This window comes from Anopheles ziemanni, chromosome 2 (assembly GCF_943734765.1).
Source record: "Anopheles ziemanni chromosome 2, idAnoZiCoDA_A2_x.2, whole genome shotgun sequence".
Taxonomy (NCBI): Eukaryota; Metazoa; Arthropoda; class Insecta; order Diptera; family Culicidae; genus Anopheles; species Anopheles ziemanni.
The window spans coordinates 11,580,209-11,868,566 of NC_080705.1; the positions used below are offsets into that span (position 1 = coordinate 11,580,209).

The 288,358-nt window shown below is 44.6% G+C and overlaps 13 protein-coding genes across 13 annotated transcripts; 8 read left to right on the top strand and 5 right to left on the bottom strand.

Annotated features, from left to right (window-relative positions):
* Positions 1 to 8,309: 8,309 nt before the first annotated feature.
* Positions 8,310 to 16,101, top strand: LOC131292974 (ionotropic receptor 75a-like). The gene is made up of 11 exons (XM_058321054.1): positions 8,310 to 8,666; positions 8,766 to 9,092; positions 9,159 to 9,292; positions 9,363 to 9,533; positions 9,625 to 10,069; positions 10,159 to 10,365; positions 10,443 to 10,528; positions 10,646 to 10,785; positions 14,376 to 14,680; positions 14,856 to 15,023; positions 16,015 to 16,101. The coding sequence occupies exons 1-11, from the start codon at positions 8,310 to 8,312 to the stop codon at positions 16,099 to 16,101; spliced, it is 2,427 nt and encodes an 808-aa protein (XP_058177037.1).
* Positions 16,102 to 17,707: 1,606 nt separating this feature from the next.
* LOC131281207 (methionine aminopeptidase 1D, mitochondrial) lies at positions 17,708 to 18,929 on the top strand. The gene is made up of 4 exons (XM_058310471.1): positions 17,708 to 17,824; positions 17,883 to 18,105; positions 18,165 to 18,618; positions 18,682 to 18,929. Exons 1-4 carry the CDS (start codon positions 17,742 to 17,744, stop codon positions 18,876 to 18,878), a joined length of 957 nt encoding a protein of 318 aa, XP_058166454.1. The 5' UTR covers positions 17,708 to 17,741; the 3' UTR covers positions 18,879 to 18,929.
* A 236-nt stretch (positions 18,930 to 19,165) lies between these two features.
* Positions 19,166 to 20,920, top strand: LOC131282054 (cilia- and flagella-associated protein 20). The gene is made up of 2 exons (XM_058311445.1): positions 19,166 to 19,522; positions 20,297 to 20,920. The coding sequence occupies exons 1-2, from the start codon at positions 19,247 to 19,249 to the stop codon at positions 20,621 to 20,623; spliced, it is 603 nt and encodes a 200-aa protein (XP_058167428.1). The 5' UTR covers positions 19,166 to 19,246; the 3' UTR covers positions 20,624 to 20,920.
* A 9,777-nt stretch (positions 20,921 to 30,697) lies between these two features.
* LOC131282019 (uncharacterized) lies at positions 30,698 to 40,152 on the top strand. The gene is made up of 7 exons (XM_058311401.1): positions 30,698 to 30,787; positions 38,306 to 38,339; positions 38,423 to 38,658; positions 38,945 to 39,081; positions 39,172 to 39,710; positions 39,784 to 39,983; positions 40,057 to 40,152. The coding sequence occupies exons 1-7, from the start codon at positions 30,698 to 30,700 to the stop codon at positions 40,150 to 40,152; spliced, it is 1,332 nt and encodes a 443-aa protein (XP_058167384.1).
* Positions 40,153 to 41,382: 1,230 nt separating this feature from the next.
* Positions 41,383 to 43,340, top strand: LOC131292975 (zinc finger protein weckle-like). Its single transcript, XM_058321055.1, has 6 exons — positions 41,383 to 41,496; positions 41,557 to 41,839; positions 41,897 to 42,365; positions 42,444 to 42,639; positions 42,712 to 43,064; positions 43,134 to 43,340. Exons 1-6 carry the CDS (start codon positions 41,383 to 41,385, stop codon positions 43,306 to 43,308), a joined length of 1,590 nt encoding a protein of 529 aa, XP_058177038.1. The 3' UTR covers positions 43,309 to 43,340.
* A 1,397-nt stretch (positions 43,341 to 44,737) lies between these two features.
* On the bottom strand, positions 44,738 to 47,593 carry LOC131292976 (uncharacterized). Its single transcript, XM_058321056.1, has 6 exons — positions 47,502 to 47,593; positions 47,172 to 47,356; positions 46,937 to 47,029; positions 45,509 to 46,870; positions 44,967 to 45,436; positions 44,738 to 44,878 (listed from the first exon to the last, which is right to left on the bottom strand). Exons 1-6 carry the CDS (start codon positions 47,591 to 47,593, stop codon positions 44,738 to 44,740), a joined length of 2,343 nt encoding a protein of 780 aa, XP_058177039.1.
* Positions 47,594 to 53,964: 6,371 nt separating this feature from the next.
* On the top strand, positions 53,965 to 66,340 carry LOC131292977 (uncharacterized). The gene is made up of 4 exons (XM_058321058.1): positions 53,965 to 54,299; positions 62,603 to 62,853; positions 65,892 to 65,995; positions 66,062 to 66,340. The coding sequence occupies exons 1-4, from the start codon at positions 53,965 to 53,967 to the stop codon at positions 66,338 to 66,340; spliced, it is 969 nt and encodes a 322-aa protein (XP_058177041.1).
* Positions 66,341 to 94,695: 28,355 nt separating this feature from the next.
* Positions 94,696 to 132,287, top strand: LOC131287412 (uncharacterized). The gene is made up of 5 exons (XM_058316462.1): positions 94,696 to 94,785; positions 126,081 to 126,387; positions 128,135 to 128,372; positions 128,844 to 129,006; positions 129,084 to 132,287. Exons 1-5 carry the CDS (start codon positions 94,696 to 94,698, stop codon positions 132,285 to 132,287), a joined length of 4,002 nt encoding a protein of 1,333 aa, XP_058172445.1.
* A 12,188-nt stretch (positions 132,288 to 144,475) lies between these two features.
* LOC131292978 (microfibril-associated glycoprotein 4-like) lies at positions 144,476 to 145,713 on the bottom strand. Its single transcript, XM_058321059.1, has 3 exons — positions 145,588 to 145,713; positions 145,419 to 145,508; positions 144,476 to 145,351 (listed from the first exon to the last, which is right to left on the bottom strand). The coding sequence occupies exons 1-3, from the start codon at positions 145,711 to 145,713 to the stop codon at positions 144,476 to 144,478; spliced, it is 1,092 nt and encodes a 363-aa protein (XP_058177042.1).
* A 1,541-nt stretch (positions 145,714 to 147,254) lies between these two features.
* LOC131282208 (cytadherence high molecular weight protein 3-like) lies at positions 147,255 to 150,049 on the bottom strand. The gene is made up of 2 exons (XM_058311622.1): positions 150,041 to 150,049; positions 147,255 to 148,850 (listed from the first exon to the last, which is right to left on the bottom strand). The coding sequence occupies exons 1-2, from the start codon at positions 150,047 to 150,049 to the stop codon at positions 147,255 to 147,257; spliced, it is 1,605 nt and encodes a 534-aa protein (XP_058167605.1).
* Positions 150,050 to 158,887: 8,838 nt separating this feature from the next.
* On the top strand, positions 158,888 to 164,266 carry LOC131292979 (ficolin-1-like). The gene is made up of 5 exons (XM_058321060.1): positions 158,888 to 158,926; positions 158,992 to 159,060; positions 159,127 to 159,270; positions 163,148 to 163,291; positions 163,382 to 164,266. The coding sequence occupies exons 1-5, from the start codon at positions 158,888 to 158,890 to the stop codon at positions 164,264 to 164,266; spliced, it is 1,281 nt and encodes a 426-aa protein (XP_058177043.1).
* A 9,606-nt stretch (positions 164,267 to 173,872) lies between these two features.
* LOC131287569 (protein artichoke) lies at positions 173,873 to 228,267 on the bottom strand. Its single transcript, XM_058316633.1, has 5 exons — positions 228,060 to 228,267; positions 196,968 to 197,112; positions 181,192 to 181,302; positions 177,361 to 180,625; positions 173,873 to 174,067 (listed from the first exon to the last, which is right to left on the bottom strand). The coding sequence occupies exons 1-5, from the start codon at positions 228,139 to 228,141 to the stop codon at positions 173,873 to 173,875; spliced, it is 3,798 nt and encodes a 1,265-aa protein (XP_058172616.1). The 5' UTR covers positions 228,142 to 228,267.
* A 47,402-nt stretch (positions 228,268 to 275,669) lies between these two features.
* On the bottom strand, positions 275,670 to 282,885 carry LOC131281728 (transmembrane protease serine 9-like). Its single transcript, XM_058311075.1, has 12 exons — positions 282,789 to 282,885; positions 282,572 to 282,613; positions 282,303 to 282,510; positions 282,062 to 282,226; positions 281,873 to 281,958; positions 281,389 to 281,789; positions 279,692 to 279,784; positions 279,346 to 279,446; positions 278,879 to 279,004; positions 277,113 to 278,027; positions 276,873 to 277,034; positions 275,670 to 276,057 (listed from the first exon to the last, which is right to left on the bottom strand). The coding sequence occupies exons 1-12, from the start codon at positions 282,883 to 282,885 to the stop codon at positions 275,670 to 275,672; spliced, it is 2,784 nt and encodes a 927-aa protein (XP_058167058.1).
* Between the last annotated feature and the right edge of the window lie 5,473 nt (positions 282,886 to 288,358).

Here is a 288,358-nt window from a genome sequence, read left to right on the forward strand (position 1 = left end):
AGAGCGATGACGGCAACGACGACAGCGACGATGACAGCAATCACTGCCGATCGCAGATGACGAACGCGCTTGTGCACGCACGCAATAATTCCACGGCGCGGCGCACCGGTGACTGCAACGCTGCCCTCGACGGCGAACCTCACCGAAAAATTGTCCAGAGTTTGTTTAATTCCTGTTGCACACAATGACAACAATAACGATAACTTCCACCGACGAGCCCGGGAGCGTCCGGTGGAATGGAACTTGTTTCAAGGGGTTTTGTCGCTGTTGTTTATACTTTCGGCGCTGGCGAGACGGGCGAGATAGAGTTTCACACGCTTCGGCGGTCGATTGGCCAGAAGTTTACGAACACAGAACCCGGAACACGGGAAACCGTTCCCGGACGCAGCCTGATCCGGACGCTGGACCCGGTGCACGATCAGAGCGTGTGTGCATAAACGCGACGGAAGTTTCGAACGCGGACTGCGGACGACCACGAAGACGGCGGCGACGACAACGACTGACAATGCTGACGGGTCCGGGGACGATCGCACCGCAAGAAAACCGCACAAAACAGATCGATGGACGGTGGTAAACTTACGACAACAAGAAAAGGAAAAAATACAACCAAAACGGGAGAGCGAAAAAACACAACAAAAATCCCTTCGTCCGATCGCGCAGTTGCTGGGTGTCTGCTCGATGGCCGCACCACGGGTTTGATAATGCTAATTTATATTTTGTTTTTATTACACCCGACCGTATCTGTTCGAATATTAAGTACGACTGACTTAAGTAGTTGATTTAAACTTAAGTCACCGGAGCAATTTTATATACAAATATCTTGCGCAGCCGAAGAAAGACCAATGCGCGAGAGTAGCGACCGTGAGCGACGGTGAACTCCCGGACGCGATCTGGCGTGCGCGTTGTGCATTTCTCCCGCGAAGGAAATCGCTCTCTTCCTCGCGATCCCGCAGGCCGGGACTTTGCGAGGCCGCAGAAGACGTGTGCGCATTCTCTTGCGTCCGATCGAGCGCCGCGGATCGTAACGGGAGCGTTTCACGTTTTCCTTAGAGATCAAGCGCGGAGCGAAAGCGAAGAAAGAAAGCAGCAGCCACGATTGCCCTAAAGAAAGGGGTTCGATCTGGCGCGGGGAGCAAGGAAGAGAAAGATGGAGAATGATATAAAGAGCGGGAGTGCGAGATTCTAAGGACCATGCGGCCAGTGGCACCGAACTGCACATGCGCCCGACCACTCATGCTCCGGAGGATGCTGGTTCGAAGATGAAACGAGCAACTTCTTAAGGTGGAAGGAACAAGACAGAATAAAAGATGAGAGCAAGGAATGAATGAAGGAAAATAAACTAGCGAAAGGGAAAAAGGAAAAACGAAAAGGAATTTGGTTTCAGGAGAATGAGTTCCATCAACTCAACGCGGGAGGCTAAAGCTTCGCGGGAAACTTGCAGAGAGGATCGCTCTGTTTTCTTCGATAAAGCTGTGTAAGGAGCGAAAGACAATCTTGAATGAACATTGCGGTTTCTTTTGAGGTCAAAGGTAAATATTTTCAAACCACTTTGCTCAAGGCACGGCTAATTTCGATAGTTTAATTTAATTTCAATAACACACAATTGCTTCCTCATTCGGCACATCATTTAGAAATCAATCCCATAGTTTTAACTTAAAATATCGTACATTTGCTGAACTTGCAAAAACCAGTAACAACATAAACATAACCCAAACCTCTCTGGATCTAACTTCCTTCGCCTTCCTCGAACGATCGTACTTGGTGGGGATCGTTTGATGGTAACGAAGAGACGGTGCCAATGATGTGTTGTTTCCATTTTTCCTACGGACACCACAACAAGATCCCCCCCCTCCTGCCCGTGGGAAACCCTTTCAATTCCAGAGAGAACCGGAATCGCGCGTACGTGAAATCGAAATCCATGCTGTGCGAAGGAAAAGCTTTCCGAGAATCGAAGAGAGTCCGGATCCTTGGAGAGAAAGCAAATTGGGAGGAGAAATTGCGTGCCCGTACGACAGATCGTACGCCGCGAACAGATGCGCGATTCTGCGGGAAGTGATCGTGAAGCCACGATCGAAGTAGGAGAACTTTCTCGACGAATGCACAGGCAAAACGAATAGGAAAAAACGAAGTAACAAAATTCGCACACACATCAAATCTCGCTCGGTTCGTTCGCTCGCGGGAGGAAATTGGGAATGCAATACCTGCGGGAGATGGTATCGCGATGCCAGGAGAAAACCGCGATGTTCCGCGATCGCAATCTGTGCCTCTCAACAAACAGTGTCGAAGCTTCTGTTTCTTGGTCGCGCTGACGTGATGGACACGGTTGAGAATTTTCTTTGTTTTTGTATTCCAAAATGTGCCTTATTAATGTGATGTATCATTTTTTAATCCATGAAGCTTAAAATTTAACTGTTTCGGAAAGACAAAATTGTAGGAAGAAAAGACGACAATTTTGTACAAACCGTTTTGATATCGTATCTTGTATAAAGTACAAATATTAATTCTATTCAATGAAAAACTTTGTTCTGGTTAATTAATTTTTACATTTAGAAATGAATTTTGGTTTTAAAAGTTTCTAGTTTCAATGTACGGTTTGTTTTAAAATATGAGCAGTAGTTTTTTGAGCAATTATTGAGCTAAAGTATAAATACGGTGCTTCTTTTATTTGAGTTGATTTTTCGAATTAATTTCGTGTCTTTTGGTTTTAATTTTAGTCAAATGCATACTTCCGTTACCAATGGATGGACATCCTGCCGAAGTTCCCCTTAAGTATTTAAATTGCTTGTCTCTTAATCACAACTTAACCTTATGTTGTGTTACAATAAAGTATTGACTTGATTAAGTTAATGGGTCTAACATATCATTTTGAATATAAGTACACCGATTTGTCCCGAGACGTCAAGCCTCGGATGGAGGACAAACGCGCCAGACGTCGTATGCTAATCGATGGTCCAATTTATATAGCGTTCATGTCACCGTTCATCAGTATTTAATCGGAACATTTCCCGGTCGATATTGACCGACTCGCTAACCTATCGTAGGTATAAATGTTGGAAAATAATTTATCGCCAAGAACGGACGGCTTCACTTTGCAACAATCTTGTCGCGCCAATGGCTTACAATTTCCGCTCGCGCGCATTATCGCACCGACGATACCGTGGTCTAAACCGGGTCAACCACGTTGCAGTTTTCCACGATGAGGTTTAGATGGTTCCTAAAACCGCATTTCCTACCCGGACGATGCAGTTCGAGCTGTTGCAGTACTACTGTTCATCGTCGTTCATCCTAATGCGATCGTCTGGCGTCTCGAATGATGCCGCACTCTGCAGCGTTCAATCTATCCTAACCAAGACGCCGAACCGTTCCCCACTCCCCGCCCTGTCCCTTCCCTTCCCAAGCTAAACGATAAACATCAATCCTCAAACGCACCGATCGTTTATCTCCGCATGATGTTTATTCATAATCAATTAATTCAATCAGTGCGCAGGCGCAACTATTCACGGTCGACAGCCGGAGTTATTATGTTCTGGTACCTTAGCTGCCCTTAGCCGCGCAGGAAGGTTTGCCGGGTTCGGGTTTTCCCTTTGGCGTCGTTTTCCTTCCGCCCACGTTTCACCGCGCTCGGGAAAAAGCGCGCCAAGCGACAAGCGTCCCTGCAGCATGTGACGGTGCGATTTGCTCCCTGGAGGCAAATTCTTCTCCAACCCCCCCCCCCCCCCCCCCCCCCCATCCACCCTCGCGCGTTCGGTTCGGTGAATGATGATGATGCGCGGTGGAAATGTGGTGCCATCAATCGAACGGCAAAAACGGTAACACTTTACTGGCTGATGATCGCAAACGCTAGAGACTTCAATGCTTCATGCGAAGGGAAGGGAAAAATGCAAGAGCAGACGCGAAACCCGATAGCGACGGCACACGGGCCTGGCGGACTGAGGACTTCATCGATCGAGACGACACAAGGCGGACGCCATCGACGAGCGAACCAAACGAAGACGAAGATGAAGTCCACCGTCGCTAGGGTTCCCGACACTCGTACGCAGGGATCGGCGGGCGAATAAGTGATTAGTGTTGCACAATTGCGCACGGTCGGTTGTCACTCGCGTGGAGGCTTGGGTGGGAAGGAAGAGGGATGCTTTGGGATCTTCCCCACCCCACCCTTCGTTGGCAGCTATCGGTGCGCTGTCAGTGCGGCCACATCAACGGCGCATACTGGCAGCACCCACCATCGAAGGCAGCCCGGGGATGGCATCGCATCGGACACGGTGTGTCGCTTCGAGTCGAGTTTTTCTCCTCCGGACACGATCTGACACTCCCGGTGGCGGGCGCGGACGGGGACCAGTCGTCGGGTAGTTCGTACATCATCGCGCCCGCGCGCTTTTTCCAAGGCCTTCCGAGGGAGCCTTTGCGAAGGTGTAATTCTCCGTTTATTGTCACAATTATAATTTATGATAAAAAAAAAGAGGGTTATAGCTTTTAATATTACGCTGCACTCCACATCTCGAGTACCTGGAGGTCCGTTCGAAGGGCGCGCTGACGCCTCGACGTGCCCCGATCCGAGCTCTCGGCGGTCGGCGGGATCTTGTGTTTTACTTTTTCTTCCAACCTCCCCTCACTTTTCATCCCACCGCGATGCGCTCGTTTGTGCAGGTTTTTCTCCATTTTCCACGTTTCCCTTCTTGCTAGCATAAATTCCCCCCCCCCCCCCACATGGCACGGGCACGTCTTACCCTCTCCCTGCCAGGTAGGGAGCCCGCCAGCGGACGTCGCCGCCAGCGTTTAATAACTCACCTACCGTTCAATTGACCTATCATGATGTACCGGTCTCGAGAGGACCCTCGACCGGGTGTGCAACCATTTTTTTCTCCCGCCCCGCGTTTTGCTTTCGATTCCGTACCGTGTCGGTGTGTGTGTGTGTTGTGGTAGTTTTTTTGTCCCTCAGCCTCCCTTTCGGTGCATCCCGTTTGCGTTCTCTTCCACCTAGAAAAATCCTGCGCAATGATAACATTAATGCTGCGCAAAATGATTGATTGCAATGATAAATTAAACATCGCCCGTTCGCCGGGCCGGAGCTATGCGAGATTGATAGAGTAGTCGAAGCACCGTAAGCAAATTGTTCAACAACAACAACAACAACCCCGCCGCGGTCTCGGGGCGGATGTCTGTGTCCGTGCGTGTGTGTGCGTTGGCTCCCGGGGGTTTGCTCCGGAAACGGAGCGCACCGTTCTCCCGGGGGCAAGTAATCTGTGTCCGAATGGGTTTTACCGCAGATTAGTTGAACATTTCGCTCGATCATCGACGAATGGTGAACTGTCTGTCGGTTTGTTCTCCTCTGTGTGTTTTTTTTTTTGTTTGTCTGTTCCCTGGTTCGATTTGTTTTTCAAGTCTTTTCACTGGCTAAGCGGAAACCCATAAAACATTTGCTCTCCAACGAGTTCCGCACCGTTTCGATATGATTATGAATCATCCAGCCGTTTGCTCCGATCCGGCCGATCCGTCTGCTGTCTGGCGAGCATTTAATCGGTAACTGCTGTTGGCCCCGCAAGATAACCGTTTACCGAACGATAATGACTATCTAATCTTACTTTGTTTCCCCCCGCCGAACCAGCCGAAGGATCATTAAGACTGATCGGTTCGAGATCGCACATGAGTGGATCGCTGTCATTCCGGAACCATCCTGTGCCACCGCAGCTCATCCCATTCCACTTAACCCCATCCGCCGTGGCACGTGTGGGAAAGAATGATACGCATCCCCGCGGCCAGCGAACGGTTGGACGCACTCTTGACACAAATAATTCGTGCACAAGCGGAACGGTACTCTCTCCCCCTCTCTCTCTTGCTGTCTGTGCAGAACTCGGTGGCAGAAATTCGAGCCGGAAAACCTACCGGGGGTCGTGGGGCAGACTATGTCTACCCCACATTCTTTCCAATCCTACAATAAACTGTTTTTTTTTCTTGATATAAATCCCTCGGTAGCTCAAGATCTTTCCACCGTTTTTCCTAAACGATACCTTCCCCACCCAGACACAATGGTACTAATTTTCTCCGGCCCGGTGATCACCCGTGCGAACTGGGAAAACCATTCTCCCATAACCGCATTGAGAATGTGACGAGGTTCTCATTTACACTTCACCCGTCTGGTGAGTTCAGGTTATAGTGTCCGTTTTTTTTTTCGTTATTTTGCTGGGAAATATCAGGGAGACACCGTCATTCCTTTAACCCAAACTTTGGTTTATTAACTACTTCAATCGTGATGTTAACACAATATTTGAAGTACTTTAACTGAGTTAAAGATGGAGAATGTCTGATGGATAAAGTCTTCCCCGAAAATAAACTTTTATTTTAATTTTCAATTTAATGAAGATCACACATCAGAGAATGAGGATAATGTATTTTTAGAAATTGTTCATAATTTATTTTAATGTTTTTGAAAACTCTTTTTCATTCGTTAATTTTTTTATCAATTCCTGTTATATTTATTTGAGAAATTTCTCAATTTTTCAGCCTCAGTACATTAAAATATTATTTCTCTCTTTGAGAAGTCAGTGATTAAAACTTTTTTTTTTTAAATTCTGCCCAGCTTTGGCAAAGTGCATTGAAATTCCCTGATTACGATGGTTACATATGCTAATTTTGCCTATAAAACCTTCGTACCTACTTTTTACAACACATTACATTAGCATGTTTAATATTGCTCAAAGTCATGACAGGAGGTGGTTCCTTGCTAGGAAAAACGGGGTTGCTTTCATTGGTATCAAGCGCCTCCCCACCGTCCACCCCGTTGGTTTGCATATAATTATGTAAAATGTCACAGGGGAGGAAAGAGATAAAGAAGGAACGCGATTCCGACCGCAAAAACCCGAACCCAGCAAAGCTCCCTAGAAGAGAAGTGCCGTAGGTTTTATCCCTTCGCCGTCGGGCGGAGTGGGAATCACTCCGCTCGGTGGGGCGGGGTGGTCGTGTCTGCGTCTCGGTGGTGGTCAAGGTGACTCGAGACGGGGCACGATCGAAACCGAACCGACCACTCCATCGAGTGGCGTCAATGACACGGAGTCTCTGCGCACTGCGCCAGCGAAACAAAGGATGTGTAATAAAAATTATAATTTTATTATATTGACCGCAACCTGCATCCGCCGGGCCGCGTGTCGAGGCGGGCGGGGTTCGGGCCGGTGGACGATGGGCCGGGGGGCAGGCAGGGATCAAAGTTGTCAAGGTTGATGACAGTCAATTTGAGCGGCATATGTCCGGTGTGCGCGTGCGAAAATGCACACCATCTGACCGGCGGCCTGAACGCCCGGAGTCGTTTGCCGGGTTCGCCGATTCTCGCCGGGAGATAAGATAATTAGGGCGACGGGACGACATAAGATCTGCTGCCAAGTGCGGCTCTAGGGAGGCCCGGAAGGTCACGTGACACTGTTGCCCGTCGTGCCGTGCAAACTCTGTGTTTAAGCGATGCTGGACGCGAGTTTTTCCGTTTCGTTCGCTTTGGCGTCGCCATCGTTGCGGGCCGGGAGACGGTTCCGACGGTCGCGGCTACCGATTATTATCCCATCAACAGCTGCAGTCGCGCTGCGGTGACGAGATAAATAGGTTATGTCTTCAACCGAATGGAAGTGATTGTTGATGTTATGCGAGCGATAAGCGCGTTTTTAAACATGCTCCATACATGCTTTGAACCCGAGTTTAAACTTCTTCCGCATGATTTATAGCGTTAAATACCCTCGATAAAATTCTTTAGCCCTGGATTGAACAAGCATGTTGTTTATTTACACAATCTGTATGCGGTAAAGGAGTTTTTAAACTTTAAGGGTATATTAAGTGACTAAAGATGTAAGTAAAAACGAATTGCTATATCTTGACTCAGTAGACACAGCCTAAATCCTATTAGTATCATTCAGTGAACACAGTCTAAATATTAATATTTTTGAAATATTTATCAGGAACGTTATAACGGTTTAGATTCAAAGAGTTCACGTGTATTATAAACTAAACATTTCTTTCAAGCTTAATTAAATACTTGATTACACAACTTAAAGAGAATTTTGAGCTATCTGAATCAAATTATCAAATCAATTATAATCATCAAATCGTAGGCATAACAATTTGTAATGTAGTATCACTCGAGACATTAAAGAGCGTGTCATTCCCCTGCCTGAGCATTGAGGGAGTCGATAATTTATCATTTGAATAAATCATCCTGTAGGTTTAGCCTGTCAATCAACCCATCAGTGTCAGACATCCTAGGATCATTATCCTTCAAAATCAGAACCACCCCGCTCGACATTCATCAAATCCGCTCTAACTTTGCAAGAATGAAGGTTACAGTCCTGCTATCGCTGCTGCTCTCCGTGGCAGTTTTCCTCGACGCAAACTTTGCCCGAGACCGGGAAAGCCTTCTGCTTGATTTTTTGTCCCTAAGACACTGCAAACACGCGATTATTTTCGACTGCCTTTCGGGACAGCTGGAGCAGCAACAGAAGGAAGTCATTTCGCAGCGGAAACTGGTGCTGCAAGCAGCTGGCACTAGGAGCATATCGGTGCGGTTCGTCGACATCGGCTCACCGATCCTGCAGCAGAACGTACCGGCCATATTTACCCCACGACAGTACGCCAAACCATGCTGCGTGCTGGACTACCAGTGTCCGGGTGCATCGGGTCTGCTGGAGGAAGTGAGATTGAAATAAAGAGCAGCAGATGTTGGGGAAGAAAGCATCGGAGATTTTGTGAAACGGAACACCCCACTTCAACGATGGTGTTTATCTTTGTAGGTCTCCAAATATCGGCTCCTGAACAACACCTACAGCTGGCTGCTGCTGGCTGCGCGACCCACAACCGACCGGAGGGAAGTGCACCGGGTGCTTTGGAATACGACCGGAATCCAAATGAACACGGATCTGATTACCGCCGATGCGGCGAGCGACGGGGCCGTTAGTCTGTTCGATATCTATTCGAAAGGGCGCCACCTCTGCAAAGACGTCTACCGGACGCTCTACGGGAGTTGGCGCAAGGGTGAAGGGTTTAGCTTGCTGGCGAACTACAGCCGGTATAGGATTCGGCAGAATTTCAACTCCCTCCAACTGCGCGGCGTCACGGTGGTGAGTCTTTTGCGTTGTGTTTGGGCTCGGTGAAGATTCCGCGCGCCTACAGGGACGCTGCTCTAGATCGATAGGGAAAATGTGACATCCGGGATGGTGGATCAGCTGCTGGCCGAACCGGGACTCAGCAAGGGTATCGTGGCGTTCGTCAAGTACCACTACGCGCTGCTGGTTGTGTTGCGGGATTTCCACAATTTCACGTACGTGCAGTGGCGAGCACAAGCTTCACCCAATAAGGGACCGATTGGTTAATGGTCTTGACCTCCTCAGCATCAAGTATCGGCCGACGCGTGGCTGGGCTGGTCGGCTGCCATCCGGCTACCGGTTGGGACTGCTGGGAGTGGTGCAACGCCGCGAAACGGACGTCGCCGCGACCGGCATCATCATGCGGCTGAGCCGTCAACCGGAACTCGACTCCATCCACTACAGCTGGGCGTTCGAGTAAGAGCGGGTGGTGGATGCGCGGGACCCGGTGGCTGGCTATCGCTAACTCGCGCGCTATCGACGCGCGATCGCTTACGGTCTCTTGCAGAACTGGTTTCATCTACAAAATCACACCGGACATCGGCAGCAAGTCGGAAGGAAACGGCTTCGTTGCTCCATTTTCGCCGTCCGTGTGGATCGCGTTTCTGGTGTCGCTCGCGCTGGCCGTGGCTGTGCTGAAGTATCTGGCACGGTTCTCCGAACGATGGCTGCGCGTGTGCGAGCCGCCTCGAGCCACCGTGGCGTACCTGGTCGATGTGGTATCCTGCGTGGCCCAGCAGGGGGTACCGTACGTGTCACGGCTGGTGCCGGCTCGCCTTGCCCTGATCGTGCTGCTGGTCGCCAACCTGGTGCTCTACAACTACTACACCTCCACGGTTGTCAGCGGTCTGCTGAGTTCCCAGATGATAGGACCGGAGACGATCCCGCAAGTGATCGACAGCACGCTCAAGCTATCCCTGACCGACACGGGTTATCATCGAATACTACTCAGGGTGAGTCCTCTGACAAACAACGGATGTATAGTAGGATGAGGCATACAGAAAGTTATAGTCTTAACCCTTACATACTCTACACTTTGTAGGAGCAAACCCTTCCGTACAGTACCCACATGCACGATCGCAAAGCCATACCTCCACGATCTCCGGATGATCTGCCATTGTTTACAGATGTGGACCACGCCGTGCCATTTCTGAGACGCGGTGGACACGTACTACACTGTGAGCTGACAGAAGTGTATCCCGCGATCGCTAATCAGTTTACCGCAAACGAGATATGTGAACTTAGAACGGTAAATATTTGTTTAGAAGCTATATTGCTAGAAGTGGTGGAGATCTCTTATTTACATCAATAACCCTTACCTTCCAGGTCGAAGGATTGTACAAGTACGACATCCGCGTGATGGCCTTCGTACTACCGAAGCATAGTATGTACGGGGAAATGTTCAAGATAACGTAGGTCCCTGTTGCTGCAGTGCCGAGAGTTTACCATTTTGCTCACCGTATGTTTTACTTTTGTTTCACGTTCACGTCACCGCCACGAATCCCACGAACCCGCCGGTCGCCGGGAAGGTTGATGCGGGCGCAGGAAACGGGCGTCGTAAAGCGGATTTATAGGATCCACAAAATAGCGAAACCAATCTGCCAAGGAAGTGCAACGGTCTACTCGGTGGAGCTGTCAGAGGTTTTGCTGGCGTTTATAATATTAGGAGGTTGTAAAAGCGGCGGCAACGGCCGTTTCAAATGCCGTTCGGCAAGCGATTCGCGGATGAGGCTAATGGTTTGAATTTGGTGACCTGTTTTTGCAGCAGGCATCGTACTATCGGGGTTAATTTACCTGGTGGAAAAACAGGGGATAGCCTTCCCCGGAGCACGCAGAATGCGGAAGAGTTATGGTAAAGGCTGGACGCCTGAAGACGACACAAAACTGGCGTTTGATGATGAGCAGCGGCAAGATGATAACGTCTAAATTCGGAACTTTAATTTGAAAAGTTGATATTTTATAATTGAAGCGCGCTGAGCGAAAAACTAAGTTAAAAAACAATCACACTTAATGAAAAACTAACCTTTTAATTAAAAAATTGATTTTTTACACTTATTGCTACACATTGCCATGTTTGTTACGAATCGTGTTTCATAATTTCGCGAATCATCATTCGCGAATAAGACAGACCGCGCCAGTCCATTTTAAAATAGGCCCACGACATGGCACTAATATCACTTGTTGTGTTTTCATAACGCCCGTTTAAATTGGAAACGGTACACAATTCGTACCACCAAGCCCCATGCATACCCTTAGCACAATTACCAATATCTAGATCGTTGTCACGATCGAATGTACTAAACTTATGATCTTTGTTGGCTTGCAGCGCATCTCCTGCTGTCCCTGAGTATGTTCCTAACTTCTTCAACACATACAACTCCGTTTCGTTCCCTATCTCAAACTCTCCATACTTAGCGTAACCGTAATTTCCATGAAAATCTTTGATTTCCACCAACAGTTCGTGGGGTCGATTTTTCGTCATTTGATGCACGTATTCCAGCCCGACCCAGAATTCGCCATCCAAACTTCCGAAACCGTTACGGTATGCATCCCAATCGCGGTAAAAATCGACAGAACCGTCAAACCTGTGCTGGATTACTGTCCAGCCTCCATCGAACTCATCGTGTTCGCAATAGACCACGAATGGGATTGATTTTGCTCCAATTTTGATCATGTATTTCCCTGACACATTGAGAGCTTGCCGACACGAACTCACTGAGCGAAATTTCTGGAATTCCCCTAGTTTCTCGAACTTAACTTGCGACGTTTCCTGGTATGTTTTATTTTGATCGATCTGGTGTTTTAAATTTTCAATCTTGGAATTAAATTGACTTTCAAGATCCACCAATATGGCCTGCGTTACGTCTTCACTTGTTTTCACACTCTGCACCACTTGCTGCAAAGAAGACACATAATACAAAATTCAACGAATTTTCCTACACACGCTTCGAAACATCTATGATCCACCTTCCTTACTTTCTTTAAAGACTGTTCCATTCCATGCATTGCCGTTTCTAACTTGGAGTGTAATTTCTCGCCTAGTTCCGTCACGTCCTTCTCAAGCTTAGCTAGCTGGTTCTGAAGGTTGACATGCCTTTCGTTTGAGGCTTGGTTGTTTTCCTGCAATCAATCGAATTATCATAATCAAATAATGATTTATACACACATCTATTATGCTTTTTCATTATTGTACTAAGCATGTTTTGAGAATTAGAATCTATTACCTTCAGCGAACTCTCTATGGTTGTCTTCATAGTTTGCTTCAGCTCTTGCAGCTTATCCTGCAGCAAATCTACCTTAGCCGTTAGAATATCCATATCGAAATCTCCACTAGCCTTTGTAAGCTGAGCAGACAAAACTATACTCAAACACACTACTAAAAGACACCCGTCCCTATTCATGATTTTAAAATCTCCCTTGGTCTAGCGCTCGGATGATGAATGACGACTGAGGTTCGAGTAAATTTATTTGTCTCAAAGCGACACGCAAGTTCTCAAGCGAATGTGTGCCAAGCGATAACGCTGTTAATGTTATCACCAGCTCAATCTTAAAATAGCGTAGATCCTTTTCATTTCAATTCAAAATCGACATTGATTATGCTTTAATCTACACTTAGTTTGTTTCAAATATTGTTCAAGCTATCATATGACAAAGTTGCAAAGTGTGTTGATGGAGAAAGAAACATGTCAGAACTAGCAAAATGTGGAAAGCGAAAATTTGATTGAATTTAAAAATGGCTCTTGTGTAAAATGTGCAGCAATAATTTCGAAATATAATTAAATTGATATCTTTAATAACTTAACGTAATGATACCATAACTACCACAATCACTGTCCACAATTCGTTTGCTAGTTTATGAATTATTTACAAGGAAAAGGAGAATGAAGACTTGGTAAAGCTTTCAGCTAAACCCCATTTTGTTGGTGCCTCTCAGAGGAAAAGGAAGTAAAACTTGAGTCATGTATAGGATGTTTTCGTTAGTTTCGATGTTATGCTTCTTTCCATTTCTAGCAAGTGGGTGGAAAGAGGAGTTTATCAAAGATTTTATATCCTACAAACACAGCAGACGAGTTTCAATTTTATATTGTGATGAGGGTACTGGTGTTAGACTATTTCTTAAAAAAAGAAACACTTTAATTTAATTTTTTCTTTACTCCCTTTCAGTGCTTTTTTCTGCAGCCCAAGAGTTGATAACAGAAGGAATTTTCATTCAAGTGTACTACATGGAAAGTGATTCAACGTTTGGCATACCGTTTTCTGTTATATCGCCACGTTCTGCAATAGTGGCAGATATGAGTTGTCCTGCGTTTCAACGAAACATCGTGATGGTCAGCTAGAAAAGTACGCGTAGAAAAATACTTCGATTTTATGCAATTGTTCCTTTTCGTAGGCAGAAACAACCTTCAACAGCTCCTATACATGGTTGTTAGTAGCAAGTCATGATAGATCGGTGGATGTTGTAGGCACAATCGGGAAAGGATGTGGTTTGCGTTTGGATTCGGACGTTACTTGGGCTCGAGAAAAAAACAACGATGACTCATTTTATCAGCTGATAGACGTATATACAACAAACAAAAACAGTTGCGGTTCCGTTCGAATGAACTTGCTGGGCAGTTGGCAAAATAATACTGGTTTGCGTATCATACCAGGATACAACAGAAATGAAATACGTAGAAATTTCAATCATGTTTTGCTACAAGGTGTGCTAGAGGTAAATGGAACAGAAATGAAGTTGAACTTTATTATCATTTATACTAGCTTACAGATGTCAAACATTTTATTTCCTTCAGGTCAATTTAAACCAAACTTCCCACTTTAAATACCACCTAGCCCTGATGGAATTTCTGCAACATGTACACAATTTCTCGTGAGAATTGCATAAAAAACATACGAATTTAGCCACAGATAGTCATTTTTGTACTCATATGTTCGTTTTAGAATCAATTATGAGCATATGGATGAACAATTTCTAGACAACATAACGCTTTTCGATGTTGTTGGCTCAGGTGTGTTGCAGAGTCTACGAAAAAAGCCCGTCAATATACAAATCGTGCATCAAAGTTGGAGTTATAAGTCAGTATAGAAAAAAGGTCTTTCTAAATGAGTTCAAGCGAGTTCAATTTCTAATTTGCAGATTGGGATTCATCTATCGCTTGACCCCGGAGGTTAATGGCGTCTCGCGAGGAATCACCTCTTTATCACCATTTACTGTACCCGTTTGGTTCGCGGTAATTGTTGTTATTTGCTTATCGCTGGCAGCATCACAACTAATGGGGGGTTGTGAAAACAACTATTCACCCTCATCGCACAACCACTTCCTGATCGACATGATCGGATTGATCGCACAGCAGGGGACAACAGAAAGTTCCTCCCGGGTTCCGGTACGCATTGCACTGTACGCAGTTATGGTAATGACCTTCCTGCTGTACAACTACTATTCGGCCTCGATCGTTGGGGAGCTGCTGAGTGGCATCAATCCGGGTCCGAGAACGATCGAGGAGCTGGCAGAATGTCCACTAAAGGTGGTATTTAACAACGATTCGTACAATCGAAATCTGTTAGAGGTAAAAGTTTAAATTGTCAGAGAAGGTGAATAATTTTAAAACAAACATATTTTTCATATCAATTTCTTAGGATAAATTGGCGCTATCTTCAATTCACAAACTTTACTACAAAAAGGTAAAAGATATTGATCACCTTTAAGTACACCTTTTAAAGCACACACCCTTTCGGTTTCAGGCATCCACAATCAGCGAAGGCACGACCTCCGTTCCGGTCTACGCGGATGTGGCCACAGCTGTTCGATTGCTGAAGCAGGGTGGTTTCGCTTTCCACTGCGAACCAACCGAAGCCTTCCGGGAGCTTGCGGAGCAGCTGGATGCGGACGAAATTTGCGAACTGCGCACGGTACATTTTTGTTTTTCGAGTCTCATAGCAGAGTATCGTATTTCAAGGATCGATCAAGCGATCACCTTTCCACTGATCGAGGTCGTGTTAAGTTTGTTGTTCAATGTTTTTTTCTTTATCTTTGTTAATTTTCCAACCATCCTTTCGACTTTTGGACGCTGATGATATGCAACCAAAACCAACAACACCGTATCGGCGGGTGGACCATCAGATGCAAGGATTGTACACCAAGCTAAGGATGATGAGTTTCGTATTACCGAAGGGAAGCATGTACGCCGAGCAGTTCAGAATAACGTGAGAACTTTTCACTCCTTTTGGCGGCTCGATAAACGATTTTTCGATCGATTCTTACTTCTAACGACGGATGAAAACTCTCTTTAATGTGTCTTTAAGATTGACAAGAGCGAACGAGATGGGTCTGATTCGACGACTTTTAGGAATGTATCGTAACGAAATGCCTGAATGTCAGAATGGTCCACTGATGCAGCCGGTGGTGATGGCTGGAGTTGCAACACCATTCACAATTCTCGGAGGTAATGAAGAAAATTTGGGGGAAGACTGACATGGGTGAATGATTATTTTCATCTTTCTTCTTTAGTCGGAATGATCTGCTCTACGATTATTCTTCTGATAGAAAAAGCTGTGCAATATGTACAAATTAGGCACTTGTTCGTCGCTAAATAGGGGTTGGTTCTGCTTCCGACGTTCGACGTAGTGCAGTAGCAGTACGGCTCCGGAATGTTTTAATGCAAAACGCACACTAAACTTACGAACCTGGCGTGTAATCGAGTGCACGCAACTGGTTTCTGTCCCTCTGCACGCCCGGTGGAAAACTAGTTCAACCGCGTGTCGTAAAAGTTTACCCAGTACGCGTCAGACCGACTCCCTACAGTGGATATGCAAGATGCAACAACGAAAACAAGTGCAGTTCCTTCGACTTTATCCCCCTCAATGCAACCGTGCGTTCGTGGCTGTTTTCTTTTTTTTCTAGATATATTCTGGAAACAATAAAATGCCCCGGCTAACGGTTTCGGTCAGTGGTCATCATTGCATGGCCACTTCAACGGATTGCGGCTAGGGTGTTAGGGGCTTATCTTCGACAAAACAGCTGGTATTTATATCGACAGAAAGGGGACGAATGGAAACCGTGGCAAATCCGTTTGCTACCGCTTGCAAGGTACCGTGGAACCGCTTGCCAGGTAGAGTAAGTCATTACGAAGCCTGGGAGTGTTTGTCACGGAACCAAAAATAGCCTGTTAAATGGTTGCCGTGCCACAAACTCCATCGGATGGCTAATTCAAACAGACATACGCTAATAGAAACGTTAAGTAAATTATTTGACTGCGAAGTCGTGCCATAAAATGGTGCATATTGTGCCAACGTCCTAGTCCCCCGCAACGCTGGCAGTCAGTGACCAATCAAATCACTTTCCAATCCGCCATCGCCAATATGGTAATAGCCTTGTTGACCTGCGAACGCACTTGCTGCAAGACCTTTCCTCCACAATTGATCCCACACTCACCCTGCTGTCCACAGTCAATGAGGATGCGTCGATGATGTCTTCTCACCCTCCCTGTCCACCATCAACCCGTTTGGCAGTGTATTCCCTCATTAAAAAATGCAATAACCCGTTGATGAGCAGAGTGCGGAGAAGCTGAACAAGCGCATGGCTTATAATTAGTTCGCGGGGTTTGTGCGTTGATCGGCTGTCCAGTCCTAGGTTAGCCTGGGACCGGACCAAGTATTGAGGCAGCAAAACATCCCGAAAGAGAGGCCTCCGTTGGTCCAATTCTGCCACCATGTGAGTCGTCTTAAATGTTTTTCAAAGATCATCGCGTGATGCTGAGTGCAAGTGCCACTGTATGCGATCGGTCGTAAAAACGCAGCTTAAAGCCGACCGACAAGTCCCGGACGTGACGAAGAGTGGAGTTCCCAAAGGGACTGCTATTCATCGAAACCTATAATGGTTAGTGATAGCAATAATATACTTCTAATAATCAACCGCAATAAAAACTCTAAAGTAAGTAAAACATAATAATAAAATGTATGGTTTAAACTTGGGGCTGCCTGTCGTCTTGTTAATCTTTGTTTTTTGTTGTCTATTTGATAAAGGACGTAAATATTACCGAATTTCATTAAGTATGTTGAAATACTTTATAACGAAAATGTATGCACAGAACGATTGGACATTTGAAAAACCTTAGAAATAATGTGTGAAACCATTTGGTGGCAGTAAAAAAGTACATATAAAGATATGAATTACAAATCCAAACAACTAGTTCATGTGGGAATATTCAATGGCACCATGAGTTTCTTGATTCGTTTGTTGCTTGTTTTATTTACTTAACATCACCATAATGTTGATAAAACTTATGTTTTTTGACTAAATTCTATTTTGATGGATAATTGCATATTTTAAAACATGTTCGGTTACTAATTACATTAACGGTCAGTCTAGTATATTTCAAAATATTATAGCAAAGGTTCTTAAAACAGAGATGTGATGGGAATACATTACACTAGCAATCTTGATTTTGCATAAGGTACATATAAAATAGTTTGAATATACCTTGGCTTCAATTGAAAACGTAAACAAATAGTTATGTCAATGTTTTGATTCTGTTTCTCTACAATCATACGATAATAAATATATTCAACGTTCTTGTCGATGGGAATAATTCGCTTCAGACTATCATTATAGTTTACCGTGAAATTGCAATGTACCAAAGCATTAATGTGTTGAGAAATGGGGTAGCTTGGAACAGCTCATTTCGCAGGACGTTTTTTAGTAGGACGAAAAGGTAATGGATGCGAAGAAAGGCGTATTAGCGTACCATTTAACCCACAGTGCTCTTTCAGGTATGATTTTGGAAAGTGCAACCTCATCACCGAGCTTGGAAATGTATCACCCGAAAGGCGTGTCCCAGAACATATTCCAAAACCACCCTACTATTTCGTCCGTAATTCTCCGAGTGATGGCGAGGGAAAACCGGAAATCAAATCCAACCAACAGATAGCCGGCATGAGAGATAGCTGCAGATTAGCCGCCACTATTCTAGACCGCGCGTGTCGGTTTGCGAAGGTTGTTTGTAAGACGTCGATTCATTTCGTCTTAATGATAAGCGATAACGTTTGTTACAGGTAGGCATTACGACGGATGCAGTAGATGATTTCGTTCACGAAGAAACGATAAAAGCAAACGCCTATCCATCCCCTTTGCGGTATTTGGGATTCCCAAAGTCGGTCTGCACGTCGGTCAACAATGTAGCTTGCCACGGAATACCGGACGACAGAAAATTGCTCGATGGAGACATTATCAATATAGATATCACGGTGTTTTACAATGGGTTCCACGGTGATTGTTCCAAGACAGTACTAATTGGAAATGTGGATGATCGGGGAAAATATTTGGTAGAAAACACCGAGCTATGCCTCGCTGAGGCAATACTATGTTGTGGACCTGGTCAACCACTCTGTGTGATCGGCAAGTCGATCGAGAAATATGCCAAAAGAAAAAAGTTGAATGTTATGCCTGCCTTTCTTGGACACGGTATTGGAAGCTACTTTCATGGACCACCGAACATATTTCATTTTGGTAAGGTTGTAGCAATACAAAGTAAAATTGCATGTTTACTGATTGACTTTTTGTTTCTTTCAGACAATGATTTTCCTGGTGTAATGCTGCCAGGAATGACCTTTACCATCGAACCAGTTCTAACGTTGGGTGATTCTGAGGCGGAAATTCTCGACGACGCATGGACGGCCGTGTCGGTGGATAATGCACGTAGCGCCCAGTTTGAGCATACAGTTCTAATAACAACCGATGGTTGTGAAGTACTTACAGTAACTGATTAGCATTGTAGAAAACAAATTGAATAAGAACTGTTTTAAGCTTTTGATTAAAAATGTTGAATGGTTTTCTACTTTATTCATTTGATTCTTTTTTCAATATATCATGATTTAATTAATTAACTGTTCCCAAATTGGATTAAAAGTGTATCAACGGATGATTCAAAATGAATTTTGGTATCACGCTTTCCAAAATGGCGCTATGTTTATGTGTCAAACAGTTCAACTTAACCCTACCTGGCAAACAATCTTGTGCAAAGATAACTGTCATGTCAGTCGATTCAAGTCCCAGCCGTCGAGTGCAATATTTTTCGCGTCGTCCCTAATTAAAACAAACCTTCTTGCAAAACCCCGGTCGGTAGTGTGTGCCTAAAATGTTTAAAAACACGTTTCAATCTGGGTTCCTGTCGATACTGTACAGTATCGGCAGCAAGCCACTGCAAATTTGGGACAAAAAAGTCCGCAATGGGCACATCAAGCGCATCACGGATCAGGACATTCAGTCGTTGGTGCTGGAAATTATCGGTACAAACGTGAGCACAACGTACATCACCTGCCCGGCAGACCCGAAAAAGACGCTCGGTATCAAACTGCCGTTCCTGGTGATGATCATTAAGAACCTGAAGAAATACTTCACATTCGAAGTACAGGTGAGTAGAAACCGGCTTCGCCCAGCGATGGCCAAATGCGGCGTGTTGCCGGTGTTTTGTTTTTATTTGCAAATGCAAGCCGTTGGGAGATTCAACGGCACGGAATTCGGTGGAATGTTTTACTTGCTACGGATATTAGCATCCCATTGTACCTTCGTGCGAAAAGTTCAATGATTTTAACATAACAACATAAACAGAAGAATCGTTTGGCGGAAGGGGAGGAGTGTCATGGACCGTTGTCAAAACAAAGCAATCATATGCGCACGAAATGTGTGTGCACAACTATGGTCTAGCAAGGGTTCAATGTGACCAAAAAATGAAGAAAAAAACACCTTTAAATTCAACTTTCCAGACATTTAAAAAGAAACATTCCTTTTTTCGAAAAATAGAAAATCAATATTCCCCCAACGAAACTAAACTGTTCCCGATCATTTTAAATCCATGATGCCCTCGTTCTGTCTGTCCTGGTCTATTGGCAGGTTTTGGGTGGCGCGGGGGTTTAATGCTCCTGCTACGTTCCCGGTAGGTCACTGCCTTTGCGGTGGCAGATTGTGTTTTTTTTTTGTGGGAACACAATTTGTTTTCTTTCGAATGGTTTCAACTTTCACTAATGAAATTAAATAAGTTCGCTTTCGGTTCTCTTCCCTAACTAAGCTTACCGTGTAAACAAACTGCCTCCCATTCATTATTGGGGTTAATGTTTCTTCTACGCTTAGTGTAAAAGTTTGTTTAATGGTGTTTTTCACCTCTCATTTTGGCTTCCCTTATCAACAGGTCCTGGACGACAAAAATGTACGCCGGCGGTTTCGTGCCAGCAACTACCAATCGACCACGCGTGTGAAACCATTCATCTGCACAATGCCGATGCGGCTAGACGAGGGCTGGAACCAGATTCAGTTCAATCTGTCCGATTTCACACGCCGAGCGTACGGTACCAACTACGTGGAAACGTTGCGCGTGCAGATTCACGCCAATTGTCGAATAAGGCGCGTGTACTTCTCCGACCGGCTGTACTCGGAGGATGAACTGCCGGCCGAGTTCAAGCTGTTCCTGCCAATTCAGAAGCCCCAGTCGAAAGCCATCGCACAGCAGGCATGCTAACGGCGTCCCCGTCCATCATGTTCAACATCGAAACACCGCCACAAATTGCACACAACATAATTTATAAGCTTCACTGGAGTGTGTTTTCGGTAGACAACATTGCAAACGCTGTCGTAATTTAACATTAATTAATTGCACAATGCATTAGACGTTACATAAAAGGTGTGTGTGTTCAGTATCATTTGCATCATCCCTATCCTATTATGCTACTAGGTAAAGAATTTGTAAAGAAAATAATTTCTGGCATTAAAACATCTAAACGGTGGAACCTAACACAAAAGTGCTCTTAAACATGTCTCAGATAACCCTCCCATCCTAGCTCTACCTTATTGGTGCACATGCGGGATGGGGACAAAGGGTCAGAGAGGTCGCCTTAGAGGTCGATCATATAAAAAAAAAAACATGTCTCAGATTAGCTGAAAAAAGAATCGACTATAAAATTTATGCCGGCGTACCACTTTTTCAAGTATCTTTTAAAATTTCAATATTCTCGACTTTGGATTTTACTGTAACTTTAACATGCTGCAGATGCAAAACTGCTTTTGAACCACACAAACGGAGCGATTGGTATGAGCATGTAAATAAGACGTATACCAAACTATGGAGAAAAGAATAACTAGCACTGAGTGTGAACAGTGAATTAATTCACGGATCCATTTGATTGTGACAGTGACGGAACTTTTGTTTTTGGAAAATAAATTAGCCATCTAAACATCGTTCTAAAATTCATAGTCTTTAGTTGGATTAGTCAATTAAGAAAGCTCGAAAAATTGTATTCTTTACGATAAATGAATGAACGATTGCTTAATAAATAAGACGATTGCCCTTTTAGACGATGGAGGAGTCTTTTCCCCTTGTTTTTGCGTTGAATTCTTCTGTTGCACCAATTCCCTCACTCACGATGATTTCTATAACCCCGTCTGGCTGTGGCAAACAGGAAACCCCCCAAACATGGTCTGATTTGGAGCGTATCACTGCGGTTTAAAAAAGACGGCTGCATTTCGGGATGGGGCGAAAAAAATAAGAAGAAAAAAACCAACCGATGAAGCGTGGAAAATAGCATAAATTAACGCCCTCATTAACGATGGGCGGAACGACGGTTCCGGCATGATTTGGATTATTTCACCCGATTGATCTTGATCTCCGCTCGTGGTTGGGCATTTGCGTGCCCTTCCATCGATGGGCGCATATTCTCATATTTCCCCTCCCACTCGTTCTGGTCACAGAAAATTCCACACGCGCACCCGGGGGGTTGTGTACATCGTTTTCCCATCCCATCCCGAACAGCACGAAGGTGTGAACGATTAACGCGTTTCGCATCGCTTTGGTGCAGTTGGTTAGCGCCGGGTGTAAACGTAGATTAAACGGTTTTTGGTGGAGGCATACGAGTTCGGCATGATGAAATATATGGCTGCATGAGTATAGAAATGGGTGCCAAAGGGGAAGAGCAAGGAGAGTGTACGGGATTACGCGAAATCTGGTTTCTGCGGTGCGTTAGCATAATTTGGCGAGAATTTCGGCCGTCAGTTTGGTTGACCTGATTATATCAAAGCCAGTTGGGATGGGAATTTAGTTCCAGTGCTTCTGATGTTTGTATGTTTTGAAAGCGATGCTAATCGATTTTTCGTTACAACAAATTATTTTGAGCATAATTATTGCTATAGCACAATTTTATGAAAAATATAAAAAAAGCCTAGAATAGATCATTAATGGCGGCTTTCATATAAACAAATTGAAAGGGTTTTTAAAAATCCGCTTTAATTACTAAATTATCTAACGGCTAAAATGACTGGCATTTATCCTCTTCATTGCCGCTTGCTGGTTGGCCCGACTCCGGTGGACTCAACCAAGACCGAAAGTGGCCGACGCTGTAAGCAGGTGGTCCTTTTTGAGTGCAGCTAACGGACGGGCGTTGGGCCGGTCCATGTTCGTTTGAATAGACCACCGGTAGAACCGTCGTACATGTTTCCGTTTGGCTTGTCAATCGGGAGCACTGAATCGTTCCTCGAAAAACAAACCACGGCCCTTCGAGAGACCGCATTCCCACCCTCTGCTTTCACGCTTGCCTAACTGGGTGCCCGAATGCTCGACCGAACTGTACATCACGGTACAGTTCTTAAGCGGTTGCCTACTCCTCGTGCTCCTTCAAAATTTATCTAAATTCGATCAAGAAGAGAATGCTCGCCGCTTCCTGTCCGAAGGGGAGGGGAAGGAGAACGGTCGGTTCCGATCCGATTGCTGCTGTGGTGGGGTGGCGAGGGATGGCACAGCACCTCAGGTGGCGGGTACGTGTTTTCGTTGTGGTTTTACCATTCAATGAACATGGATGGTGGAAAATTAAAAAATTTTCTGGATCACTTCCGCGCGCGCCAGCGCTTTGGCGCAAAACCTATTTGAAGAACGCGTTCTGGGAAAATCGGTTCTAGAATGTTGTTCGCGTCGTGTAGCGGTGCTAACTGCAAAACGAACATGTTACCACTATGTTCCGATATGTTGAACAAGCCGTGTAGCATGGGAAAGCAGGAGTGCACACTGTTTCCACTATGGTATGCAGAAAATTATGCTTAGTAACCGGAAAAGTGAAATATGATAAATTTAAAGGAATCTGAATCAATCGAAAACCTACTCCTCGTTATCAGGAATATAATATTAGTAAGGAGTTAGAGAAGATTCACTCATAATGGGAAACTGTGAGTTAGAATAGATGAAAAGAATAAAAGGATCAACTGAAGTGAGTTAAAGTATCAGGATTTCACACGTAAATAAATCTTATGATTTAGAAACATTCCGGAAGTGAGAATTTGAATATAGAATTGCTTTTGATGCAAATTTTCATTCCTCTCTCTAGTACTTCAAGGCAAATTTAATGAACTCAACATAAAAAGTAAGTATACGATGGTTGTAGGTAGTAGACGAAATTATTTCGTTTGCATTTACTGTTACACAATTATTGCACCTGATATTTTCAAACGGTAATCCGTTCTAGCGATCCATTTTCTCTCACTCTTCTGGTGTGGTTAATTTTTGATAGTTCATACAACTATTTCCCGTGCGTAGCCTCAAAGAAGAAGAAAAAAAAACTCCCGACCCAAAAGCATCATCAGCATCGATCGGTCGATTGCAGATCCATCGATTTGGGAGGCCTTTTGAGAATCGATCTTTTTCCGATTCTGCGCCACAAACATCCGATTCGATCGCCTCGGTTCCGGGCGGATCAATCAGTAAGTGTACCGAATCTGTAAGCTGGTGCTGAAATTGCGCTTCCATTCGGTAATTGGCAATTGGTGGTGGCCGGGGTGAACGCCGTACACCTGCGTGGCCACTGCAGCCCAATGGCTATCTGGTTTATCTCCTCAATTTTTGCGTTTCGTTCGTTAATTCGATCGGTTTTTCTCCAAGTCGCGTTCCGAGTGAGCTTTCGCGTGTCGGCGGTACGGTTCTAGATTGCGGAAAAGGCTTTTACTTCGGCTGTGGCGCGCACCGGACTAGCGTGAGCACATGTGCGTTTGGTCGTTTTTTTTGCTTCCTATATCTCCGTTGCCACGCTTCATTGTATTCTCACCTACTTTCCAACCAAGAATCGTGCGATTATATTTAATTAAATTTGTTGATAGTAACAAACGAAAAAAAAACTACCCTAACATAAATAAACCAAAAACGAACGGTAAACGGCGCAAGTGCTGTGATGTGAAGGAGCTTACACGGTCGATTTCAGAATCACCAGCTGACCATGAAGGGATGGAAGAACTTGTCCGAGGGGGAAGCTAGTTTCGATTACTGCTATTTGCTATCGGTACCTTTCACATTCGTTGGGATCTCTTACGTGATATCGAGTTGGAAAGTTTGTTTTTTTGCAAATACAACATACATCATGCACATCATGCCAAACGTTTGGAGTCAATGGAATTGAACATAGGTAATGGAGATGGACCAAGAACATGGGGTAAAGTATGAAGAATGGAATGCGAGCTGTTCGGAGTTAATTAGCTTGTGAAAATAACTGCATTTTTTTCGTGCCAAATATGTTCGGAAAACATGTCTCACAAAATTTTGTTTGGAGAACAGTTTCAAATGAAGTGAAGAACTTTCTAAAATGGATAAACTTAGAACATGCTTCCCCTACTTTCTTTTTTTTTTAATTTTCGGCTTTGTATCTGCTCTATAACAATAATCTGGAGTAAACAATGATTTTAAAATAACTTCTTCATTTTGAATGATTGGTCTTCTGGTAAAGAACTCCTTTACAATTTGACTGCTAAGCGTTTTTAGAAAATTAAAAAAATACAATAATTTTTGATACATTTCAACAAACGCTAAGACTTTCTTTTAAGAAATAACAAATAGACAAAGGCAAATTTTTAACAATTACTTTATTAGTGCAATACCATATGAGTATCGTGACAAGTTCCGAATAGCTTGTGACATACTTTTATCCACATTCTTTAATTCTTTTTGAATGTTTGTGCATATACATTTTGTTTCTAGAATGTTTCTTCTTTCATTCAATTTTATCAATTGTTCTATTTTTGGTGATTCTGATTTACTTTTATTATTCTACTGGTTCACCGCCTCAGAACCTTCAATTTACTATGCAATATTAAAATATAATGACAATAATGAACATAAGCTTTATTTTTACGATTTGCCATAAAATATCTTTCAAACAACATATTTCATCACCGAAAAAGAATCGATCAATTTATTTACTGGTGCATCTGGTGTTCCAACATTAATTTGGTAATCCCAGACTACCCGCCTTGCACTTGCGCTATCAAATTAGAATTCAGTTCAGTTGAGAGAAAAGCAAACGAGGCAAAACCCATCGCCTGTCTCCCATGGAAATCGAAGAAAATAAAACACCGCTTGAATAAATGGACGAGGAAAAACAACACGCGCCACCGCCAGCATCGAGCTGCTCGACCAAGTAAAATCATGCTTCCCCACGTCTCGCAGCATAGCGTACGGGGGATGGAAACCGGAGGTCCCTCCACCGTCCCCCCCCCCCCCCTTCGATCTGCAGCATGAAGGGAAAAGCCCACCACCGGAGGGAAAATGCTTCGCCGGTACCGAGCCAGCGTCGAAGCGAAGCTGCGATCATTCCACGTTCAGCGTGCGGCAAAAGCAGACCTGTTGTGCCCCGAAGTCTCCCGCGGTGTGTTCGCTCCAGCGAGCCTTTGTGCATTTTCCGTGCGTGTGTGTGTGTGTAAGTGCCTTGGCCAAAAATTGTGCATTGCGCGTTAACACCTTCGGGGTTCCGTTTCCCCCAAATCATCCCTCCCGGCCCGGCGGTTAGGTAAATTGCAGTGAAGTAGTGCCTCGGAACATTGTCCCCGTTCTAGGAGCGGCTCGCGATTGTGTCACGGTTTCCCGGTGACGTTTGGGTTCGGGTTGAGTGCGGCTTCCGAGTGCCAGAGTAGTGTTGTGATTACGGGTGCGTTGAATATGGAGCAGCCACGGGTTGCCATTTTTCATTAATCTAGCGGGAAAAAGTGTTGCTCGTTGTAACTGCAGAACGCGCGTTCGGGACTATTTTCGGTCCGATATTACTAGGGCATACCACCGTTTCGTTTGGTTAACGGAAACTGCGTTACATCATAAATAGGAAATATAGAAACCAATTATAGATTGCCGAAAAAGTGTTACCTTGAGCACCGTTTGAAAAGTATTCGGTTGGTAAGGAACGTTAATGGCTTAATGTAAACTGCAAGATGGCAAAACGATCGACTCTTAGGGAGCACAAGAGCCACACTCCATTAACACGTGTGACCGTTAAACGTTGATTGCACTCGCATTAAAGGTGCTGGGGCGAGGCGTTGACAGAATTTAAGATGCAGGTGAAAAGGAAAACCACCCATTAAGACAATGGTTTGTGGCGTTGTCATCGCGAATGCCATCGGCAAATCCTACACCTTGTCTTCCGAAGCCTTTCGACTGCAGTTTGCGGTTTTGCCCCCCTTTTTTTTTGTTCTATCACATTCAAACTCTCGCCATTTTCTGTGGACGTGAGAAGTGGGTCAAATATATTGATGAAATCTCATTGCCCCCGTATTGGCCGACCCGCCGCTTATTATGCGACGAAAAAGCGGCGTTAATGTAAATCTCATGGCATCTGCAAATGGGCAATGGTTTGGGATTGCGATTTCACCCATATTTATTTGAATCGGACCGGCGATTCATTTGGTCGGCGATTGAATGGGTTATGATAATTTGTATTTTATGCTTTTTCCATGCCCTTGCTCCTAATCCCCCGTGAGGGGGGTTTTTAATGGGAGCTCGTTTGAAGTCACGGTAAATTCGAAGCAACGGATCGTCTGCTGAACGCTGAAACGTTGCCACATATTTGTGATCAATTTGTGTTGACGGATAACACGATCGCGAATGGTGCCAAAGATGCATGGCGACCGTCGCCAGTAGCCCTTCGGTGCTGGGAACGGGTTTCCTTCTAGCGCTCGGGAAACTTGCCAAACCTGTTGACCGAACGCAGGCATTCTTCCCCGGTTTCCCGGACCGGGTTTGCTCTTTTCTTTCCCTCTCCCGCGCGGTAATTAATTAGCTCACCTTTCTCCTCGCAGGATGGATATAACCTGAATTGCCCGATCAAGTCGATCGCGCACATTGTGCACGATCATATTCGGCCTATGACGCGAGTCGCCGGCAACACGCTGACGACGGTTTTAAAAACGAGAGCACAACTAAGTCGCACCGATTACTCCCGGCTCCGGTGGGGCAATAAAAAGGAAAACATGTCGAAAATGTGTGCCAATTCATTGCGATCGCTAATGTCGGGGGCAAAGCTCGGGAAGCAAAACAAACCGCGGGGTGCGCCAGAAGAAAGCAAAAAAAAACACACACAACCCAACACTCACCCATTTCGGAGGCTGCATGCTTTCCCGCGCCTCTGTTCCGGGCGCAATCAATCAAACGTCCGATTGCAACCGTGACCGTGGGTAATGAGGGGTAGGGGGTTTCGGGACTGTTTTCGGTCCGCTTTTCGGCCCGCAAACCGCGACCAACGCTGATCAAACGGACCAGCCGGAGCCGGAGGGTGGCGACGGTTGATTGAGCCCGCAACGACGACAACGCCAAGATCAGGTGCGCTAAAAATGGTTATTTACCGGATCTAACGTGACCGCAAACAACGCGTCAGGGCCAGTGTGTGTGGCAGATCGTTGGGACGCCAGCCTGGAACCGGAGCAAGCATCGCTCGCGGAACGAGATCGGCAAGGAGATCAAGGTCGATGGAGTGAAATTCGGAGGGCCAAAGTCGGTTAGTCGAATGAAATGAGCATTAAGGATGAAAAGGTGGCAAATCGGTTCGCATCACTGCCCGGGGTCGCAATTGGGAAAGAGTACTTCGGATCGTGGAAAGACACCACCTTCCCTCCCGAGCCTCCGCCCTTTCTCCGGAGTCGAGCCAAACAAGGTCGTTGCGGCGAAATTTGGTGATCTTGAGGCGACACGAAAACTAAATCGTTCCGCCACCATTTTCACGGACCTTTAGCGCCTTCTCGGTGGCTTTTGCGCAGGGAAAGGGAGTTGAGAGAAAACTCCCAAAACGGGAAAACACAAGTACCAAGCACCTCGAGCCAGCTTGTCGCGCAATGAGAGTGAAAGGTGGGCCAGGTTTCGTCTGTTGGCCACCGTTTTTCGGGGCGATCAAATGCGATATCGCATTGCTAATGATGCCGATTGTTGTTGTTGTTTCGGGACAGCCTTGTTTTTTTTTCCTTCTTGTTTCGTTCGACAATTACATTCCAAGGGGAAACCGCAAAATGGTGTCGCAGTGTGACGCCGAGTAATTTGTGAAAACGATAGTATTTTCTCATTCGACAAGCACCACCTTTTTGGGGCCAATTTAAGGCTGGTTTTGTTTAGCTTCTTTTTCTTCTTCGACTTTAGAGGAAAGGAGGGAGGGGGGGGGGGGGGGGGAGCAACTGATAACCATCGCCAGTAGAATGCGGGTTCGCGTCGTCGCATGCTCCGGGGAGGAAAAGAAAGTTTGCCCAAAAACGGGATGGATTCGTGCCATTTGAGATTTGGTTTTTGGTACCTAATTTCAGCATGGGAATTAATGGGAAAATAACTCAACTTAGGAAGTCAATTGGAAAGCCGCGTGATATCTAACATCCAATGAATTTTAAGATTGCTTGCTTACCATCTAGTTATAATCTTCATCTTTTAACGAAATGGGTTGCAAGTCATATTTATCATTGGTATGCAACATTTTAATAATTAGAATAGACACCCGCACAAGATCCTGTGAGTAACCAGTTTTGATCAACTTTCTCCCAGAGCGGTAAAAACTGGCAAGTGATATTACTTTCCCTTTAATTCATTTCGAAGGAGCTAAACTTTGTCCGCAATCGCGCCGCAGGTTCATGCAGGCAGCGTTAGAGCGTTAGCATATGCATCCGCCCGGTTGAATTACATTTTCCGACTTTCACACCACCGATCGCGGAGGATGGTTTGAAATCGAAACTAATTCCTTCCTCTCCTTTCCCGGGGACCCTGCGAAGGGCACTCGAACGCGCTTCCGTCCTTGCGCCCCATGCTGGCGCATTTAACCTTATTTCTCGTTATTTGTAGGACACCCGGACAGATCCGGACGGTTCGGGTGGGATGGTACCGTTCGGTGACTTGCATCTGGCAACCGGTCGTCTATGGTACCGGGACCTGCATCAACCAAACGCCTGCATCGTCAGCGTCGAACCTGTTGTTGTGGGGCCGATCGGGGTGTTCCTTGCAATCAGGTTTCACCTATTTACCGGGCGGTGGTGACGGTGATGATGATGTTGATCATGGTGGTAGGGCTGAGCGGTACTGCGTTCCCAACGGGAAAACGGATCAGCGCGGGGAAAGAAATCGAAACCAGTTGCACGCGCGATTCGCGGCTAGGCTTCGAGAGATGATTTGTTTCCGTTCCGTCGCGTTTGCGCCCGATTGGGCTCAGTTGAACGCACGTGACGGACTAAGAGGCTTATTGAAGCTGTTCCTTTTGGCCATCGCCTTCCTTCCCTCTATGCATTCAGCGAGCTGTTGAATACTGAAGAAAAAGGGCTGATGAAGGCTTATGTACGTCTATTTACTTTCACATTGATTCTCTGGAACCAAAATGGGTGATCATATAAATGCACTGATTTATAATACCCGTATTAATTAACGACCAAACGTATCTCCAGTCAATTAGGATATATTTAGGTCCATAGATATTTTACAGAACAAGCTTGGCCGTCAATCATTCAACTGAATTTAATGATTTCAATATTTACAGAGAATTGTTTTCTGGGTGTTTTTGGGAGATTGACTTTTGTTACTGAGTTATCAAGTAATTTATCAACAAATAAGCTTAATAATATTTATAGAAATGTCCTATAGACGATAATTTTGCATCCCAAACGTAATATTGGTTTCCCTATCAAATGCCACGAATATTTACCATAAATAAGTGGTATGAACTCTATTTTAAAGTATCTTCAATGTTTGCTTTCCTTCTTTCACTATTCAGTCGCGCGATCACTCGACCGGGCTCGTCCGATCTTCGCCACTTTAATATTCACGATCGCAGCAAAAACCTTGACGTTCCGACGATCCCGAGGCACTGAACGATACCACAGCCCGGGGTAACGATCGGGTGTAATTAGTTCCATAAATAGACCTTAAATTCTGGCGATCTTCAGACACCCTTTCCGGGCCCATTTTGCCGCTGCCGAACCGTTGCGGTACTTGCTGCTGCTGCTGCTGCAATGGTTCTGCAGCGTTTTTTCTCTTTTACTTTTCATACCGAAACCGAAAACCAGTAATTACCAATGCTGTTTGGTTATCTTTTCCTTCCTTATCTGTTTTTTTCTCCCTTGCAGGGCCGATAGACGGCGCGAAAGCAACTGCAGCACGTGAAGAGGAAAATAACTGCGGTGATTTGAGTGTCGGCAGCATCAGCTCTCCGTTCGGTCGTCCCCAGTGCCTAACGTGCCGAGGAGAAAGAACGTTAGTGTGGCCTTTTTTTCTTCTTTCGAATGACGGTTTAAGGCGAACGGTAGAGCACGTTGCGTTTACATGCAGCTAACGGAACAGCCGATGCTGACAACGAAAGCGAAGATGAAGCTGTTGAGGTCAAGTATCGTCGAGTGCAGCAGTGGACATTTAGTGGCGGTACTTTTTACAGTGGTAAGTTTTGTACGTGGGTTTTTATTTGAATTACTCAATAGGTGACCATAGAGTGACCAATTATTATTTAATTCGATTCCATATAACACATGCAACGCTTGTACATTGGCGTATATGCTGAACTAAAAAACTGACTCTTTTAGATGCTTAGATGATGATTGAGAATACTCTGTAAGTTTAAATAGAAAGATAATAAACCAATCTTAACTCACCCGCAAGTATGTCACGTCATGAGGCGAATGCGTAATATTGATCGACCACGTAACAATTTTTATGCTTATGTACACAAGATAAATATGCAATACGTTAAATGTTTCATGGTTTGTAGAAAGATAGAAAAGAAAACAAAATAAAAATCCCGTACGATTCTCATTTGACCGGTAGCACAACTCTGTTTCCGGATTGAATCCCCGCACGGGTGCGGGTTCGTGGCTTCTGTTTGCGTTGAAGTCTTTCGTTTGGTTTATCGAAGTGAATCGGTTGATGAGCCGTATCCATCTCACACGTGAGTTTCAGGTGCACGGGGCATTTAAAATTTAACGTGTTTGAATGTTTTGAATAATTAGAACGAAAGTGAAAATAATACTTTATAAAGTAGTAAATATCTGTGTTTTGAAAGAAGTTTCTAGAAGGCTAATTTTTCTCTCTGCAAATAGGAAAAAAATGCTTTACTCTTGCTCTATCTTGCACTGTTGACAATTGTATTGGCAGTAAAACAGGCAAAGGAAACCTTTTCAATTCCTTACTTCGCTCATTAGATGTCGGCAAAATGTAGCAAATTAGAAAGTAACATTCAAAACATGTTAACAAGATGTAAAGCACGGGAAACTACAAAGCAAAAATGCAAATGTGTTAGCGAAACATCCTTATTTGCATTCAACCTAACTAGCCGAGGATGTTGCTATCTTGTAGAAAAGAACTCGCTAAAAATATTGAGGGTTCACGCCTTCCAAGAATCATACTTTTTTCCCTCTCCCGGGATGGCAACAACCCTCTTGCATTTGTTGGCTGCATTGCGGTTCCAGCGTAAGATGGATTCGTTTTCCCCCCTCCCCTACGGTACGCAGTTACGCACGGTAGCAATTTCATTTAACGGAGGTAGAAGAAAAAACGATCAGTTACCAGGACGGTGGAAATGGTGGAAAATACATCATTACTATCTTTAGAGGTAAACTGTCACGGTTATGCAGTTATGCGGCGCAAGGGAGCGCGTAAAGTGCACGTCCCCACCACCCGGTTGGCAGGCGGATGAAGAGGGCATGAAACTGCGCCATTTTAACCATATACTATTTCTGTCAATCGAATCGAGTAAATTGATACGCCACGGTTTGCGTTAACCCGTTGTTCACTGATATGTAGCAGAACCGCTAGGTGTATCAGAACGCTAAGCTACGGGATTTGCTTGGTTCGCCTTTTGGTTAATGCAGGAGCATATTTGTTTAAGCAATAAAATATGACGATTGCGGTGTACGTTATATTTCATTGTGTTCGTGTATCACGCTTGCAAGCGGTTCGACATGCATCGCCAAGGATTAACAGTGCATTCGTTCAATCGCAATAGAACATGAATCGGAAACAAATCGGCTCGTTCTTTCTGGGCCAGCGAAAGGGTTTTGCACCTGCACTCATCCGACGGCGCTTGGGCAGCTGAAGCGTGAAATTATGTTAAGCTATAAATCCACAGAAAATGCAACATTCAGTCCCTTCCCTACCTCTAGCTCTAGTACAGTTAATCCGAGTTTGCCTTCCATCTGCCATTGATTTTGAATTTTCTTTCTCCAGCTCCAGCTGATCGGCTCCCGGAAGTTTGCAAGCTGCGAAGTGCTTCGTTTCGGGGAAAGGGCCATCCAAAAGGCATGCACCAATTTTCCCCAACTGCACCACGACGACTTCTGCATTATTATGCTCAACCCAGTTCACTTTGCATGTGGAACGGTTCGTCGGACGCGAATCCCGTAGGAACGACGTTGTCGTCATGTGAATGCTTTAAGCCCTGCATCTGGCAAAGGGTTTCTGCGAAACTCGGTCACCGGGAAAGGGGAGGTCTTTTTATGCTGGGATTCAATTTCATAAATCGTATTTTTACGCTCAGCCACCATCACAAGCACAGACACACACACACGCTCGTACGTACGATCGTTTATGCTCGAAAGGCAGGCCGTCACCGTCTTAATGCGCCTGTCATGTCGCTTTTTGGCCATCATCTCCCGCCGGTGATGGTGGATGAAATACGGTACTTGGGTTGTGGAATGAAAGTGCTTGACTCCTGTCGCGACAGTGTTTTATTTTATGACATAATTGTGTCACGACTTATAGTTCGCTGGTTGAACTTCAAACTCGAGCCCTTCCTTTATCGTAGGACGTGGTGCGTCGGTTTTCCAGAAATTTGTCTGCAAATCATCGTTTACGACCGAACCGGAATCAGCGCACAATGAAACGATCGTAATGGGTTTATTCACGGTCGCCTGATGGACAGCTGGCTGGAGCGGGCGTTTAACGACGTTTGTTTACGGCCACCGTCACGACTGCTCAAGCTCAGCTGGCCATGAATGTTGGCACATATTCCTTGGCTAACCTTGGTGGCCGAGTTTCGAGATGCAGCCGTGAACCGCCCATCCGTCTTTCATGGGCATTAGCCTGTCAAACTTCCGTGGCAGGCGAGCAAACACAACGATGTGACGCTAGGGGGAAAGAGTGACGTGGTTGATCTAGTTAGTTGTATGCAAATGTGCATTATAATAATGCAATTTGCCAATCCACAGGGCCTCTATACTGTGTGTTTCTCAGTAGAAGAAAAGCTGTAATAAAAAGAAACCTTTTCACTTGGTGCGGATGACTTGATTCCGCTAGGAACCGATTCGAGGTGGCTTCACAGTCTGAGGGGTGCAAATTTTCTCACACCCCTTGGCGACTTTTGTTGCTGGTGTTCCCATGAACCTCGGTGTTTCGGTACAAGTCGTTGCCATTTGGAAAATTTCATATGAACGTTGACGTCACTTTCTCATACACCACGTGTTAATGCCTTTTGCGTAAACTCTTGAAATGTGGCACTAGTTTCGTGTGAATCATTTACTACTGTTTGTATTTTATGTTTCTCACTTCATATAGCAAGTACTTAGGGAAAGTTGATATGTTTTTCCTGGACTTTGATTGATGGCGACTCTTGTTTTCGGTGCTCCTGAGCATTGTTATTTATTTTTAATTTTGTTAAGCACCTAGACAAGTATCACTGCTGTATGAACACATTGAGGGTTTGTACGGGCATCGAGCGAATACATAAACAACAACATCGTAAAATAAATTATTCTTAGTTTTGATGATAAACGATGATTTAACTACAAAGCGGAATGGGTTTCGTTCAAAAGCAATTGTTACGTATATTACTGCTTCATAGGCGTGTTTCGTAAATAATTTTATTAGTAACAGGGGGTAAACGAGAGAGAGGTAAATCTAGTTACAATTATTTATGACCCAAATTGATGAACTGATCGTTTTATGTTTATATCAATTAACGATATCGCGAATCATCATTCTCGAGTAAGACATACCACGAGAGTCTCGTTTTAAGTACCACCATTCCATCGCACTACCATCTTTTGTTGTATTCTTATAACGCCCGTTCAAATTAGACCAGGACCAACTCCGGTACCACCAGGCCCCTTGTCGCTGCTCAGCCAAATTATGGGTCGAACTTTCGTTGTCACGATCGTATGTGCTAAAACTTACATGCAAATGGAGTCGCAACGCATCTCCTGCTGTCCCTGAGTATGTCCCTAACTTCTTCAACACATACTTCTCTGATTCGTCCGCTAGTTCAAACTCGTCGTACTTAGCGTATCCGTAGTTTCCATGGAAATCCTTCACCTCGACCAGTAGTTCATGCGGTCGGATTTTAGTAATTTGATGGATATATTCTAGCCCGAGCCAGAATTCGCTATTAACATTCCCGAATCCGTTGCGGTACTCGGTCCAGTTCCGATAAAAATCGACTGAACCGTCATACCTATGCTGAATCACTGTCCAGCCACCATCGAACTTATTTTGCTCACAAAAGGCCTCGAATTGTTTCGATTTTTTCCACAAACGGAACAGATACGTGCCAGATTCTCTTGTAACTTGTCGACATGAACGGATAGGAGCTATTAAGTGGTCTTGCAATGTCTTACTGCGTCTTTCTTCATTGGTAGTTAAATTATGCATCGAATTAGTAAGCATACCAAGAATTTCCTTATTTTCTCCTAGCTTCTTGAGCTCAGTTTGCGACGTTTGCTGTATGCGGTCCATCTTGGGTATCATATGATTCTTCAATTCCTCCAATTTGGTCCTTGTATTCTTTTCGGATGCTTCCATACTCTGCAAAAGAAGCATTGATTGATTTAATAAAATTCAGCTGGTATGATTTTCAAGCTTTTAACACAAACGCCTAATGCACGCTTCCTTACCTTTTTCAAAGAGTCTTCCATTGCGCGCATTTTTGTTTCAATTTGCTTTGCATGTTCGGTTAGTTTCTTTTGCAGACGTTGTTCCATTTCCTACAAGCAATTGTAATATTCCTCTATAACTATTTGACATTCAAGTTAGTTAGTTGTCTAGATTTCAATTCACCTTCAGCGAACTCCCCACAGTTGTCTTCAAAGTTTGTTCCACCTCTTGCAGTTTATCTTCCAAGTAGTCTAGTTTTGTCATTAAAAGCTCCATCTCGAAACCTCCTATTGCCATTGTCAGCCGGGCTGATAAAATTACACTAAAACACAACACCAATATATAGCTACAATTATTCATGACTTTCAAATTACTTTAGTTCAAAGCACTTTAGCGCACAGTCAGAACGAAAGATGAAAAACGACTGAGGATCGTGCGGACTTGTTTGGCTCGGAAAGGCAAATTCGGCACTATTTCTGATAATGTGTTCTGAGCGATAACGTGTGCACAATTATCACCAACACTGAGCCAATTAACCGGGAACATATTTTGACAAAAACATGTTCTTCCTGGACGACACACAACTTTATGGTACGCATCTGCTCGTATCACAAACTAAGTCGAGAGCGTGAATTGATTATATTATCTCGAACGGTGACGGCTCGTTTTCTGACTCGTCAAACGCTCTTGTCGATCGGTTTTATGGGATCACCCTGTAACATTGCATTGCACAAACTGAGTCAAGAGATCATACTTATTATTTTGAATGTTATCTCTTAATTTCTGATCATGGTGCTCAACTAGATTAAAACGCATAACACATTAACAAGATTTTTTTCAGAACACCGAGAAAGTGGCGCTTCGTTTGTTCATCCCGTTCAGTTAATCTTCTCTCCCTCGAACCACACCGGATAAAATCCGTTAAAACTCACAACAGGTGCAGCGTAGCCCTTTTCAGGATGGTTTCGTTTTAAATCGCCCGGGCAACCTTCACAGTTTACGCCCTGGAATCCGCTGACCACCCTCGAAGGGGCTATTATGTCCGCCCGTCCGTTCGTTCATTCGTCCGTTTGTTTGTTCGTTTGTTTTTGTGCCAAAGCACACGCCGTGCCGTGCATTTTCCGCGTTTTCCCTTCACGTTTCCCGGGCCGGGAGCCAGCGTCTGATTTGTGCTCGACGTTGGCGGTTGCCTTATTGGATAATTGCAGCGCTGATCGCTCGGCTACCAATTGTCGGCCAGAAGAGAATGCCAATCGTGTAACATTTATTTTTTGCTTGTTTCCTTCTGCTTGTTGCCTTACGTGGCCGGGGCCGAAGCGAGAGTGCTAAAACCGGCGTAAAAGTAAACAGGTTTCGGGAAGGAAATAAATAAAAACTCACCACACACGCACACGATCCTCGACACATTTGAGGGAAACAGTTAACGAAGTGCGTCGGAAGGAATGGTGAAAAAGTGGTGATCGGTGATCCGGACGTAGGTAGGGCACCGATGCCGCTGACACACAACGCTCTTATTGGGTTTGTAGGGCAGTCCACAATCGATCAGGAATCTGAGCGAATGGGCAGTTTATTTTATTTCCTTTTTACTTCATTTAAATCGCGCTCCCAGGGAGAGTGGAGTTAATTGGGATGCGGACTGCTGTGCGTTTTACAGACAGCATGTGCGTAATTTTTCTGCTTATCTTGTGATGTTTACAGTTCTTCTTCGGTTTAACTCCTCATAAATGAACTTTTTCATATTCCCTGTTTCAATATTCAATTTCCTATAGAATTCGGTTGTATTGTCGATTCGACAATGGTTGAAGTATTATTCTATAAGTTTTCGAATATATTATAAAAATTACCGACGAGCGAAGACTTTATTTTGCTTTAAAAACTGATAACTAATAGATGTTTTTTTATAGAAACTACCAAGACCATGTGGTTTAGGAAGGGTTATCAAATACTGTGATTCACAACAGCTCAGTTGAATTTCAATAGTCAACAATGTGTTCCTCTCGTTTCAATCTCAGCAATAAGAAAGCGACTCCGAACGTATGTTGATAATGGAAGAGGTTGGTTGAAAGGTCATTTTTCATAAGTAATGGCGTATTCATCAAAACACATTTTTTGCCAATTTGTTTGTAATTCATACTCATATGCAAATTTTGATTTACTAATTTTAAAAAATGTGTCACTTTTAGTTTTCATAACAAACGTTCCCATCAAAAATTTTATGTTTTCAAAACTATTCTAATGTTTCAATCTCAAAACAAACCTAGTTGAACTTGCTGGCTAAATTATCGTTAAACATTGACACATTGGCATCAATTATAAAGGCACTTCATCAAAACTTCCTGTAACGGATCTAAGCAGGAAAATTGCTCTTCTCCAGCTACAAACATCTGATGATGCACTTGAGCAAATAATCTTTTCCCAACATCAACACACGCGTCACTTGATCGGCACCTCTTCGATCGATCAGTTTTCAACACGCTCGAGTGATTGTGAGGCAAACAATGGCTTCGTTTCTTCGGCACCCATCGGGGCAATTAACGAAACCACCCGCTGGCCGAGGGGCCAAACTCGCGCGCCCGGCTTCGAATATTACCATTTCCCCGACGGATTATTTCTGGAACACGGCCCGCTGTTTTGGGTGTCGATCGCAGCGGGATGGAGAAGAAAATAGAAGGAAAAGAGGGTGCTCAACCTCTTGAGGAAGCTTCCGTTAAAAGCATTTACGAGTTTCGCGCGCTTGTTCTCATTTAACCCCGCGTGTTTGGTCCGTTGCTTCTCGATCTAGACCAGGCTTCGTTCGCCAAAAGAACAAGAAGGTCAGTGGCATATGCTTACCCCACCTACTAGTTGCGATCTTGAACCACCGTCCGCCAGCCCCCCCGACGGTAGATCATATGCGCATGTTGTACTGTAGAGCAATTGCATGAACTTATGCCGCAGCGATCAAGATATAATTGCATAATTAGGCCATTTTAGCACCATCTGGGTGCCGATAGGTTTTTCCTCCGGGGAGCAGAGGCACAGCCACGAGGTGGGACGTTGCGATTATATTTTTATCATAAAATTGTGTTAACGCTTTACCGTGTTTCTTTCTTCCAGCTATTACCGTTGGTTCGGGCACAGGATTACGATGGTAAGTAGCGAACTGTCGAACCTTTCCGCGGGAGATCTGTAGAATAGATCTGAAGTCTAACCTTTCGCCTTCTCCCAACCCAGTGACGGACATTCAGTGCTCGTTCGCCTCGCAAGGCTCTAACCTGGGCGACATCATTACGGCGAAGCTGAAGAAACCGATCGGCTTCAAGGGGGCACCGCTGTTCGCGGACGATCGGGGCGTCAATCCGGAAGCGGACTTTGCTTGCTCCATCAAGCAAGATCGTAAAGACGTGAGCGAGCTGGCGTACGATTTGAAGATTACCGATTTCTCACGGTGCGGCGTGCTAAAGCGAAATGTAAGTTATTTTTACGATCGTTTCCGAAAAACGAACAAAAAAAAATGGGCGCCAAAATAACAAAACGGAAAAACAAAATTCCCCCAATCGAAACGGCCGCGGGTGAATGGTGGAACGAGCGCCCTTTACGCCGCTGAAGATCGATATGGGGAATCGCAAAAGGAGGGAATCTAGTAATAGGGTCACGCGAGGTGCGATGCACCGGCTAATGAAGCTTACGGTATTTTGCTTGGTTTTTGTTTTTGTTTGGAACGCTAATTTTTATTTTTGGCCCCACGCCGCACAGGGTTTCGTACACGTCCGGATCTGGTTCCCGCAATTCCCATCGGTCGTCATGCAATCCGATCAGGAACTGATCATCATGTGCAAGCCGCCGGAGCCGACCGTTATCCAGAACAAGGCGGCTGGATTCGCGGGAAGTTTGTAAGTAGCTCGCTAAGATGACCTCAATCTTGGCTTCTTCTTGGTCGGTGTGTTTTGTTAAAGATAATATTATTTTATGTTTATTCACAGTCCACATGGGGCACGTGTTTCCGGAGTGGTGGAGGAAACTCCTGGACGGCTCGAGTATGAGGTAGCGCTGTACAAGGAAGCACCACCGATCGCGCGGATCAGCGGCAATTTGGCGGGTCACAAAAATCATTCGGCATCCTCACTTCCGGCCGTCACCAACAATGAAGTTCCGGTCGATCAGGCCGTCCCGATCGGCACCAAGTTGCAGTTGAGGGCCCGCATCAGCTCGCAGAGCGTGTGGAAGTACGTGAAGCTGATGGAGGTGACGGTTTCGCCCGATCCGGACGATCCGCATGCGCACGGATCGGTGTCGCTGGTGCGCGATGGTTGCCGGAATCGGGACTTTGCCTCGATCATTCCTCACCAGCCGGCCCGCTACCGTGACAAACCGAACGAGGTGTTCCTGGACTTTGAGGCGTTCCTGCTGAGCTCGATGAAGGAGCGTAGTACGCTTTGGATCCATTCCCAGATCAAGGCATGCATGGACGCGATGGATTGTCAGCCCGACTTTTGCCTCGACATGTACGAACCATCGAAAAGTAAGTTTTCTGTTTAATGTGGCTGATACTCCTTTTGTTACATTAACATATTCCTCGCTTTTTATTCTTATAGGACTCGGTAGAAGGCGACGTGATGCGCAAAGTCGGAATCGTACTGAATACACCAAGTTCAAGGAAAACATTGAGTACACCGTCATTATGCCGGGAGAGTACGACGATGCTTTACGCTACCAGCAGAGTCCGGAACAGTGCAAAAACTTTGTGGTCATCTCGGGCCTTTTGGCAGCATTGTTGGCGCTCTCGACAGTGATAGTAAGAAACCCGATTTTCCCCCGAACTTTCGGCAAAGCATAATGACTTACCTGATATTTTCCTTCATCAACAGACTTGCGGCTTGGCGTCACGGATGCAGGGTACAGGCAAGAAGACCATCGACGAACTGAACGCCAAGGGATACTCTGGGCGAGCGATTGTGCAGTAACATGCCTACTCTGTACTCCGACTGAAAAGCTCCGATAACTGCGTCGCATCGCAATCAGTACGTCACCAAACGAAAGCTTAATCAAAGATACGCATGGAACACGAGTTGCAATATTTAGTATCGTTATGCTTACTTCCGCCCTCCCAATCAACGTCTTCTGAACCAGTGACTTTCCCTAGGGTAGTAGTGATTAGACTAGGCCAAAACGTAGCGAAACTTTCGCAGCTAGTGCGCTAAGAGTGTAGGTACCGATCGATCGATTAAGCCTGATTTTTAAACAAACTACACGGTGTAGTAGCGTTGGTTAAATTTTTAAAAGTTAGGCTTACCATACATCGAACAAAGTAGTAGTATTACGACAATTTAGACTGCATTTCACGGATAGTATTAGTACTGTTTTACTGTACTGTTAGCAAACGAATGGTATAAGATATTTATTGAGCATTTAAGCGCTGCATACATTGTTTAGTTCGGTTAAATGTGCTTCAAGAGTGTAATATTTAGGTGCTAGAATCTGACAGTTCTTATTGTGCGAGGGAAAACGACACGTGGACGATTTATTCATGATAAAAAACTTAGAACAGTCGATTATTTTACAATAAAAACAATACTTTAAAATTTAAGTTTCTCCAGAATCCTTTTTGTTACCAAATTGAGAATTTTTTTTACTTTTGACGAGGAGTCATTCGTCTGACAACATTACGATTGAAAGAAACAAAAACTTTCAGCTTTAAAAAAATATTTTATTATTTTCAAATGTGTGCTGTAATTGTTATTATAGTTATAATTGTGATCAAGGTTGCAGTGAAACGGATGGAATCGCTAGTTTTGTTTGGGAAGTGCATATTGGAACATTTTTCCGTAACGACAGCTGCCCTGGCTTCATGCGCAACTTTTAGCTGAATTGAATTGATTTATTCACATCAAATGATTTGCTCAGTTATTTTGAGAGCCTAGGAAATCATAAATATGAAAATTTTCAAATTTTTGAACAGTCGTGAAAGTAACGGCAAATTTGAAAATTGTTATTATTATTGCAGTTCTTTTTATAGGAACTTTACGAACTTGTGGGTGCGGATCGGAACTACTGATGGTTTTTTTGACAACTTAAATAAAAATAAACAATTTGTTTATATTGTGTGATGCGAAAACATTTTGTAGTACTTTTTGACGAAAACAAATTAAAATTAATGTGTTTTAATTGAATAACCTCAGTCAAAGAGTGTCAAAATGCGCGCCAGCTGGAAAAACTGGTGCCGTGTTTGCGCGAGTGAAGCAGCCGCATTGAAGCTTGAAGCGGTGGACGTTATAAATACCATCATTTTACCTACATTACACGTTTCGGTGAGTTTTTGAGGATTTTGAACAAACAGTAAATCATTTAAACAATGCTGTCGTTTTCAGATAAGTGATATAAGCAAGGATGCATTATCAATATGTGAAGAATGTTGCAAGTTCGTTAACAAATTGGAACGGTTCAAGGAACGATGTGAAGAAACAGACCGCTTGTTTATATACCTATCCAACTTCAACAGCATCGAGATGAGCACACGGGAGCTTAAAACAATTCGTAGACGATATCTGGGGTTATTTGATTTAGGCGATGGGGCGGAATCTAATGAAGAAGAGATTGAGTCTGACGCTCAACATCTGACAACTGCTATCGAAGGGGTCATGCTCAACGAAGGTAAATTAATGTTCTAGGCCCTTGGCATCGGTTTAACATAAGACATGTTTGTTTTAGGAAACACGAAAGCAAACAATCCTGATTATCCGGAGGAGGACACCTTCGTAGAATTTAAGGTGGAACAGCTAGAAACATCCACCATTAACATCGCTCCGGAGCGTACTGCTTCCGATACGGAGCAGTGGGAACCGAACGAGATCGAATATGAGGAGGATCGTTCGGCCGATAACAGTGACCCACCATCCCGTGATGAGAAATTGGAAGAAGTGGAAGCCATCGCAACGGAATCAACAGCAGAAGATCAAACATCTGGCGATGACCTTGACAAAAACTCCTCTAAATCTTCAGATACCTTGTCGACAGTGCGAAGAAAAGAGAAGAGAAAACTGACCGAATTTCAATGTGGGATTTGTTTGAAAAAGTTCAGCTCACGCGACTTATTGAAGAAACACGAAGATTCGCATTTTCCGAAACATAATTTTTATTTTCCAGATAATGAATTTACGTGTCCTATTTGTGATAAAAAGTAAGTCCGTCAGATCCGTATAAGGCATAACAAAAATTTCATGCAGTGTTAAATGCTATTTTTTTATTTACTCAATAGGTTTCGACGAGCTATTAACGTAAAGGCCCATGTACGACTGGTCCATGATGGCATTAAACCGTTCATTTGTGAAGAATGCGGCAGGGCTTTCGGTTCGAAGGGCGCTTTAAAAGAACATTACGTAGTGCACTCTGACGATCGACCATTTAAATGTCCCCATTGCCCGATGACATTCAAAAATCAGTCTCGGTTAAAGGTATTTTAAAACACACGTATTTAAATGGTACCATATGATAATGACAACATCTTTGATTATTTTCTTCCGCAGACTCACGAGGATGTCCACAATGAAACCCATTACATCTGTCCATATTGCGGGCTACAGCTGAAAACGAAACGTACTCTCAATATGCATATGCTCGTGCACTCGGACCAGAAGAACCACAGATGCCAGTACTGCGGGAAAGAGTACAAGCGATCGAAGGCCCTGAAAACTCACCTGATATTGCACACCGGGCTGCGGCCGTATCAGTGCCCGTTCTGTGACCGGACGTTCACGAACGGATCAAACTGTCGTAGTCATAAGAAAAAGTTTCATCCTCTCGAGCTGGCCGCTCTGGAAGCGGGGGGTGGTCAAAAGCCTGCCTCGAATATTCCCAAATTAGAAAATCTTCAGCCAAAGTACGCCCGTGAGATCACCGACGTCTGTCAGAATCGGTTGAGTAATTTTCTCCTTTCTACCCATTGCAGGTCACAAAACAACACGGAAGAACCTGAGCTTAAAGTGGAAGTGGTTGAACTAGCACCCATCGTGGAAACCAATAATGCGAAAGAGGGTACTACTATTCTGAATACAAGCTTAAGACTTAAGTCAAAGAAAAGAGCGAGGTATGTTATAGCTTTGACGAACATGCCAACTAGTTGAAAATCAACCAAAAGACATGATTTAAATCATTTGAGCTTCTCGGAACCCAGATTTTACCCATCGATCCTATCTTGTGTCGATTTGCGTCAGCAAATCATCGTTGTCATGTTCATAAGTTTGGTTCATTTAGAACTGGGGCACTTTGAATGATAGTGGAGCCCCCCGTGGACAAAAATGTAAAACTTTTACAGCGTTTTGGTTATTTGGTCAAATTTTCGTGCAATTTAGTTATTCCTGCTCCAAGATTTTCGATATGCAAGAGGAGAAGCGAAAACTAATTGTGCCCAACTATCTGCAGAATCCATCAGTGTCATCTCTGTAGCTGGCAAAACGGTTAAGTTTGCTAAGTCGACCGTTGCGCGAGTGATTAAAAAGAACAAGAAAACACAGACGAGTGCCCGTAAGGTGCAATCTAAGCGATGGAATGGAACCGTGAATCGTCAATAGCGATTTATATTGGTATAAAAGATACACGCAATACAAAGTGCCCCATTTCTAAATCAACCAAGCCTTAGATTGCTCATATCGAGCAGTTGTACGCAACTTATAGTTAAGGCAATTAAGTTCAAATTTGTGTTTTCACAAGCAATATTATAATCAGGTTTCTTTTGGAACATGCTAGTTCATTCAAAGTGTGCCGTCAGTTTTGACCTATAGTAATTCAATCCAAATTTATTTTGGCCCAATTTGTTATTCATCACCGTGTTCTATTTCATTATGAATCTTAAAACTTTGAGTCATAACTCTAACTTACAGGTATGATAGAACATTTAAAACTCTTTCATTGTTAAGCATAGTTTTCATACTTTTGTGTCTATTCATTGATAAAAATAGGAGAATCGAATGAAGGTTATCATGTATCATGTTAGCTCATGTGGATATACAAGTCTGCGTAATGATTTCCGGAAAAGTTTGTGTGGTATAAACCACGGAAATAAAATTAAATTGTATACAGTAAAATTAAATTTTCGTAGTTCTTTATTTTAAATTTGAAATACTACGAAGATGGAGCCGTCCCTGGATGAACTTGACTCGTGGATTAACAAACGTAGCTCCAACTGCGTGCCAAACAATTTTTCAACACATAAAGTTATTTGAACAAACCCGTAAGTGATAAATAATTTAAAAAATCTTAGCAAGTTGGCAAAAGTAATTTCTTTTACTCAAATTAAGTACTAATCGATAGGCAACAAATAACAAAGCACTCTTAATCAACCCAAAGTAATCGTTTCCAATTCCAGCACTAAAACAAACTATTGCGAATCGCAAGCTCCAACTAGTTTTCGTTTGAGATTTACATTTGGTTTATTGTTCAATAAACATTCCCTCCAGTCCTGTTGGTGAGTATGTCTAGCGATCAATTGATAGTTTAGGCTGCTTACATTATCTAAGCTACACTTTTAATCGATCTCGTGGTATCTTTTGCGAATTACAAATACTTTTCCCTAAAATCTTCAATCTGCTTCATGGTGAACGTGGCCATCATGGTTGCCTTCCGCTGTGCCTCGGAATCGTTCAGATCCCGGATGCTGCCAAACGATCGTCCTGTCCATTGGTTAGGAAGGTTTACCTGTTTTGGGAGAGGAGAAAAAGCGAACATAGGACAGTTGGTGCCATAAAGGTGGTGGAACAGATTTATGTTTGTATGGTCATCCTACCTTGTGTCTCGCGATGGATCGTATGATGAGGATCGCGACGTAGAACGTAAAGTACAGCGTAAAGTAGAGCGGCACATACCAAAGCGTTCTACTGAGGTAGTAGTAGCTGTAGTTCTTCAGTCGCGGTGTTTCCGGTGCCGGTGGTGGTGGTGGCGGTGGAGGTGGTGCCGGTGTTGTTGTTGGCTCGTCGTGGTGATGGTGGAAGTGATCGTGGTCGAAGATTATGTCCGGATAGTGATCGTGGTCGAACCCGGTGAAGTATGGAAAATCGTGATCATGATGGTGATCGTGATCGTGGTGATGATCGTGATCGTGATGGTGATGGTCATGATCGCCACCCATTCCGGAAGGTCCTGTCGGTGGTCCATCCATGGGAGCATCCATGGGAGGGCCACCCATCATTTGCTGCATCATCGGAGGCATTTTCATCGGTGCCATCGGTGCGGACTGCATCGGAGGTGGACCACTATCTACAAGAAACATAAACAGAAACCTTAGGATCAATCAGTCCCGAGGTGGATCCTACTGCCCACTACACCTACCAGGATACCGTGGGGGCAAGTACTGTGGCTTGCCCGGGCCAACCGGAATAGTTCCGATGGCATCATCACCTGGAATGCCGGAAGCAGGAGGAAGATAGCTCGTCACAGCGTTGTTCGGTCGGGGGATACTATGGTAGGGTGGCAGGTATTGCGAATGCACATTCGGTGGAAATCTGTACAGATCCCCCGGTGGAATGTAGGAATGGGGAGAAGGAGGAGCTGGGTTGGGAGCGGAAGGATTCTGATAGGCGGCCGAATGTGGGTTTCCGGAAGGCGGCGGAAGATAGCTCGTAACGGAATTTTTCGAAGGCTCTTGCGATGGCAGGTAAGCGGTTTGAACGTTCGGAGGAAACTTGTAGAGTTCATCCGACATGACGGGGCCACTGACACCCGATACAGCCGAAGACTCTTGGTGGGCGGTTGGTTTAAGATTGTCAGGAGACTTGGGATCCCCAGATGGGGGTGGGAGATAGCTTGTAGCCGAGGGATCGGCCGGTTTCGACTCCTTGGGAGGCAAATAGTTGGAATTAACGTTCGGGGGAAATTTGTTCAACTCAGTCATGTCACTTGAAGTTGGCTTAAAGGACACCATATCACCGGTTGGTTTAAGGTTCGACGGTGAACGAGGATCACCAGACGGAGGTGGTAAATAGCTAGTAGCAGAATGTTTGGAAGCATCGGAAGAAGCTCCTGGTGGCAAATAGACCGAATCTACATTGGGTGGAAATTTAAACAACTCCGCCGTACCATTGTAGGACGGTGATGGTGAAGCCCCGGAGTTCGATCGAGAATCCGTATCACCGGAAGGCGGTGGAATATAGCTGGTAACGGGATTCTTTGGTCGATCTTCGTTCGGCGGAAGATAGCTGGAATTGATATTGGGAGGGAATTTCAACAGATCGGATGAGGCTGTCTTGACGGAAGAGCTCTCGGTGGAAGACGCCATCGACGCTGGCGGAAGGTAACCTGTTATGGGACGCTTTTTGACTGGAGGAAGGTAACCGGTGTGGGAATTGGGAGGAAAGAGGACAACTTCGGAGGAATCCATCAGTGCATTCACTTCTGGCGCATCAGCCGAATGAGATGGCGATGGTGCGGGTGTATCCTCACCAGAGTTCGGAACGGGTGTTGGCATAAAAAACGGTTGGCTCGGTGGACCTGCAGAGTCTGCAGGGCCAGGTGGCGATGGTGGCGATGGTGGCGATGGCGGTGACGGTGGCCCAGACTGTCCACCCGAGCTTCCACTGGACGGGGCCAAGATGGTGACGGGACTGTTGTCGGATGCGGCCGGCCGAAGCAAGTTCGGTGACTGAACGCTCACCGGGCTATTGAAGGAAGCGGCCGGAATCGAGCCGAAAGGCACTGTAACGGATGGAGGGTAATTGTTAGTGCAAGGTTAAGCAAAGAATCTTCCTGCCAGATCGTTACCTCCACCACTCGAAGACGCGAAGGGTTGCTTTTGTTTCTTCAACTTGTAAAGTGTCCCACCGTACGCTTCACCGGGAGCGAAACGGTCCATGGCTGTAAGAAAAAAGAAGGCAGAACCGTTCGGAATTGAAAACTTCTAAAACGGCTTCCAAGAATCCTTCTCTACCACTTTTTTTTCTCTCATAAACTATCTGGCCAAATGTGCGTTAGTAATTTGCGTAAGTGTTTATCTTACCCACTGGAGCGTTGTAGTACGGTTCGCCGTTGCGAACATTTTGCGAATAGCTCGGGTAGACAATGTACTTCGGGGTTTTGTAGCCCACGTCGGTTCTGGCCACCGGGACCGGCTTCGACAGATAGTCCGGGTGTATCGAATACGGAAAACCACCTCCGCCTCCACTGGGAAACCCTCGTCCGGACCTTAACAGGAAAAAAGAGAAGTGCAAAACAGTGGTGAAATGCAAATGGCGGCTCCAAAAGGATCAAACACATTCGGCAAAGCAGTAGAGTGGAGTGTGGATGTCTGGTCTTTTTCTTACGATTCGCTCGTTTGCTGACGCGTTACATCTGCTCGGTCGTTTTGTGATCCTCCACCGGTGCCTGCTTGGATCGGTTCGCTCGAGTAGGAGTTATAAACGATGGTTTTCGTTTCACCATGACTGCACAGTTCAAACACTAGCACCAAAACCAGTGGGCGTATGATTCGCTGCATGGTCTGCAGGATAGTTTATGGCCCTTCTTGTCGTTGTGCTGGACGTGTGTGTGTTTTCGATTTGAAATAATAAATACCCGTTCGAAATGGAGGGAATCTTATATGCACGTTATCCGCCACGAATGTTCGGTCACGTTAGTTTCGCATCACCAAACAATTATATCGGCCGATTCTCACACACTTAGTAGTCGTTATCTTCTGCACCGGTAAGGTAGATCGTCGCCTACTGCCTTTAGTTCATCATATGCAACTACACCAAGGACGTCCTATCGCGATCTAATCCTCAAACGGAATGACTTGTGTGTGGTTCGCCCAAGCACAGTAATCGAGCCGCACTGACCGCGGTCGAGGCTCGAATTATTCGTGACCACTTCCGCTCCTCACCTCCCCGCAGGCCGGGACCGTGAAACGTGACAAATATTTTCTGCCCCATTGAATATGGGCCAACGAGCGAGCACATTACCGATAACGGCAGGATCGATTTCCCTCCCCACGGGGGAAGATATGACCCGATTTCCCGCGTTCCGGCGAGAGGCGCTAATCGGTGCAAAGTAGCCAGCTTAGTACGTTCTTCTTCTATGTCTGGGCTCCCCTCCCCGGGAGGCTGTATGCTCCAGTTCTTTCCACCGGCCGGTAGAAAGTTTGACAAGCATGTGGTCGCAGGTGAAAAGATTTTCGTCCCGCCAGTCGTTAGGATGAGCCCCCGATTTTCTTACTCACATCTTGCCTCATCCTACGCATCAGCGCCGTCAGATCGTTCTCGTGGTGACCCATAAAACTTCGACGACATAAGCGAAAGTGCGCCCATTCGGCAGGGCCGATTCACAAATCAGGTTCGCTGGTACGTTCAAAAAACAGATCACGCGCGTCATTTCGCTCCCGGTGGCTTGGAGCCAGCAGTTTGGCCAGTAACTTATCACCCCGGGTCGATGGCAACCAGCTAGACAAACATACGGGCGTCAAGTAGTACTCCTTTGAATGGGAGCGTATCGGGCCGGAAACTGCGGTCAGTTGTTGTGGGACTAATTAAAACATCATTCATATTTTTCGTACTGAAACGATGCAGTATTAGTTTCATTATCCCGGGTGAAAGTATTGCTACGGTCAGTTGTTCCACGTGCTTGGCGCCTTAGCTTTGGGTCTAACGTACTAAGACGTTCGTTATGGGAGGAAAAATAATTGTAAAATACTCGGTGGCCTTGCATAGTTGTTTGGAATATCTCTTATTCGGAATACAATTTTCACTCACAACGTTATTGATATTTCCCGAAAAATTTAAGTAAAGAACAGATGAAAAAGGACTGCGAATAAAAACCTCCCGTCGATTTTTAATTCGAACTTATGCTCCTGAGTGAAGCAATTTACATTCAAAATCAATAATTGATCAAGGCAATGGAAGGCATTTTAATATGCGAGAGCCTACCAAACCATATTAAAATAGATTTTCAGAATTTCAGTTTTTAAGAAGAAAAGTATTCGTCACATTGTTACATGTGACAATGGATTTAAAATAAAATATGCCAGTTGCGTATTTTATGATGAACTGTTTCATTTGAGATTCGTGACAAAAATGGTTTCAATTGAAAAAGAGAGGTCTGAAAATTCATACTAATCTCTGTTCCTGTGGGTAATCAAAAAATGATTTTAATAATTTATCGTCAGTAAACACGGAACTGTGTTCAATTTTCACGCTATTTACTCTATGATACATGCCATACATGATGGAATGTAAAATCCAAAATATCTTTACCGTGACTGATCTTTTGTAAAATTCTAAAATTATTTGTCGAAAAAGGGAATGCAGCATGGGGTAAAGCAATATGAATTCCGTTACACGAAAACAGCTATCCTCCCCGTATTTGTCCCCGTTCGATTTCGGATGAAAATATCAAACGACGCAGTTCCGTACCGCAACGGCCTGTTTGCGTAGATCTGTTGATCCTAAGTCCTTTTTTTTAATCTACCCTGCGAATAACCTGCTTGTTTGTTCATTCGTCAAATAACGGATGAAAGTGATTTTTTGTTCGACTCATTTCACGACAGCGGCCATTTTTGTGTCCCATGCAATCACTAAACACCCCCCCGTTCCCATATTCGGGTCATCCACAAAATGTGTGTGTGAGTGTAAAATATGCAGCATACTGTTAACGGAAAACATTCGCACACACACACGCAAATACGGATAGACGACGGAAGTGCATAGAATCGTGGTTAATCCAGTCCAGGGGGTTTGAGGGGAAGATAGTTTCGTGCGGTTTGCTAGAAGGGAAATCAATTTGTGTGCATGCGAGGTTTCGGAAAATGGCCATTTTTTTCCGTTACTCATCCCTGCTTTAGTCCACACCAGCGTAGAGATTTACCGCAAATTAGTGGTCCCCGTGGCACGGACATACATTTTCCGCGAGGAAAATGCACACCCAGGTTCATTTATGGTTTCCCATTGATAATGATGGGCCGGCGAGGGGAATTAGTTACTTAGCATGGTGGGGGTGAGTGTGGTGAATTTTGGGATGGATTGAAATCAAAAGGGATGTTTTTCATACACCATCACGTTGTATGTGTCCCCAAGCGCACACAGAACCACACCAGGGCAGGGAAAGTTTTATTAACACCACTGACCTCATCCACCGCCGGATGTCGAAAATCGCCACTGGCAGGCGTCAGGCACGTGCGCAAGGTATCCAAATGGGACAGAATTCGTGCAGAACCGTGTTGGCCCCATTTTTCCCGCCGGACGCTCCAACGCCGCTAGGCCGGCGGACGTGATCACCCGCTCTCCGTTGGCCGGGGCTGCGTGATTACAACAACTGTAGCGGGCCGAATTAGAACCGAAGGGTTTTGTGATTTATGCCCGACAGCAGAAGCCCCCGTCCCCCCTCACCCTCCCCCACGAAAAGGCCAAAGGTTGCCGGACCCTGGATGCGAGGTGTCAAGAATACAATCGGTTTAACAAATGTTACGTGCTTTTCATCATTGATGATGCGTGATTTTACTGCTGACAAAACGTGACCCCGGGAGGACGAAAAAAGCACACACACAAACACACACACATACACACTTTCGGACGCAACAATTGAGGGATGGAAACGTACCTTAATGATTACGGCCCGTCCGATTGAGTAAGCATCGCATGCAACTAAGTTTGACTTGGTTAACTACTGCAAGGCGCCATTAAAGTTTTGCAGTCTCCACCAGAACTTTTTTTGTTGCACGCTCCAAAAGGAAATTAATGACGGCTTAGATTTAATTGGATTATGTGTAGCGTCGTGGAATGAGGACTAATGTGTTTCGGAAGACATCCAAAGTTAATGGAGTGATCGGATAAGGATAATCAAGTTTTGGAAGTCGATTATTTACAACCGGTGCGGGCGGGAACACCTTGAGGTGCCGTTTTCTTTTCCAGGACCGCACAAAGACTGATTGGGGGAAAATAAAAACGTTCCGCGTACAAAGCATTCTATTCAATCCGACACAAGCTAAGCCTACGGATCAACAGCCCTGACAGCCGGCGGGTTCCGGTTGGCGGAATAGCATTCTGGGTCGCAGCCGGAAGCGGACACGTTCGGCACATCTGCCCGTACGTACGATTGCTTCGTTCCTTCGGCATTGCGCACGTCGATTCCGGTGGAAAACGGTTCCGAATGCTTGCGTTGGACGCTTGACGAGTTCGATTCCATTCCTGGTTGGCCCCGAAGAGTGGAAGGGCCGGCCAGGATAGCTCGGAGAGGAAGGTACGCACACACACAAACACATACACTGGTAAAAACACGTTTCATTTTCTCCCCGGTGACCAAATCGATTTACGAATCGTTTCGTGAAAATTGAGAAATCTTTCGTAATTGAACATCCGGAGTCGACAGGTTCGGCTCGGAACGTCGGGAGGAGGAACCGAAGGGTGGTGGGGGACCGGGAAACGAAATGACCGGAACGGAATGGGGTTTCTGGTGGAAAATAATGTATGCAAACGGTAGCGTTGGATGCGGGCGGGACCGGTTCACACCTGACATTGGCATGCTACCGGGTCCGGGAAAGGTTTCGGTCCGATTGATGGAGAGTCCGATTGAAGCGATCGAAGGGTTCGCTCGTAACAAACTCGTAGCCCTCCCGCAGGCCTACGGAGCCAGGAAAATACAGCATCATCGGATTCGTTTTACACGCCAGTCGCAGCAGCATTTCCATTCCAGTTATCTGAAACGATGCAGCGAAAGCGAGTAAAAACCTTTCGGTTTCCATTTCCCGCAGTAGACCCTCGTACTGAGGGGAGGGAAATTATTTTATTAGCTCAGCGATGTTCATCAATCTAAGGACACCGATGGACAGTAGGGGCGTTGGCGAGCCTTGCGATCGATCGAGTTCTTCGTATTAGAACTTCATTTGTTATTCGTGTGGCAGACGGAACTGGCCGGGTTACGCCGGGAAGGACTGCGGGGAAAGAACACAACGGAACGGAAATTAACAAAAACGGACACAAGCAGGAAATTGAAGTAGCACTGTCTAGACGTTCGAACGAATGAATGAGAGACATTAATCAAATCAACGGAGAAATCACTTCGTCTAGTCGCAGGTCTCTGTTTTATCTGCCAGCAGTGATTTTCCATTGGATCTGATTTTTCGAAGTGGTTAGAATCTAGCCATACCATAGAATACGAGGAGGCAAACGAAATAAGTACCCTTGATGCCTTTTTAGTTTTGCTCTTTTAGTATCTATCTGATTTTGTGTTCTTATGCCCTAAATAAAATTGTTAATGTTAAGTTAATGTTAAGTGTGATTTATTTATTGCCGTACATAACAATTTTATTATACTTTTGGTGAAATAAAGAGCTAGATAACTCGGAAACTGCAATCAATCGAGTACTATTCATGGAACATGTTTTATCGTTGCTACCAATTTCGTTGGTGTGTTTTGTTTAATTTCTTAATTTAATTCAAGTACATTTCTAAATGCTTACAGTTCTTGATTTTTTTCGTTTTGTATTTTAACACACCTGTATTCTAGTAATTAATATGTTAATATAGTTATATTAAACTATTTCTGATAGCATTCATCTTAAGAGAAGCCAAATTTGTGAACCATCTTATTTTTGTCCATTTTCCTCTTTTTCTAAGAAATATGGCAATAAACAACTTTATATTGGACAATTCCATAGACTTGGAAATAAAAATTGGCTGTGAAATAATTTAATTTTAGTTACTAATACTACTACTCAAAAATTAGCTTGACATTGAACCAAAGCCTTAAAATAATTTAGCCAAAAATCACTTCATTATTACAACCATCTCCGTATCTCACCACCATATTTAACGGATCGTTGAATTTTGAACCGATCCGCGAAACCTGAATAACTTCCAACAACTTTCACAGCGCGACACAAAAAAAAAATCCTGCTAACGTGCAATAAGTGACCACCATTAAACTAGGTTAGGCGGGTTCCCTTTCCTCGTGGCGACCCGGTACGCGAGCCGGTAGCACAGGTGTTAATTGGAATAGTATATTCTTGTTCTCCTTTTCGGTCGATCTGTGAATTAAAGCACACCGTCCAACGTTTACTTACCTCCGGATGGCGTTCGGAATGGTCCAGTTACAAGCTAGACACTTGCCGGTGAAGAACGCCCGAATCGGAAGCGTCAGTACGGCTCTGGACCGTCGGTTGATTACATCGAAATCGTTTGCAGTGATTGCACGAGCTCTTGCCGTGATTAAACATCCCCTTACCGGTAGTGTTGAATGTGTTCGGGGTTGGTAGTCGACGAGCGACAAAAACCATACGTGACGGTTGGATTAAAAGGACTTGAAAGCATGGTGATCGTTTTTTAAGCCGATATTGGAGGAAAAAGTTGGTTATCTCCGTGCATTATCAGTTGAAAGTTGAAGAAGAGAAAAATGTTGGGCGTAGTTTTTATGAGTTATAACGAAGTTTGAAAATTGCCATCTGTTGCATTGAAAATTGAAACATTGCAAAGGATCCATCGAAAAGCCGAACTGATACGTCTAGTAGGAAAATTATTCTAAAACAATTCGGAATGACTTTGACTGTGGGGAAAATTTACGAACAATAATCAAGTGGAAAAGGTGACAAAATCCAAATTGAATCGTGACTCATCCCATGTGAAACCCTCAAACATTCAAACCAGAAGCGAGAGAAAAAGGCAACTTTTTCTTAACCTGAATTAAGCGTCTCCTTCAGTTTGGGGTTCCTCCATTTTCCTACACCTGAATAGTATTGAAATCTGCATTTAATCTGCGAAAAGGAAGGAGTGAGCAAAGGCACAAAACAACAAAAAATCCTTAGTGGACCCCAAAACTAGAAGCTAATGATGGCACGGAAAAGCGCGAGCATAAGTTCGTCCACGAGGTTGCAGCTGCTCGTTCGGTTGCTGCTGGCGGGGCTCGTTCTGCTGGTCATCGTGGGCCAAACGGTGGTCGAAGGTGGAAGCGTTGGTAGTTGGGACGACGGTTCGGACGAGCTGTTCGAGGAGGAAAGTTTGGAGCAAGATGTCAGCAGTGCGAGCGAAAAAGTGACCATCGCCGACGAACAGCAGGAAACGACCACCGTGGAACCGGTGTCCGCTGGCCCGGAAGGGACGACGCTTGGGTACAACGCCGTGGCCACCACGCCCAAGATAGTGAAGACGGTGAAGAAGCTTAGCCGGTGAGTAATGGATGGACTCGATGCACAAGTGGCATCGCGAGGAGAGTTTTTCTTGGTGGAACAAAAAAAAAAAAAACGGCTTATCACGAGCAATAGATTCTCGGGAGAGAATCGTTCGGTGATGAAAAGAAATGTTTATTGCATCGCAAATTGTAAATGTTCAGCAACAAGTTCAGGATGTTTGCCTGCATTAGATTTTCATTTAAAGTTAATCGCACATTCATAGTCGAGCTTCGGTAAGGTAAATTTTTGCATTTATATTGATTTAAAAAAATCAAAACACTTTATATGTTAGTTCAAATACTCTAAAGTTTTTAAAAATAATCTTCTAAGTAACTATAACACATCGAAATAATACTTAAAAGTTGCGTAGAACCTGATTCGATGAAGAAGAAATTGCTTAAGCTACAAGCAATATGAATTAAGCGCATAAAAAAGTTTTGGTTAATGTAAGATTTATTTTAAAACGTATCAAAACATTATAATAAGGCAAAACAAACTGCTGGCAAGGTTGGTTTGGTTCGTTAAAATGAACCGTAGTAGTTAATGTGACTTTTTATAACATTTTCCACGTGAGCGCTGCTTGTCTTCAGTTTTTCATTTCCTACACACTCCAAAATGAGTAAAACGCTTCTTATTGGCGAGAAAAACTCACTCGAAACGCTGCAAACATGACACTGACACAGTTTTGTTTGAGTTGTGAACGAGTAAACAAAACGATCATACACCAGCAATCACAAACCCGGTTCGCTTAACTTTGCAAAAGCGGGTGCCAAAAGTTATCATCGCCGGAAAAGCTCCTCGCCCCGTGCGCGTTCGTCCCGCCGAAGGCCACCGGAATCGTTAAAATGAGTTTTTCCCACCATCGACCACATCCAGCCCAGGGTGGAGACGGCGAGAAGGTGGGATTGGTGCACCGTGGCATACACACGCGGATGCATCGTACAGTTTTTGTGCGGTGCAAAGTGCAGCATGGGTGATGGCTGCCAACCGGAGCAGAGCGTGCGGGAGCGAGATCGCACTCCAGCTATCTCTCGTATAAAGTTGCCTAATTACTGCGGAAACTATTCATCAACTCCCCCTTTTCATTGAGCGGGGTGTTAATGAACTTCGGGCGCCATGACGGCATAGAATTTTGGCACCCTACTGCACGCCCGGCCCCAGGTTTGTTTGGCGTGCGATCATTTTGATACGGTTATTGAAACAGTGTGAGCATGTTTGACGTGTTTTTGTCACACGTAAAGCCCGGCGGGGTGGCGCAAATGTACTGAGTTCGTCAGAAGCAAAAGTTTTATTAATTTCACCATCGTTATTGCGGCCAAGCATTTATTCGGGCGTAAAAACGAGCAATAGCAAATAGCATCCCTTTTTTCACCGGAAACCGTGTCCATCGCATGACGCATAGAGATAGCTTTATATTGATTTTTGTTTACCATTCGTAATCCCGAGAAATGTTTTCTCCGTGCTTTCGCAGTGCCGGAGAGGTCGTATATTAATTTTTCAATATCATTTCACCGTAAAATAGGGTGAAAGATTACCACACGAATGGGTTCTATTCACCGGAAAAGCGTCGTTGGGATTCTTCTGCAGAATAGTGCACTCAATGAATACAGCTCATCCTCGGAATGGTGCTTATCGGTAGAAATACCGTTTCCACGAGTACGGAGTTCGGTATGGGATTTAGTTTTTTTTACTTTTACTTGTAAACTAATCCTCTTTTTGAAACGAGCAGCAATGGTTGTTCGTATTTTCCTCAAAATAAGCCAAAGCTAAAATATGTCATCATGCAACTTATAAAAACATGCTTTTAGTTAGTTGGAAGATAGAAGGAAGAGTGAATTAATGGAAATTCAAAAGGAAAGCTTCCTTGGATGAGTGTCCGTCGATTATTCAGAGGAAAAATAAACCGTTAATGTATGTGTAGTGTTGGAAGAAAGAATTTTATCATGTTTTAGTAAGTTTAATACATAAAGTAAAAGATGATACTTAACAATGAAAATAAGAATAAAATAAACGTTAAAATTAAACGATAAAACTCTCTTTACATCCTACAAACTCCAGTGTGTCACTTAAAAAAAAAAAGCAAAAAAGGAAAATCTCGGTTTCACAAATTTGTTCCTCAAACAAACTAGCTGTGCCTTGCCTCCGCCCGGTTTACTAATGCTTGTTGCATGTCGTGGGCCATAAAGTTACGCTCCCGGAAAAAAAAGTCCAATTAATGGCAGACTAATGCATATCCGTTTCGCCGGATGGTCCACGGGACCCCGCAGGCTAATGTACCGAACGACAAGTCGCATCATTGTTTGCAGAGAGAAGTAAAAAACGAGTGCATGGAAACAACCTCCAGGCGAAGCACCCAGGCCCAACATGCGGCCACGCTCGCCTTTGCCGGATGTGTCCGAGTCCTATTATAGCAATCGATCACGCCGGAGGGTGCAGAAAAAAGTGTACAAAACTGTGCTTAACAGTAATTACAGTATTTTCCCAAAGCAAGCGCGTCCCGTGGAAGGGCGGTAAGGGACGGTGGGGTGGGTAGGAATAGTGTTTTGGCCGGCTTTAACCGCCCGACCCAACCGATGGCCGGCACGGGGATGTCGGATTAGGTGGTGGGATTTATTGTAGTAACATACCAATTTGCCATGCAGTAGATTGTAGTCTCGTCGATTTTTTCCCCATTGTCTCTCTCTCACTCTCTCTCAATGTGTGTGTGTGTGGTTTGGACTGTTTGATCATGGCTGCCTACCGGTAGGAGTAAAAAAGCTCGCCGGCACACCGAACCTGCTGCCGAACGCTAATACGTAGATTGAATTTAAATTTATGATCGCCAGGGATTTAATGTTCACCGGATGCTCTGCAATAACAAACATTAAAACAAACTGTGGGTGAGCTCTCTAATAGTGCGCGGGCTCACTTTGCACACGGCCACTGTGCAGGTACGAGTGTCTGCGTGTGTGTGTGTGTGTGTATGTATTGATTGGCTAGGACAGGCTCGGTTCGTGTCCTGCAAAATCCTGCCTCGCCTTTGGCGTTGTTTTATGAGACATACACATATTTTTTAGCCCTTTTTGCGAGAAAGTGGGTTTTTTCGGGCAAAACGGGTACCGTGATTGTGCGCCATAACATGCAATTGGCGCGTGGTTTGGTGTCGTCCCCGTGGCCGCGGGGGGTTTTTCCCGCACATGCACCCTTGACCTCGGGCTGCGGGCGATCGGGAGGGAATGGTTGGGGGTTGCCGATGCGGCCTTCTGAATTATTTCACTCTGCATAATTTTCAACGGATAATCAATTGCATGTATCCTGGCCCGAGGACAACCCGCCACGCCTTTCCACGGGGGAAGCGGCACAGCGGCGGAGTGTTAGGTTGTTGCCGCGAGCTCCACCCGTGTGTATCGGTGTGTGGAGGTTTAATTTGTGGCACGAAACTCGCCCTTTCCACTTCCCTTCTCAGCGCAAAGTTCCCAAGAGCGCTCCGGATCCTTTTGTGCCGTAGGATTGAGATTTAAATTAAACCGCTTAATTTGACAATTACAATCACCGGCCTCACCACCGGCTGGCCGGGTGACCGATTCCGGTGGTTCCGGGCCCGGCTCGGTGTTCGGTTGTAAAAGTTTGCCCCCAAAAAGGAACAAGTGAGGGGGTGGGGGAGAGAAAAAAACCCGAATAAACCAAAAAGATCTATTCACCCGTAGCATAATTTGCACGCACGATCGGTCAAACCAATCGCTACCGGGCTGCGTTTAATCCCTGCCTCGTTTCCCCTCGCTCCAAGCACTGGCCCGGGATGGCCCCGAACTGCAGTGGGTGTGCAATCCGTGCGGTGCTACAAAATGGAGCGCGAAAAGGGACGAGAACTGTGTGAGCTTTTAATTTTAATTATGCCGTACATTCATTTATTACACCGTCCAGGAAAGAAAGGACGCAGCCTCGGGGTTTGGGCGGCATCCGGGTTCATAAGTGCACATTTTCGGACCAGTGTCTCCTTCTCTTTCCGGCTGCTGCCAAAAAGAGGTTGCTCTGTATCTTGCGGAATGGGGTGGGAACCTGGTGGTCAGGAATTAATTTTTATCTCATATCAATTGAAAATTGATATTCGCCCGGTGTCTTTTCGTTGCGTATCTCATGTCCCTTCGGATTTTCTCGTCCTCCTCCCCTCGCTCCCCAAACGCATGGGATGCAACGAAAAGGTTAACCGATTGCGAATAATGTATATGAGGAACAAAAAAAAGGAGAGCATAGTTCATTAATTCAAAATTGTGTCCTGAATTAAAACTGAGGGACGATAAAGAGGAGAAAAATATAACAACTGTACGCCCAATTGCATTCATCAGTCGAAAAGACAGGCACGTATAATGACAGTTATGAGCAAATAATCCAATAACCGCCTTGAAAGGGAATTGGGACCGTTTGAAAGGGAACTGGGTGTTGTTGGCCAAAAAGAACATGGCCAATTTAATGATGAACATTCGTGATATACTTTTTATTGTGTTCCTTTTGTAAATAAAATATATTTTAATAGGTCGTTCCAATAATTTAACTACAAAGGATTCGAAGCAGTCAACCTCGGTTCAGCACTGTACGTCGAGTTTTCCCGCCTTCTGCACTCGACGGGCTGGAGGGAATGCAATAGTTAAACCATTTACTTAATGCCGTCTGATCTGAATATTATAACAGCGTGTGTGTTCATGTGTGTGTGTATGCTGTTCGAAGGTCCTGTCCATTTTCCCTTCGTTGAATTCGATCGTTTTCCGACCCGTGTCGGTGATGATGAGGTTATGATTAATATTTTTAACATCGTGCTCATCGTGCTCTGTTATGATATGGATTTTATTTTCCATTTTTCCGAAACATTTCATTCGTATTCCATACACGAGCGCAGCGGATCCGTGAGGCGATTGTTTTTTCTGAATTTTATTTTGAACCCAAGGTCAGATAAAAATAAATTGAATATCATTGCACGCATTGGGCTCATTTCATATGTGGGTTGCATTTGGTGCCCCGTTGTCCCTTCGTTAACGCGTAAGTGTACGAGTATCGATGAATGTCGACGCCGAAATGGGCAACTGTTGTTGGAACTGGAAAATGGAAACAGGCGGGGAAACGCATCGAGTGCATCGTAAATAAACAGGTAAAATATTTATTGAATATTCAGACGAATCAGCGCCACAGTGCGGTGGGGCGTTGGGCAAGTAAAGTGCATATGAATATTGATCCATCCATCCACCCATTTCACCCGATGCCTCGAAAAGGATGTTCCATGGGGTTGGCTGCTGGTTGAAGCGAACCAAGAAGGAAAAAAATAGTAACCAAAACTACCAACCACGTCCATCCTGTGATCATCCTTTCACGGGGTGGCGGACCATTCACCCAAAATAATACCACGCATTTCGGGGCGGTGAAGGAATGATGGTGCGTCAGGTCAGGTTACATTAATTATTATTCGCTTTTCGCGGGATTTATTGCCGTAAGTTGTAACAGTAATCAGTGCAGCTGAAAGCTCCCACGCACCATTGCGCCAACATGGGATGTTCAAAGGCCGGTTGTAATTAAAACGTCCCACGTAATAGGAAAAGTGTGTAAGCTAGCGATTTGGCTTCCACTGAAAGTATATTTAAACTATTTGGAACCCAAATATAAATAGACCCTATACAAATGACGTTAATCTCCGAGTATTCCTAAATGAGTGGGCTGGCTCGTTGGAAATAGTTATTCTTTGAAACTTTCCCATATCACTTTTAATTAGAGCGTGTTACCCTGACATAAACCATTGGCACGTCTTAAAGTGACAAACGCCGTGTGTGTGTGTGAGCAATTTTATAGTCACAAAAACTATTTGTAACTTGTTGGGGGGATTCTTAGGTTTGGAGCCCTTTTAGTGTCACCATTTTGGTGCAAGAAATTAATTTTACAGTCAATTACATTTTCAGCAAAGTTTTGCGCATAAGTTGGCCACAATGCACGTCCTGGTAAAGGACTCCCCCGAAACGTTCTTTCCGGGGTTCTTTTCTTATCTCCGGTGGGTGATTCTTATCGTAATTAGTTCGGATGCCTGGAATTCATTTGTTTCAATTTGTTCATCGTTAGGCGAATTTCGGCCGGGTTGCGGTTGCGGAAGGCAACCAAAAATCGATTACGCGCGTGCTGGCAGTTTTTGTTGCCTGCCTGGAGGCCCTTCCTTTTTCCGCCAAATCGGACACAACATTATCAATTAACATAACCACGGCACCAGGGCTACGCAACGATCGTACATGTGTTTGCGGGATGCGGGAACATGTTGTGCGGGGGTGTCGGCAAGGGATGCTTCTCAACCTCAACACTCCAATTGTACGAGCACTAGGGTGTATGTGTGTGTGTAAGTGTGTGTGTGTGCGGTAAACGGCGACCATGGGAGCCATAAGCGGGCGTGATCCTTTGAACTGAAATCAGGATCATAATCTAGACCGTTAGTCTCACCCCATAAACTGGTGTTTGCCGGGCCATGTGACAGGAGGTATGGTGGGGAGGGGGAGGGGAGCAGAATACGGGGCACGAGGGACCGATGCGAGCGTGAGTCTGCATGGTCGGTATGTGTCCGTCCTAATGTGCCGGGTCCGATTCGGCATTCGGTTTCGGCTCGGTGGGAAGGCGGAGGTTTTTCTTTCATTAGCCTCATTAACTCCTGCTCCCGATAAGCGAACAGTGCCGGGGCAAGCAGTTTTCCGCAACCGCACTGAACCATAATGAAGCTCTTTGGCACGACCCGGAAGTGCCTTCGGGAGATTTGGTCGGTGCTCCTCCAAACAACCACACACAAGCACACACACACGCCGTTCGTCGGAGCATGTTGCGGTGGCACAATAACGACCGTCCAACGACGGATACAAGCGAGCGACAGGTACGATGCGGGGGAGGGTTTCGGGCTCCGTTTCGGGTCATTGCCATCGCCATTCGGCACTTTTCCTACATTCATTATTTCTAATAAAACAATTTGAGAAACTGAATTAAATTTTATTTATTGTTATTATCGCTTAATTCTGTTTGCGCTTTATCTTATCTGGTCATTGCCAAAATTTCCGTTGACCAACGTGTGCGAACGGTTTGCGACCAGTTTTGTGTGCGATGGCGGGCACGAGAGGGGGAAATTCTCTTGGGAAACGGCCAGGATGCTGTCGACGATTGTCCTCGTTACGAACGTACGGTCATACGGTACGGTTGCAGGGTTGGACAGAAACGCTCGAAGGCCTGCGCACATTCTTCGGATGGGTTTACGATTGTAGGATGCTCGATACAAAAACAGGCAATGCTAGGATAGAGTCCGGGAAGGTCCTTGCTAACGCTTTCGATTCAACTTTTATGTTAACAGTTGATTTAAGGAACTAATGCTAGTTTACTTACTGGAATGAAACTAAAACTCTAGAGAAAGATAGTGTCAAAATTTTTAAATACACAAATTTAACAGATCTACGACATATTGCAAGCTTTAAAGTGTTCTAGTTTTGAAAAAAACTTAGTCTAAAGCTTTTATTTAAAAATCAATCATAATGTAAAGTAATCCTCAGTAGTTTTACACTAATAACTTTATAACAGGACGGGCCTTCCTAACGCTTTCGATTCAAATTTAATGTTAACAGTTAATTTAAGGAAAAACTCTAGAAGAATATCGTATCGAAATTGACAAAAGCGTAACTTCAACAGGTCTAAGCTATGCTTCAAACTTGCTAGTTTTGGAGACACTAGTCTTATATTTTTATTTAAGGATAATGTAAAGCATAATGTAAAGTAATCCTCAGTAGTTTTGTACGAATTACTTAATTTTTTTTTTATTTTCATTACTTGAATTTGATTATTATATTTACAAACTTTTTGTTCTTTCTAAGCTAACAATGTTTTATAACAAAAAATAAACTTTATAGAAAGTGTTGAAAAACGTATAAACAACATAAACGTCTTAGGAAAACTTAATATTGAAATAAATTCGTAAAACTTTTACGATAAAAAAAACAACATGAAGGTTGTAATAAGTGTAGCCGATGTGGATAAAGAACGGGTTCACATACCCACGGCGTCCTTTCCGGATGGACGAATTCTTTTCTCTCGAATGCCGTTGAAAATATTTGCCTAGCGCGGCGTCGCTTCTGGACGACGGATTTTCCGGCACACCCGGGTCGGATTTTGTGCATTGCAGGCTCCCCATGGCCATTGTTCGCTAAGGCTTATTCCGTTCCCTATCTTGCCCGTTCTTTAGTTTGTTTTCTTTCCCTTTTTCCTTCTCTCTCGGTTTTCATCCCAACCTGGACTGACTCCCGATGGCCATCACCAACGCGCAGCTACGAGCAAGGGCTGGAGGACTACGACGAGGCGGCGGACCGGGCGGAACGGGAGCAGAAGGAGCAGGCGGCCGACCAGCAGTACAACAATATGCTGAAACCGATGCTGACATTATTCAACGTGATAAGCACCGTTTTATCGTCCGGAAGATCAATGCGCTCGACCGTGGCCACCGCCGACGGTGGCAATAAAAACGAGAACATCACTTTGGCCGCCGGAAAATCAACAAGCGGCGGAGATAATGAAAATGGTAATGAATATTTTGAATGCTTAGCATATTTCCCCAGTGCGACAAACTGTGCGAACCCGGTGACGAATGGAAGGCCGCTCGTCGTTGTCGTCTTTGGTATTACTATTTTTGGAGAAGTCACAGCAGCCTCCACTACCTGCTGAAGATTCGGGCAGAATCTTTTGAACACGAGAACGTTTAGCTTAATATTGATCTAAGTAAGGACTATTTCCACTGTAACAGCATCAAAGTCCGTTTACATATGGCTCCGATCCGTTCCATCGAAGTGGATCCCTTTTACGACATTCCTTTACGACCATAGACAAATATTTTGATAAACCAGGGTTTACATTTTTTTGCATGGCCATCACAGGAATGTCATCTGGAATGTATTTCTTACAGTTGTAAAATATTCAAACATGAAGATTCTTCGACATGCTAAGGGTAAAAGTAAAAGCCTCAAAATGAAAACTTTAAATTGCCAAACAGGAGCTTGATCAGGGTTTAATATACATGTGTGCAAAGTTTAAGACTTAATTATCGAATTCTTGGACTCAATGGACATTGTATAGAACTGGAACTCAATTCGTTTTTCCTGGAAATTAAAAAAGCATTCATTACTGGAACGAACGCACAGATTTGACCAAAACAAACGACCTAGACTGCCTCGTAAAGACGAAACAAATATGACCGGTAGCATTCAGGTTATTGCGTTGGATTGGTATTTGTTGATGTTCAAAAGCTCATAAACTGCTATGCACCCATGCCAGGAGGGGTGGGAAACCGGGTGGCACCCGTGAGAGAGGTGAACGTTGGGCTTCAATTGAAATTGCCCAAAAATCTGAGACTATTGCCATACCGTCATGGTAAGCTCCTGTTCTCCTTCGGATCGGAATGGGTCGAGAATAAATTGAAAAAGTTTACTACATACTCCTTGCCGGTCCATACCGTTTTCCCGGCCCTCCACCCCGATGGTAATCGCCTTTGGGTCTACGGATCATCGTACGCTTTCGGCTGAGTTGGTAGATTCGTGTGATTTCATATCTAAGCGTGTAACCTCAAGTTCATTTTGAACGCCAGAAAAGAGCCGAGTGAGCTGCATTCATAAGGGGGTCGGAGGGGGAAAATAATTCACCAAAATGTTATGCCCGGGAAGGCAAAAATAAGATGAACAACAAAAAATGAGTTTCCATGTGTCTTTCCGTCGGTGGTGGTTACTGCTGAAGGTTGATTTCGGAATGTGATAAAGTTACAAATTAAAAACTTTTACTCAAAACACATCACGGGCGCATTCATGGAGTTATACTTTATGCTATTACTTGACGTCAGCCCGATGCTGGTGCTGGATGTGGTGTGAAAGCTGAATACGCTTCTGGTTGAGTTGAAAATGTAAATTTTGATATGTGTTTTTCAAAGGATTTTTTCCAAAGCGGTGGTTCTAATACAACCTAGGGATGATGATTGGAATAATTAGAATTTAAAATTTAAAACTTCAAATTAAAGGAAAATATTTTTCGAAGGTTGGACCTTCGAGTTGCCACAAACCCTCACTCGAAGCAGAAGTTGAACTTGTATTCGAAACCATTTCATTATGCTTGGGTGTAACAATGGTTTGTTTCGCTGTGGATTTATAAATCAACTTTAACTAGTTTACGCGTTCTAATGATTTTTTGAAATCACCAAAAGTATGTAGATGCAGTTGTATACTTTTAGTTTTTTTCATTGTACTTTATTCTAGCCATTCTTTTGACTATTTTGCTAGCGACCAAAATGTCGTACAAGAAGATTTATCGTCAATGTTCATGAAGTACGGTTGAGGTAGAGATTTTACTCTACTATTCAATTTCATTTCAACCCTTTTTATCTTTATGGTTGTTTACCATAGTCAATTTTTCAACTTTACTTTATATTGATGACTCATTTTTACTATGTGGGATTCAATTTTCAGGAATCAAGTTGATATTACATTATCAATCACCAAGTTGACTTTCTTGTTAATTCATTGTATGCATACATAATGTTAAGGATTAGTAAAAACCAAGACGCTACGCGAAAAAACAAATACATGCTACACTTATCTTCCTTTGATTGCCTTATGGATATCGAAGATCCTTATTTTTCCTGCACAAATTTTCCATTTTACCGTGCTAAAAGTGCGATTCGTGTTTCATTCCAGAAACAGCAACCGCGGTGGCAGGTGGACGATACATTAAAGGCGATCCCCTGAATGGCTACTACGATTTCGTGATCAGCGAAGGATCGTACAAGTTTTGGGTGGTGTTTCAGGTAGCTATCCTTTCGTTATTATGTTCCCTCTTCTTTCCCGCATGCCGCGAGAACGGATGGCTGGGCGATGGAAATTGAACTTTCACCGAATGGCATTTTTCCTCTCCCTCTCACTCTAGCTGTTTACCGCCGGGCTTGTGTTGTACGCCACGTTTGCGGCCATCTACTACTCGAAAGTGAGCCCGCTGACGTCGGATTACGACTATATCGATTACCTGAACGGGGCGCGCTCGTTTGCCGGCGGCCGCTCGATGGTGGCCCAGCCCGGCAGCACGCTGTGGGATACGGTGGCCAACGGTCGGTGGTTTGGTCCGGCGGCGCAAGCGTTCGAAATCGTCCTGAGCGCCATCGAAAACGCGCCGAAATGATGTGTCTTGGGGGGGAAGAAATACGAGGAGGGGTGAGCAAGTTTGTGGTAGAAGGTGGGACCAGCAAAACCAACGCCGATCAGTAGGCGCCGATGTATTGCTATGAAACATTTGACGTTCCGTGTTGGATGTGGCCGTTGCGGTGGTGGCTCGCTTGAATGTTTCATCCGAATGCAATGGCCACCCGTGGGGGGTTTGCCGGGGTTAGGGTTTGTTGGGAAAATACGGCGAAGCTTTAGTTAGGTTTTCCTCCGTACACCGCGTTAATGTTAAGTGCACCGTTAGTAATAAGTGGATGGAGAATAGAATTTCCATATTTATTGAACGAGCGTGAGTGACGCGCTTTTGATGACGAAATTAATGGCGGTCTTGACCCCACCCGGTCCCTGTTCACCTTTTTCGCAGCGCTGGCCACCGTTGAGGGCCGCTACATCAAGGGAGATCCGCTCAACGGTTACTACGATTTCGTGATCAGCGAGGGATCGTACAAGTTTTGGGCCGTATTTCAGGTGAGTACCCGGTCCCGGAGTGACCAGCGTTTGGCAACGAGCGTAACCGCTACTGATCCATTGCAGCTTGTGACGGCCGCGGTCGTTATTTACTCGACGCTGACCGCCATCTACTACTCGAAAGTGGCTCCACTAACGTCCGATTACGACTACATCGACTACCTGAACGGTGGTCGCTCGTTCGCTGGCGCACGGCCAGCGGATGCAACGTCACGAACGGGGGCCAGTGGTGGCGGGCGGGCGGCTGGATGGAGCTGGGACAGTTTGTCCACCGGCACGTGGTTTGGACCGGCGGCCCAAGCGTTCACGATTGTGATGGATGCCATCGAACGGCAGCCCAAATGATGGCAGCGCGTTTCCCGTTACGGAAAGGACGAACGAAAGGACAAACAAAAAAAGGGAAGGAACGACCACATGGAAATTGCCATGAAATATCTGAACCGGTTTTTACGCTTTCCCAAGCCGAAGCAGACGGACGGAACCTACCTTGGATATTTTATAGCGATTTTTTAGTACACAACGGCTTTTTTTGCACCGTGCGTAGAAAAACGGCATACTCAGGCGAAAGTTTATGATAGATGTAATTATGGATACCGATGGTGGTAATAAAATGCGATCAAACATTTAGTTAGCAAACGGGAAAAAAGGATCAAGGCCAGTGTGGAGTTACGAGCTAGTTATTGAAAACTGGATGATCGAGCAAGGATGAAGGGAATTAATGCTAGAACTAGGAATTTTGTTTGAACAGCAATACCATAAGATAAATTTCCACCCAAGCTCGGGTTTTATGTGGAGTTTATGAACAAAAAACAAATAATGATGTGGATGTAGAAACGGAGCTTGGTATGTTCAATTGTAAAGGTATAGATTTTGCTTTTAATGAAGAATTCAAATCGATCGTTGTAAACCTTTCTCATTGAGAGCTGAATTCATTACACAATTCGTCGAAGCGCAATGCAATTTTTAAAATGGTTTTTTGAACTAGTGTACTTTTAAACGAAAAAGGAAAAGCTCAATTCGAAGAAAATGAATAAATGTCTGAAAAAGATCTTAACACGTTTTTCGTTGAAAACAAGAGCTACGAGTTCGCTCGCGGACGAAAAGTTTTCCTGAAATGAGAGCCACTGGAAAGCGGTGCTGTTGTTGATAAAAGATCGAAGATAACGACACGAACAAAACGAAAAAAATTGGTGAACGAAAAACCATCCATCCTAAAAATTGGCACTGTCAGCCGAGATGATGTTCATTCTTCTTCCCGGGCGTGGAGTGTAAATTTACATTTTCGTAAAGTGTGTTTTGTGGCCAGCGTTCGGACCGGCCGGTCCGTTCGTCACTGCCAATTTCAGCAGTTTTGCGGCGCATCAAACAAAAAGCAAACGAACGAAAAACTATGCAAACAGCATAAGAACGTAAGAACGGGGCATAAAAAAAAACCCGGAGCGGGAAAACATTAGAATAGTGTTTGTCTAGGTTGTAAAAGAATGGTATAGAGAATAAAAAAAAAAAAACAAAGAACATGTAAAGCAAGCAGAGGACCGGAAAGAACGGCCACAACGGACCGGTTTTTTTCCCGCGGACCATTGCCGAACGAAAGAGTAGCTGATGTAGGACAAGAAATTAATTTGATTTTTAATTGGTTTTATAATCGAACCGAACACAAACAATCGAAGCCAATGTGGTGCCAAACCCGCGCGTGCCGCCGGTCGCCCCTCACCGTCAGCATTGGGTTTGAAAGGGGTTGTGTGTGCCCGAGAAAGAAAGTATGCGCGAGCGGGAGCAATAGAGACAAGCCGGTGAAAGTAATGAAGTAATAACGATTCATCAGCCGAACGCGAACATTTCCGCGGACCGCGGGCTCGTGATGTGGTAGAATCTGATGAAAGAGTTTTAATTATTCTCGTGCGTTGAAAGAGACGTTTGTTTTTGCTGCTCCCCAACTGGGTTATTTTGCATCGGTCCCGGCGCGAAAAGGTAGAACGAGCAAATCACGGTTTGGAATCACTATTTCGCTTCGGAGTTGAGCGGTGATTGCGGCAAATGATAAATTAAGTTCATCCCTGCAAACCAGAGACTCTGGCATCTGATGATACTTTGAAGCCGTGCGATTAGGAAATGGTGAAATGGAGGAAAATGGTGGAAAAACCATCCATCCATCGATGCAAACGGTGAGTGCTTGGTTGGTCTAGGTGTTCTGCCGCAAACCTGACGTGCAACCTGACGGGACGGCCGGTTCCCGGCCAGTGCACTACCCCGAAGATGTACCGCACTGTAAACAATTAACCCACAACCCCGTGTCCGGGCACCGGCCTGACTAATTGAATTCGAACTAGATTGAAACTGCGGTAAATGAGTGTGACACGTGTTTGCCGGGGCAAATGTTGCAACTAAACGGTAGGGTTCCTGTGAGGGCTTCCACGAAATTTGCGGACGTCAGGAGTGCACGCTGGTTGATTGAGTTTTCACACGCTTCCCTACCTCCCTGCCTGGCTGTTGGTGAAAGTTAGCTTGTACATTGGAAAGAACTGTGTTTTTTTTAAACATTTTGCGTCCTTTTTGTCCCTTTTCTAGTTTGGTATATTTGTTTGGTTTGGTTTGTTAAAGCATGTTACAAAGTGTTTTAAAATTCTCCTTTTAGATATTTGAGAGTACATCCTCCTACACTGGTGGAAATTATTTCCTACCGATCGATCCATTTTCTTCCCCGTTAATCAACTTATAGCTTCCACCCATCGAACCCTTTTTCGGGCGCGACAAGTTGGCAAACAAGTTTGCACAGGACACGCCGTTCCATCGCATCCTCATTAACTCCTGGCCCCGTGGGCCGACGGAGCGCTGTATCCTGCCATCGCGTTGCCAATGTTGATGTGGTTGATGATGAATCCATCGGTTGAAGAAGAAAAATATAGCAATCTTCGGGGGAAGGAGAGGGATGTTTTCTGCAATCAGTGCTTGACTTTTCAATTAATCAAAACCTTGTTAAGTCGGGCCGACGCCGCATCGTAAACCGAAGCGCCTTCATGCGCGTAATAAGTGAATTGGATTAAAAATTCGCACCCTCGTCAAGTTTCGGTTTTCGGTTTGCGGAAGCGGGTGGTGGGAAGGCGGAGGGGGATTTTCTTGCGTTCCAGCGTCAAAAGTTTTCACCACGAGCAGCGATAAAATTGAGGCTGTAATTTAAATATTTTTTTATTTATTTTCTGTGGTGTTTATTCTTAGACGCTGCTGGCAAACGGACTGGAGCAGCGGAAGGAACCCCGATGGTGACATCGTCGATGAAGACGATGATGACAACGACACCGACGATAATAATGATGTGAAAGTGTCGTCAAGGAGGATCATTGGTGGCATAAATTGAATCCTCCTGCCTAGTCCTGGCAGATGTGCTTTTTGGAAGATGATGTCTAATTTGTTATTTAAATCACTCTCCCGGCGTTGGCGAAGCCGAGTCCGGGAGTTGGTTAGTGGTTTTTCTTGCTGGTTAGCTGCTGCTCGTCTCCGTGGAAAACGAGTTGTTCTAGCGTGAAATCTGACAACTATTTCCCGGGAAGCGGTCTAGTTGATGGATGATGGGAACGATCGAACTTCTGTTAGTCCGTTCCATTGGTCGGTGTAACAAATTTCGATAATACTTCAAAGCACAAGCTGGATAATATTTGCACTGTTTCCCGGTTCCGCTGCGCTCTCATCGCCAGGCAGGCTAGCAAACAAATCTGTCATCTGAGGCAAAGGAGCGGAAAAGTCAACAGTACGAAACGAAAATGAATTGTAGCATCACACACAGTTGTCCAGTCCGAAGGTTCGCAGAAGATTGGCTAAACTGCGACCGAACGCTGGTTGTGCCGGTAATCGTTAAAATATTTACACAGCCAACATCCGGTTGTGAGTTTGCTGACGGGCGAGGATCCGGTGAATTCCGGGGTTTTTCGGAAAATTTATAGCCCAGCGACGGTTGGAATAACCTGAGGGGTTGAAGGTTTTACCCGCTCGAAAGATTATTATCAGTAGGGATGAAATCTACATTACAGCAAGAGACGTTATCCCGTTTGTTGGTCGCTTTTGGCAACGTGGTTTTCAAAAACTCATCTGTCCTGTCCCAAAATGCGTCATTTATACTGACTTTCCTTACAACATCGCAGAGGCGTCATATTTTCACTAAGCGGCGAGCTGGAACAAATCATCTCAGTTGGCGTTAAAATTTCAAATGGGCAAGTGGCGAGCCAAATAGCAGTTCGTGACACTAATTATTCAACTATTTACATTTGTGTAACTGAAAGGCGAATCACGTATCGAGCGCTTGCGGCCTTAACGAGAGGTTCCAACCGTAGCAGCAGATGGAATTCGACTAAATTTAGTACGAAAGTATGTTAATTGTTACGGTTCGAATGTAGCAGAAATTAGAACGAAAATTTGATTGCAACCGACATCCGCCTCCCGGGGCCGTTTTCATAAACAGTGCGTGGGAGAGGAATGCAATCCCCTGCGCCGAGGTGTATTTAATCTTTTCGCCTACGATAACCAAGGCACCGGGAGGTCCATGCCAGGCAGGCAGGAGTATCGAGGTGACGCGTTCGACCGCTTGAAAACTAATTTCGTAAAATCCGGATCCGGCCGAAATTGTAACTGGCGGTTGGGCGTTTTTCCGGAAGCTGGCAACGGACCTAGACTTCGCAATCGCTTTGGGTCGGTGTCATTTTAGGACGAGCGCGCGTTGGTTGAGATGGTTTTGACACGTGGAAATAGTGTGTGATTGAATATTTGCCGAGTGGTTTGGCGTGGGAATCGAAACTGTTAGTGGAATTGTTTGGCAATATGTTAGCGTGCAATGTGAGTGATTTCTTTGAAGTGTGCAGAGGTTATACAAAAGCCACATCACGCGGGCTCAAACAAGCAAACTGATCATAGTAAATAGTAAATTCAATAGTAAATGAATTTTCAATAGACTTTAGCAAATTTAAGCATAGTATTCGATCTTAAAGTTAAAGTTATAATATTTAGAAGGAATAATATGTAACATGAAGCACTCGTAAAGCCCACGTGGTGGACGTGTAATATTTTATAATTAAGAATAATAGTAGATGCTATCGTTTTTTTATTGATCTATAATCATATGGAATGCAACAACTGCAGAAAAACACCCTTAAAAAAATTAAATCTGGTTCAAGAAGAGCTCATAGAAAGATTTGAGAAAAGGTATGACAAATTAGGTAAGTATGAAAAATTAATTTTGGTGACACTTCATACCTTTTGCTAAGTGAAAAATATTCTGAAAAGATGAGATAATCATTTTTCTTTGGTAACCGCTGCGTAATGTTTTTGTAAAGTTTGTGGAATCCTTTCGAAGAACCTTATATGCTCATTTAACTGGTTAAATTTTTGGATCGAGCAGTAAAAAAGCCAACAAAATGCCACAATGTGCAGTCATAAAAAATGCCAACAAAATATCACAATGTGAAAATGATGATACTCCAGAAAAGAAGCAGAAGAATTAGTTATCAAAATGGAACAGATTTTTGCAAACCTACCCTGATAATAATAATTTCTTTATTAGTCAAATTGCAAATTTGTTGCAGATTCATGCATTGCGAAATAAGGAATAACAATTGTTGCTACAATAGTGCATCTGTGTTCATTGACATGTACTTGCAATGCAAAAGTTCATACCACCATGTGCATAAGCTCATGATGATTATGATGATACCGATCGCAGTGGTGATGGTGGTGGCGTCATTGGCCGACTGTTTACTGCCAAACCGCGACGAAACCGTTATGCCGCACTTCCGCCATTAATGAGTGTTGGAAGACAATACCGTGCCCCCTATCGAGGGCCAACGTCCGGAGGGCAAAGTGTAGCATGCGAAAGGCTCTTACTGGGTCAAACATCCATCGACGGTGCGGTTGCTATCCATCATCGGGTCTATCTCCGGTCCCGTTCCGTTCCGAGAGGGAGGGATCGTAAAACGGCCACTTTGAAGGTAAAGCTTAGCAATCGATGCTTTGATCAGCCCACGAGCCACAAGGGAAGATTGGTCCATGTTTACGTCCCGTTTGCCACCGAGGGATGGAAAGAAAAGAGGAAACCAGCGGGTCTTTCTTCGTCAACCCTAACCTACAATTTGTGCGAACAGATCTCTGATTGTTTACCGCAACTGGTTGGCTCGCTGGTCGCGCGGCCAAGCTGATGTTTACGCACAGGAAAAAAGGGTTCAGGTTCTCCAGGGAAACCGTTACCTTCTACGCAGCCCGGTTGCGGTGCAAAAAAAAGGGGAAATAGAAAAACAATTTGGTTCTCCCACAAGCCGCCATTGACAAAGGGACGCCTACAGTTCCGGTGGGTTCCATCGAACCTTCTATCATTTTCTTGCCCGGTTCTGCGTTGTTCTTTGTAATCGGCTTACTCCCGCAAACAAACGTTGGAACCGAATGGAAATGCAAACCGAAGCATAAATCAACCGACATCGAGCTCTGCTCAATCCTTCTTCCATGATCTTATTGTGTAAGTACTGGAGGCATCCCGTGTGCAGCCAGGTTCTGGTCTCCCACGTAAACCATTGGGAGTCGCCCCGATGCCCAAACCATGGCGAAGTCGAGCGGTGTGCGATGAGCTGCAATCATTCTGCATCAGATAACCGTCTACAACAATGGAATACGGTGGGGAATTATGGGAATAAATTAACCAACGGACACTCGGCGCACTAACGGCGGTTTTCGGGAGGTACCGGTCAGCAGGGCTGCCGAGCCGGGATGATCAGCAACGGTGATTTCGAGTGGACAATTCCAGTGGAAACTGGAACGACGGAGGGAGAGTGATGCATTTTTCGCGATAACACCACCGTTGAGCGTGCCAAACGGGTGATCCGTCTGCGTTACAGTGAAAAGGGAGAGAAAAAGAACCATCGCCGGTTCTGGAAACTGCCACCTAACGGAATATGAGTGATTATTTAGCAGAGAAATGAGGCCACTTCGCGTGAAGCAAGGCGCGTTGGATCATATGACGGTACGGACGACAACATATTTTTACGATTCTTAATGATTTTAATGCCATTGAAACCAATGCGAAGTAAAATACGGCTACTTTAAAAAGATCTCATATGGATTTAAGAAGTTTTCCATCATTTCTCATAAGAAAATGCATTCTTTTTTCAATGTGTTCTTAAAATAAACAGCTCTTCTTCAGGTTTTCCTTGTATCAGTTGACATGGGAAAATAAGATAACGTTTCCTGATGCTCCTGTTGTCAAAATATTTAAAAGTGAAGAATGCGAAAAAACTGGAAAGAAATAAGTTCATTTTTAATTAAGTTTATATTATAGAGTAAATGAATAGCCTTAATTATTTATGGCAGTAAATGTTTTCATTCTACAAGTTCACAATTTTTTTCTCTCGGTTTTCATTGATTGTGTGAAGTATATTTTCCGATTTACGTTTCCAGTCAATGGTTATTTTTATTTTTTGTATGCAATGATCTATGAAGATAATATTCAGGACAAAATCTCTTCTTCGTATTTTGAAAATATTTCTTTATGCACTCTATTGAATTCACTTACCCTTTGTGCACTCTATGACATATTTTACGTGTCTCAGTTGGTAATTTGTGTATATTCTTATTATTTGCCTGTGCTGTCGTCAGCGGCATTTTGTGATAACATCATTTATCTTACTCAACTCACATGATCTAAACTCTCCGAAATATAATGAATAATCATAACTTCAATTCTGTATATTTTGTGTTCAGATTCCAAACATAATCGTATGCTGTGATGTTCTGTTTTATGGTGATTAACGATTTTTTTTCCATGTCAAAGAGCTCTTCATTTTGTTCTTTTATATTCCTATACACTCTTATTAGAACTAAACGAGATTAGAAGCTTCTAGCTGTGCAGTTTCAAACTCATGCAGTTTAGTGTGAATCGAAACGATAGAACAAACGAGTAAACATAAATATTTCCACAATAAATCGTTTCTTTACCCAACGGTGGTATTTGCTATTCAAATGGGAACATTGAACAACTGTCCGTGGCAAGTTTCCCGTAAATGTTTCCTTAGACACACTGCTGCATTGTAGCCTCTCGAAACACATGCCCACTTGGTTGCATTAGAAGGTTCTGTTCTAACACGGGATTCCACTAAACAAGCCTGGGAATTGAAAGCTGTTTGTGCACAACGAGCCGTCCAGTGTTGTTCTGGAACGTGTGTGTGTGCTCTCTCCTTAGGAACGGTACATCCTCCAACCGGCATGTCTGGAATTTGTTTTCGCTCCTCGACTTTTCCTTTTACCGCGCGGAATAATACTTCAGCAACATCATCATCGTCAGCGTCGTAGCCGAGCTCATCATGGACGCTATCATAAGCATCAGCAGCGTACATGTGTTCGGTCGTAACAGAAACAATTGAAGCGCAAAATGCACTTCTACCAGCTCGTCGTAAGAAACCGGAGCCAAGCTGGTTTCTTTGTTGCGTGTGTTCAGCGCCACACATGACGGAGTTTGCTGGCGTGCTGCTCCTGCCATGCGGACGGTATTTCCCGGCACTGTATCCTGGCGGGAAACTCCGAGGAAACCTGTCCGAGAGTGGTGGAGCTGGCGCGACTTGAAAGTGAACGCACTTTAAGAGAACGGGTTCCACCTTTGCTCGCTCCCTGGCCGCGTTCTCCTTGGACGCCCTAGACAAGAAGTTGTTGGTTCGTTCGTTTCGGTCTTATTTCGTTCAATTTTTCCGCTCTGTTGGGTTCCATTGGCGCATAGGGGGAGGTATATTTTCCTGTGGAGGGAAGGCGGTACCGGTGCCACTCAAAGGGGGACCTTTGTTCGAACCGCGTTACAACGCCACGACTATTATCTGTGTTACGCAAACGGCAAGGATGAAAGTGTGTACCGTATGTTGGGCTCACTTGAAGCAATAGAGGAACACTTGCATACACACATGCACACACACACAGCGAGCCGCGAGTATGATGAAATCGTGCGAAAGATTCACCGCTTTATCACCTACGTACTATCGCTGCTACGTGCGCTGGAAATGGAGACAGAATTTTGTGCGCGCGTACAAGACGTGATCTATCACGCGGAGCTTCCGGAAAATTGTCGGCGGTCGATTGTTTCACACTCTGCAAGTCGTACACGCCTTCGGATGCCGTTGAACTATGAGCCGGTTGAGGGAAATAGTAGACATCTTTCCTTCAAACGAAGTGTTTCATTTATGCGGTTCTTAGCATCGTTACTTTTAACGCTTAAGAACATCATCTAAAAAGGTTTATGGACATTTTTTTTTGGAAAAATTTTGGACTTGTTTGGATTGGCGATGTAAAAATGAGGTATTTCAACGTTTGAATTACATTTTTAACGACTTGAATACAGAATGGTGAATTTATAGAAATAATTAAATCAAATCCAAATCTAAATCCAATCAGAAATTGTTCAAAGAAATTAATCTAAAGCGTTACTTTAGATTTTTTTTCCCTTCTACTTTTTATGTAGATATATCAACATTCATTTAAAGATATGTAACAGAGGAAGAAAGGTGTTATTAGAAATAGTTGAGATGAATATAGAAAATTACCGAAGGCAAACATTTAACAAAGCTGCAAACAAGCCCAAAGTATCACAAGTTCTTATAAAACAAATAAGTTCAACTGTATAGGACCATTAAGGGCAATGGAAGAGGTGTGTAGGGCCCCGATTATCCCGTCGTCTGGAGCCCCGGAACGGGTTGTCCCGATTATTTCACAAACAAACTACGTAAACAGGAAACACAAAAGAAACAAATATTCACCATAATTTGTGTTCTTTGTCGCATTTCCACCACTATGCAATACGTTCATGCAAAATTTTCCAGCACAAATTTTGTACAGGTGTCAATGAAACAAATTAAAATGGCTGCCCAATTACATTACGCGACCCGAGCAAACTAACCAAACATTGTTGCCATTTATGAACCCGCGCAAAAGTGGGATTTACAATGTGCCAAAGTTCATCATAATCGGCACCCAGACCGGGGGGGAAAAATATCGGATCCACCGGAAGTGCAGCCGTTGTTCACTCGCTCGGGCAATAATTATGTTTTTAATTGGAACACACCGCTCGCTGAATGGGCATTTGTTCGACCCATCGCGCGCAACTTTATGCGCAATTTGTGCATGAAAAGGGATACTTTTTTGTGATTGAGCACGCTGTGAATGCGGTGCTTTATTGCTCCCACATCGGTAATCTTCCAGCGAAGCGTTGTTCATCCCATTAGATAAATTCATAATTCCAAGCATTAGTTGAATTGAAGTTTGTAATTAAAAATTACTACAAATTACAACATCCCCGACACATGCTGTTAATGGGAAATTGATCCGTGCGCGCTTCCGTCCGCGTTTTCTGCTCCGCTCGATTTGTCGGGCGCTGTATTTAAGGGCAGCTCGGTGGTTCTGATACAAAATGTTTTCCCAGTATCTCTCACTCGCCGCGGTAGAAGCTCGACTTGTTCGACGTGGCTGCAAGCACGGCAGCAGGTTCTCGCCCTACTGCTGCAAATGACATCGTTTAGATAGCGATGAGCTTCTCCTGCGGGCCTTTAATCACCTCGCACGGTACCCGGGGCCCTCCTACCGGGCGGATTGAGTGGGCGTGCGAGGTGTGTGTATGTTTTGCAACCCACCGTGCGATAGTTGTGCGATAGTTACCGCATAATAAAGTCCTCGAATCACTGCACTTCTTTGCCCGGACCCGAAGCCTGGCTAGTGCTGGATGGAAATTACGCAAGTGCGCTCGCAATGCTTGGCTTTCACGGAGAGGCAACAAGGCGGGGGTGCCAACGGGATCGGCACATGTTGAAAGCGCCTCTTCGTGGGGTGCTGGAGGCTCCGGGGGGAAGGAATCCAGCGTTTCGGTTTCTCGTACGGATCTCGTTCGGTTTTCTCTCGATGACGGTTGCGAATGCAGCGAACCGAAACGAAGCCCCCTCCCCCGGGGACCCAACCCCTCCGTGGCCGCCTCTCTTGGAGCACGAGCAAATGGCGCAACTTCACGAAAACCGCGACTGCACCCGACGACGATGACGACGTCGACCGGCGGATGTAGCCCGGATGGCGGCGGCTCCAACGGTACTCATAATTTGTTCCCTGTTCATTATGTTATTTATTTTCGCTTTGGTGCCCACCTCCGTGCCCTCCAACCCTGCCTCACCCGCGGCGTTGGTCTCTCGGGTCGATTCGCACCGGCATCAAACCCGGGCGGATGTCGCTGTTCGAAGCTCGCTATGCAGTCCTGTGGAGACTCGACATCAACCATCACGGGGATCGGGAGCAAGCCCGCCTCCTAAACCGAAACCATTACCGATTGCGGATTCTACGGATTGTTCGGCGTGGGGTTGCCATTTGCCCTTTACTTGCCGTGGCTCTTGCCAAGCAGACGCAACACAGCAACGTTGCTTGGGTTTTGAACAACATTATTATGTAGACTTTAATTTCGCAAAATAAGCAATGCAATCTACAACCATAAAAATGGGGTATCGTTGTTTCCAGGCAAAATGATTACAATTTAACAGTACTATAAATTTGCTTTTCGCATAAAATAAGTGTAAGCAGCAACTTGAGCCGGTGTTAGTTGTTGTTTTGCTTAAACTTGCCCGTTTCAAATTCTCTCAGATGGTATGCAATGTAAATAAGTATTAAGCTTCGTATGTGGTCCAGCGTAAAGATTTTAGTTATAGTCTTTTTAAAAACAAAAGAACTTCTTAAACTAGTTTAATATGAAAATGGTGTGTTTTGGTCAACATTTTCATCCTTTTTAATTTTCTTTTGAATTTCCATATAAACTTTTGTATCCCTACGTATAAGTTTTTTATATAAAAATTATCTTTATTTTATGTATAACCATCGTAAACATGCAAAGAAAAAACATTGTCTTGCTATAAAAAAATTGTTTTCCTAAAGATACTTTTAAGAAATGTGACTTGGAACATTCTCACTAATTCTTCTTTTACATTCGTTTCATATATCAATATTCTCTTTACAATAAACCGGTGAATCTTCTCTTATTTGCGAAATGATTTTTTATTGTTTTATAAATATTTCCTCAACAAAAAAAAAAACAAAACTACAGCAGCTTTTGGTAAAACGGTTTGTTATAAGAACGAAATATTGCACAAGAGAACTCGTCGGTTTTGTTATAACATTTACCTTCACTATATGTATCTGTCCTTCCCAACTCAACGCGAATAGAACACCACCGAAGATCACCGTTTGGAAAATCAAAGACCATGCCAAGAGATGAAATTCCATGCCAACAAAAAACCACCGGGAAAACACATGTCCGTAAACACAAATGGGTTTTGATGTGCCTTTTAGCAAGGACCTAGTCCGTCGATTCGAGGTTGGTACTGAAGTCGACCGGTGTTGCTTCCCTGGCTTGGCTTTTCCCAGCCATGGTGAGGTTTTTTTTTATCTTGCCACATCTTGCCTGTTGTTTGTTTGTTTCTTCGCCCATCGTCGCCACGGGTCGTGGTCAAGCCGCGGGTTTAAAGCAAAGCTCGGTCACGGAACGGAAAACGCTGCGGAATGCCGCGCCAGGATCGGGCAAACTATCGAACGACAATAATGGTTAATGTGCACCAACACCAACCCGTCCGCAGCGACCACTCGCCTGCTCTGGTGGTGGTGGTGATGGTCGGAGGATGTCCGCTGGCCCGTGGATTTAATTGGACAGGGTTAGCCAAGGCATCCGACGGGGCGGTTCGCTAATGGGCGCCCGATGTCCTGCGGTCGAGTCCTGTTCGCATCCCCGTTCGCCAAACCGATGTTGATAATGATGTCAGGAATGTTTGCCACCGCTTGTCATATGAGCCGCGTCCATTCCCCACCACCGCAGGGTTGGGGGCATGACCTCACCTGTACTGGGCAGGCTTAAGGTAGGAGAGAGGAAAAAAAACGAAACAACCTCGGCATCCTTTTTCATTGGAAAACTGCGCCCCTTCCGACCATCGGCGCCGTTCCCGAACCTTTGGCTTCTCCGGTATTTATGATGATGGCTCACCGTACGGCGTCGTTTTTATTACCTTCCTTCAGAGCAGCAACGGGCCATTAGTGAGCAAACTGCAACATTATTCAAGCGAGTTTTTTTTCTGCTTGTGCCGTTTTTTTTCCTCCACACTCATAACCTTCGGTCCAGGTCCAGGATCCCTTTCCCGGCTAAGAGCATACGTTCACCTTCACCTCTTCCTCATGTTTGGGGAAGGGCCTCGCCAGAGGGGAAATCCAATCGGTGGCTTCTGGCTATGACTGCTTTGGCCGATTTTATGGAATCCATTTGGTTGTGTCCGTTTCACCCGCAGGGGGCGGGAAAAGGCGAGGGGGAAAACTCAAGCCTCGAGGCTGACGTTTGGCGACCGCATCCATACCGGAAAACTCTCGCTGGAAAACTCCATAGTCCTGGGGCACTCGGGAACCTTTTTTTGTGTTGTTTCTCGTTCCCCGCTACCTTTTCTTCCCCCGCCTCGCCAAACCGAAAGGTTAGTGGTCTCCGACTCCAGTGGCCGGGAACCGGTTCACTCGCCGCTGCCCGGAGCGCGAACGACCGAACGGTGGCTCCGGTTATCGTGCCCAGCAGGGGCCAGATGTCGGGATGATTTCTTTTTAGATCGGATTACGAGCTTCATAAAATTTGCAAAATTGTCAACCTGTCCCCGGTCGCACCGGGGCTGATGTGTTCCGCTTTTCCGCGGCCTGTCAGCTGAAAAAGGAAGTGGAAAAGCTACGGGGGAAAAAAAGAAAACCCTCGTAACCGATGGCACAGTCATGCCGTGTAACTTCAGTACCTGTTTGTGAATGAAAACCATGCTTTTCGCGGCTCCACCGGGTTCGGGAAAAACTGGTGAATGTCATTTTTGTTTGACCACGCTCCTACACAACGCTGCTGCACCTTTGTGCATGGCAGCTCCGGAAAAGCGCCGGTTGGGAAAAGCTGCCAGCGTGGTTTCGATCCACTTCGAGGAAGGGTTCAGGTGACCGAAGGCTGGTGGAAAGCAAGGAAAAAAAAAGAAAACTGAATTCGCTAGAACGGGGAGCCCTAAGCTGATGTATCATTCAGTTATCATCCGGAGACAAAGCGAGAGTACTCCTTTTTTTTGGTCACAAGTTTTCATGGCACTGTTTGCGTTGTGCGCGATAATTGTACAATGGAGCTTTGCGAAATACAACGGGATGGATTTTTCGAGCGCAGAAAAGAAAAACGGTCGTAAAACGGGAAATTTGGTCACCTGGTCGAAATGAGGTAACACTTTTGCGTTAATTTCTATTGTTCGAATTAACCCAAATTCCTTGTTAACAAGGGAAGAGTCGCTCGAGAAGGTTGTTAAATATTTTATATAACCATAATCAGGTCAAAGCAATGCAAATAGTTGAGTTGATTTATCACTCCATCAACTTCCAGTTGTATTCTTCATTTTTTAAACCAACAATCATTAGCTCATCAGCGCTTATTTAGCTTAGTCGTGTCTTTTATGTTCTTTGCGATTGTTTTATCCATTCATTGTGAGCATTTTATTTGCTTTAGAATGTTTTGTCGTTTAAAAATTCAATTCAAAATTTTTAAACAATGTTTTTTTAAATATAGCTAAATATCTGAATCCTTCACAATTTAGATCATATGGAAAGCTAAATTTATGTTTAGATACCAGAATTCTTGAGTATTAAATTTTAATTTCAAACAATTAAATCGATATTCATTCTAGGAAACTCCCGAAGCAATGAATTGGAATTAAATGTAGAAACTCCTTGCTTAGATACTATCTTAATAATTGAATAGGCATAAGAATATCTTATAAGATCTTTTAAATGCCTCCTCAAGCTTGAACGCTGGAAAAAGTTATTCTTACTTAATGTCAAATTAAACTATCCATGTCTTTCCACATCAGGTTTTCCGTCTTTCGTCCACCCGTTAGTACAGAACGACGATGAGATCAAAGTTCAAGCAAGCGACACTGCTGGTTCCCCGGTTTTTCTTCTCCCTCCGTCCATTCGGCCTCGTTTGACACGGTTCTGCGAATACGCTCTTCCACCTTTGGCCACGGCATGCGGAAGGAATACCAAATCGAAGATTAATGCTAATTGTGCCGAGCGCAAAACTAGGCATTCCCTGAGGGCTGTGACCCAAGCTCCGGTGACTTTGCAGTGCGCGTTTACCATAATCGGCCCGGTTGGTCACCGTTAAGCTTTCTGCAATCTTCTCCATTTCTAATTACTGCTCCCGTCCCAAGTCGAGGAGTTGAGGTCTGGCGAGGGCTTTTCGTTTCGTTGACCGGGTAAGTGGTTGGTATAGCCTGTGGAGCATTTCCCAGTGTCCAGCGGAACGCCACGCAGCCGTTACGTTTCCCAGGAAGATTCCACCTCTTATCATTACGCCTCTCGTTAACATATGTTCCGAGTGGAGTGGCAGTGGAGAACGCGCACTTGCGTGGCAGAACGATTGGAGCACTCGAACCTGATTAGTAGGGGCACAACCTGGTGGTGGTGGTAGTGGCACAGTAACAGCTGGCCGAGCCGCTGATCAAGCTTCTAGGAGGTGCTTCGGAAGTTCAAGATCACTGCCAACAACCTTTCGCATCTTAACGACGATAGCCATCTTATCTTTTCTCCATTCTCTCTCCTCCAAGCGAACGGACTAGATGAAGATAGAGGAATTCAAGCATTACAACCTAAGCACGGGCAGTTGGATCGTACCTCGCGGCCGAAGAAAACTGTCATAAGGTTCTCGCTGCGGTGCGGAAATTGGAAACACAACAGAACGTTTCTGCGAACAAACACCGTCCGCGCTATGTATGGATCCACGGGCTGAAATGGGATGAAAATCTTCAACCCGTTTCCTCCGCGGTTCGATCACAGTTCATTCCCCCTCCGCGCGTCGGTTTCGTACGGTTCGTTCACGATCTCGCCGCCTGCCAGCGATTCTTGGACCCGCGGAACGTGATGCGGAATAATTGTGTTCGTTCTACTCGTCTTCTTCCAGACGCGAGCGGATAAGTCAACGAACCAACGTCGCGAACGCGCGAATGAAAATGGATAAAAATAGAAGCCGGGAAAGAAGTGGAGTGGTTTCCTGGAGGCTTGGGATTTGTTTTAGAAGTAGAAATTAGAATTGTAGTTTACAATGGGAAAACATTAATCACGCTATTATTCAAGCAGAATTATTAAAAAAATAATTCTAGCGAAGTAGGTGTCGTTGAAAACAAGATAAATTAGCTATTTCTTTAGTTTTATTTTAGCATACTTTAAGCATATCTAAATGCAATATACATGCATTTCATTTTTATTTCTGTAATAAAATCCAGCTGGAAACTAAACAATTATACCACGATCTGGCATGTTTTCCAATTGTCACAGTAACAATTCAAATCAATTGTTAAAGTATTTAATATATTCTGTAAATTCGTAAAATAAATTCTGTAAAATAAGCTATTAGTATGGTCAAAAAAATTTAAGGCATAATTTGCACAGTTTTCTCTATGATATTGTATTAGATGCCAGATGAGGATTAAAACTGAAATAAATAAAAATATATTGTATGTTATAACTGATTTACTGAGTTGCTGTTTGAACTTCTTGACTATTCAAAATTCAGTAATAGAATAAATTAATTTATTCTGCTACTAACACAACAAGTATAACCAACAAACCTTTTGTGCGAGTAATTAAAATAAATTTGTCAGTTCCTCGAGTAATGACTGACAACACAGGAAGTGATTTTATTGTACAATCTTTGCTCGAAGGAAAACAAATGAAATTCGAGTTCCACAGCTTTTTCCGTCAGTTTCATTCAATTCCGTCGCGTGACTCCTGGCGGAAGAAAATGAGAAAACTGTACCCGCACTGTTCAATCGGTGGCGCAGTCCAATCACCCAATTCTCATGGGCCTCGTATCGGGCACACATACACCACCACCACAACCGCAAGGGAAGGCTCGACGAGCATAAAAAAAGCCCCGCGCTCCGTTGTTTGCGTGCTGGCTGGCAAAGCGCGGGCAGGAAATGAGATTCTGAAGATGGCCCGGCCACAAACAGCAGCTTGGTGGCACTCTGGGTTTCCAAGCCCCGGCCAACACACCAACACACACCGCGGCGCGCTCGGTCACGATCGACACAGTTACACGGTTGAAGATCGTCGTGAAGATCATGGACCCCTGGGAGCAGGCCGGGGGGGGGGGGGGGGGGGGGGGGGGAGGAGGAGGCGGCAACAAGAATACCGGGAATCCGCGACCGCCGCGGAAGACGTACCAAAGCGGAATCCGAGCGAAAGAAGTGCGAAGGAGGACGCGAGAAAGTGGCGTCAAAGCAGGACGACGCTAGGGCCGGCCGAGAGTGAGATCGAGCAGCCTCAACTCGCGAGCTGCCAGCGATCTTGAACTTGGGAGCTTTTCCGCCGCGATCGTTCGCGACCGGGCGGCAGTACGCTGGTGTCGTCTTTGCGAGCTGCTTGGCTGCCGTCTTGCGGCGTCCGTGACTTTCGTTGGCCGTGTTGTGCGGGCTAACGGTGCATTTTCCTTCTTCGACTTCGTGGTTGGTGTGTGGCTTCAGTTTTTCTTCATCCAATCGTGTTCTCACCGTTCCCCAAGCCGGTGTTAACGTTCTCGCGTTCCGTCTCAACGCGCGTCGTGGGCGCAAAGCCCTTTTGCGCTTTGTGGACGATAAGGAAAGGGTTCGGTTCGGTTGGAGTCCCCTTGTCAAACGGAGCCAGGGAGCGGAACGACACGATCACAGTGCACGGATTAACGGGCCCTAGGGGGAAGAACGATCGACGTTGCGGTCGGAAAGAAAAGCCAACGGGATAGAATCGAAAAGGCAGCGAAGAATGCAGCCAGTGTCCATCGGCAAAAGGGGTGTTGTGGTTTGGTTTGTGTGTCGACGGTTAACATACGGCGTTGTCCACTTCTTGTGAAAGTGCATTCTGACGCGATGGTAAACATACACGAACCCGTAAGGGCCAAGAAGAAAGTGTTGAAGCTGATGAAACGAAGTGAACGAGTTTTGTGCTTTTAAATAATACGACGAAAAGATTCTATTTTATTTTGTGGTATGATATTTTGAAAAGAAAACCTTCCTGCTGTGTTTATTGAAAATACGAGATTTAAATAATTTTGTGCAATAGTGGGTTTTTAAAAACGGCTAATTTTATTCATCCCTATTTTCGGACGATAAATCTCTAAACATTTATGCTCTTTGGGAAATAAAAAAGCCCAACGTGTGTTTATAAGAATCCATCAACTACGACTGGAGTTACACAAAACTCCCCCGACAGTTTAAAGTTCTAAAAGCTGAAACGTAAAGTGTGCCAAGTGTGTGTGTCCCGCTTCGGGATGACGGATGGTTCCCGTCGGGAAAGGCGGTAAAGTTTTGTAGAAGATTTCCAACCCCAAGCCACCCGATCCAGCCAGACAGCATCACATATGAGCCGACTTTATCCGCTTATGCTTCCCCTCTCTTTCGGGAGAGGAGTTGATCCTCCCGTTCGCATTACCATACGATCGTTGCCAGCAAACATAAATGAGTTGAACGAGGTCGCTAGGAAAATAAAACGGAGTAAAGAGGAACCATCAAAAGTGTCCCGACCCAAGGGGGAAGCGAGTCCCATCGCTCGGTTGAAGTTCTTACGGAGCATAAGCACAAGAGGAGCATCACAAACGGAAACGCCAGCGATGGTGGAAACGAGAGAATGGTGAATACCCGAAAAGCAGAAACAGAAATAACGAAGGAAATCACTTGAATATTGCATCAACAACGAATGGTGGACAGGAAGAAAAAAAAACTTAGCAGTTGAAACACGGAAGGAAAACACTCATCTCACCTAAAGGATGGCTGTCGGGTTGAAGGTTGACGACGATCATCGCAAGTAGCGGGAGCATTAGCGCCCACCTGTGGGCGGAGTGGGTGGTACTGTCGCCTCGAAGTCATCCTCGCTGACTGACGAAGCTAGAGCATGTGCATGTGTGTTTGTGTGTGTGTGTGGATGCCACTTAAGCGATGGGGATGCGAATGAGAAGTGATTTGGAAATGAAAAGTTGCGAAATGCCAGACTCCCGGTTGTTATCAACGAAAACGGAAAAAAGGAAGAGGTTAGGTAGCACGTGTCTAATGGTGGGTGTGTCCTCCCCCAGGGGGGAGAAGTTCCGCGTGGGGGGGCGATGAATGACAAGGTGGCGCTTGGCGACGGTGAAGTGAAGAAGTTCGCTAATATTGAATGAAGCGAATTCGGAGTGTGAGAACCATGATGCCCATTGTTGGGTGCGCGTATGGTGGGGTGTCTCGGGAAAATTGGGCCTGATGGCTGCTGGGGATGAATTTTCCTCGATTGGCACGAACCTTTGCTAACTTGTTGTTCACGACCCCGGCTGGGGACGGAGGAAGGGGCACGAGTTCTGAGCACTCGAAGTAATATCAGTTACGCAAAACAGTTCTTCGTTGGTTTGTTAGGATGGTATTTGAAGGAGTTTGAAAGCAGGACGCTGGGTTGGGAAGGGGGGAAAAAAAACTTCTGCGGGAAGGTTAATTTAAATATCAAAGGAATTCTACCGTCGGTGGAAGGCTTTCATTTTCTTCTTTTTTGCCAAGTCTGCTTCGTGTTCGGAAGTTCCATTACAATTCACTCGGATTCGGTGGAAAATTCGTTCCGCATGCTGAAACCCTCGGGTTGGCCCCGGGAAAAAGCTGCCAGGAAACGATTGAGCTGTGATTGCCTGGCTTTCGGATTGCAAGCTCGAACTAGTACGGTTTGGAGTGTTTGGACCTCGCCGTATGAGAGGTTTTTCTTCTTCTTTCGTGCATGATTATTTGGTCCACAAACGGTGGCTTCTGATAGGAGAAGCGGGAGTTGAAGCGAATTTTTGACCGAAGAAAAGCAGCTCCAACTTTGAAGTGCGGAATGTTTTTATAAGAAGACTTGCGACAGCGTACCCCGGACACGTCCATCAGGCGTAGGACATGGTCGGAGGGATCCCATGGGGGAGCTGAAAAAAAAAGCTGGTACCAGAATGAACAAAGGCTTCAACCTGGGAGCGTGCGTCTTTCGGAGGGTGGAATGTTGCCGCCACATACGAGTGGGTGGAAGCAGTTGCTCTCATCGCGGCCAAGGGAAGACATGTCTGCGTCTTTCGTCTTACGACGTGCCGAAACGAAAACAACCGACCGAAAGTAGTCCCGCCGAGCGTGTCGAAAGATGAAAGTGAGCCCGGTGTAACGAAATTCGGAAAAGCAGCATCCTCATCAATCATGCAACAGTTTTCAGCGCTCAAATATGGTCACCATGGTTTCGGTCTCATGTGTGTGCGAGAACACCCTGGGTACAGCCAGGGTAACACCCGGTTCGGTGTCCTAAGGGATGGTTGCTAAGCTTGGAAATTAGTTCCACATAAGGGCACCGGAAAAGTGTGGAAACTTTAGTTTCTTTTGTTGCGCCCAACGTACGCGTCGCTTTCCCGGCAAAAAGTAGTTTCCACGGAACCGTTGATAAGTACGAACAGCTTTCCTTGTGTCAATTCGACGAAACACATGACAAACAGAAGAGACCGAGAGGGAGTAAAACCTTCCACAAGCATCTCACCGAAGGAGAAGCGCTCCGAGCAAATATCCATTCTCGGTACATACTGCCATGATTTTCAGTTCCGTGTGCATAATAATGGTAGAATGCATTACATTAACAAACATTTGCCCATAACCAACCTTTCGCCTTCCGCCACCTCTCAGCTTTCTTTGCACATGTTACTTTTTAATCTCTTGGCGCACACAAATGACGCCACGCAGCGATGGTGGTGGTAGCGTCAACAAAACCTTCCCAAAAACATCAACATCCGACGTCAATGCTAAGCGTTTTGCCATCAACAAAGCGGGCTGGGATGACGATTGCACCGGAATGCAGTGCCGGAACTATGGGACTCGAGCGGAGGGTCATTTGGCGAAAATTATGTTAATGAAGAATGTTTCGCTGGAAGTAAACGTTGTCGTCGAATTTTTCATTGTTTTAAACATCAAACAACCTGAAGTACTTGTTTACCTTTTTAACCGGAGATTTGTTATGGACCATTGTTGTTTTTTAGCTTTTTGAATATTCTGTTGGAAGAAATAGATTTAAGACTCATTATAGCAAATTTAGTGTTGTGTTGGTCAAATTAATCCATTACAACCTTTAACCATTCATTTTCGTTTGTATTTTTAAATTATTTTTGTATTTAAAAAAATAGTTGGAACAATGGTTTCGTAAACGATGTTAAAAGAAGCAAAAAGAACGAAAAAATTATTGTCAAACCTTGAAGGAAACTTAAACAACAAAAAAATTACAACTTTCAAAACCTTAGATCATTTTTGGGATAAGTAAACTATCCATAAATAAGTCCAAATAATTGGGGAAGTGATTCTTTTAAATCGTAGAAGTGCTTAATATTCGATCCAGATGTAAACCATAGTTTAAACTATCCCAAACAATGAGATATAAAACATGCCAAAAAATAATGTTTCTCCGCATAGTGTCCTGATTTGAGAGACAGCTGAACAGGAGCGTAGACATCAGTGGAATCCTGACCTTTGCCATTGTTTTGTGTACCTTTTTTTTTAAGTTCCACTCGATGGCAGCATCGCAATGACGATGGTGTGTACAAGTCGAGCGACAACATTTTATGTCACGCCGGACTGAAGCAGTGTGTTTAGCTGCTTTGTTATTGATGGTGATGCTCCCTCTGCGTCACTCCGCGCTGTCCACCACTCGGTGTCATTTGCCATTTTACATGCTAAAGTATTCATGAAGCTCGTGTCATCCGAGGCCGTTGTTGTGCTGGAATTGTACGGAGGCTGCCTCCCAAATCCTTTCACAAACATTCACTCAAGCTCGGTGGATGCTGCAAATAGTAAAGGATGTATAGAATAACGTTCGCCAGGACACGATATACCATTCTTGTCGAATTGTTAACGCTTTGTGTATGTACAGTTTTACTCTGTGCAAATAAACATAAACTGCACAGAAAAATGGAATTTACTGAACAGAATACAATTGGCCAAAAGTAAAAATACTGAATATACCTTTCCGCGTGTCGCCGATCACTTCAACAGGGAATGGTACCATACCGATGCTGAAAATAAAACAACAACAAACGGCACCAGCATATTGTTTAACCACGGCTGCCCAGCAAACGAAACGCTCTCGAAATGGTCACGACCAGGCCCGAGGAATCATTGCGGACCATTGGGATTGAATAAAATTGGAGCAAGACATTATGTTCCACCCCATTACACTCTCCGGCCGGCCAGCGGAGTAGCTTTTCTTTCCTTTTCCTAGGGTTTTTTTTTACTTCCCCTGTTGTTCTTGTTCGTGCCGGTCTTGGCGGTTGTCTTCCAGATTCGATCCATTTTCCCATACACTGCACGCCACATTTTCCTCCCCACGGCGACGCGCCGATGTTTGTTTTGCGCTGCTCCAATTCCCGGCCGGCTGGAAAAACTGTAAGCATGTAAGAAAACGGTTGGAAAAAATAAAATGGAACATGGAAGGAGAAGTACTTGCACTTGCAGTGTGGAGCGTTGAAAAAAAACATGAAAATAGTAATGCGTGATCCGTTCGAATGAACAATTCATCTTTCCCATCGGTTGACAGCTTTCAATGTTCGCTGATGGAAACATTTACAGCGTGCCCCGGGGAAAACAAAAATTATGTGGAATGCAGGGGAAGGAAAAGTTTAGAGCGTGTTTTAAGGACCCAACCCATATGATTCCCATTTGTTCGTGTGTGGGTTTGTGCTTGTCCCAGTGAGTTCTAGTTTTGATGAATGAGATTTCCGATTCGGTAATGATATGATTAGTTCATCCGGCGGTGTCGTTCATAAATCTCCATTTTCCGACATGATTTCCTTCCCCACGACCGGCAGTCTCAACTCAACGCAGCACCGATTTTCGGACTCCATTGTGAAGAAAAGCTGACCAAGCAGGGAGCCCAGAGGATGCGGTTTCCTGGACTATTCGCATGAAATCGACCATGCACCATCGCCGGAGCTATGCAATTCTTGTAACATTGTCCACCCCCGGGGTTGAAATATGTTCAAAATGTTTCTCGCCCGGCAAAGGCAACGACTCTCGTGTCTTTCTGTCGCTTAGAAACCAGCTCCTGGGCCACCTAATACCAGACTCTAGAACCGGTTTTCAACCGAAGAGACGCTGAACTAAATCAACGCCGGTCGACGAAAGCCGGTCGAAACGGTGCTGAACCAAAATCCCGTTTGCAGAATGACTGAATCCTAGATCTCCCACACAGGGTGAAGCAAAACAAAAAACTAAAAGTGGAGGTAAAAACCAACCTCACTTCTGGCAAATGCTGTAGCCACCGGGCCGGGTTTTGGTACTTTCACTGGTCGACACTGGGAACGTTGGGAGGGCGGGGGAGTAACCTGCTCTCCCGAGCTGGCTGGGCGAGATAATGAAATGGAATGTAAATACTTTTGAGATGACGTTCTTCTTTGGACCGGCTGGCGCTTCTAGTGTTGCAAAAAAACCGGAATCGGGCAATTCACTCTTCAAATTCAAGTTTCACTTTCCCGGCTGGTGCCCTGGGATGCGGAAATGTAAACAAGCCCGCCGAGGACGTGGGCCCATCATGCGATGGAAAACGGACCGCATTGCGGAGACTTTTGCCGGTAGACGGAATGCAGTTTATATCGCTTCATTGTAATCATGAAAGGGTTGGGCTTATTATTTTTCTTCGGTTTTATAGATTTTCAAAAAAATAATAGAATGTATAGAACTAGAGACAATTTCGATTTTCACTAATGAGTTTTGCATGACTGCCTCAAGGCGTTTAAACATCATGTCAAATTTGAGTCCATCTTGTGACGAACGATGGAAAGCACCACGTAATGAACCGATCAGACTGACAGTATTATAACACGGCGGTAAAAGTGTGTTACCGTTTCCTCAACCGGCACAAGAAGACGCACCAAAGTGGACCATACACCGCTCGTGACCATGTATGACAAACTCGTAAGCAGGCTCGCACCGGTTGCATCCTCACCCGATCGGCCAGTGATCGATGACATGATGCTCCAGTTTACTGCATTTTGTGTCCACAGACACACCAGCATTTTCTGACCCCACATGGACACAAAGGAAAGCAACCATTTTACGTTCTGAAAGGGATGACCAGCATTTAAAAGCTGTGATGCTGGGAGGCATTAATCACTTCGCACCACCACCACCACCACCACCACCGCAAGTGCAATTTCAACGACGATGAAGCTGGTACCATCCGCATCTCATTGAGGTCAGCCTTCCGTCAACCTACGACATTCATTATAAGCACACGCCGGCTGCACGCCGAGTGCAGATTTAATTTCCGACCGGTGGTTTTCGACTCGTTATGTCAAGAATTTCCATCATCATCAACATCGCCATCACCATCTCGACAGCATCAATGCCATCCAAACCTCTCCATTGATGACGTTCCTCTTGTCGCTTTGAAAGCATCAGCATTGATAAGAGGTGGAAGAAAAGGTCGAACGGCAGAATCGGCGTCAATGGTGCGGATGGTCGAATGGAAGTTTGCGGTTGCTTTCTTCGACAAATGTGGCTTGGCTCCCCCCCCTCTGCCTCTCTCTTCTTCCACTGGGAAGAGGAGAAAGTAGCGACGGTAATTATTCGATGAGGCACTGGATGATGCGTCTCTGTGTGATGTGTGAATTATGGCGCACAGACTGAAGTGGGTCTCGGTGTTGATGATTTGAATTTGATGAACTGTTTCTTTTCGCTCTCCAGTCCAAGCATGCCAGGCTTGAAGTGGATCGTTATATTTACGCGCAATAAATATTATAGCTTTTCCTACCCCGTTGCTTCGGGTTCTTTGAGGAGAAATAGTTTTCTGTTTGATCTGTGCCGCCACCTGCGATCGGTTTACTCATCAATCCAGAGCAGAAGAACACAGCAGTATCAAAAGCATTTCTTAGGAACCCACAAAACTCCCATCGGATGTTTGTTCCCGATATTTCTCACTTTCTCTTCAAGGAGTAAGGGTGTATAGTGTTTGAAAATATTTCTTCCGAAAAGATTATTAATTCGATTGCCCGGGCAGGGCAATAAATTTCCCCGATTATCATCAAACTATTAGCGCCGGCAGCAAATTGGGGGGCGGAAAAGCAACCGTAAGGAAAAACCCGCTGGGAAATCGTGGCGTGGGACGTTGAGGCGTTGAGAACTTTGATTTATTGACTGTCGCCATCGTTTCAAACACTTCCTCCATTGTGTTGCGAAATAACCCGCTTTTCCAAGCCAGTGTAAATATGTGTGACCGTGTATGTGTGTGTGTTTGTGTAGTGGTCAGTGTCTTATGAGCTTGCATCGCGAGTGAAAACGAGTTGGTCTGGCGTCTCTTGTCAACCTGAAGCCGTCGTAACGCTGGTTGGCATTTTTTAATTAGAGGAAAAGTAGGAAGCAAATGAAAGCACTCCATAGTAGTGGTCAACCCGTTTTACGTTCGTGCACGTTCGTTTGGACTGTCTTTTCCCATCCGCCGGGTGGTCAGCGGCTGTGGAAAATGTGTGTCGCCCCGGTGCGTTCGTCGCCGGACGATCGTTTGCGCTGAATCTGATTGTTCCGGTAACCTGCTTTCCACGTGTACGGCAAGGCATCCTTCCCGCTTTCCCGCCACGTCACGTTGGAGAGCCAGTTTGGTAAAAAAAGGTACTGAGCTTCAGAATACTCGGTCGGCGCGATGAAGCAACACTTGCGAGCACAATCGTTGTTGTTCCCATATTTTTTTCCGTTCCACGAGATGCAAACTCCTCCACGGAATTTCCTTCGGTATGTAACGCCGATAGGTGTTGATGAGCACATACGCCCCCGTCGTGCACACACAAACACGCCCCGAGTTCGGTATTGCCACGTTAAATAACATTTAAGAAGATCGGCCACAACCGCAGCACGGTTAACGATGTGTTGCTTCCTCGCAGGAGGTTTTTTATTCGGGAAAACTTTTGCCCGGAAGCGGTGGCAAGTGGAGTGGCGTTGGCCTGTGGGGATTATTGTTGTTCGATAGTGCAAACATCTGCTTCCTCGCTTCAATTACCCACCTCGTAACGATAACACACTCAGGCAAATAAGCTCACTCTTGCCCGGAATTCTTTACAAAGTGTATGGAAAGCAACATAAAAGAGTGCGGGGAGGGGAAAACGAACCCTCCCCCAAGGAAGGAACGAGCCGGTTGGAGCACGTTATCGAACGGGATGAAATGTGGGAACGAGCGTGAACCAAATTTCCTCCACATGGACGTTCCATATTGCGGTGTTTTGATGGTATGCTTTGGCAACACTTGTTTATCGATGGAACTACAATAAAGTTCGTTTGCGGTAAGAAGCTTACCGGGAGGCTTACGGTGGCTGGTATTCTCCACCGAACAGTCTACCGGAAAATGAACGATTAACTTTTTCCCTACAATCATCTTTTAACAGCATTTCAAATGGTTTAAATGAAACAAAGCTGGATCGATCGTTGAGCAAGAATCTCGTTGTTACTCGACACAAAAGGGATCGGCTTATCCGTGTATGTTTTCCAAGAAATCCATCTTAACAGAGGCGTAAATGAAATCGGGGATTGCCTAACCACCGGGTAAACGGTCCGACGACCCTAGTGCCTCTTGTATCCATGATGGGCAACCGGTTTTTTTCCCCCGTTTGACCCCAGAAAGCGTCATTGTTTGGGAAGAAAATCGTGTTTTAATGAACTGTTTACGGCGCGGCGACACAAAACCGAGTGCCTCTGCTTGTGACACTTTTCTTTCGGGCCGTTATCCTTCTTTTCGGGCACCGGAAAACCCGGCCCGTTCGTCCGTTTGAACTTCCCCATTCCGGGGTGGGAAAAGAAAACCACGTACGCTCTCGTTCGCTGAACGGTTTCCCGAAAGGCCGTATCACGGGGAAAGTCTGAAATTAAATTCTGTGGCTCGAGTGTGCGGTTTTCGTACCAGCTAAAGTGAGCATTATATCGGAGGGGTTCAATTTGAGATGGTTGAAAGCTATCCGGTATATTTTTGGCCGTGCCCTTTTGAATGACCGATATTTCGTACGAGTTTTCCCGTCACCTTAAAGAAACGAACGGTTCTGCAGAAAGGGTCCTTTCGTCCGGTTTCTCTAACGTGTCGCCGGGGGGAGAAAAAACTGACCAACCAGCTCTTTTCCGAGCCCAGTTTTGTGAGCTCGAAAAGTTGTGGCATCCAACGAACGAAAGGGATATGAGGAAAGACCTTTTTTCCCGATATTCAACTGATGCACAAGTGAACACATTTCCCTCGACGTCGTACGTCGAACGCCTAAACGCAAAGGCAAACACCGGCGACCGGGTCAACAACAGGCGTGTGGTCAGGATCAACCACGGTGTGTATGTGTGTGCGATTTCGTGGTGAATTATCGGACGATGAAGGAAGAGGTCCTCAGTATCGGCAACGATCGAAACGAAGCAGGCAATTAGAGTACCATTGAGAATATCCACCCACTGCTCGCTACCCATTTGCTCGACAGTCCACCGGGAGAACTTTTCCTGTTTGTTACCTGAAACGGTGAAGATGTTTTCCGGAGAGTGTGTTCAGTGCTTCTTTTTCGGTTGATGTCGGTACATGTTGTGCTCCAAAGTATCGGGCAATCGTGCAAACTAAAGTTTTCCTCCAGCATCCGTCCGGTCGGTGGAAAGCGGTGATGCGGTATGGACCCCGGTGCAGACGAAAGACAGCGTCTACAGAGCATGGAGTCGATCGGTTCCGGAACGTACGACGGTGTTGTTGTTGTTGTTGTTGTGCGAATCCTGGTTAGAACTTCCGGTGAACGACGGTGGAAAGACTAAACTTGTTTCATCAAGTGCCGAGCTGTTTACCTTTTTACCTCCGTTGTGGGTGTTTTGAAGTTTGCCTCGTGAAAGGATATTCGAACTGTTGCTACGAATGGCAACGAAAGGGCTGCACCACGCATCGCAATGGACTTACGAACCATTTCGCAACATTTCGAAAGCGCACGAACAACATGATTCGAAACACCTTCACCGTGGTGGAAGATGTATTCGGTCAGAGGAAGAAAAAACAGTGAGAAGAAAGGAGAAAATGCACCCTTTGCCCCGTCAGATGGAACACCGTGGCTTCGGCATTTTCGATTTCTATCTTTCCTTCTAATGATACGTTTGGCACCCGCCCCACTCCCCCTCCCAACGGGGTGCTCGATCGGATGATTTCGATCGAAAGTGAACTAAATTTTAATTATTTTATTTCACCCCCCGAACGTGCTTTATTTTGCAGATGCTGCCCGCGGAAAACGAGTTAAAAGCGCCCATTATCTAACGGCTCGGATCGACAGTGAAATAGCAAAACTGAACGGCACGTGAGATCTCTAGTGCGAGAAACTGGAAAAAAGTGAACTACCAAACCGGGAACAACTTTTAGTGCTACCTCAGGAGGTCTGTGCTTTTAGTGAGGAAAAGTGTGTCACACATTCACGAATGGCGATGGCGCGTCGAATTTGGATGTTGGAGGAGTGTGAAATATCAGCCGTGCTGTTGATGGTGTAGTGGTTTTGTGTGTTTTTTTTATACTTCATGGCTCGTTAGGCAAATTATTCTAGTGAAAGTGAACAGTAGTGCGCTCACGTTGGGCGGTTGTTGTGTTTTTGGAAGTGGTGTCTTTCGAGAGGTTTCTGAAAAAGGGAGGAAAATTAAGAAAATCGTTCAAAAATGGAGCCAATATACGGAACGAACAAGAAGTATCTGCAGAGCATTGCTGGCAGCGACTATTACCGGAGTCCGAGTACACTGAGGCCTATGGTATGTATAAAACTAAGTAAATGATTTACCTGAAGATCAAATCATATCCAACATCGTTACATATAGTAATAGTTGCTATAGTTTGAGATTGAGAAAGTAAATAGTATATTGAGAAAATAAAATATTGATATTGATATTGAGATATTGAGAAAGTAAAAGTTGAAGAAATTATTCTATGATCACGACATGAGATCATCTGGAATGAAAAGTGTATCAATCATACCATTCTATTATACCATTTGATCAAATGAAATATTGTTCAATATTTAGTAAAATTCTAAAGTAATTTTGAAGCGCTAGTATAACTTGGCTTAATAGTTCTATGCTACTCAACAACAACTCTAATTGCAGTGAAAAGTAAATAAAAAATCAAAAACAAACCCCTCCCACAATCTGAACCTGAACAAACAATGTAATCAGACGGAGTCGGTCGCTTCGTCTATGCCTTTTCAATTGCTAGTACCTGGAAGACGTGAATTCCTCAGAAATATTCGCCCATATTGCTTTCGTTTACAAGCGCCAATTGATTCTAGGAATGCCGAAGCACGATTTTTCCCGAATGTTTCAGCCTCCCGGTGGGCGTAAGTATTTGCGAAATATTGTTTTCGGTGCCACGCGGACTTGTTTAGAAAAAGCAGAAATTTGGCGTGGGTTTGATTTGATTTTGACAGCCTGAGACATAAACTGAACCGAGGCCGGCTTTGATCTTTGAAGGGTAGGAATTTGATTGACTGAAACTTAAAATGAAACGTGCACGTCAAATATGCCAAATGTTAAAGAGTGGCCATTTACGGTACCATTTGTTTTCGAAGGAATGCAAACTTCTTACCATAGAGTTGAGTTTCATATTCAACGTTCTCCAGACAATAAAAACGCTGTTGCTTTTCATATGAGTATCAAATGGAGAAACTAATGTTCAGCATCCTCTCGGGCCGGCTAAATAGACAAAGAGTTAATTGAGCTTTCGTTCTAATCGATGTTCATAAGACGGGGCGAGAATCTAGGCGTGAAATGAAATCAATCCATCGTTTATCGCTAATTCAGCTTATTCTATTTTTGGGATGCTGTCTACATTTCCGCACAATAAGCGCCGCCACTTTACCCCCTTCAGGCAATTTCAAACCGGGCAGCTATTTTCAAACGCCCCATGGCGGCCATCGCAGCTGACCACCCGGAGAAAAGATGGTCGGATAGAGCTCCAGTTTTTCATCCCACAACCACCTGGTAGCAGCTTCTGAGAGCGATCGATATTTCGAAAGAACTCCGAACGCTTTCGGGGCACTCGAATTCGATACGCACTCCATCCAGCTTCAGGGCCGGCCGCTTCTTCTCGCTGTTGCGTTGCTTGCCCAATTATCTTTCCCGGGTTAAGATACGAAATTCGGTTCCACTTTCCCGCTCGGCTCGTGCATCAAGCGCCGCCCGAAACGGTCAAAACGTGCCCACCGTTTTGGGGTCGATTTTCCGCCGCTGGAAAGCTCGACTGATGGATCTTCTGCCCAAAAGGCAATTGGGGAAGCGATGGAGGTGTTTTCTCGGCCAGTCCGCTTTCTTAGCGTTGATTCATTTTCGGGCCTGAGTAGTTTTTGGATTTACCACACGGAACGTTGGAAATGGTGCCAGCGATGGAAAGAAGCGCCATCAACGGGTTTGTTTGTTTGTTTGTTATTCATTATGGTTTGGAAGTCTACGGAAAATCTTGTCGTATTGTAGAATTGTTTAACTACTACGTAGTAACAACTAACAGTTTGTCTTTGATGTGATGTTTTGTGTTTTCGTGTTAAATGTTTAAATAAGGCTTTCAAAATATGCTTTACAAATTGAGTACTGTAAAAACTTGTCAAATATAATCTAATACTCATATATTAAAAAATTTCCATCAGCTCAACTCAATATAGCCTCTTCGATTTCCCTCGAAACAATCCATATTCGATGGAAAAATTGGCCTCGGCAAACGTATCATTTCTACCCCCGCTAATGTTTGCGTCCAATTTTCACCTTCGCGTTAGAAAACGCGATTAGATTAATCGGTTTCGCGAGGTGGAAAGAAAGAAGGCATCTCCCCCTCCCCATTAGCATCTTAAACGCATTACCCGCCCCGGCCCGATGAAAGTTAGCTTTGGCCGGCCGATCGGAAATCGGATTAGCCAAAGATAGCACCGGCCGTGTGTGGCAAAAGAGAGAACGGCGATCCGAACCGATTTCCGGCACCGCTGCGCCGATGGGCAAATTAGAGGAGCTTTCTATTTCCTTCGGGTTGCCAAAAAACGGCCCAAAACAAAAAGTCAAAAGCCCCGCGTCCGGGTGATAGGATTCGTATCGGATGGTTCTCCGGCCCGATCGGACGCGCGATACGGATTGGAGATGCTGTTTGCTCGGTCAGTTCGTTCGCCTAGCGGAACGGATCCGGCCGTGATAGGCAAAAATGTGGCAGATTGGATCGAATGTCGGCAGAAGTGCAGTGCGTCGGGTTTTTGTGTGCGAGCGAACGGACAAAGCGAAGGAGTGGAGGCAAAATGGGAGCTTTTTGCGATGACATACCGAAATTTCCCGGAAGGAAAAACTAATGTTTGGACATGAATTGAAGTGGGGGGGTTTTTTTGGTTCTCCTTCTTTTTTTCGTTTCTTTTTGTGGGTGAATGCGAAGGAGAGAAAGTGTTTCAAATCGTCGTGCGCCAGATTGATGCGATGCCCCGCATTTACGGTGCGGCCAGTGCAAACGCGCCCCCTGAGGAAGGCGGGCAAATTTACATAATTAAGTTTATTAGATAATTGACCTGACCTAATGCGAACCGGGTTAGTTTGCCTGGGTCACACGAATGCGAACCCCCGCCTCGGAGGAAGCTGCCGGGCAAAGCGGCCTCCGCTTCGCTAGACGAAAGGTCCGGGGATGCTTTTCGGGGTCCACTTCCAACAGCCGACCGTGGCAGTGAAAAGAGAACCAACCCAAGAGAAGAAGGGCACTGGTGCAGGCGAAGAGTGGATGCTAATGGAGATCGGCAGCCAGCATATTCGGTACGTCGTGGTCAAGCTGCCGTTCCCAATAGTACCGTGAGATAAATTGTCTGACCACTGCCAACACCTACTTCACGTGTTCGCCACTGGAATGTGATGGTGGTGATGGTGGTGAAGAGAGAAGGCGGTGGTAATGGAAATTCTACGTGCACAGGGGAACGAGTACGTGCCGAAACTTTCTCCAATCATCCGATCCCGCAGCCGGGTGAAGCCGGGATCGTTCCCACGACGCACATGACGTCGTGTGCCTGTTGGGTTGGCCGGTAGAAGACGTTGAATAAATTGAAAGAATTAGAAACAGATGTCACGCATCACCTTAGGGTGGGCGCACCTAAACGAACGGGGGTGAAGTTTTCCGTTTGCGACCTTAGCACGAAAACTGTCCGAACTGAATTTTAGAGTGGTTGGGGATCTTGTTTTGGTAGGGTGCAAGGAACGGCACTAGTTTCATGTAGTTTATTTTGATTGTTTTATGCAGAGTTTTTCTTTATTTTACATTAATTTCTCATTTAGTAAATGTAACTTCAAATAAATAATTTTATTAGGTTTTACTTGCCTGTAATAATCCTGAATAGAACTAATATAGCTGAAAAACATGTTTTTAGACATTTCAGTTTGTTTATGAAACAGACCTTATAATGTTGCATTATTAGGTCAAATATTAGGTTATTCCTAAACAGCTAGAAAATTGGTTAAAAGTGTTCTGCAAAACCCTGAAAAATTTTATGAAACTATCAAACAATAGGAATTAAATTTTCAAACAATTTCCATGTATTGAGTTATCATATTACTAATTTGTTCATTTGAGAAAACAGAAAAAAAGGAGGAATATTAACAACTCAATCTATTATTTCCCTCTAGCCCTAAGATCAAAATATAAATAAATGAACAGAACAAATTCGCTGCAATCAGACAACTCGGCGAAATAAAATAATGAACTTGTTCAAGCAAACTCCTTTTTAGCAAATTTATTGTTCACCGGAAACAATATTCCCACATCATTTAAAAACAAGTCATCTGACTCGGTGCATCAAAACAATGAACAATGATTATAAAATGTTGAACAAGAAATCACATGTTCGAAGGAACAATTATTACTAGGAACAATTAAAGAAATCCAGAAAATGAACACAGATTGAAAGTCGATTGTAATCAGCTTATCTTGTTTGCTTATATGAACGCTAATTCCAATCCCAATCGTAAACTGTGTTCCTTGTATCACTTTGGCCAATCGATGTAACACTGAATGCTCATTTGTAGCCGGCTTTACACTCAAACTCAATCAACCTCTTAGCTTATTCCCACCGATGATCGATGACAGCAATTTAAGCGCTCAATCCAATCAATGCTGCTAGAATTCCACGGCCGGCATCGATCACTGTTGTAACTTAGCAACGGGCTGCTCCTTGATTCTCGCGCCGGCAGCTTCGACGATGATTGATTTATTACTTCACCGATCAAAATACTTATCAATTTAATCTAGATTTATGACTACGTTGGTGTGAGGCTGGTGCCTTCATGATTCCTTCAGAGCGCTTGCAGAATGTCACCTCGCAACATCCTGCCGGCATCGTGCCAGACGTTTGCTTCCGGCGTTGGAAGGCATCGTCACCGACAGTGACGGACAGATGGGAGGAGTGAAAACCAAAGAAAAGATCCAAACCGAGCGGGCACCAGGCAGACACTAGTAAAGTTTCCATCCTAAATTATTCATAATCGTTACAGACCACTGCACCGCCGTGTCATTCGATGGCAGTTCGAGGTAGTTGCTGCATTGATCTCGCAGTGAAGTCAAACTTTTAGCAAGAAATCAACGCTTTTACTTTCGCTTCTGTCGTTTCTTTTCGGCCAGTTTTGCACAAACGCTTTAGCAGTGGCTCACTTCAGTGTTTGCCATTTTGTGGGTATATTTTTTTCTTCTTCCAACAAGTTCCTCCGGTTTTCGGTATTTTTCCTTCGCTCTCCGCGAAACGAATTGGTTTTTCCAATCTCGCCCGGTAGGATGGTATGCCGTTTCCGGGCCGATGCAAGTTCGTCCGGGAGGGTCCGAACGGAAAGCGGGAGACGCTTGGAATATAAATTTTATTGACACTTTGGAAAGTGTAAAGCTATTTCGCGGGAAACTTTTTCCCGATACCCGTGCATGCCAACGGCGCGTTTGGATGGATGGACATTCATCCGCCCGGTACGGTACGTGGTCTGCCCGGAACGGATGTGCCCGACGCCCGACTGGATGTTATAGAAAAAGACGACTTTTTTTTCTCTCTCTCTATCCCCACTCTTCCTCCGTGCAAAAAGTGTCCTTTGGATTCTACTCCGCTCAGGGAAGGTGTGAAGAAAACGAAACGCAGACCGTTCGTTCCGGTGGTGGAAGACATTTTCCTCGGGCTAATGGTCCCGCTTACGGCCGGTCGGAACGTTCGCCACCGGGAGTAGGATCTTGGTGGATGGCGGCAAAACTTGTGCAAGTAATGTTCACAATCGTTTTTCCACCCCCTTTGCCCTCCGTCCCGGGCCAACGAAACCGCGGCCGTTCGCGTGGGTTCCGTTGTGTGGACGAGTGAATTACCGAAATTGGTAATTTTGAAATTATTTTCACGCTCAAGCGGTTTCGAGATTTGTTACAAGCAATTCTTGTGACAGTCGTTTTTGTGTCCCTTGCCACGGCAAATACAATTTGTTGCACATTACTGGATGTTGTCCTGTGGCATGTGTCTTATTGGGTTTGGGTTGTGCGAGTTGGAAAAGGTACGAAAAAAGAAAACTGGTTAAAGCCAGTTCAACTGCAGAGTTGTATTGTTTCTATCTAACAGATGGGTACCAGAAGAATAAACTGTTTTGTTCATAAGTGGATCTATTAAACAATTTCTCAGAATAATTGTTATAAAACAAGCAATACAAATTAATAATTGTTTTATGTTAAAAGCAGTACAACAATACAAATAAAATATATTTAACAAAATGATTGTTTCTCAAAAGAGAATGAAATAGTTGTAAAATAAGCATTTTTATTTAAAAATTTTTTTGTGTTGAATTTGAAAAACAAGCATGAAAATATAAACTATCTCAAGTGCCCTACAAACACTTTGTATCTATTTTCATCGTATTCGCCACACAATTTCAGCACGACAAATAAAGCATCCCCACAACGGGCCAACGCAATCGAACTAGTTTCTAGCAGAATGTCAATTCTATCACCACAAACCATGCGACAGGAGGGGAGGGGGAAACAATATCACAAATCCTATTTCGTTGTCATCTAATTGGATTCATTTTCGCTCTGGTGGCGAGTTTTTCTGTTCTGTTTTGTGCCATGCAATTTCAATCGGATCCATCCTGTTCCAGGCGAGGGTACGAAAAAATCAGCACAATGCTCACCGCAAGGACAGCCAGCGTCCCGATTGCGATAACCGAGAGCGGTTAGTTGCACCAGGGGTTGGCCCCACAACACCCCCGAGGGCTCTAATTCAATCGCGACGTCGACTGCATAAATCTAAACGCTGGTCAAAGTCCGATCGCAGGGGTGGAACTAAAAAAAAGGACAGAAAAAACGATCTCAATTAATTGAAAACTTCACACGAAAACGTGTCATGATAGTAAGAGCTTTCACTGGTATTGTGCCTCTCGGTTGCACTGCGGTGCAACGGTGCATTCGACGCACTGTGGTAGTGCATTTGGGAGGAAATTGATGTGAATATGTTGAAAGGGGGGAAAACAAATCACAGTCCTCTACCTTCGAACAATGTGCAGTTTGTGGCGAGAGAACCCGTGTACACACCGTTTCCCTTTTTCTTCTTCCATACACTCGCACGTTTTGTACACCAATATACCAGTTCGTCCTGCATGGGGCTTTTCCTGTGAGCTTGCGGTTGGGTCGGTGTTTGTGTTTTTGCAGGAAACCTTCTCATTGTGGAATTCTTCTCCATCGTTAATGTTCAACATTGCACCAGTAAGTGAGAAGTTGGTTTAAGCTTAACGGTCGTTTTTATTCCTGCTTGTCCTCGGATGGCTGCCATGATGGATGACATCATTATAATCGGCTCGAATCAAGCGGATCGTCTCCCGCACCATTGAACAGCGAGCATTCGTTTCTCGTTTTCCGTTCCCTTGCAACATAAAAAAAAAGGTGCGGAGGTGACGACGGTATGAAAATAAAATCTCCTTCCGCATTGCCCTTGTTCCTGCTCCGCATAAAAACCGCACCCGAGCCACATAATCGGAGGAAAATGTCTTGCAGTGCATACCAACGAGTACAGTAAGAATGTCGACTGAATGGAATACCAATTGTGATGGCAAAACGGTAAAGCAAAGGTTCTCCATTCTATTGGTGGTTGGTGTGGGTTTTGACATTTTTCAAATCCAAAACCAAAGACTTGGGGTTCGGTTGGGGGTTTTGATTTTTTTTTCTGTTTTGCTCGATACGATCCGGTAAACTATTGTACGTTCGCCATTCTGAGCACGTGGCCGAAAAGCACGTTGGGCGTGTCAATTGGGTTTATGAAATGATTTTTTCCCCACCTAAAGAACTATCTGGAACGAAAAGAAAGCGATTATGGAAACGCTTAATATATTTGTTTAAATAATGTTGATTTCCTCATTGAATCTCTTTTTTCGTGAGATTGAAAAATATTATTCTGATAAATTTTAATAAGTCATGTGTTGTATGAGTATGTGTTGTGTGAAAAAAAACATTGAAATTTTAATTTACTTACCCTGAATTAAAAGTTTCAGATTTCGGCTGACTAAGAAGCAATCAAATAAGTATCATTACTTAAATTTCTTCTCGTGCAATGAAATACTAACTCGGCTTAACTCCATGCAACAACAAATGTCGCAAAAATTGTGCTGAAACCAATATTTAGTATCATGTACTTTTTCCACCAATATTTATTCAAACAAACGTCGACGGACTATAGTCGTTTCGTTCATAAAATCCTCCATAAGATCATCTTATCTTATAGGATAACAGATGTCATTCCTCCAAAGTGAACATTCTTTCCAATTTGCTCCAACCAATTTATTTGGTTGACTCTTATTCACCCGTGTTTCTATTTATCTTGTTATTTTTTGTCTTTGACTGAAAACGGACATTTTACTATAAAACGAACTGGTTTTATTCAAAAGCAACTGCCGTGCATAGTACTACACACATTAAATTTTCTTTTATTACTTTAATTTGGTAGAATTGAAGGGCGAGAGGGAACAAAGATGCTGCAGCAAATGAGCATTTTACTGTTGAGGTAATCGTTTTACGATCTACTTGGCCATCTCACTTTATCGCCGAAAAAAATAAAACCGTTACACTGAAAAAAATCTCAAAGACTAGCGGATGCACTCACAGCAACTAAACTTTGCATACTGATCAAGAACATGTTAAGCTTTTAACAAAAAATATTGAACTCGATCCTCTTTTCCCCCGCTTCTCCCTACAACCCGATTTCCGTTACTTTTGGGTCCCCACTCGTATGTTTGTGTTAATTAATGATATTGCGAATCATCATTCGCGAATAGGACATTCCACGGTAGTCATGTTTAAAACTTACCCACATTATCGCACTCCAATGAACTTTGTTCTCATAACGCCCGTTCAAATTAGAATTTTCGCAGTTTTTGTACCACCAAGCTCCGTGATGTTGCTCAGCACAATTAATGGGAGCAAGGTCATTATCTCGATCGAATGTGCTAAACTTGCCATTCTTGTGATATTTCAACGAATCTCCTGCTGTCCCTGAGTATGTTCCTAACTTCTTCAACGCATACATCTCTGACTCGTTCCCTATCTCAAACTCGCTATACTTAGCGTATCCGTAGTTTCCAAGAAAATCTTTGAATTCCACCAACAGTTCGTGGGATCGATTTTTAGTAATTTGATGAATGTATTCTAGTCCGAGCCAGAATTCGCCATCTAAAGCTCCAAATCCGTTGCGGTACTCCGTCCAGTTCCTATAAAAATCGACCGAACCATCATGCCTATGCTGAATTACTGTCCAGCCGCCTTCGAACTTATTTTGCTCACAAAAGACTTGGAATGGTTCGCTATTCTCCCCAATTTTGATCATGTAAGTATCCGATACACTGAGAGCTTGCCGACATGAACTCACTGGATGCAAAAACTTAAATAACCTAGTGGTTAATTTTGCTTGCATACTAATATTTTGTACCGTATCGATAAGCATGTCCAGAGTATTCTTGTTTTCTCTTATTTTCTTGAGCTCAGTTTCCGACGTTTCCTGGATATGGTCCATCTTGGGTATCACATGATTCTTCAACGCCTCCAATTTGTTCCGGGTATTCTCGTTCGATGCTTCCATACTCTGCAAATGAAACAAACATAAATGAAACACAATCGAAACAAACAAAAATGTAACACTGGATGACTCATAAGTGATTATGACTTCACTTGTAATGTTTTTGTTTCAACATAATATTATTGTTTGTACCAAACAATATTCAGTTAAACAATTTGAAATCTGTTCCATAAACGGGAACCAAAACACCAGCAATCGCTTCAGCTTATCGGATGTTTCATTCTTTGCGTTATTTAGTTCTTAAACTAGATTTTCAAACAAGACTTGAATGAATTTAAAAGAGTTGTTTTTTCATCATTGAATCTCCTGCTGTATCTGAGTATGTCCCTAACTTTTTCAGCGCATACTTCTCCCATTCGTTCCCTATCTCAAACCAGTCGTACTTAGCGTGTCCGTCCTTCTATGTATACATACATTTATATTTTTATATATACATATTTTGTTAGCAGAGTACCTCGAATGAAATTGAATTTACTTCAATTTTTTTCATGTACCCGCTGGGCGATTTCGAGCAAATTGTCCTTGAAAACGTCCTACGTGACACAAACATCGAGCAGTTTTGTATGGTGAGTAGGACGAAGTAGGACGATTGCTTGGAAAACGTCCTACATTTGTTTCATCCCCATACAAAAAAGTAGGACGTTTTTAGGACGATATTTCGAGCTGCCTAGCGGCTATTTCCCATGACACCTTGAGAGCTTGTCGACATGAACGCACTGGATGCATCATGTGAAGCAACTGAGTATTAAATTTGCCTTGGATACTAATATTTCGTATAGAATCGGTAAGTATGTCGAGAGTATCATTATTCTCTTCTATCTTTATGAGCTTACGGTACGACATTTTCTGGGACGTTTTGCCTTGAGCATCCTGTTGTTGCTGAGTTTGTTCCATCTTGTGAGCGTCAAAATGATTGGCGGATTTTTATTTTTTAACTGTCGATAGTTGTCTTTTTGATTTCTCCGGCAAGTTTAATGTCAAAATATTTGTCCGGATAGCAGATACGATTTAGTTTGTAAGCTACTACACGTATACTCTTCTATTTTAGATTTTTTCGGTCCTGGCTTTTTCCTGGCTCGGTATTTACGGTCTTGTCAATTTACTCAGATAGCACTATTTCACAACTTCAACGCGACGCCTTTCGCAAACAAAAATCTACGATTTTGGTACCAGTCGGGATTTCACGCGTTCCAAGCCCTAAACCTCCTTTAAAATAGTATTTGCTGATCCTTTCGATATTAAAATATCATCGGCGAAGTCTCTAATCATCCATCGACGCCGAATCCGTGTCCCATGACGTTCTTTGGCTTCGACCAATTCACGGCCATTTTGGAATTCACTATACCACTTGTAAACATTTTTTTACCATCGCTGCATTACCAAAGGCTTTCTCAATGAATCCGGAGCAAAAAGTTTGTTACGCGTACACATTTTTATGCAAAATCAAATTTGGCCAGGAACGAAAATAGAGGAATGTACGTGTAGTAGCTCACAAAATAAATCGTATCTGCTATCCGGATCAATATTTTGACATGAAACTTGCCGCAGAAATCAAAAACACAACTATCAACAATAAACAAAATTATAATCAGCCAATGCCTGCGGACAGTTTGAGCACCAATGTCTCCTCACTTTTTGTACACAGTAAGGTTCGTTATATTGTTTTTGTTTGCCTTCACACTCTACAAAGAAGAAAACATCAATATCGCAGCATTGGAACAGTATTCTAAGGTTGAGCAGCTTGTTTTCAAAAGGTTGTTTCATCCACTGTAATTTCGTGTCAACTTACTTTTTTCCAAGAATCCTCCATTGCCTGCATTCTTGTCTCAAAGTGCATGAGCATGTTTTCCTGCAGACGTTGTTCCATTTTCTGCAAAAAATCATAATTGTCACTCAACTTTAGAAAAGTTGTTTAGACGATGTTAGTCAACAACCTTTAGCGAACTCTCCAAGGTTGCAATCAAGTTTTGCTCTACACCTTGCAGTTTGTCCTCGAAACTATCTAGTTTGCTCACTAAATTATATAACTCAATACTATTTATAGCCATGGTAGCTCGAGCTAACAAAACAACACCAAAACACAAACCCACGAGGTAGCCGCAAATATTCATGGCTCTTGTTATACTTGCACACACAATCGAATTGAGTGATGAAATACGACTGCAGCCGAATTTACAGGAAACGAATGATGAACTCATGTTCTTAGCTATGGTTCAAATATTATCACCAACACTGAACCAAACGCGATTACGCGAACCAAAATACACTCTACTTACTTACTTATGTGGCGCTACAACCGCTGAGCGGTCTTGGCCTGACGAAGCTCCATCCGAAACCGCTCACGGTCGCTCGCCACGCTGGTCCAATTCCGTATCCCGGCAAAAAAAAAAAAATACACTCTATTTTGACAAAAACATGTTCTCACTGGGTGACTCATAACTGATTATGATTTCAAGTTATGTTTTATTAAAGCATAATTAAATTGTTTGTACAGTCCAATAATCATTAAAATATTTTGAAAGTTGTTGCATAAACGGGAATCAAAACACCAGCAGTCGGTTTAGCTTGTCGAATGTTTCATTCTTTGCGTTATTTATTAGATTTGTAAACAAAGCTTCAAAGAATTTAAAAGAAATCTTTTTTCGTTAGTTGAAACATCTCAAAAACACAACTTTCAATGGATCACCGTGTTGAATATACTTGATTTTATGTCACAAACAGTATCCAGTCCGTGAGCTGATTATGTTGAACATTACTTACCTTCGCTATTCAAATAAGAGTACTCCTGGGTTGCGTGTTTTATTTACCTTAGCCATGCAGGTGACCAATTTTCTTGGATATAGGTCAGGGCTCAGAAGATTAGTTCACAAGCGTCGTAGAAAAATCTACGAGTAAGGAATGAATAACAAATTAACAAAGACAAAGATTTGATTCCAATGAAATAAAAAACGAACGGTGATAATGAGAAATGTTTTTATTGAAGGTGAATGAACTGATCGAGTCAGGCTTAAATTAATTGATAATACCGCGAATCATTTTTTTTTTTCAAGTCTTTTTTCAAATAAACCCACGTCATCGCACTCACATCACTTGTTGTATTCTAATAACGCCCGTTCAAATTGGCATAGGTGCATGATAAGTACCACCAGGTTCCGTGTCGCTCCTGAGCGCAATTACGACCATCTTTGTCATTGTCTCGATCGAATGTGGTAAACTTATTATTCCTGTTGTCTCCCATCGCATCTCCTGCTGTTCCTGAGAATTTCTCTAACTTCTTCAACACATACAATTCTGATTCGTTCCCTATCTCAAACTCGCTATACTTAGCGTATCCGTAGTTTCCATGAAAATCTATCACTTCCACTAGCAATTCATGGGGTCGGTTTTTGGTCAGTTGATGAACGTATTCTAGCCCGAGCCAGAATCGCCATCAACATTCCCGAACCCATTGCGGTACTCCGTCCAGTTCCTATAAAAATCGACTGAACCGTCATACCTATGCTGGATTACTGTCCAGCCGCCATGAAATGTGTGCAAAAAGTAAATCAATCCAGTGTTTAATTTTGCTTGGGCACTAATATTTCGTACCGAATCTGTCAACATGTCAAGAGTTTTTTTGTTCTCTCCAAGCGGCTTGAGCTCAGTTGGGGTTTTTCCTGTATTTTTTTTTTGTTTCAGCCGTTAGTTGTAGCTGCATATTGTCTATCCTGGAAATTAACTGATTCTTCACATCTTCCAATTCGGTGCGTGTGTTCTCTTCGCTTGTCTTCACACTCTGATCAAACAACATCAAAACACAAGACTACGAGGCACTCAGAGTTTTCATGGTTTTAACACTTTTTATTTTAGTTTATGATAAAACAGGCACACGAAATCATTTTGACGTCTTTAGCATCCCAATGTAAAAAGCCCTTCAGCTTTGTGTATCGCATGAACTGACGCAAATTTTGGATATTTCACGTAAACGGTGGGGCATATTAAACAAAAAAGCGAACAAGTGAATGTTCAACGTTATCTCCATTCCTGGTCCTGCTCTCTGGCTTCAGTAGTGTCCTTATATGTGTTGATGCAACGAAAGTCTTATCAATGTCCACCAAAACTGGCAAGAGATGAGTAGGAATAACAGGAATATTCAAGAATCTTGGGATTTTAAAATGTTTTTATATTTTAGCGAGGCAAACGTCATTGGCCAGTACTGTGTAAGTTGTTCTAGAAGTCAACTCGCTCAGACAAGGAGGCTGGCAAGATTAAAATTCAACTTGTTCAAACTTCAAATATACTCGAGAAGCAAGGAAGCTTGCAACGGCTCACATAAACAACTCAAGCATCTACAATCTTTACAATGTTTTTTACCATCGTCGAACGAAAATGCGAATTAAATTCATTGCGGTTATGCAAATAGGAAGAATCCGATCCGGCCAACAATCCTTCGAAACGCTGGCTTCCTCTTAATGTGTTAATTATTTATTTCCACCCCGATGATCGGTTCTGTCACCGGCGGAAATCATGAAGAACGCAACAGCACCACTTTGGTCGCTTTCCTCTGAAGCGGAATCAAGAGGTCCTCAGCAGGCAGCCTTTGTTCGGAGAATTCGGAGGCGACGGCTATGACTCCGGCTGAGGTTTTGGTGCAAGTTTCTCCCTTTCCCCGTTCTATCACTTAGTCCACTCGACTGAGCTACTACTGCTTTGCTGATTTATATTGTAGAGCATTGCGGGGCAGTGGAGGATGAAAAAGTGGATACAATTAACGGATTTAATCATGTAAATTTTCCGACCGGTGGTACTGTTTTTCGAATATCAAAACCAATTTCATACTAATGAGATTTATACTCTTAGCTTCAGTGGGAGGCGCGGGAAAGTGCGACAGCTGGAACCGCGGAAAGCGGTGGCTTCAAATTTTGATAACCCCATTCAGGCCTGTCGGTGCGGATCGTTTCCCGCCAGCAACCTACGACCATAATCGCAAATACCCGCCACGACGGTAACGACGTTCCGGTTCCAAAAGTGCCGTCGGTTGAGTTATGGGCTGTGATTTTTCTAAATTTTACGCTCCTCTAGTGGAAAACCGGAAAGTCCCCTCGGGGTTGGGGAGCCACTCGAAACCACTTGTTAGCAGTGGCGATGTAGGACCGGCGTGCGATGCGAAAGAATCCCATTCAAGTTTACCTAAATATGTCGTTCTCGGTCCGGCCCTCGATGAAGTTGTTCAAGAATGTCGTCCGAAGCGGGCGGTCTGGTGTAAAATTTAGCAAAACACATCCTCTCGGCAATGGCCGTGGCTGCGGTGGCACATGCCGTTTGCTCGGTCATGCCGAATGGGTCATTAAACGGGTGAAATACTTTCAAACAATTTCCACAACGAGAGCACGCCCAGCTGCTTTGCAGAACCCGTCGCTGATGGATGCGTTTAAGTTGGGCGGCCGGAATTTCTTAGAACGAAATAAACGATCGGCCATAAATCATCGGCGCTCATAAAAGCAGCAGAAGAAATCGCTCGCACTGGGCCATTGGGTGGTAAAACCGGGTGAGTGTATTGTGTCAGAGCGTTGCTGCGCGGTTTCAGTCCTTACTGGGCAAGATAACACCAAGGTTTGCGGAGGGTGAGGGAGGGGAAAAAGATTAACGGAGTAGGTCATGATTTCTCCATACAGTACACGGAGAGCAATGTTTCAAAATGGAGGTTATTGACGAGCGAACAATGGGATAATGGTTTTCAGATTCCATTGTTTGTTTTGCCATTAGCGGGGAAATGTGCAGGAACGTAACGTTTAATGCTCAAGCTTTCATCCGGATTTTGCAAAACAATTTCCCAACCTGAGGAACATATTAGAAACATTTTTAGAAAACATCGCAAAGAAACTTGTATGATTAGTTTGCTCTTCCACTCGAATGTATTTTATTTTCCATCCCTTCGCATTTCATTTACATCATCCCTTCCGACCACCGCTCGACATAAATCGATCACGTCACATCCATGCTTGGGGTCGGTTCGTGCACTGTTCCGAGCCCTAACCTTCTGAGGGCGCACCGAGCGAAGCGAACGAGCGCCGAAAGTCGTAAAAAATCTTACCATAAATAAATGGCTTTCGTTTTTTATTACGCGTGAAATCTGTACTTTGTGTCAGAATTGTAGATAACATTTTGCCATCTTCTGCCAGCAGCAAATCACTCAGCGTTCTCTCACAGTCACCGGGGTGCAACAGGCACGAGACAGAGAGAGAGAGAAAGTAGGTGAGGTGGTGGTCCCGCTGGGGGAGATGATGTGGGGGTCATAAGTACTTCAACCATAGTGATTGCTGCGGCTGAGGGAGAATAAACCCACGGTGGGTGAAATGGTACTCCTTCTGAAACGTCGGGTTTACGCGGGTTGGCGAATCCACACGGGGACATGAACCGCACGGTCTCCGTCGCCATCGCAGGGAAGATACTCCCGAGAACCACCTAGCGAGGCGCGATATAACTCGCGTTAGCGCGAAACCAGACTCACCTGGGAGAAAATAAGCGCTAAATTGCCTCCATAAAACCGGGATCATTTTTATATTTTACGGAATATTTATTATGACCCCGGACCCTCGACACTTGGGCCGCTCACTCGGGAGCATAATGATCCTAATCAAAATAATTAGCTTCTCCACTGAGTGCAGATAATGCGGCGATTCGGGGCAAGCGGGGTCGACGATTGGGGTGGGAGCTCGGGAGTATTTGTTTTGTTTCCGTTTTGGGGTTACTTTTCGAATGGCGAGATTGCATCAACCACGAGGGAGATGGAAACATATTTTTAATAAACTCTCACCGAACGAAAACGGGTGACCTTACGCAAATGGAATGAAGTCCAGGCATCAGTTTCTTAACCTGATTTGCACGAAACCCGGAGGTGAAGCATCGAGCTTATAAACTCTAGCCCCAAAAATGGCGTCTCTCACACGCGCCCCGTGGGGAATTTGAAATCAGCGGAAAATTGGAAAGGTTGGTCAGTCAGTGCACCTCCGTCTGCGCTGCAGGGAAACTGTGCACGAAACGATGAACCACGGCGGTTGCTCGCGCCCGATGCTCGTTACTCTAATGGGCATGACCAGGGCTAATATCTTCATCACTCGGCTAATTGACCGTACAAAAATTTATGGCCCCGTTGCGATGAGGCCCCGGAAGCCTTCCGTTCCGATGATAACCGTTGAAAATGGTTCGAAACGAATGTGATTACACTGTTCACGAATGTGTTTGTGTGTGGTACGTTAGCCAACACTTTTCGGGATCGGTCGATTGGGCGAATCGATTGGAGGAACAGTTTAGGAACGCATCAAAACGGGTTCGAGGAATATGTTCTCCTAGTTCTACTTGATACTAGTTTGGAATCAAATTATGTAACGTAATTTTTCCTATTATAAGAAGAAGAATGAAAGATAATGTACACTTTTTGGGATCTAAAATATAAGATTTAAATCATCCTATTATTAAATTCAACTTCATCCAACGTGTCGTTACATGGCTTACTTCATCGTGAAATATCCACAAATATATTTGATCCTCCCACAGGGACTCCGGTTTCAACTCTCCGCTCCTAAATCATACCGAACAAGGCCCACGAAATTTGCATTAATCAAATCATGGCGACGTGATAGACGAAACATAAATCTTTATTCTCCCGCGGGACAATGGCGCTTCTAATGGTGTCCGGCGTCCTAAACACACGACCCATCACTGGACGACGCTGGACAACTGTTTCGCCCGACTCCGGTGGGGTTGGTGTAAATTTTCCACCATCGGGCGAGTTCCCGGGTGGCCCGGAGACTGTCGGGTCGCAAGTTACACCCCCAAGAGATCAGGGTATTCGGGTCCGCAGTGCACCGAGTGGTTTCGTGCGTGCGAACCTCGTGTGTGTCGTTATTGTTTGTGAATCCCTTCGATTGGGACGGTGTCATCCCAGTTGTACCTTCCCGGGAAAACCGGGGTGTTTTCAGTGGTGGTGTGCATTCGGGAGTAGGGAGGGGGATCATTCCATCATTCGCTACAAAGTGTTCGGTATCGTTTCGCATGCGGATTGAAATTGATTTAGGAACGCATTGGCACCAGCGCGTCCCCATTGCGAAACGCATGGTGGTGTCATTTGCAGTACGCTGCGTTTTCGAAGTGGTCATCATTAGCCAACGAAGGCGTCAGAGTCGCGTACAGGTCCCACGGTGCGTACGGTGGAGCGAGTGAACCGATTTTACATGTAACATTTATTGGGTGGATTCAGCCACGGTTCGGACGATGATGCCGCATCATGTTTGTTGATTTGCACCGATCGCTCGATGATGGACGAGCGCCACACCGTAAAACTAGACTGGGCGCGTACGCGGTTGTGGCGAGGATTAAAATTTGACAACCGTGCTGTTTGCCAGATTGCCCATTAATGGTCATCCGGGCTTTGCGTGCATCGTACTCGGGTGGTTGGTTCTGGTAATTTCTGGCCCGAAGCATCGATGGTGGCACAGTTCAAAGTGGCAAGTCTTGTTTTGTAATTAAGCTGCGGTGTGCGAAACGTGAGCGTTCGATCGGTGGACGAAGCTTCTCACATTGGAGCAAACTTTCGCAAATAGATGCATTTGACGGGGATATTTATTTGTTTGCCGAAATGGAGATGGGGCGATTTGGGGTTTTGTAAATGGGCTGTTAAATTTCGAATGTAATTATACAAAACGTTTTTCGGCTACAAATTGATCTACCCTTGTTCTAAAGCATTCGAATGGAGAACCCTGACGTGGAAAACTAATGATTTGAACTTAAAAGATGAGTGTTTATCGTACTTAAACAAAAAGATAACTTAAATTTTTATTTTCTTTCTCCATTTTTTTGACAAAACATGTGTCAGTTTGTATCAACACATCAGTCACTTTTCATAAGACAGTTTTTTTCAGATAATTTTCAACTCTAAATTAACACACTTTGAGTTTTCCACAGTTTCTGTTTGTGAGTTCGAAGTGATCAAAATATTTTACTCCAAATTTAATTCAATTCCGAAAAAGTTTTTGTGTTTTTCTTTTTAATACGAAGCTTTTTTGTTTACTAAAAGAAACGTTTGCGTGTTTTTTAAATACATCAATCCCTTTCCATCCATTCAATGCATTTTCTTCAACCGAACCGGCTTAACTTGTTGCAACGTTAGCAATTATTTTAATGCAACTCATCGCACTCGAAAGTGTCAATAAATGTCTAACGGTGATGTCTGAAACCGACGGTCGATTTCGTTCGCGCGAAGCCTTTCCGCTTAAGAGTGACACCGATTGCAGCAGGATATGTCGATGCGCGGGAAATCGGTTCGAGTGCCGTCCCGGAAGGAAGGCGGCACGTGTGCACTCCGCATTCACCATTCAATAATATTTGTTCTACGAAAGTGCGACACACGCAGCAACCTATCGACCCGACGCGATGGTAAACGTCAGGTTTTGCGAGCGAAAATCAATGTCAACATTATTATTCCATTATTCTGGATCGATACATTTTCACATGCGTCTCAGTATAGGGGGACTTTGAAGTGGACGGGTTATTCCTGCGAAACGATCGAAACCACTTTAGCCGACGGAGCGAGTTGATAAACGATGACGTCGATGATCGTCGACGGTGCCGTTGAATATTGCAGTTTTGTGATTTTTCCCCGCGTATCGAAAACATGCGTATGGAAATTGTAACCCAGGATATGGTGCCACGTTTCAGCGAACCGTAACTGAACGCACAACATTATGCATCTCCGGTTCCATATTCTGGCCGACCGGTTTTCGACCGCGCTCGCTTAATGTCATGCATTGTGCCGAGTGCGGAGGGATCGATAAATGTTGAGCCCCCGTACATCACCTGTTCGGTTTCGGGTTGGTTTTCCGTCGACGATGAACTCCGGATCGAGATTGACCTGATTTTCCCGAATGCCGGACGAGCCTATCGGCCCCGGGCCCGTCCGTAAAATGGAGCTTAGGCCCAAAGGGAGAAGAATCCCTAATTTAGTGTAGATGTTATCGCAATTATAATAGATTGACAGCTTAATCTGTGCCATCTAGGCCACCTAGGAATTGGAACCGACCGCAGCGGGGACCAGGGAGAACCGCCGACCGATGCAGCAGGACTCGTGCGTGGGCTGTCCGACGGTTTTCGGGATCGATGATTCGCTTACGGCTGATGCGATAGTTTGTCGGGGCCGTTCGATAATTATCTGTTTGTACAAATGACTCGAAAATGATTGAATAGTGAGTGGAGTATCTAATTGGTGTCCACGCGCGGCGGGTGACAGCGCGCTCGAGCCTATTGTGGGTGAGTAAACGATTATATCGATTAGCCGTGAATCCACCTAACATTCGTTAGCCATTGGACAGGCGGAGTACATCAACGGTGCAATTAATGTTGAGTTATGCAGCGCTATGGCGACAAAACGCCCATGTGGACAAGGGCGGAGGGGAACGTGGGATGGGGGCACGTGGCATGGAGGAGGAATAGAAAGACACAGGTATGGGGTCGATTAAGTTTTAATCTATAACAATGTATCTGAGTGGGTCGTGGGAAATGTGACATGCTTTGGAATTTGGGCATTGACAAAAAATCCCTTTGAGAGCATAATTTCTGTAATTTGGGTGCCATTTGTTTCCATCTCAATAATAGTAATCAAGTAACGAATACTGAATTTTTGTGGGTGGAGAAAAAGCTAAGAGAGATATTGTGTCAAGAAGTTCAATTCAATTATGGAAAATTAATGTGTGTTTTGCTTTATTCGATTAGATTTTTTGTAATTCTGAAACCACTGTTTGTGTGAAGTTCAGACAAGAACAAACCATTTTATTGGTAAAAAAGTAAGCCGCATATACAAAAAATGATATTTCATTCAAAAGCAATTCGTTTATAAATTATTTACCTTTAGTTGCTAAACCAAATCAATTATTTTTTTCTGATTTTTTCTTTTCAAGTGCGTATTTTAGACAATAATCAGAATTTAGACAATAATTTAGAATCAGTGAAGTAGTATTAAAATATCCAAGTTTGGCAGTTTGTTTTCCCAAACACCTAAAAGACAGTTGTTCTTTTTTCCTAATCTATGTCGAATTTCCTTTATTCCTTTTTTATAAATATACTTTCACATTTAACTTTCTTATTGTATTGGTTGCTTTCTCTCAGTATTTGGGTTAGTTTTGTTCAAAGGAAATGTATTTAGGCTAAGTTTCAATTTTAAATCTAATTCTTGAGTCATGAAGACAAGAATGTTGAACTGAAGAAAACATTTATTTGTGTTTAAAAATAATACACACCTCATTTGCTACCTTATAACGAGATCACAAACCACATACCCTCATCGAAAAAAATAACATACACATTTATTAAAAACCCGCTGATAATTTGTTTCACCTATACCTATCGCACCGATTACGCTGGGTGTTTTTTCCTCACGAAAGAAGGGAAAAGCAATGACGACCAATCAAGCTGGGCATAAAAATCAGTGCTCCGGCACTAACAAGCTGCTCAATATTTTGCCTCCAAAATCGCCACAATCGCACGGTGGTTTGATAAATGGAAACAATTCATTACCGAGTTAACGGAACTTAAAAACTGTTGGCCAGCCCACAATCCAGCGCCGGAATCTTCGGCCCGATTGGATTTGCACAATTTCGCGCGAACCACTCGAACGGCGCTCCCGCGGGGCGTTTTCGGTGACGGCCGATGCAATGGATGGCCTTTCCATCATCGTGGCAACGTTTTTAGGTTTTGTTTTCCTCTCTCTCTCTCTCTCTCTCTCTCTCTCTCTCAGTCGAGGGAACGCGAAGGGAGTGGACCAGTGGACGGGAGAAGGAGAATCTCCACGATCATCCGGTGCGCGGTGGCGAATGTAGGTCAAAATGTTTATTCAACAATATAACTCGATGCTAATGATTCCCGGCCCGCGAGCGGAGGGAAAAAGTAAGTACACGCGAGCGCAAAGAACACGATTGCACAACAATTCGCTAACTGTGAATTTCCCTCGTTCCCCGTTCCCGTCCCGAGCTCTCGCCACCGAAGGACCCGGACTTGCATGCCATTGTCTCGTTCGCTTCGGCGCGAAAATAAAAGGGTTTTGCGGGAAGACTCGTCGTTCGCGGCATTTTCTTTTTGCCCTCGCTTTCTTCGCCATCTCGCCCCTCAGGCTCGGAAGAGGTGGATGATTTTCAAACCAGCGTCAGCTCATCTGTGCTCATTTTCGTTTCAAAACCCTTTTGTCGTGGTTCGAGTCACGCTAACGGTCTCGGTAGCGAAACGGGAAAGCGCACGATAGAATATTACACCGCCGGTTTTTTCGGGCGTGAGGTTTGAAAATGCTACATTTAATTTTTAATCTTATTACCTACACCTCAACCACTGCTCCGGTGGAGAGTGTTTTATTTCATTTTTTACTTCAAAGCGCGGCTGGCGGGGGTTTTGGTTTTTCCGGGTCGAGAGGTTCTTTTCCCAAAAATCCCCGCGCCCCGATTGAGGCTGACCGCAGAATTGAGCGTAAATCGGAAATTGGATCGCATTATTATTGTTATTACTGTGGACGGCGTTTGGGGACGCCAAGAGCAGAAAACAGAACGAACAAAAAATGTAAAACCTCGCTCCTAGGCACTCGGAGCAAGGGTGCTAATTTGACCGTGACCGACGGCGTTCTGTTGGCCGGGGCTTTCCTCACCGCAGCGACAGAAAGGGAGGGCGAGCGCTGGAAAGTGTTACCTTTTCTTTACGACAATCGTCCGGAACGTTCTGTTTGTAGCACGTTGTTCGAAATTGTTCCCAAAATGAAGCCGGCAAACATCAAGACGGTGCTCGATGTGGCCAATTTGTGGACAGATTTGACGATTATAATTAGGTCGTTGATTCAAACAAAGGGCAGTTGTAGATGATTTATTTCGAGTACAGGTAAGCGGAGTAACCTTTTATGATCGCTGTAAACATCTTGTTTATACTTTTCCACAGATTTTTTTTTCATGATTTTTTACGTGTTGTGATTATCAATAACTTATTTAGTTGAACTATTTTTTTTAAAGAAAAATTTCCCTTTCCGAACACATATTAAAAATAAAAGCTTTTCCCAAAAAAAGCCTAGGACTAGGATTTTCAAAAGAATTTTCATTCAAATCTCGTCCATGATGACAACTGCACCATTTCATTGAGTTGTATTTCAAAATATGCCAAACCAGGTGATTATTTATGTTTCATTCTCATCAGCTTCCCGGGGTTCCCCTTTCGTTTTGCTTTTGTTTGCCTAATTTCGAGCCATTAATCAAACGCAAATTGTCATCACCGCGACGGTAAAAGCCCCGGCTCCCGAAAATGAGAAAAAGATACTTAAAGCCTTCCCAGTTCTGTGTCGGTAGGTTTGATATTTTTCCCTTTCTTTCTTCTGCTTACTGTATCTTTTTTGCCGGCACGCTGTTTTTAGTGTTCATTGCCACCGTAGCGTAAATATTCGTGTGAAATCAAAATGAAGAAATGAAGCCGGTAGGAACACAAAAGGGGCTGAGGGAGAAGAAAAATAAAGGGTCGCAAACGGGTCGGGTGTCCCGCTGATTTGCCTTTTTCACGAGGATGCGCGCCACGCCGGTTATGCTCTAATTTTTATTTCTTCCCATAAAACTCTCGTAGCTTAGCTTTTGAGCTTCGCCGGCGAAGGGGTCGTTTTATATAATTTTCCCGTCCCTCGGTTTCTTCTATGGGACCGCACCAACCGCGCCGAGCAATGTGTTTTCAGCGTTTTATTTTTTTACCGCTTTACACACCCGGCAGTACCAAGAGGGCAATATTAAAATGCGTTTGAAATAGGTCGGCGTTTTTCGAGCGCTTTACACCTGTGCAACCTTTTCCTTGCCATCATTACCATAACGAGTTGCGGTTTTTTTTGTCTCGGGGACGGGTTCTTAACGGCAAAACCAACAAACGTGGGCTCGGGTAAAGGTAAGAACGGATCGTTTTGATTCTTTTCCGCAAAACTTCAGGTCTCTCATTAGCATCGATAAAAAAATATGGTGGAAAATCGCGTTCCCAAGCGCGACTGCGGGTCAACTTCTTCCGCCCGCCCGGACAATCTCCATTGTGCTAGGCCGTGGAAAAATGGCAAACGCATCACCAACCGGCCCCCCGGGGGGTGTGAGCGGGGGCGGAAGAAAACAATGTCCCGACCTTTTTGTGATGAAATAATTATCCGCTAGAACAACGATTTACTCGGCGTTGAAGTGGTGAAAAATTGACCTCTCCTGGGAGGAGGCTGTTTGGGTGGGCGACGAGAACAAACCATTCAGAAGCCTTTTTTTTTCTTTTAAGATATGCTGTTTTCCCGCGTGAGCTATTAATCAAGCATGTTAAGCATCTTCTAAAAGGGAATGTGATTGTTACAGTCTTTTAATTTATTTAAGCTTCAACCCGGAAGGAGACTCTTCCGTGGCTTTAAGAGAATGAAGAAAAGAATAATAGCGAAAAGGGGTTGAATACTTCTTTCATGGAAACTTTTTATTTCCGCGTTAAGCTCACATGTTTATTTGCTTAACATGCATTTGCATTTTAATGATAAAAAAAACTTGTTAAATGTTTAAGGAACATGGATGAGGTTTTATAAATTTTTTATAAATTTTTCTTTTCTTTATCGGATCTGTCAGAAGTTAAATGATAAACCTTGCTTTCCGTACACCTCTTGAACCTTTTCTAAAATTGTTTGATGTTTATCCTCGAGTTGTATTTTCCCCCCTATTTCAGCTAATTGGAAGGATTTTGCTTCAAACCGTTTCAAAATAATTCATCCGCTATCCACCGGCATTTTTCTCGGCCAAACCCAAAACATAATTTTTGTATACCTCTCTACCCTGGAGATAAAGCGTTCGCTTCCTCCAGACGCTCGTCGCTACGCGTCGGGAGTGCAGATATTTGTTGCCTGCCTTCCGCTCACTTAAACGGAACCGGCGTCACCGACCGTGGCCAGTTAGTTGAGGCAAAGCGCGAGAAAATGAATTCTGACAGCTAGAAATTAATGCTACTTTAGGCTCCACTTTACCGCTAACTTTTAATCTATAAATAAGCCCACCCGTCTCCACCTGGCACGGGGGCAACAGGCAACAGGGTGGGCACGGTTATGAATGCGCGCCGTTCGGAATGTCCAGCCGGTGGACGGTGAAATTTACGGAAAGTGATTCCGGCCGAGGTGCTCGGCGGTTGGTGGTGGTAAAGAAATTCAATTAAACTTTTGCAAGAATTTATATCGTCTCGCGTGGTGCGTTGGAGGTCTCAACGGTAGACCACCTTTCCTTATCTCGTTAGTTACCAGTCGCGATAACGGAGCGGGCAGACCGCGGCCCAGGCACTTCAAGCGCCGTAATGTTAGGAATTGGAAATTAGTCTACGCCCGGTGGGTGAGTGAAGCATAAACGGCCCGCAGCGAAACGGTGTAATCGAATTCTTATCGATTGTGTTGTCGGAACCAAACAGCTGAGCTTTCTGAAATCACTTTTTCCGGAATGGCCCACTTAAATGGCCACTTTTCATCACTTATCAAAGCATTTCAAAAGCATGGTTAACATTTTCGATTTATTAAATGACGGAAAATAAAAACGATTTCTTACGAAACTTATGAAAGCTGTATGACTCATTTGATAATACTTTGAGACTTAAAGTTTTAGTATTTCGTGCTGTTTGACAGAAAAGTTTTCGTCGTTTTCGTATAGATTCATCAATCAAACAAATTGACCACAAGTATACATGCGGAGTAATATATGTTCGCCTATCGCTGGAGACAAATATTGGTTTCGTCCAATTCTTTTTGGTTGCACACAAGCCATAACACTAATAAGTTAATTTTTGCTGCACCAATCTCGTAGAAGTTGCATCAATACGGAATGGCAAAAGGGTCATGTGTTATGAAAAAAGCTGTCACGCATATGAGCGCATTTAATTCCCCCGGCGTGTGACCCGCCACAATGTACCATTTTCATGGAATTCCCTTTTATTTTGTTCGAATCAATGTCCGAGAAAAAAAATCAGCTATAAGTAAGGCTCGATATAAAATGATAATAAAAAGTAAAATGAACCATTATAAAGTGCGCTTGTTCGAGCGGGTTGCTCACTGCTTGAATCTCGCGCGCATTCCCCGGTCGGCCGCAATCGAAAATGCCCCCCGTAATGATGTCGTTCGGTTGGCCAACTGCCAGGACAAAATCGTGCCCGCCCGAATTCCGGGTGTTCTGGTCAATATTTTGGGCTGTCGGTGTCCCTCGTCGCCGGACGGCACTTGCTGCCCAATCGACCACCGGGGCCGTTATCTGACTGCGTGCTCTTGTTGTTGGTTCGTATGTTAGTTTCGTTCTTTTCGCTGCTGGCTTATTTTTCCACGCCTTGTCGTGCGCCCCCATGAAGTCCCCCATCATGCTCTGTCGAGCCGTCGAACATTTTCTTCTGCTCCGTAGCTGGCCACACAACAAGCCAAACTCTTCGGGGAGCTATTTACGTATTCGAGTCATGCCCGGCGAATGATTGCAGCATTATATTCAATAAAGCATTTTACTGTTGAATTTTTTAATCGCTCTCGGGGGTGATTTTTCCTTTTATTTTATTGAAAACAGAAGGACACAGGGAGGGACGGGAAAAGATGAAGCGTCCGGAAAATGGTTTACTACCGCCAACGACAAGATACCCGGGTTGATGTGGTGCAGAAGCAGAATTTGGAGATGATAAAAAAATGAATAAATAACATAAAGCAGAAAATCGGTTGTGGGACAACCGTGATACACAGGCACATACACTTCTAGTCATGAGAATGGCTGGAAAAGTCTCTAAAAGTGGGATATGGAGAATTGTATGACAAAAAAGTATTCGTAGTGACAAAAATTATCGATCCTAATCGAGACGATGAAGAAATTCCTTCATTTGAGTAACAAATTTGCTTGAAAATGTAATTAAACAAAAGATGTAAACGCGATGGGAATAAAAATTAACAAAGCAAGTTCTACAAAAACATTAACAAAAAAGTGTTAAGTAAACAGTTTCTTTATAACAAAGAGTATAACTCGAAAAGTAGAAGATAGAAAAGAAAGAGTGTATAAAAATATTAAATAAGCTTTGTTAATCACACAGAAGAATAAAACATTTTGGGAATTTACATGTTAAAACTATTATTAAAAGTAAACCCAATCCAATAAACTATCTACTTTTTTAGTTTCAACCACATAGCATAAGAAATAATCGTCTAAAGCGTTTCATGTCAAACACTGACAAAGGACAAAGTGAAGCTTGCTTCAAGTGTGCGATCAAGTGTTTTTCATCACCACTGCCGTAATTGTGCAGAAGTGCCTCACGTTGGCGCAAAAAGGAACATTCAGACAACAAAAAAGGAAGGGGACAACAAAAAAACGGGGAACCCTCTCACAAACGACAGATTGAACGAAATACATGCACGGGGTGGGAAAATGCATCGTAGGGTTGGCAGGAAGGAAAAAAAATCCACACAACGGTTCCGGAGGCTGTGGTGGCCGGGAAATGTGCACATTCGCACGTATTTATCTTCGATCTGGGACGATACCAGGCCAGGACACGCAGGCGGGCAAACATTCACTTGTATCACTTCGTCGGTGGGTGGAATTTACCGGCGGAACGTCCGTTTGTTTGCCACCGCTCGAAGGGCCACTGCTGGTCCCGGTTATGCATGTACCGGGGGTGAGGAGGCGGGAAGGACGGGCGGATTTCCGGTCGACCCCGTTAGAAAAGGCAGAAAGGTCACCGGGATACCGGGATTGACGCTGATGCGGCACAGCGAAGCGAAACGGTGAGATTTCTTTATTGATTTAGGCAGATTGGCCGAGGATGCGGCTGTGGATGACGTTTGAAATGATTCTTCAATTCGTCCGTTCGTTTGGTTGGAATTTTTTCCTCCTGTTTTCCCAAAGCAGTCCCCCGTTCGCACCGTTGCTTTTCGAGTGTTTGGTAGTTGAAATTAAAAACTATTTCCCAACCTAAACAGGACGGTGTACAAGCCCGCACTTCAGTCGATCAAATGCATACACTCGGGCGTGTGTGTGTGCGTTTATTTGAATGTGTGTTAGAATCCATCCGGATTCCTTGTCGCTGGTGGGTGTTTTGTTGTTTATTATTTTGGCTGCATTTCAAACTCTGTGCGATGTTCGATTTTCGAAAATGCCGTCCTAGACGGCACCGGGTCGTGCATGATATACGAACAGTGCACCAACCAGCTGACGTTCGTACAACCCAGTGGCCGTGTCGAGGGAATTGGATTAACGGAAGGGTTAATGTGGTTACTGCTGTACCTTATTGCCCTCTGGCCAGTCCAACCGCACCACATTCGTATCATTCACATGCAAACGTTCGCTGCTAATCGCTAGTACGTGCCTCTGAAAATGCCGGAAGCATCTTTATCAGGTGCGACAGGGAAATGTGCACGGCGGAGTAGGGGTGACTAGGATATGTGCCAAACATGAACATGGAAATGGACATCGGAATGGAAAACAAAACTTGCCCCGAGCTGTATGTGCAATCGAGAACCGGTTTAATCCAATGATTAAAGGTTCCCCTGGATCTACCATAAGTACCATTTGATCTTTGATAAGAAGTGCTGGTTGTTGTTCAAACATCAGTAGATTAATATTTCAATTTTTGCTAACGTTCTGTGGTTTTATTTCCGACCACATTCGATACTGGAAAGTGGTTTCTCTTAGTAACATAAAGAGTTACTTCTTCCATTTTTAAAACAAAGTAAGAAAAGCTGTGAAGTGAATTTCATTTACATTATTCCGGACAATGGTTCATTAATCACAATTGAGAAGAGTATTTTTGCGAAAGTAATGTTATTATTCCATGCGATGTGAATAATCAATTATTATGTAATAGTTCTGGCAATCACCAATTGCAAACTTGTACGATTTTTTCTGTGAAATTATTCTTGCATGCATAAAGCAAGGATTGGTTCTGATATTGAATAATCTGTTCTTAAACATAAATGTATGAAGTTTAATTTAATGGAGTTTGCTTCTGCAATCTTTTTTTCACTTTGATTATGTACATAATATGAGTTTTAACTTCTCAAATGATAGTATATTCTCAATATCATAAACCAAACTGAACTTGAGCGATGTTGGAAGCTAAAAGAAAAATAATCTTTGAAATATTAGATGATATTAATGAAAAAGGACTACTACAAGGTATGATGCATATTTTGATCATGCTTATGTCAATCAAATTATTTCACTCTTCAGGATGTCGGAATTCCAAAATCCCATCCACTATCATGCGAGGCAGCAATTCTTTTTGATGATATGTCCCCGTTCCGGTGTCCATCTCCGGAACGATGTGATACGCCGAATACGCGTCCCGTTGCGGTTCCGCCGCAACGAACCGAGCAAGTACATTATCTGCCGCGGTCAGCTTGCGGTTTCGTGTGGTGAAACATATAATTCCAACTCTAACTCGGACTCGAGTTCAACCTGTACGGGCAAATGTTCTGTCGTTTTTAACTTGTGTGTGTGTTTTTTTCTTCTCTCCTTTACCACAACGTGAGCGACACACCTAGAACCTGGTCGCTTTATCGTCGCTGCGACCGACATAGCTGGGAAACAATTTTCAAACTTTTCAAACTGTCCTCCCGCTCGAGGAGGGAGCAAAAAAAAGAATTGCATTTGCACTTTGCGGCCCTTCAACGGTGCAACGGTGTTAGCATAATTTTGGTCCAAAGCCGAAGCCCAACCGGCATTCGGCATGTGTCCGTCCCCAGCGAGGGGTGCTTGGACCTGGGTCTGTCCCTGATCGATTTTTAGGGGGATCCCGCGTCAGGTACTTCATCAATCTAATAGAAAAGCTATTGGTGAAATTGCAGCCACGTCGGTATCACGGAGGCGCAACCGCACTCAATTCGAAAAGTACATCGGCTTTAGCCCACCGACGCGCTTGTGTCTGTGTGTGATAGTCGGTTCGTTGCATCCGGTGTCTGTCCTTAGGCGAGATGTTTGGGATAGAATTTCAATCATGGCCATTTCTCGCCACGACACGACCAGACCGGCCAGGTCGAACATGTGCCGGTTTGAATTTGCGCCGCCAGAAGAAACGAATACTCGAATGGAAATGGATGGACATTCCCTCCGGTTCGTGTGAAGTGTTTCCCCTAACGCTGCGGGGGCGAGAGGCATTCCGACGAGTCATCCTTTTGCCTCCGGACTGACTGTTGACCGACTGGAGGTGTTTCTTGTTCGGCTTTTCCCTCACGCCGTTTGCACGCCGGGCGGAGCAAAACGAAGAAAGGAATAAACCACCGATTCGGTATTTATGGTGCCGCGGTGGCCACACATCGTTCGAAATAGAAAAACATCACTTACACAACACACTCACACACACACATAAACGCTCACACATATGGATGTAGAAGCATCCAACCACCTTCGATCGGTGAACATTCACAACCACTGGCGAAATAGCTTTCGTCCTGTTGTTCGTTATTCCTGTGATCGATTTGTGAAAAAAGAGATGTGGGAATAAAACACACACGAACAAAAAAAAACCGGAGATTTTCCCACTCGTAACGACGAGTATTCACCCTCCGAAACGGGGTGGCACAGAGAATGGAAAACCGCAACGCTCTCGTAATTGATGGGATTTATTTGATCCCCCCAATGGATTACCCTTCGGACGGCGCATCCTTCCTTTCTCCCTTCTCCGTGGATAAATCTTGCAACACGAAACGAAAAACTGGAGCAAAACTATTCCTATCGATCTGTGCTGTTAGTTTTTGATTCGAGTTTATCGCTTTCCCACGTACGTCCGCGCTGTGGTGTTGGTGGTGGTGCTGGTGGTCGGGCCTTTCCGCTTACGGCACTGTTGTGTTGCAGTGTTAATGACACTTGGATTCCATCAATGTTGCGTGTCTTCGGTAAATCGATTATGCACTCACCCGCCGGCCCTGATTGCAGCAGATTAGTGTGATTACCGGGAAAATCATATACTTATAACGAGCGTAACAATCCTCTGCCCGGGAATCCCGTGTTGAACAAAACTGTTTGGGTGCAATTATTTACTTGCCTGCCTCACTATTTACTGAGACTTATTTTGGAATTAAATTAATTTGCTTTTATATTTTCTACATAATGAAGTTTTGTGGTTTGTGCTTCTATTTATTTCAAGCTTTCAAACGGGTTTTCACAAATTGATAATTATAAGCTTCTATCAAAATGCTATTCACGAAATGTTTTGAGTTCATCAAACGCTTTGTTTATGTCAATGAACACCCATGATTGTTGTCACAAAATGATCTAAACATGTGCGCAGAATTAAAGGACGTAGGGTGTATTATTTTGTGTGTACCAATTCAATGGAAAAATTAAAGCCCATTTCATGCACGAACCACACAAAATGTACCTTTTGGAATCGAGTCCGACTATTACAATATTATTACTACTTAATGCATTCAAATACAAGTATATGCTGCAATGGAGCAAGAGCAATGTAAGTGAATTAGAGCCGTCAGATAAAAGAGATTTTCGGGCCAATGCAATATGCACTATGAAGGTACTGCTGTTGAGTTTGGAAAACTGTGCATGCGTTGTAACTTCAAAGCGGTGAACAAATACTTCATCTCTATTATGCTTTACAATAAAATCGGTCGTTATTGTGAATTGATGCGTATATCGAAGCCGTTTGTAGTCGGGATTTTGTTCGGTAGTGCATACTGCCAGTTTACTTTTAAACTTTTATATTTTCTTTGGTTCTATTTGAATGAATTTTCATTGAACTAGCGTATTTATTTCAGTTCAAATTTAATGCTTTTAAAATTATACAGTTTTTTTTGTCTCTATGAAAAGGTAACAAAAATTAAACACCGTTGGTAAACTTTTAGTAAACCATGTATTCGATAAAAGTTATAGATTTGTTTAGCTTCACGATCCTTCATCCATGGTTTATCAAAAACATCCAGCTCAATTAATTGTTCTCTTCCTTCTTCTTCTCACCGTCCTTCTCCCGCAGGCCAACGAGTACGCTTCGTACCAGAACACGCTCGGGCGTCGCTCGACCCTCGTCGGTCCGTACACGCACATGAGCAAATACTCTTATCCGACGGACGTGAGCCTCAGCAGCCACTACGGCTACACGTCCTGGGGGCTCTGGCGGGACAGCCGCAATTTGTCGTCGTCACTGTACGCCAAGAAGCAGAAGAACATCAAATCATTCTCCATTCTGCTGATGTCGGCGGCGTTCATCGTCGTGCTGGCCGTGCTGTGCGTCGCCGGGCTGGCATTCTACTTCAGCACGTTTAAGACGGATTTGACCGATTGTAAGTATAACGGGTGCCCAGCACGTCTGCGTGATTTTTCATTGTCAGTATCCGTTTCGATTAGTGAAAGATTGGAAAGTCCCGTAAGATTGTGAAGTACAAGTAGAAAAAAGATTTATTTATAAGAAACTCATTTTAAAGCTTTTAATGACAGCGATTGAAATGTTTGACTTTTCCCTTTCCAAAGACGTCAACATATAAAAATATTTAAACAAGTAGTTTAGTCTTCATGCCAGAATCATAATTTTATATCTAAAAATATTTTAAAAAAACTTTATTACATTACTTTCGAAAGATTCGTACGGCGTTGAAAATAATCACGTTATCCAGGTCAACGCTAACCTAACGAAAGTATTGCAAGCAACAGTATCCCTATGTTTCCATAAAGTATGACCACGTCCCCTTCAACTCACAGTTTCTCAGTGGCAGCATAAAAATGCGCTGAAATAATGGATGACATTAGCTCACTCGACGACAGCAGCTCCGAGTGAAGCACCTGGCGCCTCCATCGTCATGAAAGCTTTTGGTCACGATGTTGCTGGAACTCGGAACGGTGGACACAACGAAGCTGGTGCACCTATGCATGCTTGGACATGGTGCTGAAATGGCACACGGCATTCATTATGTCATCCCGGGGCCATCATGATGCATCAACTGATTTAATACCGCTGTTTACGGCAGCGAAAAGTGAACCGGTTCATCCACCGGCGGAAGGGAGAAAAAAAGCCAAAAACAAAAGGCACCTACGGACTGCTGTGTGCAACTATATCGATGTGGGCGTTGCAGTGGAGTAGTGACGGTTTTTTGTTTTTGCCCTCTCCTTTCCTCCTCCCCAGTTTGGCCGGTGACGAGTTGTCCAGCATCATCATCCTCATCACGACCCATCGGGTGCTTCACTATCACTCACCCGAAAAGATCCCTTTGTTGTGGCTTTAATGATAGTGCTGTAGTGGACATATGGCCAGGGCGGTCACTGGAGGGTTTTGTTGTTCTCTTCGGGGTTGCCTCGGCACGTTCCAGCTCGTCCGAATGGCCTTGTTTTTGCTGTTCGCCCGATAAAGCTACCTCCGGTTCGGTCGTATATAACCATAATTCAACAGCTTTTCCACCGACCGACGCTGGTCCAACACGCGGCCCACTCGGGGTTACCGAAAAACAAACATTGCGCTGGAGCTTAATTAAAGTCAGCTTGGATCAATAGATGCGTAGTTTCGCAGTTCTTTTCGTCCCTTGTCCCGTGTGTCACTCAATACCCAACGGCTTGCGGGGACGAAGAGGAAAACAAGCGAGCATTATGTTCATCAATTTCCAATCAAAAAACCGCAAGCTTCGTTGCATCGGGGGTGGTGAAACAGTGGTGACAGTTTGTTTGAAATAGTCCACGCTGCGAAACGGAACAACTTGCATGCGGTTAGCAAAGTGCCAGGTATTTTATGTAGCTGGTTTCGATCGGAGTGATTTAAAACTTTATTCATGTCACCCGGCGTGGTCTATTGTTTATATTGATGAACTTAGCTCATCACCACCTTGGTAGGGGAGTTTTTATTCACTTCAATTCTAAACGTTTATTTTAGAGATGCGAAAATGGAACAAACAAACAAAAAATCGAGATTTGACACGTCAATTATAAGTTTGACAGCAAATTTTCCCCTATTTTTCAGAACACCTCGTCGAAGCATCGTTTTTGGTTCGACAACAATAATCGAGTTGTTAACAATTTTTTTCCCCCATTTTCCACTCCTTACAGCCATTCTTGCGTTTGATTGCACGTTCCGGGTGGCCCGGGGCGACATCTATACAACGGGCTTGCGGACCAACAGCACCCCGGTCTACCGGCAGAAGACGGCGTTCTACGAAAAGCTGATCGATACCTCGCTCGAACGCAGCGGCCTCACCGTTTCCCGGACGGAAATCATGAACTTTGGTGACGGCCCGACCATCGTGCTCAGCTTTCGGGTGTTTCTGGACATGCGAAAGATTAAAATGTAAGCTGTTTAAACGGAAAACGATTTAATAGAGGGATTGCTAATTCCCATGTACTTTAGTATTCTAGCGAACAAAGAAGTTAATACTTTGGAAACGTATTTGTTTAATTTCATATTTCCAATAATTATTGTACTCGTGTTAAACAGTTTTTCTTATAATTCGCAATATTTTATGGAATGAATTTTCTACATGTCTTTATTTTAAAACAAGAGAATGTAGTAAACCCATTTACTAATAATCCGATATTCTCATCGTTATGTAAATTCGTTTCGATAATGGATTTTGTGGCCTCGAGGAAAACTGTTGTTCCAAAATAAGCTTCCAAAATTTGCAATCTACCTAACCTCACTTAGATAAACTCTCGCTTAGCGTACCAAACTAACTTTGTCCTGTGTGTTTTTTTGTGTTCAAAACTCGCCCTCCGGCGAACTTTTCGGTGCATGCGAAACCAACTCGTCATCGCCCGGTAGCACTATCAATAACGTGGAGGAGCACATTCGCACCGCGTTCCTAAGCGAGGTGCTCAACCCGAACTCGGCCTTCAAGAGCATACGCATCGACCCGGACAGTATCGAGATCAAGCGGTTGCTCGACCAGGACGTGCTGAAGACGGCCCTTCTCACCCGGAATGAGGTAAGCACTTTGGGCGCCGGACCCGGGATTAGATAACACTGATGATGATTTGTTTTTCCTTCTTGCCCACCTTGTAGCCGTATCCGCCGGCGCTGGTCAAACCGGCGGGCGGGGGAGTGGTGGAACCGGAGCAACGTCACGTCACGAAGAAGACGGGTGTAATCGAAAAAACTATCCACAAGTTTACGCCCCGCGTCCCGCCGGCCCCACCGGCCGGCCGTCCGCTCGACGATAGCAAGGGCACGGTCGTGGCGGAATCTGACATTGACATGGATAATTTACCGGTTATACAAGGATCGTTTGAGGTAACGAAAACAGACGCCGACATTACGCAGAAGCGGGCGCCGGCCGGGGGAGGCGCGGAGGCGGGAAAGGCGCCCCCGGTGGCGTCGGCCACCCTCAAGCCGTTCGCCGTCAGCCCGGCCCAGATAACGGTGCGTGGCAGCGAGCGGACGAAGGCGACCGAAAGCGTGAAGGCGGTGGTCGTTTCCGGTGGTGATGAAAAACTGCCGCAAGCGCCATCAACCGGTGGCGGTGTGTCGCCCCCGTTCGGCCGGTTCGGACCGGGCGGGAAGCTGAAGTACGAAACGGCAACGGCGAAGATTGAAAAAATGGATAAGCACGGAGCGACGACGAAGAAAATTAAAACAACCTCTCCCAAACCATCGTCGAGCGGAGCCCGGCGGGCGACGACGGCCGTGCTCGGACGTACCGCGACCACGACGAGGCCCACCACGTCGACTACCACGACAACAACGACGACGACGACGACAACGACGACCGAGGCACCGCCAACGGTGGCCAGCAAAAGCCGGACACCTACGACAAGCCGGTTGACAACGCTGCGCTATCAGGTAGTGGCATCGAACGAAACATCATCATCCGCATCATCCGGCGAGGAGGAGGAGGACGACCCGGAGGACGACGCCGACGAGGACGACCTGCGGCGGCACGACGAACCGTACGGGCTGGACCACCATCTGCCGGTGATTGGGCTGTCCGGCGAAGGTGGCGTAAAAAATGACACACTGCTGGAGACCATTTTTCAGGCGATCATTAACGACAGCATCCCGGAGGAGTTTGCGTCGGATCGGCGGCGTATCGGAGGCCTCGAGCCGGACAGCATACCGAAGCTGGACGTCAATCTGTTCACCAGCGCACCGGTCCTCGACAAGCAGCCCTGGCATCCGATCAATCCCAATCAGCCGGAACAGCAGCAAACTCAGGAGGGTCAAGTGCAGATACCGGTCCGCAAGAAGGCCTCACTAGCGGAGGAAATCCTCTACCGGAACCGGCCGTCGGACATCGAGAGCGCGCTGGCGTACACGGAAAACCCCAACGGGCACATTTACTACCAGAGCTACACCAATCCGAGCTTCGGCTCGTCGACGCTCGGCATCGAGCCGCTCGGCGTAGCGGACGTCCGGCCGTATCCGCTGCCGGTGGACAAGATCCACGAGGAGGTAATACCGGACTTCAAGTATCTGACGCCGACGGCGCTGGACGCGGCGAACGAGCAGCTGCTGGGTCTACCGCTGGACGAGCAGAAGTTCGAACATCTGGGCGACGGAGTGATTGCAAAGAAACCGGACCAGACTCCACTCACCGCCAATGGTGGAGATAGTTCGGGAGTGGATGGGGACGCGGAACTGGCTACGACTACGGCAATGGCTAGTACCGGCAGTCCCAGCAGTGTCGCGTCCGGTGAGAGTCAATCGTCCGACGAGAGTTCGACGGAAGTGTACTACGTGACGGAAAGCGTCCCTTCTGGGCTTTCCGGGGAGTTAAACGGTACGATGCATGACGTGGAGTTGGTCGATCCCTCCATGGATTTGGAGTCGCGGATCAGCCCCGACGAGGAGTCGCCGGCGACGACGGCCCTTCCCACCATTACGACCACAACCTCCAGTTCCTCGTCCGAAGAGTCGTTGGAGCAAACATCTACCACGACGATGGGTGCGTCCGTAACGGAGGGGTCCAGTGAGGAGGCGGACTCCTTGGTGAGCTCCCTCGGGACCACGACGGAAGTTCCGTACGCCTCAAGCTCGGAGGAAATGACCACCGGAAGTACGCCGGCGGAAGCAGCACTCACAACGGTGCGTGGACTCGCGGATCAACCTTCGAGGAATCGTCCGTCGACGACGTACGTCGAGGTGGAAACGTACAGATACACCCCGACCGCGACCCCGCCGACGACCGCCACCCTCCCGGAGCTGTTTCCCATCACCAAGTGGGAGTTTGTGAATGGGACGCGTCGGACGACGGCCGAGAAGCCACCCACCAGGAAGGTGTTCAACGAAACACTCCAAGCCTTCGTGGTGGTGAATGTCCAGCCGGATGGCGATGGAACCACCGCCCTACCGCGCCCGGCTAGCACCGCCAACATCGACGCGCTCAAGAGTGACCGTGCGAACGGTACGCAGCTGCAGAACCTCTCCGACATCTTCGACACGCTCGCCTCGAAGCTCGGCATCCAGCCGGAGGTTTCGAGCAAAATGCCACCGTTCTCCTCGTTTGCGAAGATTAAGAACCAGTACCGCAACTCAGCCAACCGGACAGGCACTCGGTCAACCACCACCACCACCACCACAACCGCCCGACCGAAGCGCAGGAAGACACGTCCGACGACCGCCCGAACAACGACGCCACGGCCAACGGAGCGCTTCCCGGAGACGACACCGATGGCACGGGTCATTCCAACCGTCATTAACGACGACATTGACGACGTCGTTCCGGTCATGCTGGAGACATCGTCCGAGCTGGCCTCCGCCGACCTCCTCCTGCCGGCGGTCGTCGGCCAGGCGGAAGTGGAAGTAATCGATCCGAACCGCTACGAGGAGATGCTCAGCTCGATCTCGCTGGCGACCGGCCGCGTTCCGACGACCACCCCGACGGCCCCCTCCACGCTGGTCACGCTCCTGCCGGTCAAGTCGAACTCGGGCATCCGCCAGTTTCGCCCCAAAACCAAACGACCACCAGCACCGTCCACTTCCGTCCCTCCGTCGCGCCGTCGTACGGAAGGCGATAAAAACGAGAGCAGAAAAATGGACGGGATGGGCTTAAAATTAATGAATGCAAATAAAGCCAACGATGGCGACGATGACAGGCCATCCCCGCAGCAACAGCAGCAGCAGCAGCAGCCGCTTCCACCAAGCGCACCGGAAAGCGGCCACCGGAGACCACCGCCGGAGCAATCGCCACCGACGCGACGTCCGGGAAGTAATAAAAATAACACAATGGTCGAAACGGTGGTGCGGGCCAGCATGCGCTTCGAGTCGTAAAGCTAACCGCACAGTTGGGAAGGGAGGATGAGAAGGTGTTGATGGGGAGGGCGGGATGGACAGGATGGCTTCCGGGATCAGGGACCCACGGGCGATGATGGTGCGTTCCGGAAGGGAGTTCTCTGCTTTGGTGATTTTTTGTCTTTCCCATTTGTCCGCTCTGGAGTTGCGGAGGATGATAAAGGTGATAATTGAGTGACGGCAGGGCGGTCGGTGGCCACAATGGGTACCGGTGGTCAACACCAATCCCCCCCCCCCCCCCCGATTCTCCCAGGGTGTCCTCCCGGCAGCAGCAGCATCATCATCCGGTTTGACAGCTCTCCGGGGTGGTCTGCGGTTCGTGACAGCGCGTCCCGAATCGGTCCCTCGGGCCTGGAAACACGATAATCATGGTGCGATTTGCCCCGTGGGGAGCCGGCTTTCCGGTCGGGGTCGGGCAGCATCAGGCAGCATTATTTGAGATTTAACGTCTTTTACAAACTTCAAAGGTTCGCGCTCGGTTCAGAACGCAGGCTCACTCGACACAAGACTGATGAAACTTGGCTACGGGGGGGCGTGGTGTTTTCTGCCGAGGTGACCGTCCCTGACCCCGAGCCACGGTAGGGCGAGGGAAACGGTCGGGGTAGCGTGTAAGTTAGTTACCTCCGAGAAAGCTGGGCAGCCAATCGATATCGATCGCGCCGAGTGCCGATGATAATTTATTTCTACGAAACGGAAAATCCTACTTTTAAGTTCCACTGCAAACCGATGGGGTAGGATCGAGAGAAACGGCACGGAGGGATGTGCATAATCTTTCTCCTTCTTCAAAGTAGATTAAACCACCCTTTTTGTACAGAAGCAAACAACACTCAAACACACAAACTGAAGTTCACTAACAATACACATTGAAGGCAGGGTATCTGATAAGCGAGTAATTTATTTATTTTCCTCTTTCCCCACGAAGCAAAGGGAGAAGCGACAGGCGGGTGAACACAACAGTGGTGCATTAGTTAGTAATTGGTTTTATTCTAAGTATACGGTAGTGCGTGTGGCGATTACGATGATATTTGTATTGATTTTAATTCCGAAGAGGCGGGTGGTTTATTTCAGTAATAAAAGTGATACATTAATAATCCATGGTTTGATGTTTTCTTCAACATAATTTGAAACTAAATCGCATGAGTGTTAAATAAATTGAATTATATTCCTCGGAAGGTACGTATTAGAATAGTAAATAGAATATAAAGTAATGTTTTCGAACTTCGTTTCAATCTGGAATAATCAGAAACAGTTATGCTGCTCGTCGTCGTAGGATTTGGTTTATTTCACACGCATTTGAATCTGTGACATGCTAATTGGCTCTAACTTCTTCAACTTGTACTTCTCGGATTCGCTTCCAATCGCAAACTCTCCGTACTTAGCGCAACCTAAGTTTCCGTGAAAATCTTTAATTTCGACTATAAACTCGTGTGGTTGGTTTTTCATAATTTGAGGAACATATTCCAGCCCTAACCACGATTCGCCATTAACATTAACGAACCCATTGCGGTATTCGACCCAGTTACGGTAAAAATCGACTGATCCGTCGAAGGTATGCTGAATCACAGTCCAACCACCATAGATCTTATTTTGTCCACAACCGAATTCAAATAGTTTTGAATTTTCCCACAAACCGAACACATACTTGCCAGTTACAATTGTTAGCTGATGATACGACCACACAGGATGTATGAAGTGGTCTGCCAGTATCTTATTGTTTTTCGCCGAGTGTTTACTCATATTTTGCACTGAATCTGTAATTGTATAGACCCCTTTCTTATTTTCATCTATTTGTTGTGGGTCAGTTTGCGACGTTTTCTGGTAGGATTTGATTTGAGTTATTTGATGCTGTTGAATGTGGTCCAACTTGAAATGGATCAATTGATTCTTTAATTGTAGTAATTTGGTCCGAATATTTTCCATGCTTGTCTTCCCAGTCTGCTGTAAACGAACCATACGTCATTTTCACAAATTCGACTTGTTTGACCCTACACCTTTCTTACCTTCTTTACGAAGTCTTCCATCGCCAGCACTTTTGTCTCGAACTCAGAGTTCACTTTATCGATCGGTTCTATTGCATCTTCTTGAAGTTTTACAAGCTAGTCCTGCAGGACTAGTCATGCCTCTCTTTTAAAGCTCGTTTAATTTCCTGCAATATTGGTAAAATTAAAATTGATAAAATTTACAACCTTCAACAAGTACGGGAGGCTCTATTGCATGCTTTTCAACCACTGTGTTTTTGAAATATTTGATCCTTTAATTGTTATCTTCGAAAAATTAGCTTCGTTTAACACTTTTTAAGGATTCAATAAATAAATTACCTTAAGCTAGCTCTCAATGATTGTCTTCATGAATTGTTCCATGGCTTGCAGTTTGTTTTGAAAGTTATTAATTTTACTAAAATGTTTTAATACGTTGGCACCAACTGCAATTCCATGCTGAACTATTAAAACAAAACCTAAACACAGCACAACGGAACACCACTGAGAATTCACGGCTTTAAAATAGTTCATCTGCCTCTAGACACATGATCGAAACGACTGATGAAGAACGACTGTTGCTTCTGTGAATACATTTGTCTCTAAAAGGCAAGAAAATGTTGAGAACGAATATTGAACATGTGTTCTTAGCGATAATGCAATGTTATCAATAACAGTAACCCATAATAGAAGCGGCCACAATTCCGAGAAAAAAACATGTTTCCACAAAAAACAGTTAACCCAGTGATAAGATTACAAAAACAGAACATTGTTTTACATGTGTGGTTCATTTGGTTACCATGTGTACGGTAAGTGTCGCTTGGCAGTGTTTTTCTTAGTTTTAAACAGAACCATAAAACCGAAAACCCCTGCAGTGCCATGAAGTCTAGGGAATGTTCCATTCTTATCGTACTCATCGGAAAAGAGATGGCTATAATTGAACATCCGTTCATACCACGAACTGAGACAAAAAAGTGAAAAGATTATGTTGAACATTACCTCGAACGGTTCTCGGCTTCACGTTCTGACTTGATAAATGAAGATGTGTGTTTTTGTTTCTGGACAAGGTTCAGACGTTGATTTCAAATTAATTAGAACGCTGATTGATCTCGAACGTCCCGACTTATCGTTCATTTCTTTCAAGTATTAATTTATGACATGATCATTCGGATATAAATCATCATTCTTCACATTTCACTAACCCCTTCAGCAGGTATTTGTATATTTCGTACTTTTTTCATCTCAATTACTTTCAAATTAAAACAATTTCGATTTACAGGATGACCCTGTGAAATATTAATCGGGGCAACAATTGACCTCAGCGCATAAGCATATTAATCTCGGACATTTAGAATCTACGAACGCTCTTTTGTGTGTTTACCAAGCTAAGATTTCAACTCTTCCCAACTAATCATACCTACGTTTTTTTTTTTTTTTTTTTTTATATGATCGACCTCTAAGGCGACCTCTCTGACCCTTTGTCCCCATCCCGCATGTGCACCAATAAGGTAGAGCTAGGATGGGAGGGTTTCGGAAGGACAAAAATCTCCTTTTACGGACGTTGTGGCACGCGACGATCCCCTGAAGGGGGAAAGCGAATGTCGCCGAGAGGCTTCTAGACAACCTTTGGATCAACAGACCAAAGTTATCCTGCTCTCGACGATGGACTCAAACGGGATACAATTGACATGGTTGCCCACCAATTGAATTACTCCCGTTTACTACCCCCTAAAAACCTTCCCGAAGCACACGCTGGAAGCTCCCAGCATTTTCCCTCCCGACTTATCTCGGAATCATACCTACGTTTTTTCGACATGATTTGTTTTCATCTTTTCATTTGCAAGTAATTATCCGATAATGATAACGTAAATCGAAACTTTTGTAAACCCTCTCTTACATGTTGCGAAAGATTAGTTGAGTTGAAAGATTGATAAATTTAATTAAAATCTTTTTTAAAAATTCTCAAGAAAATTTGATGCCTTAACTGTATTATTTTACTTCATTTTCGAGTTGTCCTTTTTATACTAAATCACTGACTCCAGATTGAAAGCATATTTTTCAATTAAAACCTACTTTACACTATCTTGAATCCTTTGATTTCCATCACACATGAACAGTAGAAAAGGGATAAAGAACCCAAGTTTTAAGTGACGTGTCTATGGCCTGCGTTAACTCTTGTTGCGGAGATCATTAAAAACGAAAAAAAAACCTGATTTATTTCTCTCGACTAAAGCAACTCCATCACAGTGGCCCAATTAACCTCCCATCAATCTGATGAACTCCGTCCCGTGTGGTTGCCATGGTGTGGCAAAAGGGTTTGCTGAGATCTCATTCGTACGATTTGCACTCGTACCGAATGCCCATTTGCGCAGCCAGCCAGCGTGAGTATTTACAGAGCCCCATCTGGTCTGGAGGGTGAAAAATCCCTTGCGGTGGTTTTGAATGCATAAATATCAGCACACCATGTGCCTCCGACTCCCAGCCACATGGTCGCTGCTGGTTCGATGCTGAATGGGCGACGCCGGAAAACTTGAATGAATCGGCTGGCTGTGCGACGTCCACGTATCGTCGTCGAGCAGACTCCGGACTGGAAGTCCTCGGGCGGTCACACAATGCGAGCACGCATGTCAACGTACGGCGCACATACACGCCTAGCCACAAGCAGCAGTCACTACTGGCAGTCCGTACCCCGGCAGGGTCCGTCCCGGGTCCGATAAGCGAACCCCGGGATCCCGGGGACGGAGATGCTATCAATAATTTAACACATTTCTTCGCTTTCGTCGGGTGTCAAACGATAAAAGTAGGATAAAAGCTGGGAAAAGCCACCGCCACAGGAAAACAACATTTGCCCGTCGCCACCCACCCGTCCCTCACTAGCTCTCTCTCTCTGTCGGAATGATTCTTGGCATGCCCGTAATTACTAGATAGAAGTGCCGAGACGCCGAAGTCGGCCACCTTTGTCGTCCGGATCGGGACCCGGGCCACAGGGTCAAGCGGGTGTTTTATCTAGATGGATCTCATAATATTTTCCGAAGATTACTTTTTTGCCTCCCTCCCCCGCATTTCCCGCCCACGCACGCATTCCCATAAGTAAGCATCTATCTGGGCAGGGACGGGGGCAGGCCATCGGGAGAGACGGGTCTTTTATTTACTCGTGTGCGTACGAGTACGAGTCTATTAATGACGGGTGGCCCGACGGTAGCCACAGGAGATTCATTTTAAGTCCCTCAGATCAGGCAGTCCACCGGTTTACCGGACGACGCCGACAGCCTGCGGGGCCGTACGGTTTTGATCTTTCCGAAAGGAAGGGCACAAACCCAACTACGGGATTCTATTTACGCTGATGTATTTATTCTTCATACACTTGCAAAATGAACGCTTCCCTCCGAAAAGGCCTTCCGCAAGCATGGTTTGCTTTTCTTCTCGGGGAAAAGCACTGTAAGCTCGAGCTCGTCGCTACGTTCCTACAAAGTGTTTACCGCACCCACTTGCTGGAGCTTGTGTTTTTCCCTTTGCATTTTTCCTTTGTACCATCTCATTGCTTGAAGAGATTAGATTTTTTTTAATCTTCCATTTACTTCCCAGAACAAGATGCTGCGAGCCGAAAATGAATGAACAAAACGGTACGCACCTTTAAAGATAAGACAGTCCGGGTGGGTTTGCAAAGAAAACACTCCCACACAAAAGCACACTGCAAACACGATAAAAGAAGATTAAACCAGCGAGTGGCCCGTGGAAGGAGCCGCAGCTGTTGAGCGAAGGCTACGTCGTACGGGAAGCATGACAAAAAAGCAGTCCATCAGGTGACGAAAGGACATCCGGACGCGTGGGAACATTTTGCGTTTCGTAACACGAGGTGGTTCTGTCGCACCGAAAGCGTTTGCGTTGTCGGGGGCGTTGGGTGAGTAGCGAGGATGGGTGGGTTTGTAATTAGAAATGGAAACAGCATCCCAGCAGACCCGTGTGAACAAATGTACCGTTTTTGCACGTGGCGAATTTTTTTATTTTCGGGAACCGTTTTTTCTTTGACGAATGTGAAATTTTGAAAAGTGCCCGGGAACAGAAGCAGCCCGATGATAATTGTGTTTTTATTTCAATGGGTTTTTTTGGCTGTATGTTTTCAGTCTGTTTTTTTTGTTTCGACAAGCTTTTTATTAGATGTTTTTGGTATCTTGTTGAACCTTTACTAATATCATAATTTTTATGACATTTTTACATAATTCATCGCAGGTTTCCTTTCATCCCACATTTTGGCATACTTGTTATCTAAAGTTTAAAATTAATTTCCAGTAGAATCGTTTCGTCTAGTCTTGCAAAAGCATTCGCTCCGAATGAGATTGCTCAAGCAAGGGCAATAAATCTATACGTTTTGACATCTTGAAAGCTACATCCCATTACTTTTTGCTGAGCTTCACCCTTCCCTGTTCGCGGGAGTAACCGAAGCCTAACCCCAACCGAGACCATTTTCCATTTGACCCCGTTCAAACCATCAAGCAGCACACCCTTCGGTATCGCCCGTTGCCGTTGCGAGTCAAACGCCGAAGCGAATGCGATCATCGTTGCGAAGACACCGAAGGACAAGAAGTTGCCATTCCTTAATCTTCTTGCGGATCCGGAGGACCGACCTTCCAAACCGTCCGACCGACCGAGCCTGGTGGCGCGTTTGAGCTTGGGAGGTGTTCTCGCCACTCGGATATGAATATTGTATCGTGCATTATTTAGCAGGCTCGGCCACATAAAATTTCATATTCATGACAAAGTGATATTATTAAAGTTAATTACAGCGAATGAGGTTTTACGTGCGTGCACCGAAACGGCGCGAACCTTCCCTCACCGGGGCTGGGGCGGTGCGTGGAAGGGGCTGGCTCGGTTTACTGCCACCCTCCCTGACAAGGGACAATTAGAAGCCTTCTCTCACCCACACACACACTCACCCGCGTTGGCCACATCGACACCACCAGGCAGATCTCAGCTGTTGTGTCTTCGCCGTCGTACGTGTGTGGGAATTATTAGCATGAAAAACCGGCACAATATGCTTTCGGGCGAAGGTTTGCATATTCTTTAGCTGCTCGCCGGCTAAAGGCTTCCCATTATTAGCCATCTTTTGCCGTAAGGTTTCTCATAAATTTTAAGATTCTCGTCCCTTGCAGGAAAAGGGTTCGGTGTTTGCACGCCAACGTGTATTGGTGCGATCGTTAATTCTAAAACGTTAATTGAAGTCAACGCGACCGCTGTGGGGTTTTCCGGGGGTGGGGGCGGTTGAAACGATGGATTTGAATTATGGCAAACCATTTTGTGCTTTGCTTACAGGACGACGCCGCTCACCTTGGATTGTCTCCAGGGTGCAACAAATTAGGCCATGTTGTTATGCAAGCTAGTAATCTTATACGGAGATGATTCGATCATCAGCTGTGTGGGTAATTATTATCAGTTCAAAAACCAAATAGAATAGAACAATTTATCTTAATTTACAGCTTTAAGAAGATGCTAAAACGATGTAATTGTTTATTTGTACGTCATCAGTGAACAAACATTTGAAGTTGGTTTTAGATAATATTTGAATTTTACTTTTCGTGGATTTGAGATTCAACTTTTTCCACCCATACGTTTGTGATGAAAGCTAAGACTAAATCTTCAAGTGGACGCATTTTTCTTCAGATCCTTTTTATTCTTTCCACCCATTGGGTGGCTGCAACAGTACGAAATATTTCATTTCTGAGCTGCTGCTAGCAGGTTTTAGTTTTGTTTCAATTAGAACATGAATGGAATGTATTTCTTTGGAACGGCACGGCAAGGAAAAACCAAAATACTGCGATATCGTTAGGAAGAATGAAACAAAGCAAAGCAAACAAACATCACTGTTTCATTCTCGACCATTGCTTGTTAGTTTGAAAGCTTCAAATTTTATCCCCTCTTTGTTTTTCGTAGTCAGTTGAAGTTTTTTTTGATGTTTTATCAAAGGCTCAAAACGTGCTAGGGCTTCATTTGGCGTATTTCCTCCATTTATCTTCTTTCGGTGGATTGAATTTTTCACTACAAGAAGAAAACAACTTTGAATCATGAGAAAAACCGAAACCAGATCCACTTGGTCATCTTTGTAATTGCTATTTTTAAATAATTTGTGCATTCTCTGGCTATTTAAAATAAAACTGTTAGCCTATGTAAGGATATCGTGGTAAGGGTTTTTATTAATTATCTAAAACATAGACAAGTGCCAAACCACATGTTTAACAATTAATATTTCAATAACGCTCTTAAAACCCCCCTTTTTTCAAACATGCATTTTAAACTTTTATATTATACTTTTTTCGTACGTGACGGATAGTTCCACGGCTCACTGTTGGTTCCAGGTTCTACTGATTGTTTCAAATTAGAATATCGTTAATTGTCCCTAGCAGTAGGGAAGACCGAAAACCATTTTCCTAATGCTACGAATTCAGTGCTGCTCCTTTTGAGGTCATTGTGTGACTCACTTCGGTACGAAATGTACTCTAAAAAGTTGCATTTTTTCCCCTGTTTGAGAAAGTTGAAGCATTTTTTCTCAATTAATGTGGCATATTTTTAAAACTTTTGTTAATGGGCACTGCAGTCAGCATTCATCTCGGTAGATAATTGTTTTTGTCAAGCACGCCACTTCACGTGGCCTGATGCCAATTGGAACTAGTCGTAGCACTTTAGATATGTGCATCCAGAACTAATTGGAATAGTTGAAGTAGCAGTTCGTTGGAAAAAGTTTTTTTTAATGAGTACACATGAGTTAGTGGTTGAGTGAGCCTGCGTCACTTGAATTTGGTTTGACAGTATTTTATAATACTAGCACTGCAATGTCGTATGTCATTAATGAAAAGTAGATTTATTTTTATGTCAAGTTGAGAAGCAATTCTCTTCTATACATTTCACTTCTTATGTGCCTCAACATCAACATACTGTTATTTTTTTTGTTCAGTATGTACTGTTCTTTTGAAAAACAGCTAAAACTGTTCAAATGTCCCTTGGGCTTGTGTTCCTTTTCATTATCCAATACCATTTGTATGCAGTTCGGTTGCCACAGAATGATGTGTTTCATTAGCTGTGCTTAATGTGTGGACGTGTGTGACTTTTTTCCTATTTTCATTTCTACCACTGCGGCCACGTGCGTCCTTATGGGCAGAATGGCATCGATGGAGTCGCAAAGTAGCATTAAAATTCAATTGAAATTTGCATATCAAATTATTATGAAATTGGAAAACATATTTCCAATTTTTATCCCATTAATAATGAAAAATACTAAAATGTACCAGCAGTGGGTTGGAAGCTGGGGATGGTTGAATGGGGTTTCCAGGGTTGGCCGTGGCAAATGGTCCGTAGTAAAAGGGGGTAGAAGGGGGAAAAAAAGAAAATAGTTCATTTCGATGATTATTTACTACGGACTCGCGAGCAACGCTGGCGCTGACGTGTCGATGCGAACCGAGGGAATACACAGCTACGTCCATTTTGTGACCTCCATCCTCTTCCCTCACCTCTCTCACTCCTTTTTGTGTTCCAGGAACCAAAGCTCGCTTGATGTTGGCTGGTCGTTTGTGTTTGAGTTTTAGATCCATTTGTTTGTTGGCCGTGTTTTTGATGCGAACCGCATTTTCACCACCATTTCCTTTTATAGCTCCACTCCCCACCGCCCGACCCCTTGTGATTACAACCACTTTGACCGCCACTCTATTCATTCGAGTTCATAAAATGGTCACTACACCGAATCGAAGGGTTTGCAACCCGAACCTCGGTCATCGAACAGCTAGAGGATGGGATTGGTTTGCATCCGAGTGGCGGATCCGGGAATGGTATTGGGTTTTGTGCTTAAGTACAATGGGCTAAAATTGGCTTAATAGCAACAAACAAAAACAAAAAAATGGCACCGAAAACAGCACGACCAGCCACAGTCATAATTATTATTGCAGCTGTTGACTTTCGGTACAATCGCAATCCATTGGGAGGCAAGCGTGCATCAACACCGCGTGGCGGTCACAACCGGTGGCCGGAAGGTCCGGAGGATCGCGGAGAGTTGGCGGGGTCCGTGCAGTCGTGCAAACCATTCCCGTAATCAATGATGCGTTGGAAATAATCAAATTTATGCATGAAAAATTTGTTATTTAGATTGAGCCCGGCTCGGTTTGAATTAGTTCGTGCTCATTCCGGCGAGTAGTCCCTCCGGAGTGCCGGCTGCCCCTCGGGACACGCCACCGGCAAGTCGCTTCCCTCGGAAAACCCGTTTCAAATTCTCAACACGCCCGAATGCCCGCCACCATGACACCACGTCCTGCCCGCCCTCAGCCACTTGCGAGCGTCCTTATGACCTCGAAGAGTGCACGTATTATGGTGCATTTAATTTGCCTTTTTCCACCTCTTGGCTCTCGTGGGGTTTCCTCCAGCCATGGACCCTCCCAGAATCAATGGCCCGCACAAGGCAGCGATTGCGAACGGTCTGTCCCGAACATTTTGCTGACTTGTAGACTGAATTCCCAAATTAGCAGAATGACTCCTGAAATTGGCCCCGATCGTGCACCGACCCGAGCGTGTTGAGCGAGAGGCAATGTACGATCGGATAGCTCGGTAGGCCTGCCCGGGGTGGCGGTTTTGATAAATTTTCCACCTAATTAGATTACGGTTCATTTAAAATTGCAATCCGGCCGCCATTGATTCCGGCCGCCATTGATTCCGGCCGGCGTGTATTTCCCTGCGACGGCGGTAAAGAAGAACCGAATTTTGACAGCGTTTCACACAAATTCTTGTTGCCTTACCTGGGGGGCTCGTACGTGGCCGAGCGTGACGACACGAACACGGTGTGTTCACTAAAGTACACCGTAAATCAATCGACGTCAGGTGCGAGAAGCGAATTTAGTCTACGGGGAATTTAAATCTGAAAAAAGATGGTATGAAAAATTTGTTTTTGACTCTTTAAAACAAGAATAAGGAAATCGGTAGTATCGGGGTAAATAAGCATAACGTACATATATCACTTACAAAATATTTTAAGGCATAAGGCTAACATGGGCATTCTTTGAAAAACATGTGTTAAGTAGAAAACACGCAACATCGTCTGCTGAAATCGATCTTTATATTCCAAAAAACTGACTATTTACTTAATAACTTCAAGAAAAATATAACTTTGTCTCTTCTTTAAATAAAAGGTATGACATATATTTTTTCATATATACAATATATAAACAGAGGCATGCTTCTGCTGAAAGAAAATGTAACCCTTCAGAGTGTGTGGACACTTCTCACTTCGGCCGTCCGCGTCATCCTGAATGGCAACCTACAAAAGATACGAAAAAGATACGGCTGTTATTATAAAGCGATTCGGTGTTAATTCCAAACAACTTGATGGCACTCAACGGAGTGACTCCTTACCTTCTTCTTCTTGGCGTAACGACCTCTTGGTCATGCCTGCCCGTTAAGGGCTTACGAGACTTGTTTCCCTGTTGTACGTGGATAGTCAGTTCTCTCGTACAGGGGAGGGTCCGGTCTCGGTTGGGATTCGAACCCACGTCGAGATGGTGAAGCCCCGGCGCTCATGGGTTTTCTAACCGGCGCTACCGCTCGGCTGTCACGGACCCCCTACCTCCTTACCTTACGAGCGGCTATTTTACCTCCGACTACACGGTTCGCTCGCATGCATATAGCACAGGTTAGGGCGCTAGAACGGAAGATCGGGCATCGAAGCTTCCCATTACCCTTTCGAACTCTTGTCCAGATCGGAGAGCTGACAAACATATGAGATTTCTGAGAAGCTAGCAGCAACATGTCTCTTAAGGAATCTTTCAATGGGTTATCGAGCATCGATAGATATCGCCGAAGATACTGTGTAGGCAGTTGAACGGTCTTTTCAATAACGCTGTGTTCAAAAACGCTCAACTATTTGTTGCTCACCATTGACGATTTATTGTATCTGTTAATGTAATATTAATATTTGAGCATACAACGCCACATAAAACACATAAAAATCTCACATTCAAACCTATTGCCAACTTAGCGTTTTTTACATTATTTTTACCAATGTCTTTATTTGATGACAACGTACTTAAACATACTAATCTTCCATGAGCTACATGACATTTACACAGGCAAGGCAGAGAGGAAGAAGGGTAGGGGGGGGGGGGGGGGGCTGTTGAAACGATTAAAATCGTTCGTTGATGAGTTAATCGGAAAAAGATTTTACTAATTGACGATACTGCGAATCATCATTCTCGAGTAAGACATACCACGATAATCGTTTTTGAAATAGTACCACGACATCGCACTCATATAATCTGTTGTGTTCTGATAACGGCCGTTCAAATTGGAAAAGGTGCAATGATAGTACCACCAGGCCCCGTGTCGCTCCTCAGCGCAATTACCAACTGTTATATCATTGTTACGATCGAATGTGCTAAACTTTTCATCCTGATTGTCTCGCATCGAATCTCCCGCTGTCCCTGAGTGTGTCCCTAATTTATTCAACACATACGACTCTGACTCACTACCTATCTCAAACTCTTCGTACTTAGCGTATGCGTAATTTCCATGGAAATCTTTGATCTCCACCAACAGTTCGTGGGGTCGGTTTCTCGTCATTTGATACACGTATTCTAGCCCGAGCCAGAATTCACCGTCCAAACTCCCGAATCCATTGCGGTACTCGGTCCAGTTCCGATAAAAATCGACTGAACCGTCAAACCTTTGCTGGATGACCGTCCAGCCGCCTTCGAACTTAGTTTGTTCACAAAGTACCTCGAATGGTTTGGTATTCTCCGCAATTTTGATCATGTATTTTCCTGATACATTGGGAGCTTGCCGACATGAACTCACTGGATGCATAAAGTTAAGCAACATAGTGTTGAAATTTCCTTGGATACTAATATTTCGTACCGAATCTGTCAACATGTCAAGAGTATTCTTGTTTTCATCTATTTTCTTGAGCTCCGTATCCGACGTTTCTTGGTACGATTTGATTTGCGCGATTTGATGTTGCCGAATGTGGCTCATATTGAAATTCAACTGATTTTGAAGATCTTCCAATCCGCCACGTGTTTTGATTTCAATTGTCTTCAAGCCCTGTAAAAGAGGGATATATTAACTCAACAAAACTAGAACAGTTGCTTGTTTCGTGCTTAGAGCTTACTTTCTCCACCCTTTCCTTATCATTTTTCTCCAGTCTGATTAGCATGTCTTGCAGGTTAATATGCCTTTCCTTTGAGGCTTGTTCAATTTCCTGCAAAAAAAAACTCATTTGGTGCAACGATAATTCATTTTATTTGCGACAGATCGTGATTTAAAATGACCAAACTCACCATTATTGTACTTTGCAATGAATTTTCCACCGCATTCATTCTTGTCTCGAACTTAGAGTCCACTTTCTCGATGGTTGTTTTCAGTGTTTGCTCCACTTCTTGCAATTTATATTGCAAATAGTCCATCTTACTCAGTAGAAGCTCCATCTCGAAACCTCCTATGGCCAATGTGTGCCGTACTAATAAAACTACACCGAAACACATCACAATGGAACTTCCGCTAGTATTCATGGCTTTACAATGGCTGTGCTCACTTTGAACTTGAAAACACGATTAGAACGAAAGCATAAAGACGACTGATGCTCGTGAGAATTTGTATGTCCCACAAAGACAAGAATCTGCATGGCTGGAATGGTACACATGTGTCGTAAGCGATAACGCAATTCTATTATCAACAGCGCCCCAAAACCGTTACGACCACAGTTTTGGCAAAATCAAATGCAGGATGGTTAATAAATGGTTCACTTGTGAGTTCATTTCATCGTCTGTAAACGGCATGCAATAGTTGATTTTTTAAAAACTTGAACGACCCGAAAAAGACATTAGTTTCATATCAACCCTATTCTATGATCTTATCTTACAATCTTTTATGTTAGATCCTGTACTTAATTTGAATAAATTGTTTTTATAAACTTGAAAAAATAACTAGGTTATATGGGAGCACCCTGTGAGACATACACATAAGCTGATACCAAACACTGAGCCTGCAAACGAGCAAACTGATTACATTAAACATTATCTCGTATGGTTAGTCCTGGTTTCGCCTTCTGGCTCGGCCAAAGAACTTGTGTGAGTGTTTGCTGCGCAAGGTTCTTTGCGTTGTAGTCATTACAGTAGGTTAAGTCTTCCAGCTAAAATTGGAAGATTAGAGAAAGATACATTCAAGAGTCAATGGACTTTGAAATAGTTTAATGCAAAGGAGTCAATTACAGATGTGCGTTTCCTATAATTGCTCAGTTTAGAAAGCTGCGTATGTCTAATGAAGGAAGGAGTAGAACACATTTTGTGGATGAATCAAAAGCAGTATGACTATGAAATTTGCGAGTAAATATCTCATCGCTTTTAACAGGCCATGGACACCCCCACCCTTCATGATGTACTAGAATTTAAATGAAAACATGCTTGTTTGTGATCATAATGTTTTTTTATTTATTTTTTAAGGCTCTTCAATTCAGTCATACAGTACAACAACTAACAACAACTTGATGCAAATATCGACGAGCGTTACCATTTCGCCCTTCCCCCACCGCACGGTTCCCACCCGCCCAGCCGCACATTACCAGTCCCTGCTGTACGGCTGCTCGAGCGGAACCATCGGCGCTGGGAAACCGGGACGATCGATGGCATCACTGTTGCATCCGAATATTTCAAGATTTTTTCCGCCATTGACTTGGCGCTCCTTGGCAAGCGCGTTGAATACATGTTTCTAAACTCCTGCTGCTTCTCACTCCTTGATCCTGTTCGCTCTCTTACAATAAAGCACGTAAACGAATCTGCGAGTTCCGTTGCTGGACTCCTCCTGCGGTCCATGGGCGAAATAGGGCTGATCGAATGTCCGACCGGGTCGGCACGACCGTTGCAAAGCATCACGAGGCGTACATACACTTAAGGGCTAATATAGAGTTTATCACATCATTCGGATCGATCTCAAATCGGGGCCGGTGCGATTAGTGCGATTCGTAGTGTTGGTGCTGATGCTGGTGAGTCTGCTCCTGCTGCTGGAACTGCTGCTGCTGGTGAGCGTTGTAGATCTGCTGCTGGTGCTGCTGGTACTGGTGGTACTGCTGCTCCTGCTGCTGCTGATGGACCTGCTGGAGCTGCTGCTGGCTCAGCTTCTGCTGGTGCACCTGCTGCTGGTGCAGCTGATGAAGCTGCTGCTGGTTTGCCTGCTGCTGGTGCAGCTGGTGAAGCTGCTGCTGGTTCGCCTGCTGCTGCTGCTGCTGCTGGTGCAGCTGGTGCAGTTGATGCTGGTTCAGCTGCTGCTGGTGGGCTTCCTGATGGTAGGACTGCTGCTGTTCCTCCTGGTGGTAGGATGGCTGCTCCTGCTGGTAGGCCAGAGCCTGAGGCTGCTCATGCTGGTGGTAGAACTGCTCCTGCTGTTCTTCCTCATGATGCTGCTCGTGGGACTGCTCATGCTGGAACTCCACTTCCGGTTGCTTCTTCTCGCTCTTCACCAACACTGGCACGATCACCTTCTCCTTCACCGGCACCGGGACCTCCTTGGTGACGGCAAACTTAACCTCCTTGTACACTGGCACTGGGCGATCAACCGGAACCTTCACCTCGTATGGCACGGGCTTCTCGACGGTGTACGGGAACTTCTTCTCGACAGTGTACGGGGCTGGGAACGGTACCTTCACTTCCACCTTGTACGGTTTCGGGACCTCCACCTTGTACGGCTTGTCGACCGGGACCTTCACCTCGTACGGCACCTTCTTCTCGACGACGACTGGGTAGGGTTTGGGCACTTCCACCTTGACTGGGCGAAGGACTTCCACCTTGTAGGGCTTGTCGACTGGAACCTTCACCTCAAACGGCACCTTCTTGACAACAGTGTACGGCTTCGGGACGGCCACCTCGTACTTCACCTCGTACGGCACCTTCTTCTCGACGGTAACTGGGACCGGGACCGGCACCTTCACCTCGTACGGCACCTTCTTCTCGACGATGTACGGCTTCGGGACGTGCACCTTCACCTCGTACGGCTTGTCAACCGGGTACTTCACCTCATACGGGATCTTCTTGTAGACGGTGTACGGCTCCGGGACGTGCACGGCGTACTTGACGTACTCCTTGTAGTGCAGCGGGACCTTCTTCTCTACCAGGTACGGCTTCGGGATGGGGACCTTCACCTCGTACGGCACCTTCTTCTCGACCGTGTACGGGACGTGCTTGTGCACGGTGTACGGCACCGGGATCTTCTTCTCGATCGTGATCGTCTTGATCGGCTCCTCGTGCTTATGATGGTACTGCTGGTACTGGTGGTACTGCTGGTACTCCTGCGGCTGATGCTGCTGCTGCTGCTGCTGCTGATGGTACTGCAGCTGCGGGTGGTACTGCTGATAGCTGTGCTGGTCGGCGTAACCGTGCGACAACTGCTGGCTCCATTCGCCCAGCGACGCTCCGCGCTTCTCGAGTCGTTGAGAATCCTTTGGCTCAGCTTCTTCGCTTCTCTTTTCGGCCACCGTTTGCTGCTCCGATGCCGCGTTTCCCTCAGCAGTGGCCAGCGCCACCAGCAGGGCCAGGCAGCAAGGGATAATAAACTGCGGGAAGAAAACGGAAAAAACCGAGAGATTGAATAACATTAATCGGCGAGCGTGCGTTGCTCCACCACCCGATAAAAACACCATAAAACACCCCAATCCGGGGTCTTATGAGTTGGCGCGAATTATACACCTGACGGTCGGACTTAGCGTGTGCCGCTCTGATAGTTACATGAATGATGCACGCGCCAAAGGAAGCAACAGACAACGCCGAAAAACGCTCTCTTCCTCTTTGGCGAGACCAATGTGGTAACGCGTGAAAATTGTTATAATCGATGCAAACGCAGACGGAACATATTTTTTGTTGAGTGGAAAGTCAAACTCTCGCTCATCAAAATTGGCAACGAAATGCAGTCGAGTTTCGTAATGAATAATTGCTCGCGCACAAATTGCAGCAGGCGGAAGCGGAGAAGCAGCGTACGCGTAAGATCGAAGCAGGCCAAGGAGAGGAAGAGTTAAAGGAAACAACGAAAACATCATAACCAATCCCCCTGCGCGGGTTTTGGAGAAGTTCAATTTAAATCGGTTTCACTTAGGCCCAAACTAATGTGGGCCACTTTTCTCCCACCGAAACATGTTTCTACACGATCGAATGTGGTTTTTGTGTAGAGAAATATACCACGAGGTTCCCCGTCGGTCGATTGTTCGAAGATCAACAGAAAAGAAGGGAAGATTCATCGATCGATCTTCGAGCCCTTGATCGATGAAATTGGAGAAAGGAAAAGCTCCAGCCACTAGGTCGGGTGAGGCGAGAACAATACTGTCTATCTCCCGCCTCGACACAAACACACACACACACACACAAGCACGCAGTGGGTGGGAAATGGTTTTTGGGCTTCTTCAATTTCTCTTGCTGCTGTCTGGAGCAGATTCATCGCGCACGCGTCATTCTCGGACGATTGATCGATCGATCTTTTTTTTTGGCACGCCAGTGGAAAGTGAAGACCCTGATCGGATCGCCCCGTTTAGGTCCCGTTAGGTTTTCACTGAATTCTCCAATTATCTTATCAGCGGGCCCGGATCGAAGCGCATCGTGATTGGATCCCGCAAACTTTCACGCACTAAGGCGAGACCCCGGGAAACGGGGGAACCGATCGATGGCGGTGGAATGTGTCTGGCCGGTCCAGAATACTGGTACCACACTGGGGAAAACTTTCGCCTTTTGGAAGACGGCGCTCGGTGGGACGTACCATACGCATCGTGCACTGTCGATTCACCAAACGCGCTGATAGTTGTCTAGTACACTTTGCCCTACACCACAAGTAACCGGAGATAGCGAGACCAGAGAAAGAACTGATTTTCGGTAGGCCACGGTTGGGGCTTTTATACCCCGAAAGTGTTTCTCGGAGATCCGTAAGGCCGACGACCCGGGCCGGACGGTGGTCGCGGTTCGGTTCGCGGGCCCCCGTTGCTGTTGCTGTCGCTTTTGCACGGAAGTGAAGCGTGAATCTTCCGAGATTCGGCCACCGATCCCCTCCCCGCACGGAACGCACCAATCTCCCCCGATCAGGTCGTCGGGGCTGGGTCCGCAGCTGTTGCACCAACCGTGGGCAACCCATTACGGGGCCAGGTATTTTTTCTCCTATTTTCCCACTTCGTAGAGGTGGTCCAAAACCACGCGTTGTTAGGAAATAGGCACCACATTTATCTGCCGAGAAATAAAACTTATAACTTTGATGCTCTATGGGTTTTCCATCGAATTGGTAATTGTCTCCCGCCTTTTGAGGGAGTAACCCCCAAGATAGAGGGAAAAAAAAGCCTGCAAAAAGGGAAGAAAATATGGTTCGCTAAGTTTTCTTTACCCCTCGCCACCCCCGGGGGGAAGTGGACGGTTTAGTTTTGGGTGTATCGTGTTCGTAAGGAATCGACCACGACCGATGGAAAAGTTTACGGCCAAATTATTCATCCCCCTTTCAGTGTTCCGGTGTTCGATTAGCCCCGAAAAGTTAGAAAAACTTTCCAACCTTTCGGTATGTGTGTGTGTGTGTGTGTAGGTAAGTGTTTTTCTCTAAATTTTCTTTCCATGCCAAACCATCGGGGGACATCGGGTTTTTCGGGAGTTCATATTTGTCTTAGCTAAGGTACAGGTAAGGTTCATACACGTGCTTTGGGAAGCTGCAGGTGCGCAGTATGTCATGTTTTTCGAAACGGTGTCTTCTTTTTTCCACTCTTTCATTTCCTTCGGGTGAAGTTTTCTTCATCCTGCCTGCTGTTTCCCCTCAGGCCAGTGTTCCAGGTGAACGTTGTTGTTTTGTTGGTTCACTCTTTTAATTGAACAACATCGTTTGTCCCCCTCCCATGGGGCGAGGCCATTGTTCAGTAGGTTGATTTCTTATTTATTACGGAGTATGCCGAAAGAAATCTTCCGATACCGAGCTGCACCGGACAAACAACCCGCGCCGAAGGCTGCACGGTCCATCGCCACACCGACGGTGGCAACGGTTCGGAGAGCAAATTAAGCAATTAATAAATTTATGATCGTTCACAATTTTCGATCGACGCATCTCGATCGGGCAGAGACAGGAGGAAGAAAAATGTGGCCTTACCGAACCCCGCTCCCCGTCGTGCCTCCCCCCCACCCTAGTGTGTTTTGGCTTATCTCCCGCGAGCGATCGTGCATCCGCGAAGATAGAAACCGAAAACGCGAAATACCACACAAACATTGCAGCAGATCATCATCATCATCGTCATCATCATCATTATCATCGGCTCGGGTCGATGGGGGCAAAGTTCGATAAGGCTTGGCGCACCCCCGGCTGGAGTGTGTGCAATGGAAGGCGCGGCCGGCCAAGACGAAAACCGGCAGCCAGCAGGTCATGGAGGATGCCCACGTTGCGCAACATGTGTGTGTGTGTGTGTGTGTGTGTGTGTGTGTGTGTGTGTGTGTGTGTGTGTTTTTTTGTACGCCGCATGAGTCGGCACCGCGAGCGGCTTTCCGCTTCAGAAAGGGTGGCGAAGAGATTTGGAGTAGCTAATTATGGACATTTTTTTTTACTCGTTTTGTTTCAGTTTTAATGCGAACGTTACAACGCGGCTTATCATTATGCTACCGAAAGGGCATCGGCGGGCGAACGTGAGCATGAAAGTGAATTAGACACGACTGCCGGCTGCGAGTTGCGGTTCGACACTCAACGCTTTGGCGAAGAAAACATAAAACAACGGTGAAATATGAAGTAAAAATGCCGGAAAAAACCTGACAACTCTTTCTTACGAGTGAGGAATAGTATTAAATTAAAATTAAAAGTAAAAGTTTGCAGCAAAAATATGCATGAAACTTTATCTCAGCTTGAATTGGTTTATTTTACTGGTACACTTACAAATAAATAAGTTTCTACACATTCCGCGATGAAGCACCTGTCGTGTGTAGCTCGTTGTCATCAGGTTCACGAAAACCCAACAACCTTCGCTCGCAACTGTCTCGGCTCGACTTATTTGACTGCCATAAATATTCATTGTCATATTTGGCATTCAGATTGATGCTAATGTAAAATGTTTGCAAACTATCGCGCGCCTCTCCGGTGAACTCCGCCCTTGGTGAACTTTGGACTGCAGAGCTTAGCATAACTTGTAAATCCCATTTCCGCCTGCGGCCGTGAAGAACGGGCGTTCATTAAATCATAGAAGTTGCGCATCGAATCCACATACGGATGATGCACACACACAATCCGGGATGTAACCGGGCGACGATGAATGAAATGTGCACTTTCTGTGCACACAGACGTACACAGATCAAGGCTCTCGGGCAGGTTTCCTGGTGGATCACAATTGCAGGCTCATAACTCGGTAGCTCGGAGGGGGAGGAATATCATCGACCGAGAGCACACGAAAGTCTTCTAATTGTGAGCCCGGTGGCGTTAATAAATTAACAAACAAAACACCACCAAGCTCGTCACCACAACTGACGTGGCGTGTAAGGATTCCCGGGAAGACTCTCAACGTCCATTCGATGCACCGGGGATCCATTTTGGCCAGCGCGTTTCGCTCCACTGTGCACAGGATGGGTCCGGAGTGTTTCACGAGAATATATACACATAATAATCAGCGCCATATCGATGCGTCGATGCGAGTCAACCTTTGCTTTGGGCGACCCGTTGCATTTTGCCCCGCCCCTTTCTCCCCTCCCTCGCCGGACGCCAGCATTCAATATTTAATTAAGGGCATGAGGCGATGATGGTGAGCCGTTGCGATTCTTGTGATATGCGTTCCGACAGCTTCTTGGCAGGCGAACTGGAGCTTACCGATGGATGTTTGATGGCCTCGGGGTGGACCGCAATATCAAAGATATCATTATCGATAACGTACGCCGTGCCGTTACCTCGGCATGATGAGTGTCCTTTACAGTAGCTTGAATACGGGTTGAGTTGTGATAAACCACACATGTGGAAGACTGGGAAGCTGGTGCACAGTGGATCGTGAGAAACGTGCCAAAAGGTCAAATATATTTGTGAGTTTTTGTCAAGGAATTATTGCGCAATACCTTCAGATATCAATAAAAAAAATCAGTTTTAAATCTACTTTTTTTTCGATATTACTTCTCACTCATGATTTTTAAAATGTTCCACTTTATTTATCAAATCTCATAGTGCATAAAAGTATATCCTTTCGTGTCTCTTGTATGCGACCGGCAATGAATGAATAACTGAACGTACGTACTAATGATGTTAAGTGAAAGCCGATACATGTGTCTCATCCAGAAGACTGATTAGATTGTCGTTCATTGCATACGCTTTTCATGAGTGCATCTCGCGCCGATTTCTTATGCACCATCTGTTCGAACGTGAACGAGTTGAAATCATTAAATTAATACACCAATGATTACTTTGTAAGAAGCAAGATACAGAGTAATTTGACTTTTTTTTTTAAATTACTTTCACATTGCAACAATCCTATAAATTAATTACATTCGAAAGTACGAAAAAGAACCAGCAATAAATTGTATGCACCGTGAAATCATGGAAGTTAGGCTGGATTTGATGATTTCAAAAAGCGATTTCATTATTTTCCCAAGCGACACTGAATTAGGAACATCTTATGAATGTATCTGGATGCTTTCTATAGAATTCTATTATTTCAATAGAAATAGCTAAATTGCAATTAAGCCTAGATGGATGCAACGAAACAAAGTGTTAAGTCAAAACGAACGAAAAAACTACATCTGACGGCCTGTACCATTTGGTTGAAAGTTGGTTAATGAATTGCGTTGAATTGAATTTCTAACAAAAAAGTACCAACATTCATTCCAGACTGTTCAGTAGAAATATTTTTCTGATTCATCCTAGCTTTGGTTGTTATTTTTCAAGGACGGTGACAGACGTTTGTAACTGATCTACATTTGTGCAGCTTTCATCAAGAAAAGGTAACACGGATTTACATTCGGCAAAGCCTAATGAAGTTATCGCAAACTACATCATTCAAAGCGAACGAAAACCCGGACCCCAAAACGCTAATAGCATAACTTGTTCCCGGGGCTAGCTCTTTTTCATCCCTTCGATTCATTCTTCTCCGGACGGCTTCAGCTGGTGTTCTATGGATCCCACGTGCTGGCAGAGCGTGAGGGGGCAAAATCAGAACACGAGATTTATGTGCCTCCCTAATCACATGTAATCAACCATGGAGGGACGGATAACGAATAGATAAATTTCGGCCGAGAACCAGACAAGCGCGCCCGGCAACTGGCTGGTGCTATTACGTGGGCCGGGTTTGGCCTACCCGACTGCTGGCCTAGGGTTTGCCACGCGTCTGTCTGGATTGTATGTTAGCGGTATGTTTGTGTGATTTTTTTCCACTGTTGGCCACGTTTGGGTGTGTGCAATAAATTCTTCCGATTTGGGTATCTTTCGTAGGATACGCTGTTCTTTGGCCCTGCCCGGGTTCTGTCGGCTTTGTATCATCTTACCGAACTGTCAATATGTGCGATTTCGTCGAGATCGAACCTCTCGATGTTTATCCTGATATGTCAGTTTAAATTTTGGGATAATAATTTTTCCTTTCGTGCCCCATTTCTCAACAACTGGGGCTTCCGTTACCGGCTGGCAATGCGTGAAGAAGAGGTGCGCAACCAAGTGATAAGACATCTGCAAGGCCGTCCGAGACGCTGGCCGGTGTGTTTCTGTTCGTTTGGTTCGATTTTTCACTCATCTCAACTGCTCGCCAAAAACCATCGGAATGGACGGACGAAAGGAGATTCAACTGAGCGTACCGATGGGTAAAGGATCAACGTCATTTCTTTGCGAGATTTTTCAATCCGACAGAAAGGTTGAGATCGGTCAAATGGCTACGGGGTTGGCGAAAGCAGCACTCTTGGCCCGCAGAGGAGGGAACGATTCCGTTTCGGGGTGGAAACTGGTACTGGTTGTTTGCTTAGTTTCGTTGAAAAGCGAAGAAAATAAATTAAGCTTTGTTTTACTTACGGCAGCTGCTTCGGACACAGGATTGACGAATGAGTTAGTTTTACGGGTGTCTTTCTTTCATTATTAGTTAAGTTATCTAAACCTATAACATTTTATTTGGTCCAAATAAGAAACTTCTTGTCTTTATAAATTATTTGCATCTTTTTCTTTATTTTCTGATAAAAATAATAATTTCCAGTACACGTTTACGCTAACTAAAAACAATTGAAAAGAAAACTATTTGGTTCAACTCGCAGGGACTCGGAAAACCTCACATGTTCCATATTATTTCATATGAACGAAGCAACTGCTTATGACAAAAGTGTCCTCGAAAAGCCCAATCCGCCTGGGGTTCGCATGCTAATCCCGAATTAAAGCGAGCTTGGGAAAAACCGCAATGCCGTCATCCCGCTGCCCGCTAGACAACAATGCGCCAGCCAGCCCCCGAGCGGGTGTGACCAAATGTTGATTCTTTCCGTTGCCCCGAAAATGGTGGTAATGCTCGGAAATAAGCCGGCCCACCGAAACCAACTTAAGCCACTCGTTCGGCCGCCCACCCACAGTATCAACTGGAACCGCAAAACTTCTGCGAAAAGTGGATCAAGCGCGTTCGTGTTCGCAAGCAAGTGAAGTGGAGAGCCATCTGGGTGAATGGGCTAGAGCAAAACTTTGACCACACTAGTGCCCATCTCTCGTGGGACATACGCCGTGTTCCGAGGGTAGAATTATGATCGATTTAATGGGTGGAAAATTGTTTAACAATAAACTCGACCATGCTGGTGGGCTCAAGTGTTGGGGTAAACAAGGGAAACCAGCAGAAAATTTAGAAGTTTGCTGCAACACATTATAAGGTGCAGTCCAGCTGAATCCAACCGTTATGCACAGTGAGTTGCGATTATCTGCTAAATAATTTATATTGTAGTACCTCTCAGCTGTCTTTATAGCTACCAGATGGAGTTTTTGTGGTGACGTTTGGTTGAAAACTTTTCACGGAATGCCGAATGATTAGTGATAAAAGACAGAAAAAGTCTATCATGATTATTTCTTAATTTCTTTTTTAGTTTCTATAATTTTAGTTGATTCCAAGTGTACCAATCGAAATCAAAAGCGTTACTTATCAAAATGGCTGCAGCATATCTCAACTTTAAGTAGTACCTATATTTTAATGCCTACCCAAATCTATCTAAACCTCATGCCTTCAATTTTAACTTATGCAATCTCCTTTCAACACCGAATTTGCACCTCCGGCAACTCTAGGGAAGAGCGAACCAACGGCTAGGCTGTTTATGTGCAAAATTAGACACACACTCACACTCCCCGCGAGTATAATTGCTATTTTATGATCGCCGTTTTGGCGAAAAGGGAACACAAAACGCGACCCACATTATGATTGCCGTTGTGCGTTTTATTGCTACGCCGTTCGGCGGATGAATGTAATTTTCCATTCGATAACCGCACATCCACCTTACCGGGATTTTGGTGTAAGAGGAAAAAACGCCGAGACAGGGGATGAGCTTTTCTCCCACAAAATAAACAAATGTTATAAAATATCGTTCCATATAATATTTGGTGGTATAAGGGCTCGAATGAAGTTAAAACTTCTCTAAAAAAAATCCTAAAATTTATTGTCACATTCTTTTTATACACCGCTATCAGGTTGGTTGTTATGCAGTGTAAATCCGAAAAATATATAAGTGGTAGTATATGCCATGAAAAATTTAAAAAGTTCTGGAATTGCCATCAAACCGAGTGGCCACCACCCTTTTTCCCTTCTGCTTATTAAACAGTAATTGTTACCACTTGGGCAAAGCCCCATCCGGCATGGATCGGCCCAATTGGTTGCACTCAAGCGCACCCGAAAAGTTCACGAAATTGCTGAGAATGGTCGAATAGTTTGAAAAGTTCGTGACACTGGATTTCCGGCTCGATGGATGTGACTTTATCAATTTGCCGTTTATGTGGTTTGGTTACGTATAGAGCGTATCAAAAGCACTCATTTTCTCCCACAAGCGCACATACTTGCCGATCGTTGACCCGATCTTGACGACCCGGGACACTTTTTGCCTTTCCATAGCCCTGGCATCGGTGTGTGGTGTGTCTGGTTGAACTTTTCGATTGTTTTTTGGGAGCATGAGCTTTCCCATGAGAACGACCAAATTGATGTGACGGTGATACTCGACAGTCCGGGGGGATTGTGGTGGCGAAGTGGAGGGTAGGTACTGACATCCGTTGCCTGCATGTCGGAAGTGCACTTTGTCGAGTGCCTGCTGGGATGGAGCCGTGCAATTAAAATGCAGACGAACACATGCACACATGTTCAGGCTCCGAATGGAACCACTGGCGCTACCCTGCTGTCCTCCGTATGGTGTTTCTCCCGTCTGCAGATGTAACCTTTTTTAATTTACGGCATTCTTGCCCACCGGTAGATGAAGAAGTTTCCGGGCAAGAACTTCCCATCCGACTGCCTCGTGTCACATCTGTAACAGCCGGGTAATTGAAATATTTGTGGTTGCCTTAGGGAGAATATTGGGCCCCGGTTGTTTTGGAGGGAGTTGGCCGAAGTGCACCGATTGCAGTCTGGCGAGAGCGGAAATGACGCAGGCCGACTCGGGCATCCAGCAGGGAACTAATGATCTATGCCAGGTTCATTAGATGTGATTTACGATCGTCGGTGTGGCTAGTCCTCGAAGGTAGACCTTCTTCTGTTGAATGACACTAGAGTGCATCAGGCAAAATCTAAGAAGAATTCGTTCATATTTCTTCTTGCAAAGCAACTCCGACATATTAAATGTCTTTTGGCATGGTTATTGGAGGAAGGAATTCCAAAAGGAATTTTGTAAATATTTACATACGATAGAAAGAAAAAAAAAATACACGGCAACTCGAATGTTTGTTTCTTTCATGACTGTGTGATGCCTGGTCGATGTGAGTGTTGGTCGATTCAAGAGGCGAAGCTGATAATAACCGTTCGAGATAACAAGGGATATAATCAGCTCACTTTCGTTACGAAATTCACACCTTGAGGTGATGTGTGTGTTACACAGTGTGGTTCAATAAACACGATCTATGTTAAAGTTTAAGTTTTATAGACATTTTATTCACAATTTCTAAAGGTTCTCGCATTTGATAAGTGCCCAATGACTGAGTTTATTAAATGAATAGGGATTATTATTTAAAAAAAAATAAAGAAACCAATTGACAAACACCACCTCAATGATCCTCATGCGTGAAAAAAATCGTTTTTAGGTCACTCTGCAAGAAGATGTTTTGGGAAAATATACTTGCGACTGTTATGGGTTAGTGTTGGTGATAATAATACATTATCGCAAATGTTCAGCTTTCGTTCCTCGTACTTGCTTGCCTTTGCGAGACGAAAAAATTCACACTACCCACAGTCGTCTTTCTTCAGTTGTTTGTCGAGTGTCGATTGGCTTGTGCTCAAGTGAAAAGAGCACAATGAAGACTCGCGGATACCTCGTGATCCTATGTTTTGGCGTCATTTTATCAGCCCGTCTTACTGTGGCTATAAATAGTTTTGAGTTACATAAACTTATGACTAAAATAGATAACTTGAAGGACAAACTGCAAGAAGTGGAGCAAAATATGAAGACAACCAACGAGAAAGTTTACTCTAAATTCCAGACAAGAATGAATGCGGTAGAAAATTCATTGGAAAATACAATAAAGGTGAGTTAAATCATTTTGGAACACAATCAAATATAAGAATTACTTATAAAACGAATTTATTGCAGGACAAACTGCAAAAGATTGAGCAAGCTATAAAGACAAGTTTGCAGCAAACAATGGAGAGTTCGATGAAGGTATACTATTAAGACGTACCATATCCATTTAAGATTATCATTACACCAAATGAATTTTCTCTGCAGAAAATAGAACAAGCCTCAAGGAAAAGGCATGCTAACCTACAAGATATGCTTAGCAAGCTTGAGACAAATGATAAGGAAAGGGTCGAGAAAGTGAGTTCTAAGCACGAAGCAAGCATGCAGGCCATAGAAAACTCTCTGAAGAAGGTAAGTGACACATACATTGAAAACAAAATGTTCTAATTTTCGTTGAAGTAATAGATGCCTCTTTTGCAGGGCTTGGAGACAATTGAAACCAAAACACGAGACGGATTGGAAGATCTTAAAAATCAGTTGAATTTCAATATGAGCCACATTCGGCAACATCAAATCGCGCAAATCAAATCGTGCCAAGAAACGTCTGAAATCGAACTTAAAAAAATAGATGATAACAAGAAAGCTCTTGACACACTTCCCGATTCGATACGCAATATTAGCACTCTGTCTGAAAAAAGCAAGAAAATACTCGAGGCACACTTATCAAACCCAGTCCGTTCGTGTCGAGAAGTGATGAAACTCTCCGGACGATACATAATTCATATAGGACAAAATTTGCAACGATTTGAAGTGTTATGTGAACAATCTAAGTTCGAGGGCGGTTGGACTGTAATCCAGCACAGGTTCGACGGTTCAGTCGATTTTTATAGGGGCTGGACCGAGTACCGCAATGGATTCGGAAATTTAGACGGTGAGTTCTGGCTTGGGTTGGAATACGTGCATCAGATGACCAAAAACCGACCCCACGAACTGTTAGTTGAAGTGAAAGATTTTCACGGAAACTATGGATACGCTAAGTACAGCGAATTTGAAATCGGAAGTGAATCCGAGCAGTTTAAGATAAAGAAGTTAGGGTCATATTCAGGAACAGCAGGAGATGCACTGGAACAACATTCGAATAAAATGTTTAGCACGTATGATCGTGACAATGACGAGCGGAGTATTGATATGTGCGCGGAAGATCGCCATGGAGCCTGGTGGTACACAGACTGTGCCGATTCAAATTTGAACGGACGTTATCAGAACACAACATATGATATGAGTGCAATGACGTGGTTTTATTTCAAACGCAACTGGCATGGAATGTCATACTCGAGAATGATGATACGCAATAGCTTCTAATGATATGAAATTGGAAAAGATACTCGTCAGCTTAGGTTTTAATAGTTGTAATAGCTTATAAATAAAACTTTAATTTTCGAGCATCTTTGCAGTTTATTTAATCAGTTTGATCATACTATTTTAATTAATATACAACTGTTTGTATTTTTCAGGAGATTGGCATGAGATTTATAGAATCCGTTTTATTGAGGAATATGCCATAACCCAATCCAGTCTCTGTCATTATTGCTGTCATCATTGCAGTGAATCATCTGCATGTTGTACATCACTTATTCAGCCGGACATTTTCTGTTTATTAAGCTTAAACCGGTGGAGGTAGTACTTGGAGCAGCCGTAGCCGGAGAGAAACTGCGTCGTGTAGAAGGTGATTTCCCTGTGCTTCCTACCTACATTTGACATAGTCATCGTCACTAAGAGGCTGTGTTTACTGCTGCTGGGCCCTGCAGTGTGTGACATGATGAGCGAGAGACCTGCTGAAGTTCGCGTTGCCCTCTCGCAGGCATACTCGACATGTGCTTTGAAGGAAAGCTGGTCATCAAGCAACACTCCAAGATACTTCAGCTGCCGTTGAGCGACGATCTGGGAATCAGCCATCCAGATGGACAAAGCCTGCCTCAGCTTGTGGCTACTCCTCAGTAGATACTCGATTTTGTGGTGAGCAATTCCGAGCCTATACTGCTTCATCTACGACTCTACAGTTATGGCCATAGACTCCTAGCTCTGCTGCGTGTTGTAGACTAAGAATCTCTGGCTGAGATTGCTCCCAACGATCATGCACAGGTACTCGGGTACGTTGTGCCTGTACAGAGCTAAGTCAATCACATCCCTGCTGGCACTGTTGATGGCGTTCCTCACGTTGATAGTGATGATTCCGCAGCAACGATCTCTAGCCATCTTCATCACATACGCTTCTCTCGCTTTCCCCACTACCGCAAGAGTTGCATCCACCGTAGATCTCCTCTTGCGGAAACTGAACTCGCGATCGGAAAGCCCATCTTGGCACTCTGTGAAAGCGCAAAGGCGGTTTAAAATAATCCTTTCCAGTAGCTTAAGGATTGTATCCAATAGCCCCAGAAGGCTGAATGAGGGAGGGCTACCCTCACCTTTCCCTAGCTTCGGCAAGAGAACCAACTTCTGCCTTTTCTATATCGCCGGGAACTCTCCCGTATCCAGAAGCCGCAGAAACGACTCCCTGAACACCTCCGGATACGCGTGCACTGCAGCCTTCAGAGCCACATTTGGGATCCCGTCCGGTCCTGTGAGCTTTGCCCAGCTTCAGCAGCCTAACTGCATCCAGAAACAGTTCCTAGATGATGCCTCGAAGCCTAGTTGGACTCCTTTCTGGCGAAGTTTGCTGGTCATTGAGCTTATCCGAGACAACTCTTATTATTGTTGATTTCCCTTTTCAGGGGTGAGAGAGTTTCGCTAGGCTGCTTTTCTGTCGTGATTTGAAAATGATGTTCTTTTGTTGGACTCCCGTTGTGATTCGATATAAAATCTAGTTGCCTTTGAGATTTTTACCTCCGCGCTCAAGGTGGCGATCGAGCCAACATCGATCAGCTGCTTGGAGCTTGTATCTTTTAGGATTCGGTACAAACCGATCATGGATTTATATGGATGATAGATGAATGAAGTGAACCGATTGCAGTCTGGCGAGAGCGGAAACGACATAGGCCGACTCGGGCATCCAGTAGCGAACTAATGATCTATTCCAGGTTCATTAGATGTGATTTACGATCGTCGGTGTGGCTAGTCCTCAAAGGCAGACCTTCCTCTGTTCAATGACGCTGGAGTGCATCAGGCAAAATCTAAGAAGAATTCGTTCATATTTCTTCTTGGAAAGGAACTCCCTCATATCGAATGTATTTTGGCATGGTTATTCGAGGAAGGAATCCAAAAACCATCGTTTTTGTTTGACGTCCTGGAAAGATCATGACTTACCAAACAAGTTTTCTTGGCCTAAATATAATTTGTGAACACTCACAGTATATCATAAATTGTAAATATTTACATACGATGGAAAAAACATACACGGCAACTCGAATGTTTCTTTCTACGTGTCTGTGAGATGCCAATTTTGACGTTAGTATGATTCAAGAAAAATAACACTCGAGCCTTTGTCGATTCAAGAGGCGAAGCTGATAATAACCGGTTGAGATAACGAGTTATATAGACATTTCATTCATAATTTTTAAAGGTTCTCGCATTCGATAAGTGCTTTACCCACTGAAATCAATTGACAAACACCACCTCAATGATCCTCATATGTGAAAAAATCGTTTTTAGGTCACTCTGCAAGAAGATGTTTTGGGAAAATATACTTGCGACTGTTATGGGTTAGTGTTGGTGATAATAATACATTATCGCAAATGTTCAGCTTTCGTTCCTCGTACTTGCTTGCCTTTGCGAGACGAAAAAATTCGCACTAGCCATCAGTCGTCTTTCATCAGTTGTTTGTCGAGTATCGATTGGCTAGTGCTCAAGTGAAAAGAGCACAATGAAGACTCGCGGATACCTCGTGATCCTATGTTTTGGCGTCATTTTATCAGCCCGTCTTACTGTGGCTATAAATAGTTTTGAGTTACATAAACTTATGACTAAAATAGATAACTTGAAGGACAAACTGCAAGAAGTGGAGCAAAATATGAAGACAACCAACGAGAAAGTTGACTCTAATTTTCAGACAAGAATAAATGCGGTAGAAAATTCATTGCAAAACACAATAAAGGTGAGTTTAATAATTTTGAAATACAATCAAATATAAGAATTCGTCATAAGTAACACGAATTTATTGCAGGACAAACTGCAAAAGATTGAGCAAGCTATAAAGACAAGTTTGCAGCAAACAATGGAGAGTTCGATGAAGGTATACTATTTAGACGTACCATTTAAGATTATCATTACACCAAATGAATTTTCTCTGCAGGAAATTGAACAAGCCTCAAGGGAAACGCATGTTAACTTGCAAGATTTGCTTATCAGACTTGAGAAAAATGATAAGGAAAGGGTCGAGAAAGTGAGTTCTAAGCACGAAGCAAGCATGCAGGCCATAGAAATCTCTCTGAAGAAGGTAAGTGACACATACATTGAAAACTAAATGTTTCATTGAAGTAATAGATGCCTCAAATTTTCTTTGAAGTAATAGATGCCTCTTTTGCAGGGCTTGGAGACAATTGAAACCAAAACACGAGACGGATTGGAAGATCTTAAAAATCAGTTGAATTTCAATATGAGCCACATTCGGCAACATCAAATCGCGCAAATCAAATCGTGCCAAGAAACGTCGGAAATTGAACTTAAGAAAATAGATGATAACAAGAAAGCTCTTGACACACTTTTCGATTCGATACACAATATTAGCACTGTGTCTGAAAAAAGCAAGAAAATACTCGAGGCACACTTATCAAACCCAGTCCGTTCGTGTCGAGAAGTGATGAAACTCTCCGGACGATACATAATTCATGCAGGGCAAAATTTGCAACGATTTGAAGTGTTATGTGAACAATCTAAGTTCGAGGGCGGTTGGACTGTAATCCAGCACAGGTTTAATGGTTCAGTTGATTTTTATAGGGGCTGGACCGAGTACCGCAATGGATTCGGAAATTTAAACGGTGAGTTCTGGCTTGGGTTGGAATACGTGCATCAGATGACCAAAAACCGACCCCACGAACTGTTGGTTGAAGTGAAAGATTTTCATGGAAACTATGGATACGCTAAGTATGGAGTGTTTGAGATAGGGAGCGAATCGGAGAAGTATGTGTTGAAGAAGTTAGGGACATACTCAGGGACAGCGGGAGATGCGCTGCAACGCCTTTTGAATCAAAAGTTTAGCACGTACGATCGCGACAATGACTATTGGAGTACTGGTATGTGCGCCAAAAATCGCCACGGAGCTTGGTGGTATGATAACTGCACCGATTCAAACCTGAACGGGCGTTATAAGAACACAGCAAATGATTTAAGTGCCATGGAGTGGTACAAATTAAAAAACGACTCGCGGGGAATGTCATTCTCTAGAATGATGATACGCAATAGCATCAATTGATATAAACTTGGAAAAGATTCTTATCAACTAAACCTCAAATTGAACCAAAAATTTTTGTATTGTCATCGACGTAACGTCACCAAAAACTATGGTTGATCACGATGTATGATTGAAAAATAAAACTTCAAATTTCAAGCATCCATGCACTTCACCTATCCAACTTGACCATCGAATTTCAATTAATAAACAACTTTGGATATTTTATAATGTGTGTTGAAAAATATCAAATTTTATCGACATAACCCTGAAATCTATAGAATCCTGAGGAATAAACCATAACAAAAACCAGTTCCGGTCATCAGTGCAGAAATCGGTAAGACCATATTTATTTGGGTTTATTTTATTAAGGATTTATTATCTGCACCATTTTTACACAAGGAATTGGCGAAATTCCTCTTGTACATCACTTTCTGAGCCGGACATTTTCCGTATATAACAGACACATGGTTTTTCTTCCGAGGAAAAGTGTCATCTTTTCTTCCGAACCTGCTGCATCGTACATTAATGCTGATCTTCGCTGATGTGATCAAAACCGTATCGCGCTTCGCTACACAATATGGATGCAGACGGTCTTGGAACAAGGTGATTCTGTTTGCTTTGCTTCGCTACGATCGAGTGATGATCTAGTTATCCGCTTCTAATGATCCGAACGACATGCTCCGAATCAACTCCCTTCGACCAGTGACTCCGTTAGTTGGTAACTGTATAAATTGAATTATGTGCAATTGCCGTACCCTCCGAAACGGCTTCGACTTGTTGCTCCGTTAACAGATTTAAGAAATCGTCTCAGCGTCATCCACAACGGAGCCTGAATAAAACATGTTACTCTAAAATTTTACTACGCGTGCAGTTTGTGTGTGTGTGTCGAGTCTGAGAGAAAAGAGGATTTTTCAATCGCATCGGTGGCACCGTGTGCTGACTAGCTATTCGAACGAATGCACAATCACTTCCAGTGCTCGATTGTGTTTCGGATTTTGCTTATGGTTCATCGTTTACATATTTTCCTTCAAATGTTTGCCCTCTATTGTTACTGTTCAGTGTGCTTTCTTCTCTACTTAAACAAAATGGTTTAGTTTTATTCACTACAGCCGCTAAACGGTACCTTGCTGCAGAGTTTTGCTGTGCTGTTTTTCTGACGTGATTTGAAAATGCCGTTCTACATTTTTCTGGACTCCCATTATGATTCGATATAAAATCTAGTTGCCTTTGAGATTGCCACCTCTCTGCTCATGGTGGCGATCGGCTGCTTGGAGCGCACATGGTTTAGGATTCGGTACAAAACGATCATAGTTTTATCGTTTCGAATTTTACGCAATCACGGTTTGCAGAATTTTACAGCCCTTTTTAACGTGCATGTGTTGATCATGTAATTTGGTAACATAAGAAATGCTAGCTATTGATCTGTTATTGGCAATTGATGATTGCTGTCGTAGTGTTTTTTGTTTCAGAAAACAAAAATTACCTGCAAGGGCTCGTATAAACCACATTACACCATTCCATTTTATAGATCGTATACTACATGAACATATTTTAGCAGAAATCATACAGAAACAATCAAATTAATAAGTCTAATCTTTTAATCTTGGAAACAATCATACCCTACATACATCATTATCCCTTTTTTAACCTTACGCCACGCAAAGCGGGTCATCTTTCGTCGCTAATTTTGCACAAATTTCTCAGTGACTTTCGTTTTGTTTCATTCGAGCGATAGATGCATAAGGCCAAGAGCTGAATGACAATCATTGCGTCATGTGCGTATCCATCTTCGATCCAGAAGCGAATGGATATAATGTTTCCAACCGACAGGAACATCCCCGTTTCTAGTTATTTTTGTTACATGATCAACTCGCCAGCTACTTTTTGAGTGATTCCAAAGCAGAAAATAAATCAAACAGATTCTTGAATGTTTTTTTGTTCTCCTGTTTAGCGTGAATTATCATCATTAACCTTGAACCTTGAACCATCTGTCACAACAAGGAACAGTTCTATACATTAGTTTTCCTCCGTTTTACTTTTCCTTCTTTTTCCGCCACTCAGCTTTGCTCCGTATAAAAATATATCACAATTTACTCGTGTGTAGGTGTATGTTTTTTTTTCGTTTTACATGGGATTCTCGAAGAATGAATTTTAAAATTAGTTTTGCTATCGTTTTAGATGACGCGCGTGTGCCGGGATAGCATATTACTTCTTAAATTCCATATTTCATATTACCTAACTGTGTTTGGGTGCGAGCACATTTGCTTTGAGAAGTATTTTTGTAGAGTATAAAATTATTTAAAATCGTGTTCCTCCCATTAAATAACTTCAAAATTTATACGCTTGATTTTGCAATGATGTTGTAGTTCCGAAGTAAATAGAAAAGAAACGAAAAGCCAGCTTAGTACTTAACACCGTATCACTGCCTACAGCTTGGATCACTTGAAGCGTTAGAACAGATTTCGATCCAAACACAAGCACGATGAAGGCGTGTGTCCTGGCCGTGTGGGTCGATAACACTCTCCGCTGGCGTTCCGGTGTCGTACGTGCCCTCGTGGAACTGCCCAGTCGGGTGAAACGCTACACCAGAATCATGGGATCAGCGGCGCTTGGGGCAAAAGAAAAAAGGGGCGGCCACCAGTGACATCTCCCTCTTGATTTTTCGACTCCATTGAAGCTGATAAACACTGACGCACCTTCTGTCTGGCTCGTCTGACGCGGCATTGAATTGAGCGAGTAAGGTCAAACTCCACCACTAACACCACCATCGCAGGGTGTCATATAGAGGTAGGGTGTGTTTTCCACTCCACTTGGCTTTTCCCAGACGATAGGGTGCGTTCGTACTGCGTCAAATCGGGTGTGGAGGGGAAGGGTTCGTTTTTGTGCGCGCCCGACAGAAATGTGTTCTGGCGTGATGAGTTCATGTATTTTAATGCCATCATAGAGCTTTAATATTTGATACGAGCGAGCAACGGTGACACTCCGGTTGAGTGAAGCCGAGCGACAATGAGCAACTTTCATTTCCCAACGCCATTGTCGGGACCGTGGAACAACACATGCCACACATGAATGTAACTGCTGTGACAGTGGAGAGATATATTTTTCATACCTCGTTGAGGAGGAGAGTGAGTCGAGGGACTAAAATCCTACCCCATATTCAGTTCCCTCCCTTGTCTACTGAAAGCTCAGCAAAAGCTGGCTAGCTGGATCAGTGTTTAACCCCACTGTTTGAAATTTCCATTTCCGGTTGATTGTTTGTTGGAAGTTCCACTTTCTGCAACCGTTTTGTCTCGCACTTTTCCTCCCCACTGGTGGTGGTGGTATGCTTGGTTTACGGTTTCCGATTCAAGTTGGGTTGCATTTATTCAACAAATTATAACTTCATCGTTACCGGTGTGGTCCGTTGTGAGAGGGGAGGGGCAAATACCACGGCTATTTTAAGATATTTTCCCCGAAGGCATCCGTGTGCTTTCTGTTATTTCGCCTCTATCATGGATCGGTAAAGAAGTTATTCAATGCTTGGTTTACTTGGAAGAAAAGTTAACTTTGAAACGTCTTTAAAATAATGGTTTGCTTTAAATAATCGTGTAAACGGATGAAATCTTTCGGCATGATTCAAAGTTTGTGCTTTCTAAATAAATCCAAAATGTTCGTTAATGTTAGGCATCAAACTCTTGATGATTTTGGAAAAGTTAGTCAATCGAAACTGTTTTGAACACTTTAATCAAAGAATATCAATCAAGGATGTCGAAACAATATCATTCAATAGACTGAAATTTAATTATTCCACCAATTGTCAAATGATCGAAAAGCGCTTCTCTGTCGGACTCATATCGCAACATGCAAGGCAATTTAAATAACAAACGAAAATCAATTGAATCGATCATGGAATTTGAAACATTACTGTTATGATGCCAATTAACCTATTGCACCTCCCCCCTTTTGGGGTCAAATCACAGCGAAGAGAAAGGCTTGGATTTACTTGTATAATTGATTTAAAACAAAAATCATCCACATTACTCCACACCACCACCACTACTTCACTAACCCAACATCTAAAACAAGTGTTGACTGTGCATTTGGATCGCAAACAATTGCATGTTATTCAGCAGATAGATGAATCTTTTTTTTCCCCTCCTCTGTACAACGCAAACACTACATCCCCGATGTCGCTAACCAATTTTAGCGCTCATTACCATCGGGGCAAATAAATCGCTTGCAAACGTGCTTGGCGACATTCCGTGGCGGATTGAAAACTCGTTACTTGTAGCATTAAATCAACTATGTGTTGGTTATCGGCCACCGCCAGCACCGATGGGTCGGCCACCGTTCTGGTTTGTTTTGTTCAATCAACAACATGCGGAACACATATTTTGGGGAATAAAAACCACTAATTTCAAGTACCGGTGTCAGTTGCCCGATATGGATGGGCGATACGGAGTAACGGATGGTGGATTGGTGCCTTTTGCTGTGCTTATTTGAACAACCGCTAGACGAATAGATTTAGGTTTTGGTGGGGCCAATCGAATCATTCGTGGAATTTATACATCAGCATTGTTTGTTTCGGCTGCAAATATTCACAGAAAGGACCATGTTACGGTATCGGTTTCCGTACAATTCAAACATGCCTTCAGTTTGTACTGTTAGTTTTCAAAAACATAACCAAATACCTCTCATTTTCTGGGCCTTAACGAATACATGGAAAAATGCCGCATAAATTGAGCATTTACATTTTCATTTCATTTTCAATGAGAAGACGTCCGCACTATTATAGTTACTCTAAATAGGCAATTTTTCATTTAAGGCATGCCAGTGATAATATTGTTCGCCCATCCCTTACACTCATTTATTTTTACGATCATTAAATTTTAAAAGTGAATTAATGTAACAGATTCCTTTATTGCGTTTTTTAATTTAAGAAGTAAAATTAAATAGAACAATAATAATCGCAGGAGTAATATTCTGGGTATGTTTTGGTTTGTTTTAATTAAAACTTCTCCTTTATGGGTTTTAAAAATTTTCTTAAGAAAGTAACTGATTTGCAATATGAAAATAATACCTCATCGGTCACTAACGTGTGTGAATTTATTTCTTCTACCCGTTAACCCTACGTCAACGGTGAGAGACCTTAAGCCCCAAATGAAATGAGCGCAAGGAAATCACATCCGTTCACCGGAGACGGAAGGACATGGGCTGGAACAAAGCGTACACCAGCACGCACGGCACGCAACCGCACTGGAAAATCCATACGAATACACACACACGCACACATCACACTTATATACAAATGAACAACTTCTGATAACACATCCCACGCCATTGTGCACTCCTTTCCGTGAAGGAATGATTGGCACGAACGATTTTCCCGCCTAACAATGGTAATGGGGAAAAGAGCATAATTTAGTTTTCCCCCCTCCCTTCGCTGTCACATTTCCCACACGTGTGCACACGCCCGGTTGCACGCAGAGGTGTATGGCTTTGGGGTGTTCGTTTGGAATGATTCGGTTTCTTCATGGACCACCGGAAGCGTTTCCCGCGACGCCTTGCTCGATGTAGGGGTCCTTTGGAAAATATCGAAAGATTAAAATTCACTACGATTTGCCTTCCCCCGCCTCCGGGTGAGTTATTCATTTTCCGGCATCGGCCCTCAGCGTGGCACACACGATCGATCCATCGTGATCGGCGCGACACGTCTGTCAAAAGGTGCGGCCGCATTCGCCAAGCGAAATGATGCATTGATCCGCACACACGCGGTCTGAGGCGAATGAAGTGACGTCAAAAATCATATCACCGCGTCCGGATGGGTGACAGAACAAAAGAAAAAACGGGGGGAAAAACGCCGGGACCGTGCAAGCCAATTTCTTTTCCCCCATGTCGCGACATCCTTTTTTTCGCTTTTCGCGCCTTGCGAAGCGGTTCTTATTGGCATTTTTATCCGATGTGTGCGGCGCGGCGTGTATGCATGCATGTTCCATTTTATTCTTTTCCGCCACGGTTGCCTTCAACGCCACCGGAAACCCATCACCTGTCATTGTCACGTCCCGCCCGAGAATATACACACAAACACACACACACGCATACACATCGGCCATATGAATGGCGTATCGCGATGGCATGTTACCGCGGCTGACGTAGACGTGAAGTTTATCAATTGAGAAATTTGTCGGTGATTTGTATTAATCAGAAATGTGACGCCATGCACGCCCGGCATTATTTCCATTAGTAGTACAAATCATACACACACACACACACACACACACACATAAAAATACGAAGGAAAACGATGTCGGAGAAAAAAAGGGAACTGTCAACGACGGCGGTCGCTTCGGAAAACGCGGAAAATGAAAGTAAAATCTTTCCAAACCGCTCCACCGCTGTACCCCTGTGTTCCGTGCCGTAAGTCGCCCCGGCGGGATGTTGAAAAATGATGATGGTTCATGATTTTAGGCACGGTGAGGCCCGACGGTTTTTGCCCGTTCCATACTTCACTTCTCCGTTGGCAGCAACGAACCGACCGGATGTCACGTGGATGGAGTCGGTATCGACGGTCCTTGCGTGTGTGTGTATATGGCCCCGTTGCACGCATGCTGGTTTCCCGTCTTAAGGAACACACGCGTGCCCGCAAGTGGCGCAGTTTGTGGCGGAAGGGTGCTTGATTGATGGATCGAAAAATGTTTTTTTCGTGGCGTTGTTTCGACGTCCCGGCGAAAAACCACACACGCCGTGGAAAGCCGTGGAAAACGCAACGATAGGAAGGTATTATTCACCGACTGTAAAACAATCTTCCCGACCCCTGCACCGAGGCCTCATACTGTGGTTTTTGCGGGTTTTTTCCACCAACACCCGTGGGAAAAGGGGCACGGAATGAAGTTAACGGAATGAAAAGATTATGTGCAAAGCTTGCGGGAGAAGAAAATGAATACAACAGGCGCACGGTGACACGGTGGCACATGCGACGGAATAAAAACACAACACGGTAGGAAAAATCAATTTCCAAAATTCAATTACGTTCGCTTAACATACACGACCGAGCCTGTGTACGTGTGGACCGGTTAAGGCATATTAGGAAATTACTTCACTGTCATTATGTAATTAGAGCTTAGAGCGCGTATGTCAACGGCGTGAGTGTGCGCGACAATGTCATCAGAGCCCAAAAAGTAGGGAAACTGAACCCCATTTCCTACGGCAACAAGTGTGCCTTTCGGCTTAACCGTCGAGAAATAGTCTTTGGCAACAATTTGCGGTAGCCAGCTAACACCTCATCAATCTTGATAAAATGTTTATTGACGCACGGTTTGGCGTGGAACGGTTTTTCGCGGAACGCCGTGGCGTTGATTAATCTTCCAGAACGTGCACGCGTTGTCTCTTCTAATAAAGCGAAGCGAAGGCAAACAGATTGAAAGTAAACCCGTGTGTTTGCCAGTTATAAATAATTTACTTAGTTTAATGTACCATTTTAAAATGGATGGAATGAATTTAACACAAAATTAACCTTCACGTTTCAATCCGCAGGATGTGTAGTCCGTTTGGTGAATTTTAAAACTCCTAAAAGGAATAAGAAAAGCTGACAGGAGATTAATGGAACATATGAAAAAGTATGAAACACAGATCCTTTCCTTAAGAAGTCCTTTACGACACAATATATTATTCTGGTTCAAAACACTCTTGGGAAAAATACTTCAAAGATCCATTAAGAATGGTAAAAGAAGATCTGTAAGGTTCTTCTAGAGTCATTTTTTTTTCCTTTTTTCGGAAGTTATTTTAGCGACAACTTTACAGTCCTTGTCAACAAACTTTGTTGCAAAAAATAGGGCACCGTATCCATGCCCATTTCCATGGCAACGCATACGTTCGGCAACATTTCATTAATACAATCACATGCATAAATATCAGCCATGTTTGGCCGAGTATCTAATGATCAGTTCAGTTAAAAACATCTTACGATAAAACAAGGAAAAATGTGACCAATTTGATAGCAACAATTTAAAACAAAAACTAACCCTTTTGTTGACGAGAGTGAATAGCAATTTGTTGCGCAAAGAAGGATTCCATACTCTACTCTGTTTAACTTTAGCCGAACATTGCAACGGATCTGCAATGTGTACTGGGGAGTTATGTGAAATTAATTAACATCATAGCCACGGCCAGGCTAGGAGGCTGCGGTTGGCATTATTATAATCGGGCACTGTGATAATAATTGTGTGATCATTATGAATATCAATCAACAGCGTCCTCGCGTACGGTTGCGAAACCGTCAGGTTCAGAAGTTCCCCCCAAATGGGTGCGCGTACGTGGGTGTACATGTGTGTGTGTGTGTTTATGAAATTGGGCGGAACGGGGCCACAGCTCACCGAAGCCCACCGTCAACGGAGCCACGGTCAGTTTGTATGTTTTCGTAATTGGACTGAAAATTGCATAATTATGTTGTTCGCCCTGATCGACACACACACACGCTCGCGCCCCTCGCACACGGCTCGTCAATGAACACCGGGGTCGGAACATTGCCTCCGGCATCATTATTATCTGATTGACGGGCACAAAACGTGTCGTTTTATCAAATCGCTTTCAGCGGTCTTTCGTCGTGCACCGATGTGCAAACTGCAGTGTGAGCAGTTTCACTTCAATAATATCATTTGCTGCAGTGAACAGATAGGTGAAATGTGTGTTTTTAACTGGTTTTTCCCTGCCCCGCCATGTGTCAATACCGGCGCGCGAAACACTGCTCTGCAGTTTAATGGAGGCGCCCGGTCGTTCACCGGGAGGGTCGAAGATTTTTAATTAAAACTGCGATTCACTGATTTAAATTACCCCGTTTCGAAAGGACAAATAAAACCGTTCCCAAATCTGCAAACATTACAGTAGTGATCTGTCACTCTAAATGATAAAATTCCCTCTCAAAGCAAACATGTCGCACCGTACGGGTTTTCCGCATTTCGTTATTCTATCATGCTCCGGCCAGCTTGTCCCCGGTTGCGGGTGAGTGCAAAATATGGTGCCCAAAAACTTATTTCGCTAGTCTAAAGCTTCTACGATTCGTGATGGAATGCCGGTTGGGTGTGGATGGGTTTGATTTCTTTTTTCTTTTTCCGTTTTTTTTTCGTTAATATCTTACTCGGTATGCATGCAAACATGTGTGGTATACGACCTCAATCAATAAACGAATTCACACGTGTTGTTTTTCCATTCGTTTTCATCTTCTTCAGACATTGCTTGCTTGTTCTGATTCTGGCGAGCGTTAAACGCTTCTTTGACCATTTCCTCACATTTTCTTTAGCTTGTTTTCTGTTCCTTAACGCCACGTTAATAACCTTTTCCTTATCTCTTGTGTTGCATTACTTTGGCTTTAGGTTTTCCCTTTTTGACGCACATCATTGGACCGTGGTTCTTACAAAAAAAAAAAAACAGGCTTTCTCCTTGACTACCATAAATGTACACTTTTCCTACTATTTACAGCCGGATCCACAGCATGGGACAGTTAAAAACGCTCACTGGTAAAGGTCGGGTTATGTTCTCGTGTCTAGAACAATGTAACGCACCGATGCGTAAACAGTGCCCCTTACCTTCGCGTTGGCACGATCGTCGATGCCCAGCGTGGCTCAGCATGGAAACACGGGGATGCGATGGGAATTACAGTGTGAAGGTCGGTGCCTTGTGCAGCACTATTAGCAGGATGTTGAGGCAGATTAGCATGAATCGAAAGCGTAGCTTTAACGCTAAACTACTCAGGGCGCTCGCGTGACACAAGAGATCCTCGGGGAAGATCTCCAGGAATGGTAATCGCTTGCCAGTCACCGGATCCGTGCAAGTGCTTTTCTTGGCGCGCTGGAATGGTAGCAAATGTTACAGAAAATTTAGTTACTCGAATGTTAAAATGACGGGAGGTAAAAGATAAAACAAATTGTGAAATAATTAATATCATCATAAAATAAATTATCACAAAATAAAGATACAAATGGGAAGATTTCTATGAAAATGGCTTAATAAATTAGTACCGTTTTGTAAACTCCCCACATCAATCCACTCTTCATCATGGCGTACGAGTTTAGATATTCCCTAAGCTTTCCGTCCAGACAACACTTCAACCCAAGGTAAATTGGGTGTCTTTTAACACAAATAGCCGGTATAAAAGTGAATTTTTGTCAAAAACTTTGGCAAGAAGTCACCAAAGAGTCAAACATTAGCGTTTTCCCCCATTTCCTCGGGTGAGTCACCGGAGTGTCTTTCCCTTGGCTTTACCCATGCAGCTAGCGAGCACTTTTCCTCTTGCTACGGTAAAGGCAGAGGGATGGAGTGGCGTAGTGTGCTAATGTGCTCCCCCATTTGGTAAACTTTTCAGCATGGCTCTCGAAATTCTGGCCCAACAGCAAAGCAAACAAACACCGAGCGTACAAACACGGCCCGAAGAAAGGTACACCTTTTCCCGGCGGCACTGTCGTCATTCGGTGTGTGTGTGCTTGGAAAACTTTCACATTTTTCCCCTCCGACCAGCCAGCCCGAAGGGAACTTCACCACAGGGTGGCCCTGCGTGGCCCCCAATGTGTCCGGTATCCCAGCGGATGACGGAAGAGTCGAGATGCATCGCTCGGTCGGCGTATGGTATGGGCGTAAACTTTTCCATCGCATTGTCGGTGGCCAAGTTGGGCTACGATACTTTTGGGGCCAATCTCACTCGACCCCCGGCGAAAACGGAACGAGCAGATGAAACCCCGAGTGTGTGTGTGTGTGTGTCCCAAAGTCCAACCTGAGAAACATGCTCCTTGAAGGTGACCAAAGATGTGACTAATTTTCCACCACTTCCACCGAAACCCGACCGGTTTTTGGGGTGCAAGAGCCTGGCAAGAGGTTGCCTAGGGAAAACTCACCGTGCTGATGTTTGTTTCGATGTCAAAGTATCGTCAAGTTTTACCGGTGTTTCTACCTTTGCATCGTTTCAGTGTGTGGAAACGCAATGAGAGTCTCTCGTGGCTAACGGGAGAGCGAACTCCAGGCTGGCAGACTAGACAAAGTTCATCCGGATAAGTTTCTTTTTTATGTCCCAGCACTCCCACCCGGGGTCGAGGTTTGAGCATTGATTTGATTTTTACAGAAGTGCTTTACATATTGACTGTTGGGAAATCCTGGAAAGTTTTCCCGGAACGGAGCCGCTGGCCGGGAAGGGTTGAGAAGTTACTCGAACCTTTATCCCTCGCCTCGGAGCCAAATCGGAGCCAAAGTGTAACGGAGGAGCGATAGATAAATTATTAAATTATGATGCTCCACTCCATGCGCAGGCGGAGGACGTGCTTGGTTATTTGCAAAACTTTAGATATTGCGAACATCAAAGAGCTTTTAACGAACTTCCAGTGAAATGGAAATTGTTTTCAATATGGCTATTGCGAGTCGAGTGTGAGAGTTTCGATGTGTTTTCAGTATTGATCGATGAAACCAATCAGTTGACACGAAATAAGCGTGAATTTTCTGTTCAGTGTTCAGCGTGGGTGAACACAAAACGCTCCTATATACTTGCATTTTGAGAAAAATCTCGTCTTAATCAACAATCTTTTCCAAAAACACACCCTCGCCTGTTTGTGACATACTCCTCAATTCACGAGAAATAAACTGGAAACTTATTGATACGTTGATCACGTCGAAACAGACCAACAAAAAGCAAGCTCTATCAAAGGCAAAGTGCTATTTAATGTCTTTCATAATTATGCTGCACAACATCGAGCACTTTGCTGAACTAATTCCCCTTCAATTCTGAGAGCGTTAGGTATCGTCTTCATTAACAAACTACTTCCTAGCCCGACTGCAACCGGGGAAACCGACACAACCACAATCTCATCAACGCCAGCGGAAGGATAAACTTTGCAACAACATGAACCAGCGTAAGAAAAGAAAGTTCCCCACCCGGTTTCGCCGTCCGATCGGAGTAAAGAAAAGCGAGCATAATGCCAAGCGAGAAGCATAAATTATAAATGTCGTTTCGTATTAATCAACGCCAGAATAAAGGCGTGCTTATGTTGCGTCCTGCAGCGGCTCTTTGAGGGGATAATCATAACAGCAACAGCGACGGCGAAAAAAGTGTTGCTTGGCGCCAGATTAGCTTTACATTTGTCGAGAGCCCGCCAAGCGCCCGTTCGCAAACTTCGCCCGAGCGAAGGCGCAACAAAGTACGGTACTCGAGCCGTTCTGTTGGTGAAATAAATATTAGTCTTGGGTGTTCCGCCCTGCCCAACACCATGATGAAGGGGGAAGTAGAAGGAAAAAATATGAAACAGACCATCATATCGACGCTTTGTTGGGAATCGTAGTCGCTGCAGCTGATTGAAGAAAGCTAGCGGCGAAGCAATTAATCATGTCTCGTTGTCGCTTCCACAAACAGTTTTATCGCGTTGTGTTTCTTTTATCGGCAGACTTTTGTTTTCGGACAACTTTTTCCTGAAGATGTTCGATTTTGTACACGAACGCTTCCGGTTCCGGGGAAATTAAAAACACTGATAATCGCGGTCTTGTAGGGAGTATTAGCAACTGTCCGTAATGGACTCATCCATCGTCTGGAGTTAATGAAAAATGTGCACTTCACCGAATTTTCCTTCAATTTATCGTTGTTTTTGGTAGATTTTTGCTTGAGAGAAATATAAAATATCTTCAACAAGAGTAAAACAACGAGACCAACATTGAAAGGATAATTTGATAACAGAAACCAGATGTTTCATAATTTGCTCATAAAGTATTGATGATATAACACAAAAATGTGCTTAATCAACAAGTAAATTAATGAGCGCTCAATTCAATTAAAGTTCATTAATGTGCATTCCTCTTCTCGATCATTCAATGAAACTCATTAACGTCAGCGCATGGTTGAGATTTTATTTTACATTCTCATTAACCTTTCACCTATTCGAATATGAAGGTGCTCCCACAGAGAGAGGATATTGTGGTGATTAAATATGTAAGTGAAAAACATAAATACTTTTCAAGAACATTGCACAAATAATTAATAATTGATAAAATGTTACCAAACACGTTTTTTTTATATCACTCGAAAAATAAAACGAATACCAAAATCAAGCAAGAGAATCAAATTGTAACGGTGTTGAATAATTTAAATTATGCTTGAACCTTTTACTTACCCGGATCATCTGCTTCATCTCGTCCTTGGGTATCAGATTGACCTGCGCCGTCTCCCGAAGCCACCGCCTCAACCAGTGACCGAGCCACACCAACCCGCACTCACACTGTAGCGGATTGTTGGACACATCCAGCCCTCCGATAACGCTCCTCGTCCCAACCGCATCCCACGAGCTGGCGTTGGGGTAGAAGCTGTCTGGCGCCAGGGCGGCTAGCATATTGTCCGATAGGTCGATGCTAAGCCGCGGGATGTACTTCAGCGCGTAGAAAACACCCGGTGGCAGGTCGTTCACCATGGTGTTGTGTATTCGTAGCTTCAGGTCGTGATTGCGTGCCAAGCCCTCGAACGCATTGCTCGAGATTGACACCAACCGGCGGCCGGTTATCTCCACCACATTGAGCTTCGTGTTTGAGTGCATGCGCGCTGTAAACATGCCATCGCCCAGGTGCTCGTCGTAGATGGTGACGTACAGCTCCTGGAGGCCACGCAGCTTGGACACCAGCTCGCTGAAGTTATGTTGCGCACTGATGCGTAATTTTTTAAGATTGTGCAGCTTGATGAAAACGTCCGGATTGACGATCTTGATGTCTTCGATGAACAGTTCCTCCAGTCGCCGGGAGAGCGTGAAATCGTGGAATGAGATCTTGCGGATGGGATTCCGAGAGACATCCAGCACTCGCAACGCTGGTGGCAGGTTTCGCAGCAGGTTCGAGAGGTTAGTAATTTTGTTCTCCTCGATATGCAGCTCCCGGAGGTAGTACAATTCCTCCTGGGAGTCGATCTCTTGCAGGTTGTTAGCGGCGACGTCGAGCGAAGCCAGCTGGGGCAGTGCCAGGGACGGAAGGCGATAGATGCCGGTCGATCGGAGAGCCAGCACTCTTAGCCGCGGAACGTTGATAAACAGCTCGCGGAAGTTTACCGGCATGGCCAGCTGATTGTAGCTCAAATCAAGCACGGTTAGATTGTTTAGGTTCGCGAATGCGTACTCCGGGATCTGCTTAATCAAATTTCCGGCTAGATTCAGCTCCAGTAGGAACTGCGTACTGGTGAACATGTACGACTCCAGCAGCTCCAGAATGTTGTTATCGAACTGGATCGAGCGCAGCGTGAAACCGATATCGGCGAACGCGGTGGCTGGCCAGATCGCAAACTGATTGTTCGACAGGTCCAGGTACTCGATGCGCGTGTTCAGGAATGTGTCCCGAGGAATGGCCCGCAGCCGGTTGTTGTTCAGCTTGAGCAGGCGTAATTTCTTCAGTGGAGAAAACTGTTCAACCTGCAAGCCTTCGATCCGGTTGTAGCTGAGGTCAAACTCCTGTAGATTCGCCAGTCCGGCGAAGCTTCGTCTCCGCAGCGAACTAATGTTGTTGTGTGCCAGATTCAGTATCTCCAGTATCTGCAGATCACCGAACGCGTGATGCCCGAGGCTGGAGAAGTTGTTGTAGTTAAGGTAGAGAATGCGCAACGAGAATGCAAGCGCCCGAAAGACGGTCGTATCCTGCAACTGATTATGGCTGGCGTCGAGCGAATATACATACAGCAGAGAATTAACGTCCCCGTCTAGCGATTCGATGGCGTTGTTGCTGATATTGAGCCGCATCGGGGTCGTGGCGTTCGATACCTGACGGAACACTTTCAGCGAAAGCGTTTCCAACTCGTTGTGCATCAAATCCACACTCAGCAGACCGGGCAGAAAACTGAACGCTCCCTCACTCACATTCTGCAGCGCATTGTGCGACAGATCCAAGTAGGTGAGATATGGCAGGTCGTGGAATGCGTTCTTCTGGATAGCTTTGATTTTGTTCGACGACAGATTGATGATTTGTATCAACTCCAGACTATCGAACGTCCCGCTTGGGAGTTCCTGCAGTTGATTGAAAGAAAGGTCTATTTCCACCAGGTTCCGGTGTACATCCGAGCGGAAAAGCGATCGCGGAATCGCTACGATGCGGTTGAAGGCCAGATTGACGTACGTTAGCTGTCCGAGCGTGGATAAAGCTCCGTCGGGTAGCGTTTTGAGGTTGTTGTTATCCAATCCAAGCCACATCAGTTCCGTGAGGACGGCGAGTGCATCACCTGGATATTCCTCGCGGTAAATACCGAACGACAGCTCGAGGATCTTCAGTGTGCTAGACACGTTATCGAACGCATTCGGATGGACGTAGTGAATGTCGTTGAAGCTGAGACTGATCTCCTTGATTGTGTCCAGCCCATTGAACGCACCGTAGTTAAGACTGGTAAGTTTATTATTCCTCAGCAGCAGCGTCTGCAGATTCGAACCCCATCCGGCAAACGCGTTCTCCTCGATGTCAGAGATTTTGTTATACCCCATATTGAGATAGGAAAGCTCGGTGCAGTTGGCCAACCCGTCGACGGGAATGGCGGTAAAGTTGTTACCGCTCAGCGACAACACCTTCAGTGTTACGGGCAGCAGGTTTTGCGATTGTTCCGGGATGGAAGCCAGCTCGTTCGACGTGAGGTACAGGTAGCGCAGCCGGCTGAGGGTTCCGATGGCACTCGGAACGGCCGTCAACCGGTTGCGCTCCAGATCGAGATACTCGAGGCTGCTGTCGAGGGTGGCGAAAGCTTCCTCGTCGATGTTTTCGATGAAATTGAACGCCAGCACCATGTGCACGATGTTCAGACCCTGGAAGCAATCGGCCGGTAGCTGGCGGATGAAGTTCTTATCGAAGTTAATAGCCTTTATCCTTACGCTGCCATTAAACAGTTGGGCTGGCAATTCCTCGATAAGGTTCAGACTGAGGTCTAGTTTTTCCAACCGTATCCGAACCGTACCGGATGGTTCCGGACCTCCACCCAACTTCGTGATCAGATTGTCCTTTAACGATAGGACGCGCAGATCGTGCAGGTGCTCCAAGAACGCGGTCGGAAACTGCGTTAGGATGTTCTTCGATAGATCTATCGTTACCAGCGACTTGGGGAACGTGTTTGGGCTGATGTGAGCGATCCGGTTGGAACTAATATCAAGCCAGACAAGCTTTTTTAACTTTGCAAACGGTTTGCTACCCAGTTGCTGCTGTTGACCGGCGTTTCCGCTCGCCAGCTGCAGCCCGGTTGTGGTGGGATACTGCGAAAATTGCTTGGCATTGATTATCGATGCCTGCGAGTTCGGTGTCGTATGATTCAGACGCTTCTCGTCGTGCGTGTAGAAGGTTACCTCCGATATAGAGTTGCCGGAAATATGCAGACTGCGGAGCGAGTCCGCCAACCCGCCCCAGTTGCCATCAAGGTGGTGGATGTTATTCCTACGAATAAAAACAAAATGATTCATGTTAATGTAAATGAATCCAGTTTAAATGAATGCTGTAAGAGGAATAAATGACAACAAAAACACTCGTATGTTTGAGTATTTTAAAAAAGATTCAAAAGACATGTGTTTGTTGGATTGAAACAGTTTGTTTGCATATTGACTTTTTCATCAAATTCTAGCAATCAAAGTTTTACTTTTAATGTAAATCTATATATAATCAATGTTTTTATCTACAATGGTTTTTGATCAGCTTCAACATATCTCTTGAAGTGTCGTCATTTTTAGTTTTCAAATGGTTTCGTGGATTTCAAAGATCAGCTCATTTGAAGGAAACCAATTTGCGACGGCGCAAGATTAACCAGTTAGCCTTCCGGCAACTGCAGTCACCAGTGCGAACGCAAATATTTTCCATTTTCCCACCCACAGAACCGTTGCAGATTTGTGAGTTGATTTGCAAGTCTCATCGAAAACCGGCCGTGAGATCCTTGGCAGCAGAATTCGACCGCGTTCGGACTAAAGCGGTTATTTTTTCCACTCCCTGATGAAGTCCGGCTTACTTACCTCTGAGCCACTAATCGGCTTAGGGTGTGGACGTTTTTCAGCGAATCCAGCGGCAGCCCCTGTAACTGATTGTCCGACAGATCCAGTGACACGAGCGAGTGCTGCATGAAGCTGTGGAATGATGGTAGAGAAAGTGAGAGGGATGTTAGGAGTTGCAAAAAAAAAGGTAGATTGTTGGTTCAGAGCTGGAGATTGGATGCATTGGAAGATATAAAAACGCGGGGATACAATCCCCCGAAGGATCGAAAAGTAAAACGAAGAAAAAGCGGACCCCATCCTAAAAGCCCGCCGACAAACGCCATGAAAATAAACTCATCGGTGGATATTTGCATTTCGTCCTTCGGGCTACAATCGATCGGAACAGATGCGAGTGGCCGTTGTCAGCGTTCAATCTTGAGCCCGGAGTGGACGAACAACCGACCTGATGTGCCGGCGAGTCAACACCGGCGTCCGGTTTTTGGTTTTGCAGATGGGAGAGATAAAAATTGCTAAATTGGAAATTGTTTTTCCTGCCGGACGGAATCAAATTTTCCCAATTCATTTATTTGAATGTATGTATCGGCCCGAATGCTGGCCGATGGGCCGATTTACTCGTCCCGACGTCAAATATGTTCTCCGGACAGCTTAACTGCTGTCGGTTTCCCTGTGTTTTCTTCCATCCCTATTGTCATCAAAATCTCCAGCTTGACCAGTAACCGCCCGCTCGGGTTGTTGTACCGGAATGTTGTCGATTCCGATGAGCACGTCGATGCTTTGGGCTTGATAAGAAGACGAAGCTAATTCAATCGTTAGCTCCGACGGGATGAGACGCATCGCCGACGGAACGTGCACGATGACAAGACGGAAAGTACAATCCCATCCTAGATCAGTTTCCTCCCGGCATAGGTCTCGGGCCGCCCGAGGTGATGGGATGCTTTGTAGAGCGAACAGCGAACACTATTCAGCTCCGATTGAAACGGGAAGAAGGATTCGCCCGGAACTCGAACGAACACAGAACGAATGTCAGTCGAAAGAGACGAGTCAAGACCAGGGGATTTACTGCTTTATTTGTCCGTCTGTCGTTGTTTCGTTCCGGTAAAGCAGTTAAGCATTTCCGGAGCCTGTAAAATCAGTCGTCAGCGTTGAAGCCCTGTGGCTTTCTGAGGCAATGTGGAACATTTCTTTAAGCACCATGCACACTGAATCAAGATTTCTCTTATTTTCCAGTCAATCATGAGTCAATCAGTTATACACAACCAATCTGTGAGTTTGATAATATGCTGCAAAAACTGCACTGAAAAATTACTTACAGTTACAACATAAGTTCAAATTAGACTTTTGTCTGACAATTTTTAGATTGTGCGTCTTCTTATTTCTCTTTACATTATGCTAAAAGAAACAAAGAGGCAAATTTTCAATCAATTTCCACCCAATAAATCTTTCACCCACTCGGGTTGACCTAGGATTCATCTCTTACACAAAAATTATTTATTTTAATCCATCGATTGAATTCCATGTCCTTTCTCAAAGGAAATAGTTTCATTGGAATGCTTCTAAACATTAAGTGGTTACTGATTCATGACAAATAACTACCGAATATAACTGGTCTAAACCTGGTTTCATAGAGTTTCAAGGCAACTATACTTTAAACAAACGAACATGACACATTTTTCATTATCATCTAGAGTGAAAAGGGCAGTGAATGGAACGCATTTTGTGTTGTTGCGATGATGCAAAAAATAAAAAATGACAAACATAAATCTTGCCAAGAAAACACAATCAAGAACGTTCGTCTAGTCAAACACTCAGCCGAAAACGACTGTTCGTGATAACGTTCAGCATTACACATACATTGTATCAGCGCAAGCGCTGGACTCAGTTGCTGGCACAGCTTAATGTTAGTTCTACAGGGTGGTCCTAGCGATCAAGTATTTCAAATTTATAATTCAATTTCAATTCGGTTCAATTTATGCAAAGGATCGCCATCCGTTGAAGGACCTTCGAGAATACTTCCGTAATAAACCAAAAAAAAAAAACAAATCGAGCTCACATGAACGGATGTTTAAATAAATCAACAATCAGACTATATGACCAAGCTATTACCAACATGCTTGCTGGCTATTTTTAATCGCTATTGGTGGTAACATAGCTCAGAACGAATGTTGGAAGAAAAACGCATTCACGCGAACGCTAGACGTCTTCAAACCTTCGTTTCAATAGCGTGTTTGTGATCAAGTGTAAAAGAGCTGTTCTAAAGCAATGGCCATTTACGTGCTCCTGTGGTTTGTTGCTGTTTATTCAGCCCAGCTTACAGTGGCTAAAGCTACAATGTTATAAAAACAACGCATCAAAAGTATAGATTGTTTGCATAACAGACTGCAACAAACAGAGGAAACTGTAGAGGCAAGTGTACTGTAAACAATAAATACGGTGAATATAATTACCTAAACAAATGATTATTATTTCCAGACAAGTGAAAAAGCTTCAAAATAGCTGTGTGTAAAGATACAGGAGAAGCTGGCAAACAACAGGGAACATGAGAAGAAACGGAGGAAAGCAATTGACTCTAGATTCGAGGCAAAGATAGATGCGTTACAAGATGTTTCAAAGGAAGGTATGCGAAGAAAGGCGCGTTCAACTGAGGTGAGTGATACAATCGTGGAAAACATTTTGCTCGAAGGTGAATAAATGTTATTCTGACTAATGGCTCCTTTTTTCAGGAACAAAGTGTTAAAACAAGCGAAGAAATGCATCCAGTTTAGTCACGTCGTCAAGCGCTCAACGTCTCTGGGATTTACACAATCCAAATTGGGGAGAACACCGAACCTTTTGAGTTCCTTTGCGAACAAACTAAGTACAATGAAGGCTGGGCAGTAATCCAGCATGGATTTAACGGGTTGGTTTATTTTTACCGAAATTGGAGAGAATATCGAAATGGTTTCGGCGTTTTAGATGGTGAATTGTGGTTGGGACTAAAACATGCCCGGTTGACAAAAATTCAAATTTTTTGCAGCTGTCATGTAGTACCAGCAAGTTTTCCATGGCAGATTGCTGGGACTCTTGCTGGAACTACATAGTACCAGCAACAATGTCAATTTCTGTCAACCGGGTGTGTATCAAACGTCAAAAAATCGACCTCACGAACTGCTGGTTGAGATTTTGAAAGACAGTTATTACATGCTAGGTACAGAGACTTTAAAATCTGTAGGGAATTTTTTATTATTTTTATTAGCGGTTTTTATTTTATTTTGGAAAAAATATCATTTGGAGTATCATTTTTTTTCTTGGTGCAATATAACTAAACTTAATAAAGATTGTAGGTCTGCACGCTGAAGAATCTACTTGCAGCCAACATTAAAATATAAATTGAATAATCATCTTGAATTTCATCTTAGCTTCTGTATGGATTTTCACCAATATTCTAAGTTTGTTTGTTCCACGAAGGAAGTTATCAGGAAGCGATGAAGTCTTATAGTTGTAACAAGATTGTTCCCCAACCTGATTATCTACCATAAACTTATTAAAGTAAGCTCCTTACAACAGTATCAGAACATAGTAACATATTATGTTTCGTGATTATTGTTTCACAGCTTTTTTTTTACTTTTCATTAAGTAGGTTCTATACGATTCTGGTTATCTCGCCATTAATAATTGTTTACAAACTTCCTACATCTCTAGGGGAGCACGATCCATGCACACGTTATGCGCAGTTGTCGGAAAACTGCAACAACATTCGCAGAAAACTTCCATCTGGTCGATGGTTCGGTTTATTCTGTCACCGACCTCTCGTTCGATGCTGTTTGTCGTACCGTATTTTATCCCAGGAAACGATTGCTCTTCTACGAATAGTAGATAGACGCTGGAGGTAGCTTTCAGAAGAACCACTGCCCTCGACAGACAGATTCCAGGACGCGTCATTAGTTTATACCATCTCTTTTTTATTACCACCCTTTAGGAGGAGAGAGAAATGACTCGAAATGGAATCGTAATTCCAACCGGTACCAATGAACGGACGACGACTGACAATGCCTAAATGGGATGTTACCCTGCTCAGCCGCTTCGGTTGGGTGAATTATTAATATTTTACAACGAGTTTTGGGCAAACATAACACAGGAAATGTTTTACCAGTGCAACAAGAGGCCCACTTCTGCCGCAGTGTCGTGTTCCAGCGGATCTGGCAACACAAGAATGGATTTGGTAATAAATTTTCCATTCGGCAAACATGCCATTCCGATCGTTTCAGTACGTTGCAATTCCGGTGCAGTGGTGTGTTTGTGCTTGTTTTTTGTTTGTTTAATTATTTTGTTCGTCTGTATTACTGCACAAGAGTATTGTTGTGAGTAAATTTTGCAGAAAACACAGTTGTTTATCGTGTCGTTTTTAAATAAATTATACACTTGGGGTAATTTTTATTTTAGATGAATGAATTTAATCTGTTTGTTTAATTCTTTTGCAAGGGAATAAAATAATATCGGAGAAAACATCTTCTTTTTGCCGAAAAAATCAACTTAATACCCTTTCCGATCGTGTCTCACGCAGCAACAAAAAAAAAATCCCCGCCCTTAATTGTTCCTCCGTGACGCAATCAAAGGAAATCCGAGGCAGATTTCATTCACCTCCGCTTTCAATGGCCTCGAAAAACGGATTCTCCGGAGTGCTGTATGCTTAATTCCCGGCGTGTGTGACATAAATCATTTGCAAGTGTTGCCCCATCGTCGATGCCGTTTGCGACAACCGGATCCGGATAGCATGCTCCGAAGGAAACTGAACGTGCCCCGACGAGCCCGGTCTAATTTATCGACCGATGCCACAATCGAACCACCGTGCGCCGTTTTCGACCCGCTAAATCGGTTTTAATTCTTGCTGATTCCTTTCGGGCGGCAATGTCGCCTGCTCAACCCGTCCCGAGCAATCTGGGCAAAGTGACACCCGACAATCATGGCGACGCTCGTTAAGCTGCCAAAAGCGATGCCGTGCTTCGCAAACGGAACGGGGCGAAACGATGCGTCATTTTCCTCCAACCGGAAGCTTACAGTTGCGGCACCAAGACCAGACAATGCCGCTTTTACGCCAAAACTCCCTTACGCTGGGTAACGTTCGATCTTTCACCATTTTCCATCGTCACCACTCCTTCATGGGGTGGGGGCCAAGGAAACGGGGAGTGGAAAGGAAAGTTGGAAGGGAATGAAAGCCCGGTGGCAAAGTGCGAATATCCACTACAAATGGTTTGGCTTTTGCCTCATCCGTCGCGTCATCTTTCCGGAGTTTGGCGTCTCCCGAGAATCACCCGAGATCGTCTCTTCCATGCTGCATGCTGCACTTTCCATTGGCATTTTCATCGGTTTGCATTCTTGTAATGGAAATGCAGCACCCCGCACCGTTCCGTCCGCCGCGTCCGGAATGCATCGGACGATGAACGATCGGATCAACGGATCCGAACGGGAAAAGTGAGCCTTCTCCGTGAGCTGTCGAACCCGGAGGAGGTGGGGAGATGTAAGAAATGTGCCAACCCAAAACCCATCATCGCACTTGCCACGGACCAGCCGGTCGTTGTCGTCGCGTCGTGGAAGCTGGCGGAAAAACAGAGCGCTTCTGTCGCATGTCCTTTTTCGCAGGGCATATTTTCCGCCCGGATGATAAAGAACTGGCTTCGGTCGCTTCGTCATGACAGTCTCGAAAGAGTTGGAAATTGTGTCACAACTGAGAGTGAAGGAGAGAGATATATTCAGTCCTTGTGTGTATGTGTGAATGTATGCTATTCACACGTATGCCTTACCAGGAGTGGTATTCATCGCCGGCGTGGACATTCTTGTGTCTGTGCGGGTTCTCGTACGGATGGAGAAAGAAAGCACCGCATAATATATGCCATCATATCTATTCATGGTTTTTATGCAAATTTAAATTGTATTTTAAATCTCCTTTATTTGATATCCGGCCCCGGGAATCCTGCTGGTGGCTTTCCAAATTGGCCTCCCTCTTCGCCCCATCCTCTCCTATCCCCATCGTAAGATCAACTATGGTTGATGTTACGGTTATGGTGATCGGCGCTTTTCCGGTACGCCGCAACCGAACCGGCATAGTTTAAGAAATGCGCACCACCGGTCCCCCGGTCGCCTATGAACGATGTACAAAACGGTGGCCCACCCACAAACGTCGAAGGATCCACACCGATAGGGCACCGATTTGTCCGTCTATCGGGTACCCGGCTCGGGATCGGTTAGAAATGGAAATAACAAAAAGTGATCCCGAAAGCTGGCCGCATTCCGGTCGTTGCTTTCCGCCTTGGCATAGTTTCTGGTGTGCTCCGGGACGGCTTTACGCTGCCTTGAATCGCGGGTCGCGTCGTACGCCAGCCTTGTTGATGTATGCATACCTCAAACATTCCCTCGGCAACTGTGCGGATCGGTGGTTATGACCGTATGTATGTATGAGCGGCATAAAAGGGCTAAGAGCGGTTGTAAATTGACAATAGACGACCGTCAAATTGAAATAAACCGAAAAATGGTTCTAAATCAGTTGGCGCCGGAAGGGATGCAGGATGGGTGGAAAAGCGGAAAAAATGGAAGATGAGGACGGAAAGTGTGACAAACAGGGCTCGTGATGTTGAGCGGTGTATTGATCGTTCGACCGATGAAGAGTATTTCTGTGAATCGAAAGTAAAAAAGTAGAACAGCTGGTTGGGGCTGAATATTAAAGTTTATCTGGCATTCAAGAACAAGAACCCTTAGAAAAAATGAACCTTTTTTTTATCTAAAATTAGATAAAGGACGGTCTCGAATCAATTTTCAAATTTTCAGTTTTCCCCTTTACCGCAATTTTCTTTTGTAAATTTTTTTCTTGGATTATTTAAAATCTTTAAAGGTACTTTCTTTATATTTGTTTTTGAATTTGAAACCCTTATGATACACTTTTTCTTTTCGTTCTAAAATTAAGTTCAGAAACTTAACACAGATTCTTCATAATTCGTATATGTTTAACAAGAATACTGATTTTAAATTCTTAACATTTCAGCTCTGGAAGTTTATAAATATTTATCTGATGATCTAATCTATGTAAAAACTTTTCTAATTCCAAGTCAACATACTTTTCATTGAAAAACAAGCCTTTGCTTTTCATTGAAGATTGATTTTTAATTAAACTAACATTTCCCTTCGACGAAACAATAAACCCAACCATATTGCCTCCGTTCTCGGTTTCGAAAAGAATGGCTCTGGTAATCAATTTGGACAACCGTCGGGAGGAAAACGTTCCGGCCCGGAACTACACTCACTCGCTGTAAATATTTAATCTCTCCGCTCATCTGCATTTTACATTCAATTTCCGGCAAGATGTCTGGACGAGATGACTTCCTGATGTGCCCTACTGAAACCGGAAATGCACCTCGATGGTGCAGTGTCCCTTCCAGGGCGTGCCGGGAAAACTTTAGCTCTTGACCTAGCACTTGAGCTTCGCATGTACCTAATCGCATATTACGACCCGTCCCTCCCTCTTGGCCGTCAACTCTATCGTTCGTTTGCAGCTTGTAGAGAAGTTCGAATACTATTGTTTTTCTTCCACATGGCCAGTTGGAAACAGTTGGTGGAATGGGTTTGCGACGTGCGAGGTTTGAGGTCAAACTTTTTGGCATTCGTAAAAGGCATCGGTGCAGTCGAGGTCAGACCGGGGAAGGGACGGGTGCGGGACCTTCTACAGAACTCATTCGACAGAATTTGTTGTATGCGCACACACACGCACACACACTCATCTGAAGAGCATCGGCCACACAAAGGCCTTGCACTTCGAAGATGTTATCGGGAACTTTTCGACCGCCCTGAGACCTTGTTTTTCTGCAGGATTTTTCCTCCTCTTGCCAAAAGCCTTCCTCTCTCTTTGCCATGGGCTCCGGGTGTTCCTTGATTTACTCTTTCCGTTATTTGTGTTTCCGAAGTGGTTTCTTTCTTCTTCGTTCCCGGCAAATTCAGACTCCGTATCCTATCGTCACTGAGCCTTGCTAGCTAGCTGATGCGATCCTTGCGTGCTTCCTTTTTCCGTTGCCGTCTGACGATGGTTCGGCTACAATTTCGTTTCGATTCACTCGAGTGACGCTAACTGCGTCAGACCATTCCAATGAATGGATACAAAAATGGCAAGGGCCAAAGGAAAAAAAAATGCGGGTAAAAGTGAATCGAAAATGGAGCTGCACAGTCGAACGAAGGCAACGGACCGTGCGGGAAAAATGCATTCTCTTTTTCGGCTTTGGCTTTCCTTTTCGGGGGGATGGCTTTGGTACGTTCTCAAACTTCTATTTCTCGCTGCAAAAATGGGCCTGGCCCAAAGGGAGGCACGGCACACGGGAGGCGCAGGACCCATAACAACGGAAAAAGTTCATCATGCCCACCGCACCACACTACCCGCCCATTGTGCCGGCCCCCATTGTGGTCGGGACTTGTGCAGAGAAATCAGAGATTGTACATCTTTATTGCTTTACAATTGAAAAGAAACTTCGATTGCCTCGCGGAGATAAGATTTATACGAGGTTTTTCCCGTTCGTTCTGGGCCATGGGTTCTGGGCCATCGGAGTCATACCGAGCTTGAGCATGCCCTCTCCTCGAAGCGGAGGTCGTCTAGTTTGGAAAAGTTCGCCCAATGTCGTTCTGCGAGCCTTACACGTGGAGTGTGTGACTCAATCACACGACGTGATTCCTATTTTCATGGCAACTGAACGAGGCCAAAAAGGCATGTTCTCTTGAGACACTGCGGCTAAAGCCCCACGCTAATAGTAAGCGACAACGAAAATCCATTTTTTGCTGCCTCTTTCTTCGTTGTCGTTTGAGAATTGATTGAATCTACGCTTCAATCGATGCCGCATTAAGGTATCTATGCTTTCTATTTATCTTTTGGTAATGTTGCATCATTTGGATGAGAGTTGAGTTTAAAAACCGTTACATGATTTAATCATATAGCAATGAATTTAAATCATTTTATTTTAATTTATGAATGCTATGAAGAGCATAGTTTAATCATAAAAACCTTATTAACAACTGTTACAGAATTGATTTAATTTGTTTTTGAATTTCTTTATGAAAAATGTGTTGATCATTAATTGCTTTATTCATGAAGGTCATGAAACACACATTTTTATAAAAATAAGTGCCCTGTCTTTCTTTTTATATCACTGTTCATATAACCTCTAAAATGATATAGAACAGTTCAAGTAAAAAGAGTTTTTAATATTTCTACCTTACTTTTGAATTTTACTATTAGAATAATGAAATATTTGTACTTATAGCTTTCGTAAGCTTATTATAAAACATTTACTTACTTTTTCATTTACTTTTCAAGAAATATTTTTTGAAGGCCGATTCTTAGAAAAGAGAAACATTGTTCTGAATGATTTGACAGATTCACATTGATACATTTTTAATTTAACACTGTCTTTCTTCATCATACAAAGACAATATTTGTTTTAAAATTAAACCTTTCTCCTTACCAAAAATGAACCTGCTCCAGAATAGAGAAGTATACAATTGCATTTAGGAACTTCGTAGAAAGAGGTGCGCATACTTCGTAATAAGTAAACACACCCGTATTTGTCGAGATCCGATTACTTTCCCAGAAGGTTAGCCAAATCTGTGCCATATTCCCCGCTCCGGAAAGGGTAACACATTGTTCAACATTCTATTATGGATGCACTCAACTCCAAAGTCCTTTTCAAACGGGCTCCCTCTATTCGAAACACCTGCCGCCTCGGTTTGGGAGCGGGGAAATAAACTAACCATTTGGCTCGGCACAAAACGAGTTTTCTTCCGTGCCTTGCGTTCGCAAAAAGGAAACCGGCATTTCTTCGTTACTTCCGCAGCGTAGATTGCGTTCTTCAGCCCTCCGCACGGCCATGCGTTCCGCCCGAAAGAGCCAAACCAAAATGCAGCCAATCATTGTTCCCACCTCTGGTCCACCCGCGTCACCTCCTTGCGCTTGGCCAAGCTGCAAGTTTTCCTCCGGGCGCACCGCAGCACATGCATTTTTACCTCCGCAAGCAGCTCATTTATAGTTTACGATGCATTTGCTTTGATTTTCCCGAGTTCGGTGGGGTTAGAAGTGAACTCCACCCCCCGGGCCGGTGCGGTTTTTGCTGCGTTGCAATAATGTTGCGGGCATGCAGCCACCGAAACCGGATGCAGCGCTCCCGGAAGGCCGGAAATGTTTGTGTTGGCGTATGATGTATGTGCGTGGCCCGCGCACTGGGAACTGTGTGTTTTCGGGCGAGCGGGTTTCGGTTTCGAGGCGAAGCGTTGTTTATGGCGGTGAAAACACTCGTGCCCTTTCGAGCGGAAAGGACGGGGGTGGGGGAAGGGAAACGAGAACCTTGTAGCAAACAGGAGAGTGCATTAAGAATTTGCAAGCCAACGGGGCACTGTGTGTTCGCAAATGGATTGAGTGCATTAGCGGTACGTACGAGTCATGTACGTTTCCGTGACAGTTTGACAAAGTTAGTGACTGCTGCGTCAAAAATAATCACGCTGAGTAGTTGGAGTCGAGTGCCCTCGCACGGGAAAATGGAACGGAAGAAGCTCATTTTTCCTCGGCAATTCCCGTTCCTTGCCACGTGACTTGTTGAACAATGACACATGAGTTAATCTTATATCCTGGGGTTTCGTTTCAGTCGAGTGTTTGCGCCATCCACACTCTACAAATTATTTCCAAACAGAATAAGATTCCTTCCACGTCAGAGAAAATCATTAAAATAATTTAATAGTGAAGTATACGTATCGCTTACATTAGTCATTGGTGTTGAGCCATTTAAGCTTCATACAGTCAGCATAATTTTTCCCACCAGGCGTGTTTATGGACCGCTTCCTAGCTACCGATTAAATATTATTGCAGACGCTTGCTGAAAGTGTCACAACATCACCTAGGGCGCCCACTGTGCCCATAGTGTTCCGTATCGTCTTTGACCCTTTCGGTCCGGTCTCGACTACGTCTTGGCCTCGCATTGACTCCGGTCCGGTGTTGTGCCATTTAAATCATAAAACATAATGCACGGAAATGCTGAAGTTGCATTCCGCCGGTTGGCTTGCGGATGCGCTTAAAACTCGAGCGTCGGCAACGACTTCCGGTCGACTCGGGCGGCCCTGGCGGTGGACTTTGGACTATCTTGAGCATTTCTTGTATGAACAGTCGTGTGCAGCCAGCGGAACGAACTCGGTCCAATTTTCCTCGGCAAACATTTTCCACATTCATTGCTGACGGAAGTCCTTTGCACTTTCTCTCTCTCTCTCTCTCTCTCTGTTCAAGCGCCTGTTTAAGACGCAGCCACTTCCTCTGGCCGTCCTTGCTTGGACTGATTTTATACGAGCAGGAAACTCTTTTCTCTTCCAGTTATTCATCGGGAAGCTTAGCAGAAGTACAGTGTGTCTCGATGACGCACACGTACACGCACCATCAGAACGATGGTCTACATATTCAACACAATATATTCCTAATCTTCTGCGATGGCAAAACTTTTTCGTGTCGTCTTGCCCGGATCCGGGCGTACGAAGAACCGACTGGTGCCATCGCGCTGGAGGGGAAATAAATCGTGCCAAAGTATTGCTTCAAAGCTTATGCTCCGACATGGATGCACCACCGTTCGTGCCGTCTGCGGAAAGCTATCAAACTATTAAAGTACTGAGCCGCTCGTATAAAATAGTGCCTTCGTCAGCACGAGCCCCGGCAACTATCGGCACTGGGAATGTGCAGCGGTAGCTATCGACACTTTATTGAGGCAATTATGAAGCCAGACACTGGTTGGGGTGCGCGTGCTCGTTTAAAGTGTTGTAGAACTTTTCGAAGTGATGTCGGTGGTATCGACGATCGTGTTTTAATACCACGCAGTGCTGTCCGGGGATGTTAAAGCAAGCTCGTCAAGAGGGTCTATGAATCAGTTTGTTTGATTTTTAAACCAGCTACTAAGTGGCAGTTTTCGTGTAGCGAATTTGTTAAGCCAGGAAAATAAAGCTCGGAACTGAAACATGAAGCAGAAATTTAAGAAAAAAAAACTCAACTGACTTGGTTTTAAATCATTTAAACTTTTTTTTAAAATCATTTCTAATTCAATTAGGATCAAGTCTGTGGCTTGGAGTTTCCTCGCGTTTTCTCAATAAACTTGATGCTTTAAATTTCACGCCAATAAACACACCTGAAAAATATCCACAGATGTTTATTTATTGAAATAAGTCAAGCTGGCTGGATGAAGTACAATGTACTTAGTACATGGTTGCTCGAAATTTGAAGTTTTATTTTTCAGTTAAACAGCGGGATTCTCAATAGTTTTTTGGAGACGTTACGATGGTGAGAATGCGATAGTTTTTTATTTGCAAATTTTAGGCTTATTTATTCACGTGTGAGGAAAAATATTGTTCCAACTATAGAAGACTTAAGTTGATGAGCATCTTTTTCAAGTTCATATCAATTGATTCTATCGCGTATCATCATTCTCGAGTAAGAGAGACCCCGCCAGTCGCCTTTGAAATAAAACCACGTCATTGCACTCTGATCACTTGTTGTTTTCTGATAACGCCCGTTCAAGTTTGAATCGGCACAGTCTGTGTACCACCAGGCTCCATGGCGATCTTCCGCGCACATACCGTCATTCCATTCGTCATTGTCACGATCAGAGGAGCTAAACTTTGTATACAAGTGGCGTTGCAGCGCATCTCCTACTGTTCCTGAATATGCCCCTAACTTCTTCAACACATACTTCTCCGATTCACTCCCTATCTCAATCCCTTCATACTTAGCATATCCATAGTTCCCATGAAAATCTTTCACTTCAACCAAGAGTTCGTGTGGTCGGTTTTTGGTCATCTGATGCATATGCTCCAACCCAAGCCAGAACTCACCGTTTAAATTCCCGAATCCATTGCGGTACTCGGTCCAGTTCCGATAAAAATCGACTGAACCGTCGTACCTTTGCTGGATTACCGTCCACCCGCCTTCGAACTTAGTTTGTTCACATAACACTTCAACTCGTTGCAAATTTTGTCCTACATGAATTATATATCGTCCGGAGAGTTTCATCACTTGTCGACATGAACGAACAGGATATGAAAAGTGAGCCTCTAGTATCTTATTGTTTTTTTCTGACAGACTGCTAATATTGCGTATCGAATCGGAAAGTGTGTTAAGAGCTATTTTGTTTTCTTCTATTTTCTTTAGCTTAGTTTGCGACGCTTCCTGGTAGGTTTTGTCTTGAGCTTTCTGTTGTGGATATACATTTTCCACTACAGAAATTATCTGATTCTTTAACTCTTCCAATTTAGAACGGGTATTGTTCTCGCTTGTCTGTACGCTCTGTAAAACAGATAGAAATTCATTTCGTAAAATTCATGTAGGTTGTTTTCCAGCGCTTTAGTAGGCATTTTCCATGTTTTCTTACCTTCTGCAAAGAATCTTCCAATGCCTGCACTCTTATATCAATTTTAGAATCCATTTTTCCGATCCGTTCCACGACTTCTTTCTCAAGTTTAGCCATCAGATTCTTATGACTTTCCTTAGATGCTTCAATTGTCTGGAGTTGGATCTGCAAGCGATCCGCTATGCATTATGACTTGTTGTTACTTTTTATTTGAATTATAAAACTGTGGCACTTACTTTCATTGTATTTTGTGAGAATTCTTCCAACGCGTTCATTCTTGTCTCGAATTTAGAGTCAACTTTTTCGATGCTTGTTTTCATTGTTTGTTCCACTTCTTGCAATTTATCTTGCAAATAGTCCATCTTACTCAGTAGAAGCTCCATCTCGAAACCGCCTATGGCCATTGTGAGCTGTGCTAACAGAACTACACCGAAACACACCACAACGGCACTTCCGCTAGTATTCATGGCTTTACTATTGCTCACTTTACACTTGAAAACACGATTAGAACGAAAGCATAAAGACGACTGACGCTCATGAGAATTTGTTTGTTTCACAAAGGCAAGAATCTACATGGCATGAATGGTACACATGTGTCGTAATAACGTGATGCTATTATCAACAGCGACTTGAAACCATCACGACCACATTTTTGCAAATGCAAAAAAATCATACAGGGTGGACCATAAATGATTCTTGGTTTACTTGTGAGTTCATTGTAACATCAGTAAACAGCATGAAAAGCATTCTATAATCTTATCGCCTTTAATGATAGCTCCTGTATTTAATTTGAGAAACTTCAAGCCTTTAAATTTAAACAGTTCCGTAAGGTTTCAGGATCATCTGCTATATGTCTTTGAATGAATATCAATTTGATAAAAATTGAGTAAATAAAATTTTGTGTAAAATTGTTTGGTTTTAAGATCCAATACGCTTTGACAAATTGAAATTGAAAGTATATAAAATCAATAAGAATATCCCATTCATTTTTCGCCGTCCATTATTTATTATCGCACTAATTGAAGGTTCTCGTTGATATTAATTTAAATCATTTTTTTTTTTTCGCAACGAAACCTACATTTAAACAAAAAATATGATCCGACGACAAACTTACCCGCACACACCCGAGGCAGTCACCGAGTCGCAGTAAATCATCTCGAAGCAAATAAAGCACATTTCGCGTCGTTTCATCATGATTCGCGAGTACAAAATGTCGGCTCCGCCGACGCTTAATTTAAATTTTACATCCTATTCATAACTCATCATGAACTCTGCCTGCCATGGTACGCCTTGCGGTTGCTCCCACCTCCCGGCCAGCGCTTGGTATCGCTCGGAGGCGAATTCTAAGTTTTGCATGATCGTTTTCGTGGAAAAAATACTTCACCACCGAGTCGAAGCGTATTTTTCTTCGTTTTTCGTCTTTCGTCGAAAGGAAAATCATTATAAACTAACGGTGGAAATGTTTTTTGTTCATGCCGTTTGAACGTTGTGTGTGTATGTGGGGATGACGGTGGTGTCTGGTACGACTCACACCAGTCTTTCATTCATCCATCTTGCTTTTTCTTCATTTTTGCCCTTTCATCGATTTACCACAAACGTGGTTCTACGGTTTTCTGCTTTTTTTTCACTTTCGCTGGAGTTTCCTCAAATGGAAAATATTCCTCCAACCGCACCCAAGCACAACCGTGCGTCCGTGAGTGTGGTCTGTATTTTGCGCATTTTTCCCGCACACGAAAAATGCGCTGTAAATTGGACTCCGTGCCAGACGTCGTCATTGCAAGGACCTGCGGTGCTCGTGCTGGTGGCGTGCCTGGACACCGACACTGCCATCATCAATCATACCTGCCCTGCACCCTCGTCCCAACCTTTCCACCCCGAACGGGGCCACCGGGCGGACCAGGCCCCCATTGACCACCTGTGCGTGGTAAGGGTGGGTCATTACAAACACCCCAACCCCTCCAGGGAAAACCGAGCTGTGGCAAAAGGACCTATTCTTCTCACGGTACAAGGACAAGGACATTGCAGTGGGAGAGGGGCAAAGAAAGCACTGCGGAAAAACGCCATCACCGTTGTGGAAGTTGTCGTACTTTTGCTTTCAATTATCACCCGACGATGAACGATGACGAATGGTCAGCGAAAAGTTTCATCCACTGTGTGTGTATGTGTGAGTTTTCCGATTTTTCCTCCGTCCGCACACCATTGCGTAAGCGGAAGTAGTCAAAGAATCCATAGGTCGCCGCTATGCCCAACCTTTACTGCTTTCTCTTTCCCCGCAGTGTGCGACCCCTCTCTTAATCGACCTTTCTTGGTCGAGCTTGTTTTACACCCACTTCAGGACACCTTGGTAGGCAAACAAACGCTTCCTGTGCAGGAGCTGTAAAGGATGATGGGGGAAGCGAGAGGAGGGGGACATTTACTTACTTGAAGCTCTTTTCCGAAATGTCCTGTATTTTGTTGTCCACCAGCTTGAGCGACTCCAGCCGCAACCCTTGGAACGTCTCGTCGTCCACGTTGTGAATGAAGGTGCGTGACATGTCGATGTGCTTTATCGTCCCGTGGAGAAACTCTGTGGTGGGCGAAAGGAAGACAGAACGGGATGAGTGAAAGAAGAAAAGAAAACCGACGGAAAAGTCGTTAGAAAAACGGGCACCTCGAGAGCGCGTGTTAGGAAACGCGTAGGCGATAGAGCGTGGAAATAGGGGGGAAATTAATCGAAACATAGGTGGGAAAACACAATCCTGCGTTCGCGCCAGGTTTGGGGTTGGGTTGGCGCACAGGGAATGGTGGTTGCAAACGATGAACGATTTACGATCGGTGCGATGAAGTAACGTGTCTTTTGTTTCGCTTCGGGTGGGACGCACAAAACGTGCTTCTGGTTTTCCACGTTTATTTTCATCTTATTCCAGGGCGACTTTTTCGCCCCACCTCCCCGCTAATCGAAAACATGATGACGAGAGATGAGGCAGCTCGTTTGATGAATTTACTCCAACAAATAAGGGAACAAACGCACTCGACGATTACAAACAACCGTTTTGTTGGTGAAAGATTAGGAAGGGGAGAGAAGAGGGAAGGAACCAATCCGGAGGAATTTTGCAAGTGGAAAGAACTCATGGAAAGGAAAAAAAACTGTACGATAATGGTTAAACAAGAAGGTAAAATAGGTCATTTATGATTTACGTGGCAAATGTATTCCATTAAAAAAACATTCCAACACGGAATGGAAAAACTTGAGACAAGAATTATAACCTTGTGTGGAATACCATATTTCTTGTATTGAATTGATGTGAATCAAAACCAATCTTCACTCGTGTATATTTTCTCGTTCTATAGCAGGAAACTTAACATGAACATAGTAAGCTGAGCTTCAACGTCAAAGGTAAACCAATCGAAAACGGTCGCCATGGAAATCTATTCCTGCGAAGCTTTAAAGAGTCCCATGATTGGTTCCTTTTTCCCCCATCCTTTGCAAATCTAAACGTGTTTTTGCCTCTTTTTGTTGCTATTTATTATCATCGACTTCTCGGATCCCACTATCTACCTTTTGCCTTGCGGCAGTGTATAGTTTCCCCAAGATGGCACCCACCAGACTATCAACGCTATCATCGTCAGCTTTCGCCATTGTCGTCGTGCCATCGTGGTGGGATCGCCGGGGCGCTCGTGCTTGCTCAGCTTGCCTTAATGATTTGAACCCGCCGAGCAGCCATTCTTCAAAGAAAATCGCCTCAACAAGGGCGAACCGATTTTCCCATTATCACCTTTACCGCATCGCCAAACGGTTGCTGGTTGGGTGGGGAAAAAGGTAACCGAGAGGGGGTGGGGGATCGACTTCAGACCGGTGCCGAACCTTTAACGAGCCCCTTGGGGACAAAACAGCCTCTCAGAAAACCCAGTCGGGCGGGTCGAGATGGCTCATTCTTTGGAAGATTTAATTTTTCATAATCCTTTAAAAGACGGATCGAAACTGCCTTTCCCTTCGGTGCCCACCCTTTCAGGGGACAAAACGTCTTGCCTTGCAAGTGACCGACATCGGACCGTAAACAGATGGCAGTCGGATAAGCTTTTCATCGGAGCAGCGTGTTTCGGCTGGGACGTACGATTCTTTCCCTGTTCCCTGGGTTGGGGGAAGTGAAATTCGAAGCGCAAATTTAATTTTCTCGCACAAATCCACCGCCTTGTGCGTTTTCGATTTAGTTAGCGCTTGGCCGAAAGTTCGCCCGCGTGTCTTGTCGCTCTAATGGCATTTTCACATTCCGGGAAGGGCTCGGTCTGCTGCGAACGGCAATTGAATGGACGGAAGCATCGAGCCGACCGGTCGGTGAACAGTTTTCGTCGACAATCTTTCATCTGTGACAGAGCGGTGAATTTACTTGGTCGCCCTCGGAGCAGAAAGCTTGCGTTTCGTTTAATTTCGTTTCCAGCTGCGTTGTCACGAGATTTTATGTTATTTTCCATTTTTTTCTTGTTTTCTTGGGGGCGTTTTCAGTATTTTGTAACGTTGTCACGCTTAGTGTATTTCCAGGAAGCTGTTTTCCTGTGCTTGGTATTGTTCAGAAAGTGGTTAGTCATTGATTCAAACGAAGCATGTGAAAGCATCCTTCTTCAATTTTCCAGTAAACTCTACCACATTGCACAAGAACCAACTGTTATGTTCCCTTGGGATGTTTTACTATGATTAATATATCAACCGAGTTATAAAGCACTTCTATGTAGGCCGAAGAAACTTACAAAAAGGGAATACAAGACTATTTTTTGTACGTATGTTTATAGTCCTTTCTTTCTGGTAAACCAAAAGTTAAGAACTCCTTCGGAATTCACGCAGAAGATCATGCATGCATTTCAGTTTTTCACATTCTTTTATCTTAAGCTTTTCATACTTTATGTTGTTTGCAAACTTGTTATTCGTTTGAGAGTGGAAATGAGACTTTTTGCTCAGCGAGTCGATTAATTCCAACTAAGTCTTGAGCGAAAAGTCAACATTCGCAGCGAAGCAGTACAAAGAAGTACTGCTCTACTTTCAATCGCTTTTTCGCAAAATTATTCTTACGCATTGAACTTACGCGGGTTTGTTGAAGGTCATTCAACACAAAAATGAACGATAGGTCTTTTCAAGAAAACACACAAGGAGTATTGAGTAGTATCATATAAGAACCCATTAGTTACACATTCAAATTTGTCGGTCCAAAAAAGGATTATAAAGAGGCTCAACCTAACTTAGTATTAAAAACGAAAAAAGTATCCAAATATCTCGAACAAAATGCAAAGCGTCAATCTCATTAACGAGACATGCAAATCACAAAGTACCAAAAGGTTTTTTACTTCCACAATCAAGAAGACAGAATATACATCATTTATCTCCTCCCGGAATCTATGAAGCCAATTTGAATAACTTCCAGATAGTAAATCTGTATTGTAGTGCTATTGGAAAAATAAACTCACTAACAACATCTACTTTCCTTCCATACTTGACTTCCTCTTTCGCTTTATTCATTATGTACGGAAATTGTTAACCGTCCAAAGTAGCTCCCCATTGACCGAGGCTTTCGACTAATCAGTAAATCTTTGAGCCGACCGATCCCATTTTCTTCCTCACAACTCTTCCCAAGTGCAGCAGCTGAAGTAAAGGCGAAACATATTTTCAGCAAGTGCCGCTTCCAAATCTCTGAGAATTTGAGAATTTCGAAGCAAAGTGGAAAGGGTAAGCAAGTACCAACAACTGTAAGAAATTGGGGGATTCAGCAGATAAGACTTCAGATTGGTGCCACGGTTTCGCTGCTCGTAAAACTTGCTCCAGGCTGCCGGGAGAGAGAGTCTGGTTCCCCGTCGGCAGCAATGTTATTTCTTCAGATTTGTCTAATCGTGCAGCTGCTTATTCATGGTTTCAGTGGGACGAATCGCAAAATCTGTCCCACGGCCAGGCCGACCCCGAACCCGTTTGGTTTTTAGATCCAAATTGCTATGCATGGCATTTATCTGCCTCGACTGATGTATTTTGGTGTGTGTGTGTGTATTTGTGTGCATCTGTGGGGGGAAAAAGGGCGAGCTATTTAGCCTTTTCGCTCGCCATCGCCCCCTTGGTCTGGGGAATTCTCGTCTTCGAGCTGATTGTCATTCTTCATGCTGCTTCATTTCTGACAAGCAGGCAGCACCCGGGGGAGTCTGGGTTGTGCGCCAATGTTTGTCGCGGCGCTGAACGGATAAAACCCGACGACGACAAAAATCCGACAATCGGACTGCCAAATGCCATGTGGCCTTCCCCCGAGAAGGCTGCACCGAACGGAATGTTCTCGTTCCACCAGAAGCCCACCAGCTGCTCGCTCGTCGGGAACCCTCTGGTGTGCGTGGTTTTTCGACTACTTCTGGGCGAAATTTTCGGGACATAAAATGCATCGCACTCACCCCTTGGGGTCCGGAGGAAGGAGGAGGGGAAAAAACCACAAAAACCGACAAACCGAGATGCTATTCATCTCTTTTATCTCAAGCCGACAGGACACAAACAGGATATCGTTCGGATGTGCGAGCAAGTCAAGCAAAGTCAACCCCACGAGCAAGAGGAAAAGAAACCCCATCGTTTCGTGGGAGGAGGGACAGAACAGAGAGTAAGAAGTGGCTGCGGTGCTCGGCTTTTGCCTCCAAGGAACAGCCGGGGAGCCTTGTGCGTTGTTGTGGGAGGCCTGAGAATCAACAGATTTTAATCCGATTTCTCTGTCCCAAACTCGAACGAAGGTTCTCGGGGTGGGTTGGAAAATAGTCCCGGAGAAACAATTTAGAAAATGGCTTCAGTATTTCAACATAAACGACTGCAAGCTTGTGGCAGCTGTGCTACTTTGTTGCGATTGATTTTTCCACTGCTCATGGAGAGAATGTTGTCGACAGCTAGTCGTTATGGTGGATTTTCTCGTTTAAAGCATACGCGTTATGCACGTGAAGTATGAATTTGACGCTTTTCTTAACTTATTCCATCATGCATCAATTAGAAGGGTTTCAAATGCAATCAAGCTTTGTTGCGTTGTTATACTTAGTTTCTGAAAACAATAAGGTTTCACTGGCTCATGAAGTTTTCATATCATACTTCAGCCGATTTCCACGACGTTGCAGGTAGTGCCTTTCCGTGCTGAAATATTTCCAATTACATCCTCCAACGAACACCGCCTTACGAATTCAAGACATTCGCAAGACAATCTCAGAACAACAGCGAATAATTTGTATGTCCTCCACTTTCGCTAAAGATTCATGTTTCCCGCGAAGCCATGGTAACATCCTTGCGTGTGTTAATGCGCCACCACGGAGATGCCGGACTGGAAGGGAACGTGGTGAGGGAGGAGAGCATATAGTTTGGGGTACACCGACATGTAACAGCCGTTTTACAAGCTTGCTCCGGAACGCCCGGGAATCACAAAATACCATTAGGGTCCGGGAAACGAGTTTCGTGTGTTTTCGCGGGAGAAAAACCCACCCCCCAAAAGGACCCGATGCCCTTCGCTGGATTCTTGGGTTCCTATTTTCGCTTAATCCTCCGGTGAAAACTTCGTAATGAATTAATGTATTCAGCGGGTTTCTCGTCTCGCCGTATCTCGCCGTGGGGCGAGACGAAACCTCGGGGAGGGTGAACCCCCCGCCCCCTCCTCAGAATGGGAAGTTACTTTATCTTCAATTAAACTTTTTTTTCACTCGAAAAAATTTAGCCTCGCCCCCCGGTTGGGTTGGCTTTTCTTGGAGGATTTTTTTTTCTCCTTAGCGCGTGTGTGTGTCTTTCTGGCAGAATCCTCCAGAACAGGGTCGTACGGGAGCGTGGCAAAGGGGGAAACTTTCCCGTGCCCGGTATGCTCCGGTGTAAGGCGAATTCTTACGGGATTCCACCGGTGAGATAAGACCCCCCGAGAAAGGTACTGTCGGAAAACAGAGTGGGATAGCGACAGAAAAGAATCTCCCAAGAACAGTAAACTTCCCGGGCAGGACCGGTGAGGTGGTGTCCTTCCGAGCTGGGTTTGTGTGAGAGAGATAGCAGCGGCATCATAGCACGGTACTTAGGATGTTTGTGGTTTGCTTTCGGGGGAGGTGGAAACAAGTTTAAAGTAGCTGTCTGGGGCGGGTGGCCGTGGCGAAAAAACCTTGTATAAATTCCCTTTCATAAAGTTACCAACCTTGATGGAAACTCAAAAGCCCCCACGGACACCACGGAATGGAAACAAAAATATCTCCTGGGCCGAACCGACCCGACTTCATCTCACCTACTCGCTCACTCCGTTGGCATTCTCGTTCACTCCAACGGGGCCATAACGAGGGCGAGATTTTGCTTGCCAGCCAGCGGCACTTTTTGGCTTGGTACAAAAGTTCTCACCGGTTCCCGCCCGGTGGTTCACTCCAGCTCCGGCATTCGGAGATCCTACAAACCCGCCGAACGATCCGGACAGAATTCAGTAACTCCGGCCAGTTCGTTCGGGGATAAACGGAGGTTCGAAATCGATCCGTTTTTAATGTACTTTTCGAAGTGCAATAAAAATGATGAATAATTAAATTCATCCCGGACCCTTTGCGGGCCGATAAGCTGCACTCGTTTCCCCCCATCCCCCGGAGCGATTGGAATTGGTTTGCTAATAAGTTGGTGAACCAAAAAACAAAAAAAAAAAAAACAGAACATAAAACCAACCGGTCACTTTCAGTTCGATTGCGAACTTTTCCCTCCGTTGGTTTGAAACCTGCCGCCCCGTTTAATTGCTACTAATGCTCGATTTGTTACACGGGATTGCAATCGGGGGTGGGGTGGAGAGGGAAACACATCGGTGCCGTTATCAGGTCGATGCACGGTACGCTGCGAAGATTTATGGTTGTGCCCCTTTCCGGGGTTCGCTTCGTGGGAAAGGCTGGCAACGATTTGCTTTCGGTATAATGATCGTTCATGTTCGACAACAGTTTCAGGCGATGCGAATGTTCTCCGTTTCTTTGGATTGCATTTATTTATCTAAATTTTTATTTTAAATGACGGTTAGCACCGAATGTAGAAATAATTTATTTAATTGAAATATGTTGTATGTTTAAGAATTTTGAGGTAAATTTTGAGGTAATTTTTTTGTAAAAAACAAATCAAACGTTAGGTATGTTTTGCGACACACTGTACCTCTAATTTAATCTAATACACTCCTGTCATATTAGCTGTTTGATATTCAAATCATATGACTCTTGATAGAAATATTTTGAAATCCCACTGTTGAAACTGCATCAACGGTATAAAAATAGCAAATACAGATCCTGTACGAACGGCATTTGTAAAAAGATTTTAATTCTCTTTAATGACTTTTCGTGTTGCGTTCACGATTTTGCATTATATTTTCCGTTAGAACTTTTCTATCCTTTCAATATCCTAATGGAAGAAATTGTATTCAATCTAGTTATGTCATATAAAACAGAAAATTAAAGTCATACTTGCCAAACACAAGTTCCCTAAAGTTTTTGGAGTTATTGCAATACTAACTTTGTTGAACGATAAATAAAACAGTTTCAACGCAGTTTCGAACAGACTCTCGGATTCAGAATCCACATTGAATGGATGAACTTTACCGACGTTTCAGCATTCAGCAGTTTTCTTGCGTCCGATTTCGCCAGCATCGACCGTATTGGTAATGTTCCAGAAACGGTCCATTCCCCTTCGAAACAATTGAACCCATTTTCACAATCATCTCGTAAAGTTGGTGCACTTTGCGGTCGGAGCAATCGCTCGCTCCGAAGGAATAATAATTAAACATATCGTTCCATGGTCAACAGTTCGAAACGGCCGGAAAGGGACCTTCCATTCTGGCAGCGTGAACCGAACCTGGTGCGAGCATACATTCGCCACATCCGGTGAACCGGTTCCGGATGGGTGGATTGTCACAAAACTAGCTCCCATTAGAGCTACAAGCTTGTAACATTAGCCTCCGAGCGGTCGCGGTGCTCCGTGCTACGACGCTTTCGGTTGTACGTTTCGGTTCCGTTCGTTGGACTAAGAGTAACGCTAAGGGTTCGTGGTGGTGGTGGTGGTGGTGGTGGTGGTGATGGCGAAAATCTACATTACTTGCTGTAACATCGTGTTTACACGAAAACATCCTTTTCTTGGGCGCCTCGCGGTACACAGCGACGCACTTAGCCGGGCTCTGCTTGTTTTTACCCAACCATCGGATGGCTGAAAATCTTTCCACTCGTGGCTTTTCGGGTGCGGGCAACCTTCCGGGGCACTACTATCTTGGCACTTGCAGGATTGGAGCAGGTCTCCAAGGAGCAGACCCACTTTGGCGCACGGTAATGACACCGCCGAGTGTCGCTCGCGCCGTTCTCTCGCTCTCCACGCCACATTTGCTCGCCTCGCCGAAAATTAGCTTTCGCCATCAGTTAGTTTTCGGTTTTATGGCTTGCTTTTTCTGGGACACAAATATGTTTACACTTTGTCGCCGGTTGTTGTTCGCTGTGCTAGTTCTTGGGTGTTGGCGCAGAGCGGACGGGGTAATCCGGAGCAACGGGGCCGCATCCTTGCCATTGCCATGCGGTTGGAGGTGACCTTTTTTAAATTACTGTTTACGCGCAGCACTCAAGCGTATAGGGTACGACATTTTATGTCCACGTTTGCTCGAAGGAATTGGCAGCCAAGGAGCCAAGAATAGAATCTTTTCGGGAATGAAAAATATTAAGCTCAGTAGGCCGTTGTTTAGCTGGGAAAGGTTTCTGCCATTAAGTCCCCCTGCCGGATGGGCCAAGAAGTGCTATAAGATGCTATGGTTGGTTGAGGAGCATTTAAATGAAGCCACGTGTATGTCATGTTTGAGTTCTTTATTTCCAACTTGTTTTTAAATCAAACTTATCGAAGACGTTTATAAATGTGCTGAAGTTGTTAAAACCACTTACATCGTCAATGTCTAATCACCTTAACCTTTTCTAATTTGCTTTAGGTAAGAAATTAAAATAACATACGCAAACTAGTCGCTGAAACTGTTTGTGTTTGATGATTGAGTGGGAATTGCCTGCAAGCATAAGCGATTATTTATTCACCAGAACGCTGTCACAATCTTATCAACACAATTACAAGCTAGAGAGAAAAAAGCCGACAACACGCGTTCACAACAGGTTCGAGTGCCCCTTCGCGCCTCATCCCATGAAGGAAATAGGCAAATAAAAACTTTCACATCGTAAGCCAAAGCCGAAGGGTGCCTTATCTAGCGTCGATTCATCGAATGAGGAACCCCTCCTCCCTGGGGGGGAGGCGCGCACAATCGGAAATCCATTAGCAATTAATTTCCGAATCTCCTAATTCAATTCGGCCGTGCGCCTAATCTTTCGGCTTAATCTTCCACTCGTCCGCGGGACGAACCTTTGCACGAGCGGCGGAAAAGATTGGCGAAATAAATGACTGTAGTGGCGCACCCGCCGGGGCCATCGCTCTAACTTTGCCACTCATCTTTGGTTGTTTTGCCACTCCACCCGTCTTCGTCGTCGTCGTCGTCATCCTGCGGATGGGACGCCGTACGCTTCATCAGCCTCCAAAGCGGCTACAAAGCTGGAAAAAACACACAAACAACAACGTTCCGCCTCGGATCGCCCACTCCGCACCCGATTGTTTGTCCCACGACCTGAGTCTGCTACAATCTGCCTCCGGTGTGCGCGTTTCTCGGAACATTTCTGCAGTCGCCAAACTAAATAAATAAGTAAACAATTCTCTAATCTGATTAGGTCGGGACCGAACTTACTCGGAAAAGTTTCCTTGTGTGACGGTATGTGTGTGGGTGGGTGTGTTTGGATAATCTTTACGATTTTTCCTCTTGATGCTCCGCTTCGCGAATTACGAGCCATTTTTCGTGGGCACGCGTGCGTGAGGAGGCGTGCGCAACCATCACTCGATTGCCTATTATGTTGGCCAACCGTGGGCGTCTTCTTTCCGTTTCTCGTTGGGGAACTTGAAGGTACGGTCCGCTTGGGCACCATCCCCCGGCTGGATGGTGCGAAATCGCGATAGAGAACAGCATCCCGTAGCGTCATAACCACTTTGGAAGCGTTTAATAGGAAGGGAAGGTTTATGGGTGACGGTGCTCTTTCTCTCTCTCTTTCGTCTTAATCGAGTGTCGCGAGGACATGGCAAGGTACGAAGTGCCGCCGCTAAGCGGTACGATGTTATGATGCAATCGGGCAAAGGTGATGGGTAACAAATTGTTTGATTAAGTGAAGGGCCAAGCGTGGCGGTGAAAGGATGGTGCCCGCGGGGTCAAATAATAAACAAACCCCCACGAGACACCATTAGGGCGAGAAAGTAATATTGTCGCAAAAATCAAACGAGCAATAAAGGACAGTCAAACGAACCGAAAACCATGAAATGCGGATGGTTAAATTATATTTACTCGTTTACTAAGGCTATGAAAATAAAAAAGTATTCAATTGAGTGCAAAACTAAAAATAAAAAAATATCTCACAACAGAATTTCACTAGTTATGTTGTTACTGTACTATCAAACACATGCCAATACTCAAATGTTTCTTTCTCCACTACCATCTGAAGGGCATTTGGTAATCAGGCAACGACATTTCAAAAAGCGAGTATGCTTACAAAGGAAGAAAAGAATAAAAACGAAAGCCGCACACTCATAAGAGCGTTCGTCAAATCGCATAGCTGTAACGTAATATCCTTTCGCGATAACGTTCAAAATAATCAGTAAGTGAGCCGACCTCGGTTTTCAAAAAGGATTCATATACGTTTCACAGGGTGAGCACGTCAGTTGAGTTTGCTAAGTCTGAAAAATATATCTGTCGATTAATGGAACGAATTATCGTATTCATTCCATTACATTTGAAAGCATACTACCAATCGACACTTGCCACTATAATCACATAGTGATCATAATTTTGTATGATCACTATAATCACTCATGGACCACCCTGCAAGTAAATGTTCTTGCCAAAATGTATTCCAGGGTGTTTGGGCTGCCTGTTGGTAATAACATTGCATTATCGCTCAGACCGAATGTCGTGCCATCGTTCTTTGTACTTCCTTCCCAAACGAATTCATTCCGAGCCCCAGTCGTCGTTAAACATTCGGTTTGATCAAGTGTTTGTAATTAGGTGTGAAAAAGCTATTTTAACGTCATGAACATCAACGGGTGGTTCGTGCTACTGTGTTGGGATGTTGTTTTATCCGGCCAGCTTACGATGGCGATTGGAAAGTCCGAGTTAGGACAAATCATGAAAAAGATGATTTATCTGGATGACGAACTGCACACGGCTGAGAAAAACATAAAGACAACCATGGAGAATTCGCAGAAGGTGATAGAATTAAATTTTTAGAAGTATTTAATGACATTAGAGAAATATTAATAGTTGATGAAAAAAATAATATAAAAATTGTTAGGTGAATTTGAGATCATTACCAACACAATAGAAACTTCTTTGCAGGAAAGTGGAGAGACTTCAGAATCGTTTGACAAACAGGCAAATCTCGAGAAAGATTGGAACAAAAGGATGGAAAAAGTGCACCCTACACAACTGAGAAACATGGAGGAGATATATGACTTTTCGGCGAAGGGAGCTCGAAGAAAGGAACGCTCAACTGAGGTGAGTTATCCAATCGCGAAAAATGAGCTGGTTAATATTGAAAAAGTGTCAAATTGAAACATATCTCTTTTTGCAGCAAAAGGTGCAGAGTGTTCAAGCAAGCGAGGACATTCGTCCAGTGAGTTCATGTCGGCAAGCGCCTAATAAGTCGGGAAAATACATGATTCAAAGTGGAGAAAATACCACACCGTTTGAGGTCCTCTGTGAACAAAACACACAGTTCGGGGGAGGCTGGACAGTGGTTCAGTATAGATTCAACGGTTCAGTTGACTTCTACCGCAACTGGACCGAGTACCGTGATGGTTTCGGGGACCTGGATGGTGAGTTCTGGCTTGGGCTAGAGCATATGCATGAAATAACGAATAACCGGCCCCACGAACTGCTGGTTGAAGTCAAGGATTTTAGAGGAAAACACGGATACGCTCGGTACAACGAATTTGAGATCGGTAGCGAAACCGACCAGTTCAAGTTGACGAAGTTAGGAAGGTACTCAGGTACTGCAGGAGATTCGATGGCGAACAACAAGGGCTTCAAGTTTAGCACGTTCGATAACACCAATGACCAAATCGGGGGCACATGTGCTAGCAGTAGCCAAGGGGCCTGGTGGTACTACCACTGCTCCTTTGCCAATTTGAACGGGCGTTATAAAGAAACACCAGACGATCAGACTGCAATGGTTTGGTACCATTTACGGTATGACAACGTTGGTTTATCTTATTCGAGAATGATGATTCGTGATATTGAAAATTAATATAAGCTGCAAATGATTGATCCCTGAAAATCGTCAAAACTACTACTGCAATATATCCCTTACTTTTTATTTTTCTTTATTTTACTTAATAAAACTTACTGAGAAACAATTGTATGCAGCAGTGCATTTAAGAAAAACGCATTTTTTCTTAGCATCAAAAGCCAATTTCATTCCGTTAGAAAAAAAATGATTTTAGTATAATTTAATTGATGAACTTTCAGAATTTTACTCTTCAAGGAATGGCAAATACATGTAGAAATATGGATGATGAAAGCAATACAAATTTCCTGATTAATAAATAAGTCATTGCTTATAAGGAGTCTGTCGAAAATTCGAACTCATGGCAATGAGAAGGTAAGTTTTAAGGGATGCTCTTTAAAGATACCACTAGGCAATTTAAATTCAATTGATCGTACAAAAATCGATACTCAAACCACCTTCACCCGATGTTGAAGTAAGAACAAGAAAAAGCTATCCAATGAAATTATCGGAAAGCCAAAATGCAGGAAAACTCCGATTCTTACAATCGTATCGATTACTCTTTGAACGCGTGTCGAACCATCTCGGAAACTCCGCGAAAACTTCGTCTCGGAAACTTATACTCCAACCCACAAGCACATACACACACGACGTCCTACAGCCGCGTGTGGCAAAAGTCGGTCTGTTCAAACAACGCCCTATGGGGGTTTGCTTCTTCGTTCGGGAGTAGATTAAAGTTTTATTTGCCCACAACACGCCATCGTCGGTGCTCACGGGAAGGTTGGCGCTGTAACCGGGTGACTTTATGTCAAGAAAGAGAAATAATAACCACTTCGCTGGCGAAGCCGAAAGCAAGTGGAAAATAACCATACTCCACACGTATAATATGGCGAAAAACAACGTGGGAAATCGTTGGCGAATCGATTTTCGTCGGTCAAAGGTCGGTTTCATGCAAAACACACCGGTCGCTGGGTGGGGTGGTTTTATTTTACTTTGTTTTTATTGTTGACGCAGGTCACTGAAATCGATTAACATTCATTACAGATGTGGCTAATAATTTAATAATCAAAGGCACCCTTGACTCACGGCCTTTGGCACGTTAATTACATGGTGGGATAAGTTAAGGCCTACGTTTAACCAATCCAAGGTGGCGTGGTTTTTGTTTGTAAAACGTTGTCAAAAGTAAACATCTGATTAAGATTGCATGCGGAAGGTAGTATTTTATGATAAAGCTTACATTTTTCGTTTATAAAAAATTAGAAAAGTTTCCAGTTTTGTATCAAATTTTTTAGAGAGTGAACTTATGCAGTTGGTAGAATTACTAATTTATGTTTTTATTGTACCATAAAATAATATAGGGCAACAAACGTCACACCCGAGAAGACAATGGCCACGCTACTCAAAAGGTGAACCATTTCCGTGCATCAACAAATATTATGGTGTAATTCCTTTCCTCCATTTAAAACTCTCACCCATCCCATCCGGTGGCGAAGAAAACCGTAAGGTTCGGGTAATCTTCACCGTTGGCAAATCTGCTCATCTCTTGGCTTCCCGATCTCCCAGCCCGCAACCAAACTGTTGCTCTTTCTTCGCTCGTCGACTCCAGCGCCGGCACTGTCATTATCGTGCGCATAGTAGTAATCATCGTAAAAGTAAGCTTATTGGTATTTAAAGTTGCCCGGAACCATTAAGCCGTAAACGTTTCATGCTCGCTCTTTCGCAGGACGCTCGGAAAGGACGTCCAACCAGTAATAAAACCTTCTTTTTTGGCCGCCCACCACTCCGCTTCGCTCGCTGAAGGAGCTTTCGTTTCGTTTCAGGACTTTTAACAGACTTCGAGACTGATGTGGCCAATTTTCGACCCTAGGCAAATAGTAAAGTGCAGCGGAAAGTGGAACTGTTGGTGGGGGAAAGCAGTATGTTTTGCTAGCATATTTATTTCGTGACCCCTTTTTTCTGCCAACCCACCCACTCGTAACTATTTTCCTTCCGATGGTAAAGGATGTTGTCAAGAACACTTGTCCCATCCCGGACTCGAAAATTGAAGCATCAGAGACTGGGCAGGTTGGTGCACTTAGGAGTTTTACTAAAAACTACGCTTCACATAAGGCATGAGAAGACGTTGCTTGCTGGATAGTGAAGTTTACAGTTACGACAAAAAAGAAAACCAACAACCTTAAGCGAAGAGTGAGGCAGTTTATTGCCTAAATTAAACTTTGTGGCGTTTGGCCTAGTAGTTCTACGGTATGAAGGTACTCCTGCTTTACTGCTACGTCAATGCTCTCGTAAGCCACCTTCGAAACATTGATTTTAGTCCAGAGAGATGATAAAAATTAGTCAACTGTCTTGGCTGTTGGAAAAGTAGAGTATAGCTGATGACTTCTTCGAAATGGGTAGCAAGAAAATTAAACACTTTTCTCCAGATTAAGAGATAACCCCGAGTGGGTCGTTGAAACGCCCTTCCAGGGTGAACATTTCTCCTAGTTTCAGTGAGTTTTACATCGTCGTAAAAGGCACACCATCACCGTCAGGTGATGCATCAATCAACTCAATTCCGGATCTCACTGCGCTCTCAATTCTACAAATGACTGGGCGTCTCCATTCCAACGGGTAAGTTTTTTTTCCACCGAAACGTGTCGGACAGCCCAGTTCCGGTGATGGCATATTTTGCACACACACACACACATTCGTGGGATGTGCCTCTAGCCGAACGGCTGCGATACGCTGTCCCTCGGGCACGGGCGACTCACTTCCACGCTCAAGGTGCCACCGGGGAGTGCAAAGTGAGCCACGCCACGCAACCGGTTGGGTTAGTACTTACTTCCCTTCGCGTCCGACCCTGACCGAACGTATACGTACTGAAATATTCAGCACTAAGTTGCATGCCTAATTCACTGCCACTTGCCACGCAATGTGCGCCGGTCGCGCCTTCGGCAAACGATCGCCCGCAGAATATTATTCGAATCGTCACCTCCGAAAAGTGTCCTTCGCGCGAAGGTACTGCTCGCGGTGGCTCGCCGAAATCGCAAGGTTCACTTTTCGGGACGGGTGCAGCGATGGGCCGCCTTCCTGGAACTGTTGATGGTGGTGGTGCGTTGGTAACATTGCTTTTCGAATTTGTCACCGCACGTGCCAGCTCGGCGTGAACTATTATAACAAGTCGGTGATTTAAAGCTCACGTCTGTTTCAATTCCACTTCGGGCTTAATTATCGTGCCACGATGCAATTATACAATCATGCAAATATGTTTCCACGAACCCGGTAGCGCCGGTTGGTTGCTAAGGTTTCGCCGAGGCACCGGTTTCGCCACTTTCCTTCCCCGGTTGGGTGTTCAGTTCGCGGAGCCCTCTTTTTCTCACCTCCTCCCGGCACTTGTACCGATGCATTTCTGACGAACTCTGAGTCTGAGCGCCGTATCGCAGCGCGTTTCACCTGAGCTGATGAATTATTTGCTTTCAACCGGGTACCTTTGGACGAGAATCTTTCCGAGCGGAGAAGCATACCTACAGGGCCAGGCAACGGTGTACACACTTTTCGCTTTGTAGTCACGCATCGGCGAAGCCCTTGGTGTGTGGAATGTCCCGAGTAGTGCGATCCTGGGAACGTGATAGCGTGCTAGGGAAACGAATGCCAGATGGAACAAATCGTGTGACAGTAATTTTAGCGCGTAACATAATCAAGCCGTGGCTTAGGTAATGAGTTTTTATCATCATCTTATATCTGCCCGATCTCGAAATGAATATAAAAAGTAGACCAAAAGCTTATGCGCTCTTGTTGTTGATTACGATCGTTCATATTTCAATACCTGTATGATTTTTCGTATCCTTCTATGTATCAATTCTTTTCTTATGTTGCTTATACGTTGCAAAAATTCAATGAACGCATTGCCATCAGTTAAAATGTTTTATTTGTGATTCCGAAAAACAAGTTGGATCGATTTATAAACGTTTAAAATTTTTAATAATAGTTTTTAACCAATAAGATTAAGTCGTATAAACAAAGAGTAAAGCAACTGCAACAAAAACAAAAAAAAGTTGAAAGAGTGTAAAAGTTCGTTTTCGAGAGATAGTACGAAAATAGTGATACTATTTGAACGAGTTTTGTGGTTCATTATTGCAGCGTTCTAAACAACATAAAAGAATGGATACTATGAGAGGTGGAAAAGGATGCGTATTGATAAACGATAAATAATGATTAACGCACATAACAAATTGTACCTCTTCAGTACAATTACAAGTACATTGGTGGTGATGGATCCTTTTATCTATGCTATCTTTTTTCACATTGATTTTAATTCATCCTTACGTCACTCAATCAGCATTGAATGCAGCAAAGTAATCAATTTAACCGATGTTTATTTATTAGCATGGTTGCGTTTAACGCTACGGCCGCCGATCAAACACTTCACGCCAAGCTGGGTTTTGCATTCACTCATAATCCTTACAAATCATGCAAATTTCCTTTGACACCTTCGGTGAGCCAGGACTAGTTTTCTCTTTCTCGTCGTTCTATCTACCGTTCCGATTTCCTGGTAGCCCGGTGAAAGGCAAAACGGAATGATGGCAACATAAAATGGCAAAGTAAATCGTGCTTGATGTGTGAATAAACGGGCGTGAGGCGGCTCGTAAATAGTGATAGTTAATGCAGCTAACTGGATCGGGCCCGTTTGACACGCAAACCGGTTGCTATTTTGGTGGTTCACCGATATTTGTGGCTTATTTTGCCGGAGGCTATTTTTGTGAATGGCTGTTTTTTATTCTGTTTGCATCTATTGATGGAGATGCGAAAATAAAACTGTGTATATAACACTATAAGGTGTTTATTTCAGTAGCCAGATATGTTGGGAAGCCAGAAATAGTAAGCCAATTAATACCACTGTTAGCTTCTGCATTTTGTCAGTATTTCTTTGGGGTTAATTTTGACATCTGCAAAAATAAGAGGTATATTTTTATCAAGCTAAAACCGAATGGTTATTTCTGTGACAGAATCTATCGTACGAATATAAATGTAAGTGCACGATTACTTTTATCCGAGTTTATCGTGAAGAGGAAAAGATTCGCATCAAAAATGGATTGTTATTTCTGTGTCTATCCTCTGAAAATAAATATCAACGTATGATGGCTTTCATCCAAAGAACTTCAGTGAAAACCAATCTATTAAATGACTCCATTTCCAACAACATAAATATTCTGTGCGTTGCAATATTCATTTATCAAAATTCAAAGCTTGAAGATTTTGATATCACCAACAGAAGTTTAGAAAGGACTATTAACGAAATGGCTGTTGGTGGTTTGATTCGGTGTCCCAAAAGTGACAATAGAATAAGCGTTCAACATGTGACAATGTTGTGAGCCGGAAGCATGTTTAACAGGTACACAGCACCCAGTTTGGTACAACTGGCCGAAGTCAACCATTCCCAACAGCTACTGCTGCTTCCTGGTGCGCCAACCCGTGGGCACATTCTGGGTTCCGGTGGCATTCCCCACGGGAATCCGAGGGTCTAAGCAACTGGCAAATGGTATCACGTGTGCATGGACCGACCTGGTCCTGCCAAAGGGGCACAACAACTAGCAGGCAGCTGATAGGGATCATCATTTTCCTATCCGAGCCTCTCTCGGGGACCATTCGGGGCGTTATTTATGCTCCCCGGGGAAAGTGTGTCACGTTTTGCTGGTAGCACCACACGGGCAGTACTCGGTCTGGGACACAAACTCATACGCTAGCCAGATCCTGTTCCCGATAATAGGCGCCGTTTCACCTTCCGTGTCTTTTGGTTTTTGTTTCATTCGTTGTTCCCTTCTCTTCGCAGCCATCGGTGGTAGGTGAATTTTCCGTGTGACGATTAGTGGTACCGGTTTGCCGGTGGGCTTTAGTGCCGCTCGTCACGGGCCTGGAATACTTAACGGGATTCACAAATTACGGTGCACTCGTACTACTTGGTGTGAGCTTCTCTGGAAAGTAAATATCTCGAGCGAAGTAATGGTACACTTAGTATGATTAAATATATTTGCATGTAACGCGCCCGCGCCACCCTTGGACTTTTTTCCGAAGAGTCATCGCATGCCGGAGAGGTCCCGTGTGTAATTGTTTTAAAGGTGTTTTAATAAATCAGGAACGTACGGGAAATCAATAATGCAACGATAAGGCGGTGTGTTTAATAAATAATGCGTAATTGCTCACGAGAAGTCGAAAGCACGCGAAGGGAGTGTTTGGGTGTACTTGTTTCGGATTAACATGAATTGTGCTCCATTAAATAGAATGACAAAGCAAATATCTATGACAGTAAAAACCAAGCAAAAGTGGTTCATTTCTAACTTAAAGTTTTCTATAATAATTGACAAATATTAAATAAAAATTAACAGAATAGAGTGGCTTGTTTCGTTCTACTTTAAATAACTCATGCCTAGAGCCAGAGTTACGGAAACCGCAACCAGAAATGACCTAATTAAATTTGTTCCATTGCGCACCGAGGAGGACAGGCATTCCAAGAACTTGTCTCTCCAAAACGCCGGTACGAATGAAAGCGATACGGGTTCCAGAACCGCCAGAAACACCCGCAGGATACGCGCGCATCCTTTCATCCGGATGCATCGTTCCAGGAGATGCACGTAAAAGCACGCGGAAATTTGTATGTGTGAGTGTGTGTGTGTGTGTGTGTCACCACAGTGGGACCGCAAGGATGATCATCCTGACGCAGCGAATCTTTGCTCGAATATTTCGCCCACGGAGTTTGCCAACCCGTGGCATGCATACGCAGTCAAAGGCAAACAACGTCAGACCCGGACCGGGGAACGGTTGCAGTCCCGCATCGGATCCGTCGCGAAAACGCCCCGGAACCTGGCAGCTCGCAAAAGGCGGCGAAGATAAAGAGCGAGAAATTAAAGAAAAATATTTTCATAACCGAGGGAAAATGATTGTGCCAAGAACGTTGCCGAATCTGGCGCGAGGGGAGGTCCCGGTTCAGGTGTTCAGGTGCAGTTGTGTGTTAAGGAGGAATTATTCTTAGAGACCGTAAAGGTACCGCAATGGGAAGGAGCTGATGTGTGTGTGGGTTGCTTGGCCTTAGAGCAATGTTAGCCGTGAGCAGCAGTAACGTGCGGGAATTGTTTAACCGATCGTGTGATACGGCAAAGTGTTTTGAAACATCGTGCCTCACGTTTAAATTTACCCTCTTCTAATCCCGCGGTACGGTAATCTTTGAGTGCAAATTTAACTAAATTATCTCTTGCATTAATTATTAAGATTTGCAGGTAATGATCCAAACCTAAATGGTAGAAAGTTCTCCTAGACGGTAGTGTTTAGCAACCGTTTGAAAATGACACGATTTAGATACAAAGTATATGTCCATGTTCAGGTTCAAAGTGTAGATATTCACTAAAACTGAGTAATTACTGACGTATTTTTTAAACAAAAATAAAATTCACAGTGAATTGTTTTAATTCTAAACGGCTTGGTTTTATTTCTGTACAGTTTTACTTTTGAAATACTTTCATGCTGTGTTTTAAAACACGATTGTTTACTGCAATATTAAGTTTAGTTTAACCGCTTCCTTTATCCAATCTATGGAAAAAGAATGTCAGATCGTTCTTTCCAGCTTAGCAGCGTTACTAAGCAATTTTTGCTAACGATGTCCGTTTCAGAAGATTGATGATTTCTTTTGCTCTGCTTCAAATAAAATACGCATGATAGTTTCTTCCTTTAATAAATTGCGTTTAGAATTGCCTAAACTTAACTTGATATTTCTATCCTTCTGGTAAAAACTAACTTGAACAAGTTTGTTTTGGGAAAAGATTGTTCACTTTGAGCTTTCACTATCTATAAAGCCTATTTGATAACTCCATGTCCTTGCAAAACCAAACTTACCGCTCGTTTTGCCGGAAAAATGATTCAATTCAATCTGTAATCCAATATCGAGAATCAAACTTACTCCATCCAACACAATCAAAGTAAATTCCTTCCCCTTTCCTCGGTTTCTTCTCGTGATTGGAATACCAAAAAGAATGCATCCCCGTTCTAGATATCCCTTTTTCATGTTTGCTCAATGGCACCTGTTAGTGGGTGGCCCCTGCCGCTGTCGGTGCTTGCGATTGCTCATTTTTGTATCCAATTTTCCATTCCCCTCAGCTTCACCCAGTTCACCTCCTTCCCTCGCGAGCAGAAACCATTTCCGTTAACCACTTAATGGTGATCACGGCCCAGCCAGATGGGTTTTCCATTCCGAGCTGTCACGGTGAGGTTTGCACTTTCAACCACCACCCATACACATTTATCTGACGGTACACGAGATTGGCAAATCGTTTTACGATAACATTCATTGAATCGTTGATGTTTTTATTTACATTCAGCTGGAAAGCTGAGCTCCACCACCACCACCGATCGAAACGATGACAGTGTCGCACATTTTCCGGGAAATGTTTTGACGAAGGAAGGGGAGGACGGGATGATGTTGATAAAAGTCGGAAAATCGTATCCCCCGCAGTGCAATTACCATAACTTTTTTTGACGGCTCGGGCCTGGCCGAGCCTGCCGAGGATTAAAGTTTAAAGTAATCCCTGGCGCATTGTCTTACCTACTCCAATGCTCGATAGCGTCGTACGTGTATCGGCAGAAGTGTTTGGTGGAAATTGCCCAGTCATTCCGAGGGGGAGAGGGAGGACCAGAAGCGTACGAGCACGGCGCGCGATTTGCATTCCGCTCGAAACAATCTCTATTTTTCCCGGAGAATATAAGGACGGGAAATTCTCAATGTCACTCAATCAACACTGATTGTAGATTGAATTTTGCAAACAACAATAAACAGAAATAGACTCTCGTTCGCTCGCTCGCTCGCTCGCTTGCTCGTACTTTTCCGCTTCCGGGTCAATCCGGTGGAGAAGGGGCGTCGCTTGTAGTCCAAGCCCTGAAGCAAGTCATGGCGGCCATATAATCTCCTCGGCGACCGCATCAGAAGGCCACGGTCGTCGCAAAATGGCAAATTGAACCGCTCGGAAAACTCCGTGCCGAACGTTAGCGAACCACAAACCCCCGGGAAGATTCCCCCCCTACACGTACTTTCCTACGCCGTTGTTCACGGAGACGGAGACAAATGAAGTCGACACGCAAATGCTCCTTTTCGTGCCGACCGGTGCCTTCTTTGGCCTTCTGCCAAAGGCGTGTGCCGTTATGCCGAAGGCTGGCTGGAGAGCGGAAAACTCCCGGTGCTAGAACGCCGGAAGCCGGGTGCATAAACGGAGCCGCCCGGTGCTTTTCACCACTAAAATATGGCCAACGATGTCCTACGTGCGCAGTGCGCTAAACGAAACAAGCGAACTGGTGAACATTTACCGATCCTTTCGAACCTTCATTCCTTAGCTGTTGTTTTCCACCAACTGCGGGTTTGGTGTGTGTGTGTATGAAAGTGCTGATTTTCAATTCCCACCGGTGAGCCGAAGGAAAATAAGCATTCGGTGCCTTTTCGATCCTAAGTGATGAACGGCCAAGAGAGTCTTCGTCGGTGCGTGAGCAATGGGTCAACAACGTACCGTTTCAACGCTCAATAATACTGTCCAACAACAAAAACAACCGACGAGGAGGAGACAATCCACCGGGGCTCACGTTAATGCCAAAAACCGGGGGCCCACTTTCCGGCACTTTTTCACCGTCTTCGATCGCAAAGAGGAAAAGCTCATCAACGCAACGTTGCTTTATGTTGTTTTGGGAGAGATTTTCCCACACAGAACACCCCAACTCCCGCCCCGGGTTTGCTGGAGTTGGTTTGCTGCAAACTCCCTGGCGACTGGAAAAAGGGGTTTTCGGATTCTGATTTGGGTCCGTGAAGGTCCGCTGTCATCAACCGTTCAAACGAGTGCGACGCCATTTCTTTGACCCTTGACAACGGGATTGGAAAACTAATCATCAAAAAGGGAAAAGAAAACGGAAGCGGAAAGAGATGGCCGTGGGAAAGAAGGCGCGCTTACAAACAACCGTACCATTTTCCGGCCAACCGGTTCTCAATCGAGCGTCGTGAGCGGAGGCGTGATTCGTGAGGCGGTACTTTAAGGCAAAATAATGGCGTGCCAAAAGGCGGATCATGGCGCCCGAGAACACAACGCATTTGCACAGACGAATCCCGGCCGGTCCAGGAGTCCGTTTTCATCTTTGGCTAAAATTAATGGCACTCCACGCTCGGGGTCGGCCAACAGTCGGGGCACGGGGCGCCCTCTTCGGATTGAGCGAAGGAGAGTGTAAATTAAGTAAATTTAATATTGACTCAGCCATTTCGACCCATCCAGATCCGACGAAGCGTGAAGCGGAGGGCGGCGACCGGTGGCAAATGCGAAACCCCGACGAGTCCTTTCCGAGGGCCCAAGTGCCGAATCTTTACGCCCTGATGGATTCCAAGCAATTCCATTATCATTGCTCGACGCGATGAGCAAGGGAAAGCGTTCGCGGGACAACGGAGCCAAAGTACAATAGTACTGCGACGAAGCGGAAGACGTTGAGCTCGCTGGACCTGAGATTTGTCATTCTTTGTGGCGGACGCACTGTCGACGAGCTGTAGAAAGAATTAATTTCCAAAAGGCGAAACGTGCGACGGGAAATCTTTGATCATTGTCCTCTGCAGTGGTGCGGGGGTGACATTAGATCAATGAATATTAAATTAAAATGAGAGTTTTTGGTGTACATTCATTGTGTTAGGTGAAGCTCAAAGTATGATGATTTTAATCCAGTCCATCCCACCAAAAACATCACAAATTGACAAATCTCAAAGTAAAAAAAAAGGTTTGAAGTAGTATACAACAAAAAAATGTTTTGAATAGCTTTATTTTATGTTGGCAAACCAGAGGACGATAAACATAGGCATATGGAACAAAAAAACAAGTTTAGAACAAAGCAATACTCTTGAACACCAGCTGCGTGTATTATGCAAAACATTGAATTTGTTTGAATAAGAGAACAAAAATCAGCCTCCGGTTGTTTGTGTCCTACGTTTTCATGTTTTCCCGCACCGCCAGCTTTCTATACTGTGAACGGAAGAAAAACATTCGACGCACAAGCGTTAAAATGGGTTTATTTTCATACACAACACTCACGATGTATCAATATAAACGTCGCTTTTTTTCTATTCCTTGTGTTGGTCTGTTTTCTTATCTAGTCAACACTTCCCCACCGTTGGGTTTTCCCTCTGTTTCAAAACAGTTGTGCAAAATATGGTCACATTCGGGTCTACTTTTAATCCCTTAACGCTTCCCCCTCCACCGAAAACCCGATGGTCGTGTGGAGCGAGGATGCGTGGGTACGTTTTAATTCCAAAACCAAAAACCGCACGAATGTTTTGCGGGCATCGCTGCACCCAAGAGTGCCCGAGTGTAATATAACATGTCAGCATCTGATGCTCCACACACCACAATTCGACATTTATATTGATCGATGGCACGGATAATATGCGCCCCGGGCCCGTGCTGCAGAGCTGCATGATAAACGTTCCATGTTTTTGTGCTTCCGCTTCGCCGTTGGCTGGTGCCGTTTTTTCCACGTTCTTTTCCCATATTGCATGATTCACATTTTCCACTCCAACACACGCACTTTGGTCGAATTAAGACCCCTTCGACGAGTGGTACGGGGTGAAATAAGAGATAGATACGTGGTGATCGTGTTGAAGGATGGTGGAAGTACATCGTGGTATCATCACCTGTGGGAAAAATGGAGCCTCTTACATTGATAAGCATCTATTCAATGTGGATGATGCCGAATGGAAACATTTTAAAAGTAATTGAGTTGAATTTCCCACATGAAAAGCTATTTGGAAAAAACAAGTTCTCATAAAACCGTTCGAATATTTCGATTTGTGTAATTTTAACTCACTCAACATCACTTAAATTTATTCACATTGCATGAGCAATGTTTTTATTAACCTTTTGTTGAGACGATCTACATCGTTTATTTTAGATTTACATAAAACAATGTCCTTAGCCAAATTGAAAGTATTGTGCTGTATAAATTATGTTATCACTTGTAGATCCCCTTTTTCTTTCCAGAGTCGATACTCCACAGTTGGTTCTGCCTTCTAATTGTGATACTTTAAGCCCTCATCACAATGTCATGGCATCGATTATTTAAGGAAGCGAACCAACACAAAAGTTCTTGCATAAAAAATTTCTTCAAGTAAAAAAAACACACTCCCATACCAATGCGTACCCGCTCCGAACTTGAGCCGTCTGTGTCTAAATCTGGTAAAGTAGACGGGGGATACAAAAAAAAGAGGAGAGCCGGGTCCCAAAATGCCATGCAAATATTTTCGCAGCTTTATACATATTTATAAATGTTCGCATTGTTTGTTTATTTATATTTTCATTCCGCCTAAAGCCACATGGAGCTCGATGCAGCTTACGTGCGCGCTAACGGAAGGACATTCACGTGACATTCGGTGGAGAAAAAAAACCCGCCCGAACACGTGTGTGTGTGTGAGGCAGAGTTTGTGTACGCACGGTTTATGTATTGCGTTTATCCTCTGTTTGAGAATTTTTTTTGCTATTCCGAACCTTTCGCTGGCCACTTTTTTGCTGACGATTTGTGAGGGACAGACATTGGGCTTTCTGTTGCTGCTGTTGTTGTTGTTGTTGTTGTTGTTGGTGGTGCGTTTTTCGCTCGACTTAAAGCTAACAGTTGGTCAATGGCACGGGAAAGCATACATTTGCAATCATGAGCCGGCTTATGTGGTTCGGAAAATATTCAACAGTGCCGTGCGCACGTCCTTCCAACCCGCCGGCCCCGACGATTGATGATTGGAATTTTTCGACTTTTCACTTTCCATCAAAAAGGGGAGGAAAAACACGGTCGGGGGCGATGAGGGACAGCGATGACGAAAGCTAAAACCAAAGCATCCTCGCTTACCATCTGTGAGGATGGTTTCACTCCCACTTTCCTACTCCTCCCATCACCACCACCACCACCACAGGAAGTATTATATCGTTATTCTCGTCGGCTTTGCTCGCTTCGTTTGGCTTTCCCGCTTGGGGACACGATGTGCAGCGCGATGTGCATTCACGCCTCGGTTCATTTTTATGCAGCATTCCCGCAACGACGTCAAACAAGGTTGCAGATTTTTAGTCTTCGCACCGTTCGGCCTCGGCGTTGCAGCGCGCCCTGGCCTCTGTTTGTTTTCCCGCCCGGATTATGTTTGTTTTCCGCAGCGTTTTCCGTGGCCTCTGCTTGGGCGTTGGGACCGGTTATTTTTTTTTTCCCCCATGGTGAGGCCAGTTTTCTTTCACCCGATTTTCTTCGGGCCACGTACACGCTGCAGCAAAGTAGATAAAGTGACCGAAAGTACGTAAACAGGACAGATTAAGGATCGTGACGAACACCTCGGCCATGTTTGCGTCAACATTACTGGCGCATCGTGGTTGACGTGTGTGACCTCCGGTGACCCAGCGTGACGTGTGTTGAGTGTGCAAACACGTGATCTGCATTGTTTGAAAAGGTGAAGCCATCAGGGATAAAGTCAGATTATGGAGGTTTCCTAGCGAGATGAAGACATGTGCTGGAAATTTATCACCAATTTCAAGTGTTCTCAAAATTTTATCTTCCAAATAACGAAAAAATTTAAATCTTCAAAGCAATGACATTTCTATAGTAAACGTCAACCAATTGCACTGTGTTGAACATTTATGATCAATATTTTTTAATCGAAAACAACATTTTTGTTGGTTCACAAAAAGAGGTTCTCATGGAAACATTTTACAAAAATTGGTTTTCTTGGTAGTAAAATATCTTCGCTTGAAAAATTCACCATCCCACCATCCCGTAGACGTGTGCAAACATTGAGCCTGACACATTCTGTTCTCGTTTCATAAATAACGAATGCAGTCTCGTTGTAGATATTTCCCTGGTACTCGAAACTCTTCGTGTCTTTCGAAACGTTGTATCTGCTACCGTCCGCGTCACTCGTGCACCTGCTGGCCATTACATGTGCGCCTACGGAGCCGCTTTTCACCGGAAACCATTGTACACTCGATGCACCGCACGGACCACCGAGATCCAGTGCCGGCGCCCTGAGCCGGACGGAAGAATTTTCCCGGTGCAAAGAAATTCTCTTCACCAGGCAAAACAATCAGACACTAAATTCCTGCCCAGCTTTGGTCGAAATTCCGAACTGGAGCCACTCCATCGTCCCAGGTCTCCGGTGCCTGGGGTTTTACCGGTTCGGTGTCAATCAGTTCCGTCCACTTTTCCCTGAAACCAGAATTGAAATAGCAAGCCGAGAGGATGTCGAAACGAAATTGTTTACTTCCCTCGTTGCGCCAACCTCGCCATGGACGTCCATGGGTTCGGACATGTTTTCCCCCCGAATTGGCTTGAGCACGAGGCCCAAACGAGACAATGTAGCTAAAACTTGTCTTGCTTAGGTGCTGATTCGGGAAGTTTTTTTTTATCTCCCCCCAACCCCCTTTTCCACCTGTGTTCCTTCACCACAGCACGGTTGTCAGTTTTCAGTGAAAGAGATATTTTCCTCCCACCGAGTGGAGCGGGAGAGTGAGGACTGAAAGCATCCTTTCAAGTATTCGGTTATTTCCAGTTCTTTTACCTTCTTGAAACAACCATGCCTCCTAGGGGGGGTTGAGGGGTTTTCCCCCACTTTCAAGCATCCAGTGGAAACCGGGAAACGGTTCGGCTTCGCAGATTGGCACACAAACACAAAACTGAAGCTTGCTTGGGGGCAAATAGAGTGAGAGAGAGATAAAGACGAGGGCTGTAGGGAAAACCTTCCAGAGGCGGTGCAAAACACAACAGTTTCGCTTGCCCTCAGGGAGCGAGGGCGCCTCGGCTCGATCCACACCATTTGATGACAGTGCCGTCAGCTCGATGGCATCCGGGTGCCCTCAGCCCGGAACCTTCTTCTTCGAGCTGGAGCTGGGAAAATTTCGGGAAACCGGAAGCCCGCGCCGAGTAACCCACGGTGCACGGGGAAGGAAAACTGTTGGCTTTGTTTTCCCATCACTGAAAGCAAACAACGGGAACCATCACCCCCACTGCTGCTCCGATGCAGGGTTTTCCCTTTAGTTGGCACCGCCGCTTTGTTTTTGTGTGCTGTTTTGAAACCATTTGCTCAAGCGTTATCCGTTTGATGTCGTTGGAACGGAATGGAAAAGAACAACACAGATAAGCAGGTGACTGGGTGCAGGTCGCTGCAGGTTTATCCACTCCAACGGGGCGGACACGCTCGGTTGCGAACGGATCGAGTCACTCCCACCAAGGTGGAAAAACCTGCTGTTGGTGGTACTTCCCGAAACGGAGCCAATGAAGGAGAACAGATAGTGATGCTGTGAAGAGCGTGCGCTGCACGTTACATAAATTTCATTTTATTTCTTTGTTGTGCCTGCTCCCGTGCTTCGGTGACGATGCCAATTCCCCACCGATTCACCCGCTTTTCGGACCAATTTTCCTTCCATCTATCACCGGTGTAAAGCCATTCAGAGTGTGGGGGGGGGGAGAGAAAAAGAAAACAAGTGAGTTTTCCCCCCTGAGGACGGAGCGACATAGAAAGGCGCAGAGTTCCGGGAAACATTTGATATTGGAAATCGGATAAAAAACCGGCTAAGTGGCGCCGTGTCGCCGAGATGTGGCCATCCCCTTCTCGCCCTCCGGGGGCGTCCCCGTTGGTCGTGTGCATTCCCAGCATTTGCCAGCCAACCAGGCCCTACTCCTTGGGAGGTCATATTTCACGCTTCGCTCCGGGTACTTGCACGAGAGACGTGATGGCGATCCAAATCACCTTCTTTACGGTGCATTTCAATATTTCATTGGCCATATTTTACCGGTTTTTACAGTGGTCGAGCAGCGGGGCGCTGCCGCTGGCCGCTGCGGGCCATTTTTCCACGTCACGGGCCATCCCCGTCACCTTCGCGTCAATAATGTATGGTCACGCTGCTTCGTTGCGCGCTGTAAGTGCCTCTGGTTGATGGCGCTTCTTTGATGGAGGCGCCCGGTGCTGGGAAAAAAAAACCCGACCGTGATGAAAACATGTTGAAGTGACCGGCACGAAGTGGGACGATGAGCATACTTAAAGTTTATGTAAGTACTACATTATTGGTACTTTGTTTTGTCATCCTTTACAAAAAAGCTGACCGTTAAATTTAACGTCCAAATAAAATTGACATATTTTATCTAGAAATATATGAAAACGAGCAGAAAGAAAACAGAAAGAGCGGAAACCATGGGAGAAGAACCAATGTAAAGTGTTGGAAGTCGAAAATTATATCACCAAAGAATAATTCTCAAGAACACTCTCAATATATTTAAAAAGATGATGTATTGGCAGATAATATATGAATGTAAAATAGTCTCAATCAGTAAATTTTCCTACCATGTCGGATAAAAATTATAGTGTGGAAAGGTACAACATAATGGATAAACCTTATTTCATGTTACGAAAAGCATCTAAAGCAAGGTAAGGATCCCATCCAATAGCAATAAACGGAAACCGTCACTAGGGTAGCTCCTAGAAAAAAAAAATGTCCATCGGGTCGAATAGGATTATGACATTCCGAGTAGTGAGGAATAAAATCAATGCTGTCTCCAAGTAAACAGCGCGAGCAGGAGTGTTTCTTTGGATTCCAAATTAATTTTCCGATGCGAAAGTAATTGGAAAACAGCTTTCAAATGCTACGAACCATCAGCCATTTGACGGGCTTCGGAGCAGGAGTCAAAGTGATCTATTTTTCCCTATTAGCCCCCCTCCACCGGGGATTCGCTCACTTCACTCGTAATTCCACTCCCCGGGTTTGGTGTTCGCGTAAGTAGAGCGTTGCAAATAGAATTGAATGGTGGCTCTAAGGAGGAACACACTTTGGCAAATCACGTTTCCATTCGAGCAGGTTCACCGAGCGAGAAAGAAGGAAATCGTCCCGTTCCTTGTAACTACAGAATAGCAATTTATTTACCTCCGGCACCTCGGAATCCGTACAACGTTGCCAAAACGTAATTTTACTTTTTTAACTTCGGCAAACAGCAAGAGGAGTCGTGAGAAATACATGTTCCAAATGCCTCTCGAAGCTCCCGGAAAAAATGCTCCACACGTGCACGTGCCCGGGACAAGACACACACACACACTCACTGATCAATGAGTTTCTTGGGGTTTCGCGATAAAAAGAAAATACAAACGTTCACATTTCTGTTCAGAAGCCCCCGTCCAAAATTCCGGTTGCGAAATGTTTCGACAATCCGCTGGTAAACAAATAGCGCCCGACCTTTTTTCCCCAACCGAACCGAAATTCGTTTCGAGTGTTTCGCCGAAACCGGCACAAGGAAATAACGAGTTGTCACCACTCGAAAACACGATTTGGTTGCACAAATTGCGGTCTTCCATTTTGCCACCTCGACGTATTGATCGTAATGATGCGCCATTTCACAAGAGCCCGCCCCGAAGCCGTTCCGCCTGGGCAGGTAAACAGAAGCACGCCATAACTAGCCGGACCGAGTGACTTTTCCACCAGGGAAATAATTTGATTTGCTGACGAAAACTACTGCGCTGCTTAGTTTTCCCACTTTGATTTTACTAGCCGTGTTTTTTTTCTCTCTCCCTCTCTTTCGTCATTTCAATCCCTTTCGATGGTCACGATGTAAGAGTACCGGCAAGCGGCTTCTGCCAAACAGACGAGCTGACACTAACAAGACTCTTGAACAAACTCAACGTGCCATTCGACGAGCATACGACACGGACACTGGCAGGGCAAAAAAGGCAAGTGTCTAGATGCAAAAAAAAAAAATCTTCACATTACAAAATGTCAAAATAAACAATCCCAATCCTCTTATTTGCAATGCCACTGGAAGAAGAAAATGAAAAGAAAGTCGTCACACATCCCTCCTTCCGTTCCGACCCGGGCAAAAGTGGACGTCTTCGGTGAGGCGGTTGCAAAAAACCGAAAAAGGGGAACCAATGTAAAGTGTACACCGAAGACAGGAGGCTAGAGAAAGTGGCACCCAAGTGGAAGCCAAGCCGTTGAGGAAGAGAAAAAACCAACATCACATAGCTAAACCATGAAGTTTTCCTTCGGGCTGGCACCTGGAATGCCAACGGTGGCCAATCCTCGCGTCGGCTAAAAAGGGCACAGGGAGTGTGCCTTCGCTCGCTCTTTCCGGGCACGATTGAAGTGCGACTAGCTTGTTAGTGATATTTGCTTAAGGTTGTTTGACGAACTGAAGGCAGCACACGGGGAAAACAGAAAGTGACCTTAAAGGGGGCCAAGAATGGGACGCTCTCTTAGAGTGCCCCTCCCAGTTGTGTGAATCCAAATTCTTTAGCCCCACGCGAACACCCCGTGTGCGTTTGAATGCGCAACAAGAAAGCAGAAAAGGTCCTTCGATAAGAAGTGCTAGTGCCGAAGAAAGGAAAAGTACTCTCCCATGCTAACCGCCCGAAAAGGACACGGTTGGGACGAATGAAGCGTGTCGTGGAATGGTCCGCAGTTTTTTTTTTCTTTGCGAATCGGTTTAGAAAGCAAGGAAAAAACGCAACGGTTGGCCGGTTCGTTCGGCGCCAGCTCCAGATCGAAGCCTACCGGGCTCGGGGCCTCTCGGAAGGAAGGCTGAACTGAATTTAAATTCACCATGCTATACCGTTCCGGTAGATTATCGCCCACCGGGGCCCTTGGCGAAGGGCGAAAAAAGCGGCTCGCCTTTATCCGCTTTCCACCGGACGACACCTGGGTTTTCCCTGCGCTCGATCTTGGCGCTCCATGCGAGCAAAGGACCAAGGAAAGAACCGTCCGAGCCCGTACTGCAGACACCGGCTTCCAACTATGCTTGAAGGTCAATATTTATTCTTCAATAAAACTTCGATACGCACTCGGAATCGGTGCGAACCGTCGAAACGATGGGAAGTGGACCAAAGTGGCCACCCCACCCCTACCGCCCGCAAAAGACCGTTTGTCGATTAGAACCGATTTCGTTTACAAGCAACTCCATTCCAGTCCCCCCCGTTTCCGAATCGTCAAATCAGTCCGTTTCCGGCGAGCACCATGAATAAACATTGCCACGACCGAACCGCGCGGCAATCGAAAGGTTGGTTTGGCTTTAACAAGCTTGAGCTGTTTGTTTGCATTTAAAATGTTATCCTAAACGGCGCTTCGAAAAGCCAACCCCTTGGCGGGTAAACACTCCGTGCGCTTGATGGTGGATTAATGCGTCCCGTAACGCCACGGGAGAAGGGGTTAAAGGGAAGGGAGGATCCGTTGTCTTACTCACCGGGAAATTTGTATAGCGACACCTCGTTGCAATTGATCTCCAGCAGGGCGGTTTCGTTCGGTAAACTCGCACACCGGCACATGGTGTTGATGGGACACTCGTACGAGATGTCCTGATTAGTGTAGAGGATGTTTCGATTGTCCAGCTTCCAGCCACCGGTGCCGATCGGTAGGACGGCCACCACCAGCACGCTTACAATGTCTACGAAAGTTCGTGCGAACGCCGGCGCCATGATGCGTGTTTGCTTCCCGTTTGCTTCGAACACGTTGGAAGTTTGTTAAACAGTTGACTCCAGTCCTGAAAGTGAGAGGAAGAAAAGAAAAGAAGAAAATTTGGTTAGAAAACATGTTCCAAAGTAGGCGTATCGTGGGAGCTGGCGATCAGTATCGAGGTAGATTAGAATAATCGAAGGCGGCTGTGAAGGAAAAACGAAAAACGAACTGTATCAAACGGTGTCCTGTTCGATCAGGCGTTACCACGGGTAACAACTTTTCGAGAACACAAATTTCCATTTTCGCCAATAAACTTTTGTGGAAAAGACACTGAAAAAGGTGCCGGAAATAGCGGGGAACTCGTGCAAACGTACAACTGCCCACGCTCCCCGTTTTTGGATCGCATTCGTTGGAAGACTTCACATGAATACACTACATGATAAATTTATCCCATTTATCATGACGGCATAGAAAAGTTGTAAAGTAGCATGTGGGGAAGGGAAATAAATTCTCATCCCGGTCGGCGTTGGCAGAGACACACGTCCCGCGGTCGGTGGACGCTGCACGTGTGGCCGAACGAAACTGGTCGAAACAAGGTAACAAGAATGGGGGGGGAGGTAGCGAAAACTGGAACGAACTTTTGAATGGCCGATGATAGTTGCAGACACGAGGAGGAGGTGGGATCTGAACGCTGGATCGGGAGAACGTTTGCAACAAACTTCAAGCAATGATAAGCTGAAGAGATTCCGAGGCAATGTTCCGAAGTTGTAAATGAAGCTGTCTTTACGCGGACATCATGATTCAAAATGGTCGTTTTTTGTTTCCCGCAAGACACATTGTTTGCCGTAATCGGTTTGATAGATGTGTAGACTTTTCCGAAGAGGAATATTTTTCTGAAAAGTACAGTTCATAAAAAAGCGATCACGTTGCATATAATGTTTTCGTTTATCCCAGTTTCCGTATCTCTTTAATATAGGACCATTCATATCAGGAAATAATTTCTGCCAAATTTAGAATAAATTGCGACATATTTTAATATAGAAATCCAAAATTTCTAAAACTGTGCACCGTTTTTCGACGATTTCTCTGCGAAGGTATCTTTAACCTATTCTGCTTTGTAAGTATAACCATAATCAACTAAAATAAAATTTATTATAACTGTTGTTCGTCAATTAAAAGGTACCTGAACTGCAAAAAATGTTGAAATATTGTTTGATTTTCATCGGATTGTATATCTAGAGTACGCTAATATTGATTTTGTTATGTTGTTCTATTTTTTTACGTCCTGTACATAGAATAAGAAAGTTATAAGCAAAAGTAAATACTTTTCTTTGTGTTTATGGTTTTTTTTTTATGTAGTGACTTTGTTTTCTTAGAGAAAAAGATTGAACTTCAAATTGATGTCTTATTGTAATTTTCCGAAATATTCTTTTCCTAAAATAGTTCATTTTCATCCGAATTGCTCGTGACATATTTCTGGTACGACTTTTTCGCCTCGTCAGCACATACTTTACCACTGATCGCACGATTCGCAAAAATACGAGGAAAAATTACAATTTCCTCTAAGGAAAACTTTCATCCAGATGGTTGTTTCGTGGAAAATGTCTATTCTAGTAACATGGACCATTCTAAAACTGGCTCTATGTTAGGTCTTTCGCAAAGAACCGGTAAACAGTTCGCTGCAAGCAAATCAATACGCTCGAACAAGTTTCTCGCTACACGTGCCCAGCTTCGTCATTAATATTGATACTCGTTCCCGACCGGTGCGCCCTCGACGTTGTGGTGGTGGGGTCAAAAAGTCAAAAACAAAATCGTTCCACTTCATCAAACTCGTCCGAACTTCACTACCACGGCACACCTCCCCGGGTTTTCCTGTCTACTAGCGCGCCACGAACAGAAACGTTAATGGATAGGTTCTTTTCCTTTTTTCAGCCGATGCCTTCACAAGCTTCCGATACGCTCACTTTCGGTAGCCGTAGATGGGCGATCGTGAAAATGGCTGGCCGCCGGGGAAAGCCCTAACATGTGAGGTAATTAAAAAAGAATTTCCCGAGAGCAATACGCTGGACGAGGTCGGCCCAGTGCCGAGCGTATCGAAATGACCGTGGAACTTGGTTCGGTAGAAAAGGGTCAGAAGCAGGGGAAAGGGGTAGAATGCGAAAAATAGAAACTGTTGAAAATTGGTAGGAAATGTTCAAATAGTTTCGACTAACGGTTTGGGAGGTAGTAAATTGAGCGAACCAGTGGATAAAATGAGAAACGAGGTCGAAGAGTAGCATTCCCTACGGGTTGGCGGTAAGCATACGTTCGATTTCAAACTTCTCCCTTCCTCTCTCGGTCGTTTGTTTTTGCCATTTTCTGACCATTCTTTTCGGCCAGTTCACAACCGCATCGGTAAAATTCTGCTGCATCGAACCTAGCCCGCAATTTGCGTTGCATCGAATGGTAGAGCGGTTTTTCTCGATAGCTCGGAATTCGGGGTTATAGAAGCGAAGTTTTCCTACCCAAATGCCGTCTATCCGTCCCTGCAAACCGGTCTCCGATGGGGGTTTGTACCTTCGAAAACACACCTAGCCCCAACGCCTCACTCTCGCAAACTCCGGCAGGGCTGGGAATACCTTTTGTACAAACCTGCCCATCCGTTCATTTGCGCAGGAGAAAATTGTTAAAATATTTATTATCTTCTTCCTACGGCAACTTTTGTCCCGGGCGCACGAGCGCGCGAGCGGGGAAGAGCGATTGGCAGGCTGGGCGTTTTGGAAAAGTAGAAGAAGAAAAACTCCGGTACAACATGGAATGAATTTCAAATTAATGAATACCCTGGATGGGAGAATTTTTCAAGATGAGCCTCGGGAACGGGGAATAAATTTGATATATTGCAAGCTAATTTCGATGGCCCGGAAAAACCCCGAGCCAGACGGCTGCGTCGTTCTCGGGCAGGTCAGCTTTGACCTACTCCCCGCTTATACATTCAGATCATTGGCGCTTCCATCGAGCGGGGAAGAGATTTCCTTTCCCAGCGAATCCACCAGGGAGCGATGGTTTAAGGTAATCGTTGTGGCCGTCCGAGTGCCGGAACGGAATTTAACAGGGGACGGCAAGCGTAAGCCAACAAATTATCTCCGGCAGCAGTTTTAGGTGTATTTTATTGAAAAATTACCCCACAAACGAATGGCCGATGGCGTGGAACAGGATTCCGCCAATCCGGTACGATCATAATTAACACAATATTATCGCTGGCCAGGTTGAGCTAATTAGTTTAAATTTATGAAGGTGCACTCGAGTATGATGAATTGTTTGAGGAAGCTTTAATTGCCGATGAGTAACAACTACTGCAGTCAAATGTGTTTTTATGGTTTGAAGAGTAGAGTTTGTATATGAAAGAAAGTCAAGTATCAAATATTTTCTCTTTGAAGAAGTTCTAACAAATAAAATTTCAAACCGTTTTTCACAGTGTCTGGGTTTAATGACACTACGTTTATTTGTACAAAACTTTACTAACCTTTTACACTCAAGGTAATTTTGTCAACTTTAAGTTGAAACAAATTTTAACCCCTTTAAATCTTCACATATTTTCTACGAACCAAAAATGAAATCCAAAACTCGAATAAATGAACCTTTCGTAGCAAAATGTTCTAAGAACGATGTTTCGAGAAATAGCAGGAATTTCAATCACCGTTTATTCCATGGAACCAAAACTACATCCTTTTTAGCAGCGCTTTGCTCTCCCTTTGTAATAGTTCAATCGTTCCGTTACGTGCCGGGAAACCATCGACTGCACACATTATAAATCACACCATGTAATGGCACCGACGAATTCCAACGCTAAGCCAACGAAGCATCCAATTGAACATTCAACTTTCGAGCAACGTTTTTTTTCTCTCCTTTTCGTCTTCCCTTGTTCGACGTTACATTCGTCTATTGGGGATTCCCGGGACCGGTAGCGAACGCCCCCGTTAAGGACTCTCGTCTTAATTCTGACGTACGTCGCATTTAATATCACTATGCCAACCTGACGTCCGGGAAACGCGCCACCCGTCTCGACGCTGTTCATGGCTGCTTGGACGCACGATAAAAGCCAACGAAAGTCAGCCCCGCGCACTCCAGCGTAACCATTCGAAAAGCAATAAATCACGTCCGACAATACTTCAAGCACGTAACACCCAATCAGACTTCGTCCCTCGCCGTGTGGAGTTTCAGGGCAGTCAGGGAAGAGTGTGACTTTTTGGGCGTCTCCAGTCGCACTCACACACACACGGACACACGGACACACTTCACAAAGGGCGCAGAAAACATGATAAATCCTCGTCAGCCACTAACTCCCGGACGGAAAGGGGAAGATTTTCTCGCGAGATTTTCCCCCGTCATACCGTCGGAAGGAACCTGCAAACCGGGAGGGAACAATCCTCCAAGCTGATACATCATCGTCGGATCAAAGCTCTCATCATGGTTATTACTCGCGTCTGCTTTCGCTTAAGTCGTTTCACCTAGCACAGGTTGGTCCTACTCGCCCGGTACGCAGCATCAAAGGGCACGCCTCGAGAAGGACTTAAGTCTGGGGATTGAATGCAAATCGTTTTCCGCGTGCCGGGGCGTTTTTCGAGCCCTCCCGCCGCGGACGACGAGCGTTATCATGTTTATCTTATCATGTGCTCATCGAAAACTTACCCTCTCCAGGCCAGGCCACCCCTCGAGCCCGAGGTCGAGAGGATCCCGCTGCGATAATAATCAATCAAAACGCATAACTCGAACGGCGTGGGGGAAAGGTGCCTCAAATTCAACCGAACGCTGGAATGCCGGGAGGCGGTTGCCAAGCGGACAAATGAAAAGCGTAGCCCGCGGTGCGAGTTGGTGCGAGTTCAATATTGGAGGCTTAGCTGTGGCTTCCTTCCGAAGTTGATCACAGAGAATACCTATTCTTGACTTTAAGGATTTTCTTCGTGTTCTATTTGACGTTGTTTACGTGCATGGCGGCATAAGAACATATTTCTTTGTTCACATTTAACTCTTCAATGTTTTTTCTACTCAATAAACTTTATTTCATTCAAAATCTCTCTTTTTAAAAAAATAAATAAAATAAACTATATTGTGTTTACACAATCCAAGCGTTAACAAAACTTAAATAAATAAAAATGATCTTTTTTAATCCAACTTTTCTATAAGTTTATAAAAAAAACCAGTAATATGAAACTCAAGCACAATTTGACGCTTCATTATGTCCTAAGTCCATTATGTGACTGTGCAACAGAAAAGAAAAGTCCACAATACCAGAAATGAAGGCATTATGGTTCGCTGCTTTCCGAGCGTATTACTCCTTGAACATAATTTGGCCACTCGCTTGTGCGAAGCGTTAAAGAAAAAGACCATTTTCACAAGCTTCACATTACACCCAAGTGCCAGTGTTCCGGACCGTAATGCTAGACTTTTCCAGAGCTCCGATTGTACGTTCACGACGAGAAACCCTACTCAATCTCTGGTGACCGAAAACTCAAGACGCTGTCACGAGCGCGGAACGGGCTAAGATTGTCTAACGCGCTGGAGAGCGGGACGGATTTGTAAGCAATCGACTCGATAGAAATGAAATTTGTCATGATGTTCGGCACTGAAGCGACAATCTTCGAGTGCAGCACAATTTCGTTCTGCTCGTTGCAAGAGTGTTCAAGCGCGTTTTTCGCTCGACCTGAAGGAGTAAGTTTCGGGCTAATGGCGTTATGAGCTTCACGGTTGGCCGAAACGGTGAACGAGGTAACGTAAAGAGGTGAGGTAGACTATCACACGATAGCAACAGTTAGTGTTTGTTTGCTTCACAAATATCATCGTGCTAAATTATGGACAGGCACTCATCGAAACCCTTTAGCACGCACCACTTCACCGGACGTCCGGTAAGCGGGAGGAAATCGGGCCACTCTAATCTGACTAGTGCAATCCAATAATGCTGCCTCGTATACCTGGACGCCACGGTCCAAATGGAGCGACCATGCAAGCCGGACATTATTAATGAGACAGAAAAATCGATTCACTCTAGCGGAAGCTCCGGAGCTCACCGCAGGATGCCGTTCCTTCGGTGAACCACCACGGCACCGATAGCTTTATGGTTCCGATTCCGTGCAGATCCAATCACAGGTGGTTTTATGCTTCACGCCGCAGGCATTCCCTCCACCACCGAAACTTCGCCGTCGTCCACCGGAGGGCGGGCTTTCGTTCAATGTGAGGAATTTCCAACGAGCGTGAGGTATACGAGCGCGCACGCATGATGGTTGTCGTTGGGAATGATTTATAATTGAATTCAATCGATTAATTTTTCCACCAGGGCTTCCCGGCTTGATCAGTTGGACAACCTCTTGTTTATTCCATGACTAATGATACGCGCCCATTGCGTAGGGTGGAATATGGTAGGAAGTGGTCACGTTTTTGCTAGGGTAGTTTCTTTATTTTTCCCCCATTCCTTTTGTTATTATTTTTAATTGTTAGTTCAAATTGAAAAATACATGGAAAAAAATTATTAACACAAACCGAATGAAGCTAAAACCGAGCTTCACTAGTGGTCAAACTTTATAGCTGTGATTGTTCGTGAGATGTTAAAGCTCTTTAAATATGTAAAGTTTTTAAAATTGATAACACTAATTTTCTAAACAGATCAACTATTCAAATAGAAACACAAGACTAGTTGTGCTGTTTTTTATACAACAAAGGATTGAAATGCATTAGGTTTACCTCGTAGTCATACTAAACAATATTCAAGGATGTTGTTATTGTTTATGTTTCCAACCAAGGACCTAGGATTTCTCCGACTTTTATGCGAGTACACATTTATTTAATGGCCTTCTTATATTTAATGGCCTTCTCGATTACCTCTGTTTTAATACAAACATGAAATTTCCTTTTATTTATGAATGTTGAATTAATGGAAGCAGGTATCCTCCACCGAAATTGGTCTAATGGAGGCGCATGGTCATTCACAAAGTTTTGTTAGATGATATTACTTTCAATTCGTTCAAAATAACCATTTTAGCACAGAAAATTTCACAACAAATTGAAAACAGAAAAGCAAACTACCAAAACCTACCTTAGGCGTGTACTCTGAACAATTACTTCATTGTACAGGAAAATATGCAAATAAAAAACTAGTACCCTTTTGACGTTATTTTCTAGTAGAGCAAAAACTCAAAGCTGTACTGACCATGATTTCATACACTGCTGGTTTAAGGTGTTAGTCTAAATTGTTTCAACGTTAAACGTCAAGAGCACGTAAAATTTGTGAAATTTAAAATCAAAATTGTTGCGGTAGACAAGTGCATATTTAATTCAAGAACATTCACCGTTAATTTCCAACTTTGCCTTGATAAAACCATGATTTTGACAAAATCAAAATGAAGCACAACTCGCTCATCCTAGCCGAGAACAAAAAATCACACCAAAGAATACGATAACAATTTTACCCATCCCTGCTTTTGGGAGGAAATTTTCATTTATCCCTTTTTAAAAGCCCTCCCCTCCAACGGGTAGAAGTGCTTCCATTGACTGAGGAATGTTAAATTAATTTTCGGTCGGTCGAGCGCCAATTAAACTGTGGCTCATAAGCAATTCAAATATTTATATCCTTCAAAAATGGCCGCCTACCGGAGCCACCCTAAACGGGCGCGGGACCGTAGAACGCGTACCGGTGAGATGGAGGTTTCATTTTATTTATTTTTTGCACTTCTCGTACACCAATTTCTACCGTTGGGCTAAAGCGGCATGGAAGGTGGCTGGGAAAACAGAAATTCTCCCGTCAAACATCATTTTTGGTGGCAACGATTTCTTTTTCGCTTCCCATTTTGATCCGACCTTTTTCGCACTACAAGCTGCCAAAACGCCGTTTGCTACCGAAAATAGGCAACCGAAATTGCTTTGAAAATGGGGATCCGCTCGGGGGCTGAGAAAAACCACGCGGGGCGGACACCAGTGGGGCGCTGTGGACGGTATTTCTATGTCAAGCAATGTCTCATGGTGAAGTAACAGTCCCTTGGGTGAGTAAACCAAAATGGCCTTTCTTTGCTTAGGCCTTCGCTTTTTTTTTTTTTTTTGCTTTTCAAACACTCTCCTGCCGCGATTACGCTCCCCTGACCCGGTACCTCGCACGTTAAGATCATTTTCCCGGAGGATGGTGGGGTGTGCGCGGCTAGCAGAACCGTTTTCCAGTGTATCGTGGCAGAAAATTTAACGAGAACATAAAGCGACGGAACATTCCCACCGTGGGAGCGAAAACGGCTACCCTCCTTGGGCGTGGACCGGGAAAGACAACGGAAAATAATTTTGCATTTTAATGAGCGGCCTTTTCTTTTCGCACTGTTCGGTGCGATATGCTTTCGCACCGTTTTGCCGCTGGAAGGCTGGCTTAGTTTTCCGAAAACACCACTAAGCCGCTGGAGACGTTTGTGTCGGTTTCGTCCCATGGGACGGTGACGGTGTACACACCGAGCCTGTTTGTTTCCATCAAGTCGTTGTGAAGGAAAAAATATGGAAATTAAATCATATTCGGTGTGTGGTGCTGTGTGAAACTTTACGACTCCTGGCCAAGCAAAAAAAAATCTCACTAAATTCACAGATGGTGAGTCACTGGCGTGAATATAGGTTTAAACAAATTGCTGTGGATATTCGAAGATTATAATATAACTATGTTTTGAAAAGCAAACACCATTAAGGATCTGGTAGCGTTTATATTTACATGCTTCATTAACATTCCATGGATTATTAGGAGAATAATTCTGCTCCTTGAGATATTTTATATGAAAGAAATGATAAACTTCATCACACTCCGTCATATTCTATCGTTTCATTTTATCTTATTAGATCTCTTTAACAGTTTGAAATGGTTTGCATAGTTTAGCATGATAAAGCTAGTAATGTTTTCTGATGTTTCTAATAGAACCTAATAAACCTAATTGTGTCATCTTAGAATCAGTTTTCTTTCTCTTAAATAATATAATTGTTTAAATGATACAATTGGTCACTGGACATGCAAGGTAAGTATAACTGTATATAACTTGATATTCTAAGTCCCTAGTATTTCAATAGAATCTAAAAGGCTACAAAATCCATTCATTCTAATGGATTAAACTTTAACGGCAATGTGTTTATTCAGAGCGGTAATGCGGGGGTTTGCATCCTTATACTATAATAAGGTCAATGCCGAACTGCTTCGGGACAATCATAGCAACATAAACAAACCACTACGTATTGGATTATCTGCTCGGTTCCTAAGACGAACCACCAGGACTCGCCTTGTTAGGTTTTATGGCCTTATTTACACTTCATGGTCAAGTTTTCATCAATCCCTGTCCGTGCAACGATGCGGCACGGTTCCGGTGGGTGAACCTCTTTCTTCGACTTCGAGCCAACCCAAAAGGTCTTCAGCTCACTGCACACAAGCTCTTGAAGGAGCTCGCTCGAAAATCCAATAAGATGTTTGCCCGCCAGGCACTCGCACCGACGCAATGCCCAGCGTCGGAAGATGCAATTGCAACTGGCTCCGGTCTCGAAGCGCACCGCTACCTCACGTGTTTCCCTCCTTGCCTCCTGGGCTGAGGAGGGCAACTCTGCCGCAAGATAATGATGCTGTAGGCTAGCGACGCACACAACTCGAAGCGCACCCGGATCGCTCGAATGTGGACACGGGCCGGGCCACTAGAGCTACACGAGATAATGAGAGTAAACAAACGTATAATAGCTCTGTAATGGTCCGTTATCTGGCTCATATCTAATTTTCCGCTACATTGCATGCACAATCTTTGCCGGCAATCGTTCGTGCTGAGTGCTCTAATTAGAACCGATACCGAGCCGTTCGAGCACCGAATCCTTCCCAGCGAGTGGTGGGACAGAGAGCTTACGTGCCTGAGTGCGAATGTGTGTGTGTGTGTGGGTCATAGTCTTCCGGAGAATATAGCGTTATCGTGAAACTCATTAGAGACCCTAGAATCTGCCTCGGGCAACGAAACCGGAGCGGGTTTCGGATGGATCCCGTGACTGCACGGGATACGATAAGGAAAGGCTCGAGAAAGCGGGTCACAGGGGTGCTCTTTGACAACATGCGATGAGGAGTAGGGAACTATGTGTGTGTGTCTGTGACCGTACTTCACTCATTCGATCGCACGAGGTCCACCAAAGCGTCGCTGCTCGAAGGCACCAGCGATAATGGTCACGTTAATGTCGAAACGATCCCGGGCCCGCGAAAGCACACGTGAGCGCACCGAGATCCTGTTGAATAATTGTATCACCACCATCCCGTCCAGGGCCTACCCCTCCATCACCCTTTCCCCATCAGCTGCCACCCGGGCATTGTTAGGAAACCGTTGATTTGAGGGCATGTTTTAATCAAATATTAACCACGCGTCGTTGTTATTGTGCTTTCGTGCCGTTATCGAGCCGACGCCATCGGCCTCCATCGGTGGTTGATAGTGGCTCATGCCGATGCCGAGGCTCGGGGCCAACCCCGACGATCCGCCAGGACGCGGGCGGATTTAATTGATAATGTTTTCTGTGGTGACATTATGTCAATTTGCGGTGTCCGGTGGTGGGCGAAAATGTGTGCGTCTCGCAATTTCGCCCCGATGCAGTCCAGCCGCCGAGCCGGAAACCAATCGACCGTTTGCGGTGAGCCCATCATCTTTGGGCGCGGGGTTGACTTAGTGATCGTGACGCATGCCACGGGTGCTTGTCGGCAAGCATTAGATTTATGATGTGCGGTGGGCTCATATTTCCACTCGTATCTTCGGGCAATAAATTATATCAATCATGACAAATTACAGCTAATGTACCGTGTATTAATACAGTGTGCATTATGCAAAGTATTTGTGTCGGAAATTTCATCAAAAGTAATGCATGTTTCTGGTAAATCATTTGAACTATTTAAGTATTTCTTTCCAACAACCCAAATTCTGAGATACGTACAAGAATATTTTACTAATCAAATTTAGTCAATCAATAGAAACTATCTTCTACCTTCCATTTCCAAAACTACATAAAAATGATTAAATAAATATAGCAGTTATACTTAATAAAATACTGTACAGTAACGTAGCTTGTTCTTCACGCAAAGTCCAATCCACATTTTTCAAGTCACCCAAAACAACGAAAGCATCCATTATCAACCGAGAAATTGATCTTAAACACTTGTATGAAACATTAATATCTGTTGCAAGTAACATCCTGAGCGGGTGGCATTGCATTTCTCCGTTTCGGAAATTGATCTCACTTCTAATTCCCCGGCACTCAACGGGCGACGTGTTCCCGCCCCAACCGCCGCATCTGCAACGTGCTCGATAAAACCATCTCAGCCGACAAGAAGTCAAAAATCAGCTGAATAATAGATGGCTCCCAAGCACACAAAAGCGATCCACAGATGATCCGGCATTCGCTACCCTCCCCGGCCAAAGCCACCGAGTGCTTCGGCCGGGCACCTTCCGGGCTGTCTTTCCGTTGAAAAATGGAAATGCATTATTTGCATACAAATTTGCGCCTTCCCAGGCTGCCGCTGCAGTCCCACAATCGGCCGGTTGCGCTGCACAAGGAGAAAGTTCTTGAGCATCGCGCGGGTCTCTACAGAGTGCTAAGAATGGGCAAAACTTTGCTACGGGAGAAAAATGGCCCCGGCAATGGCCCGGCGGTGTTGCTCCGGGGAGTGCTTCGGAAAAACGATGACGCTCACATTCGGGCCATGTGGCCATTGCCAAATTTTCCGAACGGGCAAAACGCCGCAGCAGCTGGTTTTCATCGGTGAAAATAAATGCATACTGTTACCCCGTGGCCCGTGGCCGAAGTCCCCTCTCGGGTGAAGTTTCGTTACTGTTGCCTAGGGGAACAACGCCTGCCATCGGTTGCATTTGTACTACGAAGGATCTCGGGTTTTTTTTCTTCTCCCCTACAACACTTTTCTTCCTTTTTGTACCGTTTATAGCTACCTCGGGCCGAACGAACCTTCTGTTCAACGTGCTCAACAAGGCCCAATGGTGAACGGACGGTTGAAATATTGAGCTATTTATTTCCATTTATTTGAAATAATTTTTAAGCCAATGCTTCATCGTTTCCTTGCTGTTCTACTTTATTACCCAGAGCCCGGGGTTTGGATGGATTTTCATAAACTGTTGGCGGCATGCGCAACAGTCGTTCCAATAGTTCACTATCGACCGTTTTGCGTTTGAAAAACAATCACCGGAGGATTATGAAAATTGAAGAGATAGCATCGATTGAAACTACCAGCTTTTATTCGCTAGTTGAGCACAGAAAATGTTCTTGCAATTCTCTTTTTGGGAAATCAGTTTCTAAACACTCGTTCTCTCTTATACGCCTCAACCAACGGCGATTTCACAAGGAAACGGAGTATTTATGAAGTCCTTTAGTCCAAAACCGTCGTACATGCACGAAACCGAACGCCATGTTCTACGGGTCCACCGTGTGCCGTCGTGCAGTCGTGGACTGGTATGCTAAACATTTCACCAAAGTCTGCTGAAAGGCAGAGATTCGGAATGCGCTAAACCGATTATGTCCCTGTACAGTTATTGTGTGGCGGAAATGCTACCAAAGTTCCACGTTGCCAGGGCGTCGTCATGCAACCGCCATCGGTAGATATGAGAAATGAGCCACGGTACGACACATTTCCCACAAGTCTACAAATTTGGTCCTGTGTTTCGAACGATACACCTCCGCCCGGAAGTGGATTCCCCACAAGGCAAGTGCGGGTTTTTCGTCCAATGAGAATCATGCAAGGTGTTCACAGGACCGCGTTCCACGGGTTTCCCCATACGAACCCCGTCAGCTGGCTCGACCGATCGAGTCCGGGTCGGGTTTTGTAAAATAGAAAATTTATTTACATTATGACACGTACTTTTGTTAATAATTATGTGCATAAATTTATTACCTCGCCCGGTAGCTGCGAACGGTGCGCGGGCTTTTCCGGTGCTATATGTATATTATGCAAATGTCGAGTGTGGCAACCCCGATGCGGTCCGGTGGACAGCTGGTACTCCTTTGGCCAAGAGTTGTCTTGTTTAGCGGAAAACATTCCCTTCGGAGAGCTCCGAAAACGACTGCTTAACTCTTTGATGAACCCTTTTTTTAGGATTTCTATCACTTGTCGAAGAAATTTCTTCTTCTTCTTAAATATCTAGTTCGACTTTAATATAAAATTAATTAATATTTGAAATGCGATATTCAATCATATATTTACAGGATGCATGTCTCACATTTAGTTTGCTGTTAGTCTAATTTAGTATTAATTATTATTTATTTCGGTGTATGTTTCTATTTTCATTGTACAACAAATGTTTCAACTGAGTTTTGCAACTTTTAAAACCTTTCAGTTCACACGGCCTTAAATATGCTCCTTTTCATAGTTACATGTATAAGATAAAATTGGAATGACTTAAAGTCTCATTTTACGTATTGGTAATTCATCTACAATCTAAAAAATATTCAGGATATCACGCTGAATAATCCCAGTTGACACTTGATACTACGTTTTAGAATTGATACCAGTTGAATTACAAATTAGCTTCGACAATTTGCACCTTATCTTCACATTTTCGATCCACCTTTTCGTGGCGCCGGTAAAACCTCTCTAAAGATGTTATCATAATGGGATATTAATCTATCCAACTACTCCAATTTCAGACAAACATGGGTTCACTTTACCTCCATTCTGTGATTGTGCCAAGGCAACAAAAAGCTCAGCTACAGCATCCATTTGGAGGAGGCCATTTCATGTAAATGGATTAGCGCTGGCTGACGCTGGAGGGTCGATTGCTGATTATTTCTCTTCTCCTCGAAGTCACTTTATCGTTCGAGATATCGCGTACTGGCGCGTGGACTTGTTAGGATAATATATTGGCTTTAGCAGAAAACCCACGGCTTGTTTTGTGTGCGTTAGGAAATTCAATCGGCTAACGACAAAAAAAAACACGAACCCCACAGGAAGTCAGATTCGATGCGAAAGCTTTACAGTGTTGCCGTGCAAATTGTGTTAATTTTGCTAAATGCAAACGCCTTCGGCTGTGAAGTGCTCGGTGTAAAGTGGTTGCACGCTGGTAATGCCCCGGGAGAAAAACGAGCATTACCAGCGTGTAGTTTTTACCCACCCCGGCCAGGGGTTGTTAGTATTTCTTTAGCTCATTTTCGTAATGACGCTGCAACAAACAGCTACGGGTCGACGAGAAAAAGAATGCTTTTCACTTACTGCAAGTTGAAGTAATTTAAAATATTGAACATCACGTGCCATGTTCCATTTACATAATTACATTTAGCATCGATGCCATGCCTTTTTTTTTCTTCTTGTTGTCCCGTGAATCCCTTTGGTGTCCGGATGTGCCTCTCCCAGGGAGGGCAAGGTTCGTTCGTTCGGCTACCGCCCGGAGGGCTACCACATTGTGACCCAACTCTCGAGAGCGCAACCCGGGACCGATGTGACAGGGAAGTTCATCCCCGGTGTGCCCGGGTCCATTAGTATTTCGCCCTTCACTTACACCGGTGGGGGAATGATTCCTTTTTTTTTCATTTACCTACCGCTGGCCCTTTTTCCCGAACCGGAACGCACGGTGTCATTCGAATTTCGAAATGTTTCTTTCCACCTTTGCGCCGGGAAACGGTTTTAAAAAGGACGACCACCGATGCACGTTGAATCTTTCAAATGGAAACGACCCGGGTGACCGTTGGGCGGCCGGTCACAAGGTTTGGCAGGCAAAAGTTATATCAATTTATTTGATTAAATTTTATTATTTCATTTCATCCCTGCATGTCGTGCACAGGTTCTGATACACTACAATGGGAATAAATATTTATGTCAAGGGAAAACGAATGGGCATAAAGATGCGTACCAGGAAGAAAATTATAATTCTTCATCGTGTGACATTCCGGGTACTTTATCATTTTATTTCAATAACCTGGTTGAGCACAACATTTACGGTGAAAGTAGGTCGAGGTGTTTTCATTGAATTCATTCACGGGTAAAAAACATACCATATCGTACTTGTTCATTTTATACTAATTGAATGATAAAATGAATTTACTTATTTAACAGCACGTATTGGAATGTTGTTCTACAGCATTTTTATTATATAAAACATTAATCGACTACAATTTATTCGGCAGGAGTTCTCCAATGAACGAATCGAAAACAACATTTATTTGGTCGATGGTAAATATTACCGCAAAAAACGAGCGGTGCATTGAAGCGATTTACACAACTTTCGGTCCACCGGGAGAGGGAATAGATTTTTTTTATCGTCCATTCCACCCCTATTTAGAAGCCGACAGTTGCAATCCCAAAGCAGAAAAATATCAATATTGACACAGGCATTTTTATGTGTGCTAATGGATTCATTTTATTTCTCTGATCGCCTCGTTCCGTTTCGCCACCACAGCGTGTTTGTGTACCGAAGTTGTTTTGGGCTTCGCAATGACTTCGCTGGTGACTATCGCCGTTGGCCGGAAGGCACCTTTTTGGTTATGTTTTTTTCCCCCGATGGAGTGTTTCGATCCCACCAGATACCAGCTCGCGCTCGAGGCGCTACAAAGCCTATCGCGCAACGAGCGCGCCAGTTTTGCCAAATTTGTGTGAAACATTTCAAAACGACGCGTGGACATAGGCGTGGGATTAACGGTAAAGAAAAACAACGGAAGAGGAAAAGAATGTATAAAAAAAAACTGGTGGTTCAAATAGGGATTCTAGTACACGCTTGGACACGTTGAAATTTAGCAAACCGACAACAGGCCGCACTTGGCTGCCCACTGCAAATAGCGATGGAGCCTCTGGGAGCCATTCAATTAACGCTCGGGGATGTCGTTTTTTAAGGGTATTTGCAGAGAGCTAGAAAAAACACGTGGCGTAATACGGCTGCTGTAAACTGGCATTCTTTATCACATTGTTGTGTTTGTGTTTGGTTGTGGTTGTTTTTTCTTTTTTATTTTAGTCATCGCCGTGCAAAGCGGGTCAGTTTTTAATTTAGTTTGGAATTTATCATCCACGTACGCAAACAAGCGGCGGAGAATAAAATTCTATGGCCAGCGTTTTTCCTGTGCACCGCCTGGCACTCTAGTAAGCCATTGTAAAGGCACGGAAAAGCGGCCACATGGGCAATTTAGGTAACAGGCTACGACGTGTTCCCGTTGCTGAGGAACTAGCGAGCATATTTAATTTACAAATGGCTTAGCACGGGCCTGTGCATGCTCAGCAATTGCCGGGTTTACTTTTTCGGTCGCAAAACAGATTTTACAGAATTGTCAAAATATTTGCATATTTCCCCGAAGGCCATCAAAAGAGAAATTCTGCATTTTTTACAATCTACATTTCTTTATTACTTTAGGTTGTCATCAAATTTAGTACAAACTTCTTCTGGTTAAACTAAAGTTATTAAATAATGATGACATATACCGCAGCATTTCCCACACTGTTACGACACGATCCAAATTTCCATTCCTACCAAACTCAACAAGCACGTACGGTCACTTATGCTCACTTCGCCCGCGTAAGGTACGGTGATTAGCCAACCGTCCGACCAGTGTGAGGCGTTTGCAGCGCGCGAAGAAATGCAAATGATTCCCAACGAGTTTCAGCACAAGTGCCAGTAAAACGTCCATTCGCTGACACTCGTAAAAGCGCCACGGGAAATGGCGCAGCTCGAAGCGCTCCCGAAAATATTTGTACCCAAACCGAGCAATCGTATAAATAACCACCGAATGCCGTTAACGTCCGCGATGACACCACAATGGCTCATGGGAGGTACCCTAGTCGTGAGCACGACCACAGACACACATACCACTCACGTACCAAGGCCCTGTTCTTGGAGTATTGCGCCAGGTCGTGTCAACGACCACACCGAACAGGCGAGCGTGTAGGGCAGCAACAGTCGTAGCAGCCGCAAGGCGTTGTCGAGCTTTCCCAAGCTTGAATCATTATCGACCAAATCGGATGGTAGAGCAAGCTTTTAGGACCACCCCTCCCAACCCGGCATGGGTTTAAAGCACTGGCGGAGGGCAAGTAATGTGCAGAATACATATTTCATCCGCTCACAACAAAGTGTGCAGTGAAAGCGGTGGAACTCACCCGCCAATGTCAATGTTTAGTGCCGGTTCCGTTTGCGCGCCAACTTGTGCGAAAGGACGCCGTGTGGAGAAGAGAACAAAAACCAAATGAAAGAATAGGGGAAAAAAAACCAACAGCAACGCACCAACACTGTACATAATCGGCCCAGGTCAGGTGGGTGCGGAAACATCGCCATAAAACATTATGGTAATATTTCCCTTAAACACACACATAAACGCACGCGTCCGAAAGCAATACCGGGGTCCCGGGACCGCCAGTAATGTGCACATGTACACAAACTGTAAGCACCAACTTAAACGTTAACGGCAGAGGTGGAGCAAGCCTCCTCCGGCCACACGCTTTCCGCTTTGGCTTTCCCTCACTTTTTGGAGCTGTATTTGTGTGTATGTGGGGGGTTTTTTTTTTTTACTACCTACAAAATTATTCACCACATCCGGCCCAGCATGCGATGGAGGCGCCTGGTCCTTTTTCCTGTTGTTTGTCGGACCCTGGCTGTGGGCCGGGTTTCGGCTTGCAAAGCAATTGCTTTGTTGTGGTGGCACGGCGATGAAGCCCAAAAACGGAACATGGCATCTGAAATGAGGACTGTAAATAACTTGCCAAAAAAACCGTACGAGGCACCCAAACTGTAGTTGCCGGTTTTTAGAGCGAGAGCATGGAGTCATTAAACTGGGCAAAATATTTTAATCATCCGTCGGTAATGAATATATCATTGAACGATATGCATCACGATTGGTATGCACTAATTCATCGCTATCGGCGGCTTTTATCGGCATCGTTGAAATGTTTATTCGACGTAAACAGCCTTTTATCTTATAGAAATTGTTCAAACTGTTACATTCCCGTTGGGAAACTGTTACTATTATGACCATTCGACGGCATTCTCAGAATCTTCCACCCGCTGTGCGTTTGCGGTTGGCTCATCGGACTTTTTATTTTTTGTTCTTCTCGGCAAATCGGCACAGACTTCCTTCACATCCTTCAGGACCAACCGCAGCGTGCCGAGCGAGCGCACAAGTTTGATGGGCCCCTTCCGGTGCCGGTGACCGAATCCTGAAATAAAATGGCAGTCACTCCAGCCCCGACCCGGTCCCGGCATCCAGAGCGGAAGTGGCTGTACGCCCAGCCCCTAGGAAGTAAAATAAATAAAACTCGATCCAAATATTTCATGTAATGGCATTATGTGCCGAGTTTCGTTATTTATGCATCCTGGGCTACCGGGTTCTTCTCTGGTTTTTTTTTTCTTTCGGCTCTTTTCGGTTGATGGTTCCTGATAACGAGCACACCGTGCGAGCGCTTGTATGAGTGTAAACATAAAATTTGAAGGTTTAACCGCGTCACCGGATGTGGAAGTGGAGCGCGCAGGTGGAAAAGTGAGCCCTGATCCGAGAAGCACCATTTTGATTTGCGTAATGTGTGCAAAGTTCTTCTTTTCATAAATTTAGCATAGGGATCTAGCAAGGATTAAACGGATTGGGTGTAAAGTTTTCTACATCTTGATCCATTTTTGAAACATTGTTGAACATGGAAAAGTTTTTCGGTAGTCGAACTTTTGGCCCATAGAAAAATTGAGTACAGCATTAGTTTAATGAAAATTGAGGCCAAACACACCCAACAAACCACAAAGCCGTTTTACAGTGCTTCGTAAAAGTTTACTGAATGAAGAGCTACAGTAGAGACGTTGTAAAAAGCGAAAATCTGACAAAATTAAGACAAAACTGGCTTATTGTTCAAAGAGCTGCCTGGTAGCGCTTTTTTTTTTTAATAATCTTTTGTTTCACAATAGAATAATTAAAGTCAGTTTATTATTTTGTTTATTAATAATCTGTTTAGCAACCAAGGCTTATGGATAGATTCAATCCGGCTGCAAAAATATGTTTTACAAAATGCAAACGTTACTAATGAAACTCAAAAACTAAGCAAAAACCAGGTTTAATTATTTCACTTAAATAGATAGCGTAATATACAATACGCTATCTATTTAAGTGAAATAATTAAACCGCTTCAACTATAATTATAGATACCATAATCAGAACAACAATACACAAACACTCCAAACGCCCAATGCATTGCTTGCCGCAACGAAACTGTATATTTTTGACGAGCCCGATAAAGTGGAGTGGATTTGAACAGGGCACAAAAGTTTAGAGCAGGTCGTGCGTGGAACCCTCGTATCGCGGCTGATGGATAAAACAAAACAGAAAAAAAATGTAAAATCCTCCACCTGACAGCGTTTACGACGATCACTTTATTGCCTCGCACGACCGAAACATGCAGGCAAACGTTTCTGCAGCGCTACACATGCTCTCCCGTCGAGAGATTTATAGGATTCCTTACGATTTTGGGGTTTATAAATTTTATGCATGCACTCAAATTTATGGACATTGGTAAGCGTCTCCTCAGAAAAAGCCTGACTGCCAGCACATGAGGACGCTTCTGGCTGGACGTAACGCTTCCGAGCGTTACCCGAGCATCGAAAGAAGTTGGACCAGAGCATCAACCTTGGGCTCCTCTTCAGGAGGCTTCCAGTGGTACATATCGCTCGTTTTTATGATTGTAAGTGAAACTTCACCCCGAAACCAGATAGTCTTACATTTATACGACCTCAAATGAACACTAACATGTCCTTCAAAGTAGGGGTTAGTTTTAGATGTTCTTGCATGCGAAATGCTGCCTCGATAGAGGGAATTGATGAAAATCACTCCCATAATAGCTCGATTTGCATGCAGAGCTACAGCAACCGCTAACAAACGATTTCAATTCAATTTATTACGCAAGGCCAACAACACCTTCAGGTGAAGGGAACCAAGCCAAAAGCAGGTGCCGAAAAGCCGTTTCTATCTTTCGCTTTTCGTCGGCAAAATCAACCAGTTGCGACAGCACAGTTTTCTAACCGATCTCCTTGTTTTTTTATCCTCTCCCTTCAACAAATCCAAAACCGTTGTTTTGACTCCGTTAACACCACGTTTTGTAGGTCGTTTTTCTTACCAAAGCCAAAGTCTCGGCAAAACTGCCGAGGAGTGTATCAGCGGGCATATAAAACGGAAATAACTGTGCCCGCAATCGTTGCCGCTCCAGGAAGGTGCTAAAATTGCTCTTCGGCTTAGCCGTTGTGTCTTAAGGTGGGAGAGTTCCTCCCGTTAGCGAACGAAAGTGATGTTAAAGAAATAGAAAAAAAAACTCCAACGCTCACCATACAAAAACCCACAAACAAACTCTCAGTCCAAAGACTGGGACAAACTGTGTCTCGTGCAAACGGTCTCCAAAACCTGTTCGAACGCGGGCGCTTGCAGGAAATGGTGCGGGATCCGGTCTTTGCGCTTGTGGCGCAAAGTGTAGGTGAAAAATGTTTTAACAACTTTGCACTGTCAACCTCGGCGAAGGTGCTCAAGTTTCCGTGTGGGTTTGTTATACTTTATTTGGTCGTTTTAAAGGTTTCTTTATTTGTAGAGAAAAACATGAACAAGTATTGCTGCAGGAGACCTTTCTTGGAAACGTGTAGCAACATTAGAAAACTCTAACAAGCAATGAAATTGAATACATATGCTCAGTTAGGATGTTTGCAATTTATTCTCAAGACAAACCGTAAATGGTAAATAATTTTTCATGTGTTATTTTATAAAATGAATTTGTGCTATAAATCATCAAAGAACCTTGCAATGCTTTTTGCATATTTCCAGGCGCTTGAAATACTAGCATGGGAGAATACTACACATTCACTGGAAATTTATCTTCGTACCACAAATTCCCAATATAATGACCTAAATATAGTGACAATAAAACATGTGAAAAATACGAATACTACAATTATCTTTCAAATAAAGTAAAACTGTGAAACAAATAAATAAAACCAACATATTACTTTTTATCGAGGCTCTGTACTCCATCTGAATACATTTTTAATATTTTTTAGACTGCCATTTTCCCACCAACCCTAGATGCCAGTTAATGAAAATCAATTAGTTTCCACCTTTCGGTGTGTTATTATTTTATACACTCGCGCGAAACACGTCAACGGGTGGCCGAATGGAGCATTGAGTGCGACCAGAACCGATTATTTTACCAACTTCATTGTTGTTAAGTTTTGCTTTTTATAGTTTCCCCCAGTTGATTTGCCATTTTTCCTCTACCTTTCATCGACCGGCAGTGAAACCAAAAAAACACCCCAATGCACTAGGGTGGTCGAAACGTTGGTCATGTATCAACCGCAAGTCACACCAATAGCACCATGCACCAACCCGACCAAGTGCAGCGTTCCCTGGCCACGACGCGCTCTACATGCGTCTCCAAAATAGAGAAAAAGCAAACATAAAACAGCACCATGCAGTTTCCCAGCGACGCCGCTGGTTTTGCTGTTTATTTTTGTACACGGTTGGAGTTTTCCCTTTCTTTTTCTCCGACTTCCTTCCCCCTCCTTGTTGTTGTTTTCCCATTTCTTTAGCAATCCCGCTGGTGAAGGGGGAAATAAACCAACAATAAATGAGGGAAAGCGCTTTTCGCGCTGTCCGTTCCAGCGCCGGTAGGAAATGGGCAGGGAGAAGGGCTGGTCAGGAAATCGGGACGGCTGCTGTTGGCGAAAAATAAATTACACACCTGCAGATTTGGTCCTTTCGCGTAACGAATATAAGCACCGGGAAAGAAGGGCGTCGTGGAGTCGTAATGCAAAAAATATCTCCCTCGGTTGAAAAAGAAACTAACCACTGCAATTGCTGTTGTTGCTTTTTTCTCCTTTGGTTTGAGCTATTTCAACGCGAGTACTTTAACGCCTCGCCAAACCCAAACCACTCCCTCCCTGCTTCCGTTTGGCATGCCCAGGAAGTGCAGTCCGTTTTTCATTTATCTGAAAATTTATTGTTGACTGAATTTCCACCAGGGACTTCAGCCGGGAGCTAAAATTGCGCGAAAACCTGCACGTCGTTGGCAACGGTTTGGCGTTGGAGCGACTAAAAAGGCAAGTAGACAGGCCCGGAAAACCAAACACAGGGTCATCCAAACGATGCTTGCGAAGCGGTCTCTCACACGGTCAGGTGTACGTTAGAGCCAACCTAGAGCCGTGGGTCAAACTTACGCGGACTTTTCTTTGTACTTCAACCGCTGAAAAGCGCTCGGTAAAGGTAAACTAGGAGGTTGGCGGTCCCGGTCAACTGTTATATTGAGGCCACTCGTTTACATTTACCGAATGACAAATGTCATCCCACGTCGCCGCTGTAGCTGGCGACGATCTTAAAAGTTTCTTTTATTATAATTTAACACTTCCACGCGGTTTCATTCCCGGAGCCAGTGGATGAAAGCGAAACGGTTTGGTCACGGTTTGGTACCAGCAGACTGAACGCACCGGTGCCCACCAAGACCGCAACCACGAAGAACCATCGTTTGCGGAGGGGCCAATGGGAATAAAAATGTCACTGCGCCACCTGAAAAACAGTCATGCTACATTGCTAATAAAGTGATTATCATTGGTCTATTTTTACTGCAGCGGTTTCTACTTGGTTGGGCTGGGTGAGTTGGAATGACAAGTTGCTAAATATGAAATTCAAATGGAATAATAATAAATTAAGGAACATAAGAATATTAAAATTGCTTAAAAAATGATAAGAGGATATTATAAAAAGAGAAAAAAAAGAACAAGTTGCTACCAATAGATTGTTCAGTTCAATTAACAAGTATTTTTGTGTGTGTTTAACACAGAAATACACAAAAGTTCAAAAAAAAGAAAGTCAGGTAAAATAATGATAAAAACATTTACATGCTACAACAATTCTATTTATATCCTTTGTAAGATAAAAATAGATCATATCTTATGATAAGCATCCGTTATGATGATAATCTCCTAGCGTCCCAAACCTTTACTGAGGCAAAATCTCCTATCGTGATCCAAAACCAAAAAAAGTTATTATCAACTCGAGCTGCCTAAAAGCGGTTTTCACACCGCCTTTGCTTTCATCTTCGCGAAAGAAACCAACTCGTCGGAAAGGGAAGAAAAAACCGATACACTTTCCCTCCATGCCATGCTGGCCGTGGGTGGACGAACGATTGTGCCTAAACAATATGGTAAAGTCGTAAAACCGGATATCGCTGGAGCTTTGGTGAAGTGCTTATAGACAAAACCCAGCACATCGCTAGCGGAGAAAAAAAAACACTTTTTCCCGTTTACGAGTTTCACCGTGTTTCATTCGTTTTTCTTGCCGCTTTTTTCTTAGCTTGCTTCGCTTTCGTTCACCCTCTCACACGTCACGAATCCCGGAATAGATCTACCGCTACGCGGCAGGATTCGATGACTTTCTTATTTGCTGGCTCAACAGATACTGTTGGGCAGATTTGTCGCTAATAAAATTACGAAGCGGATCTCGTTTCGCTCGTTCCCGTGCTGTTTCGCTTCCTGTTTCGTAGCGAGTAATTGAAAGCGCGCCAAGAAGCCATGAAAAAGAGCTATAACATCAGCTCAATCAGGTGTTAAAAATTTAACATCTTTATGTGATTTTCACAATATGCTGGAAAGTGACCGAGCGGTCTTGAGGCTGGATTTCTCTAGCGCGGCTTTGAATGACCAGGCGCCTCCATTTGTATGTGCGATAATTTACAAGCAATAAAACTTTCAAGTACCTATGGCTCCAAGTTTACCAACTGAACCGTCAGATAAGAAACTTTATAAAATTCAATGAGGAGCACTACGTCTGTAATGGACTATCTCAAGGAAACTGTTTGTATCTAAACTAAACTTTCAAACTCTTCTCCTTGTAAAACATTATTTGCTTAGGCAATCAACCTATAAACTTCCCACATATCATCGGTTTGGTAAAGTTTGCTCGTAGCAGTCATCCTCAAACATGCAGAAAATCCTTGCACACAGTAAATAGTTCACAGAAAACTATGCGTAGCTGTCGGTTCCAGAATGTTGGCTAACCTTACTCTCTCACACACACACCACTTCCAGCCATGGACTTGTCGGCTAGAATCCAAGGTACAGCACCCTCAGGGGAGGGAGTATATTTTCACCCTGGTCAAACACTGGCACAACTTGAACACCTAAATATCCTCTCAACTTCACACGACACAGCATTCCCCGGAGGACAAGCGGTAGCCTGATTTATTAATAAAATTTTCCCATCGTCCGAAACCCATACTGCAGCTTCCGGCGGCATGTATGTTCAATTTTATGTAAAAGAAATGACCTCCGCTTTACCATACTTTATTGTCCCTTCACACTGCTCCCTACCTTCGCCGCTGAACAACTCGACGAACTCGAGTTTAAGAACGAAAACAACGATCTCCAGCGCACGTACCGACGAAGTGGTTTTCCCTACAGATGGTGGCTGTAACGAACTTGAAGTTCGAACTGCAATGAGTGAGTGTCTGCATCGAAAGCGTGCCTTCCGTATACGTTCGCCATCTCATTTCGTATTCATACTCTTCTGCCTCAAGGCTCTAACAACCTTCGTAGGGCCCTCCGATGCAAAGTTCTTCTATTCCCGTTACTTTACGGTAGCTGCTGGCATTGAGAATAAAACTTGTCTGCCGTGGAGGAAGGAAATGTTTACTGAAAGCCAACTCCGGGGTCTTCCATTCACACAATAGGAGTGTTTAAGAAGTTCTCTCATATCGGAAAGGAGTTTTATTAAACACGTGCTCAGTACTTGAAGCATATTTTTACTTGGCTAAAGTAATATCTCATTACTAGGAAAATCTTCCATAAATCTGATTTTGTTCTTTTCAATCAAATCAATTTGAAGGAGTGAAAAATCCAAGAGAATAGATTTCATGCTAACAATTCCATATTCTTGAGAACAAGTTCATATTGAATTTCATCAGCAATACGCCCTCAAGATATATCACTCATTTGTTCACAAAACTGATGGTGAAAAATCATCTTCACTAGAAATCGACTTGAAGCTTAGCAGGAAATTGGTCCAGTTCCGGTAGTAATGATGGTCAAGAGTAAAACTCTTATGTCTCTGGTTTCCTGGAACTGCTTTTCGGAAATCCTCAGGTGTAGCGTAGAGGAGCACTTGAAGCAAGAGCACTCAAAACACGGACATAACCTTCAAGAAATCCTCGATACCGTACGGTAAGATATTCTAAACCGGATGGAGCGTTGGCAAAAAATCCCGGGCAAAACTAAAGCAACACGAAGATACCTTCCCTTTGGATGCTGTGGAACACTACGTCAAGTGGTACAAATCGATGAAGGTGATCGATGAACTTCCACTGCGCCGGTGGGCACTAACACCAACGCCCCGCAGTGAGTGCTGCATGTGTTGAATGCGAATGGGCCGAGCGAGGGCAAACTGCAAATGCAACTGCACAGGGGTGTGGTGTGCGGTGCAAAAGCCACACCACGGGAGAGCTGATTATTGCACCGCATCAAAGTGAAGGATTTGGGTCAGTCGGTCGTTAGCCAACGAATGAGCCGAGAAAGCTCATCGAAAATGTATGATTACAGTTTTGCTTTTTGCGGTTCTAAAATTCTATAGATTTTCAAACCCACCCCGTATGAAGGTGTTGGCTCACAGCTTTTAATGAACACTCGACGTAGGTGTTGCAGTCGATTACCGACAGAGATCGAGTCTTGCATATTTTCTGTTACAAAATTGCTTCTTTGAATGGGACGTCACTATAAAAGTGAAATGTGAGGTGTGAAATCTTTTATTGATCTATATATTTTTTAATCACGGATGATATTTCGCTAACACGTTACTATAGTTATTAGTTCTCTTTGTTTTAATTTATAGGGCAACACATTTTAGGGCTAGTGTCAACGTATCAGTTGGTTTACTTTAAATTTTAATGATTGAATTGATTTCTTCAATGCCAGACCTTCAACCGTTCTGTATCTTAAACTATTTAGCTACATTTTTACACGAGATTTATAAACATTTATTCTTCTTTATAACAATCACTGGGCGTGTTACTCACAAACCAACAATTGTACTATCTTTGATTAAACGTCAATAATTGTACTTTCCCACCCATTGAGCTGTATATAACATACATTGCTCTAGATGGTGTACGAGATACAATCGAACCAGCACGAGACTGAATTTAAACTGTAAGGGAGAGTATGAAACATTGCCTACGCAAAACCCTCGTCGAACTCCTAGGTCTACGAAGTAATCCTTTATCCCGACGGTGCTGCCTAAGCTTTTCCGGCTTTGCTTCTTTCCCTAAATCCATCACCATTCCAACTTTCACAGCATATAATCCCTGCAAAATCTGTACCAAAGCTTCTGCCGTGGCCGAACGCAAACCGTCCCTGGGTCAGAAGCGTCAGGACGATGGTTGCAGTAAACTTTTCCCCAAACCTCCCTTCGTACGAACTTCCTCCAATGTTTCGTTCGCTCTAGTGTTCCTGTTTCGGTGCCTGATGGCATCGTCGTGGTGCTATTTGTATGGCTTCTCGATACACTTAATCTTGCGCACCAGAATACACCCCATGGTCTCGCCGGGAATCGCGTCGTCATCCCGTTAGCCGTTTTCAACTTTCACGCTTTAATGAAGCGTACTCCACAAAGGGCCCGGGATGGGCGTAATCGAATTTCCCTAAATTCAGTTTTCAACTTACTTTCACCCTGCAAGCTGCCACGCTCGTGTGGCTCTACGGGAGAAAAGGGGTTTTCAAGATGCCAGTTGAATCTTACGCTAAGCTGATGAGTTTCCTGTTTGCACCGGATTTCAATGGCGTCACTGTGATTGGTATAGGCTTCGGCATAGGAACTTTAATCGAGACAGGAGATGGTATTTTAAAGGTGTAACGAAGTAAAAGTACAGGAAGTGTTAATTTTACTATTGTTTGCACAAATTACACAATCAATCATTGATCATAAAACCTAAAACGACTTGTGCTTTAAAATTATTAAATTAAAAATACGAGTCCATTACCTAAATTAGATATTAATTAACTCAACTTGTAAATGGCTTAAGAATAAAGCAAAATAATTAGGTTTTGTCGCGCATTGCAATAAAGTATTAATTTTTTAAATGTTAAAGTTATATTTTTGTTTAACATAACCACACATTTTGCCGGTGGCCAAATACAAATTTCCGGCCATATTGTAAGCACAAATCAAAACACTTATACTTCCTCAACTTCTTTTGGTTGATAAATCTCAGCAATGCCACAACTTTGCAATCCACTTCTCATTTCCGAAAGCAAATTTTCTTCCCATCAATCGTTCACAGGGTGGTTCACGGAGAAGATGGTCGTGGGCGTGGAACTTTTAAATATCTCAACCTTTCACAACTTTGAACCGAGCGAAGGAACGAGGTCGAGAGACGCTCGTTTGCGAGCCCGGGCCGGTTGCACGGTTGGCTGGCGAATTAGCGTTATCATTATTTGCGCTAATTAGCTGTTGTTTTACGAGTCACTTTCGAGCAAATACTCAAAAATTACACCGCCAAATAAACGCAATCGGACTCACGAGCGCCTACGAATGGCAGTTACATCGTGGCAATCGGTGTGAACCCGAGTCGGAACACTGGTTTGCCAAACGATGGGAAATGTTTAACGTCAGTCATCTGATACGCCATAATTGAATACTGCCATCATCGTAAAAGCGAAGCAAATTACCAACGATCACGGATGCCCGTAGGGAGTGGGGTTTTGTTTTCGTGGCTTTCCACACTGCGCTTTGAGAACGTTTGTCAATCAGTCATCTACGAGAGTCAAGCGAAAAGGAGGGAGAATGAGTTTATTTAAATGTGTTATAGGGCAAAGTTCTTCCAATCGTAAAAATGTGAAATGATTGCTATGTTTAACGACATGAAAGCAACATTAAAAGTCTATATACTTTAATATTTTATTTCAATATGTCTAGACTGATTGAATATGATTGCGATTAATCTAACCATAAATTTAGGAAAATGACCATATATTGGAACTAGTGTGGAAACCGAAGAAGATCATTCTCTCCAGCTCATTAGCATTGAAACAGAGACAAATAAGTAAGAAACACCCTCAAAAACTACAATACCTTAATTTAATATTCACAATAGTGATGGTTTGAATGGATAAAATGATGGCCGGCTAGTGATGGTTTGAATGACCAGGCGCCTCCATTTGTACGTGCGAAAATTTTAAATTCAATCACCTTAGACAATAACAAACTTGCGTTTCACACTTTATAGAAAAGGGTTTTATGCGCGAATTATTTGATTTAAAAGATTTGTCAGCCACAATACTTGAATCCAGCTTTCCCGGAATTGCGGTTTTCATAAAGCTCTTTAGATCCTTCAAGATTTAAAGCAGGCAGTTCAAGCAAGATTTGGTAGGCTGTAGCTAAAGATCAATATTATCTCAAAGTAATAACAAGGAGTTTCATAGGTCAGCTTATTTTGCATGCGATTGATTGAATTCTTATTTTTTTCTGAAAATGAAACCATCATTAGCTCGCATCAGGAAAACAAATTGGTTGCTTTCCATTTAACGTTTGAACATTTTTTTAACCATTTTTTATGAGGTCTTACTCTAGGTCCTTAGTATTTTTTATTGTTTGCTTGTTTGAATCGATTAAAACACTATACAATTTGAGTTAATCGTATCACTTAATTTCTAATAATATTTCATCCTGGTAATGGAGATGAGTTTTTTTATTCTTACTTTTGATTGTTTAGCAGTAATATTTGATGGAAACTTCTTAAAAGTACTATTTGAATCAATCAATTTAAGATTAAAAATATCTTACCGTCCACTTTCAAAACTCTCTACCGTTCACAATCTCTGCGGCCTTACGATTAAAACTAATCCGGACGAGTGCCTTACTATTTCTGCCTACACACTCGAACGCACACCAGGCGGATCGTACTTTCCATTTGCTCCGAAACCAACTTCCACCCACAATGTGCCCACTCCAACTCCCTGGCGCCAAGCATAACAGTGAAAAGTGGTAGTTGAGATTCAATCGTACGCAGCCAACGAACCACACGGAGAGCGAGAGCTACAGCTTCACATTACACGCCCAAACAAATCACTGATGCCACACCATTCCCCGGGGGGGCACCCAATACCGACGCAGTACACATGTCGGACACAGGCGCGGAACACACCTTTTCTATTGCTTCATTTAAAAACATGCACTACGAACAAATCGGACCCGAACTCGGCACGCAAAAGAACGGAAGGCAAACAAACATACAACAAAACACCCAACCGCTAACCGCAATCACATTCAGCTAAAAACCCTTTTACAGCCACCGTTGCTGTTGTTTTTGTTGCTGTTGTTGTTGTACTGCGACCGGGGGCCCCGCAAAACGCCTTCCGGTTCCCAACCTCTACGGGGTAATGTAGCAAATTCCCGTGTCGGCACAAACGGCACGGGCATTCCCGGTAGCACGGAACATTAATTTGGTTTTGCCTTTTGGAACGTTTTAATATAACTTTTTTAATTAATTTACTTCACAATACACACAAACACACACACGCACATGCTCGGTGGTTTCTCCACTCACTCATTGTGGGTCGATGGGGTCGTAGCCGGCTCCGGACACGCTTTTCCACGCCGGCGGAAAGGAAAAGCTTTCGCTCTAGCTCGCTCTCGTACTACTATGCACTTAACGTTCACTCGCTTTCTCCCGATGAACCAGGTTCAGACCGCCCCGTCTCGCTGTTTCCCTCCGATGAGAAACCGTTTTGGAACAACATCCATCCTCGGCCTAACTACCTCGACACACACACACACACACCCTCGGTATGGATTGCGGGAAAGTTGTGCTTATTCTTTTATTCAACACCAGCCTCTACGCTGCAAAGGAAGGATGAGCGAAAGAGCCATAAATAAAAAAATAAAATAAATGCAGACAAAAAGACCCACTTATATGATGGATTGCTTTCCTGCAATCGAAACGGGTCCTTTTCTGGTTAAGCCTCGGCACGGTGGAACTATCCCGTGAAGCCTCAGCTCAACGCCACCGACATGTGTGGATGTTCGGACCGTTCCAATCCGGTGAATCTGCACGCCGTGTTAGACACACCATGGACCGAAGGATCCGCACACACAGCCACACGCACACACTCACACACAAAACCGGTTCGTCCGGTGCAGATCCACCGAAGGATACGGATTCGATCGTTCACGTCCACCGGCGGACAACGGTATCGGCTTCCGGCTAGCCAGGCAGCCTTCGACGCCGGAAGTTGCGGCGCACTTTTACAACCCCTCGGCGTGCGCTGAGGAGATTGATGAGGCAGCAGAGCCTCGGTACTCCCGGGGTAGGGCTTTCGTATTTCGTGTGTTTTGTTTTGCACTTTATTATGATCTCTTCTTACGAACGTTCGCATTCAGTTTATTTCGTTTTTATCCGCCCTCTTCCAACGAATGTTTTTTGCACCTGCTGTGGAAGCCCACTCGGAGAAGCTTTTCACTTTACTGGCATAAATTTTGCATGCACTCCCCATCGCCACGGTGGACCCGGGCCCGGGCATTAGATCGTCTGACCTAATTTATGGCCCTTTTCCGATTAGACCGAATCCGGTGGCGATGGCGGGCGAGCCGGAATCCCTTTTTTCTTCCAGTGCGCCCTTAACCGTGTCCTTGCGTAGCAACCAGCGGTACATCCGTTTCGATCACGGTTCGTCCCAAAAAAAAGGGAAAAAAACAAAAATAATAAGGGCTTTGAAGGCGACCCGAACGGGGACGCGTTTCGATTTATCGCTCGCAGATCGCAGATTTATTCACTTTTGAGGTCGTCACGGGTTGGGAAAGTGGTGACCGGGGGGGGGGGGGAGGAATTTTGTCGCGACATTTTCATTCCCTTTTCGGTCGAAAGGTTTGTCCGCAAAACTTGAACCAATTTATAGGGTCTTGCAAGTGACTCTTCTCCGGCAAATGGCAAACGCAATTTTCCATCAAACGTCCCCCGGATAAGGGGGATCAAAGAGGGCGCATCTGAAGAACGAACCCTAGTACCCGACCTCGTTGCTATGGCGACATGGGGAACATGTTAAACCGGGCGTAATTAGCTGTGACATCGGATGAAGCCCTCCGACAAACCCGCGAACGCAGCGAACCGTGACACTAATCCTCGGTTCTCGGGTCCCGCGTCACGGTTGGCATGATCCGGCCAGAGCTGCCCGTCCGGATCAACGGTGATGGCGCTGGCGCAAATGGCCGAAAATTTCGACTCGCCAATATCGGAAGGCGAGTTCGCGTCCCGAAAAACGCCCTGCGTGCAGTGAGTGATGACAGGATCCACGAAAAGCCAACTTTCGTTTGGCCCGAAAAATATCCGTCGACCGGGAAAGCGACAGAACAGGTTCGTTTACTTATTCATTAGACTAACTAACGGTTGTGTGTCCCGTTTGGAGGGGGGCTTTTCCGATGTGCATCGCGAGTCTCGGGACAGGTGTGTATGCCATGGCCATCGTACAGCTCCCGGAAAATCCAGTTATCAGCGGCAGCGGCAATAAAAGGGCCTCCGCTGACATGGCCCGATCCAATCCAATCTATTCCAATTCACTCGTCTCACGGCCCCAATAAACACACCCACACATGCATAGAAACACGCACTAAGCACCAACAATCCCTTGAAACACGACCCCGGTGACCAGTTTTCCATTTGTCCGGGACTTTTCCAGCGTCGCACGTAATATTCCATTTCGAAAGCTGCTGCCGAACGGACAGGAGCCCCCCCCCACCTCCGCGACACTCGACACCGGAAGCGAAACGAACGATCACGGTAGTGCGCGACGGAAGTAGCACATACCAACACACCCACACACATACACACTGCGTCTGGCCACACATTCGCAAAATTCGATACGGTCCCGGTCGCGACTGCAGTGAAAATTGCACCATTTTCTTCATCTCCCACATCTTCTTTCCCAACCTAGGGGGGCGGTGGTGGACTCAGGAGGCGGGGGGCAGTTCCGCGTGAGTGCACGTGAGTGGGATGCAAGACTCGCGAAAATGCAACCACCCTTCGCGATGCACTTCCGGCGGGTATCCTTTGCTCGGCAACCCGGAGCGATTGCTAAAGCGCCTCGAAAAGTCGATAGTGGTTGGGGGGGTGGAAAACGGGAGAAATTTAGGGGGAGATGAGGTTTGTGAGGAGGAGGGCATTAGAAATTCTCGCTCCGTCGGATGAGAAGATCAATAGATGTATCGCGTAACAAGGATCAAACTTCATACCAGAACACGCAGTGAATTCTCGAGTTGTGATTCTCAACCGAAGCAACGTATTTTGTTTTTCCTACTCTTTTTGGAAAAATCAAACCCCCCCTTTTTATCTCCAACCGATCACCGCACATTTGATAACACACGAGGGGTACGCAACGTGAACCGAAGGAATCCGCGAGCGCTCGACGGCCGACCGTCGAAGGCGAATGTTCGAACAGTACTGACCGTGGCCGTTCGCCAACAGTTTCCTTCGCAAGGACGGAAAACCCTGACCACTCACGAGCAGCGCTTTCCCGGCCCCTAGACTCGTGCGATGCGATGCGACAAAAGCGAACACCGCAAGGAACTGCTCGGCTCGGAATCGCGAGCGTTTGGGTTCGGGCTTCGGAGCTCGGGATTCGTGTCTGAGTTCTCACGCGCTTCGTGTCACTCACGCGAGGGGGGGCCCGCTTTCCGTCGGATACGAAATGGAAACCGCAAAACAGCAGCCGGCATATTCGACCGGCCATCCGTCAATCTCAAGAGCGCCAGCCACCATCCTGCCAAAACCACCCCCTCCCCCCAACAGTCTCACCAACTCCACCCACTCTTGAAGGCAGCATGAATTGTTAACTGTCTGTTAATTTATGCGAGTCTGTTATGATGTTAGACGATCAATTGATTCTCACTGCAAACTACGACGAACGAAACGGAAACGGGAAACCTTCCACCATCCCGGAGGAGGAGGGAGCCACGGGGGGAAGGGCAACAGGAGAGGAGGTAGGACAGAAAAACACACTTTTTTTTGCCTGCGTACATCGGTTTGGATGTGTTTTCCTCCGGACGCGCTGGAGAGTAATCAAATTTGGTGACTTACAGATGACTTTACGGTTAGTCACCGAGCCTCAAATCTGAGTGTTTCGGTAATTCGTTTCATTTATTCAATTATCCTATTACGGGATACAGTGCAGCGTTAATCAAGTTGAAGAGTTTTTCGAGGAAAAGTATCTTGTTTGGCGTTTGAGCCTACGATGGAGTTCTATTATAACTTGTGATATGCCCGGTACGCTTTTTATTCCATGAAATTGACGCAAAATCGCTCATATATTATTGGAATTATACAAAATTCTGCTGTTTGTTGGAATAAATTGTGGTTCAATAATATTTTAATAAAGTTTGCCCGTTGTGATTGTGAACAAACGACTGATTATCCGCCTTTTGTTTCTTCATGTAATACCTAGACAAATTTGTCAATCGGACTAATATTGAGCATTCTCTGTTTATAATTTTATCATAACAACCTTCCGATTCGGGTTACCTTTACTGCTATTTATTCAGCATAATTTAATTTAATCGTGGCTTGCACAAATTGACCACACTGTCCCATGTGTGATATGTCCAGAGCACTTTTTATTGGTATTTAATCGAAAACGAAATACGAACAAACCGTACCTTGTGCAGTAATCGACTGCAAGGACTGATCATAACCCAAAGAGAGGACAATATTTACTTATTAAATCAAGAAGGCTTTCTAACAAATAAAACCAGATCATATCAGGCTTATTAATTGTATTTAATTTTTCTACTATCAATCACTAGTTTATGATTGCATCACGCATCGATGATATGGAACACATTTAATTGATTTTCATTTTATACTTCAACTGATCAACTGATCAAATGCGAATATTGTGTGAGTCGTTTGATTTTAGATGCAATCAACATGAACAGCGTTTTAATAAGTCATATTATAGCAAGAATAGAGCAGACCACTTATTCTAATAGCAGAACACGGTGATTACATTTTCAATTTCTAATCAAGATTAAAAGAACTATCGTCGTAGTAAAGTTGGCAAACAATCGATCGCTACGAATCAGCACTCAAGCGGATGATGGATGACTACAGGCACTTTACTAGCCTGGTGTTTTTTTCCCATCCTCGCAATTCAATTTGCAGTAAACTATCTTGTTTAAGAGCAGAGCCGTGTTCATTGAACAGATCATTTGTGTATCTGCATGCTTTATCGTTCCATTTGCCCGTTGGGCGGACCATCGGCCCCACTCGAACCCTTCTCAAAGCACGAAGCATCGGCTGGGAGGGACGATTACTCCCAGGAGTTTCCCGAAATGTCCCAGCACTTCCCCTGCTTCGCACTGACCCGTCCAGCGTTCAGCCGGGCTGCTGGCAAAAATCGATAAGACACACATAGTTTACGAGAGTCAAGCTGTGTGATCGTTGTTCGGTACTTTATCGCCCTTGTACGGCCTCTTCGTCCGTTCAGCACTCTGCGGTTATTGGTCGGGCCAGTTTTCTCCGCACGTGATGCCGACCATCCCCGTCCAGCCCATTGCCGTCCGTCCGGCTGGCCCCGTTCGGTCGGTTGATTTTTCTTTCGCCCCGAAAAGCAACAGCCACGTTTTTCCAAACCCACTGGAAGCGTTAAACCACAGAGCAAAATAATAAATATCGTCGCTCGATTGCCGAAACACTGAAAAACCCTCCAGTGACCAACGGGCGTGCACGGGGTGGAGCGTGGAAGGGTGGCGCAAAGGACGATACCCGCAACCATTCATCCGCATCCACAAGCACTCGATTTATCCATTTTCATCTTCGTTGCTCTCGCTTTGTCAATTTACGTTTTTTTTTTACTTTTGGTTTTCGTGCGTCATAAATGGGATGAAAAACTACTGCACTTTCCCACTCCGGCCATTGATTAGGCTCGAAAGTCAACTAACCCGGGGTCGGACCGGTCTGGCCGGAAATAAAAGAACCCATCGTTGCGAAACCGAAACCGGAAAAGGCGCACAAAGCAAGGGTGACCCAAAACACTTTAATTTTACTGCCTCGTCGTTACAAGATATGTTTTATTGTTTTATAGCGGGATCATACATAAATTATAATCCACCGTACACCCAAATGGGGGTTTTTGCCAGAGCGGCCATCGGACTGTGCACCGTGCGCTTACCATTCAATCAGAGCGGAAAAATCACTTAGGATGATGTGGTCCCGATGATGGCTAGAAAGCGTGCTAGACACTTCGTCCCGGACCTCGGCACACGGAGGCAACCATGACATGGCGGTCGCAGTTTTCCCATCCCGGCCGTGGATGGGTCGGGTATCGGTTTGGCGCAGGAAAATGGTTCCGTTGCGTTGGGGGTCCCTGGAACGGGTGGGAATAAACACAACCGTGCACCGAAAGGAAGCGAATAAACAATCAACGCATATATTAGCTCGATATTTATGGCCCGACCAACGGGCCACTAAAGACCCCGGGCGCCGTTCGAATGGTGGAACAAGGAAATGGAGAAAAATAAAACTGCTATCCCACCACCCGTTGGCCGGCGCCGGGGAAAACATATTTAATATGTGCCACCGGTTGTCGGGCGGTTTCGGCCGACCATTGGGGGCGTGATGGGAGTCGTTTTGGGGGGGGGGGGGGGGGGGGGGACGTAAAAATTTTGGCAGCGACCAGAACCAGAAGGCTTCCAAGGGCAAACGTCAAGGTGGATACCGACCCGGTCCTCGGGAAATGTAAGAACAAAAACCAAACATTACGGCAAACCCACGGCGTGGATAGGCAAAGGGGGTCCGGGTTCGGGTGATTGCTAGATTCTTACCGCATCGCCAACGTCAAATGGGGTTTCTTTTGCGGCCAGCCGACTTTGGGGCTGCTCGTTGATTTGTGTTTTCTCACTTTCCTCTCTCCTAGTCCTTCCTTCTCCCTCCGCTCTCCGTTTCCGACCCTTGCAGCTGAATACTATTATTTATTTACTATCCTCGATGAAAAGGAGAAATCGCGAAGGTAATGATGGGTATCATTTTTCACCGTGCAATCCGATACGTCACGAGCACACTCCGGAGGGGGGGAGAGGGATCAACAGCAGAAAAGGGTAGAAGTATCATTTTACATCAGGCATCACGATAATGATACGATGTGCGATGAGTCGGTTCTGTTTGTGCTTTTCAAGGATGGGTTCAAAATTAATGGTATCATGATTTGCCATTTTTTTTTTTTCGTATTGTGCAAACGAGCGAAATGATTTTTTGCTTTGTTGGGTTGTTCATGCGAAATTTAGTTCCTTTCATGCATTACGTTCGGTACAAATATACCATTTACTGGCTGGATTCTCGAAAAAAATATTCTAGTTCCGCTGAATGAGATTTGAAATTATGGAAAACTTTGCAGCACATTTACGATATATCTGTGACGTTTAAATCTTGACATTTTATTTCGCTAACGTACAGTAATCCTCTCTAATTCTTCGTTCGAAATTGGTCAGTCAAGTTTATATAAATTGCAAAAAAAAAATTTCACTTTTATTAAGCGATCAAATGTTCAAACACAATGGAAGCAGTTCAAAAGTAGTTTTAACCCTTTTTTTAGGTCCTTAGGATTTCAAGTTTAAAATGTGCTAGTATCTTGGATAATACTGATGATAAACTAAAGATGATAACTCCATTTCAAATAGGTTTATTCAAATTAAAACAAAAACCCAAAATACACAGAAAATAACTATATTTGGATATATACATTAGTTCCTCAACACTCGATTCATGTTTCGTTCTTAAGTATTATTTTACTCCTTTCTGTTTCACGCTTCCAATAATATTCCATTGACTTCTGTTATCTATAATTTTGTTTAAGAACAACTATAATTACTAAGATATTTGATATAACTCACGTTTAAGTGTCGCTTTGAAACTTTTGCAATTTTACTTCCAGTTTTGATCCGTCGAGAACCATTGCAATAATTCTTTAATGTTATTCTGTATTTCAATATAAGACTTATTTCATGTACATTTTTCCCTTAGAAAAGCATTATCGCGCACAAACTATCTTTATTCAATGTGCATTTTAATCCACGATTTCCCATTTCCAAAGCTCTTGTTTGCCTACGGAACAAGACAATGCCAATGACTTCATCCGATTTCACTAAAAGACTTCCCAAAAAGCCGAATCCTATTCGCATAAGAAAGAAATAACACCTTCAGTAGGCAAATAAAGCTGCACACTCACCGAAACACGCAGCTCGTCTTCTTCTCGGACTTCCCGGCCATTACCAAGTGCCGGTCCGGAACGAAACACGAAATAAAACACTTCCGGAATTTGGTTCGGTTCAGTCGCAGAACCATAACCGAGTCGGCATTAAAATTAGCAGATAATAACAACCGTGCCCTTCCGTTCGGTTTCTGTTGTATCGCCGCAAACCTTCCCTCTCGCACCAAGCCCCGCTGCTGCTCGTCTTCCCCCTGCCTAGGGGATTATTTTTCAGCAAATGTTGCCAAAATCAGCTCAAAGCACCACACCACGGTCTTCTCAAGTGCCCCATGCCCGAATCCTGCCCAGACGCCTCCGCGAAACCCACCCCACCACCTTCCCGCAACGTCCAGCGGCGGGCCAGGCGACCAGAAGAGATCCTGTTCTCGCCGGCGCAGGATGTACCGTTACGGTACACGTCCCACGTTTGGCTGGCTGGAAGGATGATAACATCATTAAATATACATTATCGTTTTCACTTCCTACCTTATGCCTACATACATAATGCCCAAATGCTGCCAGTACGCTCCGACATTCCCGGTGGTGGAAAACTCCTTCCTTGGCCAGCCCACCAGCCAGCCAGCCAGCCAGCCAGCAGTTTACATTCCGTGTCGTTGGAAGCTTTTTCCCGCCCCCTTTTTTCGCGCCTGTCTGGAAGCGCTTACAGAAGCTGCAATAGGAATGTCCTCGTATTGTGGTCCTCGGTTTTCGAACATATTCCTTATTTCGCAACAGTCCTTCGGCACACGGCTTACCGGGCCAGTTAACTCCTGGCCAGCCAAGGCGGGGCCCACATTCTCGAGCGGATTTACACCTTCCGTTTAATCCGCGGCCCTGCTTCGGGTTCATTAGCGTTTCGGGGGGACTACCATTCTTTCCGATCGCGGCGAAAAGTGTGCGCAAAAAATAACAAATTAATGGCACGGGCCCGTTTCTGTCTAGGAAAAGTACCTTATTTTTTTTTGTCTTGCTCTTGATTTCTGGGAAGGGCTAGGGCCTACCCTTGGGAAGGTGGATCGAATTAAGAACATAAAATTTATATTCATTTAGAACTTGCGACGGTTGGAATAAGCAAAAAAAAGAAAAGCAGGGGAAGGAAGGATTAGACAATCGAAACGAGAAACAAAACACCAGAAGCACCAGCATTGGGGGCGGATGGTATGGAGATTGTTAAATTTCCCGTTTAAATGTGCGCACTCGCAATCACGTCGGGCCAAATTAACTGTTTTGCCAAACCCCTTGTTGCAGCTTTCTTTACTGGCTGTTAGACAATTGGAACGTGCCAACGCCCCGGGGCACATTAGCGCCGGCGAACCCACGATCGACTCTCCCACCTTTGCCGACCGAGGATCATACAAGAATCGGGCTGGAACGCACCAAATTACTACACCCGCTCCGGACGCCGTAGGGCTTTCCCAAATTGCACCATCCCACCCTTCCCTGTTAGCACACTTCGGCATTGACTTAGAGAAAGGCTCCCCCGCTTTCCCACTCACCGCTTTTTCCCTGATCGCAAATAAGGAAACATCTTCATCCGGGGGTGGAAAGTGGGAAAAAGAAAAGGACGTGCAACCGGAGTGCCCTCGGAACTGCTATTCGCGTGCTCGGATGCGCTGATTAAGGTACAATTTATCGATGGCTTAATTAATGTCGGCACCAGATTGCTTTGGCCCTTTTGGCCCGCGCGCACGATGTATCTTTATATCTGGTAAATTACAAAACGGCCGGTTGGTCGGGGGTGGGGATTTCGAGAAAAAAAAAGAAACTTGTAGGAACTGGTTTCATCGAAAAAGAATGAGCCTTGTATCTGGTTTTTCTTAATTTGTGTGTTTTTTTTATTTTCTTTTTGTTTAACCTCCGAACCGATCCGCCAAGGGGCGGCCATCGAAAATGGGCCGAGAAAATGGCAATTTAATATTTCCTCCCTCCCGGTGCAAAACGCAACCAATAAGAAGACCCTTTCCACGAGGGGTTTTCTCGACCACTCGGCGTGTGGTTTGGTTTTGTAGATAAATTTCATCTTCCCATGGGCTGGCGAAGGGAAAGTACTTGTAATACACCGCTGCACGACGGGGCACGAAACATTGGTAAATTGGTTCAATCCCGGGCCCCGTTGATCGAGATTGTGGATACACTTTTCCGGGCCAAAGAATGGCGCAGTTTTATGCGCGCTCCCTACACCTGAAGCACCGCACCGGCCGAGAGCAATCGGTGTAATAAAAACGGATTTTACTTTCTCCCACCCCCACGGATTCCCTGTCCGCCCGGGATGCTGCTCTCGACTTGAAACTCACTGCAAATTCTTCCCCCGCGACCCTCTCCCCTCGCGGGTGGAGCTTTGCGCGTCCGGCAAAGGAAAGTAGCCTGTAATCGCCTTCCGGCGAGGATTATTTATTTGAGTTTGATAATAACTTTCCCAAGCGTAGCGAGCGAAGGTGCTGTAATTAACAAAACATACCGTCGACGGAGCTAACGCCACCGGTGGGGGGGAACCGTGAAAATTGGAGGGTACGTCAGCACGATTGTTTACTTTAATTGTGAACGTAGTAGAGCATCACAAGAAATGGCAAAAAGAGGCTTCCATCGCTTTCAAGACAAGATTCTCGAATCTCTTCGCGTTAAGCCACCCAAAGCTCTGAATCTTTTTCTTCCCCAGCCAAACGCGATGCCGCCACAAATACGCCTAAACATTATTTCACCTGACTGATATACCATGTGTAGCATTTTATCATCGTTCGGCTGAAACATAAATTTGATAGTCTTCGTCTTGGCATGTCGAGCGACTTTAATGTAGATAATCATTCCCTTCGAGCCTACAGGCCGAGCTCGAAACCCGAGACGGGAGAGTTTGGTTGGAGTGAATGTGGGTGGATCAAATCGATACGACGCTACCTATCAAAGGGTAACTTTATATTCAAATTATTCCACCAGAAAAGATCAAAATCTGATTTATTGCATGGTGAATCGTAATGAGTGGAAATGCGACCTTTACGATCTACGCACGTGTGAATGTCAATGAGAGCAAAGTAAATTTGCACAGTTTATGTATTTCAGCCATTCTACAGTTTATAACTGAAATTGATACAAATTCTAAAAGATTTATTTGGGTAATAGGGGCCAGCTTTCACAACATAAAGAAATTTCTCATACAGTAAGAGATAAACCAGAGGTATTTAAATTAAGATTAAAGTAAACGTGACTATTGTTATTCAATTGATTCAATCTTTAACTTTAAAATGTTCTAAATTACGCAAACTTAGATTTTTCAAGCCAAATAAGAATTGGGCCGTATTTATTGTTTATCTTACCATGAGTGGCTCACGGAAAAGTGAATTCGTCTAATGATTGTAACATCAAGGATGCTGTACGTTTAATTATACAATAAAGATTTATGCTAAGAAAACAAAATAATGTTTACTCATTTCGAATACTTTTCAAGAATTTAAATAACTTCAATTTTGATAACCTCGAAGAAGTTAAAAATCATGATCTTCCAAAACATATGAAAACAGCATTTTATTTTGAGTGCCACGTTAAGTCGCCGCTTCAAATGATCCTAAGCATGGGTTCCTTTTGTTTCGCTTCCCCCATCTCCTTCCCCTATTCCGTGGAGTTTATGCAATGATACGACCTCCCATTAGAAGATACACCAAGTAAACAACTTTTATATGAATAAATAATCACTACTAATCAGTCACAGAGCCGGCGTACGCTAGCTCATGAATATTTAACGCACACATTCGAATGCAACACATCGCACACATCCTTCTTCCATTGATTAGCATAATCATTTGACTGTAATCATCAAGTAATTTCCCTCCCTTTACGGTCATGGCGCAGCCAGTTGCTTACGAGTAGCACGAAATTTGCCACGAAACTTTTTCCGTAAACAAACATAAGTCGCCTACACTTAGCGAAGTCGCTTCGAGCTAAATGGGAAAAAATATATACGACGGCACAACATATTTCTCCTCCTTCATAATTATTCCCAGCGCTTCCTTCCAGCGGACGTGCTTTGCTCTGTCCGGGCCATCGGTGTTGGAGTTGCTTGTTTTTCCACCCATTTTCACACCTTGGACCTCTTCCCACCCCACCCCCCCAGAGCCCACCGTCCACCGCTCGATGGTGTTCGTGGTTTTTGGTGGCCTAATTTTTCTTTCACCCCCGATTCAGGCCCTCTCCGTGTATCGTGTCACAGTAAACAAACAGAGCGTTCCAGTGTGTCTTTGCTAGGCCGACATGTCGGGCGGATTCCTTGAGCTGAACTCGAGCCTCAACTATCACCATCGTGCTTGCCATCATGCCGACGTCCTTCCTTCATGTCTATCCTCCTCCTCCTCGGGCGTCCTTTTTCGGCCACCGTTCATTCAAATCCTGCCACATTGACAAACCTTTGCTTCGTACACATATGAGCCCGCCCAAAGCCGGTACCATCGAGCGTGCTTTCATGCCATTCCGCCATTCCACCGAAAAGCGACGCGCAAAAGTTGCCGCAGGACACCACCGAATTCCAACCCGGCCGAAGCTCAAAGTGTATCGGTTTGCTTTTGCCGTGCAAAGAGTGTTTTGTACCGTCCGACACATACGCTCCAACTTATGGCACCGGTTCATGTGGGCAAAGGGCAGGGTCACCCCGGTCGAGGTGCGAGCAAATCGACGTAATTATTTTCCCTCTTTCACATGAGCCGTTGCTTGGACGCCGGACGACCTAGAACTTAGTGCGACCCCGCACTGTGCTTCTCCTGGAAAAATATGAATTTCTCTTCCACCAAATTATCAGCCACACCTTCTTCGAATGGAAGGAATTCTCGGGGCGTCCACTAACTACAACCGTCGGTCACCCGGTTCGTAGGAAGTAGCTTTTCAAATAAATGAAGAACTGCACATGCAAAACGAGTGCGTATCGGAAGGCCAGTTTTTGGACATTTAAAAATCAAACAATACGACACGATAAAAATATTTAGAACAAATTGAAGCAATAACGAAGATTTGAAAAGTTTAAAATTAAATTATACAAAGACAGTTTTTTTTCAAATTTAATGCACTCTATATTTTATAAAAAAAGACAATCAAATCAATTAAACACATAAGGTATTAAAACTTGACTAAACAAATATTCCAATATTTAAAAACCTTACATTAACGCTTTCTGAAAAACTATAGTTAATTAAAATAACTGGAAAAAGTATTGTATTTAAATTTAAATTTAGCTCTCAATCATGGAAGCTAGCTAATATGACCATAAATGCATACCACCCGTTGCACACTGTGAGGCTTCCCGACCTGCACGGAACGGGTTACGTCCTCCATCGTCTCACGCACCGCACAGACACACGCGTGCTACGTTTGATGGACACTTTATACACCCGAACCCCCGTTCCGAGCTTTTGCGGACGGTCAGGATGCAGGAAACGTGCCCCTTTCGAGCACACAAACACGCACACACCGGGAAAACCGGGGCTGGCTTTTGAACGTGAGGACACTCCGTGATGGAAGGATGCCGAGGATGATTTCGCTCCCCCCCCCCCCCTCCCTCCCCCCCCACTCAAAAAGGGCCACGATCCGTTCGACTGCCATGGCGACGACCGGTGTTGCTCATCTATAATTCAGCTGAGCCTTTCTATATTTCATGCCTCAATCTGCCCTTCTTAATTTTCGACCCGCACCTCCCGCGTTGCCGCTTCTACGCTTCACCTTCTGTTTTTCGGCGAGCGGTGTTTCACTTTTCCTTGCTTTTATTTTCGGTCCGTGGTAGTTGTGTAACTTTACGTCCGTTCCGGGATTGTGGGGCCGGGTCCGAGAACTAGTCGTTGGTAGAACTTTTTTAAGGGGTCGACCGTTTCACCTGAATGATGTTCGGGATTTTACTTTCATTTTAAAGGGCCCGCTCCCTTTTTACCGAGGAACGCACGAGCGTTATATAGCGTGTTCTGATGAATTCTGTCCGTGACATCGGCAGCTGGCAGGGGTGGCGAACTTCGAAGTAGTTTGATAAAAAAAATGTAAAGTAAATCAAACTGAATTATTAATTATTAAAATGGAATTACAACGGTTAACAACAAGAGCACTTACAAAAAAACACATAAACATAAGACCTGTGGTACATGATAAAAAGAAACTACAGTTTACCAGCACTGGTCGGCAAAAATTCAAAGCAAAACTTACACAACTCACTCCCATTCTAACGGTTAACCCGAACACAGAATGGCGAATCGTTTCGAGAAAAAACAAAACACACCCAAAATAGCAAACGAGAAAAAAAGCTTTATACACACCTTTTCCCCCGCACGTTTTAGAATGATGAGATGAAGATTGGAATATCGAAAACAATCTTTTGTCGGCACCATCAACCCCGGCGCCCAAATCAACAGCGTTCGATTGCAGTCGCGCTGGAATGGTTCCTGCTTTTTTCTCGGAATCCTGACTCAGTAAAAAACCGGGATGGTTTCACGATGAGCAGCGCGTGCGGCTTTTACACAAACACATACCGATGCAAATGCTCCGAGTGATCCGATGCGAAAAGTGAAGGCTACAATTTTCCGGCTTCCATTTGCCGGTGCGTGCCCTCTAATACGACCGAATATCTACCGTTAGCTTTACGATCGGTCTCACACTCTCCATCATCCTTTCCCCGCGGATCTTCTGACAGTGGTGGCGGTGGTGGTGGTGGAAGTGATCTGCGGAAGAACGATAGAGAGGCCTGTCGGAAGGATTCGCTTTTGGCGCTCGCTACCATCCACCATCCCCTGCAACGTGGATCGTCTTTGATATGTTTATTTACATCAAAACATTAACCCGCAGTCTTTTTTCATGTGTCTGCGCCAGACTGCGCACTTGGGAGAGTGTATTTTTCGCACGAACGCTGCCGTACGTACGTACGCTTTCGGTGCATGTTTATTGCAGATTGGATTAAAGTTGAGTGTTTATGACGAACCGAAGCCTCCGATGGTTTGAGCGATGGCGGCAAGCGTTGGTAGTCATATTGGAAATTGGGTCGTTTTTTGGAGTAGGAGTAGCAGGAAAAAAACGGTCCAGGTAAGTGTTCGAAAAACACCATCCAATCCGAGAAGATCCGTTGAACCGGTACAGCGAAACACATATTTAAGGATTTCACCGCTGAACAGCCATTGAGAAACCTGATCATTGGACATATTGTAGAACTTGAGACGATAGAATTGTAAGTGTGTAAGCTTGTAACGGACGATAGAGGGATCCTTGCAAGATTTTTGATCGCGAAAAATATAAATAAATCACAAAAAGAAACCACTTTAGGGCAGATGGAGTAGGTTTCTAGGTCTTCGTTATTGATGCAACTTACTCCTGGTTCGTTTTGAATCGAAAATTAATTAGTTTGACAATAAACATGGTTGATACCAACAAATTAAATTTAAGAATATTTAAATCCATTCGTTTTTCATTTCGAATATTTAAATTCATTCCATGTGTTTTCAACCAAACCGGGATAAAATTGACAATTACACTATGACGAACCCGTTTTATTATACTGTATTACAAAGTTTCCTTTAAATTTGACCAAATTTAATAATAATAAAACATTATTATTTTTTTTTTCTTTATTTAAGCTTAGGGCTGTATTTTTAAATCCAGATTTGTTGACGTTTGCTTCCCAAGGATTTTGCTCACCAAAAATATGATTCAACCTAATGCGTATTCAACCATCTTTTATACGAAGCTTTGTTATTAACAACAGTAATTTTGTCTGCTAACTTTCAATAAAACAATAAACACATCCCCACAAGATGATATAGCATAAAACAATTTAACTTCAAACAAACGCGCTGATAAGAACGGAATGCGTCCATCTTCAAGCATACCTTCCATTTATCAATAATTGGTCCGAGACATTCCTTGGACTCATAAATTAAACGCATTTCGCACCAATCAAAAGACCAAGAAGTACTGAACTATTTTATCTCGCCCAGATTGCTGCATAATTTATTCAATTATTTCGAACCCATGCGTCAGTTGTGCACCGCACATTCCTTCGAGGCAGTTCCTTTTGACAAAACCCACGTGGCAAGTGTGGTTCAATATTGGTTCGTGCAAGGCAAGGTTGGCATTCATTCGAAGCAGCACCCCCTTAAGCGAACGATAACATTCAGCATAGTTCAAACGGTCGGGCAAACCGGGCTGGTGAGCTTGAAACGATACGGCCGCCCACCACTTCCCAGCGGCACCAACCAGCATAACGATTGCAGTCGTGTCCGCCCAAGAAATGTGATAACGATATCGACTCCGTATCGCTTCATCGATATCCTCCCGATATCGATTTCCTTCGACACGCAGTTCGCATTCTCTGCGAGGAAAAAAGGGGCAGACCGCAAACCGCTCCGGGCCGGTGAATGCCAAACCCCCAGCCCTGGGTTGACCGGCATTGTGTCACGGGAGAACTTGACTTCGGGACAGTTTTAATAGCCAATCATGTAATTTGCTTTGATCAGATTTCACGGCGTCCGTCCGTTTCAATGGTGGGCCGGCCAACAATTGCAATTATGAATAATTTCCTCCAATTTAATTTATCATTATTATTAATGTTGCATCGGATATGGATGCTCCCGGTTCTATTCATAGTCCCCGGTCCAATCGGCTTCCATCACTCCTCGCTGTTCAATATTCTTCCTACTCGCTATCACGATAACGACAATACCCAATGTCTCAATTTACCCAACGGTTTGCTCAATCAATACCCACCCTGGTGGTGTCCTTTAAGCCGTAGCACACATGCACGTACCCACACACACAACCGCACACGGTGGTTAACCGCAATCTAGTTGCCAACGCGCGCCATCTAACATTCATCACATTCTACACCGTCAATCCGGTGAACAATTATTATCCTTTGAAATGTTAATAAAGTAACACTATCATTAACCATCTGGCCGAGGTTTGCATTTGGCCGGGTGCTTTGCTAAACATCCCCGGCCAACCGGAAGACGGCCCGGGCGTACCGTCGTGGTGGCAACGGTGCGTTCCTTATCATGCGACCTACATCCGCCTTCCGCGACGTCGTCCGAGGCCGGTGTCGATGCTCGGGTTTTGATGAAAGCTGAACTTCAAACAATTCTCGAGTAGCAGAATAAATTAAGATTCCTCCTCCTTCCCGCGGTCGAACAGGGAGATGAACGACCGACAGTCCAAGATCAGCCCCGGACTGACAAACGGCAAACGATCCTTGAATTAGTCATGGACATAAAATTACCCCATTAAGACGAGCGACACAAAGGAATGGAAGAGCGAAAGTATGCAAAGGAAGAAGTATGATTCGTAAAGGATGGCCAGCACGTCGGCGAAGGGGGCCGTCCTTTGAAGGATGATGATGACAATCCAGTTTGCGAAACATTTGAGTGAGTGTGAGCGATAAGACGAACAATCAATTCTAAATCACTGGAAATGGAAAACGAACAGATTAACTTATTTTCAAAATGAGTTAAGCGTTCGGGGTGGACTTATGGTGGACAAATTAAATGCCGTTCTATTATTCAATTTCAGGCATTTAGAAAGTATACTATCGAAATGAGACGAAAATTATTAAATATAAGAAATATTTTGCTGTATACTAAATAAAAAGTTCTAGTATGAGATAGTTATAGTTATTTAAAATGCAACTTGAAACATCTTGAACATGAAAACTAAATTAGCTCCTAGAAACATAAAACAATAAGCATTTACTCTCATTAGATAACACAATTATTAAAGTTGAATGAAAATGTGTTATGTATAAAACAAAGTTAGGAACTGAGGGTAAATTTAAATTTATTTTTTATTTTTTGTAAGCTTATTTAAAAGTATGATACGATTTTACAAAATTATTAAAGGTGTAAGGAAAATGATTCAATCTGTTTCCCGTCGGTGTTACCCAGCGACCCACCCGGGAAAATTCACGTGACCTTTATGTCCAGCAGCAGCGAACTGTCCTGTAAGCTCACACCCGCCGCACGAGCCTATTATTGGCTGCAAATTGTATTTCGAATAATTCCACTATCACCAGAATAATCAGCGAGGTTTTCTATCCGGCGATCGGAATGGAGAATGGATTTTATTGCAGTTTAGGAAATAACATTAGGCGCCTCCATCGCTCCGAAGCCTGCGGTGGCACAGCAATACAGATCATTTTCGCCCGTTCACATTCGATGCGGCCCATCCGGCGCACGGCGTGAGAACAATTACCAGCCGGGGCTCTACATGTAGAGACTAATCCAATTGATGTAGGACGAAATGCGTGTGGCGACGATCGGCTCGCCGCCGGCACACTGGCGGTCGTGGCTGTACAGACCGACCAGGTATGGCAGGTAGATGTTGTTGGTCCGCTGCAGCGTAATAAGCGGATCGCCTTTGCGGCCGCAGTTGGGCGCGTCGGTGCCGTCCGAACGGAGCCGGAACTCCTGCCAGCACAGCTGATCGATGGTGAGCTCGGTATGCGAAGTGAACAGCTTGCAGTCCCGGTTGTGCACCACATTTTTGTCCCGCGCGCTTACCGCCTGCCCGTCGAAGTGCACCTCCTGGCCGTAGTACGGTGTTCGGTTCAAATCGCGCCACAAACAAGCCGGAATTGCATTTTCGTTTACACTGCGTGGGAAACGGATAAAGGAATGGCGAAGCGTGTAAGCATTGGTTGCTACGATTGTTGTTGGAAGCATTCGACGGTGAACGAAACGCACGAATCAGGAAAACATTCTTCAAAGCATTAGGAGTAAAACTATTGCTTTTCAAAACTGAAATAATATTGCTATTTGGGAATACAATTTAGGAATACAATAAACACATCCATAGAAAACATTCCAAATCAGTGGAAGCCAAATGAAAAATAATGTAATGAGCTCTAAAACCGGTGGTAGAAGCAAAGTTTACGGAAAAAAATGTGAAAAGTATTTAGCCAAACATCAACTTTCCAATTGTACGCATTAAAGACGCACAATGAATTTAATTAGAAAAATGCCAAAAATGTTGCAGCATATGAACAATAATTAGTGAATTTGGTTTGGGGCCTTACTGATTAACGATATGTACAATGAAAGATACCTTCAAAAACTAGTTTCTATTAATATTAAACAGTTAAAATATCAAAGGACTTTAAACTGTTATAAAAATGCGAGAAAAGGTAAAGTATTTTCTAAATTGGAAAAATGATTCTTGGAATCGCATTGTCAAACTCATTTCAGAACCATTTAAATGAAAAGTTCGGCTGGTAATGAAGCTTTAATACCATTGCTGGCAATGTACAATGGTAGCATCTTCACAATTGTTTGCCAACTAAGCCCTTCACAAAGGGACGACGGAAGGACACGCTGTCCGCCTCCCAATTGTTCGCCGTACAGACCAATACTCAAAGCCGTATTATCGTCGAGCGATTGCACCGTCAAGCCTCCCCCGCTTCTACTTACAACACATCCGACTCCAGCTTCAGCACCGCGATGTCATTGTCGTGCGTTTTGGCGTTGTAGCTCGGGTAGCGGATCGTTTCCTTCACGCGTATTATCTCCGCCTCGCCGTCAGGGATCCGCGCCACGTCCGTCTCCCCGGCGCTGATCACATCCGGGCTGCGTCTGCAAGAACGGGCGAAAACGGAACAGGGAAGGTGTAATTGAATAACCAGCGCTTCGGTCAACCGGGAGGGTGGTTACCTTCGCACACTGTTGGCGCAACCGGCCGTCGTGAGCACGGTGTTCAGGTTGATGAGCGTGCCGAGGCAGTGCCAGGCCGTGGCCGTCTTGTTGACTTTCCACCCGACCATGACCGCGTGCGGGTGGTCACCCGGGCCGCCTTCCGCGCTGGCCGCGAAGTCGGCGTACTTCTTCCGGAACCGCTGGTAGTTCGTCTCGCACTCGGTCAGCAGCGGGAGGTGCGCGGTCGCGATGAACGAGTTCACCGGGCAGCACACGATGAGCGCCGTCTCGTTGGTGCACACCTTCACCGTCGTCACGTCGGCCAGCGCCCGGTGCGAGCAGTAGTCGATGTGGGTGCATACACCCGCCTCCCGGTCGGCCCCCTCGCAGATGTAGTCCAGCGCGAGCTCCTTGTCCATCAGCTGCTGCGGGACGCTGTACACGTCCACCGTCTTGTAGATGGCCACGTTCATCCAGTCGAGGAAGGCGATGGCGCGGGACGCGACCAGCGGACGGCGCCCGAACCCGCAATCCGGGGCGTACGAGCTCACGCCGATGAGGTCCTCGGGGAAGGGGTTGTGCGCACCTGGCCCACCCGCGGCCACCGGCGGTCGGATTTCGTTCAGCACCTCGTTCCCATTCCAGGGTTCGCAGGCACCCGGCACCAGGTGGTCACCGCCCGAGCCGAGGCAGAACTGCGTCTCGTTGAGCCCGCTCTTCAGGATACCGTAGCCGGCGTAGGACGCGGTGCAGTTAGCGTTCTCCACCAGCTGCAGCGTGGCCGTAAGGTAGCGCTCCGTGGCGTCCGCGTTGCCGTCGGTCCGGCCGTCGTCGTTCAGGTTGTACGGTCCGATCCCGAAGGAAAGATACTGCCTTTGATCGTCATCGTTCGGAGCAGCCACACAGGAGACCGCCTTCCAGTCGTACCGATTGCTGCACGGACAATGCATTCAATTGCGATTTGCGGCACCGGTGAAGATGAAACGAACGATAAGAGAAGATAATACATTCAGATCAAACAGGTATCTTTGTACAAACCACACATTGTTTGTAGCTGCTTTCTTTAAATCTTGGCAAAGTTAGAACACAACTTCGTCACTTATCGTAATAATTTCACAAAGCAGTATTGCACAAAAACTATAAACTAAAATGAATAAAAACATTCAATAGTAATATAAGTAGTTTTATAAAAATATATTAAGACTTGCAAATAATTTGTTCTATTGAATACGTGAACATGAAATGTATTATAGTTAATTTATGTTGTCAATAAATAATATCGTTAAGTTGATCGGAGGGTAATACATCTAAAATATAGTTTGAACAAAACATTTTTTTACAAAAAATAGTTTCAAATTAAATAAAAAGGTACAAATATTTGAATAAACAATGCAGTAAAATGATATTAGAATACACGCAACATTTCAAGACAATCTATATAATCTCTTCACCTTTACTTTACTTTAAACTTCTGAGCGATTTTCCACAAATGTAAAGTGTTCTGGAAAATAAATAAACTGCATTGAACTGGATTGTGATTTTCCTGCTATCTATGTCTAGTGTTTTGATCCTCTAAAGTCTATCCCCGATTGGAAACATGCTCTCCGCATACAGGCGGGCGTCTGAAACACGCTCCGTATCGCGGAAAAGCCACCAACAATAAATTCTGTTCCGGTTCGATTGGCTTTCACAAATCCGGTTCCGATCGCGTGCCACCGCCGCCGCGCCCCTGCCGTACCGCGGGGAAGCTAAACGGAAATAAATATAGCAACTTCACAACTCACCGGTTGTCGGTTTGCAGCCGAATCAGTGCCAGATCGTTGTAGAGCGTCTTCTTGTCGTACTCCGGGTGGAAGATTACTTCCTCTATCTTCTTCCAGTCGTTGCGATAGTTCACCACATCGACGTCTCTGTCCGCGTCCGGTCGAAAGCATGTGTACGTCGTTTTTGGGGTGGCACGTAGGGTGGTATGACCCGGTCGGGGGGAGTGGGTTGGTACGATACATTGTTCCAAGGATCGGTCCGGCCATCCGGGTTTGGTGATGCAACGGGAAAATGAATGTAGATAAAATTGTTAACATTTTCATTTGTCCACCTCCTTTCTTCTTGTGCTCCCGCCTCCCCCGGGTGAGAGGGTGTAGGATGTTCGTTCCTGCCAACACGGAATGTGTGCTAGTTTCACTTCTTCTACAGCTGAAGGAGACGAGGTTGCATGTGCACCGTTCGGTTTTAGTATGGAGCTTCCACTTACACATCCTTGACGCACCGGGCGGACGTCAGGGCAAAGTCCTGTGCAACAATTGTGCAACCGCAAAGCCACTCCACATTTTCCCCCTCCTTCCCGACCGCACACTGCGCCGTCCGCCGTACAGCGATGATCCGGAGCGGTATCCGTTGCGATGAGATGAGCGAGATAGGGTCCGAAAAATCATACAACGAAAAGTCGAAAAGATGCACTCGTTAGTTTCCTTGCTCGGTAAGCACTAAAGACGTCCAGGGAGGGTGGCCGGGTGGCTGGTTACGCGTCCTCCGAAAGCTGCCAGTGCCTGGTTTCTTGGCCAAACCACCACGCCAGTAAATATCGTTGTTTAACTAACCTTAAATTCTTTGAATACGTGCAATTTAGCACGCAAAGGATTTGCCGCCAGCGTGCTTCTCTTGCCGGTCAGATGGGTCTCCTGGGCAGTGGTCTGTAAGGAGCAGAGAACGACGAAACGAAACGATGTACGTACGGAAGTGCCTAGCGTGAGTATGTGTGTTCGTTGGACCCGACCCTGTGGCGAAGCTTAAGCAGCGTAACGTAACGAGCATTAAATCTGTTAACGAAGGGATCGATTTGTTACGTATCGTTTGCTTATCGTTTACACAGTAGTTATTGTAAATCAAACATTACACAATTTCCCTCCCAGGTCAAAGGTTTACCAAACCTAAGACACACCCCCACTTATACCCACCCATGCAGTGAGGTAGGTTTGCCTTGATCTTTTAAAGTACCCGGACGCAACGTCCCTCTCTAGTTCGGCGAATAGAAATGGTATTGATCTGAGTTTAGTAACACCACAAAACTCTCTTAATTAAAACAGATATGCTCCTCCACACAGTTTCAAATCACACACGAAAAACTGTGGTTGCGGAATGGCCAGCGGATACAATCCAATTTCTGAGAGCAAACAAACTGACATTGTCATGATAAGATTGTATTGCTTTGTTAGAACACATAATTAAAATAATTCCCAGTAGTCGAACAAAGCACATTGAACTGTGTCCGTGTGTGTGCGTGTGTCTAAATCAAAGCTTTGAAACTGACCATTGTGTATTTACGTCCTTTGATCTTTTCGAAACTAGAGCTTCCCGGAATAAACTTATCACGATGAACAAACGTTGGTTACATGTTACTGTTCAAGTTGTCATTACTTTTCGTTAAAAAGAAAACATGGTGAAGAGGACAATGGGTTTCAGGTTTATTAGTTCCAAGAGTTTCAATTTACTAAACATTGGCAAATCATCCAGTTGTTAATGCTCCAGCAAAGGGTGTATAAGGCATTGTGTAAAATAAACATAAGCCACATTTGTAAAAAGATGAGTTGGTAAAATGTCTAGTGATTGTAAATGATGATTAGCATTTCGCAATGTTAATTCGTGCAGTTTTACAGTTTCAACAAAATGTAATAATATTATTGATGTTAGTGATCGCGATTCCGTTGAATTGTTTCTTGCTTTCTTTGTTCATTCAAACTTCAACGGTATTCAATATTTGATAATCATAATCCTCAGAAACTGGGTTCTAGGAGTTTACATTTGAAGATTGCAGGGTATTTACATGACATTTTTTTAAATGGTATAGATTAATTAAATTAAAATTTTGAATTCCTATTTCTAACAGTTTGTTTCTGGATTCTGGTTGTCAACTGTTTTGAATGTACCCATTTGAAATAGAATTTGATTATTTGTACCATCTCTTTTTTAATGTATAATTTAATAAGTTCCAATTGATGATTTTAAATTTAAGTATTAATTTTAAAAAGACTGTTAAAAAGTGAAATACAATAAATACATTGAACATGGAATTTATGATCAAAAACTACAACTAAAAATTCTCAATTAACAAATGGCTTGAACTTGATAATATTCCACAACTGCTTGGAACGGACACAAATTTGAATGTTTTATCTGAAAAGCAAAGCGAGGTACTTTAATACTTGTATTAATATAATTTAAGTGAGGTATGGTAAAAATAAGCTAAACAATTAAAGCTTTAGTGAACGAATGGTGAGTAAATGTTCCCTCAACTCACCCGCAGCTCCCTGGCGACCAGTGAGGAATCGACTTCGCGCTTGGAGATGTAGCGTACGACGCACTCCGGTGGATGGAACGCGCGCTTCGTGACGGCCTCGATCCACAGGATGTAGTGCGGTACCTTCGCGTACACGCCGGGCGTCGTTGCGCCACACGGAACGCCAAGGGCCGACACGCCGACGACGAACGGTGTGTAGCGCGAGCTCGACAGCAACGTCACCTGCAGCGGGCCGCCCGTATCGCTTGGGCAACTCTTGAGCTGCTCGTCACCGGCGCACATCAGCATACGGTTGATGCCCTTCCGGAACGCTTCCTTGTTATCGCGGTACCAGAACTTGCACCGATCCTGATTGATCGGATTCAGCGGGGTGCTTACGATCGGTGGAGACACTTCGGCATCTATTCGGACAGAATAAAAGGTCCACAACTGAAGCGATCGTTCTTGCAGCGATGTACAGAGTGTGAGGGGTTTTCATACTCACAAAAATCCCATCCCGTCGCGTGCAGCTTGTCGAACGTCAGCGAGTCGTTGGTGTAGAGGCAGGCCGGCGTCACGAAGTCGGTGACACTGAAACACAAACAGCAAAGCAGGCGTGAAAACCGGTCCGCGCGCCAAGAAGCAGGCCATCGAGCCAGTAAAAACCGGGGCGGACCGCCGGCTGCCAACTTACGTCACGGATTTCTTCAGTCGCAGCAGCGCAATGTCGTGGTACGCGCTGTTAAAGTTAAACTCCGGATGGCGGATAATCTCCGCAATTTCGATCTGCTGCACGTAACGATCGTCCTTCGTGCTGTACAGATCTAGATCACCCACCCGGACGACGGTGGGTTCGACTCTACGAAAAATGAAATCAACAAAAGTAACCACTTCCTGTTTGACAGAAAACACATTCGCTCATACGGCACACTAACCCTTCATCCTTGGTGCAATGCGCCGCGGTGAGGATAAAGTCTTCCGCAATCAAACTTCCACTGCAACGCCACTCGATTTCACCACTGGAAGCCGATTTCCATCCCAGCGCCGCCAGGTGAGCGAACTCTCGCGAGAACGAGGGAAATTCCTCCGATGGCGTTGCCGGGGGGTCATCGTTCGCTAGTTTCTGAAGCCGGAGAGAACAATCTTTGGACCCAAAAATGAATCATAAAAAGGTTCGTTATTGTTTTACAGCCCTGTCCTTTACCTTCTAGTGAACCGGAGTCCGGAATTGTGTGCACACTGAGCTCTGAAATGATGGCCAACAAGACATGGAAGGAAATCAATGGCGGTCTAAACTACCTGTAACCTTGAATCGGACCACGGAACGGTTTCTTTCTTTCCATTTCACTTCCTCGAACGGTATTTGCCACGCGCACAAACACACCCATTCACCATCTTGGGGCGTTAAAGCGCCCACTAACCTTCAAACGACTTGCGAAATGCCTGCACCAGCCATCGATCAGCTGACGACGCGATCACGAGCAGCCCGAGCAACGTTAGCGTTCCGCGTTCCAGCATGGCGTACGAGCAACTGAGCTGGCTTTCGCCAACCGACTGCCGACTGCCGTTGTGGTTCCGCGACGCACTCTTACGGTGGAGACTTACGCAATAGGGTTGGACCTGGAAGGAAAACAAAAAACTTTACGAGACGAGCGCGGACAAAACACAACAACACCGTACGCACGCACACCAAACAGTGCGCGAGGTTCGTCGCTTGCCGCCGGTGTGCGGAGATCGCATCGAAATTATCGAACACGATCGCGGCCGCGCACAAACCCGGCTTACTTTCACTTTCCAAGCGATACATTCCGCGGAATGGCTGAAGATTGTTGCACGACTTCCAGATGCTGCGTGAGTTTGGTAAGTTTGGTGAGAAAGCGTACGACCGTCTTTAGTATGATTAAGCTGAAAGCCAACTTTGTTTAGTGGTGAAGAATTATTTTTTATTTTATTCAAGAATATCCCACAGGAAATTAGTTTGTGAACATTTTACTTGAAATCGAAATGATGAATAACAATTTTCATGTAATAACTATTAAAGACCATAACCGTTTAGGTAATCTATTGTTCACATATTAATTGATGATATCACAAATCATCATTCTCGAGTAAGAAAAACTACGGTCGTCGTTTTTGAAATAAACCAAAAATTACAACTTATTTGATTTTGCTTTGAGATTTGAGTTTTGATGCTTTTGATTTGAGACTTACATTTCGCACCGAATAGGTAAGCATTTTGATAGTTTTCGTGTTCTCTGAATCTCCTGAATTTTAATAATATTTGAAACCAACTTATTCTTAAAATTATGCAATTTGGAACTTAATACCAGGAGATTTCACATTCTGCGCCGCTTACTGTAAAAAGAAGCATACTTTAATTTATCTGTTTCGTTTAATTAGATAAATTGTTTGACTAAATTATATCACTTATCTACTTTGCACGATCTAAACCCTTCTTCAATGCATCTTTTCCCATCTTCCTCAACGATTATTAGCTTGTCCTGTAAGCACACTTTTCGTTGGAATTTCTTTACAAGAATCTTGATGCAAGCCTCGAGCCTTTGAAATTGATGGGATTTACCACCTTAGCAGTAAGTTTGTGAGTGACTTACTTCTTGATCGGAGGTCCCGGTCAGCCATGCGATAAAACCTTTTAAAACACTTAGTCCCGAGGGGTTCTACGTTTCACTGAGTAAGTTAAAAAATCCTTTTACGGTAACTTACATGCGTACATTGTGTTTACCATTTATTTGAAATATTGTCTTTATGGTTCGATTAGCATAAGAGCCGGATCGAGCTCAACACAATTAGATAACGCAAACGTTTTTCTTAACGTGAATGTCATTATCCTTTATATCCCACCATCATGCAAGAAACTTTACTTCAATATCCAATTTATTTTCCAAGACCATACAGCAAATATCCACACAACGAAACAATCTGGTTCCAACGGGGAACCACAACAAAGGGTTCATAGAACCATTATCAACATCATTACAGCTTCATCGACAACATTCATCATTAAAAAGTGCTTCTGAAAGCGAACCGTTCATGCATATTTAAAAACCTGTAACCAAATTGAAGCTAACGAACCACTAAATGCATCAACACCGTGTCCAACGGGCAGCAGGCGCTTGCATGCCCAGAGTGTATTACGTGCCGACTCCTTGCTATCGGCAGCCAAACCCCACCGGGGCAAGAAAACCGTTGCACACAATGGCCGATTCACCGGTGCAATAGCAGCACACATGCACTATCGGCGTCGTTGGTGAAGGTGCCAAAGGATTTCCCTAATTTAGTTCCCCTCCGCTTCTTGCCTGCCTTTTATATTTCGGGCCAAAAGGGCCGTAATTAAAAAAGTACCTTGTAATTTTAACATCGACAGGGGAAATCAATTTTCTCCATGAATTAGCCAGTGTACCGCGGGCCCCCGCTCGGCCGGGAAAACAGCCGGGACAAACCGTTGGACCGTTCGGCTTGGCTGCGGGGTGGAATCTAATTTCAGAAAAGTGAATTTCCGTTCCAGGAAACGGGACACCGATGGCGATGGCGTCGTGAAGTGGCGGAGAAAGAACCAGCACAAACGGTGAGAGCAGAAGAAAGTGAAGCGAAAGGATAGCGAACCGCCGTTGTTTCCTTCGTGTCCGGGTGGGCCGGACGCGGTACACGCTCACTTCCGCTCGTACACGCTACACTAGCCGATTTCCGTCCAAAGTTCGCTGAAGTTTGAGTGGATGAATATTGAGCCACCTTGCGAGGCTTCTCCGGTGGGATTTGAGCGGTTCCCCCTGGTGGGGGTTGGCCAATCCAGCCCACAATCAGATGTTGTTTCCGGTTCCCGGTTGAGAACCACCGCCACCATTGGTCGGTAGAAGAAAGGGAGTTTTTGTTTGTTGCTCTCCCGTCACCGCTTCACATCAACTTTCCAAGTGCTGACCTACAAGCTTTTGTGATGGAACGAGCACAGACTCGTGCTGGCACGGAGCAATGGAAACGAGCGAAACCATCTTCCGCCATCGCTCTGCACACGAGCTTCACGGCCAAAGGGCGATGCCAAGGCACCGACGAAAAGGCCAGGTGTGCGAAGGAAACTTTTGCCCGCTCGTTCCTTTGGCGTCACAATCAAAGGGCAGCGTGACTGATCAAAGCTGAGGCACCGCAAGGTTCAGCATAACAGGTCAATGAACGCAAGACGTAGTGTTGCGGTACGTTCAGTTCATCCATATTGCTTCCCATCAAGCGGTGCAACCATCTCGGGGCAGCATCGGATCGAGGTTCCACCAGCCACCGGGGGCCCTTCATGCTAAACATCAAAACGTACCCTCTTTGCTCTCTCTCTCTCTCTACCCCTCTACCAATTCCGCTGCACCACTAGACGGACGCCCTGGGCCATGCATAATGCAACCAGCATTGTGCAGCATAATTTGCCAATCTTGTTCGAGGAGCCGCTTTTCTGCGGCGAACTCGTTACTACTACTCGGGACGCCCATTTCACGGTAGTTTGTCGTAGGTTCAAGGATGCTTGGCGTGCGAGAATAAGACGGATTATTTGTTTGGGAAATGCAATTCGTCAGCAATTCGTTGGCTGTACACAGCTCATGCACTCCACTTGTGCTCGAGTGTACGTTAGACATGCGTTTAAATTGAACCAATTAATCGCTCAAATTAAAGACCAAAATTGCAAACTTAGATTGTTAGACGTTAAAAGGTACACTTTGGAATGAAAGGAATAAACAGTGAACACTTTCGATGTTCCGAACATTGATCTCGAACATTGAAGTAGTGAGACATATTGAAAAAAAATGAGTTTTTGAAAACATAATTGATTTAAAATATGTTAACTTACATAAAAATAAAAAATTCTCCAAAGCATCTTGCCAACACAGGGAGCAAAGTATTACATTTTTAATATTTCAAATAACTGGAATGAAACGTACTTCAAAACTACACCAAAACAGATTAATTTGTAGGATCACCTCGTGAAACATACATGTTTAAGCAGTGAATATGCAGACGTTAAATCTACTGTTCTGTACACCTAAATGATATGTAACACGTGCTAAAAAAAATGTGTTGCTCAAATTTCAGTTTATTTTAAGTCTCTTCCAAGGACTTAAAACATACATGTTAGCCTTGTAAAAATAATTTAACTTTAAATTAAATTAGTTGCGACAAATAACAAAAGCACTTTTATATCAATTGCCGTATGTAATTTCATCCATATGACATCTTTCTTAAAAAGTGTCATTCATTTCAATCTCAACTTTAATAGAATTACCTGTCCGCCATGGCCTTGCGCTGGAAATGGGAAAATAAGCTGCTGCCTACGTATAAGACATTACTTTTGCTCCTTTCGTTGTCATACGTTGGACTGCGGGGGAAAAAAATCAACGTTCTTGGCATGAAGCTGGCCGCAACCTTGAACAATACGCTGCACCCAGCTAGTTGCAGCACCAGTAAGAACACACAATTGCAGGAAGTACTCCATATCATCCTTGAACTTCCTTTTCTAGTGCCATTCCACCATAGAATGTACGGCACCAAGAGTGGGAAGGAAAAGGCAACGAAAAACAGGAAGAAAAAAAAGTTCATAAGTGCAGGAACATGGGGTTGTTGTAGGAAAATGGAATCAAATTGGTCTTCTGACTCGGCGTTTCATCTGTCACAGTGACACGGTTGACCCATTCCGCCGCTTTACTGCGCGTTTCCAGTAGCGGGCGTGGTGAAATAAAAATGAAACAACCGCGCAAAACGACGAACCATTCGAATCTAGAGCGGGGTAGGACTCTCACTCTGGATGTGGCTGGACGTCGAGTACCGTTGGGGTATGTGCTTCGTGTCAGAGAACCAGACCGAGCATACTGTGCACAAGCGTGCGATAGAAACACACCACACGACGCGCTTCTAGACATACGTTATCAAAGAATGCCACGAAAACTGGCGTACTCGGATGCCAAAAAGAAGGAAGTGACAAGGCTAGAAATACATCAAGGTCACTAAAAGGGCTTAAAAGTGCTTCCAAGGGTGTTAGTAACAGTCCATATTTTACCACATGCAATCATATTGAAAACCATAACGTTAATGAACATTAAATAGGTATCAAACAAAGAAAACAGAACGAAAAAATGAAAGTTTTGTTGTTGATTCCATCTAACCCGAATAAATCAATGAAACTAAAAGTTACACTTGTGAAACTGTTTCCATATAAAATTAAAATATGTATCCTTCCACTTCCTCTGCAATGTTCTTCCAAGACGTTAATTGCTAATACCCACCAGAGCTGCTTATAGCGAAGTGCAAAAGTATGTTTCGGCATAAGATTATATAATTGTCCTTCGGCACACAGCAAACTGAAAGGGGAAGACCACCGCGCAAAACTGCTTCGAAAAACACGGAACCATCTCGGAACCATCCTACCCATTTCCCCCGGAACGGCCCCGTGACGATGGAGATGAGCTGAAAAGCGACCTTCGTGTTCAACATTGTTGTTTGTTTCCTTCAATTAGTTGTTTTCGTTCGCTCGGAGAGATCTACATCTAATAAGTTGTTCTTGCTGGTGTACCGTTCAAAGCACTTCAGCCCACTGATAGCGTGCGAGTGGAAAATCGGGAGAAGTGGAAGTGGAGTGTTCCGGCCAGCTCAACCGTTTCGTCAAAGGCACTACAGAAAAGTTGCGTTGTTGAGCCAGAACGTCCCCGGTGAAACATGACCCCATTCGAGGGATGCACTTCAAACTTGCACAGCCGTGTGTGTGTGTGTGGGGAAGAGTAAATTGCAATTAATGTTTAACCTTATTAGAAAATCACGAATGAGAGAACATTTGCAACGCGGTTGTTAGCCCCTGTCGGAAGGACGGTTGATTATATCACCGAAAACCACCACCAACCGCGCGTATCCTCCAAGCCTTCGCATGGGAGTAGGAGAAGGTTCACCGTCGTGGGAATTCAGCGCACGGTGAGGTTAGTTTTTGATTACCTTCTTCGATCGGCGA

Coding starts and splice junctions, on each gene's coding strand:
- LOC131292977 (XM_058321058.1), top strand. CDS start 53,965: ATGGCACGGAAAAGCGCGAGCATAAGTTCGTCCACGAGGTTGCAGCTG. Junction 62,854..65,891: donor CGGCGGAGATAATGAAAATG/GTAATGAATATT, acceptor CCTTTTTCGCAG/CGCTGGCCACCGTTGAGGGC. Junction 65,996..66,061: donor AGTTTTGGGCCGTATTTCAG/GTGAGTACCCGG, acceptor GATCCATTGCAG/CTTGTGACGGCCGCGGTCGT.
- LOC131287569 (XM_058316633.1), bottom strand. CDS start 228,141: ATGTGCCGGTGTGCGAGTTTACCGAACGAAACCGCCCTGCTGGAGATC. Junction 197,113..228,059: donor GTCGCTATACAAATTTCCCG/GTGAGTAAGACA, acceptor CGCCCACCACAG/AGTTTCTCCACGGGACGATA. Junction 180,626..181,191: donor AGCCGATTAGTGGCTCAGAG/GTAAGTAAGCCG, acceptor TTTTATTCGTAG/GAATAACATCCACCACCTTG.
- LOC131281207 (XM_058310471.1), top strand. CDS start 17,742: ATGTACCAAAGCATTAATGTGTTGAGAAATGGGGTAGCTTGGAACAGC. Junction 17,825..17,882: donor TTTTTTAGTAGGACGAAAAG/GTAATGGATGCG, acceptor GTGCTCTTTCAG/GTATGATTTTGGAAAGTGCA. Junction 18,106..18,164: donor GCGCGTGTCGGTTTGCGAAG/GTTGTTTGTAAG, acceptor CGTTTGTTACAG/GTAGGCATTACGACGGATGC.
- LOC131292974 (XM_058321054.1), top strand. CDS start 8,310: ATGAAGGTTACAGTCCTGCTATCGCTGCTGCTCTCCGTGGCAGTTTTC. Junction 9,534..9,624: donor CACTACAGCTGGGCGTTCGA/GTAAGAGCGGGT, acceptor GGTCTCTTGCAG/AACTGGTTTCATCTACAAAA. Junction 10,366..10,442: donor AGATATGTGAACTTAGAACG/GTAAATATTTGT, acceptor CTTACCTTCCAG/GTCGAAGGATTGTACAAGTA.
- LOC131287412 (XM_058316462.1), top strand. CDS start 94,696: ATGGAGCCAATATACGGAACGAACAAGAAGTATCTGCAGAGCATTGCT. Junction 126,388..128,134: donor TAAGACGGATTTGACCGATT/GTAAGTATAACG, acceptor CACTCCTTACAG/CCATTCTTGCGTTTGATTGC. Junction 128,373..128,843: donor GACATGCGAAAGATTAAAAT/GTAAGCTGTTTA, acceptor ATCGCCCGGTAG/CACTATCAATAACGTGGAGG.
- LOC131282019 (XM_058311401.1), top strand. CDS start 30,698: ATGCTGACAACGAAAGCGAAGATGAAGCTGTTGAGGTCAAGTATCGTC. Junction 38,659..38,944: donor GCGGCGTGCTAAAGCGAAAT/GTAAGTTATTTT, acceptor CACGCCGCACAG/GGTTTCGTACACGTCCGGAT. Junction 39,984..40,056: donor TGGCGCTCTCGACAGTGATA/GTAAGAAACCCG, acceptor CTTCATCAACAG/ACTTGCGGCTTGGCGTCACG.
- LOC131292976 (XM_058321056.1), bottom strand. CDS start 47,593: ATGGTGAAACGAAAACCATCGTTTATAACTCCTACTCGAGCGAACCGA. Junction 47,030..47,171: donor GTACTACAACGCTCCAGTGG/GTAAGATAAACA, acceptor TTTTTCTTACAG/CCATGGACCGTTTCGCTCCC. Junction 44,879..44,966: donor GATCCATCGCGAGACACAAG/GTAGGATGACCA, acceptor CTCCCAAAACAG/GTAAACCTTCCTAACCAATG.
- LOC131282054 (XM_058311445.1), top strand. CDS start 19,247: ATGTTTAAAAACACGTTTCAATCTGGGTTCCTGTCGATACTGTACAGT. Junction 19,523..20,296: donor ACTTCACATTCGAAGTACAG/GTGAGTAGAAAC, acceptor CCTTATCAACAG/GTCCTGGACGACAAAAATGT.
- LOC131281728 (XM_058311075.1), bottom strand. CDS start 282,885: ATGCTGGAACGCGGAACGCTAACGTTGCTCGGGCTGCTCGTGATCGCG. Junction 279,447..279,691: donor ACGTATTCAAAGAATTTAAG/GTTAGTTAAACA, acceptor CGGACGGCGCAG/TGTGCGGTCGGGAAGGAGGG. Junction 278,028..278,878: donor CGGCTGCAAACCGACAACCG/GTGAGTTGTGAA, acceptor TTGTCCGTGCAG/CAATCGGTACGACTGGAAGG.
- LOC131292975 (XM_058321055.1), top strand. CDS start 41,383: ATGCGCGCCAGCTGGAAAAACTGGTGCCGTGTTTGCGCGAGTGAAGCA. Junction 42,366..42,443: donor TGTCCTATTTGTGATAAAAA/GTAAGTCCGTCA, acceptor TTTACTCAATAG/GTTTCGACGAGCTATTAACG. Junction 43,065..43,133: donor TTAGAAAATCTTCAGCCAAA/GTACGCCCGTGA, acceptor TACCCATTGCAG/GTCACAAAACAACACGGAAG.
- LOC131292979 (XM_058321060.1), top strand. CDS start 158,888: ATGAATGCGGTAGAAAATTCATTGGAAAATACAATAAAG. Junction 159,061..159,126: donor CAATGGAGAGTTCGATGAAG/GTATACTATTAA, acceptor TTTTCTCTGCAG/AAAATAGAACAAGCCTCAAG. Junction 159,271..163,147: donor TAGAAAACTCTCTGAAGAAG/GTAAGTGACACA, acceptor TTTTCTCTGCAG/GAAATTGAACAAGCCTCAAG.
- LOC131292978 (XM_058321059.1), bottom strand. CDS start 145,713: ATGGACTATTTGCAATATAAATTGCAAGAAGTGGAGCAAACACTGAAA. Junction 145,509..145,587: donor CATTGCAAAGTACAATAATG/GTGAGTTTGGTC, acceptor TTTTTTTTGCAG/GAAATTGAACAAGCCTCAAA. Junction 145,352..145,418: donor ATAAGGAAAGGGTGGAGAAA/GTAAGCTCTAAG, acceptor CCTCTTTTACAG/GGCTTGAAGACAATTGAAAT.